This window comes from Manis javanica, chromosome 8, assembly GCF_040802235.1.
Source record: "Manis javanica isolate MJ-LG chromosome 8, MJ_LKY, whole genome shotgun sequence".
Lineage (NCBI taxonomy): Eukaryota > Metazoa > Chordata > Mammalia > Pholidota > Manidae > Manis > Manis javanica.
This window is the reverse complement of record NC_133163.1, coordinates 85286500-85574857: the sequence shown is the minus strand read 5'-3', so window position 1 is coordinate 85574857 and position 288358 is coordinate 85286500. Positions and strand designations below refer to the sequence as shown.

The following is a 288358-nucleotide window of genomic DNA, read 5'->3' as shown; positions in this document are numbered from 1 at the left end:
CACTGTTTACACAAAAACAGTCAGATTATTGACACTAGAGTTAGCATTGGTGGGCATGATCTTTTAAACAACAGTTAGTTTTTCATAATTTGTATTCAATTCCCTCTTCTTTTGAATTTGCTTCTAAACAATCTTAGAAACATGTCGGGATATACTCAAAACTCCCTCACATTCGAAACTATTTGGCTGATGCAATTTAAGTCTTGAAAACTCAGAATAGCCTGAACAGGCAATTTCCCCTGCTAACTAATCACTGTCAAAAGGAAGGGCTACATGTCAACCATTCTGAAACCAAAATTAGTGTATTTGTTAGATGTCTGCATCTTTTACTTGGTTTAAAAACAACAAGCCAATGAGCAGGTTAACTTATTTACTTGGACTGATATAAATGTCACAAATAAGTCATCTTGGCAAATATTCAGGCAATAGAATCATTAAAAATAGACATGCCATGACTGTTTTATTAAGATTGTGTTTTGATGAAGAGGGCATCTGGTTATACCTCCTTTAAAAATTATGTGAAAATCATATCAACTATGCTATATAGGGAGGGCATCAGGGCCTCTATTACTCATCTGTCCATCTAATTAGGTGACTTTAAAAACCATTATTTTGAATAATCCTCATCTTTCCAATGTGGGTACAGTTGCAGCTCGGTTGGGGTAGGCTGACTTTCTCTCCTCAACTGGTTCTTAACTTCCACTCAACAATGTAAAATAGCTCCAGTGTCTGCCAACATTCACTAATATCTACTCAACTAGCCACCTTCCTAATTTCATTATATTCTCTCCCCCATCTTTTCTTTCACTCCCATTTTTTCTCATTTCATTCTATGTAGGTTTTTGTGTGCTACTTAAAATTCCCTATGCAAGTGTATTTAATAAATGAATGGACAGTGGGAGAGAGGGACAAATTTTTCCTGCTTAAGAATGAACCAGAGCCCCTTTCTGTGCTGCAGCCTAGTGTTTATTAACACACTCCCAACGATCTTTCGAGCCTCATCTCTTGAGATTTTTCTACCACACCTATCAGCAAAATTGTAACATTTTCAGAATATTTCACCTGGCTTTAGTGCATTTGCATGTCCTCAGTGGTGGAGAGAAGTTCATCACCATGTCAATGGGTAATTACCTGGGCAACTGAGGGCGCCTTCTGAACCTGAGAGGTTAAGGGGAAGGGCTGGCTGGCTTGCTTGCTTGCATCTTCCAGAGCAGAGGAGAGAGAGGGCACTGGACTGCAGTTTGTAAGCAATGAACGGATTCTAAACTTCATTTCTCCCTTTGACTGATTTCAGTTTTTAAAGGTATTTTGCCCTGGGATTTCCTCTCCCCAGACTTAGAACACCCTTCACACACCAACACACTGAAGTGTTTGCAACTCCATAAACATATCAGTTCTTCTTTGGAACAAGTTCCTTAATCACTTGGTACCTCATATTCTTATCAGGCAAGTGGGAATCATGCCTACCTTATAGAGTGGTTGTAAGGATTTAATTCACAGAAAGCCTATAACAGGATGCATGGCTTGTAGTAAGTACACAGGAACTGTTAGTTGTTGAGGTTGTCATGACAGTGATGGTCATATTTTTCCCTAAATCTAAGGCTTGTACATATTTTTTTCTTCTGTCTAAAATGCTTCCTTGTCCACCTAGCAAATTCATATTTATGTTTCTCAGTGAGCCCCTTCCTACTCCTATACAGAAGTTGAAGACTTCCTTGTCTTTACTTTAAAACATTTTTACAGACCTTTATTATTGTACTTAATACATTGTTCTCAATGTCTGATGTCTTCACATATTTCTTTTCTTCCCTGGATTGTTAAACATGGTGGACATGGACTTCTTAAGGATATCCCTGACACTTAGGACACAGTAGAGCCTCAATATATGAGATGGAGGGAGGGAAAGGGAACAAGGAAAGGAGGAATAAAGCAGGAAGGAGAGGAAGGAAGGAGCAAGCAAATGAATGAATCCCATCTTCTGGCAGCCGTCCTGTCCTCCATCATTCCTGGAAGATCCCCAACAGTGATGCACTGATCTCATTTACAAATTCTGTCAGTGCACTGATTAGCCGTTCCCAAGTTTATCACTCAGGGCATAAATAACTCTGGTTCTGGAAGATATTAATTCATTTGCGGTGCCTAATTTGCCTCCTATTTGATGATAATGCCAACTATTGACTAAGGCAAAAATCCCTCAGCTTGCCAATCAAAAAAAAAAAATCACTTATTCAGAAAATGGCTCATATAGGAAAAAAGCAGCTGCTTTTGCAATTGACACAATGAGCCAAAATGTGTTTCTTTAGAAAAAATTTACTCCAGTGATTCATTTTGCTTTAGCGATGTGGTTTCGGTGAAGGTTAGAGAAATGGAAAACGAAGGATAAGGGAACACAGAGTAAGCAAGCATATCAATTTTCTTCATCATTTGTTTTCTCTTTGATGATTTTCTCTGTCTAGATTTCCCAAGCTATAGATGCATGGGGTTCTTATTGATCTAGCCTGTTACATTAGAGAAAAATAATTCAATCAGAAAAATAAAATTAAACATAAACTGGAAATATTTTCTCATAAAGAGCAGCAGATTTTCTCCCTTGATGTGACAAAGATCCTCTTTACAAGCATCCTGTTTTGGAGGTACTGTTCATAGGCAATAGAACTCATAAAAGTGAGTAGAACTCCCATTTTATGAACCAATATTTCAAGCTCTGAAAATGCTACAATATATGTTTTATCAGATAGCAATTAGGTGATCCTAATAGTAATAGGGGTCGCCGAAGGTTTTCTATGTTAAAAAGTGTGATAACTAAAATGTAGATGAGGTTGCCATTCACATGGGCACACATGCACACACACATGATTCTCCTGCCACCAGTGGAGGGAATGACCAGATGTGTCAACTATAGCTGGTAACTTTCTCGCTTTAGAGCACACTTAGCCCTTCTCTCAGGAGGTTGCTTACTCCCTCCTTTCTATCTTCTGCACATGCTCTACTTAAAAATACCAACTAACAAGTCATCTATGATTAATCCCACTTCACTCTTACTCTCTTTATATCTTCAAATAAATGTATTTTCTGTTTGTATTTTGTTTGACCTATCTCCTAACTCTTTTTGGTTCTTTTATCATTATTCTGGTGTCTTTCTCTCATATCTACCCCCACCCCCTCTTTCTTACTCATCAAATCCTACTTCAGGCATGCAACTTCTACCCCTTCCAGCCCATCCTTAGGAAACACCAGTATGTGTTTCCTAAGTCACAATTCAGAAAAAGTGAAAATTTCTTAGTCTTATTGTAAACCTTTGGCAGTCTGGCAATAGCAGCCTATATTTTAGCCATATCACCCACCGTTTAGACATTTGATTACCACATCCCTCACCCAAACCTTCTCTAGATCAATAAATGAGATGACCAGCCAGCCAGTTACTCAAGTAAAAAGTCCAGGAATTATCTCTGAGTCCTCTTGCACCACCCCACTTCAATCCACCACCAAGCCCCTCAACACTACTTCCATAACATATGCCCAGTCTGTCCATTTGTACTGCTGCCTATCCAAGCCATCATTGTCATTCAGCTGGGCTACCAAAGTGCTTCCTACTTGGTCTGCTCTTAGCTCTCTATGATCTATACAGCTGCTGAAGAAAACTGCATTAAAACAGATCACGTCACAACCCTGCTTAAACACTCCAGTGATATTTTATCTACTTAGAACAAAATCCATATTTCTGCCCCATGTCATCTAGCTCATATGGAACTCTTGGACTCCAGCCTTTACCATTTTGTCATCTCCCACTATGCATCAGCCACGCATGCCTTCCTTATACTGTTCGTACACACATTTCCACTGACAGCCTTTGCACTAGCTGTTCCTTCTGCCTGTAATGCTTTTCCCCCTAAACTTTGCATGATCACTATCTTTGTCATTTAGCTCTCAGGGTAAATGTCACTGAATTCTTTTTTTTAATTGAAGTATCATTGATATACAGTCCTATATTGGTTTCAAGTATACAACACAGTGTCTCAACATTTTACCCATATTATTAAATCTTCACCCGCACTAGTGCAATTATGATCTGTCAACATAGGAAGATGTTACAGATCACTGACTATATTCTCCATGCTGTACTACTATTCCATAACCAACTTATATTATGATTAAGAATTTTTGTGCCCCTTTATCCAACCCTCACCTTCCCCATCCATGTACCCCAGCCCCTCCCCCATGGTAACCATCAGTCTCTTCTCAGTGTCTATGATTCTACTGCTATTTTGTTAATTTTGTTTTGTTTTGTTTGGTTTTTAGATTCCACAAATAAGTGAAGTATATGGTATTTGTCATTCTCCCCCTAGCTTATTTTGCTAAGCGTAATACCCTCTAAGTCCATCCATGTTGTTGTAAATGGCAGGACTTTTTTATGGCTAAATAATATTCCATTGTATATATGTACCACATCATCTTTATCCATTCATCTATTGATGGACGCTTTAGTTGCTTCCATATCTTGGCTATTGTAAATAATATGATAATAAACATAGGGGTGCATGTATCTTTTTGAATCAGGGACTTTGTTTTCTTTGGGTAAATTCCTAGAAATGGAGTTACAGAGTCATATGATATTTCTATTTTTAGTTTTCAGAGGAGCCTCCATATTGCTTTCCACAGTGGCTGCACCAGTTTGCATTCCCACCAACAATGTAGGAGGGTTCACTTTTCTCCACATCCTGGCAAACACTTGTTATTTCATGTCTTTTGCATAGTACCATTCTAACTGGTGTGAGATAATGTCTCACTGTGGTTTTAATTTGCATTTCCCTAATGATTAGCAATGTGGAGCACCTTTTCATGTGCCTCTTGGCCATCTGTATTTCTTCTTTAGAGAAATGTCTGTTCAGGTCCTCTGCCCATTTTTTAATCAGGTTATTTGTTTTTCTGGTGTTGAGGCATATAAGTTCTTATTATATTTTGGATGTTAACCTCTTATCAGATAAATCATTTACAAATACATTCTGCCACACCATAGGTTGCCTTTTTGTTCTGCTGATGGTGCCCTTTGCTGTACAAGAGCTTTTTGGTTTGATGTAGTCCCACTTGTTCATTTTTCATTTTGTTTCCCTTGCTCTATGAGATGTGTCCAGGAAAAGGCTGCTCATGTTTATGTTCAAGAGATTTTTGCCTGTGTTCTTTTCTAAGAGTTTTATAGTTTCATGTCTTACATTTAGGTCTCTGATCCATTTTGAGTTTACTTTTGTCTATTGAGTTAGAGAGTAATCTAGTTTCATTCTCCTACATGTAACTGTCCAGGTTTTCCAACACCAGTTGTTGACGATGCTGTCTTTTCCCCATTGTATATTCATGGCTCCTTTATGGTACATTACTTGACCATGTATGTGTGGATTTATATCTGGGCTCTCTACTCTGTTCCATTGATCTATGGGTCTGTTCTTGTGCCAGTACCATGCTGATTTGATTACTATGACTTTGTATTATAGCTTGAAGTCAGGGTGTGTAATTCCACACCTTTGTTCTTCTTTCTCAGGATTTCTTTGGCTATTCCAGGTCTTTTGTGGCCCCATATGGAGTTTTGGATTATTTGCTTTAGTTGGTTAAAAAATGTCATTGGTGTTTTGATAGAGATTGTACCCAGTCTGAAAATTATTTTGGGCAGGATAGCATTTGGCAAACATCACTACATTCTTTACCCAAAATAAATTAGCTGCTAGGTCATGGTCACCACATCTGGCAAAGAATTTATCTGATATTTCCTTTTGTTTTTTTATTTGAATATTTATTTTCTGTCTTGTTCATTGCTGAATTCACCCATATGTAAAACAGTGCTTGACTCTCAATAAATATGTGTTTAATGAATGGATGAACCTTACTTTCCCATCTCTCTGCCTTGTCCTCAACACTGGACAGTATTACTGATGAAGAATAATAGGACCAATGACCACAGGTGAATTTTGTTGGTATGGAAACAGGAGAGCTGAGAAACAGTAAGAGAGAATGCCTTGACTAGAGTCATTGTTGGAGTGTCTTGGTTGAATGACTATTAAGAGACAAGGTCAATGAAGATCTTCAACATCAAATTAAGAAAGTTTGGATCAAATCTATACATTATAGAGACCTCTTTTAAACCAGGGGAAACATAGACTGTGAACTCCATTAGGTCAGTGATGTTTGTTTTGGTCACTACTCTTAACCCAATATCTAGAACACATTTAAGTGCTCAATAAACAGTTGAGGACATAAATGAATTAATGAATGAATATGATATAATCTTTAGGATTCTTTGTTTGGAAATAGTTTATAAGACTAAATAGAGATTAGAAGACTATAAAATAGAATTTCTGAAAATCCAGAAAATGGATTACATTTAAGTGCTTTATTAAAATCCAGTTTCTTGTGCCTTTCCTAATGCCTACTGAATCATCTCAAACAGGGATCAAGAATCCAAATGTTGTGAGTTTGTTTTGTGTTTCTTATATGCACAGCAAAGTTTGAATGATTGCCCTAGAAGGGCTATGATGATGAAAAAGCTAAAGTAGGATCTATGTTTGAGGAAATTAGTGAATACAAGTTGCCAGTATTTTGCAAACTAGAGGAAACAGTCAAAATGACTGTTTTCAATCTGGCAGGCAGAGTGATCCCACCATAGTAGAATGTAGGAGATGTGTGAATCAGTATGGAAAGTTCTCATCATTTTAAAGACATGTAGTAGATTTTCACCTTTTGGAAGACAAAAGAAAGGCATGTGTAATGTGAAATGTGAGTCTAAGCTAAGAAAATTATGTGTTCCCAAAACCACAGCAGTTACAGCACTATAGTAAATGTTAAAGGTATTTCCAGGGCATTTCCTAGTGTGAGAGTGCTTAAAGACAAATAAGTCTCATTTCCTATTGTCAAAACCTGTATTAAAGGCATGTTATTCCTATTTATTTCATAGTAAAAGCATTGTATATGTCTCAGTAAATAGCTCTTTGTGCAATAGATCCTTGAAATTGGCTTCCTCCCAGCCATAAGACAGATATGACATTGGAGCGATTCTAGAAAGCAAGAAAGGAATGTCAGAGATCTAATCTGAGGAAAGAGCTGAATGCAAATGTCTCCAGTAAGCAGTAACATTTTAGAAAGCTGTTTGGTTTTCCATAGTTCAGATTTTATTCATAATTCTTAAGCTTTAGAATCTAGAATCCATATTTAGGATCATATTTTTTGATGTAAAGATGGGCTATGTCCAGTAAATGCTGCTCATGAGAAGAATACTTAAAACATGGAACTACTTCTAGCACATGTTAGCCTCTGTATTTTGTGTTATGAGGAACCTGACATTTACTATACCCAGTGAGTTGAATACCCAAAAGTAAATTATCCTTGCCCAGCGTGATGGATAGATGTCTAATACATACTTGTAGACTGGTCATCATAAAACCCCAAGTTCCTCTGGTCAGTTTCCAATCAATCACTTTCACATGAGAGAAGTAAAATAAGGAAGGTGAGCTGATAGAAGTATTGGAACCAGTCCACAACTAAACTGAGACTGCTTGCTTCACTGCAACCATTTTGGAAGCTCTGATTGTTTATTTGAGTTTGCTGCAAAAATAAAGACAACATATTAGGAGATTCTATGTGAATTATTCTGCAGATAAGACCTTTCTGGTTTTTTATCTAAGTTGAATGAGAAGTAACACTGACTTTAATCAAAAAGAAAAAAAAGTGAACTACTATTTTACAAATTTATGCCACAAAATTTGGGCCACACATGTTAGGTGTAAATACAATAACTAATCACTTCATTGTTCCTGTCAAAGCAGCTATGAGCCTGCTTGCCACAAAAAAAGCCAAAGCAAAGTAAAGCAGCATACCTGATAGTAACAGTTTCCTCACCATCACCCCCCAGAAATTGCTGAGATTAACACATCAAAGAAGAGAACATATTTAAATATAAAAGAGGATCAAAATTTACTCCAGAGATTTCTTTGCTTCACAGATGACCATTCATTCCTATGGCATCTTTCACAAGGTAATTCTAGGTCAAGAAACTGACACCTGATTAGGGAACTAATTTAAACTCTTTAAGCATGCTAATAATTGCCACTGAACAACCAGATTCAAACGTTGAAAGAAGAGTCTTTAGGTTATTTATGCATTCAGTCAATAATATCTGTGTATGACTTTTGTCTGCATGATACAATAATGCTTCAGTGCCAGCTATCAGACCATGCTCAGCTTCATTCAGCAATAAGGAAGTGACTCCTCCCAAAGATTCTCAGATTGTGTCAGGCCTCAGAGCACTGATTAGCATACAGCCAGTCACTGCTTTTGCTTGGTCCCCTCAGTGTCCAAGCCATCAAAGGGATGTCCAATGCAGAAGCAAAGGAAGAGGAAAGAAGTCATCCTTGTGTGGAGAGTCAGAGCATTGGACAGAAATGTTGAGTCAAATGTTCCAAAAGAGAAAGAGCTTTTTCTGTGTCCTTGCCTTGTTGTGAAATGGCTTAAAAAACATGAAGACCCTCTTCCCTTCATCTTAATATATTAATACTTCTATCATTTTTATCGCTTTCTCCAACATGGATAAAGATCTAGTCATACACTAGAAGGAGAAACTATTTTCTCTCTGAAAAGAAAAATGTTTTTGTGGTTTTCTGTGTCAAGGACAACTGAGCTCAGAAGGCATAAATTAGATTTATTTAGTTTGAATTTATATAAGACTAAACTGTGACATTTTATTTCACTCAAGTTTGGCCTTAAAACCATGTCACTTTATTCTGAAGGTGTATTTTTAGTTTTGTAGACATTATATTTATAGACCTTTTGTGAATTGATACATAATGTTGTTGAATTTAGGTATATTTTAATCATTTAGCAGAGTGCTAATAATCTATTGCATTTGGTGAATGAATGTTTAAAAAAAACATTAAAATTTAACTCTTTAAATCTCCTGTGTTAATATTTACCTTTATTCATCAGGGTGTTTGTACTGCAATTACCTAGAAACAAATAACCTCTAACTGTTGTGGCCTCATGCCTATTCCTCCTTTTGACAATAGTTTACCAAATATATTCAGAAAGCAAAATGAAAAGTAAAGTTCATTCTTGGCAGTCAACTACAAAATGCTTTTTTTTGTGGAAGATGATAATGCTTTTTGTAAGGCATAAAAAAAGTAGAGCACCAGAAACATAAATATAAGCAAAGTAAGTCACTTTTAATAACTTAGTTTAAAAACTACTCATTTCTCAAAGTCAATCTTCTATGTAAGGAAAACAGAATAATTTAGAGAAGCAAGCTACCTTTTCCTAAATATTTCAAATCCAGGACCTTCATCTATATTATTAGATGGTAAAGAAAGAATTATTTAGTAACAGTTCAGGCACTCCCAAGCAAATTGCAAATAACAAAAACTCATGAGTAAAAGGGTGCTCACTTTCCTCACCCTGCTGCAACAAAGCTAAATTGGTGCCGGTTATGGAAACTTTCAAGCTCTCATCTCTTCTCTACCCTTTCTGCTCCTTATCTTCAAGAAGACTATGCACGCAGTGGGTTAACAGCATTCTCCAAGAGTGAGAGCAACTCAGCTCCCTTTCACTTACTGAGGCTTCCAATATATTGAAAATGAAAGATGTGTAAAAATGAAGTCACAAAATTTGTAGCATATTTTAAAAGTTCAATCCTGACAATGAATCTCAGTAACAGTATGGATAACCTCACTAGGAGACAACATCAAGAGTCTAAATTTGAGGCCCTTCACGAAGGTGAGAACAGACCAAATGGCTCTCCTGGCTCTTTCTGCAGTTAGCCTTGCTGTTTACTCGCAGCTTTTTTCTCTTGCAGTTTTCTAATAGGTTTCTCTGCCACCAGTATTTCATACCTCCAATCCATCCTCTATTCTGCCAGAGTAATCTTTCTAAAATGTCCATTTGTTCATGTTATTCCCCTGCTTAAAACCCTCTGCAGATTTCCAGTCACCTGTAGGATAGGTCAGGCTGCTTCACGTGGGGACCAAAAAAAGATCCTTCCCTGTTCCAGCCCAGACCTGGCTTCTCCTCCATCCCCATCTCCCAGGGCCTTCCTTCTTTCCCGCTCGGCCTCTGTATTCTGCACACTTCCATTTGCTCACACTGTTCCTTAAGCCTGAATTGTTCTTGCTTTCACCATTGCCAAAGCACCTGCTCCTCCTTCAGGATTTACCTTTGGCCTCCTCCCCCGACCCCCCAGGAGGCTCTGCCTTCCTCTTACACCCAGTTACCTCGTTCATGGTTCATGGTCTGTATCACAACTGTGGGTAGCGTTTCACTCACCTTACTAGCTTAATTTCCTGAGGGCAAGGGACCACGTTGTGTCCATTTTTGCATCTTCAGTGTTCGGAGCACAGGAAGTACTAGGTTGATACATTTTACAATATATTCATCTTCGATGGTATTCAGCTTACCTGATTTTTCTTCACTTGTTTCTTTCTTTTCCCCCTTTCACCATTCCATTTTTGAAATTTAAAAAGCACTTTCATCTTGGCTGATAAGAGTTAAAGTAGTGCTATTCAAAGACATTTTTTCATGGATAAGTACAATTATGTTTTGAAGTGAATTCCATGTAATTTTTAAAAACCATCAGGTTCTAAATGCCATGACAATTCCCACATCTCTCCTCATCTTCCCGGGCTTAAATCTTCTTCCCTTCAAGCACTGCGAGACAAGATTTTAAGTTTTTATTCAATTTTATTATTTCTCTCTTTGGTTTTATTGCTTGTAGTATATTTTTCTGCTACTTGCTCATTTCAAATGTATAATGTTTCTACTACATTGTAGATTAAGTGACTTTCATGTGCTGGCCTGCCAACCCCCATAATATCCATAATAGCTTTTTCTGTGGGGAAATGTATTTTAAGTTGTAAAAATTCTGCCTCCAAATTCTTTTGGAATGTAGCACACTTGCAGGTTGTGGATTCTCTCCTGAGATTAGGAAACCTGATACATTTTGAGTTATTTATTTAGCAAATAGTTGTGGATTAACATTTGTCAGGATGAACTACAGACACTAAGGATAAGAAGCCAGATGAATTAAGACTCTGCCTTCAAAGAGTTTATAGTTTACATGTAATTTTGCTGGAAATCGCTGCATTTCCCTTTCTGACTTTTCAGCATTTATTGTATCTTATGAAATCAGATAAATTCTATTTATGATCTCAATGATATAGAAAATAGCTACTGTGAGAATACCAAGAAATAAACTTTCATCCTTCTAAGAAGCACTTCATAGATATAAGAAATATTTTGTCATGTTTGTTTCTTTAAATACTCATTTAAGATCAGAATCATCCAAGAATGCTTTCCTTTTTAAGGGTGTTTCCTCTATTTCAAATAGATTTGTGATACTTTGTTACTTCCTAATATCTACACTGGTATTTGAACATCCTTCTGGAAGGATTCCTCAAACTATACACTTATTTTTGTAGCCCTCTTTTTCTCCAGTCTAGTCAGAAGGTCCATCCACTATTTGAGGCTCTTATGTATTGTATTCTACCAAGAGTAAAAAGATAATGGGTCTGGAGATGTAAGGTCTTTAACAATGTATAATCCTAAGCATTTAATATGTGAATTAGTGGTCTTAAATGGTTACCCTTTAATCCGATCAGAATTATTCTTGACAACTAATGGATGTATTTGTAAAATGGAATTTGTCCATTAGTGATAAAAAGGTTTCTAAAGATCTTTTAACATGAAATAAATAAAGCAGTAGATCAACAGAAGATAGGTACATTTCATAATAATCACTCTGAAAGAGCTATTTCAAGTAATAATTACCCACTCAGAAATGATGGGGGAATTTCTAATGGCTATAACTGTAAGAACAATTTACCAGGTGGCAAGACAAACCTGCTATTTCCCAAGCTTAAAATGGAAACATTCTTTAATGGGAAAATAACGTCTTAATTCACTCTCTTAAAATGTTTAAATTAAATTAATAAAATGTAATGTTTTCATTTCTACAGTTTTACTTATTTTTTTCCTAAGGATAATATTTTTAAAAATCTATCCTTGCATGCATAAAAAGCTGGCAAAACAGTGTATTCCCTTTCTGTTCCAATGGAAGATTTCCTTCTTTATGACATGACTTTTCTAATAGTTATTTCTTTAACCATTTCAACTTTTGGTGGTATTTCTCCCTAAATCTCCAGCTTAAGTCAGTTTATACTTTGTGGATTGTCTAATTGTGGAAACCTCCCTCTATGAAACTGGTCATGCCAATCTGAGAGGGAAAAAAAAAGCCAGCTCCCACGATTTGAGTTCAGTAAAGGGAAGAAAAATTGGTGCCATCTTTCTTGCCAGTGTATTCATTTATTGACTCATAATTACTGAGTATCTACTCTAGAGAGGAGCTAGCTCAGGGAGCTGAAATGAAACCAGGAAATGTTAGCACACAATGAAAATTACTATACAATGCAAGATGAAGCACGAGAACTTTATATGTGGTGTTCCAGGAGCTTAGAGAAAGAGCAGTAACACGCACAACACTTGCAATTACAATGAAATAGTTTGTCTACTTGGCAGATTCTACTCTTCCTAAGATTTCATGACTCCTCTTACCAGGGACCTTCTTAATTATATGAGTCTGTCAAAAGATAGAGCTGCCTTCAAAAACTCCTGTGGAAAACTTCTGAAACTTATCTCTCACAATATTTTTACAGAATCTATAAACCTACTTCCCAATGTTGCCCTATCCTTTTTATTGAAAAAAAAAATCCATAGATCTTCAGCAATCACAGATTAAATGTTAATAATTTTAACTGTTCTCAGGTGACTTCTGTTATAAGAAACCCACTGAATTGTAAGCATGTGCAGATGCCTACGGTGGTCATTGAACAAACCTAGGCCCACTGTAATCTTCTGCAACTACCTCAACCAAACTGGTTTGAAGGCAGGCCTCTTAGTAGGGGTGCCATCAAACCTGAAAAATATTAATCAAAAGAGTTAATCCACCTCATAGGCCAATCAGAAACCTGAGCTCAGAATATTGCCCTATTTGCTGTATTTCCTCCTCTTGCCTTATCTCTAGCCCTTTAATTTCTGGTGGGAAAGACCTAACCTGTGTCTCGGGATGTAGTTCCTCCTTGCCTGCCCAGCAGTAGACCCAGTTTGGTATTGTTCAGTTCTGATGATATTTATGTATTGATTTTGACATGCCAAAGACCTAAAAGGTATATTTTTTAAGTTTAAAAATGATATCATGTTTACTATGTGTCAGACACTGTTCTTAGAACTTTGCAAATGTGAGCCATTTAAGTAGTGATTTGTAGTTTTTCTGAAGCAAGAACTGGAATCACAAATAGTTTTAAGAAGCATCACTTAACCAGTGAAGGAACCTGCCTGACGGCCCAGTATTCATATCTCAGCATCTAGCACCTTCATTACTATTCAGCTTTGTTTTCTACTCTTTTTCACTAATAACTGTCATGAAGATTTAGGGGGAAAAATAACCAAAAAAAAAAAAAGGCCAACTGGTACAGCTGTTTATAGAAATAGACAGGAAACAAAATAAATTGAAGTAGTGTTTCTTAGTCAGAAAAGAGATGTTTTCAATGGATTAAATAGTGAAATGCTGAATTTGATAGTGGATCATATATGTAACAGGAAAAATTCATAGAAACTTCTATGCAAAGCAGAAGAAAACCATTTCAGGGAGAAATTTCACATCCCAACCAATACAATAGTCAGTGAAAGTTGAAATTCATTTCTGTGGTGTGAAAAGGGTATGTACCAAAACAACTCTCAGTTGTTTATGGGGAGAAAGTCAAAAGTCAGAATAAAGTCAGAGCAAACATTCTCATACACATAAAATTGGGAATTGACAAACGTCTCCAAATCTATTTTTGGAGAAGTCAGTGGACTACTACACTGTTTAGGATGCTTAAATATGACATAATTTTTATTACTGAACATGAATGTTTTAATTATTTTTTATTTTGGTAAAATTAACCATTTTTACCATTTTTAAATGTACAGTTCAGTGGCATTAAGTGCATTCACATTGTTGGATATCACCAATATCCATCTCCAGAACTTTTTCATCTTCCCAAACTAAAATTCTGAGTCCATTAAACAGTAATTCCCCACTCCTCCTTTCCTTCAGGCCCTGGTAACCATTATTCTACTTTCTCTCTCTATGAATATGATTACTATAGGTACCTCATGTAAGTGAGATCATACAGTATTTGTCCTTCTGTGTGTGGTTTATTCCATTTAGCATAATATCTTCATGTATCATCAATACTGTAGCACATGTCAGAATTTCATTCCTTTTTCAGGCTGAATAACACTCTGTTGTATGCATATGACACATTCTGTTTATCCACTCATCTGCTGAAGAACTTTTGAGTCATTTTCACCTTTTGGCTATTTTGAATAACACTACTGTAAACATTGGTGCACATATATCTTTTTGAGTATCTGCTTTCTATTCTTTAGGGTATATACCCAGAAGTGAAATTACTGGATCAGTGGTATTTGAGTGTTTAAGAACTTTTTGAGAAACTTCCATGCTTCAACACAAGTATTTGTAATAAAACTAATGCAGTTAGTACAATGGTAACAAAGCTGAAATGCAAATGATAATTATCCTCACTCCTGGTATTAGTAAAATAATTAAAACAAAAATCACACCCACGCTTTAATAGCTCTTATTTACAACAAACATCTTGCACAAATTCCATTGTTTCTAGCCCAGGATGTCTATAGCCCTATGTGCTTTTCTCTCTTCTCTGGAAGCTGATCATTGATTTTTCTTGGTGATTCATAACCTCTGGTTCTAAATTATTAAGTCTACTTTCATGTCAGAAACCGAAAAGCAGAATAATTATCTTCTGTGAAATTTGTTTATCAGAATTAGGTTCACCTTGTGCACTGCTGATGGGAATATAAACTGGTACAACCACTATGGAAAACGAGTATGGAGCATCCTCAAAAAATTAAAAATAGGACCACCACATGATCTACCACATGACCCACTTCTGGGAATATATCCAAAGGAAATAAAAATACTAACTCAAAAACATATCTGTGCCCCTGTTCATAGCAGCATTATTTACAATAGCCAAGACATGGAAACAACCTGAGTGTCCATTGGTGGATGAATGGATAAAGTCAATTTATATCTATACCATGGAATATAATCAGCCATAAAAAATGAAGAAATTCTACCACCTGTGACAACATAGATGGAACTGAAAGGCATTATGCTAAGTGAAATAAGTCAGACAAAGAAAGACAAATATTGTATTACTTCACTTAACTGTGGATTCTTAAAAAACAAAAAATAAAAAGCAAAATCAAAGAAAAAGAGATCAGACATGTGTTTACCAGAGGGGCAATGGGAGGGAGTGGAGGTAAGTGGTCAAAAGGTACAAATTTCCAGTTACAAGATAAATACATACTAGGGATATAAATACAACATGATGACTACAGCTGCTGTATGGTATGTAGGAAAGTTGATAAAAGAGTAAATCCAAAGAGCTCTCATCACAAGGAAAAAACTAAATTGTTTTTCTTTTCTTTGTATTGTATCTAGATGAGATGATGGATATTAGTTGAACCTATTGTGGCAATTATTTAACAATGTATGAAAAACCATCATGCTGTACACATTAAACTTATACACTGATGGATGTCACTTATATCTCAATAAAATTGAAAAACAAACAAACAAACAAACAAATAAATAAAAAGTTGATAGAAAAAAAAACAATTTAGGTTCACATTTTCCTTTGCCTGTAGTTTTTACTTATTCCTCACACAAGTCAGATATAAATGACAGTTATAGTCATGCCCTGGTAACTTTTGATTTTGTATTTTTTTACATCTTTCTATCCATATTTGTTAGGAAACAACTTATTTAAATGGTGGAAATATTTTTTTCCTCCTTTGATTATTGTTATCAATGATACTTTCAGTTGGTTTCCTAAATGTTTTAATGTAACAATATAATGTCCATCATAAAGATTTTTCAGAATTCTTTCAGATCAAAAGCCTAGCTCAAATATTCAATATCTACTAAAGTTATTGTGAGAAATCATTTTTGACCTCAAAGTTTATATAGGAATCAATGCCAGAAAGCTGTGTTGTGTGTCTCTTTAACAGCAAAACTGTGGTTTGTTTTAATACAATAATGTGAGTAATGAAATGTGCAGGGAAAGCAAGGAATTGCAACAAACTTAATGAAACCTTTTCCTTAATTTATTTTATTTATACATTACACTGTAGCTCATACTGACCCATATTTCTGTAATAATACTCATTTAACTCTGAAAATATATATAGCATTACATGTTGTGATAGTATAATTAAATTACATGTAATATTCTTTTTCTGGGGCTATGACAGTATTTTGATCCACATTTGAAATCTGCTTCAGTTTCTTTGCTTTAGAACCTTAAATCAACTCAGATCTTTAAGTGTTAGCTTCATTTGTTCTGAATCAAATATAATTTCTCTTTGGGGAAAGGAGTTTCTTTATGGCTAATGAGATATCTTGAACTTTGGAGAATACTCATGTCATTTTTATGAGTTAACAAAAAGCTTATAACAAAAAGTTATAAAATTACACCAACAAGATTTCCTATCAAAATCACAATGGCAAAATGTTCCTGACAAAGTCAGAACATTCTAAAATAGTTGAAAACTTTTCTAATGCCTTTGAAAAATATCAAGCAATTATACTGATACCTCTTGAAGCAGCCTTATTTTCTCTTTGTGACTTGGGTTCAGCTGACACACCTTTAGAAAGAGAAATTGGCACTCCTCATTGGATTTGTAGCCCACATGGCCTCACTACTTGAACTTTGACGATATAAATGGTCTATTTCTGGAACCGTGTAAATATGCAAATAAAATGCATGCCAACTTACGAAATGGAGGGACTAGTTGAAGAAATATAAATAAGAACATTAATAGGGTTCCAAGATCTGTACTATATTAATGTTGAAACTGAAGAAAAAAATTCAGATTGTGGATAAAAAATCATTCTAAGAAAAGCATATTTGAACCCAACAACAATAAAATGTTGCCTAAGGCTATTAGTTGGCTTCAAATGGATGATCAGTGACAAGTGGAAGCATAAGAAGAACATAAATTTTGGAGGCTGTTAAAATCATCAAACATCAAAATACTTTTTTTAAATTTAGTGACAAATCCATTCTCCAACGAGGCTTACACATGGCCTTGTGCTCACTGCTGTTACAGATTGGCAGTTTACAGTTCATTATTGGCATCTGAAATACTGGTAAATATAAATCACAGAATCATTGATCTGCAAAGAACCTCAAGAAATTCCCAAACAGGAAGACACCTAAACCATTTAGGACAAAATATCAACTCTCTAATTTTGGAAAATTGCTGCTGCAGTTGTTTCTATTTAAAGATAATTCAACACCTTTTCCTGTTTTGTGGACCCTGAGTTGAGAGCCCAAGTTACAATATTGTTCAAATTAAGTCAGCTTAGAAACTTTCTCTTTCTGCAAATTTCTCTTTTCTTTATTTGATCCTCAAAACTGCTGAGCTGATTTTAATATTTTTTTAAAAGCTTTCTCCTAGGCTGTAAACCTTCATGACGAATTCCAGCCCAGAGCAACATTTTATGATCCAGTGTCAAGTTCTTGAAAAATGAAAAATGAGAGGAAAGAGAGGTTTAACTGTAACATGGATACATTTTGGACTGGATGTTAACCACTTGAATAAGGTGTGTGTGTTTAAGCATAAAATTGACTGTATTTTCCTTTTCCGATTTGAGCATGCAAAACCTTTTATTTTCCTAATCAGGGCCAAATGTATTTTGTGCTCTGGACTTGAACCAGAACTCAAAAAGGGGATGAAAGAACATTACCCCTGCAAGCAATAGATTTGAGGCAAGTTTTAATTGAAAAGAAAAATCCCACCATCTATTGATTTTTAAGGCATGAATTGCATTCAACATAAATCCTACATTATTCATACACACAAGTGTGTGTTTAATGATTAAGCCTCTAAGGATCTATTTGATGGAATAATCTAAATTCCTTTTTTTAAAAGGCAAATGAAATGTAGTTTTTAATTGTTTAAAGGACAAGTTCCAAAGCATGTAAAAATATAACACAGACTTTTAGTTTTTAAAACTATATCTACAATTTGCCTATCCATTGGTTTGTTCATCTGGATATCAGTAACATACAGACTTTACCTAATAATGGCTAATTATGCAGTTGTTTATCAGCTCATTTGAAACATTTTGAGATTCAGTCTAGCTCAGCAAATTACTGTGCTTAAGGCAGTTCTATATTCTAGAAAATTATAATATCCCCAGAAGGCAAAGAATTAATAATAAAAACCCTCTTTTGTAAAAGATTATCATTGCAGAGCAAATGGAGCAGATCTTCCTTATCCTACTGCATTTAATATTCTCATTTTTTCCCCTGAAACTTTGATGAAGAGGCAATGAGAATATCTCTGTTTTATTAACTTATTAAGAGGCACATTTATAGAACTCATGCACTCTATTGATTCCTAAACTGGCAGAGCTGCTCAGAGCCAATAATCACAGAAGAGCAGGATGATTCAATTTGTTATCCCAGAATGTTTCTGAAACTCAGTAGAGCCCAAATTTTCACCCAATTCAGAAAGCCTTGTTATTTAACTTTTCCAAGCCTCAATTTATTCATCTGTAAAACAGAGGTAATAACAAAAGCAGCTTCTGGATGTTGTAAGATGTGAGATAATGCACATAATGACTTATACTATGCCTATATAGAGTAAATAATGTTAGTTTTGGTTATCATTGTGGCTATTATTATCATGACCTCTTGTGGTTCAGGACTGAAAGATGTACGCATTTAATTAGTCATTTGCCTGAATGGTTATGCAACTTTCATATCAGCTGAAAGTTTAACATGAAGTTACTGCTCTAGCACTTTCAGCCCAAAACTGCCTCACCAAGCTAAGGTCAAGCGAGCCAGAAGAGGCAGGCTGCTAATACAGGAGGTAAATCGCCTAGACTCTAGTTTGGAATCATTCCAGCCTCATAGCTGGGCTTGACAACATAGTATTTTTAAAAAGCACTTGGTGTTGCTTCTATTTAACTGTGCCAGAGTTTTTAACTTTTTCTTCATGATTCAGATTTTGTCATAGATTTTGCCACCTTTATTTCCTCCATATTGGGTCATTGCATCATATTTTATCAAGGAAAAAATACTTTAAAAAATTATCCAGATGTCTTAGCTGGAACATATGAGACTATTTGCTTTATAGCATTATTTGTACACAGAATATATATATACCACTTCATTTATTTTGTCAACCAGACTGCTTTTTGACTTGCCGGTAAAATTCAGTGTGCTACCTTTAGTTTATAAACATGGCTGAAGCCTCTCTCTCTCACTCTGTGTGTGTGTGTGTGTGTGTGTGTGTGTTGTATCTATATTTGGTATATTGGAAGAGTTCAGTTATTAAGTGCTCCTCAAAAAACAACCCTAAAGCTAAACTTTGGGGCTAATGGTGGCTCAATTTCCCATTGCAATTGGTGGACAATGAACACACTGTAAACCGTTTTTTTGCTCTAAAATTTGAAAAACAAACTATGCAAACAGAAGAGATTAACTATACAAGCTAGCTGTTCTTCACTTCATCCATACCCAGTGCCTGACTTTTTCTGATTTTAAAACATGCAAGCAATTTTTCTTAAATTTAAAAACATCCAGAAATAACCTCTGTCCTTTATTATTCCTCAGGTTTTCCTAAGGAACATGAAATCCATTCCAGGGGTTACTTATGTAGATGATGAGTAAAATGAGACCAAACAAATTAAAAATTCATGTAGGGTGCAGAAGCTAACAGCTGTAAAAAGTGGAGACCTGCTAGAAAGTAGTGACTCTGGAATGCATTTTATTCTGTAAACTAATGGGACTTCAGCATGCTAAGGAGAATGTTCTGAGCCCTTTCCATCACTAGAAACCATTAAAATAGGTTATTGTCTCTCTACTTATTATAGAGATGTAAAGCTAACCTGGAAGGGGCACAGTGTCTTTATTCGAATGTTTCCAGAATCCAATCAAACCCATTACCACAGAGCCATGAAAGCACCCCCTTTTCATCACAGCCAACACAGATGTGGTTTTGCTGTTGTTATTGTTTAAGCTCTCCATATTCAGTCTGCTATAATAACCATAATTCACCCTAATGTCATGTGATTAGCAGCCTATGTTGTGGTGAGAAACACCATTCATATAGTGTCTGTGACCTTTCACCTCTTGTGGAACGGGCAGAGTTGCATTGGCTGAGAGACAAAATACAGAAACTCACATGGTGCAGCCCGCACTCCATCAGGCTGGGAGATTAAATGGAAAATTTCACTTCCCAACTGTATGTGTTGATCCTTCAGCAGCCATATTATGAAAGTTCAATTAGAAGGCTAATTTATTCTCATCCTGGGAATGTTTCAAAAGGATTTCATACAGTCTTGCCATAGTACTGTAATGCAGAAGGCAAAGTGGTGTTTTTAATAGATAACAGTTCTTAAATTTCATTTGGAAGATGGTCAGTAGATTAACTGCATGTTGGACATAATAAAGAAGAGGTTTGGAGAATTTGATGCTTGTTTGTCTTGGACTGAAGTCAGTACAGACATGAAAAGTTCACTGAATGACAGTTGGTAAGAATATACAAATAATTAACCATCCTCTTTAACTAAAATGAATACATTTCCTACCATGCTAGAGTCCTAAGTTATGTGGAACATTGTTAATCATAAACACTATAGGAATCTGTTATTTAATCACATACCTTTCAGTTTGTAGAAATCATTAGTCCAAATTAGTCAGAAAACTAATATGGCAGGGGGGAAATTTTAAAATATATGAAAAAATAGGCATTTATAGGAATGTTGCTATTTACCACATCAATACTTTTAACTAGATTGACAATATGTGGCACGATGAGTTTATACTTTATGTTTTCTCTTTGGCCCAGTACAAATTCTCTGCTTTTGTTCCTAATTGCCACTTCCTAAAAGTCAGCTCAAATAGGAATAGACTCACTTGGTTCGGCTCAATTTCCACAGCTTGACAGGCATCGATATCAAAACTAATTCTAAAATGAAACTTCATAAAAGAAAATCCTATTTGACAAGAGAATCATTGGGCTTGAATCACAGTTACATTTGCATTGTGAAGTCCCATTTATATTGTTATTGTATATAAAATAATTCCAAAGGAGAAATTGAATATCCAAAGAGAGTTCTTTTGAGGCATCCTGATAGTATCTGCCGTATGCAAGTAAAACAGAAGCCGTTTTTATGACATCTTCAGAACTTGAAGATTGAATTACAGTTTTAGTAATCATCAGTTCCCCTTCTCCAGTGTCACTTTTTGGTAATATATTACATGGAAAAGACTTATGGTTCCAGTTTTATAAGCTTGCAATAAAAATATAACAACTGTCGTATTAAATCATTTAAGTTGTAAACTATTGTGAAAAAGGAGAAAAAGTTTAATCGACATGAAGACTGAAAAATTGATTATAATGGAAAGCAAAATGTATTGTGCTGATTAGTCCCAAGTTTTTCCTTACTTTACCATATTGTAAATCTTCCAGGTATCTTTCAAGTCAAGGTCTGAGTATGTAGGATCTTTTTATTTGTTGATTATTTTTTAAAAACTGGCCATGGTGAGGGAAAAATGTAGCACCATGGTGTCCATTTATCTTAACAGAGTTATGAGTGCAAATAAAGAAAAGAAGGTAATATAGAGGCACTTAAGGTTAAGTAAAAGATGCTAACTAAAAGAAACCTAAATGTGAAATGACTACATTCCTTCAGGGCAGTATAGACCCTAGTGATTATCTGGTCTTCCTAGAAATTTTTCTTCTTATTTCATCTCAGCCTTATGGTAACGTGGCACCTCTACTTTCTAGCGTACTGTACTATTCTGTTGCTGTGTACAGAAGGGCTAAGATGTTTTCTCTGGTATTACTCTGCAGGTCTATTAGGTCTTCCTTTCCAGTGGCAGACTTCTTTCAGAATTCTCTGTCAATTGGTGTCTCCTTTCCTTTGCATTTCTAGGCCCACTTAGAAAACTAGGAGCATTCTTTGGCTTGGTCAGAATGTTGACATTCCTTGCTTTTGCCCTCCCACAATCCCTCTCTGCCTCCATAATTGTTGGATATTGAAACAAAGCCCAAATCACTCACATATACACACACCCCTGCCTCTTGGCCACCTGGAAGAAAAAAGGATCCCCTTAACTAATTTTTTTAATTTTATTGCTCTAAAGGAAAATCAAATAAGCCACCCTATTCCACCTGGTAAATCAAGCCACACAGAGAATGCACAATAAGTACAGGTTAGTTGATCCTTCTGTGTTGTTCATTACAATTCTGGCACTTTTACTTGCTGTTACAGATGTTTTCTTTCTCTCACCCAGGCTCATCAGCAGCAAACTGGCATTATTCTCACTTTGATAGTGATGATAATACTAATAGTGTAACTTATGTGTGCCAGGCACTACATGTTAACATTTAATCCTTATAACATCCCAGTGAAATAAATACAATTCTGATTCTACAGATGAAGACATTTATGTCTTGTAAAATCACATAGCTAAAAAGTATCAGAATCACGATTCAAACTGAGTACATGGCATTCATGTGCTTATCAGCTATGCTATACTTTACTAACCGGGAATGATTCATCCTCTAAGTCATCATCACCAAAAGAAAAAGTAGGATTAAAAAGAAATACAAAAGACCTGGTGTTTTTTTCTCTGGCTTCTACTAGTCATTCATTTGCCCCCTATTTTTTTGAGTGCAAGTAATAAGCCAGAGTCTATCCTTGATTTGAGGATATAAAGGTAAGTAACATATGGTTAATACCTTCATTATCCGTTGTAAAGGAAAACCAGGTAAACAATTGCAATTCAGTACAATATTGTAAATGAAAGGCAAATAGGCTACTATAAGTGCACTGGGAAGACAATAAAGCCCAAGGAATTCAATGCTTTTACTTAAACTTATTGTTGGCCTATCTCCAGGAGACTAGCAGATCTTCTAATAGAGAATCCAGAATAGCTTCATCCTCAGCTAAGAAGTTTTACGATAGTAATTGTCTGTTTCCCCTTCCCTGGACTAAGAAATAAAACCCTTAGCTAGGTCATTCCATTCATTTGCTTGAAATCAAACTATCTTCCCTATTTCTTCCATAACTACAGCTTTATGAGCAAGGAGCACTTAGATCAATTTGGAGCAATTTGTGTCAGCAATCTGGAATTGGAAGGTAACTTCCTTGGGCTTTTTCCCTGACATCTGGAATCCATGAAGGTACATTGCTTGGTCTAATTAGAACCTCCTGTGCCTTCACTTCCAACTTCACAGCACTGAGACTTGAAATTAAGTAGCCATAAACATAGAAATAATCAGTAACAAAACTACCAGTTCCCTAGGCCACCCCTAACACATGATCTCTGTCATGGAGACCTTCTACCAAGCTAGCTTCATTGCATGTGCATGGCCCAGTAGTACTGTTTCCTCCACAAAATCCAAAGATTACCATGATATCCCTTTGAGAATATCTCAGGAAGTACCAGATACTTCCCATTCCTTATATTATTAAGAATCATGAACTTCAGTTCACAGTGAGCCGTCAGTATAGGTATTAGTCACTATGTTTGGCTTCCTAGATGTATAGTTTTATAAAAGAACCAGAAATAGAAAACACCCTAGTAAAGAAAAGGCAGCATAATTTCATAATGATCCAGAGTAGCTAAAAATCTCTTTCCTTTCATACAGAGTAACCATGTCTTCTTTCCTCTCTAAGAATGACTAATGTCTTTATAATAGAAGTCTGTTAATTTTTCTGCCAAGACAGGAAAGAAACAGGGTGTTTGGCCCCTGGCAACAAAATCTATGGGACTATAACCAGAGAGATCTTAAAAAACGAGGTTGCTTGACTCACTGTTAGTAAAGAAAAGTATTAGGTGCATCAGCCAGATTGAGAGCTGAAGGAAAGAGAATCTTCAGAGTGTTTCTTTGAAACCTAGTGTGATAAGATTAGGAAGCGAAAGATCAGGGTATATGTCTACCCAGCAGATCACCATGGATGCCTAGGTTGAGGTTAAAAGCCTCCTAAGGACTATGAGCAAGTGAAGGACAATCATCTAACCCCAAAACTGCAAGGAACAGTATATTTTCAGGGATGCCATCTGTCTGACAAGGACCTGGACTTGGAATTTTTATGTAATGAGAAAATAGATGAGACCTATGTGATGAGAAAATATTATAACCCACACTTTAGGAAAGACATGAAAGGCAAACAAAGGAAGGAGATATATGTACATATAATCTCTAGGAAAGAAACATTTCTACAGTCTCTTCTATAAAGTAAAGAATATATAATAGCTTGGCATCCAATAAGAGATCAACTGAATTAGTTTGCAGGAAAATGTCATACAGAGATAAGTATTCTATAACTAGATATAGCAGGTCTTAAAGATAGCAACCGTATTGCTTACCATAGGAGATTATAAATATGAACATACCTATGAATAGTAACTAGAAAGGCTGATAATGAGTAACTTTTCACTTTAGATACACCCTCAGATAGTGATACTGTCTTTGACTATAAGGACAATGCTTCTATGGAGGAACTTAGCTAAAAGTACTGGTCTGTTTCACACCAGCTGTCAAATAGGTCTCTCAAAACTCCTGTAAGTATTGGAAACAGTGACCTGGGGGTGAAAGGCTCATAGACCAAGAACTGATCCCTTGAGTCATGCAGATCTCAACCCCGACGAGTTTGATTAATCCGTGCTGACAAACCGGATTTGGATCAATAGAAATTATCTGTAACAAGAAACTAATTGTGTATTTAGTAAGTTCAGTGCAATTTTTGATGGCTTTAAATTTACATGGAAAAGACCCTATTTACTTTTGAAATAAAAATTCATACCACTTTAAGGTAATATTGCCTTGAGTCATAATAAATTACAGTGTTCTGCTTTCTCTCTTGGGTAACATATAGTCCAAAGGCATCTAATCTGCTAATCTGTTTACTCTTAAACTATGAATATTCTTCAATTGTTATTTATGGAGACTTTAGATCAATTTACATAATGTAAAAAAAAAGCACAGACCATGTACCTCCTATACTACTTTCATACACTGTCCCTGTTTAAATGAAGCAGCAAATCACAGCCAATTTCAAGCCACGTTATAATCTCAGCTCAAATTACGCAGTGGTTTAGAATAGTAAAAAGATGTCCCTACAGTTGCATCATCTTCAGGATGCAGGAGACCTCAGGTGTTAGAAAGCTGCTAAGAGGCAAAGTAGATGAACCAATGAGCCAGTGTTGAATTTATATTGTACTTTCACACAGGAAGATTATCTAGGCCTTCAGTACACCTATACGTGAATCCATGTGTGACATCTAACTCTTTTCACTTAATTTCCTTATGGACCATTTTTCTGGAAAGGAAGATGGGAAATTTCAGCCAGCCACAAATGGACTGAGACCCGCCAATCTCATTTCACATGAAGCAGGTGTCTCAGACAGGGCTTGAAACCAAGCTACAAAGGTGAATAAAAAAGAAAATGCTATTAGAGCTAAACAGATGGTCCTTCATAGGAGCTCTATCATCAGCTTAAACCGGGTTTGTCTTAGTATCTAGGAGCAAGCCTTGACTCGTAATTCTTTGCGATTTCATATTATTAAAATCCTTTTTAGCAGAAACTGCTAATATATCTAATAGAAGGATCTTACTATTTATTTCACTCTCAAGGAGGACAAATCTCTAAAGGCCAGGACTCAAGGTCAAAGGTCTGTGAGGGAATGCTAAAAGGTCTGTACTTTATCAAATGCAGGGACTACAAAAGGCTTCACCTCTTAAACCACGTTGCTCTTTTTGAGGCCCAAAACAGAACTGTTCAAACCAATCTCTGCCTTAAATGCATAAAAACCTTTTTGAATATTCACTAGAATCCTCTAGCATACCTGCATTAGTTATAGTAAGGATTTTAAGCAGACTATTAGTTTGTTCTGAATAGCTGTGCCACTGCATCAAACACATGTAGGGCAATAGGTGAAAGGGTAAAAAGCCCTTGTTTAATGGAATTTACATGCTGTGTGAATCTAAATTGTTTAGCTGCCTGATAGAATTTTTATAAAGCCTAAAATAAATGTCCATAAACTTAACAGATATGCAGGAGAAATAAAAAGCTGCTTGTTTTATTCCTTCAAAGGTCACACTTTTTTCCCATAACATAACAGTAAATAGCATGATAAAATGCCTTCAATATATCATAAATTATGGAAAATAACCATTGACTTTTCAGGATAGTTTGGGATATAAATACTTTAAGATTAATGTTGTAAATGCTCTTCAAATATGAGCAAGAAATATTGCCAAACTCATAATTGTTCAAATAAATCATGAATGTGATATAAATTAGAAATTATAATTATAATATTAGTCACACTTAGAAAATATGGTTCTAGAATAGTCCAATTTACTCATAAAACACATTGGGTTGAAATTGTACAAATTTTAAAACTACTGACAGTGAACCCAGGACTGCTACTAATATATAATCTTATTTTGTCTTCTGTATGTCTCCAGACGATAAACTGCCTGATTCAAGGGCCCCACCTTATAGGTTCATATCATCCCTCAGCCCACTACCGTATTTACCTAATAACCTAATATCATTTAAAATAAATAACAAAGTAGAAGCAACTTTAAGAAGATATAACAGTAAGTATCCTAGGCCCTCTTCAAGAATATTTATTCTCCAATCTACATTCCCCTCCCCTGAGTTGTCACAAATTTCCATTCTGGGCACCACCTAAGGGCAACATTTTGAATTTTCCCTCAGTATCAGTAATTCCTTACCAGGGGTAAGGAATGTATGACCCCGCAGCCAGCTGTGGCCAGTTGCCTGTTTTTGTAAATAAAGTTTAATTGAAACTCAGCTACATATATTGTCAATGGCTTATTTTGCCCTATAATGACACAGTTAAGTAGTAGCAACAGAAACCATCCATCCCACAAAGCAAAAAGCATTTAGTATCTGGCCCTTTACAGGCAAAAACTGTCAGTCACACTGTTATAGACATAAAGGCGAATTTAAGGTCTTTTCCCAAATTGTTTGCCTTTTCTCAGTTCCTACTACTATAACTCTAATTTGGGAGTTTATCCTAACATGTTCATAGTATTGCATAGCTTCCATTTTGGTTACATATTACTGCATAACAGAACACTCCGAAACTTGGTGACTTAAAACAGCCACTCTTATATTCTACCTCATGCTTTTGTGGGTCAGAAACATGGACTAGGCTCAGCTGAGTGTTCTGCTCCATGTGGCATTGACAGGAGTCACTCATTGGAATTTATCTAGCAGCTGGCTTGTCTGGAGGGCTCAAGGCAGCTACACTCACATATACGGCACCTTGGTGAGGAAGCTGGACAAATGGATTCAGCTGGGCCCTTCTGCCTGCCCTTTGTCTCAGGGCCCCTGCATGTGATGCCTTCAGCAGGATGGTTAAACTTCTTACATGGCAGTTCAGGGTTCCAAGATGGAATCTACCATTCTTCTCAAAGGCTAGTCCCAGAACTGACACAGCACCACTTCTTCCACAGTCCATCCCAGATTCAAGGAGAAAGGAAATATACCCCACGTCTCAAGGGAAGGCATGTCAAGGACTTTGTGGGTGCCTTTAATTGCCTACTACCTCCTAACTTGTCTCCCTGCCACTACTCTCTTTCCATATACGGGCCAGATATTCCTAAAATACCAATTTCATTATGTCTGTTCTCTTCCCAATAAGCATTAAATGGCTCCCTCTTGGCTATTTGGTTTAACTCTTCGCTCTGGTATTAAAAACCTATTATATAATAGGGTCCTACTATAATAATCTTATTTTGTGCTAGTCCATTTGCTGATCACTAGCCTGTTCGCTCTTATAAATATTACTTGCTTTCACCCACTATGTTCTGTATCACTGGGAGACTGACCTTACAGACTTTTTTCCTAGGCAGCTTGTCAGCTTTACCAATGAGAAATATTGTTAGGAGATTGGGGGGATCAGACAGGAAGAAACCAGAATATATTTCTCCTCTTGTCTCTCTTCATGTACATCTCTAGTAGTAATTACATTTTTATTCCTCCATTGCTCTAGTAACCACTGGTTAGGCCTCCTTGAATTCCATTCTCCACTGGGTGGCCCTGGTCTCTGACCTTCAGAAACTGTCTTCTCCCTTGTCCTTACAATCCAAGGGTTTTTGGCAGTTCCTGAAGTTGCTAATCTCTACATTACTACATTCTCTCCTGTGTGTCATCTCAGGTCTTCATTGCCTGTAATACCATTTTCCTGTACTCCATTCCTTCTCCTTTAAATACCTAAAGTGGTTTCTATTTTCATTAAACCCCAGGTGATACAGTCCTCAACACAATGCTTCCACTCAAGGCAAGGCGATTTCCTGCCTGGCTCCCTATTATCCACGTGCCTGTCATGATATTTTTTGGCCCGGACATCTGGCCTCATTCTTCAAAGACTAGCTTAAGCTCTATCTTCCTCAGAAAGTCTTTCAACATCATGCCAATGTTTACTCCTCTGATTCCATCATTCCTTGGTGACTTCCAACGTGTACATCATCTGTTTGTAGTTCATTGAGGACACTTGTGCTCATTTCCTGTTCCCTAGAGTTCCCAGTACACTGCCATATATAGTAAGTATTTGACAAATGATGCTCTGATTAGTTGGCTTTAACTTATAACCTATTTGTTGAATATAATGTCTTCTAGCTTTGACTAATTTCTGTGAGGCATCAAAGCTAAAATAATGTGTACTCCTGAGTAGCAACCTAAGTGAATTTAGGAGCACTTTTCTGTTTGGTGCAACTATTACTTTCACCAGCCTGGATGAACACATTGTAATGGAAAAAGAGAGAGTTATGGGGCGGGGGAGGGAAGGACACAGAATATAGTTCAATGTCCCACATGAAGTAGATACCAAATGAGTATTAAATGAAGAAGATAAGCCCACATCATGATGGACGGATCTGTGTGGAGGAGCCAATGAATGAAATTTTCAAGCCTAACACAGTCCTTTGGACACTTTTATGAAGTGAAATTAATTCTGGTTTTAAGGAACAAATGTAATTTAATTTATATCTTTTTAAATAAAGTCATATTAAAGGAGGAAAATGCCATAGACAGGAGGTAGGTATAATTAGCTAATTTAAGATTCAATCTCTTAACTGTGTCCCACATTTCTTATGCCCTAGATCCACATTTTCTTTGTTTCCCCAGCACCATAGCAATACTGGAAACAAGAAGAGTATTCAATAAATATCTTAATTGTTTGACTCTATTTACTTGCAGTGCTAGTACTGCATATGCTATTAAAAAAATTAAATTGATGATGTTCCTGCCAGCTAGTTGCAAAATTGTCTTATTGAAAGGGACTATTTTAGGCAAAATTGTTCCATTTGGGAGTTATATTCAGCCAAATGAACTACAAATAAGAAATCTTGCTGTAATATTTACTGCTTTAGGACCGAAATAAACATGTCTATTTTAGACCAGCACGTGGGTCAGTTTGGGGTCTTAAGATCTTGTATTATCTAACTCAGCTTCTGGTACTCCTACTGACATCAGAAGACTTGCCTTCTCTTGCAGAACAGCCCAATGGCTGGCTGTTTTGAAAACAAATTTCTTCCCTGCTGCTTTTCTTAACCAGAGACAGTCATTTGAATGCTTACAGAAAAGGCCTCAAGCCTCCTCATGTTTCACCTTTTCATTGCACTGCTGATCATTCAGAGGGCAGACTTGTTACAGACAGCTTTAATTAAACTGTACCAAGGACGCAGATAGATGTCAATGAAAATGATCCATAACATGAGGCTAAGCATGTATTTAACAGTGTTCCATCCAGTTCAATTACCTTCTAACATTTCAGTGGCTTTATATTCATGGAGCAAAGACTGAATATGTGTATTTTTTTTTAATCCATCCCATTAGTGACCATATGTTTGGGCTTCAGTGGATACAAGAACTGTCTGCAATCTGCCAGGGATTTAGGGACATCAATAATTTGTGAATAGTCATGTTGGTACTGGTCGAAGGGTTAAGTGCTCTGCACACCAGGGGCACCTCTTTTGGGATTTGAACTCGTAGTTGACTGTTAGGAACCTTATCCCCTCTGAGGTTCCTACTACAGGCTGCTTGTCAGATGCATCCAGCTGTAGCCGGGAAGCATTATTAGCTCTGGGATTTAAAGATCTGTGTTAAGTACCAAAAGAATGGTGTCTGAGTTAAAAGGCAGAAAGAGTATATATTGTGACAACCTCAAGGAGGTTTTCTGTTCCACGTTAAACATATCTTTTTTCCATTGCCCTGTTCTTTTGGTTGTTCACTGTGAATGGATAACACAACATCCTTTGGAGAGATATTTCACATTTGTTCCTGCCACTTGCTGTTAGATTAGAATGCATCAGCCAGAGTAGAAAGGTAAATGTCTCCTTAAAATTAGAGAAATTTTGGCATGAAAGCCTTTCTTCCTATACCCCTGCCCAGAGGGTGAGGAACAAGTAATGTGAATGATTTTTGAAGTTTAACTCATTCTACTAATCTTGCATTAAGATTTTTCAAATATAGTTGTTTTAGTATTGACAGAAACAGAGCTCATGCACTAGTCTGTAACTTCATGTACACCTAAGTCTTGTCTGACTTGCTCACCATTGTAATCCCTGCACATGGCACAATGCCTGGCAGACAGTACTTACTAAATGCTTGCTGGTTGAAAGGATGGATGGATGGATGGGAGAAAGATGGAGAGAGAAAGGAAGGAAACAGTTTGTCAGTCTAACCTACGTGCAGGTAGTTGCTCTCTAGTATTTTCTAGAAGCTGTTTCAGATCTGGGTGTGTACACTTAGCGATAAAACATGCTCAACAGCTTCAATGGATATGGAATTCAGAACTGATATGACCTCTTAGTAATAGTAGCACTTAGTTTCCTTGTTGGGTAAGTGATGGGAATAATTATGTTGTGATGACAGGTTTCCATCAGATTATTTTCTTTTCTAACATGTATGTAGATGTGCTTTTGTGTTAATATGACTGAATACTCCCATAGTAAATGTATTGTGGTTTCATTAAGGAGAGTCACGATTATTAAGCAGAGGGATCTTTAGTCTTTCTCTCTTTGACCAGCTAACTGATCTTAAAAATAAAGACAGTTTGTCCAGCTTGCAGTTGATGTTCTATGTGTGTTTTTTCCAGTAATTCCAGCCTTCTTACCCTGTACTAGTTTTACCCATCCCTTAATTGTCCCTAGCTGATGTCTAGAAGGTCTTTTTAAACATCTTAACTGCACAACGAGGCCTCAGTGGACACCTAGATTGTGTCTGCTTGGGAAAATGCCAAACACTAATGAGTATTTTGTTTAATGTAATGGAAACTGAAAGTGCACAGCTTCTTCCTTGACTGATCAATGCCCACTTCTGTTGTTTGAATGTAGCTACACATTCTAAATTCTAGAAAGAAAGGTCACAAGAGGGCAGACCACTTAAGTGTCTGCCCAGGAAGGACCTAAAGATTCAGAAGTCGTGTTTCTGTGGGGCTCAGTGGAGGTAGAAAGTGCCTGAGTTAGCACTTCAGCCCCTCCCCCTATATGTTCACACACCCCAGCTTTTCTTTCAAGCCCAAATCCTATAATCTTAAACTTCTTCGTGTTAATTTTTAAGTCTTCATGTTATTTGAAAAAATAGTAACAAGGGTTTGAATTATGTTGTTAAATTCTAAGCCAGGCAATTTATACTTCCACGTAATTATCTATTTATTTCATCATTTTTTTATTTTTATAAAATACTTGGCATATATTTACTTTTTTGTTTTCTTTCTTCCAAATTCAAATCCAATGTGTCCAACACAAATTTTAAAGTAAATAATTAAAACATCATTTCATAGTTATACTTAGTTATATTAAAAAGACAGATTTGCTAGAAAACCTAGCATTAAGCAGTTCAGTAGGCCAACATGATCAAGTATGTTTGAGTGAAGATTAATGGTTTCCATGTGATACTAGCATTCTGTACACAACTAAGTGGAAGGAGTAGAGGGTGTTTTTGAGATTTCATTGAACCATATCTAGCTGAATAGATACAGAGCTCCCTTTGGTAGTATTTCTAATTTATAGCCTAGTTGAATGTGCTAGATAATTTTCAGAAGTAAAGATTTCAAGCCGTTTAAAAACTTAAAAGAGATTTACTTCTCATCTAAAGCTTCCTGGGTTTAGAGCTTTCATAAAAGTTCTGTGGCGATAGTAAGAAAAGATGGTTTTTGAATCTGGAGAATGGAAATAATTTAATTTCTCAACTTGGAGTATAAATGACTCACTTTCTCTTTATTTATTTCCAAGCCATCATCTTGTTTCAATCATACTATCTCATGCCTTTGAAGACTCTGAACTAAGCAAGCCTCCCCAAATTAGAGTTTATAGTAAAGAAACCTTGCCTGACCCTTAATAATTGTTGCTTTACTGAAACACTATAATACTTAAAGTTGCTTATTACACCAAACATGAAGTTCTCTGACCCTTAAGGTTCAATATTGATCAACCCTACTTCTGTCAATACTCTCTAGTGTCAACAATTTTCAATGTGGAATAAATTCAAGAATGGATTGTCTTCTTAATCCAAAGACATTCAAAATATTAATTCCTATGCATTTCAATTTTTATCTAGTTAAATAGTTTGCTTATTTGTTCCATACTCCTAATTAATGATTGGAGCTTGGGTGTCCTTATGGGCATGTCACTAAATGTCATTACAATAATTAACTATGAATGACCCCTATATTCAGTACAGGATTCATGTAAAAATCTTCATAATAAAATGTTACTTTAAAGGAGATTTAAAGCAAATGTACTGCAAATTCAACAAAAGTGGCTGAGCTATTTTTTAATCCTGAGATCATGGAGTGGGTGCTTTTAAAAAGAATATTCTTCAAGTGCTTGCTTTGCCCTTGGAAAATGGAATAGCAAGTTCATTTTTTTAAGCTGTGGTATTTTTCAGATTGTCAAATGTGTATCAAAGAGTTATTCTCTTGGCAAATTTTATGAATTTCAGTTCCATTTTCTTGACAATTTAAAATTCAATTATCCAATTATAACTAAAGGTCATTAGTCTAATGTGGCAACTTCGTGACAGTTTTAGTTACAAGAGAATTTCTCAGTTCAGGAGGAAATTCTGCCATATGAGAAAATTTTATTGTGCTTAAGAGTTGGATGATACTTGAAAAGATTTTTGTTTTCTTCCTGTGTCTCTATTATTTATTATAAGAATGTATATTTAATATTTCTTCCTAACTCATATTTATAATGTTAAAGTATCTCATGCTTCACTTCTATGGTTAACTCAACAAATTAACAGCAAATGCTTTCTAATATTGCTAGATTTTAGATTTTGTCTTAAATGTTTCTTGAAGGTTGCTTTTCTTCATTTTATTTTAAATAACCTTAACCTGAACATCATTTCCAGATCTAGGGAAAGGCATTTTCATTTCAATCATTTTACAAGTAGACTTTCTGCTAAGATGGAAAACCAGAAAATGTGGAAACCTAGTAAAAACTTTAACATTAGTTCCATTTGGTGTGAAAATGAAGAACTCAGGCCAAACACACCACAGAACCAGACACACTGGGTGCTGGCTGTCAGACCAATATAAGATACAAGAGTCTTATCCTTGTGCCCCCTTCCAGCCCCACAGAAATTACCTTTGCAGTGTTAGATAAATTTATTCAACAACTATTGATTGTGTACCTGCTCTGAGCAAGGTCAACAGTAAAAACATCATTTCTCTATTTTTGCATTTCAGAGTTCCAGACATTGCTGGAAGCAGAGATTGACAAGATGGTACACACACTGGTTCTGGTACCCATGGCCCATTTACCCAGAGGGGAAATTATCCCTGTGGCTTGCTGGCCTAGCACTTAGACCACCTAACAAGGACTCCACCACAATAAGCTCTTCATACTAACTGTTCTCAGCACCATTCTGCAAGGTCTTTGTCTTATCAATGCAAAGCTGGCATAAGGATCTTAATGCTGCAGTTCACAGCCTCTTTGTTAGTCAGTAAGACCTAAAATAAACTTTTTTACCTAGGTATAAATATGGGTTTGCTTCAAGGGTCCCAAAATACTCGCTACCAACCAAACTCCCTGAACTTTCAGTTTCCTACTAAAGCTATGTAAAGTCAGCTGCCTCAGAGCCACTGGTTGAAACTTATAAATGAACTGATTTTTCTAGTATTGTGCTTCATCAATTACCAGCAGCAGCATTTCTTGTCCACTGAGCAGAGAAGTTGGGGCTGTAGATGAGAGCTGTATCTGGCATTCTATATGGCTTCCTATCAGCTCACTCTTGAGACCTCGCATATAACAGAGAATGCTCTTTTATATATAGAAGATTGCTATTTTCACTTACTATTGTGCCAAGCATGCATTTTACCTGCATTATCTCATTTCATCCTGAGGTACAAAGAAGTTAAAATGGTCTGGACGAGGTCATTAGAGACCAGAGAAATCAGACTTGGTGTCAGAGTCATCTGATACCAGATCTCTTATTCTCAACCACTCCATTTATGCTGCTTCTCTAAGAATGGCCTCTTTGTAATTAAAATTACTTAATTACAAAGGATTTATAAAGGATTAAAAAAATATTTTAAAAGAATGAATTCTAAGACATAAAGACTAATTCTTGATCAAAATGGGAGCTTTTTATTAGTGCACCAAAGACAGAGTTAGAGATCACAGGCATGTACCTTTACTTCTAATTTGTAAGGTGGTACACAGTAGCAGAATATATGGTGATAAAAGTCTATTTTTGCCTTTGTGGACATTTAGCCCATCATCCCACCATGTAATTGTTTGTATGAATATTCTGCAGTGTCCTTCAGTTTCCCCACCATAATCAAAAGGTCCTGTGCAGCTATTTGAGCATATGCGATGAGGTCTATTTTGAATAAAGAGTGACTATGGCTTTCATTTTTCCCTGTGACATATAAACATGAATCAATAAAGGTTCCTCTTGAAACTTCTCCAAGCAATGGTATGCATTTCCAATTATTCTCATAACTTGTCTTTAACTGTTTGGTCATGTTCCCTAATTGATAGGTGTTATTTTAATTAAGGTACAAAAAAAGAGAGAGAGAAAGAGGGAAAGAGAATGATCAGGCCAGAGAATGGGGTGTACTTCAACTTTTAGACACATTGTACTCGCATTGGGTCTAGAACACCCAGGCTTTCACTCACCCTCCAAGGTGGGAGGAGCCGGTGGAGAGTCTTGTAAGGAGCAGTTTGGTGGATGGAACCTGGCGGGCTTGGACAGATGACACTCTTGAAGTCTGGGTAAAGGTATGCAATGAAAGAGAAAAACAGGAGCAGAAAGCAAAGAAATATTGAAAGAATAAAAAACAACACACTTTCCTTCATTATTGCCTACACGATATTCCAAATCCCTTCACACAGTATTCAAGTCCCTTTGCAAGTTGATGCCAACCTACTTTTCAAGTCTCATCTCCCAGCTCTCTCCCATGTATTTTCTGCCCTTCCATCATGCTGTGTGCTTTTTCCCACAGACTGTCACACACGCTTTCATTTGTCAGCGCCCCTGAATGTGTCTCCACATCTGCTTTGCAAAGTCATACTCAGTTTTTGACTCTTTCAATGCCATTCTCCTTTTCTGAAAACTTTGCAAACTCTCCTCTTCTCCAGCCCCACTCACCACACCCAACAAGCAGAAATAACTGCCTTCCCCTAGAGCTTCTCTGGTTCTTTCAGTATCTTGATCATTATGTTGACATTGGCTGGGGCCAAAGGACCTGACTTACTCATCTGGGTGCACCACGCACACAGTCAGCACCTGGCACAGTTTTAGTGCTGTGTTTTGCTTTGGTATGTCCAGGCTGCTTTCTAGTCCCCAGCTCCTCTACAGCTCCCATCTTTCCCTCTTATTTTTAGAATGGTCTCTGTAATAATAACAATGGTCACTAGCATTTGTATAATATTCCATGAATTACCAAGCACTTTTAAATCTATATTAGTTTCCTAGAGCTGCCATTACAAGTACCATAAACTGGATGCCTTGAACAACAGAAATTTGTTTTCTTATGTTTCTACAGACTAGAAGCCCAAGACGGAGGTGTCAGCAGGTGGGTTTGTTCTAAGGCCTCTCTCCTCGGCTTGCAGATGCCACATTCCTACCTCCTCACATGACCTCAGTCTGTGTTACCTGTGCCCTAGTTGCTTCCTTTTGTAAATTCACTAGTCATATGGGATCAGGGTTCACACATATGACTTCATTTTACTTTAATTACCTCTTTAAAGGCCTTATCTCCAAATCCAGTCATATTCTAAGGTATTGGAGGTTAGGACCTCAACATATGAATTGGGGTGGGGGCGCAACTCAGCCCATAACAATATCCATTGTCTCATTCATCCCCGCCAGCAATAGCTATAGCCACTCTGTACCTCTACACTATTTTCACAGTGAGCTTCTTCAAAAGACATCTCTTCTGTGCCTAACTTTACTACTTCAGGCTCCTACAGTCTAGAACTAGAGTCTATTTATTTTGGAAAGGGGCTTTGTTCCTTAATGATTGAATAAAAACAAAGTTTCAAAATTCTAGGTTTCTTACAGAGTTTAAATTATCAAAAGCCAAGCTTAATGTCAGCGTAAAAAGAAAATAGAAAAGTTACCCCTTTTCTAGCACTGAGAAAATAAGAAAACAGTGTAATACTTTTTTTGGTTTTTATAGTTATTCAAAGGCTGAGTTAGGCACTTAACGGTATATACATCTGCCACTTCTATTGGACAGATGCTGCCCTAGTTAAGAAAGGGGATGGGTAATTGCTACCTAGTAGACAAGTCTCCATTCTGACTCTTGAATCTGTGAAATACACATTGCAGAAAATGCCTCCTTTCATGTGAGAAAAAGGCTACTTTTCAAAAGGGTCTTAATCCCAGGCCAAAGTGGGGAGCATTGCGTATACCACAGTTATGTTGACTAACAGCCTCTTTAGGATTCTGCAAATTTCCCTTGTCCCAAGTTAGCTGGGAGTCAGCAGGGAATTCTTAGGAAGCATTAAAGGCATTGTTCTGCAGGTCGCACCCATTCATGACTCATCCCTCAGGAATGTTCTACTGTGCCCAGAAAAAGCAGACGCATGCAATCCAATGCATGTTCAGCACTGCAAGTGAGCTCCAGGTGGCAGACGCAGTGGGTGCCCCGTGGACCATGACCTGCACATGGAGCTGGTCCAGCCTCGGGCCTAACTTGAGAAGGGGACTCACTAGCCCCTGTCCTCTTTGATTTATATGTTGAAAAGTGGGGAAATGATGCAAAGATTCAAGACACGATCATAAGATAACTCCTCTCCAATCAAGAATTACTCTTTTGATGAGATGGGAACATTTTAAATCATCCCTGTGGAAAGGATCGTTTTTGAAATGTTTTTGGGGTGAGGGGCTGCTGATTCTGCCCTTACCACTGGTTCCTTTTTCTCCCCATTTCTTCTCCCTTTCACTTACTCAGGCTTTTAACAAGAACATTTTATATCAACGTGGTGATGCGACTTATATGTGTATATAAATGCAAATAGCTATTAAATGTTCAGGAAGTAACATAATCATCTCTTAACACAATTTGTGCTAGTGAGTGTTTTTTCATTATAATTTCCCAGATCTGCTGCCAAAGAATATTTCCCAGAGATCTTTGTAGCAATGTATGCATTCAGATAATGGTTGCAAGAAATCCAGATGTTGTACAGAGGGAAATGCTTTTAACATTTGAAATTTAAGAATTGTTGCCATTAGGTCAATATTTAACTTGCAAGTTTTTTATTGTGGGGTACACAAATATGCATATGATTTTTGATTCTGAACTATTAAAAAATACATGTGAACCAATTTTATTATGTTTCCTTGATCTTATTAACCATACCCTCTTAAAGAATTTAGGATTTAGTGATTATAGCAAAATCAGTCTATGTTGATAACTATCGCAGCATCCCAAAACAAAACTGTGTTAAAAGACTCTATCAATGCCAGAAAAAGTGGTAAGCAGTTATGGGAATATAGGCATTTTTAAATTAGCCTCGAGTTCCCTCTTGCTTATGTGTATGAGGCTGTGAAAATACCTATTAGTATTCTTCTTCTGGTGTGGTATGTGTGCATGTCTGCCTGTTAAGTCAAATTCTTTCTCCCATCTCTCCGAAGAGATGCCCCTGCTCTTCTAATTGTTGGGCAGAAAGAGAGAAGGATGGATAAGACTAAGTGAGTAGAGCTTGCAGAAAGAAGAAACAGATTTACTAACTTTGATGATGGCGTCTAGTGAATCCTTAGGAGACACATGGCTGGGTGCCATAAAGTCAGCTGAGCCGATCGCCCTAAATAGGTTAAAAGATTACATGGAGAGATTTTAAGCAGGAATGATTTCATTCTTTCCTCTCACCAGTTACATGGTTAGCTGGTTCCTGTGCTGATTTGTTATACCACACAGGGCTGGCTCACAGTCCCTGCCAGCCTTCTGAAGTCTTGAGAGCACCGGAACCTGACTGTCTCCTGGGACTGTGTAAAGAAAAGAGGTCTGAGTTCCTCTCCTTCAAGGACACTCTTCAATCCATTATCTCCTACCTGTGTGCAATAGTCTAGCTATCAAAATACAGTGATTGAATAAAGCTTTTATTTCAGATAATGAATGCATTGATTTAGTAAAGGGTTTGTATGACATGGTACTATAGTTCTCTAAATGAACACTGAAATCCTAAAATGGGAAAACTTATCATTGGTCCAAGTTAAATCATAGCCACTTCTAAACTGCATACCCTAATAAGATATCAACCCATTTGATAATTTCAAAAAAAAATCTGTTATATAAGTGCTTAACATTTTCCAGCTATTTTAAAGCCACCTGTTTTTCCTATCCTAAGTTCATCTGGCATCAGGCAAACAGATTATAGCCATGGACAACTTGACTAATTTATGATGTTTTTATATTTTCATATTTTTGACAGACTAATCCAAGTTGATATATGAGCCTAGTATGTGGTGATGAATCTTGAAATCTTGCACTCTTGCCACTCTTTTACCTTTTTCTCTTCCAAACCCTAGAATACTTTTAACATGTTTGAAAATTTAATTAGGAAACAGAGACAGGGAGGGTGAATTGAACCCTTATGTTTTGTCCACCCAGTGCCGCTTTTCCAGCCAACTTCCTAAAAGAAATTATGAACCTGTGTGCCCAGTGTTGATTTGGGAAGATCTTTGTGCTATTTGTTGGCCACTCTTCTTCCCTAAGTTCATTAGGCACACTGGCACTTGTGTTTGCATCCTATTCTGAGAACCACATTTTCTCCAAATGTAATGGAGTTTGGTAGTCAAACCAAGCAGAAGAATACTCAGTTCCCTACCTTTGCAAAAGAAATGTGAAGGTTTGAGCCACAGGGAATGGAGGCAAGACTGTTTTCCATGGTGGTTCTGCTTCTGCATTTTGAGTGAGAGACACCAAGTCCGCTCACTTTCTCAGAGCATCTTTTTGATCTGACATCCCCTGGTGGGCCACCCCTTAGTTATTTATGGAGAATCTTAATTGCTGGGTTGAATATGCCATATTCTTCCTCTAAATGTCCACCCAAGGCCCCAGAGTAACGGACATATTTTTAAAATATCTCATACATAAATCATTCATCAGATATACTTCAAAACAGAGCAGTTACCAGAACACCTTGAAAGATTCATTAGAACATTTTTTTTTTTTTGGCAGACACGTCACCAGGTTAAATAAATGTGTGTCAGTGCAAACCTGAGAAGAGAAATGGCCGAGTGCCTCATGGATTGGAAATCAAGAAGATAGGAATTCTAGTCTTGTCTGTAGTGCTGATTTGTTTAATGATTATAGTATGTTTATGACTTACTTCTAACTACTCTTCCCGCTAGCCAAAAACTAGAACAATATATACAGAGAAGTTTGAGCTTCTAAGAGAACAGTCCTAAGTAAGTTCAGCTGGCAGTAATGAAAACCAGTATGTATAAGCTTAGAGTTGGCCTTCCTGGACTCAAGCCCCAGCCCCACCACAGCTCGGCACTTAACCTTTGGTTAATCCCCTACTGAAGACATTAGGTGGTCTTTTGCTTTTATACATAATACTGCAATGAACATCTTTTACATAGGTATGTTTGTGCATTTATGTGATTATGTCTGTAGGGAGAATTCCTAAAAGTGAACTATCTCACTCCAAGTTTAGAAAAATTTAAAATATTCATGTCTATTGCTAAATAGCCCTCTAAAGAAGTTATACTAAAATTGCACTCCTGACAGCATACATAGGTTCCTATTTCCTTACATCTTTGCCCACACTATACACTGACAATTTTAATTTTTTTATCATTATCAGTCTCAGAAGTGAATGAGGGAATTTTGCTTTAACTTTCATTTCTTTAATTTTGAGTAAAGAAGCAGATCTTTTCATATTTTAGTAGCCATTCATTAGTTTATGTAGACCACAGACTCAATTTTCTATTAGATATTTGGTGTTTTCTTATTTCTTTTTGTAATGCTCTTGGTAGATTAAGACCTTTGTAAAAACGGAAAATTTGGAAAGCAATTTTGATTAATTTCACTCATGTAAGATGTTTATAAATTTGAAAATAATTATACTAATTGTCATTAATAACTGAAAAAGGACAAAGCCTCTTGAGGTATGAACAGTGAAAAGCCCCAGCTATGTATCTCTTGAGTTATTACCATACTAATCATTGGAATTACCCGTATTGTATATAAAGCAAAGTGCAAAGAAGCCCAAGATATGATCTCTGCCCTTAAGGACTTCATAGTAAAGAACATAGTACACACTCACAGAAGTGAGAAGCAAGTAAGAAGGAAAGGAAATAGAGAAAGGTGACGAATAGAGGCTTGGATGGGGGAACAGTAGGAAAGTTTACATATGGAAAGACGAGTTGGGGGTCAAATTCCTGAAGGCCTTTTGGTTGTCTGGTTAGCCTTGGATTTTATGCTGTAGGAGAAACTGAATGTTTTTGAGAACAGTGAAATAATAAAAATAATTATTTAGGATGATAATTTTGACCTCTGATTGATTAATGAATGAATGAAAAATACTGAGTTGGGAAAGGGAATGACTATTGTATTCATTATTTCTGTGGGAACCAAGTAGTTTAAAGCACTATAGTGCTTTAAAGTTATATATAGCTTTAAAGTTATAGTACTAATGCTGTGTAATGCTACCCAAGAAAATAAAACTGATTCAAAGCAGGAATTCCTTGTGTGTAAATGGAACATTCCAGTGCAGTGCCTTTTTTTAAATCTGTGATGCAGCTTTCATAGCCCTCCACTCACTAATTCTGTTGATGGTAAACCTTTCTTGCTGGGTCTGGAATTCCTACCAGTTTTCTCACAGACTTAGAAATTCCAAACATGCTATTGTGATTACACCTCATCTGTCATTCTAAGGAATGGCTTTATTTATTCTTGTGATTTGGATAAATGAAGTGGTGGTAGAAAGGGTTCAGAATAATGGGAGGAAGGTGTTGGCTTCATAGAACCAGCAATTCCTTTCTTACTTCATTTCCTTTACCTGTTGGTAAGGGTTAGGCAAGCTGAGCCCCTGCACTGTAACATGCACACTCATCCAATAAGTACTCGGTGAGTACTAACCTACAATGTGAAGCACTAGGAATAGTTTTTGAAGTAGAGCCAGCCTTGCTCTTACAAATCTTACAGTCTGGTAGGAAGCACATAAGTCCACATTCTACAGATGTTCCTCACACATGACTGGGGCTAGGCTCTTCCATGAAATTTCCCTACATGTAAAAACCCTATTGTGCCCCACCTCCAGTTTACTTCATGTATTCCTATGCTCACATTCCTTGGTGTACTCAGGTATATCCACTTCCAATGGATATAGGAGGATAAAAGGAATTAAAATAATAAATACTTGGTACGCTTGCTGCAAAGTACTAGATGTGACAGTGGCCATGTTTACCAAGGAGTGAAACATGGAAGCAATCCCTAGAATTGGAGAGATACACTAAATGTATTTGCAAAGGTAAACTTTCTAATGTGGGTAATAACTATTAAGTAGATGGCAGAGACTGTAGGTGCTATGGGATCTTAGAAAAGGAGATATTGCTTCCAGAGGGGGTGAGTTTTGCACTGTTCCTCAAAGGATGGATCTGATGTGAATAGGAAAAGGAGATAGATAGAGTCAGTGTAGGAGACTGTGCCAGGGGCAACTCTTTGAATCACCCAGGAGAGGAGCCCAGTACAAACTGACTCATGCAGAAGAAGTGGTCCTGGGCTCTGCATGGATGCAGTCAGGGGGTTCTACAACGCGAATGCGTTTCTCTCTGTCTTTTGGCTCTGCTTTCCTCTGTATTGACCTTAGTCTCAGACTGACTAACTCCACTTGGCAACTGTCAGGCTTACATCCTCCTCTGTCAACCAGCCATCACAAAGACAACTTCTTTTTCCCAGTAATTCTAAACAAGCTTCTGTGACTTACCCAGATTAAACCAATTTATATCATTTTCTCATCCCTGAGTAGCTGGAAGGATAGAATTCATGAATGCCTGGTCTGGGTTATATCACCACTTGGGAGCAGAAGCAGGCAGGTCAGTCCGATCTAAGCCATATCAGAACAAGACTAGAGAAGAAGTTGCTTCTGGGGTGGGGACCGGAGGAGGGGAGCTGCAGTGCTCTCACTAGGAAAATAGCAATCAGCAGCAGCATTCTTACAACACTCGGTAATAAAGAACTTACTATGTACCACTGGGTACATATTCTGAACAACTTATTTATTTCTCCTAACCTCCCCGGGTTGTTAAGTAATCTTATCCCCATTTTCAGATGGGGAAACTGAGGCATGGAGATGTTAAGTACTTTATCACATGGCTAGTAAACGGCAGACCAAGGAGTTAACCACAGGCTGTCAGACAGCCGAGTCGATGGTGTTACCCACTATATTATACTAGAACTGACCTCTGTACACACAGAGAACTAGCTAACACTCAGACTCAGAAATGAGCACAGTATATCTGAAGAATAGTGAGAAGATCAGCAGTTTGGAAGGGTGTTAATTTCAGTCTATTCCCACAGCTATGGAAACAATATCCAGAAAGCCTGTAGGCAGGCCTCACCAAGAGGTCAAGTTCCTACCAGGTCCAGGCAACCATCAACTGAACTTCCAAGGGGAATGAAGTGGTCACTGCAGGAAACTGATTTTTCTTTCCCCAAAGGAAACCCCAGCCCAATCCTCTCCACGGCCTGTGGTTCCACTTTTATATTATTTACCAAGGATGGGTTTCCTGTCTCTGTCTGAGTCTCATTCCCTCTCTCCTGCTTTGAAACATCATTGATGAAACATATATAGATGTTAGTTAAGGCTAACAATGCATTTAAAACACACACCCAGAATCAAATGATGGCTATTTTGGCGTTGAGAAACAGCAGACCCAGGCTTGACTGTTTACTGTGCATTTTCCGATGCAGAGAAAAGCAAGCCCAATTGAGAAAACACCACAAAGCATTATATATGGCGACAGTTCGTGTACTTCAGAAGAGAAATGGATACATTACAAAAAGTTTTTCTGCCTTTGATGTAGAATATGCTCTTTTTGTTAGTATAAAAATGGGAGTTTACTTTAAATAAATAAAATTCAGCCACTAGGCTTCAGAAAGCTAATGCGTTTTGACAGTGTCATTTCTCTGATCCCTGAAAGCATTCCGGAAGTCAGCTTGGGCCTTCATCAGGGCTTCCCTTTATGGTGTGAAGAGCACGTTATTTTCTCATCTCTGTTTTATTGATTTCCCCTCACTTCCTCCACATTTTCTCTTTGCCAGCTGTTTGCCTTTGCCCCTTCGGCTCCCCACACACTACGAGGGCGGGTAGAAAGGGCCTCTCCTGTCTTTGGCTGAAGGCCGTCCAGCCACTGCCTCCTTAGTGCCCCATCCTCAGGCGAATACCTCTTCTCTGCATGGTTTTCAGAAAGAAGACAAGCCAAGGGCCTAGACCTGAAGAGATAAGCCTCATGCGCCTCTGATTAACCATTGGGAGAATGTGCAGCTTGTACTTAGCATGTCTTCAACTGGATTTGCAGATGTGACCCCCTCCACTGAGGACACAGTGCATGAGCCTGGTAGGTCGATGAAGCTTTTGTTTCCATTTGTGGTTTTATTTTCCAAAAACAAAAGGCACTGAATAATCTAATATCAGGTGATTTGAGTCCATGGAATTTGGCAATAAAATGAAGACTGTTTTCTTCAAAAAGAAATACTTTTAAGTAAATGAATATGTAGATACTTCAAATAAGGTGTGCTTTGCAACATGAGAAAAAGCATTGATAACAAGTGTCTTTATCCTTGTAATTGTCCATCTTGACCATCCTCTATGTTCTAGGAATTGCTTCTAAAACTGATTCTATTTCAGACATACTAGACTACAATTGGAGAAAGAAAATTCTTTAATATAAAAAAGTTGCTATGACTAAAGAGTTCTTCAGAATTTCTTGGTAATTAATAAGATTTGGAAACCTATAGCTTCTAGAGTTTAAGATTTTGGAACAAAAAGTGTGTTTGTGCAATAAGGAAGGTGGGGATTCATGAAACTATATGCAAAATTGTGTGTGCATCTGCCTATGTTTGTGTTCTGGAGAAAGGCTTCACAGCTTCAATTAGTTCTCAAGGGGTTTTAGACAGGAAGAATCCCGAGTTTGCCTGTATCACAACAGCCCTCTCCCTCTCTCTCTCTCTCTGTCTCTCTAGGCAATGTCTCCTAGGAGGGACAAAGGGCATCCAAGATGCCTCCCATGTAGTCAAACTTCTATTACATCGAGGATGCTTTGAAAGAGACTATCGGGGGGAAAAAACTGAACTGGGAGGTAGTTTTCTCTGAATCCTACACTGTTATCTATTTTTTCCATTCAGTTTTTTTTTAAATCTGATGTTTGGGAGGATTTTTTTTGCCACATTCCTTAGTTTCTGTATCCATTATAACATCCTAACCCTCTAATTGGCTTTCTATGGGACAAGCAGGAGGTATTGCTTCTGGCAGGATAGGATATTCTGTCCTGTTGATTGATGGGTAAATTTTTATTGAGCACAGTGTGCTACCAGCAGAAGCAAAAATCTAAGAGACAATTCCCTCTCTAGGAGTTGATGTTCTAATGCAAAGACAGACAGACAACATACCCAGACTTCCCAGTTTCTTTCTGTTACCAGTATTCCCTTTTATTTCTCTCCTTTAATACAAGTCTACATAAGAAAAAGTGGATATTGAGGCAACTAGACAAATAATTTAGGGCCCAGAAACATACTATTAAAAAAAAAAAACCAATTGAATCAGGCAGCCTGGTAAGGGGAGTGGCTTCCTGGGAAGAAGTTCAGTAATTCAGCTGTTCAACGCTGGACTTCAAGAGACTCAAACATATCTCTAGTTTCTTTTGGTTCTATCCTACATCCAGTTAGGTTAAATAATGTCAAGATAGATTAAAGAAAGTAACATTCTTGAATTATGTAATAGTTTAACTCCACAATTCAGAGAAATACAACTCAATACTTTGTGGCTTAATTTCATAAAGGGCTGATGATTTTTAAATAGTCATTTGAAGAATTGTTTCATTGTCCCTCTGTGTCCACAATATAAGAATCCGTATTATCATTTCTTCAGTGAGTTAGTGTCCCCAAAAGAAATTTCACTTTTCACTCTTTTTATCAAGCACTCAAAGCTAAGTAACCCAAAGTGTTTCCCAATCTGCTCAGAGCAAATTTTAGTGCTCAAATGAACTAATCGTTTCTTCTCTGAATCAATTACATTTCTGAGCTGCCATTTCCTCAACTATGCAATGAAATTTATTTTGATCTTTAAGAGTCCCTCCAGCTCTGAACTACCCCAACACCTACACACACACACACACACACACACACACACACACACACACACATACACACTTTCTTATATGATTTCTGATCTCATTTATATCCTTATTTAATTACAATAGAACCTGCATAACAGCATGGCCCATGTCGGTCTTGTTCACCTGTTATACCCCTTGATTCCTAGCACATAAATGGAGTACACTAAATATATCTTTAATAAATAAATTGCCCAGTGTTCATGGTGATCTGTGTTTTGCTGTATGATGCCTCCAATCCTTTGGAAAGAGTCCATATTATAAATTCTCACATTTTGTTTGCATATAATTCTTGCATCATATTTAAAAATCTTATGTTTACTCTGTATAGCTATACCTGAAATTTTGCCATTTCTTTCTCCTCCTTTTTTCTAAGGTTGAACTTACTGTCTTGCATACTTTTTCATAAAAGGCCCCAAATTAACAATAAAGCTAAAACACAGAACACGAAGCTTGCACGAGGGTGGCGGGAGTTGAGGCTTCTTTGGAAGAGAGGCCAGCAGGCTCCCGCGCCACGGACACCAGGTCTACCGCCACCAACTCTACCAGCTGACAGATGACCTCTAACAGCACACGGAATGAACAAAGCTCCCTTGCTCCCTAGGCTGAAAACGTTAAACTGTCTCCCGAACCATATAGGTCTGACCCCGAAGCACTGGGAAGAAGGAAGCAGCCCCCGGTCAAGAGGCCCCAGACTCCCGGGGCTGCCCCCGAAACAGTCCGCGGCGAGGCGCAGTGTCAGAACAACTTCACCAGTCTTAAATGTGCCAGTTTTAATTTTTCCTACCATATTAAAGGTTTTCTCTAAAAAATAAAGCCTAGCCAGAACACTGAGACTGTGTCCGGGGATAGGTGGACGGCATGGAGTTTAGGAGCGGATTGTGGGGGAGACAGGAGCAACAAGGAGAAGAACGAGGTGTGTGTACCTGTGGGTTTGATTTTCTCGCCCCACCTCTCAGTCCCCCGCGCCGTCCTTCCGGCACATTTGATGGGCAATGCTGCCCTCTAATGGCCAATCTGGATGAGCACAGGTTCCATTTAAATTCCCATAAAATTCTCATATCCACTTTTAAGATTATTTAAATCTTAAAATGAAAAAAAACCCTGACATTTTACAGAAACATATAGCTTTTTGTAAAAGAACTCATGTAACTCTATTCTTCTTCACTAATTTTTCCATGATGTTCCCTTACACTTAGGCTGTCTGGGGCCTTCCCAGTAAACCACTTCGCTCTGGCCCTTAAAGTGACCTGGGGAGCCGGGCACCTTTTTGGCTGCTTGAGGACCAGTGGGAAAAACGAGTGTGGAAATTTGCCCTCACTGCTACCTTCGATTGGAAGGCTCTGTCCTTACGTCCTCCCACAGCTGACTCCTTCCCATCACTTAGCTCAGCTCAGAAGCCATCTGCTCCAGCAGCCCCGCCCTCCCACGATGTCAGTCCCCAATACATTATGAGTCTTCCGGCTTGTTACTGCTCACCACTTCTCAAAACCACATGTTTCCTTATTTGCTCTCTGTCTCTCTCTCCCCCATCACAATATAAGCTTTATAACAGCAGGGACTTCCTCTATTTTTTTCCACTGATGTATCTCCAAACACAAGAAAATGTTGCAGGTGCTCAGCACACAGCAGGCTCTCAATAAATATTTTTAAATGAATGATAGAGAATATTTATTTCCTAAAACTCTTCCAATGGCAATATTTTTGTCTAACACCTTACCATTTCCAATGCTTGAAAAGTGGGACATGGAAATATAGGCAGAATTTCACTAGGGAAGTGTAAGGTACTGCATCTGTCCATGCCTCAGCAGAGGTAGAAGATGAGGATTGCAAAATACTAGTACTAGGTTTAATTTGATTTTTAAAAGTCTGATCATATATGTTTTTCCTTGTCAACTCAGCAGAAGTCCTATTGTATACAGGTGTAGTTTTCTAAAACAAAAGAAATGCATAGAAAAGAACAAGGTGATAAAGAAAACTCTCACAGTCGTCTAACAACAAAACAAAACAGCAGCAGACTCACAGACTACAAGAAGGGACTAGTGGTTACCAAAGGGAAGGGGTTGGGGAGAATGGATGGGGAGGGAGAGAGAAGGGAATTGAGGGGCATTATGATTGGCACACATGATGTGGGGGGTCCACAGGGGAGGCAGTACAGCACAGGGAAGACGAGTAGTGAGTCTATAGCATCTTACTATGCTGATGGACAGTGACTGCAATGGGGTGGGGGGACTTGATAATATGGGTGAATGTTGAAACCACAAAATTGCTCATGTGAAACCTTCATAAGATTATATATCAATGATACCTTAATTTAAAAAAAAAGAAAAAAATTATTACAGTCTTGTTAATCAAATGTCAGTTGGCAAAATAATTTAACATAATTGACATAAACTTATGGCTATACTACCCCATCCTACTGTGACGGTGTGTAGGAGCACTGTACCCTTTCTCGTTCATACCATACTATGTTGTAAACCCCACAGTCTCTGCCTCATTTATTGGCAGATGTTCAATATTTTCCTTACTTAATTGTGGAACTCTTTATAAGACCTGTTTTGACAGTCTACCTGTATTAGGGATTGTTTTCTTTTTGCTTCTCTTTTCCTTCCTTTTTTCTCCTTATAATATTAATATGCCATAAACAAACAAAATTCTGAGCTGCTCTGGTTAAAGCCATGTTAGGGACCCAGAGTCCTGCCCAGTGGATCACTTCCACCATCCGTTCTCCTCCTGCCACTGTCTCATTATGAAAGCTACTGTGTTCCCTCTGTGGGGCTGGCTACAGGGCTCCTGAGTACAGATAGAAACCAGCTAGCATAGATCATACCCATGGTGATCCTAATACTTTTTTAAAGTATTCTGGTATCCTGTTGTTAATTCTGACTGAAGAGAATTTATTACACAAGCTAATGTGTGATTTCCATACACTTGCTCATCTAGTAAACATTTGTGGATTGTGTTCCCAGCATGTGTCAGGCCCTGCCAAGTGCAGGGAACACCTGTGAAACAACAGACAGGGCCTCTGCTTTCATGAAGTTTAATGCAGTGGGAGACACTGATAGATCCACAGACCACTGTCCCATGATGAAACAAATGCCATGATGTAGTGTATGGCAGAAGGGGGAGCATATAGGGAATACCCTAACAGGCGTTTCCTGGGGCAGGCTATGCAGAGGTAGAAGTAGAGACAGAGATTGGGGGAGGCATTTGGAGAGCAATTTTCCAGCTAAAAGGATAACGAGTACATGCAGGTCCAGGGTGGGACAGAGCATGGCTCATCTGAACTGGAAGAAGCCCTGTTTCAAGAGCGTAGGGCACGGAACAGAGAGGAGGGAAAGATGAGCCCAGAGAGGTGATCAGAGTCTACATCACAAAGGATCCTCAGTCATTGGAAAAGTCTGCACTTTAGCTGGAGGGCAGTGTAAACCTTTGAAGATTATAATCAGGGAAATGATGTGATCAATTAAGCTGTCATGTAAATAATAGCAGCTAGACTGATCAATGAGATCGATAAGGAGAATGTTGCGGTAATCAAGATGAGAGATGATGATGGTCTGATGCAGAAAATGGCCATTGAGATGGAGAACACAGACAGATTGAAAAGACACTCAGGATGTAGAATCAACAACACCTGCTTGGTTGAATATGCGGATGAGGGTAAAGGAAAGGAAAAAGATTGTGTCCAGGTTTCGAGCCTGAGCACTGAGGGAACTAACATAGAGGAGCTAATATGGAAAAAAAGATACTGCATTTTATTTGGATATGTTGTGGGATGTGTCTGTGGGACAAGCAAATGAAAATAACTGGGATGTAGTTGTGTATGTGTATTTGAAGCTCAGAAAAACAATAAGCTAAAGATGAAGATTTAGGAGTCATCAGCATATATGGTAGGTGGTATTTGAAGACATGAAAATGCATAAAATACCCAGATTTTGTAGTGAAAGAAAGAGGGGCTCTAGCATAGAACTTGTGGGACTACACTCGAAAGGGGCAAAAAAAAGAAGAGGGGCCCCAAAGGAAACAGAGAAGACAGAGACAAGGAGGGAGAAGGCAAGTTTTTGGAAGCCAAAGGAATAGGGTGTTTCAAGGAGAAGAGAGTGCTTGGCTATGCTGGGTTTCACTGAGAGACAACTGAGAAATGTTCTTTGGATCTAGCCAGAGGCAGTCTTTGGTGACCTCAGTGAAAGTAGTATCAGTGGAAGTCTTAGGACTAGAAATCAAATCACTACAGAGTCAGGTGGCAAAGTAGAGACAACAGGGAGACAACTCTTCAGAAGCTTTGCTATAGAAAAATAGTAAGAGATTGTGTGATTACAGGACATAAATGTGAGGTCAAAGGAGGTTTTGTATGGTTTTATGCAGAAATATTGATGGAAAGGAAAGTATTATCATTTCTATTTTATAAAGAATCAAAGAGTTTAAACAATTTGCCCAAACTCATACAGTCAGCAGACCTAAGATTCCAACCTATATCTGTCTGGTTCCAAAGTCCTTGTTCTTAACTGTAAGTATAAAGAGTATACAACTCAATTCGAGACACTGCCTTCCCAAAGGAATTTGCTAGATCAGGGTCATATTCCAGTTAGTACTAGGAAAGAAGAGTATGTCCTGTACCCCAGTGCTATTTCATAGACCAGGATGCTGAAGCTAAAATTGTCTAGCTTAAGCTTGCACAGCTCACCAGTGGCACAGCTGCTGAGGAGTTTAGTGCTCTTTATCTTCTTTTATTCTAACGCTCAAAGCATTTCCACTTGGGTTAGAAGTAGATTTGGCATTGGAGAGTAAAGCATGAAGTACCTTGGTGTGACAACCAGCTGGGTCATGCTATTTTGGTTTGTCATATGAATATCTCTGTCCCTCTTTGTGAGCCTAAAGTGGTCTCTGAAAACTCTGCTTGACACACTAACCTGCAAATAAGTAGAATTCTGAAAATATATACTGAACCTCCCATTATTATCTCTCTGGTGAAAATGATCAAGATCAGCACTTTTCATTCACTCTTGGTGCTATTCACCTGATTAAGCAAGTATATAATTATTGCCAAAGTTATCTTCAGGGAAATAAATGTATCATTTTTGCATTCCTTGCATGGTTTACCCAAAAGTTGTATGAATACATATTGGATAATTAAAGGCAGTTTTGAAAATGGGAGATGTGAAACCATAAGAAAATAGAAAATGACTACACAAAATCATTCAGTAGAGGTGGTCAACCTTTCTGTAACAAAACTCAAACGTCTGTGTGTGCATCAGATTCAGTTCAGTGACACAGTCATTTAAAACATGGAAGTTAATATGTAGTTAAGGGGTGCTATCCAGCCTACCCCAGTACCTCCTGAATAAACCTACCTGCACCCAAGTTCTTGTCTCAGACTCAGCTCTCAAGTGTATTAACTAAAGCATTACTTACACAGAGTATGTACTCTGGAATCAGATTGCTTAGTTCAAGTGCTAATCTCACGTGTACTGATTTTGTGACCTTAGGCAAGTAACTTAACCTCCCTAAGTCTCAGTTTACTCAGTATTGTATAAGGATATTAACTGTATCTATTTTGGGGACAGGGTTCTCCATGAATCTCTCATATTTCTACATATCTCATTCCAGACTACCTTCTCAAGGATTTTATATAGCAAACCTTGGAAGATGGAAATTGTGTTTCCCTCAGAGCAAAGGTCAGACATACTTAGTGCCCATTATTGAAGATTTAGGTTTCCTAACTTAGGTTCTTCTCCTGTAACATAGGCCACTGTGTATGCTGGTGTCCTGGTGGAACTTCAGGGCCAGAGGAACTATATAAATATGCTGACACTCATGCTGTAGGCTGAGTCATGAGTACTAAAATCCTTTGTCTCTGACCCAGGAGTCTTGTATCTTCTACAGGTATTCAGAAACTTGCAAATAGAGCAAAATCTCAGATCCTTCCCAGCTCTTGACAACTTACATTTAAAGATGAAATAAGTTTGTTCAATAAAAATGCTTAGCACACATCTTGGTACTTGGTAAGCACTCAATGCACCCTAACTCTAATTTTATTATAACTGTGAAAATATGGTATGCCCATGGGAGTGCCTTATAAATAAAAGTATGTATATGCTTGAAATCCCACTAGCAGAAATTCAATCCTATGTACATTTCCAAGTGTTTTCTTTTATATATTACAGGTACAGATGCCTACAGGGAGGTGACTTATATAACTGTTCTTTGCCACCAACACCTCAGTGATTACCAATACTCATTTCCCATAGCAGGGCCTGGCAGGGGAAGTCTTAGGAGTGTACACTTCATGTGATTAGGAGAGAGATTTTGAATATGAAGTATTGCCCAGATAAACATATTTGAGTAGGAACCAAGGATCTCACCATGAGGACAGGATCGATGTCTGTTGCTCAGTACTGTATTTTCACCCTATAGCATGAGGCCTGCTATAAAGTAGAAGAGCTGAAAATCTTTGTTGAATGAACAAATGATATTCAAGAAAGAAATTCCAGAAGCCTTTCTTTGCCATCCTGAAATAGTCATTTGAGTCACTGAAGTGTCCCTGTCCTCAGATTATCCTCACCCAATTTAGCAACAGAAACTCCAATAACAGTCTAAGATAAAAAGGAACAGTAAAATGGCAAAGCAAACTTTTGGCCCACTTTGTTGAACACTGAAAGGCACACTTTGGCCGACAGAAAGGCTCAGTGCTATGTGATTGTCATCAGTGTTTCACTTAATATTTTCATGAGTTGAGCACCTGACATCCAAGCTAAACACATGCCTTTTGTGGGCCTTGTTGCTAAGCAAAAAACAGGATATAAAGAACTTCTCCTTCAAAAACAAAAAATCCATTAATTACTTAAAACATAAATACATCCCAACTGCCACCTGGATTCACACAGAGATGGCTCCTGTCACCCACCTCCCTCCTCCCAGCCAGCCCCTCCATTTGTTCCTTGTCCCCCTGCAGGGTTGCTGAGTCAGGTTCCGGGCTCCCTTCCTGCCTTCTGGATTCAGGACAGATCTTCCGGAGCCAGGATAGGTGGTGCCATTTTTAGCTATTTCTCTCCTCTCTTCTCCCCATGTCTTCCCAGAACAACATTTTCACATTTATCTTTGTATTCCTTCTTTCCTTTCAACTGGTTAAGTTTTCTCTGTCTCTGATGTTTTTCTCTATTTGCTCCATGCTCTTCTTTTTTTCCCCTTTCATTTTCCTTTCTCTCTGGGGTGGGGTGGGGCAGGTAATCGATCGGAAACCCCAGAACGATCAAGGGCAGTGTTAGAGAAGCAGAGGAGACTGGTAACATGGCTCTAAGTTGGGAGGAAGCAGCAACAAATGGAATACTCCTTAAGTATTGTGGCCCTTCCTTCTTTGGCAGCCCTTGAAGATAAGCATTAAAATTCTCCCCATTATCCATATGGGAAACTAAGGACCAAGAGTTTAAGCCACCATGCCAGGTCGAACAGAGGGTAAATGCAGTACCAAGATTAGGGCCCACACGGTGACTCCAGGGCCCACTCGTAGCCCTGTGCTCTGCCGTCTCCCTTGAACTCCGATTTGAGGGGTGAATATGAGTTACCTAAACAAAGAAATAAAGGAGAGGGTAAGTTCTAGGCAGATGGCACAGCATTCATTACACAAAGGCCTAAAGGTGTGAACCTGCTTAACAAGTTTGTGGGACCACAATGTCCACAGGGAAGTAACCAGGAGACAAAAAAATCTAGCAAACCTCAGTCTCACTTATGACGTCATCTGGGAGTAAGACAGCTCCCCAAGCAGGGTTCATGTTCAGGAGACTCAGGTTGGAACGACAGCTCCATTCCTGAGTAGTGTATTATTCAACCCCTCTATTTAGCCTCTATTTCCTCATCTCTAAATCTGGATAACACACATTTCATAGTTTAATGGCAAAGATTTCACAAGGAAAAAATATGAAAAAGCTTGGTAAACTGTGGTATTCTATGCAAACATCTTTCTCACTCTTAGCTTCTCTCCTCTGTGATAGAAGGGAGGTTCAAAATAGGGACTCAGGAAGCCACTGTAGAATAAAGGACATTCCATGGGCCTGGGAAAATCTTGCAGACAGCCTTTATTCTAGTTTTTCTTTTCTAGCCAGAAGTCTGGGAGGTTTATGAGACCCATCCTAGCCCGGCAGCACAGAGGAAATGGTTTTGCCAAAGGCATTAGTCAAGCATTTTTCTGCTAGAGGAAAGTTGCATCTTTGACCTCCCACATTTTATGGATTTTATGAAATATTGTAAGAACAGAAATGACTAAAACAGAGGAATACCACACTACATCTTTAAAAGTGAACTTTGAGAAAATACAGAAAACCTCCTGAATTTGTATACCTGCTCTAATCCAATGAGCTGGTGTGGGACGCAGGGTCAGCCTAGGACACGGACCAGGGTGGGAGCAAGGCTGGTTATTAGGTGGGAAGTGATCTGCGACAGAAGGTCCCATACCCAACACAAGCATCAAGCCCCCGGCCACCACTGAGTTGCAGCCATGGAATGGTTCAGAGCCATTTGCAAGTGGGGCCTTACTACCTGGCAGAAAATTCCATCTGTCATGTTTTGAGGATCCCTCTCTTCCCCTAAGCTCCAATCTAAGAGCTAAAGATACAACAATAAACAGCACAGACAATGTCATTGCTCTCTTGGAGCTTCATTCCAAGGCCAGTTGGGTGGGGGTAGCAGTATAAATGATTTAGATAATTTCAGATAAAGTGCTAAGTGACACATAAGAGGTGCTCAGTAGTACTTGCTAACTGGATGGATAAATTAATGAGGCCTAGGATTCCCTTAAAAGACTAGCTTTGTGCATCAAGACAGTCAAGCCTCCTGTCCTCATTGGCACTGCTATTTAAGGCAGTCACTCAAATTCATTCACTCATTCAACAAGCAGTTCTTAAGTATCTATTCCATGCCAGTCACCATGCCAGGCACTCAGGATGTAGATAAAACATATCCTAGACACTCAGAACCTTTCATGGAAGAACTAGCTTCTGTTGACTCTCTTGTATCTTCTGATATTGCCCACTTTCAGTTCAGCCTGTATGTACCTCCCACCAGGACGGACATTAAAGACCTAATGCCAAGAGGCTCGTAGAGCCCGGGCAAGCCAGGCCTCCTATCTGGAAGTCAGGAGTGATGTTTTCACAAGACAGGTGGCCCCTGCTGGAGTTTCCTATCACCCTCAGAATCTCATATTGGACTAGCAGTGATAACGGAAGTTCAGCATCAGGCAAGATAGTGGCCACTTCTCTCACACACACCCTATCTAATTTGTAGATAAGTGACCTAACCACAGAATGTTCTAGAAGTAGACTTCTGGATGTCTAGACATTTACCTTCTGTAAAGAGGAGTGGGGAAATGTCACAGCCGAAGTCTTACTGGCTGCCATTTCCAAAGAGCAGAGCAGACAGAGTCCTGTGACTGCGGTACTGGTCTCCTAACCACTGGCTCTGTCGGTGCCCAGGAACATGCATAGACACACACAAATAATTAGGGCGGCTTCCATCTTATTACTAATATTTAAGATATGTGAAGAAGCACATGCGCCCAGTTCTGCAGTGTCTTTTCTTCCCTACATCCCATACCACCTTTGAGAAAAGCCTACCGACTCTTTCTTGCCAAGACATAGAGCTCTTCTCCAGGTGCCTGTTAGTCCTCCTTTCTTTTATTTCCATTTTTTTAAGTGAAGAGTTTGTTCAGCTCACAAAACCATATAATTAGTGATTTCAAAATAGTGACCAGAGAAGGCTGAATTTGTGAGTCATTAACAAGGTTTGGAAGGTAACAAGCAGCCCTGATGAGCAGCTGCAGAGGCTGGGGAGGAAATACAGATGATGAGAAAGGAAGATAACCAACCCTCAGAGGCTGAGTAGGGGGCGAATGAAAAAACCCAATCACAGTACAAAACAAAACAGAGACATTGTGTCTGCCTAGAAATTGTCAATCTCTTTTCTCCAAGAATAAGGTGATTTAAATATGCAAAGATAAATGCATGTGTCAGTTGGGGTTGCAAACACTCAATTTGTATTGCACAGCAGAACAGCACAGCTCCTTCTTTTTAGCTAGGTGACAATGGCAGGTAGAAGAAATCTTAACTATGTTTAAATTTTAGCAGAGAAGCCTTCTGGAGGAAAGTCAATCCATAAATCCAGGGCATAAATAAACAAGGCACCATTTTAGGCAATGTTCTTGAAAAACTGACCAGGCAAAGCTGCTTTAAGTTGATAGGCTGAGGTTGCAAAAGCACCCCTGGTTTCTGTTTGGTCTCCCCTGACTCCATAAAAGGCTGTAATTGCTGTTCTCCCTAACTGCCAGCTCTCCCCTGCCTCCCGGTGAGCATGCACCCTTCCCAGAGATTAATGTAATTCTTTGTAGCATACTGAGATATCATGTTGATACAGCCCGTTGGCTTCTTTGGCTCAGTGTTAGTTGTGGATCCTAAGAGTCAATAGCTCAGGTTTTCCACATATGCTCTGGTTCGATTTCTTACTATTCCTTTGCTTTAAGTGTTGGGAACCTGTTTTTTATTTGAAATTTACATATGGCATCATGGGCCCCCATGAGCACAGTAACAAGTTCTGCCCCACTTCCAGACTGACTGAATGTGGATCTCGGGGAGTGGGGCCCAGGTTTCTTGGTTTTAAAAACTCCCCAAGTGATTCAATGTGAAGTCAAGTTTGAAAACCATTCTAGCCTCCCTGGCACCTCTTTTCTTTTGCAAAGAACTTAGCTCCCTCCTCCCTCAAAAATTGTATCTTCATTGGCCCTAACCCCATTCCGCAAGCCAAGATTTCTCATTAAGAGCCATCTTAATATATAGGTAAGTGGAAAGTGGTTTTCTCCATGATGAGTAATTTTCTTCTGCTCACGTATCTTTTAGAATGAGCAAGGTGTGTCCCCTTCTATTGTATGCAGGAGGCAGAACTTGCACATACAGCAAGGAACCTGGTACAGGATTTTACAAATAATGTCCTTGAACTAGACTTGAAAGATGCATTCATCAATTCTCAAGCAGAAGGATTTACACAGTCCTATTAGTAGGTGGCTATACATCCTCTTTGCAAATATCCAAGAGAAGAGGACTGACATTCTTTCAACAAATTCTAATAGCATTGAACAAAATATCTGCAAAAGTGTTGATTTAGCTGGTCTGGGAAGAGAGAGGCCATCATCTCAGATTCCTTCTTTGCATTCCCTTCTCTTTGTTACCTTTCTCTTGAATTAACTGCCATGTTTCTGTGCTTAGGAAAAGCAATGAGTTGTAGTGGAAAGGACAAAGGGCCAGTCAGATCAGAGATTGTAAAATTGCAAGGAACGGAATCCTACACAACCCAGTTTAGGATTCTCAGTCCTTGCATAGTAAAACCACCTATGACTCTAAGACAATTTCTGGCTGTTTTCATTCAGTGGGTCTAGGGGGTGAGGAGATACATGCATCTGTAGTTCCAAGTGCTATGAGTATACCAGTCCCTCAGTGGCCTCTGGGCTTTCCTTCTCCCTGTCGATGCTTCACTCCTACCTAACTCCTTGGCTGATCCCTACACCATGCTGCCAGAGGGCCTGTGGCTTTATTTTGCCAAGGCACCAATTCTGGCCCCCACTCTGCAGCACCTTTCTGAACTGTCTCTCCTTTAAGTAAGGATGAAATATGCCTGTTCACTGCACAACAAATAATTTGTAAGTTTTTGTTCAAATGTTAGGACTTCAGTTTCTTCTTCTGTAAAACAGAGATACGAATCTCCATTGTTTTGGGCTGCTGTGAGGGTTAGATGTAAATTTGCATATTGCAGCTGTCACAGAGCCTGACATCTCCCAAGCTAGTCTCTGTCTCCCTTCAAAGTAGAAAGGCCAAGAGCCAAGTTGCTGTTTCCCTTGCGCACTGACCCCAGCGCCACCCCTGCCTATAAAGAGTCCTTTCACAGGCACCCACAATGTGGTCAAGCGAATCTGGCTGCTTCTCTCTTTCCTCATTCCCCTAACCCCATTCCACAAGCTAAGATTTCTCATTAAGAGCCATACTCTTAGAAGACTATAGGTAAGCTTTGTCAACAGCCATTTTCATAAGTCATTAGTAGAGAGATAGGAAAGCAAGTTTGCAAGACTCAGAGTGGTTTGGTTCACTGTTGTTAGAGTCTCTGGTTAAGAAGAACATTAAAACTAAGAGCCGAAATGAAATGTTGTTTTTGATGTCTAAGTTTAATTCATCTTTGCTATGTTAGTTCAGGCTAGTATAACACATTGCCACAGGTGGAGGGTTAAACAGCAAACACTTCTCTTCCTAAGACTGGAAGGCCAAGGTCAAGGCCGTGGTGAGGACCCACCTCCAGACTTGCAGGCGGCAGTCCTCTTGCTCTGCCCCCATGTCGGGAAGAACAGAGAGCAGGCCCTGTGTCTCTTCTCATAAGAGCACAAATGCCACCCAGGAGGGCTCCGCACTCATGCCCGAACTACCTCCCAAAGGCCCTCCTCCTAACAAAATCACACTGGGGATTAAGATAATAGCACATGGATTTTGGGGGGATGCAAACATTCAGTCATTAAAAATGCCATCTGTCACACTTGTGGCCCTAAAACATAGAAACTTTGCACCAGGTAGGCACACAGTAGTGATCTGCTTTTGTTGAAATATGTTCTGTATTTTCACTTTTGCTGGTTTTAAATTTTCCAAGTGTTCTAAATGTAGACAAGATTGTTTCACTTTATTTCATTACTTATTCCATGAGTAATAAGTCTTAAATTATCCTTCCTCTTTTTTTTCTGTCTCCTGACTTGTTTCCTATTTCTTCGGGGCAGACTCAGCTTCGCCCTTAGTTTTTAATAGCTCCATAAACCCTCAGTCCTACCCGGCCCTGCTTTGAATCAGTTTGTCTTCTCTCTTTTTGCTCTTGATCAGCAGAAAGACATGACAGCCTGCCAAGAGGTGCCTGTGTTGGGTGGGCAAAGAGAAAATTCTGACAAGTAGAGTTTTCATTTGATAAGGTTTCTCATGTGAAGTCAAGGCCTCTCCTAGCCTTCCCAGGACAGGTGGTGGAGAAGCTTTTTAGATCTTTGTCCTCTAGGATTCCTTGCACATCTGGAGCAAAAGCCTCCTTTCTTATCTTTTCCATATGGTTCAAAGCTTTTAAGAAAAAAAAAAAACAGCAAAGAGAAATCCAGTTTCATCAAGAGATGGCTCCTTTTGGAGGCCCTGGATGGCAGAGAGATATTTAAGAGGCAGGAGGTCACCCTCTTTTGAGGTCAGACAGCCATCTCTTTATCATACTGACAATTTCTGACTGGGGAGAACATCTGAAAAACATATTTCCAAGCATAAAAGTTGAGACAGTTCTTCACCCTGCCATCCCCACTCTGGTCTTTGCAGGAGTGTCTCCAAACAAACCTCCTGGTACAAGGATGGCAGGCCTGCTCCCTCCATGTCATTCTGCTTTGCAGCCTTTGGGAGGACCACGTTCATCCTTCCATCTAACTCCACGTGTGTCGGTGGCTTGAATTTTATACTTTAGAGATGAGAGAAAAGTCTAATGTCTCAGTGTCAACATTTAAATAGCATTTGGGCCCCAGAAGAAATGAATAAATCATCATAAATTAATAAATCATCCCATTTGAAATTGGGAACTGAGGGGGATTGTAGAGCACATGAAATTTAGGGATCACCCTTGGAGCCTTAGGTGAGCATCTGAGTGATGCTTTAGGAAGAAATTCTATGTAGACATGTCATCATCCTGTTGGTGATCTTGAAAGGACAGAGGGTTACCATTTCCACTAGCCAGAAGGCCCAGTGATGAGCCTCTCTGACAGAAGGAAAATAATTTATGGAATTAGTAATATTTGAATAATAATAACAGCCAATTCTTTTGAACATTTACTCTGTACCAGGTACTATGTTAAGTGCTTTTACAAGCATTATCTCATTTAATCCTATGACTTCATTTATAGATGAGGAAACAGAAATAAATACAGTAAACCAGAAGTATATATGTACATGCACTGTCTGTAGTGGCCATAAACTGGGAACAAACAGCCTGACTGTCCATTAACACGGAAATACATTTTTTTTAGTAAAACAATTTATAGTATAATATGAATTTAAAAAATAGCCCTTTTTTAGCAGAAGGAAAGCAGAGAGAAAAAGATCAAAAAGAAATTGGGGTATAACTAAAATTTAACACATAGTAGAAACTAGGAAGCCCACTGCCTCTCAAGGAAAACTCTTGACCAATTCTAACCCAGTTTCTTGGTTTTTAAGAAGGTCTGTGGATATGGTTTACTGTACTGTCAAGCATAGAATCTCTTGGGATGCTGGTGGGATATCGACTGAGATGAATAGGTATATTGATAATATAATTTATCATCCAAATCAGGACCCTTTTAAGAGTGAAAGGAGGAATGCTGTCAACAACTGCCCTGGGTAGCAGGTATCACCCAGCAGTATCTTGAACAGACCAGACCCTAGCCACCCATTCACAAGAGACCCCACAGAGAGCAAGCCCCAGACAATCCCACACTGGCTGTGACTCTGATTCCAGGTCCCGCCCTCCCCTGGCTCCAGGGCTGCATCCTCATCTAAAACATCCTATGAACTCATCTGTGTTTGCAAGTGTTATGTCTCCTGCCTTCTCATCCCCTGACTGACTTCAGGTGCCTCTACCCCAACAACCTCCCTGGGTTAAGAGCCTCACTCATGTTCTCCAAGGGCATGAGGTCATCCTCCACTGAGGACGGCAGAACCGCAGACACCGTCTCGCTTTCATCCTGTGGGAATCGCTACACGACCACTACCGTCTGCACAGACAAATGGCAGGGCAGACAAAGCGGACCCTCGGGACTCCATGTGGAGATGAAGCCTGGCTCATGGTCTCCCCAGTGCTCAACGAGACCACCCAGTGCTAAGCTCCAGGGCACTCAAGAGAAGGCAGAGCAAGTACAGAAAGTAAAATACCAAACCCCATTCCACTCAAATTGCCTCAATCACAAGTCAGGAAGAAAGCACAGAGCCCTGACCCAAAAATAAAGCAAATCCTCCTTTATCCTCTTCAAAATGAAATAGGATGCAGATGGGAGATTCTTCTCTTCTTCTTGCTCAGCACCACCACCCCATATCATGCAACTCAAAGAGCGACATGGCAGAAGCCCGCTCTTCCTCAGCTGGTGTTGCCCAGGCCCACATGTAAGTCAAATCATGTCCTGTGAGAAGAACTGCTTTCATTTCTTTTCTTCCAACAGAAAAGAAAATGCCCCACGTGACAGCTTTAAGCAGTTATTTGCCCTGAGTTCCCCTCCTGGCTGCGGCAGGTGGCAGGAGGTCAGCAGAAAGGCCCTGGGACCTTGGCTGTTGTACCCAGAGTCCCTTGTTCCGACCTTACACTCCCCCTGTACGGCCGAGCGAGGATGTGGTACAGAGGGTCAAATCTGGGGGACAGAGCAGGTTAAATGTACAGAAGAGGTGAGCAGCGCCTTCCCGTCTCACACACCAACCTCTGTGCTTTATGAATAATCATTAACACTGCTGGCTGAGCTGTCTTCCGTACCTGTAGTTACAACTGGGTACAGAGAAGACTCACAGAGACATCTACAGGTCACAGTTGGAACTGGATTAAAATAAAAAATTGTATGCCTTAACATGTCAATACTTTAATTTGGATAATTCCATCAAAACTAATGTCAATTTATCGGGAGTTAATTGGACTAAATTAACTAGGAAACAGTTTTTCATTTGTTTCTCAGTGTGCTAATTATTCAGTATGGGAAGAAAAGAAAATTGATATTTGTTTAGCACTTACTGCACGAACAGCTCTGCACTGGGCAATTCCACATTCAGATGAGATTTAATTTTGGAACAGGCCTCTGAGGTAAAGAGTATTAAATCCATTTTACAGATAACCATGACTCAGAGGTGTTAAGTAATTCACTCAAGTTCCCACAGGGAGGGGACTGAGCAGACACAGCAGGTTCAAACCCAGATGTGTGTGAGGCCAGTGAGCCACCCTCTTTTCCCTACCCCAAAATGGCCAGACGCTTTCAAATATATGAAATGACTATACACAGGGCTGCCTACACTTATGTAAATATTATGAGATTATATACTCTTCTTCTCAGATGACTCAAAGGAAAATTGGTTGTTTTAGACAAATAGGCAAACATCTTTGTGAACTCCCAAGTACTGAGTAACAACAAGAAAAGTAACTAGAACTGGTTTAAACCTTGGTTCAATGCAACCACTTAGAGACCATTTGTTTCATGTTCCACCTTTCTAGATAAAGGTACTTGGTGATTTCTGTTTTCCACCCCTCTCCTTGGATCCTCTCCAAGATGGCATCTAAAATACAGAAGGATGGGTAGTTGTCCCAAAACTTTGCAAACTCATGGTGAGTGAGGCCTCAAACATGATGTCCCGTCCCCCTGGCCTATAGGACCTGGTCATCTGTCCATGCAGTGGATGCTCTCTGACTAAGGTCTGCTTCTCCTGTTTGCAGCTTGTCCTCCAGTCTCTCTAAGCATGGCCGTAGCCCAGTGGTGCCTCCTGGCCTCACCTCCACTCTTCCTGGAGACCCTGAGGAGGTCTTCCTACAAACCTCACTTGGGCTCCAGACCAGTACTGCACTCAGCTAAAGGGCAATATTTCTTCTCTGCCCATCCCACCTCCTCCAGATGTACACACTGACACACATAGCCCATGGCAAGCTTACCAGCCAGTGCCCTAGGCATTGTTTCTCTGTAACACACAGTCACCCTTACTTGCCTTCAGGGTATCATGGAATAGGGGTGAGACACCTGGGGTCTGAATTCAGACCTCTCTACCCACCTGAGCATGTTATAAAAGCCAGATTTCTTGAGTATGGGGAATTCATTCATTCATTTAACAAATATTTATTGAACACCCACTATGGATTATGCCCTGTTTGGGCCCTGAGGATTCATCAGTGAACAAGAGACAAAAAGCTCTGCCCTTATGGAGTTTACATTTCATGGGAGCTATTCAGACAATAGACAATAAATAAGACTCTGCAGAGCATGTCTGACCAATAAATGCAGAGAGAAAAATAAAGCAAAGATAGGGGATGCAGAGTGCGGGGAGTAGAGTTGATTTTTTAAATAGGAGACTCAAGAAGGCTTCACTGAAGACTACAACAGCGACTAAAGTCACAAAGGAGGTGCTGGAGAGTGCCATGCCCACAGCCCCTGGCTCGGGGAGGACGTCCCCGGGAGAGGGAGCAGCACTCGGGAGGAGACTGAAAGAGGCAAAGAGCGAAGCTGGATGACGAATTTGGAAGCTCTTACCATTAGTTCCGTTAGAACTGGTGTGCGACCCTCATCCCAGCAGTGCAGTGGTGAGGGGTGTTTATCGTTAGTGGATATATATTGAAGGTCTGCCCACAGGGTTTGCTGATGAATCAAATGTAGATGTAAAAGAATGAGAGGAAGGAAGGGTGAAACCATGGCTTTTGGCTTGTGCAACTGGAAGGATGGGGTTGTCATTTACTGAGATAGGGGAGGAGGGTGGTAATAACAACACAGTTCAGGAAAGACTGTCAAGTTAAATCTCAGACCTGAGAATTCCCCCTTGGCTGTGTCTCTCCAGAGTCCCAGCCTCTGGCCTGATTGCTCGGCTCCTCCCTCTCTATTTTTTCTCTTCTCCATCTTCCAGGGTTTCCAAGCACTTACCTTGAGCTGCTAGACCAGAAACTACAAAATTCCTGTTTTTTATTATGTGCCAATGAACAATCTAGGTCTTTCCATGTGATGAAAAAAAATGAAGAAAACAAGGTTCCAGACAAATCGATTACAAGAATTGTCAGTTTTATTTCAAGCCTGCTGCAAACCAAACCAACGAATTCTCTTTCGGGAGAAGCATTTACGGAAAAGAAGAAAAATAAAAAAGAGGAAGAAGAGGATGTAAATGAGGAAGAAGGAGAAGTTACAAGAAAGATGACAAGGAGGAAGATGAATAAATGAAAGCCTGGCTGAAGATGTCAGCTCTGTACTGTCGGTAGGAGGGTGGCTAACCAACTTCCAGAAGAGGCTCTCACCTCAGACATCGGCCCAGCAGAGTAGAAGTGCTGCTTACTTCCTGTAAGAGGTCTAGTGCCTTTCAAACTAAGAATAGTTCTGTCCCCACCTGGATTGGGACCATGATCTTTCTACTTGCTTCCTTTCTCTCTATCGACAACTAATAAACCCCATCAAGGGTTTTAATTCTAATAAGAGATGAGTGCGCAGAAGGATAACCATTGGGTCATTGCCTGGATTTCTTTCTTCTATTATGTTATGGTTTTTACTAATTTCATATTTTGGTGTGACTTCTAACTTGTGCTGTAATTGGCATTCCTGCCCTCCAACCTGCTTTTCTGTGCACAAGGCTCACTGGCCATGGGCTCTGGAATAGGAGTTTGGCCTGGGAAGCAATGAAAACACTAACAGCTCAGAGAGCCAGTCATGCTGGCATGGTTTTATTGAAACTTTCTTTTAAAGAGGCTTCTAACATATGTGAAAAGCAGGGAGACTGATATGATGGCCGTCTGTATACCCATCCCCCAGCTTCAACAATTATCAACTCAGGCTGATAGTATTTCATCTCTATCCTTACCCCCTTTTCTTCCACTTGCAGTATTTTGCAGCAAATACCAGACATCATACCATTTCAACTATGAAGTGTTCACTATGTATTTCTAAACCATAAGGTTGATTTTATTACATATAAACTAAATACAAGGGTCACAACTTAAAAATTAACAATAATTTCTTTGGTCCCCCAATTACTGCTAAAAAAAAAGAGCAATAATTCCTTAATATCATTAAATTTCCAGTAAAAGTTCAAATTTTCATATGCCTCATGAATGTCATAACTTTATAGTGTGTTTGTTTGAATAGGGATCCAAATAAGGTCTGCATGCTGTGATTGACTGTTAAGTCTTGTAAGTTTTTGGTTATAGGTTTCCCTCCTTCCCTTACCCTCTCTCTCTCCTTGCAATTTGTCTGTTGAAGCAACCGTTTGGGTCCTGTAGAATTCCCCATGGTCTGGATATTACCACCCCTCCACAGTATGGTTACTATGTACTTCCTATAAATTGGTAGGTAGATCTAGACGGTGCTGGCATGTTTGAAAAGCGTCTTTGTGGCTTACTTTAGTCCTGACTTTCCATTATGAAATCTTACTATTTCTCAAAAGTGTTGGATTTGTCTTTTATGTTTTTCAAATATTGCCACACTCAAGGTAAGAAATACTTGATAGTTTTATTCCAAATGGACTAACTGCCTTAAATCAAATATTAAGAAAAAAATTATTTTAGAATAAAAATACTGATAATAATGTTTTGGTGCAGTAGTAATATTCACATTGAGATAAAAATTGTCCCAAACCTGGTCTAGGGAAGAACTTCTTTGCACAATATCATTCACAGCCTCCTCTGGGATGTAATTGACATTGCTGTTAAAATGCTTGAGCAGTTTTCTGATAGACCTAAATAAGATTAAGGACTTCTGGAAGCCAGGGTTACCCACCCAGCTGACTGGCCAGCCTAACATTCTTTAACCAGACATTATTTTTTCTTGTATCCAGTTTAACAAAGAGTAACCATTCACTTTTCCTATAAAATCCCTAAAGTGAATCTTGAGTGGGCACACTTGAAGGTCTCATCCCCTGTGGCTAGCTTGCAATAAACTTTTGGCCCAGGCTTATAATCCATTTGTCTAAGAAGCTGTTTTCATATCATTTAGGTAGAAATTCTGTAATCTTTTTTAAGCCATGTTTTGTGGCTAAGAATTTTCATTGACAGTTGATAAAGGTGTACACAAGTCCTTAAATATATGGCAAATTGGCTTCTTTGAAAGCACTGAGCATGCTGACTAACAGAAATTTCTTCCTTAAATAACATAATTCAAATTCAGTACCTGTCACAGAGTTAAAGATCTTCCTTCAGATTCTTTCTATGAGCAAACTGGTGCCTTGGACACGGCACCTCACTCTACCTCCTTCTCCTATCCGCACATCGCCTACCCATCTTTTACAAGTGCCTACTGTTGGCTGAATCCAATGAGAAGGCAGAAGGGAAGGAAGCTGGGATGGTGCAAAGAGCAGAAGTCAGCCTCCCAGGAGACTGAGCAGGTTGGGGAGGGTAGAAAGTGCATCTGGAGGGCTGATAAACAGGTACCTGGTACACAGAGTAACTGATCCTCAGCCGAGGTTACCTCTACACAAGAGGATTTTGCTGAGGATTATGTCATTAAAGTCTCTTAGGAGCCTATATAAGCATTTTTTTTTCTGGGAATAGCTCTTTTTCTAAAATAGTCAAATAATATGATAGGTAGAAGACTCCCTACAGCCTTCAGGTCTCCCTGGGGCCTGGGCTTGCAGGTTTGTGTCATGGCCCCTCGGCTTCCAGCATCGCGGTCTTGAGGAAGTTACTCCCGCTGGAGCTGCAGGGATGACAGAGCTGCCGTTCTCTTTGATACCTTTTTTGGTTGTGCTCCTTTCAGCAATGGATACCAAACCATAAGCCAAATTACTTCTCTCCACTCTCACTATAGATGAACCATCTTTATGAGACATGTATAGTAATTACTGGAAGCCTCTAGGGAATTTCTCCCTTTCCTACCTCAACATATACACACACATGAACTTGTGGAGAATTTGAAAACAGGGTCTTTTGATCTTGGGAAAGAAAAACAGATTTTTTGAATAGGAACCAAAATGTTACTGAGTTGAGTGGCAGGAGATCCAGCTACATGTAGACTCTTCTGAGCTTGCACAGATTTATGACTCACTGATGATAAATTCAGTGAACCTACATACACCAGATCCAAAAGGGGCAGAGAAATGTACTGTGTACTATGAACTCCAGACATCAGCTGATGAAAGCATATGAGGTAGTATAAATAGACGCCCCAAATAGGCCTGCTATTTTGCACGTCAAAATAAATCCTGTGTGCAATGGAATATTACACAGCCCTAAGAAAAAAACAAATCCTACCATTCACAACAACATGGATGGAGCTAGAGGGTATTATGCTCAGTGAAATAAGCCAGGCGGAGAAAGACAAGTACCAAATGATCTCACTCATATGTGGAGTATAAGAACAAAAGAAAACTGAAGGAACAAAACAGCAGCAGAAGCACAGAACCCAAGAATGGACTAATAGTTACCAAAGGAAAAGGGACTGGGGAGGACGGGTGGGAAGGGAGGGATAAGGGCAGGAAGAAAAGAAAGGGGGCATTAAGATTAGCATGTATAGTGTTGGGGAGGCACGGGGAGGGCTGTGCAACACAGAGAAGACAAGTAGTGGTTCTACAGCATCTTACTATGTTGAAGGACAGTGACTGTGAACTTGGTGACAAGTAGTGATTTTACAGCATCTTACTATGTTGATGGACAGTGACTGTGAATGGGGATGTGGGAGGGACTTGGTGAAGGGGGGAGCCTAGTAAAAATAATGTCCTTCATGTAATTGTAGATTAATGATACCAAAATAAAAATAAATAAATGAATGAATGAATGAATGAATGAATGAATGAATGAATCCTGTGTGAAGATATCTAGCTGAGCTGGTCAACCCTTGAAGACAAGGTGAAGTGCAATTGCCCTTGATGGCCCTGCTCAGACCTTGCGGTCTGCAGGTCTATTTAGAGCCATCTTGAGCCATTTGACACAATCCAACATCCTAAAAGCCACAGGAGTGTGGGCTCAACTCTTTTGTAATATGCACCTTTGAAAGCTCATTTCCTTGGTAACTAAAAGAGGTTCCAGATAATGTCAACAAAATTGTTGTGTAGACATGATCAAAATAATTTTCTAAAGTACATATTTATATATACAACCTATCCTCTTCTTATACTTTCATTCAATTTTTACTTATGAGCATGTTTAAAATTTTATCCAAGCATTCATTTTTATTTCCCACTGACTTAAATATATATTTAAAAATGCAGAAATGAAGTTCACTTCTTACCAGCTCAACCTACCTATTCATTAAAGTCCACAAATTGTCCATGATGCATTTGATACAACAATCAAATACTGATGCTAGTTTCCACTTACCAAGAGATGTTATTTCCTCAAGGTATTCGGATCCCATGTCCAAGGCACCAATTTGCTCATAGAAAGAATCTGAAGGAACATCTTTAATTCTGTGACAGTAACTGAATTTGAATTATGTTATCTAAAGAAGAAATTTCTGTTAGTCAATGTGCTCAGAACTTTCAAAGAAGCCAATTTGTCATATATTTAAGGACTTGTGTATACCTTTATCAACTGTCAATGAAAATTCTTGGCCACAATACATGGTTTAAAAAAATTACAGAATTTCTTCCTTGCATTGGTGGTTGACAGTGGCTCCTTCCCTTTGGAAAAGGCCACAGCCCCCACCCCACTACAGCTACAGATCTCTCTCAGGTCCTGCAAGTTTTTCCCTCCCCTTCAAGCCTATGGTTTGTGAAGACTCACAGTTGTTGCAGTCCTAGAGATACCTCACTATCGTTTGTTTGTTTCCCTTATAAGCTTACACCCTTATAGATAACCTTTCTTTAAACTCCCTGAATAAGTGCTCTGTGAGGGTACCTTCTGTTTCTCTTTGGGCCCTTGGTGGACACCCTCAGCATACGAGGGTGGTGGTAGTCTGCACAGTGCAGGGCAGTGAGGTGTGAAGGCCAAGGCAAGCAAGTGAGCGTCAGCCCAGAGGTCAGCTAGGGCTGCCTTCCTCCTCTTCCCCACTTTCATTTATCAGCCCAGGAATGCATACGGTGAAGGGAGAATTTGGTAATGAACAAGGGCTACGGGGAATCCTTCTGAGATTTTGTCCCAGGGTCCTAAGTTCCTGGCCTTCATGACCTCCGGATGACACGATCCACAGGAGCCCTTCATGCTGGCCAGAGTGCAGTGAAAAGGTTCCTGTGTGCATCCTCATTTCACTCACCCTGAGAAAGCTGGCTGACCCTCTGTTTTTCCAGTAGATAAGTGCACCTGGATTTTTCTTACTATCATAAACAAAACTGAGTGAGGTGTCCAGACAAACCAGGAAGACTGAAAGTCCTTGGGAAAAACTGAGACATTCAGGGTCTGGGGGGAGTCAGAGATCCATACCAGAGGTCATCATGGCCAGATGTTTGTTTGTGAAAGGAGATATTAGTCTAGGTCATGGGGCTGAAACAAAACCAGTCCATAGGCAACAAAACAAGGACGACGCAGTGTGGGCTCCTGAGAACTCGAGAGCAGGAGTTTTAAGGCAGGCACAGAGCTGGCAGTTAGCAGAGCCTCACTAGGGCAACTGGTGGGAGAAAGGTAGGCCCACGATCAGCAGCAGTCAGCGACTGACTGCTTTTCCCATTGGGCCCTGAAAATGAGAGAAAATGACTAAAGCTCATCCTGGAAGAGCCACCGGCATGGGGCTGGCTGCTCATCAACCCCCCAATTAAAGCCCACATTGGATCCCTGTTCCTGAGCAAGGAAAGCCCATGGTTGTCCGTAAGGAGCCCAACTACTAGAACCAGAGGCATAGAAATAAAGCAAACATTGCAGCTCAACAGATGTGTCACTCATAAGGTTGGTGTAGAAATGTATTCTTCTACCCTGCTTAGATAAAATGCCATATGGCAAGAGTTTTTTAGGCAGAGTCTTCACAAGAGGGAACCGTATTCTCATCTTGCTTTCAGCATTTGTTCAAGTAAAGCTACATGAAGCCCAACATTTCTCCAAATATAACATATAAGAGCAAAAGAAAGGAATGAATCCCTGTTAGAAATTTGCCCAGGTATTTTCTATGCAACTTACAGGTGAGAAAGTAAGGTTCTGAATTCATGTTTTCTTCCTTATGTCAAATAGCTCTTCCTTCACCCCTGAAAATTGGCACTCAAATTATCATCAGGACGGTGATCAGCAAACAGGGGAAGTTGAAGCAGCAAGTAGTTGAAGTAAATAAACATAAAACAGGAATGTGATCCATAATGAACAAGCCAGAAGTATTGACTAATTGAAGTTAGACGTAACCTAGGCTTCTAAATGAGTCATGTTGGAAGGAACAGCAAGAGCTAGAAAGGGATTTGAAGGATCTCACTCCTTAAAATGAAAAGCAATTTGGGAATTTAATCTTTCTTAGGAGTCTGACCATGACTATCACAGTTACACCATCATAAGAAGTTGAAAATTAACATGGCTCCCTATTACATACTGACTTTGTATTAACATGAAGACAGCCTTCTATTGACCAAACACAATTCTTTTCTCATATTACATAAAAGATCCTCTTTCCTGGAATTCTTGATGTAAACATATATATGTTAAATATATATATATATATTTTTTATGTAATATAAATAGATATATATTTTTATATGTAATTAGAGCATATATTATTAAATAATACATTATTAACTTTGTTATACAAACATGTGTTCATATATAAAAGCACATCATATAAATGAATGTATAATATCTCTATATATACATTTACCATATATAAAATGACTGTCTCTATATATCTGTATACCTGTATCATCTATTTCTGTAGATGGATACATGGGTATGTAGGCATTCATTTTATTCATCCATTTATTGAAGAGTAATGGGCTCATGTTCGAGGCCTTTTGTTTGAGTCTGGGAATGCAGAGAGAAATAAGATGGCTTCTCTATCACACTTCAGTGGAAAAGTTGACTGATTCAATACATCAAATTAAAATATGACAAATGTTATCAGAGAAAGATACAATTAATAATTAGGTACCCAATGTTCACATAGTACCTTATATATACAACTATTTAAGCTCATAATACATTATTCTCTCTGAAATTATTCCATGTACTCCCACAGTTTCTCCCACAGTTAGTTTCTCCCCCAGCTGCTCCAAAAAGGAGCTGTGGAACATTTGCAACTGGACCACAATACCTATCACAGTGCCCTGCAGCTACCTGGTGTCTTTATGAGGATTAAATAGATAATGCTATGAAAGTTCTTGAAAAATATAAAATGTAACACAATTACAGACAGCTCTCATTGTTTATTCAATAAAGTTGAAAATAAAGCCATTTAAAATAGAAATAAAGCAAACATTAAAAGGTAGGAATGCAGCTCTTTTATTTTTATTTTTTAAATAATAATAGCACTGAGAAAACAGCAAGTAGTATGTTAGCATATCCAGGAAAAATGAATCAAAATGGACCAAAGTCTACTGAGGACCTGGTGGACAGATTTTAAATGATCACTCCCTTTGAAGCCCAACTTCATTCCCAGAAAAATTGTGAAATTTTCATTACCCTAATAACTGTGTTATGATAAAAAAAAATTAAAGAAATCACCACATTCCAGCCTGCTTAATATTTCCACCATGAAAATAAATGATTAGATAGGTTTTACTGAGAATTTTCATTTGTTGAACACAGCAGGCAAGTTGGTGGCAGCTGAGCTCTCTCAATGAGAAACCAATTTGGGTTAGACCGACATGAAAATTAAACTACTGTAGTGTATCAGAAGGTGGTAAAGCGCTTTTAAATCTTAGCCTTGGTGATTTATTGAAAAGAAGGAAGTGAGTTAGAAAGGAGGAAGTACAGAAGAAGACAGTAGCAAGAGGAGTTAACAATGATGAAAGACAGAAGAAACAATGAAGAAACCAGCCAATTCCTTTTCAGTTTTTGCACCTGTATTTTATGGCACTTAAAGGGAGAAGACAAAAGCTAGATTTACTTTGTTTTATTTTTTTTCTTTTTTTTGACAGGAAAAAAGGGGATAAGAGAAAAAGTGATGATAAGATGGAAATGAGAATGGAGAACTGTCATAAAAATAAAATTATTAGTAAAGATCAAGGGAAAGACAGAAGCATGAGAACTTAAAAAAAGGAGGGAAAAAAACTAAAAAAAAAAAAAAACTGGCCAGAAAACAGGCAGAATTGGTCCTCAGAGTAGTTTTGCCCCTCAAAATTGTAAAACAAGTATCTTGATGATGGTTTAATATTTTGTTTTTTCTTCTTTTACTTCAATATGCTCATCTTCTCATTCTAAATTGTTAAACACTAACCATTGTTATTCCCGCCTTCCTACTCTAACCTTCAGTGTTTTAACAGTTTCTTTTAGGCAAGAATTTCCAAATCCATATATCCTGAAGTTTGGAGCAGGTGGGTTGGGATTATTTTTTCCAGAACAAGAACAAGCAATTCTACAAGGTAAAACAGATGATCCAAAATTGAGAGCAGTCCAAACTTTTGGAGTCCAGTACATTCTAGGATTTTATAAATGGCCTGACTGTAGGCTTCATCCCTAAAATTGGGATAAATATATCTGTAGGTTACAGAGGCTTTGTACAAATGTAGTGAGTACATGTTTATGAAGTACCAGCAGGGGCTAGGCACATAGAAAGGGCTCAGTAGTTGGATTTTGAATGAAGATTTATGCTTGCATTATTTTAATAACTGAAGCACCAAAAACTTAAATTTTGTCTACTTTGGGGAATGCTTACTTTTAAAACTTTCATATTCTTTATCTTTAACACCTCTGAGATGTAAAATCCACAAAATAAAAGGCACTCCAGTGGGGATACTCAGAGAAGGAGTGATGAGAACATCCCTCCTAATGAAAACCTGGTTCCCAGATTTCTTCCTTTTTCAATGGAAAATCTGTCTTGCACTCATTTTCTGGTGCCATGACCTGTCAAGAAAAGATCTCCAACCTTCCACTTTGTGACATTCATTAAAGGGCACCGAGCATGATGGCGTATCTCCAACTTCCACCGTCATTCAGCTTTTCTCTTTCAGTTCTCCTGTAAGCAGACAGAATGGACATAATGTAGGTAGGTGCTTATACATCCAGCTGTCCTGCTAGAGAACTGTTGTAAAAACAAGTTCACGATGGGGATTTCCTCAAAGGAAAGGGACAAACTTGTGCCCAGTAATTTAATTTTAAAAATGACTTTAAGACAGGAAATCAGGAGCTGGTTTGTGGGTAACTCCAGGTAGGCTGAGCACTGTGATGAAGGCGCGTGCACCGCCCCACTCTTGGTGGGGTCGACCCTTGCAAAGGAAAGCCTGTGAGCCCTTTGTAGAACAATATCTTACTTTCAGGCCTCTGACTGTCAGGCCTCTGCTCTGGTTAATATCATCAAGGGAATCCTTGCCTGACAGAATGTAATTTAGTATCTATTAAATATGATTACTTGGCCTTGAAAATGATGGATATTGGACAGAATTATAGAGTCACTTTACAAAAGAAAGGTCTCTTTTACATCCTTTCTTGTGGAGCCTAAAATGAAGCCTGGGGAAATCCCTCAGAGGGGTTGTGGTATTTATAGGTTGGGTTTATGAAAAAGGGAATTGATATTCATATTAAAAACTGTGAAAATTGAGCAAGGTGAAGATAGTGAGCATGCAGACAGCTGTGACGTGTGTCTGAAGGGTGAGTGGCATGTTACCCAACTGATTTACTTGCTTTAATTATATTAGTAATGTGAAAGTCGACATAATACGAAACAAGCTCTTTGGGTTTTTCATTCAAATACCAGCCCCTAGAGACTACTTTTTATGGTCTTCCCAATTTCCAATTACTTAAAATGTTCATAGCTGAAATACTTCAGAGTTCATTGCTGGGTTTGCTTTGGAGGTGGCCAATGCTCGAGATTTTATTTAATTACATTTTGTTCCTGGTTATAAAAGTAATATATGGTCACTGAAAAATATTACAAAACATAAAATATTGTAAAGAGAAATTAAAATCACTAATAATTGTGCCGCCCAGAGATTGCCATTGATGTTTCACTGTATACCTACTAATCTTTTCATATATATATATATGTAATTTTTCATATATGTATATATAATTTTATTTTTTTAATTGATATAATAGCATATATTCTGTTTTCTTAAATACTTCTAACTTAATACTATAGCATAACCATGTCACCATATGTTAAATATTATTCTGAAATGGGATGATATTTAGTAGTTACATGTTATTCATTGTGTGATTATACCATCAAGTTTTAAACTGATGCAACTGATGAGAATTTAGGATACCTATTTACATTTTTTTATCCATTATGAGATAATTCTTTGTACACATCCCTAGTTATTTCCTTAGGACACATTTCCATAAGAATCACTATGTCCAGAAGTTTGCAAAATATTAAGTCTTTTTACATGCAGTTGAATTGTCAATTTCTCCTGTCATGCCAGGTCTACATCACAGTATTCATGACCGTTTATCTTGCCAGGACCAAAACAATGGAGGTTAACATATAGAATCAAGATCACTACCGTTAGATTTCTGGATGGCGGTGAATTTTGTGTAAGGGACAAGGTGGGAGCAGCGTGAGGACCAGTACATCCGAGGAATCGGAAAGGGAAGAATGGGAGCTATTGTTTAATGAGTGTAGAGTGTCCGTTTTGCACAGTGAAGAGTTCTGGAAATGGGTGGTGGTAATCGTTGTGCAACAACAGAAATGTTCTTACTACCACTGAACTGTACATTTAAAAATGGCTAAAACAGTAATATATGTATTTTACCACAAAAAAAGAAAATTAGAAAAAAATGAGGAAGCAAATGGAAAAAATTTCCACTACTTGTTTTGCGGAAGAGCATATTTGGGAAAAAGAAACAGGCTCCCCATATTCCGTGGTTTCCCTTATGTTATGATACATGAAGACATAATCAAAACTAGTACTTTGCTGTTTACAAGTGCTTTTGTACATGTAATTTCGACATTACAGCCTTGTGAAATAGCTGATTATCCTCAATTTGTACATGAGAACTCCGAGACTAAGGTCCAGGAACTGCCCCAAGCGATGCCGACGGCAGAGAGCAGAAGCAGGACGGTCCCGGGCCTCAGCTCCCCGCCCTGACCGTCCCCTGCGCAATACACCACCAAGACGGCAGCAAGGGTCCTGTGTGGGCAAAACCACCAGGTGTAGTAAATCTCTTATCTAATAATAAAAAAAGCTAACCCTTGCTGAGCAATTAATAAGTATTGTCCCAAACGCATGTATATATTTTCTCATTTAATGCTCACTACAACTCTATGAGATAGTTACTGTTAATGGTGCATTTTACAGAAAAGTCTGTTGAGGCACTAAGTGGGTTAAGTAACAGCTCAAGGTCACACAACCAATAAGTATAGAGAGTATAATAAAAGCCAGATAGTCTGAGAGATGACTGTTGCTCAAGGAAGAAAAGCCTAGTCTAGAAACCAAACAGGAAATTAGTTTTTCTTCTGACGTGTGAAGACCATGGTGGAATTTTTCCTAAAAGATTATTTTAGAAAGCAGGGGATGCACCATAAAATTGTATATACTAATTTCGGGGGGGAAAAAATTCCCCAGTCAGTGACCTTTATTAACTAAGATTTGATCTGGAAACCAAATTTTATAGCTCACTTAAAAACTGTTAACCCAGGCACTTACATAATAGAAATGCTGACATGACCTTAATTCCGGAGGTGCAAAGGGTATAATTGAATTTAAGAACAATGTATCTCATCCATTAAGTCATTAAATAGATCATAATAATCTGACACATTTGGTAAGTACTACATGAAAGTGGTTAACAATGGTATGCAAATACAATGAGCTTGCACTGTTAGCTACTGTATTTTAGGTTGTGTTTGCCAAATATAACATTAAATTACAATACAGTCATTTAGAAAATGTTATGGCAATATATTTTAAATGTTCCTGAACATGATGCCAACATAGAGAAAGGGAATATTAGAATCTACAGGATATTGTCAAATGCCTATGTGTACTTCAGATACTTATACTTGTAGTTTGTAGAATTAAACTTAATCAAAAATACATCCTTTTGACCCAGACCTCTGGAGTTGCCCCTGTGGTATAGTGCATCTGATCAAAGAGCATATACAAGGATGCCAGTTAAATGCCAAAATCAGAACATTCCTCCACACCAATGTATATTTGGCACTGCTGAGAAAAAACATCCAGATGTTTGGCATCAGACAACCAAGTGCCTAAATCCAAGTGAAACCATGAGTTAAACACATTCAGGGAATTTAATCAATGTTGACATCCAGTTGGACTCATGCTAGCTCAAACAAAATAAAACAAAGCCACAACAAAATTTCTCAAGGGCAGGGCTAGAGACCTGGATTTTCAATGTATATTGTCTCAGTTCTTCATTTAATCTGACTGTTTATAGGACCAGTAATTAAATGTACTAGTCATTTCAGTGAAGTGCAAAACATGTGGCCCTAGAATTCCAACAATTATTTTAGTCAGATCTTCTGGTTTTGTATTTCCTTATGCAAATGCTAATATAACAAATAAGAGGTAATAAGTAAGAATATACTTAATAGATTTTTCCAGGTAAGAGTTGGTCACAATAACTGAAAATACACTCAAATGTCTTATTTTAGATTTATATATAGGCAGCATGGATATGTATATGTGCATTTACATAAAAGATATAATAATATAGTGCCATAAAAATTGAAAACGTCAAAAATCACTGCCATGGTGAAATAAATAAAAACATTCAAGGGTTTAAACTGAATATAAATGACTCAATTAGTGTGATGAATCAATTGCAAAAGTGGCTCCAATTGTTCCCCCTTCTTACACTGTGTCTATACATCTCTGCCCATTCATGATACGGAATTTATCAGGATCAAAAACCCTTTCCTACCCCTTGAATTGGAATGTCTTGCAACTTGCTTTGGTCTCTAAAATGTGGTGGAAGTGATGGGTGCCGTATGTAGTTAAGGCTTCAGGAGACATTGTGCACATTCACTCACTCTCTCGCTGTTCTTCCTTTGTCATGAGAACAACTCTGGGTTAGCCTTCTGAGGAATGAGAGACCATGTGAAAGAGAGGCATCCTAGACCAGCTAGCCGGCAGCTGCTGCCCCACCAGATGGTCACAGATGCACAGGCAAGCCCAAGAAGAGCTGAGCCTGGCACTAACCAGCAGAACTCACCCAGCTGATTATCAGAAATAACAAATGGTTATTTTAAGCCAATAAGTTTTGAGGTAGTTTCTTATGCAGTAATAGATAACTGATACAATTAGTGTCAGGCAATATTTATATAGTAAAATAATGCAAATACATGGTTATCCCTGAATATTAATGATCCTTGAATTTACATACATTTAATATTTTTAATACACTATCACTAACCTGGCTTGTGCAGTAGGTAAGACAAATATGATTATCCTAATTTTAAAGATAAGAAAGTTAAATCACATAGCATAGCCAGGAACAGGGGTACAGATATATTAAAGAGCAGAATCTAGGTCTCCCTAAATCCACATTAGTTTCAAATAATCCTCAAATAATGAATTTAACTTAAGGATTAAAAATATCAGCATCCTGGTACCCCAGCTCATATGACAAGTTCTAGCTTCACCATTAGGAAAACTAGGGTATCACGGTCTCCAATAAATATGCTAAAACAAAAAAATGAGAAAATCCCCCAAAAAACCTATACATAATATAATGTTAGGCACTGGTTTTGTTGTTGAATGTGTTAGGTTTCCAAGGTATTTACTCTTCACTGAGAAGAAAAGATGACAGGGGGAAAATTCACATCCCTTACTTTGGTGTCAACCTTTGGACTACTTAATAAACCTACTAAATTAAAGATTCAGAAAGTACCTATCTTTACATTGAGATAACCACTGAGCAATCAATGTTAATTAAAAAAATCAATTGGTCTTCTGTAGTAATTAAATTTGTCCACTTAGATATAATTGATATTGTTTGCAACTAATTATCCAAGAAAAGGCTCAGAGGGACTTTTAGAGACTAAAGGATTGAGCCAAGGATTCTTCCTAATTTGAAATTGGACTGAATGCCATGTTTTCTCAAAAACTGATTAAGTCTTCCCTAGGAACACAGTATTGAACAAACTCAAATACAGTCAGGAAATCACTATTTCATTTCAGGCAGTTTAGCATACTATCTAGTACTCTCTGTGTTACCATGGGCTCATCACCTCCCCCAACCGTGTTTCAGTTCCTTCATCCATAAAATGAAGATAATGATAGCATCTACCTCATGGAGTTGTTGTAAGCACCAAGTTACTATTAGCAAAGTGTTTAGAACAGTAAGACATGTGTTAATAACATTATTATTAGTTGTCTCTTGGTACCATTTTTAGAAAGTATGGTAAGATAATCATCAATCACAAGTTTACTCCATTGTTTTATTCTCACTTGCACTTAATTCCTGTAGGCAGTTTACATTCAAGGGTTACTACTGTCCTTTCCCATATTTGAGATTCAATTGTTCTTCTTGGCACTAAAGATGGCTAAAATAGGGAAATGAGAAGTTCACATTTTCTGTGACATATCTGATTACAAGTTATTAAGTCAATCCTCCCTTCCCTCTCATAAGTAATTTATTTCTCAGCACCAGAGGGGAAGAATAATAATAAAATAAAACACAGGATGATCTTATCACTGATGCTTAGCATTTGTATATTCACTTAAAAAGGTTGTAGAGCAATTCACTGCAGCCCTCAGGCAGCCTAAATGACATGTTAGCAAGTTATATAGATATGCTATTACCTATTATTCTGATATTCAATGCAAAAATGTCAGGGAGATCCCTACTTAAGTACCCTAAATTACTCACTCCTGGGGCTAGAAAGTACACAGAGAAGCTATCAGCTATTGAACCCATCTCCCAATAAGAATCTATGGCCCATACAGATGAGAACTTTCCCAAATTCTAGAGAAAGCTATTAAACTATCTTCTCACTTTTCCAGAAAATTCTTTTCAAGGTATTCTGGCTTTAGTTTAAGTACAGGTGCATTGTTCTATCATTTGAAGGAATGTAAACAGCTGGTGAGCCTGCTGACACAGGCAGCATTTCCTTGAAGTCTCTCCTTTAGCCCAGGCCTGTATGTCCCAGTACTAACAAGACAGCTTTATCAGAATGTCATCTACTTATCCTACAACCTATCTTCTCATATAAAATTAAGAATATCCTATGCATCTAGCTCTGTGTGGATAAAATGAAGGTTCCTGTGGCCAGGATTCTCACCTGCCCTGGTTGGTTAGCTCACTACACAAGTGTGGGCAATGCATCGTTATTGACTCTATATAGAGAGCCCTGCCCAGTGCTCTGGGTGACACGGTGGCATGGCTGCAAGGCTGCAGGAAAGCAGAGCAGAGGCTGGAGTGGTGGCAGCGCCAAGCACAGAGACTGAGACTACTGCCAGAGTAGGGAGGCCCAGAGACAGAGACCAGCTTGCTGTGTGCAGACTCGCTCTGAGTGGATGGGATTCTAGTGATTGACATGCCACCATGGGAATAAAGTTGGCTATAAACCCTTTCACCCCAAGAATGTTCTACTGTTGTTTCTTTGGTCACATTGAATCTATAGTGAACTTGGTCGAGGCTGAAACCCATTGGTAAGACAGACACTTAAGAAACAGAAGATGCTATAAGGGCCCTCTGACCTCATCCTTTCTATCTAAAAGCAAATTATAAAATTTCCCAGGAGAAAGATACCCTTCCTGTACCAGGAAGAGAAGAACATTCTATCACTTGAGACTGGGAATTAATACTGACCTGTAAAAACAAACCTAGTAAGATAACTCTTTTTTCCATTAGTTTTCCATATATATATTTCCTAGTGACTTTCCCACAATTCATCACCACTAGAAGCTTAAACCTCCCTTCCTTTTTCTTGGCACTTTTCCACAAATTTATTGTCATTTCTTAAAATCCTATATAAGCTCTCAGGTCTATCCTCTTCTTTGAGTTTCCATTTCTTTTTTATGAAGGCTCCTGTGCCATGTAAAAATATTAACATCTAATAAAATTTGTATCTTTCTCTCCTGTTAACCTGTCTTATGTCAGTTCAATTCAAAGCCCCTGCCATAGAATTTAAGGGGGTAAAGTTCCTTTTCCCTCCTCACAATGTTATAATATAGTGTGAATAAGTTGTTAACATTGGAGTAGATTTGGGGGAGAGTGCAGAGAACTTCTTTGTACATTTATTTATAATGTTTTGTAAATCTATAATCATTTCAAAATAAGTTTTTTAAAAAATCTAATTACCATGATCAAAGAGTCAAGAAATCACTGAATCTATTCAAGAACAAGCCACTATGAAAAGAGTACTAGAGAATAATAACATAGAGTACCAATAAATCAGAAATATGATTTATAAAATTTAAAAAACCCACAAGCACTAAAAGTATCTAACTCAAAATAAAAATGAATTAGACACCATTAAACTCTTAGAAGAAAACACAGGCAAAAATCTCTTGAATATAAACATGAGCAACTTTTTCCTGAATGCTTCTCCTTGGGCAAGGGAAACAAAATAAAAAATGAACAAATGGGACTACATCATGCTAAAAAGCTTCTGTACAGCAAAGGACACCATCAGCAGAACAAAAAGGCATCCTACAGTATGGGAGAATATATTTGTAAATGACATATCTGACAAGGGGTTAACATCCAAAATATATAAAGAACTCACATGCCTTAACACCCAGAAAGCAAATAACCCTATTAAAAAATAGGCACAGGATCTGAACAGACACTTCCCCAAAGAAGAAATTCAGATGGCCAACAGGCACATGAAAAGATGCTCCACATCGCTAATAATCAGGGAAATGCAAATTAAAACCACAATGAGATATCACCTCACACCAGTTAGGATGGCCAACATAGAAAAGAATAGGAACAAGAAATGCTGGCAAGGATGAGGAGAAAGGGGAACTGCCATACACTGCTGGTGGGAATGTAAATTAGTTCAAGCATTGTGGAAAGCAGTATGGAAGATCCTCAAAAAACTGAAAATAGAAATACCATTTGACCCAGGAATTCCACTCCTAGGAATTTACCCTAAGGATGCAGCACTCCAGGTTGAAAAAGACAGATGCACCCCTATGTTTATCAAGCACTATTTACAATAGCCAAGATGTGGAAGCAACCTAAGTATCCATCAGTAGATGAATGAATAAAGAAGAGGTGGTACATATACACAATGGAATGTTATTCAGCCATCAGAAGAAAACAAATTCCTACCATTTGCAACAACATGGATGGAGCTAGAGGGTATTATGCTCAGTGAAATAATACTGAGCATAGAAAGACAAGTACCAAATGATTTCACTCATCTGTGGAGTATAAGAACAAAGCAAAAACTGAAGAAACAAAACAGCAGCAGACTCACAGAACCCAAGAATGAACAAACAATTGCCAAAGGGAAAGGAACTGGAGAGGGTGGGTGTGAAGGGAGGGAGAAAGGGAATAAGGATCATTACGATTAGCACACATCATGTAGGGGGGGCACGGGGAAGGCAGTATAGCAAAGAGAAGACAGGTAGTGACTCTATAGCATCTTACTATGCTGATGGACAGTGACTGTAATGGGGTATGTGGGGGGGACTTGATAATGGGGGGATCTAGTAACCAGAGTGTTGCTCATGAGATTGTATATTAATGATAACAAAATTTTTAAAAATGAATTAGACAGTAATGAAAAGACAATACAAAGAATAAACTGGATAGTACTGAAGATTAGGCTAATAATCAGGAATATGAATGCAAAGAAATTCTCTATTTTATAAAAGAAAGCCAATGCAATAGAAAAATGAGGCAGAATTAAGTGACAACTGAGATATGGAGGAAGGATATAAGAATTTCAACATCTTTTGCCCCTGAGACAATAGAGGGGGAAATAATAAAATGAAGTAAAGAAAGAGAGGAAGAAGAAAAGAAAAAGAAAGAGACACAGAGAAAACTTTCCTGAGGTCAAGAAAAATGTCTTCAAGATAAAAAGACCTATTGAGATAACTGAATAAATATATGAGAAAAAAATTGAATTCACTTCTCATACACAAGATAAAATCCAAACAGATCATAAATTTAAATGTAAAAAGTGAAACCATACAAATACTAGATGAAAATATGGCTACATTCCTCTGTAACTTAGGAGTGAGGGAAAATTTTCTCAGCTCTGACTGAAAATCCAGAATCATTAAAAGAAGAGATTGACAGATTTGATTACACACAAACTTTAAATAATGTGGGTCTGTTTGTTTGTTTTTACATGACCAAAAAACACATCATAAACAAAGTAAAGGTCAAAGGACATATTGAAGAGAAAATCTATAACTTATGCCACAGACAAAGGGTTAAAATTCCACAATTTATATTACACAAGGTTAAAAACTCTTTAATATATAAAAACTTCTAAACTAATTTTTTTTAGGACGTACAGACCAAGTATCATGTTGAAAGAAAAAAAATGACTAGAAATATGAACACACATTTCACAGGAAATAAAATGCAAAGTGCTTTTAACCAGATGAAAGAATTCAAAACAAATGCAAATTAAAGCTAAAATGGAATGCCATCATTTGGATGGAAATGGAATACACATCATAAAATAGAGAACACATCAACTTTGTTAAAATTTCTCACCTTGCTTTTGGTAAAAATCAAAATGTTTGACAACACATTTTGGAGATGTTATGGCAAAACAGGTTCTCATACATAGTGTTAATTAGAATACAAAATGGCACAGCTATCAATAGAAGGTCATTTGGCAATACATACTCATTCACACTTTAGCCCAGCAATCTCATTTCTATGAATCTATCCCAAAAACACAGTCTTGAAAATACAAAAAAGGAATAGATGCACAAGACTATTCATTTCACATTATTTGTTACAGCAAAAGTTGGAAACAATCCAAGTGTCCACCAATGGACTAATTAAATAAACATCCATGCTATGGCATACTATGCAGCTGCAAAAAGAAGTGAATACTATCTTTATGTATTGTTATAGAAAGGTACCCAAATTATAATACTCAGTGAAAACAGCGAAGTAAAAAAAACAAACAAAATGAAACCTGTCTATCTAATAAAGAGGTGGAATACAAATATATATTTTTGTGTTTGCTTAACTAAAAACAAAATAATGGAAGGGTAAACCATTAAGAAATGCTTCTTTACAGGAAAAAGGAGGAATTCCTAATGAAAACAAAATGAAACAAATGAATCTAACTACACATCAAATTGGCCATTTAACAATGCAGAGAAAAAATATATCAAATAACTTTAAAACACGGTAATTTGACTGCATATTGCTGGTGAAATCTGACCTGTGGTGAGCAGAAAAACCTGCAAAAGTCCTAAACTTTTCTCAGTAATCACATTGTTAGCATTAAAATTCAGGAGCCATTATATAGAGAGAAGTACCAAGTAAGTAATCATATTAAAGTCTAAAGAACAAGCTTTCCCAAGGAAGAGAAAAAAAATAAAAACATAAAATCCAAGAAGTTTTGTAAATGCCCACGAATCTGAAATTCAAGCTAGAAAACCCGGTGAAGAATTCATGAAGCATGTCTCTGGTGAGGAATGTATGTATTTCCAGTTATCTCTGGAAAGTCTGAGCAATAATCAACCCAGTAGCAGTGAGCACTATTCACAAGCAAGCTGTGGCCTCTAAACATTATTTCTCCCTTAAAGGAGTCAGGAACCCTTGGAGAAGAGGTAATTTAAAGGTCTGGGACAGGAATGGTACCAGCTAAGCCTGAACACTGTCATCAACTAAGTACGGAAGATACCAAAAACCACTGGGGCTTGTGTCAAAGGGTTCACAAGCCAACTTGAGAAAGTTTCTCATGGCTAAAGATGGAAATTAATAGAAATAAATACTGCACTGGCCTTCAAACACATCAACTCTCTTAAAATCCATGAGTTTATGATACTTCAAAATATCTCATTGCTTACCTTGGGAGGGTGTTAAGGAACCAGCTCATAGTTCTTAAATCTGGTAAATATAGAGAAAGAATTAAACATTTAACCTGTCTTTTTTGTACTGGATACTTCAGTGCACCACCCAGACTACCCCTTCAGGACTAAGACACCCATTCAGCTGCCAGAAGCATCTCCTGCTAAAAATTTTCAGCTGAGCCCTCCCCAGGAATTGTCTTTGGGTAAAGGGAGTTGTCTTACCCAAAATTACATCCTGAACCCACGGGCAGCCCACAGTGACCTTACAGTACGATGGTGTGGTGGGGATACAAGGCACAGCCTCTACTTTGAAGGACTATGCCAGCTTCAAAGCTTCAAGGACTGGCTGAGTCCTCCTCTGCAACTCCATCACCATCAGCTCTTCCCTCACCACGTCCCTGCTTTCCTTGCTCTCTTACAGGTGTTGTTCCCTAGAGCTCTCCTCTTTAAGACCCAGACATGAAACATCCATCTCAAAGTCCATTTCCTGGGAAACTGACCTATGATACTTTCCCATGTGAAATGCACCTCAGGGTAACAAAATAATTGATGAGGGAAAGTTCTCTCAATTAATAAGTAGAAAAAGAATGATGTAATAAAACTGACACCATTTTGCTGATTTCTAATTAAATAATGGCTCTAAGCAATAATCACCAATGGCTGCTGCTATCATGAAAAGGGAGACGACTGGGTATTATAAACCTCCTGACAGAAGTACACACCACCCGCTATGAGGTACTCTTGCAAAAAAAATTAACCCAAACTAGACTAAATCCCTAGACCCAACGACCAGTTTGTAAGAAATACAGACAGAGGCAGGGAGTCATATTAAATGATACTGTTGAAGTACAACTTTAAAAATCCAGAATGTGGAGACTCAACTGAACTCAAATTTCTTCATTAAATAGCTTATTGAAAAACCAGAGGAAAAAAGATGGAGAGAGGGAGAAACCTATTAACAAAGTACAACAAAGGGACTTGGTTTCTGGTCTCTGATTTTTAAAAAATCTATACAAAAATTATGAGACCATGAGAAATTTGAACCCTCATTAAATATTTGATAATATTAAAGAAATACTGTTAACTTTTTTAGGTATAATTATAGTAATGTGGATATTTTTAAGAAGATGTTTATCTTTTTAGAGATATATACCGAGATACATATGAAATGCATACCATGAGAAATTTGAACCCTCATTAAATATTTGATAATATTAAAGAAATACTGTTAACTTTTTCAGGTATAATTATAGTAATGTGGATATTTTTAAGAAGATGTTTATCTTTTTAGAGATATATACTGAGATACATATGAAATGCATACCAATGAAATAAATGATTTGATGTCTGAGATTTGCTCTAAAATAATCGAAGTGGTGGTGGGGAGGAGGAATGAGTGGAAATATAGATAAAACAATGTTGACCATGAAGTGATCATTGTTGAAGCTGGCATTGATACATGGAAGTTCATAAAAATATTCCATCTACTTGTTTATACATTTGAAATTTTCAATAAAAAATAACATAAAAGACAATCTCACTGTGTGCTGAGCAGAATGAATGAAATGCAGTGCCCACAATTTTCCACTGTGTAAAGTGGTGATTTCTTTTACTTGTCTTCAAATAATACATGGTAAACATGGTATTGAACTATAATACAATAAAAGGACCATAATGGTAAAAGTCCTTATTGATTTAAGGTTAAAACACAGAAGAGCTCAAGAAATACACAAAATAATTGAAAAGGTAAGTTAAATCCTAATCTACATGAAAAGATGAATGCAAAAGAATGCCTTTTTTTAAGGGAAATATAATTTTAAATACACTAAATGATAATATTCAACACATTTAAGCAATGATACTGCAGAAGGAATATTTCTATAGTATATTTTGTTTTTCACTATGGAATACCAAGAACAAACCTAAGGGAAAGGAAGAGGCCTTCCATTAAAGACTGCCTGATAAATAGAGGACACCCAGTTAAATTTGGATTTCAGATAAAAATTAATACTTTTTTAGTGTATATCCCAAATATTTTATTTGCTATGTCTGGTAACCCCTACTTCTAGTTCTTTAGTTTGTATTTTCTCCTGCTTTACTGTACATAATTGAGAGATCACTTTGTATAAGTTTAAGGTATACAAAATGATTTGATATAATGCATATGTTGTGAAATGTTTTTGCTTGTTTTTGTAGATTTTTTCTTTCTTACCACCATTTGACTGTCCTACAAAGTTATCCAAATGGTGCTTCATTAAGGCAACTATTATTTAAAGCCTCTCATGTTAAGAAGCCAAGGGAGATTTCTAGCACTGTCACCTTGGAGAGGGCAGTTCTGGTACAGGTACTTAATTCTGAGATCTTGAAATACCAGCAGAAAAATTACCCCCTAGAGAATGAAGAATCTGGAGAGTGTTTTTGACAGCAGCAAATGCAATCACTTCATTCTCTCTCCTCCGCCCCTTTTCCCTTGCAATAACACACAAACTGTATTAATCAACCAAATAATGGCAGTGGTGAGTGGGGGCTGATGAGGGCTCCACTGTACCAACTGCACTGACTCGACCAGACGTGTGGCTTGAGGTGGGAAAAATAGGAACCAGAATGTGGTCCGTTAATCCCAACCACAGCCCTTTAGAGATGACCCCATCTCTTCTACGTCTCCGTATCTATGCACTCATATTTGTATTGTTTTCAAAGTACCTTCCTACACTTTCCTCTGCTACTCAAAAAAGCTCTGAGAGATGAAGAGGTTAAACAGTTGGCCAAAGGTCACTTACCTGGGTGAACCTTGTACTCCTGATTCTCGCCTTCGGATTCCTGGCACATAATTTGGATAAAGTTGAGCTTTGGTAAATTAGGGGTTCCATCCACTGCAGTTCCTGTGGATGAATTATGCTTCCAGTCCAGCCTTTGATCCTTCTGAGTTAGGAGCCGTCTATGCACACAGCCTCAGATGATCATCTCATTCAATCCTCAATATACATGTAATGAACATTGGACTAGCTATGAGGAAACAGTGGTAGAAAAGACAAAAAAGTGTTCCTGCTTTGTTAAACTCACTATTTAGGGGAAAATAGGCAATTAGATATGTAAGAACCGTGAAATGTGGGGAGTGCTATGACAGGGAGTTGTCAGGATATTGACGAAGAATCTCTAACCTCTGTGTTGGGGAAGCCTCCCAAGGAAGGGATGCTTAAGCCAAGACCTGAAAGACTATAGGAATAATACAGGTGAAGGGAAAGAGGGTCAGAGAGGGCAGAAGAGCATTCCAAGCAGGGCACTAGAGGTGCAAAGACTTGGAAGAAAGAGGAGGTGATGGGAGGCAGGGCAGGACCAAAACACGGGGATGCTAGAGGCAGGTCAGTGATTTCATGCCTCTTCAAACCAATATATTTAATATATCTGTTAAATATTTACTTACATTGGCTTGAAGAAAAATCATTAGGGAGAACAGTGACAACCCCTCAGCTACCCCTCTGTGGTTCTAAACAGGAATATGCTTTGGCCTCCAACCTGCAGTGCCTCTCAGCCAGACAGAAGGTCTGCACCTAGCAAAAGCAGTTTAATGACCATCTCTTGTTGTTGAAGTACACTCCCTGGGGGGCTCATGCCCTCCTCCTACAGTACCCCAGGAGGCTTCTTTTATACTATAAACACTCAGTTCTCACTAAAGAGTTCCACGAAACACACTTCTGTCTTGGTACATGTTCTTGTTTTGTTTCAGCACCCTTCCAGTTGGCTAGCTTTCCCCCAATTTTGACCTTGTAAGAGGGACAGATGAGGCTGAAGAATCACCAGGGATGCAGAATGGGGGTTTCTGCAGAGTGGGGTTTACACATAGCCCCTGCAGCTTCGCTCACTCACTGGGCTAAGTGTTCAGGCCTCTGCCCAAGGATGCGTCCTGCCTCCCTGCTGGCGTGGGAGTGGCAATGTGGAAGGCAGCGGCAGTCCTAACCCTCCCTGACCAGCAAATCAACAAGGCTTTTGAAAAATACAGATTCCTTGGTCCCATTCTTGACCTATTAAACCAGAATTTCTAGGGATAGGACTTAGGAGTTTGCATCTCCAAAATTCTCCTTAAGTGAATCTGGTGTTCAACAATCTGAAGCTCATTGAACTTTATTGTAAAATGCATAAATTTCAAAGCCAATAAAAGCTGAATTCAAATTCAGACTAATATTTATTAGCTGTGTGACCTTGGACAAGATTTTTTGCCTCTCTAACTTAAGTTTCTCCAGTTTAAAAAAAAAAAAAGAGGAGGCCAAGGGGGAGAAAGAAATACCATTATTTGCCTCATATTTTTAGAGGATTAAATGAGATCGTGACTAGCAAGTACTTGACACAATAGTCCATGAGTGGTAGTAGTCACCAACCATACCTTACCTTACCTTACCAGGATGCCCAGCTAATTCTGGTACCAGCCTCACCTGCAGCCCTACTAGCAGCCTGCTTTTATGTCCCAAGAACCTATTTTAACCCTCTTCCAACTTACAGCCACTTTCATGGGGAGTGAACATGAAACAGTGGTCATTGCCTACTGAGAAGAGGGGCTAAAATTGAAGACACAAAGAAATGAGTATTTCTACACATGACCACCTCTGACCTGAGGCCCCACCTCAAGCACAAAGACTTCCCCAAAGAGCTGGCCATCCCTCCTGGTGGCTGTATGAAGTCTCTGTGTAATGATCAAGGTCAATTTGCCTTGGGCACCTGAGTCAGTACACATAAATAGTTCTCAAGTGGCAGAGTGGCGCTTCTAACCTGCCTTTCTAATGACTGAGATGTTTACTTCCAGGCCCATTCATTCATTATTCAGAACAAAGCTGTATAAGACAAACATTGACTTTTTCCTTTAACATAAGTACTTGACTGTTTAGCACATGTTTGTCAGAATTCAGAGTGTTGAAACTTATATTATTCACATTTTCCCCACAATGTCCTTATGAATTAAGCAAGAGCGCATTGTTTTATTAAAAGCTATTGTTTCCTGGTGAAAGAAGTAGTATACGTTCATTAAACACAATTTGGAACATCCTGGAAATACTATATAAAGAAGAAAATTAAAACCATCTCTACCTAGAGATAAATTAACATGTTGAGGTATTTGTTCCAAGTAGTTTATAATCATATACTTTATAAAATTTCCATAATTCAATATACATCCCTTCTAATTATCCTTTTTCACTTAATGTATTATAAATTTTAACCTACTGTTAAGAATTTTCAAAACTATAATTTTTAATATTAACAATGTAGCATATAAATATTCCATAATCTATTTCCCAGTTGTTGGGCCTTCAGGTTTTTTCCCCCCTCATTTTTGCTGTCATAAATATTAAGAGCTAGGTTTCATATTTATAGTGTACCTTTGGGAAAACAGAACTAAAGAGGCTAAATGGCTTGCTGCAAGGCTAGGGCTGGAATACGAATTCGTTACTCCAGTCTACTTCTCCTTTCCGTGGACCACAAATATTAATTTGTTTTAAAACTATCAATCAGTGCTTAGACCATACTTGCCACTTCAATACATTTTATTTCCTGGCCTTTGTTTTTAAAACACACATTCCTGAAAGTGTAAGAGGGTCTGAATAAAGTCCTTAAATAGTGCCCAAATGGGTAAGTGGGAGTGAGGGGGTAATTCAGAATCCTTGCAGCTCCCTTCTTCATTTCTACTTTTTGCTGTTGCACCAACTCCCCCAACTGAATCACCTAATATTGATAACCTCACTTCCTGGTTTTGACTCATAAGAAAGATGAAGCTTCTCTGCTGTTCAGCATCCCCACCGACACATCGGCCCCACTTTATAGTGCTCCCTCTCTACTTCTCCACATGACTTCCCACCTCTCTCTCTCTCTCTCTTTCACACACACACACACACACACACACACACACACACACACACACACACGCACACACACACAGAGTCTGATTGGTCTTTGATTATCTGTAGAAACTTGTTATTTCCATTCTGCTCTGTCACATAGTTAAAAGATATGCTTACAGTATAAGGGCTACTCTGTGGCCATCTTTCTTCCATGTTGCCTAAAGTTTTACTTCACAGGGATTCAGCACAGGTCATGGAAATGCCCGTCCTGAGAACCTGGAGGCCCAAATTCTAACCATTGCACATTTGCCTCAAGCTCAGAAATATTAGAAATACAGGGATGGACCTGCTTGTGAGACACAGTCTTGCACAAAAAGGCATAGAGCAGTCACGAAGAGTGGCTCTTCAAAGACCCTGTGAGTTCTCTGTGGCCACATGGGGGGCTTACTCATCGGAATGAGTGGGCAACAGAAGAGCGTGTGTGGAAGCCACAGCTTTTTCACCTCTGGTTCTATCTAGATGCAAGTTCTGGACACAAAGTAATTTATAATTTGTTTGGTCTTCGATTGCCAAAATAGAGTTATGATATTGTGGGCATAAAGTGATAGTATATTAACAGTAATGACAATAGATTATTGAGCCTAACCTGATTCCTATGTTGGCATTACTTCCCTCTATTTGTGATGGTCCATTTCCCCCAACTTCCTCTCTCACGAAAATAAAGGTCATTGGGTAAAGCAATTTCTTTAGACCTGACTAGCCCTAAATTAACTACTACATCTGAGACCGTGGTGGTAGTAAACAAGCCTATGAAAAAGCATGTTAATTCCAAACCTCGCTTAATTATTTCTCACATCACAATGTTTTTAGGATTAGGAGTCATGATTTAGTTAATTTGGTTCTGTAAGTTATATTCATATAATAGTTCAAAAGGATCAAGATGGAAAAGTATGTGCCTTTTAATATAGTTTTAGTTGTAGTTCTACCCAAGTCAAAAAACTGGCTTGGGAAAATTCTACCCAGTTTACAAATAAGCTGGATGACATTGAATAAGTTGTTTACCCTCTTGGGGACTCAATTTCTTTAACTGTAAAATGAGGGGGTTGGATTAAATGGTCTCAGAGGTTCTTTAAAAATCTAAGGTTTATGATTGCCTATGATTTTATAAGCAGTTATGGCCTAGAGCTATTTAGCAGAGAAAATTACAGAATGTGAAAACCTTTAGGACTTAGCAAAAAAATGAAAAGATCATTCATCAGGAAATGGGGTCAAGTTAGAGAGCAATGAGAGGAGTTGCCTGAGCAACTCGAGTTTGAAAAGAAATTATTACAGTTAAACACAGGCCTATGGAGGCCAAGGAGAAAGAAAGGAGAGGAGAGCATCGTCATTCCCTGTTGCTGGATTCCTGGAAGAGGAATCATGATAACTACTTAGTTTTGGGGAACCACATGAGTCATAAAAGAAACAAACACATAAAATATCAGGTTATAATTTGGCCATAGTTCTACCGGCTACAGCTTTTTTCCTAGTATTTTAATCAGTCTGAAAGTTTGAATGCCAGCTCACTATGGGTACTTCAGTGGCTCCCCGCAGCATACTGATTTTCCTCCTCCTTTCACTACCAAAAATCCCCGCTACAAAGTGCTACAGGTATAATTCTATGCTGAAGCTGAGGCTGAAAGATGGTGTTGAGCACCCAAATGCTGTTAGTGATCATATGAGAAAGCAAAGCATTCAACTTTGTTGTGAAACTAAATCATGAATCAGCAGACAAGAATATGAAACTCCTAGGTCAGAGTGTTTAACCCGAAGCTGTAGTCAAACTCCTGTGGAGAATACGGAGGCCTCCAGGAGGTGTGGTGCTGTAGTCCTGCATCTTCCTGCTAAAGAGAAAGTGAGGACCCACATAGTTTTCCTTGGAAGTCTAACCACCCTAAGAGAAATTAATTTCATATCTAACTCCACATGCTTTGTAACTGATCAAAATGAAGAAAATCTCAGGGGTAGGTTGGGAAGGAAACTAACAAAAAAAACGTAAAACCTCAACTCTGGCTAATCTCTCATAGTATTAAAAATTTGGCTGTATTTCTAATAGTTGCAATACTATAATTTGAAAATGTGAAGTGTAAATATATATTGTCAACAAATTTCATATCATTTTCTTGTGTTCAGAAAGTCACAAATTTCCTGAGAATCAGCCAATTCTCACTGTACTTAGGTTTCTGAAATCTGACTCAATTTCTTCTGTGATGTGTTTCTGCAAAGCTCCTCTTCTTGCAGGAATATTTTGTTGAAAACAAAGAATGTGCTAACAACCGTCTAGAAAACAGACACCAATATCTGTCCATTTTCTTTTTAACCTAAACAAAGTATCCTTTTCATTAGAAGTTTAGAATTCCAGAACAGACCATGGAAATACAGGGCTTAAGTGAGACCTGAATAGAGAAACCTCTACAGTGAAAGGGCTGATGAGGAGGAGAAGGGAGATTTTTCACATATTTCAGGCAGGTTCAACTGTATTTGAGCTTTGGGAAAGTTTCATGAATAGCTGCTTCTTCAGGAGACTAAGACTTTTCAGGAGTGCCTATAACATCGCATTATTTTATCTACCAAATATCTGTAGAGATTATTATATGCCAGGCCTTTTTGGTATTTACAAATATTAATCTTTGATTTTTCTTAACAACCCTACAGAGTAGATGATAGCTTCATTGTCATCATCATACCCATTTTAACAGATGAAGAAACTGAGGCACAGAGAGGTTAAGTCATTTTTTCAAGGCCTGCAGCTGACAGGTGGTAGAGCCTGGGGTGTCCATGGTCCTAACCACACTCTACTTCTTTCATAGTAGGTCATTATTTGAGGCAGAGGTAGAAGCAGAGAGTTAGAAAATGCTGGATGCCACGGCCCTTTAGCATGTTACTTCTTCTCTGTGTAAACACCACTTTTTACTCCTAGCAACTTCTGGCTCTTTAACCTGAAAATTCTTTCTCAGGTTTATGCCTCTTAGATGTTCTTAAGATAAAAGATATGATGAACTGAACAACTCCTTCCTCTTGTCTCTTGTGTAAGGACCCTGACAGCTCTGCCCTCACTAGTACCAGGGTACTGTCCCACCATCACATCCCTATCCCTGTGCCCGTACTCCACCCACCCCTCTGTAAGGGGTCTATTAAATCATCTTCAGACAATCCCATTGGAGGAGGCCATCTGTGTCTTGAAGGGTCCCTGACAAATGCAGCACACACTTACTTCTGAGTAAGTCAGGTTAAGAAAAAGCTTTCTGCTTTTAGAAATTTTTTAGATTTCAGAATTACTTCTAAGATATATTACTAAGCCATACACTCAACTATTTCTTTCTTCTATTTAACACACATTACTCTTTCTCTCTGGAATGCCATCCTCTCCTTGTCCTACTGGCTAACTTAGCCTTCAAGCACCATCTGTCCAGTGAACTTCAAGGGTGAGCTGTCCACTGACCAGTCCCCTGTAGACAACCTCCCACCCATCAGTCCCAGACACCTATGAAGTCCCCAGAACAGCCTTGAAAAAATTCTGTGAGTGTGAGCTTGAAGGGAAAACCCTACCTGGGAAAGTGAAAGACTCACAAGCACTATTAATGTCACATATGCCAAATATTTGTTGAATGAAAAAGTCTAAAATTTCTTAATAATTCTTTAGGACTCAAGAAACAATAGGTGATTGTACTTATAAATGACTAAAATGTAATGGTTTTAAAACTTCTTTTAACTGCTGTCTTGCACCAAAGACTAACAAACAAAACACAAGCAGTAATTTTTGAAAAATACTAATCCTTAGTATGTGCAATGCTTTCTGGCATATTCTAGCCTATTGTAGTCAACACCCCTTTTTAAAAATACTAATCACACCCTAGAAGTTGGTCATTCCAAGCATAGTGTGAAAGGTACCAAACTAAATAATATTTGTTGACAAATGCTTCCAAACATTGTCAAACAAAAAAAAAACCAAAATATTAACTAAAATTGTAACCACAGTGTAGTTAGCTTTTTTCCATGTATACTTTCATTTGCTTTTTTCCCATTTTCAGTGACTTGCTCTCCTGAGCAGGGGCAGGAATTCCTGTCCCAAAGTTGGGTGACATCTGGCTGGAACCACAGGATGTGTACTGAGACAGAAACCAGAGCAGCTGGCAATCTGGAAATTGGGACTGTCTTAGCCAATTTCAGATACTTGGTCACCTTATCTGAGATTACATGTAAACTCAGTTTTTTCAGTCTCTCCGAAGGCAGCTTTTATTGTGTAATTATAAAAGATTTTGTGTGTGTGTGCTGTTTAATGATTTGTGTTAATTTTAAGCAAGGGATTATGAAATGTGAGTTGGTGCCAGGAAAATGAATCGATCGTTTCTTCCCTAGAGAGAGTAGTAGTGCTTTTAATAATAGATCCTGGTAACGTGTCTATATTTCTTTTAGGACTTTCAAGGCAAAGTCCTTGTAGACTTGTATGTAGACTAAATCACACATGGCCTAAGTAATAAAAAAATTGTTCTAATTAGACTCTTGTTCGTAAAGCAGATAATCATTTAGGCACCCTTAAAAGAAAAGGAGTTAATTATATGGATACTGTATCATTGAGGATTAAGATTAGCTTCATGTGGAAGACATCCAAAATAAGGGGGGGATAAAAGTTCTATCTTAAATAAGACAGTATTTAGCTCTCTTGCAAAAGAGAAAAAATGAGCAATCCAGAACAGGCATGGCTCCATGATGTCAAAGGACCAGGATTCTTTTCTGTTGCATTCTACTGGGATTGCTGTCAATGCATTCAAATTCTAGACAGCTGGAAGTAGGAAGGGAGGAGAAATGGTATACCCCCTTCCTGTAAGGATATGTCTAGCAGATTGCACACACCACTCTATAGCCCATTAAGCCGAATATAATCACATGGCTATATTTAGCTGCACGGAAGGTTGGGGAATGTAGTCTCTATACCAGGAGACATATGCCGGCGAAAAAGTTTCTTACATAGGAAGATGGCAAGGACAGCTTTGGGGAAGTGAGTTTCTCCCACAATAATACAAGGTCTGGGACTGATAACACTTTAGGCTCAATTTCTGCAGTCTCTGCCTCTCCTTCTTAAATAGTCAGTCTTCTCCTTATTCTTTAAAGGGAATTACAAAGAGCACTGGTCCACTCAAACCCTAACCCAACAGTGGGATATAAGGTCTACCTAGGAATCAGGAAGAGAGAAATTAATGCTGGGGAGGCAATCGGCAAATATCTTACCACAGTTTCTAAGAGGCATCAAAATTCTTAATTTTTCTCCCAAATTCCACATTTAAATGTGTTACCATCCACCCAGTTTTTAGCCAAAAACCTAAGTGTAATCCTTAAGCTTCTTTTCCTTTACTCTTCACACTTCATAAAGACTAGCTACATAAGATGTGGGGCCCAGTGAAAAATGACAATGCAGAAACCCTTGTTGAAAAATTATTAAGCATTTCAAGACAGCCACAGCAGAGGATCATGCTGACTGTGGAGTCCTTCTAAGTGTGGGGCCTGATGTGGCGGCCCACGAAGACCTGCATCTGATATTTTCTGTTAGGATAGAAAACACGTATGTTGATCTCTGCCCCTTCCCGACAGAGAGCTCCTGAAACCCTTGTTATCTCCTAACTGATAAGAGTACCTCTGCTCCAATGTTGTGATTCTGGGTGACATCCTGGATGAGAGCTAATCACTGGATGGGCCAAGCCGTAATTAGGAGTTTGGGGTTTTCAGCCCCACCCCAACCCCCATTCTCCTGGGAAGGAAGAAGGGCTGAAAATGGAGTTAATGATCAATCATGCCTACATGATGAAGCCTCCATAAAAATCCCAAAAGTAGGAGCTTCAGAGAGCTTCCAGGTGGGTGAGCACATCCACAGCAGGAGGGTGACGCACCCCAGCTCCACTGGGACAAAAGCTCCTGTGCTCCAGATCCTCTCAGACCTTACCCTATGTAGCTCTTCATCTGGCTATTCATCTGTATCTTATCCTTCAATAAACCAATAATTGTGTTTCCGTGAGTTCTGTGAGCCACTCTAGCAAATTAATTGAACCTGATGGGGGAGTTGTTGGCACCTCTGATAGAGCTGGTCAATTAAAGCACAGGTGGTAACCTGGTCTTTTCTCTGGGGCCTGAAGCACATGAGCTGGTGCGGACAGTCTTGTGGGACTGAGCCGTTCACCTGTGAGATCTGATGCTATCTCAGGGTGGACAGTGTCAGATTTTAGTTAAACTGTAGGACACCCAGTTGTGGCAGCAACTTCCTTGTTGTTGTGGGGAAAATGCCCACTCACGTAGTGAGCAGAAGTGTTGGAAGGGTTTTGTGTGAGTTGTTAAAGGAGACTTTCAGGGAAGAAACCCATAGCAGGGAGGAACTAGGTTTTTCCTTAAATAGGTAAGAAAAAACTATGAATTCTTCCTTTACACCTATGTGATAGTTAATATGATGTGTCAGCATGACCACTGGTGCCCAGACAGCTGGTCAAATACTATAGTATGTGTGTCTGTGAGAGTGTTCCCAGGTGAGGGTAACATTGGAAGCAGGAGACTGAGAAAAGCAGATTGTTTTCCCTAATGTGGGTGGGCCCCATTCAATCAGGTGAGGGCCCAAATAGAACAGAAAAAGAATAGAGAGAACTCCTTCTGCCTCTCTGAGCTGAGACATCAGTCTTTTCCTGCCTTGTAACTCAAACTGAAATGTCAGCTCTTCTTGGCTCTCAGCTCTGCCAGCTTTCACACCGGAACTCCCACCGTCAGCTCCCCTGGGTCTCCAGCTTGCTGACTACAGAGCTCGGGACTTCTCAGCCTCCACAATTACATGAGTCAATTCCTTATGATAAGTCTCTTTTTTTTCCTCTCTCTGTATATATAGATTCTGTTTCTCTGAAGAACCCTCAAAAAACCCCCAAAACATGTCCATGATGACATCGCTGGATCTCTAGTTCTGAACTAAATGGCATTGGCCTCTCAACAAGTATGCCTGCTTTCCCCTTTGCCCCTGCTTCACTGGTGTTCAGGGAAGCAGAACCACAAAGACAGATCTATGCACACAATCACACACATGTATGGAACATATGTAATATATAAATATGCTTATTTTACATATTATATTTAAATATACAAAACATCACCTATTTCAAATATACTCAAATAAATATATATCACATATTTGTATATAAAATATATTTATGTAACTATGTTAAATAGATAAACATATAAGTATAGTAACTATATATCTAGACATGAATATATAACATAAATATACAAATAAATTCATTGTATATACATACTGTCTTGCCAATGGGTTTCAGTCCCAGGCAAGTTCGCTATGGATTCAGTGTGACCAAAGAAAAGGACAGCAAAACGTTCTTGGGGTGAAAGGGTTATACCCAACTTTATTTCCAGGTGTCAGGTCTGTCACTAAAATCCTGTTCACTCAGAGTGAATCTGCATGCAGCAAGCCGGTCTCTCCCCTTGCCTCTGGGCCCCTCTGCACAGCCATCCTCTCGGCCTCTGTCCTCGGTGCTGCCACTACTCCAGCCTCTGCTCTGCTCTCCTACAGCCTTGCAGCCCTGCCACCGTGTCATGCCCAGAGCACTGGGCGGAGCTCTTTATATAGAGTCCACAGCCATGTATTGCCCACAGGTGTGCAGTGAGCTAGTCAACCAGGGCCAGATGAGAATCCTGGCCACAGGAACTCTCATTTTATCCACACATACATTTATAAGAATAAAAAGAAAGACTAATTAAGAATAAGAAAGAGATTTATACATATATATATATACAATGAATTTGTTAAAGGGCTTTGACCTTACACAACTGTGGACACTGGTTAAACAGTATATGTGCCAGCCCAGGCTCTAAAATTTAGAAAGGAGGATGTATGTATATGAACAGGAAGAAGTGAGGATCAGTTGGAACCTGTGAGGATAAACCTGAACTTGATAAATGTAAACAAGGAAGGACTGGAATCATTGTCAGTCACTCACTACCTTCAAACCTCAACTTGATGAGTCTCCTTTAACAACTCACACAAAACCCTCAAGTTCTCCTATAGGAGAAAGTGATGCCCTTAGTCCTGAAGTGAAAAAATGCTCCTTTCCCAGAACTTTAGAGAAGCTGAAGGAGAAAATCTGGCAGGGGTTAAAGTGTTTTGGGCCAGACGTTGCCCCAGACCAGCAAGGTGAACCAGCAGATTACAACATGGATGCACTGCAATGGTGCTCTGTTCCCTGCTCCTTCCCAAGTTTAAAGACAATAAACTACTGCTTCCTCTCTGCCTTCCCCATAGCACACAAAATGCTCTTCTTGTGAGGCTTGCTAACCCTGAGCCATTGAGGGAAGGGTACTCTGGGAAACCTAATTCTGGTTTAGCTAAATTGACACCATACAAATCCTCCACATCCCTTCAATGAACTCCAACATGACAGCAGTAGAAATTATTTTAAAATTCTAATCAGACCGTATTTCCTTCTTAAAGAATGTTAATGCTTTTCTTTGCAGCTAGAATAAAACCCAGACTCTACCATGGTTTGCAAGGCTGCACAAGATCTGACCCATACCATTTTCTGAGCTCATTTCATTATGAACCACTTCCTCCTTGAGCCCCATTCCTGAACCACTGGCATTCTACCTGTTCCTCAAACACAAGATCATGCCTGACTGAGGGCCTTTGCCACTAGTTTTAATATCTGCCTGCAAGGCTCTTCCCACTGACAGATCTTCACATCATTAGCTCCTTCTTTTTATTCAGGTTTTAGCTCAAGTGCCATCTCCTCAGAGACATTCCCTGACCACTTAATCTAAAAAAGTCCTCAACTACCTCAGTTCTCTCTCACGCCATCCTGTCCCAATAGTCCTTATCTCCACGAGAAACTTCTTGTTTACTTCTTGCTTACTATTTTTTGTCTTTTCCACCCCACCAGTATCAGAATGAAGGCTCTATAAGCAAGGACTTGCCTCTCTCTGCCAGGCACACCATAGTGCTCAATGAATGTTAAGAGAATTAGTTTCCTGGGACTGCTGTAACAATGGACCACAAAATTCATGGTTTAAAACAACAAATTTATTCTCTTATTTTCTGAAGGCTAAAAGACTGAAATCAGGGTTTCATGTGTTTGCCCTCTGAAGGCTCTAAGGAGGAATTCTTCCTCGCCTCTTCCAGCTTCTAGTGGCCCCAGCATTCCTTGCTTATGGTAACATAACTCCAACCTCTGTCTCTGTCTTCACATGACCTTCTCCTCTGTGTGTCTGTGTCCTTTCCTTTTCTGTTAAGGCCAATCATCATTGGATTTAGGACTTAACATTAAACCCAGGATAATTTCATATCAAAATCCTTAATCACATTTACAAAGACTGTATTTACACATAGTAACATTCATAGGTTCCCAGGGTTAGGAGTTAAAACATATCTCCTTGGGAGATACAGTGCAGCTCATTAGAGGGATGATGAGATTCCTTCTGTGGCTGTTTCTTCTATTGAAACAGGCTCGCTCATAGATCCAAACTTGGGACTGCCTACTAGGACCCCTAGTGAATACTATATGCCATAAGAAATACAGACATTTTTCAGGTAATGCAGAAAAGCGGATTTTTATATTCCCTGAAATATTTTAGAGGAATGACAGTTGGGATGTGGATATAATTAATTAAAAGTTTGCAGGATCCAGAATTAGGAATTTATGTGATCACAAAACTGCCAGTGCACCCCTCAGGGGACACTGGGTAGCTGAATACTTAGCAGTGAGACAGGAACCATGGGTGTAGTCAGAGTAGGTGAGGGCCTCTGGGAAAAACAAAGCAAGATAATACACTGTAGGATTTGCTTTGACCTGCTGGGGGGCCCAGCTTATTTTTCTGACTTTACCGCAGGTGCTGCTTTTCTTCCTCCAGCCCTAGTCAAGTGATTTGCCACCTGGGCAATTTAACAAGCAAGCCCAAAACAAACAGGAAGGATTCCATCTTGAAAATAAGATTGCATGTTTAAAACCCAATCTGTTAAAAAGTAACTTTCTTAACATACTCTTTAACAAATAAACAATAACTCAGCCCACCTTGGGAGCAAAGCAGATAGCCTTGAGTGATATGCTCCCACACCAGGAAGCTGTTATTCTGGGAGGAAATCAGAGCAGTAAATTTCTTATAAATAACCAGGAAGACTAATAAGAAACTTAATGGCTCTTCAAAGATAAACATTTGGGACCACTTAGCAGGTGTACATCCCTAGCCCTTTATCTCTCAACCGCATATAAAACCCCTAGACAACACACCACCCTGGGGCTCTCTTGTCCCCTCCTGGCCTTTGCCAGGAGCTCTGTCCTCTCCCTTTATCTTTAAATAAAAGCCTCTGCCCTGCTCTCTTACCTTGAGTGTTTGCGAAGTTCATTCTTAGACTCCGCAAACAAGAATCCTGGCATCAGCAGTGTGGTAAATTGCTTGGATCTGTAGTCATATTTTTGACGATGTACAAGTGGAAGGAAGAATAACCTTTTGCATTTGCATTAAAACTTAAGAGTCTTTTGCCATAAAGAATTGCACATTGCTGATAGAAAACAGTTTGGAAAATCAGGCTTGTTGGAGCAAAACAGTTTGGAAAATCAGGCTTGTTGGAGCAAGTTGCTATAGGAGGAAATTAAAGCCAAGCATTACAGGAAAAGCTCTTTGACTTCCTTCTTTCAAATTTTCCTGTGAAAATTTTGAGTTATTGTCCCCACTTCTTGCTCTTACAAAAGTTATTCAAAGGGAGGAAGAGAGAAGACTGATTATTCAGGGAGCTGTTTAGGGGTTGTAAGTGAAGGCACCAGTCCAGCCATGCAGAGCATGCAGAACTTAGTCACCCAGATTCAGATGTCTAACTACCAAAGCCCTGACTATTGGGTGATTCCCTTCCCTGTGTTGCGGGTCATGTTTGTTCTCCTTAGTTCTTGACCCCGCCCAAACAAAGAATTGGAAGACAGACACAAGAGCGAAGCGAAGTGGAAGTTTTCTTTGGATACACTCCATGGGAGGGGTGGGTCAGAGTCAAGGTAGACAGAAGTCCCGGTCTTGTGTGGAAGGGTCTCTTTATCGGGTCCTAGTTGGGAGGCGCCTCTTTGATTGACAGCGTGAGGTCATTTGATTGATGGTTCTAGTTACACACCCATTCCTCTTGGTGAGCCCGTCTTACCAAAATGCATGCAGAAAAGCCCACCAGGGGAGCAAAACCACGATGTAAATTTTATTGAATGAGATTATCATAAGGTGTGGTTATGTGCAGTCAGTTTTGTTCAATTGCCCCTGAGTGGTGATCTGATTGTGACTGTTTGGCCTGGTCCCATAGCCGAGGTAGTTATCTTCCTGCAAAGCCTTTGTTGTCTTCAAGTGGGACCCCCTACTGGGCGTGGTTTGAGCGATTCTTTCCTTGAACCTTATCTTCCCCTTACCTGGCCGCTCTTGCTGTCTTTCTGCCTAACTTACTGGTTAGAGAACGCCTGGAAAAAGCACTGGGCCATAACAGGGACCGTGACTGCTGAATTTTCACCTAGTTGGGAAGCCAGGCTTGACACAAAAGATCAGTAATATCTCACATTTGCCCTTGGAATCTAGCAGCTCCTGGACACAGATTTAACACTCACAGTGTTATCTAGGGGTGGGGGTTGAGAAGAGAGATACCTGTATTTATTCTTGTTGAGGATGGGCACTTTTTGGTAGAATGCCTGAAAGAAGAATTTTATCACTTTCTTCCAGAAATTAAGATCCAGAAATAGGAGAAAGATTACAGAGTTAAACTCTGTTTACCCGATCCATAAGCAAAAGAGCTTGGTAGATACCATAGCTCTGCCCTCCCTCCTTGGTTGGCTTAGCCCCTGTATTATAGTTGGAGGGGTATCATAGTGAGATTCCAGAGGTCAGTCCTGACTCTAAGGGTAAACGAACATGTCAAAGCCCTACGTTGGAAATCCTGCTTGCTTGCAGGGGAACTCTGGAATCTCAGTGCTACTGTATTTAAACTAACACATAGGGAATGGGGGCTGTGGGATGCTGCAACCTAACTAGACCCAGAAATCCAATAGGTATTTTTACCAATGGAGCTTTGTAGAAAACTTCCAGCAACTTTTACAAGACTTGGACTATCCTGTGAGGTGGAGGTGGTTCAACTGCCTTAAGTAAAACATAGCTGTACTATGTTTCACCTTCTGACTTCAACTCACCACTCCTTGCCCCAACACCCTGTCACCCTGCCTTCTGAAACTGTGTAGCAAAATACACGACAGGCTGCAAAGATTTTCCTCAAGGAAATACACAATGGGAAGCAGAGGACTTTATTTGTCAAAAATCCTCTTAGAAAGAGAGAACTCTCTTTTTTGGAAAATTCTTTGATAATTGCTTGGGGATAAAAAAATGACACCTGAGGGGGTGAAGATTTTGGTGGACTACCTGCAGGAGACAAACGGATGGTTTTAGTTATTCTGCAGAAGGAAGTGGGGGAAGAGGAGAGAGGAAAGATAAGAGGTGAGGTGAAAACAGGAGAGGTGGACTCTTCTGGGCTGATCACTTGGGGGCAGGAAGAGGCTTTAACAAGTGTTAAAACTTGGTTTCAAAATTTCTGCCTTGAAAATATCCCAAAAGGCATGTCAAAGGTTCTGAAAGTGTGGACTCCTTCCAAGTGCAATGATCTTGGATGCATTTGATACTGGCTAAGTTGCTCTTAGACCCTACATCCTTTCAGCTGAAGCCCTATCCCCTAGTGACTCCTAAATCTTCAGTAAAGTATTTAAACACACACACACCCCTTAGCGTGATGGGTTGTTTTTCTAGAAACTGATGAAGGAGCTAAGTTCTATATTCAATGATGTATTGCTACAAAGGAGATAGATACACAGTAGGAGCAAATTGCAGGAACTCACAAGTATCATGGAGACTGTCACAGGCTACAGAACTGGATTTTCATCCAAGTTAATCAGATATTGGAAGAGTAGGAAGCCCCCAGCTGCAGTGTGGCTATTTTAATTTGCCTCCTCCATTTTGTTATCCGTATTACTTATAAGTGAGTTTTCTAAGACACAAATCTAGGCATGCCATATTTGTGATCAAAATCTTCAATAATTTCCCATTGCCTACTGGATTAAAATAAAGAAGAAAAGAAAACCTTTTTAAGGTATGTAAAGCCTTTCTCAGCCTCTTGCAAAATGCTTGGTGAGTGTAAGTGCTCCAGAAGTGCCGCATGGATGAGCAGGGCTGGCTTTCTCACTTCTATCAGGTCTCAACTCAAAAATCACAGAAATTCTCAGGAGGATCATCCCTGCCCAGCTATTAAAATGCCAACAAGCCCTTTCCCCCAAACTGCATAGCCCCCTTCTGTGCTTACTTTTTCTCCTCAGTTCTTATTAATATTTAACATATATTCTATATTTTACTTATGTTATTGTCTGTCTCCCTCAATAGGCATATAAATACACCAAATATCAACTAAAAATATAAAATCTATGAACACAGGGAATTTTGATTTTTTAATTTGTACACTACTCTTATCATTAGTATCTGGAACAGGGCTTGACACACTTGTCAAGTGCTTAACAAAATATATGCTGGATATGTGGATCATTAAAGCTTCAGCTCAAAGGCCATCTCCACCTGAAGCCTCCAGGTAGATTTAGATATTCCTTTTTCACTCCATATCTTCTTATATTATACTTCTTTGTATGTTGTTCTGAGCTGAAAACTACATTGAAGTCAAGCGCCTCACTGTTTCATATATACTTAGAAGTGAGTCCTTTGTGTTTGGTACATGTCATTGAATAAATGAATGATTGATTATATCCCCATTTCAAAGATGATAAAACAGGTTCAGAAAGGTTAATGAACTTTTAAGGACACACACTAGTAAGTTGCAGAGGAAAGACAGTATGGATAAAATGAGTGTTCCTGTGGTCAGGATTCTCATCTGGCCCTGGTTGACTAGCTCACTGCGCACCTGTGGGCAATACATGGCTGTGGACTCTATAAATAAAGAGCTCCACCCAGTGCTCTGTGCATGACACGGTGGCAGGGCTGCAAGGCTGCAGGAGAGCAGAGCAGAGGCTGGGGTGGTGGCAGCGCCGAGGACAGAAGCCCAGAGGACAGCTGTGTGGGACAACTGTGCAGAGAGGCCCAGAGGATGGCTGTGCAGACAGAGGGGCCCAGAGGCAGAGACCGGCTTGCTGCATGCAGACTTGCTCTGAGTGAACGGGATTTTAGTGACTGACCTGCCACCTGGAAATAAAGTTGGGTATAACCCTTTCACCCCAAGAACGTTTTGCTGTCATTTTCTTTGGTCACACTGAATCCATAGCGAACTTGCCTGGGGTTGAAACCCATTGGCAAAACAGACTGTAATCCAAATATTTGCCTTGCTGGTCCTTTACTGCTCCTGGCCACTGGTACCATCTTTCCCTATGATGTCCTATCCTGCCCCCCTCTGTTTATCTATAGTGTACCCATTACTAAATCCCTGTTCAAATCTCACCTATTCAGTGAAATCTTCCTGATGACTTTTTTTCGTAGTCATTTCTCCCTTTTTTTTCAAGATGGCTCCTGAGATAGTTCTCAGGGAAAGTGAAGAGGTTATGAAGTAGGGTATGTGCCCTTGGAGAAGTTTATTTATGTCCCATCTGTGTTCTGTACTCCATATTCACCTGAAGGCTCTTGGTGCAAAGGTCTATTTATTTCACAGGTAATGCACCCTCCATTGGTCCCCAACCTTAGGTAGTATTTTCTCATGGTCTGCATCTCTCTCCTAAGGATTCATGCAGCTAGTGATGGATACAATCGTTTACGTGGTTTGGCTGGGCTGAGTTCCCAGGAGAAGCTGAAGAATAGAGCAAGTCTCCAAGGTTTATCTGAACAAACAGCATCCCCACCTGGGATTAGTACTCAGGACACTGAAAGCTCTTCCTTTCCCCTTCTCTCTCACTCTCTGTTCTGTTGGAAGTAGGAGCTTTGGTTTTTTTCCCTGAGGTTGCTACATAAGAAGTAAGCATATTTCCTATGAGCCACTTCCTCATACTACTGCAATGAAAATAAATACCTACTTTTCATTGGCCCAACTTCTCCCTTTTAAAATAAAGGAACTTATACCAACATTAGAAATAACAATTTTTTGTTGTCAATTGTTCTTGAAAAGTAATGCAAAAAGTTGTGTACAGTTGAAAAAAAGGGCTTGGTACTTGTTCTCATTTCCTCATCTCTCAAACTAAGGCAGTTAAAATCAGAACCTGTCAAAATTTTAGGGTCATTCTTCTCCAATGTTTTTTGTACTTAAAATCTTCAGTAGGTACCTGAGCATCTTATTCACTAATAATGTGCCTCCCTAGTCTGTAAATGTGCCACAGTTTTAACCCTTTAGCTCTTAATTATGTCTACATAAAATGTTGAGGTAAGTATAATTTGGGAAGCAGTAGTGAACTGAAAGTACAGGTTTGGTATTAGACTACTTGTGTTCAAATCCCACCTCCATCATTTATCAACTGTGTATCACTGAGTAAATTCCTTATCTCAGTCTCATTTTCCTCATTTTAAAAGGGGATCCTATAACTTCATAAAGTTGTTTTTAATATAAAAATAGAAATAAATAATAGCTCTTTGAAGGTCTTACTACACATTAGGCTTTGTGTTAAGCTAAGCACTTTACACCCACTTCTACTTGTCAGAGCAATCTGAAGAAACTGAAATGCTGAGCACAGGGTTTGTACATCGAATAGAACCAAAACACATCGAACGAATGAGGCTCAGAGAAGCTAACAAGGTCTGCGGCTGGTAGGCTTTGATAGAGCTGAGAGTGGAGCCCAGTTGTCGGACCATAAAGGCCATGTGCTGAACCCCTAAGCTATATTCTGACAATGTACAGAGTGCCAAGGTGAGTGCTGGTAGAGAAAAAAACCACATACGTGGCGTTCTATCATTGGTCCTCTGTGGTCCAGAGGACTAGCCGAGTGGGCTTTGAACGCCGGCTCGCCAGTTCCCAGTTGGGCCTTAAACCCACTGGTCAGAGCTGTCGGGTTATCCTAGCTGAGATTTGGATGAGATGTTAAATGCACCCTTCTCCACTCTTCTATTCTCTCCTCGCAATTGCGGTGCGGTGAGCGGTGCTGGGGGGTGGGAACGCTCTTCAGAAACCCCCTTCCCGGCCGAGCATCGCGGGCGGTGCGGAAGAGACAGCGGCCGAGGGCTGGGGGAGCCTGTTTCCAGTCGGACCGCGTCTCTCGGCGCTCTCGAGCGCCGCGCCTGCGCGCTGCGCCCGTCTCCGTACCGGCCCTGCGGACGTGCGCTCGCTGCCGTCGCGGCGCCGGGCCGTAAGGCGCGTTCCTGCCGGCCGGGTCCAGCTCCAGGTGCGTGAGGAGAACTTGAGGGACTTGGGTGTGAGGTGCAGCGACCCCCCCAAGAAGGGTCGGGCCGCCTGGATCCCCCCCCAAGGTGCCCGGGGACCCAGAAAGGGGGCGCGACGACCGCAGCTCCTTTCCCCGTTCTCACTTCCGCGCCTCCGGACTGCGTCTCACGGGGAGCGGGAATCTGAGAGCAAGGTGCGGAAAGGATGCTTTCCCTCTCCGCGGGTCGTATCCCGTATGGCGCTTTCCCCCTGGCTGTGGCCAGGCAGTGTCCACCTTTGCCCTTCCCTGGTGTGGGGTTTTGCAGTCTTTGGACTCTGCTCGATCCCTCGGTGCTTACTAGTTGTGGGCGATGAGGTCGAAGGCCAGATGTCAAGGTCTTCGGTCCAGTGCAGACTCCCTAGAACGAGAGGTGAAGGTTCATGGCCAAGAAGGTGGGCCGGGGGAGTTGGGGCGAAACAGAGGGGGAAAAGAAGTGATAAATGTTAATCAGATTATTCCCCGACTGAAAGTTAGTCTGAGTTTCTCTCAGGTCTTCGTTTCTTGTTCATTTACACTTGTGATAGCCTTACTTCATTTTAATGGTGTTGGTTAAGGCTGGAAACCAACAGGCTTTCAACTTTGAAGCATTAACGGAATATTTTTGAGATCAGTTTTTGTAGTGGTTTAGCGGGGTGTATCTGGGTGTTGTCAACAATTTTCAGGTTGAATATTGATATTTACTATTTTGCTTTTTTATTTACAGTTTAACATAGGAAAAACTACATGTTGGGTGGTGGTTGTTTTTTAATATTGCTGACAAAAAAAATCAATTGAAAACAGAGAACCACTTGAATTAGGGTTTGGAGCTCTCAAATTAATGTACACCCTGTATGAATACATGTAGGTCTGTACTTGGAGCGTTGGGGATCCCTGAGCTGTAACTTATAAATAGCAGATGAAGTCACTGCTTGCCACCAACAATTCTACCAAGATAGGCCTCCCAGTTAATGCTTTCCCACATCGTGTGGAGGCAAGTAGTAGTATCCAATCTTGGTGCAAAGTGGTAGGTCGTTAGCCATCAGACTTTTTGCACAGGAACTGTAGGTAGTCAATTCTTGTTACAGTCGGAGAATCTGGTTGTTGTTTGTGGTTCTAGTCTGGAATTTTTTTCAAGAGTGTTCCATAGAAACTATTAAAGGGAAGGAGAAACATGCAGTAGGAATTGAGGTGTCAAGCTGCAGGCCAGAATCTTAATGTGGTCTTTCAGGCCCCACCACAGGCAATGGCTTTGCCTGGCTGGCTTCATGGATTGGAGCTGCCTTCCCCACAGCAGACTTGTGCATGGCCAGTGCATTACAGTTTTCTGGAGAAAGTTGGAGTCAAGGACTCAACCCTTTCCTCCTGCTAGTTAAGTTCATACTGTACTGCATTCCTGGCTCAGGTGCCTCCATTCTGAGAACTCTAGCTGAGGTACTTAGGTCTCTCCACCTCCATCAAGATCTCCTTATGGGGAAAGTAGGGGTAGGGCCTTGACTGAGATAGTTTCTCCATTTTGATTCAGGACCTTTGCACTCCTAGCCCTTCCTTCCTCCTCTGCTAGCCCACAGGTCTATAAAGCCGCAGAAGCCTTTTGTTCTGGGCTCCTTTGCAGGGAAATAGTTGTGTACACTTACCCACCTGACCCTCACTTAGTGTGCCATTTACTGGACCACTGGGGAGCCAGTACATCTTTTGCCTCTTGCTTGCACTGTCACAGAAAATGTATAAGGGCTTTGACTTTACTTTCAGTTCGGCTCATTGTCTTAACTGACTACCTCAACACCTGCTTGCTTGACAGGAATGGCCAGTAAGTGGCCAAATTCTTAGCATTTTGCTGGATTCGTGACTTAATGTTCATAACTGTTGCTGTGTTAGCATGTTTATGGGTTTGAAGGTTGTTCACCTGTAATTTCTCTTAACTCAGTGTTGTGAAAATACATATTAGTAGCACCAAGAGCTAATTGTTGTTAACATGGATATCTGGAATATGTCATACTTTATGTTAATGTAGTGGCTTGTGGTTAGATTAGTATAATTTTTCTTTTGCATAGATTTGTGTGGCATAGTCTGTTCAGTCTTAAATGAATTTTTTGTGCTGAATAATTTTGTGTTTATATGGTTTAATTGAAGGAAGAAAAACAGATACCTTTGCTTTCATTAGTAATCTTTTCTCATCCTGTGGTTCCCGATCTTAGCAAACATCTAATAGATTATTTGGTCACTTTGGATAAAGTGATTGACTTGTGAATTCCTCTGTATAATGTTGTGTGAAGAGGTGTGCTAGGAACAACTTTCACAAACTTTTACCTCTTGCTACAGAAGTTACACAAAACAGTGGTTACCCTTATTATATGTTATGCAGTCTGGTATCTTCTACTCTATTTTATTAAACATGCTGATTGTGACCCCCTAAGTTGATTTCATAATTCATTAATGGGTAGTGACATACAATTTGAAAAACACTGTAATAAAGTAAATAGGAGGAGATTTTTGCTAAATAAGTGAATTTTTTTTTTCTCGTTTCTAATTTAGATCAGTGAAGAGAAGCACAGTGCACATGTTTGTGATTTTGTGTTTAAGGTATCTCCTGGGAGAAGTCAGTAAATAGCCAATAGCATATATGTTGGATGTACACCAAATCAGCTAACAGAAGATAACTGAGTTTCTGGTAGATTTTCAACTAGAAGATTAGCATAAGAATGAGAGCTAGAACAGCATTTTTGTTGTTCTTTTGTTTTTTTATCTCTGACTTCTTATATAAGGAAAAGGCAAAAGTAGAAGGATGAAAAGAAAATTGGCTTCTTTGAAAAAAGAGAAGATAGGATGTCAGATGGTTGTGGAAGTACCTGGTAAACATTTGTCCTAGAGGTACATTAAGGAAAGCATTTATCTTTGTTTTAACTCTGAGACCAAAGTGACTTTATTATTATATTGTCTAAAAAGTGAACCACACTCAACTTTCAATTAGTCATGGATAAGTATATAAGTAGCCAATCTGTTGACCTCATTGCCTCTGTACTTGTTTTTCAGGAATTCCACAACAAAGTGAAAAGGAGAAATAAAAAAAATAAATTTAGTTAGTCTGTTTCTCTCTTAGCTAGAAACCCTGAAAATGATATTAAGTAGATAAGGATATAGTTTTATAATTTGATTAGTGTTGAGTTAAATAATACCTTATATTTATATATCACTTCACAGTTGTCTAACACTTTCAGAGACATTATTTTTATTGATTCACACACCTTGATGTGGTTGGTAGACAAGCCAGGAGGCATTTTCCCGTTTGCAATGAGGAATCTTTATTTCCTTCTTCCCACCACCAAGATCATATGGTGGCAAATCCAGGACTAGAACCTAGGTTTTCTGGGACATTTCTCTCAGGTGTCCATGTTGTCTTTGTTGACACAAAGAAGAAATGATTGAAAGTAAACAGTATTAATGATGTGGCTAAGAAATCCAATTTTGATAACAAACTGTTTTCTCAGATCATATCCATTCATATGCTATAATTGAGTGTAAATACATCTCTTTTTTGTTAAGGTATCATTGATATGCATTCTTATGAAGATTTCACAAGAAAAACAAAGTGGTTACTACATTCACCCATATTATCAAGTCCCCCCACCATACCCCATTGCAGTCACTGTCTGTCAATGTAGTAAGATGCCACAGAGTCACTACTTGTCTTCTCTGAGCTACACTGTCTTCCCTGTGACCTCCCCCACAAACACATCTTATTTTTAGTATATTTTAATCCTTACAGTCTTTACCTTTCTAGCCCAGTTTTTTTAAGTAACAGCAACTAAATATTAACAAATCTATTAATGATGAGCTAGAAACATTGAAATGAAAAGGTCTATTCAATGTTAAGAAATTCAACTCAGTCCCCTTTTAATGTATCATCTCAATTAATTAGAAATACAGCTTAAATTGTATAGATTTTTAGAGATTTTTTTAAAAGACATTATTTCTCTGGATATATACAATTAGTTTTATGATTCTAAAGTAGTCATCTAAAATGGTTGGCTATTAACTCACTTTTAAACAGAAGACAAGTCCAGGTTCTCCTTTAGCTGAGCAACAACTCTATTTCTTTTCATATGAATAAATAACTTTTAAACTAATCCATTTTTACTTCTAATTTTTAGACATCTGTGGAGTTTAAGAACACTATGGAGCTCATCAGAGTATATCACTGAAGAATATGATGGCTGAAAGCAATTTAAAAATGCTAAAGATTCAACAGTGTGTAGTAGTCAATAAGCTACCTAGAAACAGGCCATATATTTGCAATATTTGCTTCAAGCACTTTGAAACACCATCAAAATTAGCCAGGCATTATCTTATTCATACTGGTCAAAAGCCATTTGAATGTGATGTGTGTCATAAAACCTTTAGGCAACTAGTTCATCTGGAGAGACATCAACTAACTCATAATCTGCCTTTTAAATGTAGTATTTGTCAACGCCACTTTAAAAACCTGAAGACATTTATGAAACACCAACAACTTCACAATGAAACCTACCAGAATGATGTCAAACAGGTCAGAAGATTGTTGGAAGCCAAGCAAGAAAAACCTGTGTATGGAATATATCATACTTTCACTGCAGAAGAGAGGTGGGCATTATATCCATGCTCTAAGTCTGATCCTGCAAAGAAAAAAAATATTCACACATGTACAATCTGTGGCAAGATGTTTCCGTCACAATCAAAACTTGATAGGCATACACTTATTCATACTGGTCAGAGGCCTTTTAAATGTGTCCTGTGCAGTAAATCTTTCCGACAGTCAACTCATTTAAAAATCCACCAGCTCACACATTCAGAAGAAAGACCTTTTCAATGTTGCTTTTGTCAAAAAGGATTTAAGATTCAAAGCAAACTTCTGAAGCATAAACAAATCCATACCAAAAATAAGACTTTTCAGACTCTTTCATTAAAGGTGAAGAGTCCAGAATCATGCGCCCAGCCTAATAAATTAAATGCAAAGCAGGATGGCTTTGAAAATGGTGATATAGGCGATTCCGAAGAGAATAATCAACTTGATGTCCACTCTATTTATATTGTCCCCTTTCAGTGTTCAGAGTGTGAAGAGTGTTTTGAATCAGAGCAGATTCTCAATGGACACAAGTGTTTTCCTGCCAGAGGTGGCAAAATTCCAAGCAGGCTCAAAAGAAGCTACAACTATAAAACCATTGTTAAGAAAATCTTGGCTAAACTTAAACGGGCTGGGGGCAAGAAATCAGATAATTTTCGACCTGAGAAAAAAGCATTTAAAAATAGTTTATTGAAAAATTGTGATCCTATGTCTGTTGAGCAGAGTCCTGAGCAAACACAGAGAACATTTATGGGTTCTCTTGGCAAACATGGGACATATAAGACAGTTGGCAATAAAAAGAAGAAAACATTGACTTTGCCATTTTCTTGGCCAAAGCATTTCCAGAGCCAAAATATTGGGAAAAACTTGAAAGGTATCCTTACAACCGAAAGTGTGTTAACTATGGATAATTCAGTGAATGATAAAGACGTATCCATCTATGGTTCATCAGGTGAGGAATTCTTTAATAACTGTGAAGTGCTTCAGTGTGGTTTTTCAGTTCCAACTGAAAACTTACATACTGGACATAAGATGTGTCCTTGTGACAAATGTGAGAAAGTGTTTCCTTCTATATCCAAACTACAAAGACATTATTTAATTCATACTGGACAGAGGCCTTTTGGCTGTAATGTTTGTGGGAAATCTTTTAGACAGTCAGCTCACTTAAAAAGACATAAGTTAACTCATAGTGATAAGATTCCTTATAGATCTCTTTGCCAAGTAGAATTTGAAAATTTAAACAAACTTTTCATTCATCCAGGTGATAATGGTAACTACAATGCTTCCCAACAATGCCAGACTCTTGGTTTTCAAAAATATGAGGGCCCAGAGTCAGATCCAATATCAGAAATAAAAGTTAAGTCGGAGTCAGAGGATTTCATTCTTGCTACTCCCTATAGCAACAGGCAGCCCCGTCTCTCCGGAACACTTCTGGGGCCGGAGCAGAGCCATCACAGTCGTCGTCGTCACTCAGGGCAAACCGAGAGGAATGACGGCCTTCTTTACCAATGCAGTGTTTGTTCTAAAAGTTTTAGGTCTCCATCTAAACTGGAAAGACACTATCTAATTCATGCAGGGCAAAAGCCATTTGAATGCTCAGTTTGTGGCAAAACATTCAGACAGGCTCCTCACTGGAAGAGACATCAACTCACTCACTTTAAGGAGTGACCGTAAGAGAAAGTGGTTGTCTTAAATTTGGTTTTATAACCGACAGAACCACTAACACACTTGAGGGGTCTTTGGTGATCTTTTTCTGAAATCCTATATCCTTTAAACTGTAGTTTTATCAAAAGACAGCATTAGGTTGAGTAACTTCATAGGCAGTCATTTGCCATGCATAGTACGAGGTAAAATACATAGGAAATGAACACAGTATTTTGGGAACTGCCAAGTTAATTTTTAGAGGGAAGAACATGATTTGATGCCATAAAGTAAGCATTTGTTTTAATATATACTTTGGTTTTGTTGAAAATGTAAGTCATGATGCGGTACAAATAATTCAACCTCATTTTTTGAATGGATTGTTCCTTAAGACATGCCATGTCCTATATTCAAAAGACTGAGAGGCAAAAATTGGTTTGGGGCTGCAGCAAATCGTCCCAGTATATTTCATTTATTTTACATTTCACATGAAAGTTTAATTTTGTCCACCTGTGGCACATACTCTTTTGTAAAGATTTTTACTGGTAAAGTTAAAAACTGTAAAGGCAATAAAAGTAAAAATGGATGAGAAAAACAGCATTGCTTTCATTGTTTTTTTCCAAGCTGTCTATTCTTTGGATCTGTGGTAGCCTCACCTCCTTTCCCACAGGTGATTAGAATTAGTGTTTTGCTCAGCCTAGTGCCTTCCAAGAGAAAGTGAAAGTAGGAGAGAGGCTAGGATGCACCTCTATACATTTACCATGTTTCTTTATCAGGAATATCATCCAAGTGCCATAATCTTTTCAATCATTTGTATGCAGTGTTATGTTTATCTTTTCAGAAGAGTACATGTAGTTTGTCTACCTGCTTATTCATGATTTACAGCAGTAGTTGTAAACTTAAGATCTGCATCACCACAAGACTTAGTTAAGTAAAACTTTAATGCCTCTTAAATTGAGTGATCCAATAACTAAATTCTACTGTTAAGTTTGATCAAATAACAATAACTAGTCTAGTTCTAGTTTTTATTGAGTTTTTCATTTTTGCAAGCTTGTAATGCTGAAGAATGTTATTTTGATCCTCTAAATTGTTATTTTAATTAGTAAGGTAATTATTCCTGTGTAGGAATAAGATGCTTATAGAATTGGAGGTATCATTCTTCTGAATACTACTGTCATGATTTGAGAAATAGTTACAAGTGACAGATTGTCTTCATACTTGCTATTTGTAATAAAAAACTTTAAGAATGACATTTCTTCGCAATAAAAGAAAATAACCATTATCTTTATAAGGTAAAAAGAACAGGTGGGTTTTATCCTAGCACACTTAAATATAGTGAGAAGCTCTCCATTGAGCATGGATAAATGAACAATTGTAAGTTTTGCATTCTACTCTTAAGAACTTTCTTTGTGTAGAGGGAGGAAGGAAGGGAGATTGGTCTGCTTCTTTTACAAGTGAATTTTGAGAAATTTGGGTTCAATTTATAGAGGTGAAACATGGCAGTGCAGATAAAATGCCGAGTGATGTTCAAATGTGCAGTAGAATCATATGTTTTAAAGAATAAATTCTCTTAGGTTTCCTTGAGATATGTTCCTCCAGTGCAAGCAAGATGATGGTTTACGGAATTTGCTTTACACAAAACTTTTCAAGAACACATCTATTACATAAAAACAAGGAATAGGTCATTCATGTTTTCAGAGAATAAAGGTTCAAGAGTTTTTTTCCTTAATGTGTCTGAAATGACGTGTTTTAGGATTTTCCTAAGTTATTTGTAATTTTATTTGAAGTAAATGCCTCATATACTCCTTTCCCAGCCCAAACAGGGAGAGTCCTAACAGTGTTGTGCTTGTATGATTATTAGACTTCATTTGCTTAAGTGATACAACTATAATTTTTTTTGGCCCATGCCTTTTTAAGCTGTTTCATATTGAAAGTTGCAATATTGTAAAAATTTTGTCAGAGATGTATACTGTAGTGCTATTTGAAGTACCTGTAACAAATTACTACTTTACTATCACTGCAAGCTTCTTGTGGAAACTTCATAGGAATGAAAGTAAACTGTATACATTCATGGTAAGAAAATTAAACATTAGATGTTAAATGGTAATTTGCTGCATTCTAGAACTGTTCGTGTTGTTGAATCAGTTACTTTGGTTTTCTGAGAAAATAAAATTTATAAATATCTTTAAAGAGAAATAGAAGAATGTTTTTGGGTGATGCTGGGCTGTAACATGATTGTTTACTGAAGTAGTTTGATTGGCTGAGTTAGAGGAATTAGTGTTTCTTGTTTTGTACTGTGATAGAGCCTACAATTTTAGGATAAAATATGTGTGTGTTGAAGGAAAGTAGAGGTGATGGTAAGGATTCTTGAAAAACATATTTCAGAATATTTTTAAAATAAAGTTTCAAATTAGAGTTTGGACTTTTTCTTTTGAAGGTACAATCACATAATACTTGGATGACATACAGATTGCCAAACACTTTTCTGGGCCCACTTCAATCCACCTTCTACACTGAACTTCTAAGGTGGATATTTAATCATTTGCTTCCTTGTTTATATTACATTTTTTGATAACTACTTAGCACCTACAAAAAGGAGACTCCATTGCTTATCTACCTGTTTATCCATTGCTCACCTCTTTGGACTTCCTCTCCAGAATTGTACTAAAGAAATACAGGATAAATTCCTCCAATGCATATTCTTGTAATTTTCCTGGGCTCCATCTTTGTCTACCTAATGTTAATTTAAATTCAACACAGCTTCACACTCTGTTCAAAGAACAAATTTAGTTGAACCAGGTTTTGTTTTCTTCCATGATGATGGGAGAAAACTAAAGCAGAAAACGTTTCAATTTAAACATTATGTAAGTAACCAATTAGAATTCCAGGCATAGTCTCTGAAGTCTGTGTATTTTAAAAGAATCCTTTGTTTGTAATAACAGTTGCAAGGACTGTTTTACCAAGCGAAATATCTGCTTTTTAGAAGTAGAAAGGGAACATTAAATTCCCGTCTTGTTGAGATTGTCCCTATTGCCAGTTTAGAAAGGCTTAAAATTTCAGGGCCAACTGCTGGAATTCTGTTAGCACAAGAGAAAAAGAAGTGAAAAGAGAAGTGGTACAAAGGTATTACTAAATGGAATATGAAACAAAATATATTGCTTCTACATCAGCAAACATATTCATTTCTTTGAAGTTTGAGCTTAAATACTACCTCTGGAAGCCTTTCTGATTTACCCAAGCACTACATCTCCTTTACTCCCTTCGCTTTTCCTTTTCGCAACTCCGTTGTCGCTGTTGATCAGTGGTTTTCAAACTTTATTGTGCACTGGAATCATCTAAAGGGCTTGTTAAAAGCATAGATTGCTGAGCTGCATCCTCAGAGTTTCTGATTCAGTGTCTGGTCTTGGCACCAAGAATTTGCATTTATACAGGCTGTTAGTGCTGTATTGAGACTACGTTTTGAGAACCACTGGGCTAAAATTACATGCTTCCAGAAAGTAAGGGAATATGAGTTTTTTAAAGTGTTTTTTACATATTGTGTAAAACAGTAGTTGTAGGTTTGTAAATCCTTAACATCCTCAAAAGGAAGGAAGAAATGATGAGCTATTATTACAAGCACTAACATTCTCTTTATAACTTCACTTAGAGCCTTTCATTCTCTCTTGGAATGAATTTGCCTTCTAATGTGTTGAGATCAAAGCCAATCCAACATATACTCTTTAAGCTTTCTCTTCACCCAAAAATATCTCTTCCTCTTTACTCCTTTCTTTTCCTAGCATATATCTCAGCACAATAATGCTCCTCTACCTTTCTGAAGGTAGCTTTTCCTTGCTGTTTCTCCCCTTCTTGGAACTTAAGTCAATAACTCCCTTTTTCTGGTGTCTTTAGGTAGGTTTGCCCTCTCCATTGGTTCCTTCCCCTATCTTAAAAAAAAATTAATTTGTTCTCTATTTGGTTATGATGATTTTGGCTGTGACAAAATACATGGCTTAAAAAGCTTTAGCAACAGGGACCTTCTTAATGACTTACCTGACTTGAAGTCCAGTGACTAGATAAGCTCTAGGGTTATTAAATCATGTATGTGGATTGACTCTGGTCCCTTCCATCTGCTCGGCCTTTCACAGTGACAAGGCTATTTCCCTCGTGATTTTAGGATGCTTTGTTTGCAGTTGGGACCCATGGTTCCCTGCTGGGATGGAGCAGGGAATGAGAGATCTAGAAACTCCCACAAGAGCAAAGAGCAACTTCTCCAAAAGCCTACAGCAAACTTTACTTCTCCCATCTGCCAGAATTGCTACACTGGAACATTCTTGGACCAACCACTGACATGGGAGGGAGGATTTTCTGGGGCTGGTGATGCCAGGGTTCTTGTTCATGGAGTTGAAAAATGAACTTCGTGGACACTCAGAGTAGGAGAGCAAATGAGAGGCTTTTATTTAGAGATAAAGAGGAAAGAGCTCCTGGCTTGTGCCAGGAGGGGACGAGAGAGTCTGTGGCTGTGCACTGTGTAGGGGTTTTATAATGTGATAAAGGTCTGGGGGTGTGTACCTGTTAAGTGGTCTTAAAATGTTCATCCTTGAGGAGACATTAGGTCTTTTTTTTATCAGTTTTCCAGTTTGCCATTATTAATTGCCCAAATTGCGTATCACCTGATCAGGTCTAAAGGAGAAAAAACAGTACATCAGCCTAGGCTTTTTAGTATGTATGCTAAAGTGAATCTACACATGATTGCAAATGATTAGCATAATAGAAACATGGGCTGTGCTGAGATACTTTCCTTTATTTGGGGAATATTAAATGATCTCACCAAAGAATGACTCTAGAGCTTAATGCTTAACCTGGAGTTTTGGTAGGGGGTTTCCTTGCCTGTTGTTACGCTGCTCTGACTAATTATATTGCCTTGCCTTTTCCGGAGGCCCTCACCCTACTCTGACTACACCCATGGTCCCTGTCTCACTGGAGCTCGTTTCCTTCCTTCAGGCACAAGGTTACATGAAGATGATATGGATACTACTAGTTAAATTTGAAGCTGTGTTTGGAAATAAAAGGAGAAAAGGATAGTCAATCAATGATTTATAATGCACTTATCTTAAAAAGAGGAGTTGGAACAAAAAAACTTTTATTTTACCTATTATTCTGGTTACTGTCATATTTTACTCCTTGCCTTTTATACTCAAGTTGTCGAAAATTAATTTTACACCTACTTCCTCCATTGCCTCTTAAGACACTAACTTCTTATCCTTTTTTTAACCTAGTGTTTCCCTCACCACCTCTTGGGAGCTGTTATATCCTGATCATTGTAGTGGTTGTGGGGACCAAGGGCAGGCTCCCCAAGGTGGGCCATTGTGACATGCTGATTATTTTGAACTTAAAATCATCAAGGCCCAAAAACTCAGAAAGAAACTTTGACCTCCCACCCCACAACTGCACAGAAAGCATTTAGATAGGAAAGTACTCTGGGAGGAGAGCTACTACCACGGGGAGCTGTATTATAATGTAAATTAGGTGTGGTAAACAGGGAGGCATGCAGCTAAGTCTGTTAAAATTCCTCTTTGTGCCCCAGCATTGTTACTGTGTGGCCCAGTGAATATTTGATTATCATTTACTCTTTTCATATTCCTGTGAGTTACTTCCCTTTCCCTTTGAAGTCTCAGACCCCTACCCCATTTTCCTTGGTACAGGATGATATATATATACCTCATTCTCCCTGTCTTTGGAATCCATGTCTAAGGCTTCCCTCTGTGTATGTAATTAAACTTTTGCTTTTTCCTCCTATTTTGTGTCTCATGTCAGTTTGTTTCTTAGACCAGCCAGATGAACCTTGAGGGCAGAGGAAATTCCTTCCCAACACAGTCATTGTTAGTTACATATGCACTGTGCTATCAGCCAGTCAGTCTGGGTAGGACTGACCTTAATTGCAGCTCCAGCAATGGGTCATGATCAGTTTAAGTCTATCAGATTATTCCTATCACCCTTTCCATCATGACAGTTCAGGGATGGGTAAGCAAAGCGTAGGCCAGTCAATGCACAGCATCACCTTGGCCAGAGTAGTTGGCTTGGGAGTGAGCCCTGACCTCAGTTGATCTGAGTAGAGTGAAACCTTGTACTTACTGAAAGAAGAAATGAGTGAGGTTTTCCATTTTGATACCATAAGGGATTTTAGTCTGGTGATGAAGTCAAAACAGAGCAGAGTTGGGAGAGAGGAGTAGGGGGAAGCAGAGCCAAAAGAATCAGCACTGGAGCAGGAAGCCGGATCAAACTGAAGCCTAACCTATCTCTAGACTTTCATATATACAGTTATATTTCCTTTATTTTAAAACCAATTTGAATTAAAAATTTTTTTCTTGAAACAAAAATCCCAACTAATAATGGTCACCAAAGGTCTAGCTGCCAAACCCATGGACTTCTTGAAGTCCTTGTCCCTTTAGATTTCTTTGAAACACTATTGCAAATCTTGGCTTTTGAACTCTTTTTTCATGATTACCTGGTTCTTTTGCTTTCTCCCTTCCTTATTTAAATAACCCATTAAAGAAAGCTTGTAAAATAAAGAAAATACCATAAATTAAACATATAACTTTAGAATGTACAAGCCCACCAACCAAAAATGGCTAAGAGAAATTATATGAAATTAAAAGAGAAAAATTTATTGAGAGGGCAAGAAAAAGATATACTTGCATTTTGTCATAAATCCACAATATATTATAAATTAGAACCTTTCACATAGATCATTAGAAAGCTACATATGATTGGGAGCTTATTGGCTTACATCCTCTTGGCCACAAAATCATAAGAGGAATTTTTAATTTTTTGGGGGTGGTATCATTAATGTACAATTACTTGAACAACATTTTGGTTACTAGACTCCCCTATTATCAAGTCCCCACCACATACCCCATTACAGTCACTGTTCATCAGCATAGTAAGATGCTATAGAATCATTATTTGTCTTCTCTGTATACTGCCTTTTCCGTGTCCCCCCTCCCCAATACATTATGTATGTTAATTGTAATGCTCCCTTTTCCCCCTTATCCCTTGCTTCCCACCCACCTTCCCCAGGCCCTTTCCCTTTGGTAACTGTTAGTCCATTCTTGGGTTCTGTGAGTCTGCTGCTGTTTTGTTCCTCCAGTTTTTTCTTTGTTCTTACACTCCACAGATGAGTGAAATCATTTGATACTTGTCTTTCTCTGCCTGGCTTATTTCACTGAGCATAATACCCTCTAGCTCCATCCATGTTGTTGCAAATGGTAGGATTTGTTTTCTTCTTATGACTGAATAATATTGCATTGTATATATGTACAAGGGGAATTATTAATTTTAATAAATATGTAAATTGGCAAGTAAACTACTCGTCACCACCTGGATCTCCTCCTGCAACCTCAGACTGTCCCTCAATATACTGAAATTATCTTTCTTTCTAAAACCTACTCTACCCTCTGTATTCTCTATTATGCTTTACAATCTCACTATCTTTTCAATTACGTAGGATGGATTTCTCTTTATTCTATCTATTCAGTGTCCTGTATGTTTATTCCTTCCTGTTCTATTTTACTGCCAGAACCCAAATTTAGGCCTTTTAACTTTTGCCTTAAATTTGCAATAGCTTCCTAACCGCTACTCCCATCAACATGTTAGGTACTCACACTCATGTAACATACCCCTGAAAAGGCATGTTCTAAAAGTAGATGCCCCCCCAGGAGACAACAGGTGTTATCAGCTTTTTGCCTCTATTCATCTAGGGAAAGCTTACTAGAGATACATGTTTATGTATGGATATTGGAAGGTAAAAGTGTGCATTTAAACCAAACAATAAGAAAACAAGAAATCCAATTTAAAAATGGGCAAAATACCTGAACAGAGGAATCTCCAGAGAAGATACATGGATGGTAGAAAGCACAAACACTCAACATCATTTGTCGTTAGGGAAATGCCACAATGAGATATACCATATAACTATTAAAATGGCTAAAATTAAAAAGACTGACTATACTAAATGTTGGTGAGGAAGAGAAGGAATATGGACCCTCATATGCTATAGGTGAGAGAAGGACCATGGGCTTAGAGTAGGGTGAAGCCTTCTGGAAAAAGCAAGGCAGGATAATTACAGTCAGAGCAATGTAATTATATGCAAAGAAACCCCTTACCAAAACTCCATGCTAAACATTAAGCTCTAGAGTCATTCTTCAGTGAGATCAGTTAAAGGAAAGTGTCTCAGCATAGCCCATGTTTTTATTATGCTAATCATTTGTAATCATGTGTAAGATTCACTTTACCATGCTAAAAGGCCCAGGCCTATATGCAGTTTTTCCTCCTTCAGACCTAATCAGGTGATTTCAACTTGGGCAATTAATAATGGCAAGCAAGCCCAGCCATAAACAACTGGTAAAAGCAAAAGGATTCCCTCTTAGATAGACTTTTTAAAATTATCATTAATATACACTCTTATGAAGGTTTCACTTAAAAAACATTGTGATTACTACATTCGCCCATAATATCAAGTCCCCCCCATACCCCACTGAAGTCACTGTCTATCAGTGTAGTAAGATGCCACAGAGTCACTACTTGTCCTCTCAGTGCTACACTGTCTTCCCCGTGACCACCCCCCCACACCATATGTGCCAATCATAATACCCCTCAATCCCCTTCTCCCTCCTTCCCCACCCACCCTCTCCCACCGCTCCCCTTTGGTAACCACTAGTCCCTTCTTGGGGTTTGTGAGTCTGCTCCTGTTTTGTTCCTTCAGTTTTGCTTCCTTGTTATACCCCCACAAATGAGTGAGATCATTTGGTACTTGTCTTTCTCTGTCTGACTAATTTCAATAAGCATAATATACCCTCTAGCTCCATCCATGTTGTTACAAATGGTAGGATTTGTTTTCTTCTTATGGCTGGATAGTATTCCATTGTGTATATGTACCACTTCTTCTTTATCCATTCACTTAGATTGCCTTTTAAACTCTTTAGCAAACAGACAATAACTTAGCCCACCTTGAGGGCAGGGCAGGCGGTCTTGATGGATGATTGATATGCTCCCAGACCAAGAAGCTGCTATTCTGGAAAATAAATCTTCAGTAAATTTCTTAGTTAATTTTGCAGAATTGCCTAGAGGACTGATGAGAAAAGGGACTTAACGTCTCATTAAGGACATTCTAAACCCACTTAACAAGTCCACATCCGTTAAACCCTTTATCACTTTCCCAAAAATCCAACTCACAACTACGGCTCTCTTGTCCCCTGCTGGCGAGCCAGGAGCTCTGTCCTGTCACTTTATCTCTAAATAAAAGCCTCTCTCTGGCTCTCCTACCTTGAGTGTTTGCTAAATTCATTCTTCGACTCTGAGAACAAGAACCCCGGCATCACAGGTGTGAATGTAAAATGTTACAACTATTTCAGAAAACTGGCAGTTTCTTAAAAAGTTAAATACACCTACCATATGGTCCTGCCATTCCACTCCTAGGTTTTTACTTAACGGGAAACAAATGTCTACATTAAATATATATGACTATTCATAGCCGCCTTTTTTGTAGTAGTCAAAAACTGGAAACAATCCACATGTTTATTCACAGATGTGTAGATTAACAAACTATGGTATATTAAAATAGAGTGCTACTCATGAATAAAAGGAATGAACTGGTAATACATGCATCAACATGGATGAATCTCAAAATTATTATGTTGATTGAAAGAAGTACATACTGTACTAATTTCATTTATATAAAATTCTATAGAAAGTAAACTAATCTATACTTATATAGTGACAGAAAGCAGATCAGTGATCACCTGAGAATGGGTGGGTAGGATTGGTTATAGGGATGGATCCCAAAAAGACACAGGGAAGCTCTTAGGGATGTTGGATATGCTTATCATTATTTTGGTGATGGGTTCACAGAAGTACGTGAAAACGGATCAAATTTTACACTCTAAATATGTGCAGTTCATTGTATGGTCACCTTACACCTCCGTGAATCCGTTAAAAACATTAAAACCGAGCCCGGCATTCCCAGCATTTTTTCATTATTCCCCACCAACCCTACCCCGAGAATCGCTCACCCAACACCAGCTACCCGCCGCTCACTGCGATTCTACTGGATGTTTTCTCTCAGCTGCCCGCCAGGGGGCGTGTGCCAGCGAGGTCGAAGCTCTTGCCTCTCTAGCTCAGACCCAACGCCTCCATGGACTTCCGGCCCTGTTTTGTTCCGCTTCCGGGGAAATGTATGGGGTCCTGTGTGAGTTCCTTACCAGACTGAAGACTGGAAGATACCCAGGCTGGCAGCTTCCTTCGCCACCGTGTCAGAGAGTTGGAGCAGCCTGTTAGGGAAGTGCATCTGGTTCACCGCTGCTCGGAGCGGTCCTTTCCTTCCCCCTGGAGCAGAGCGATAGTGCTGCTATGGCGTCCCCTGCTCAACCCAAGAAAATCGTGGCTCCAACTGTGTCCCAGATGAACGCGGAGTTCGTGACCCAGGTGCGCTTGGGCGGGTTTAGTGTGTGTGAAAGGCCCGCGGACATAGAGGTTCCGAGGTTTGGGGGTGGGATTTTCCTTGGGACTGGGAGCACCCACGAGGCGTCCGTTCGTCAGTGCATTCACCAAACTGTTTTTACTCTCTGCTCAGTGTCGGCCACTGTACGACGTGCTGGGGATGCCATGATAAAAAAGGCCGCCCTGTCTGGAGTTCAAGTACCGGGGAAGGCAGACAAAAACAGTTGCAATGCGAGATTTGCTGTGTTAGAGTCCGTCGCAGTAGCAGGGAAGGAGCACCTGAGCTACCTGAGACTGGCAAAGTTTTGTGGCGGAGGTGATGCTGGACTGATAGTTGAGGGAGGAAGAGGCTTTTTTTTTTTTTTAAGCCAAAGTATAACTTCGTTTTTCAGCAAAGTGACGAGAATCTGACGAGACATCTGCTCCCAAGAGATAGAGCTGTGAAGAGGGCAATCCTGTCTATGCTCTGCGAGCGTTCTTTTAGCACCTCTTGACCGTGTTGCAGTGAACCACGGTTGGTTTTGAATAGGGAAATCAACCCTGTAGCCCTCAGCGACATGCCTAACCCTTACTTGTTGCTTTGGGTATTTGTTAAGAGTGCAGGTAGCTCAATGTGGAAGTTACCCCACCTACTTCTTTTTTCCTCTGTTCCTTGTCTCAGTGAATTTGCCAAAGCAGAAATCTCGGCTTTTTTTTTTTTTTTTTTAACCTTAGGTTCTGAGCACCTGGCAACCTGACCAGAGAAGGTGCTTTTTAGTCATTATTGAATGAATGAGCTGTAGAGGTTAAAATGTAGTTTTAAGAAGATCGGAGATCAGAACTTTGTGACCTCAATTTTTTTATGCTAGTGTATTACTATTTCCTTTTTATCTTTCAGTAAGATTTATTTTGAACAGTCTGTGCTGTCATAGCCATACTACATGAGAATGGAAAAAGTTACTATTTACAGGAGGCTGAAGTGTGTGTGGGAGGGCAGTATGTTCCTGCAAGTAGTAATGTCTGAGAGGTCACAGATTACATCCCAAGTAAAAGAGAAAACCAGAAAAAAGGGACACGATAGATGTTTAATAAATGTTTGCTAGATCTTTAATGAAGTAAAGATGAAGTTAGCAGTTTGGATCAGAAGAGAGATACACATATTTATTTGGAAGATCCTAGGTTCATGAAAACAGATCAGATTCACTTCTTTTATGGATATGATGTAAGGAAAAGATGGTTGAATTTTTGTGATGCCCATAGGGAGCAGAATGAGAAAATGAGGGTAACATGGAATAGATGACTATTTTCTGTTGGGTTGGGCAGTTACTGATAATTGGGGAAGTGTCATGTAAGTGGGCCATTACTATCATGTTGAGAGACTTTTCCTCAAAGCCAGTGTCCTCACTGCTTGGGAGGCTCCTAACATATGTTGACTGTGACAGGTTCTTAGCCACAGAAGCAAAGAAGACAGAGGTTCCATCTCTTTAGTGTTCCAGTTAAGTGGGAAGGAAAGATAGAAACAATGAATAATACACACAGATAGGATTATAATAGAGTTATTTACAAAATGAAGAGAAGGAAGAGGCAATTATCATTAGGTAGGGTTGAGAAAGCCTCATAGAAGATGTAATATTTCAGATTTTACCTTATCCATTCATCCATGCATCCTGCATGCATCCATCCATCAGCTATTATTTGAACGCCTCCAATATGCCAGACACTGCAGATACACCTTTTTATAAATATATTGAGAGTTTGTGCTTACCAGATAATGTAATCTAGTTTCTTTAAAAAAAAAAATATATATATATATATATATACACACACACACACCAATAAGACCATGTTGTTTTTTGAATATTACCTATCTGAGTATCTGAAAACATTGTATGTGTGTATTTAAAATTCACAATATCCAGGTAAAACCAAATGTGCTGAAATTTAACAACTCTTATTCTCTAATAACCTGCTTATAGACTATAGTATTTTAGGTTTTGTTTATGATTATCTGGGTGTGTACTAACCATTTAAAGGTTATTATTTTACATTTCAACATTCCTGAAGATTTTGAATCTGGTTTTTAATACTGACTCAACTCTTAACTGTTAGTCTTCCAGACCTGAATTTCCTTACCTGTATGCTGAGGCTGTTTGGTTATTAACTAGGCCCTATTGTTTCCTAGGGGTGGTTAGAAAAGTATGTTTTGTTTGTTTAAATCAAACTAGCAGTGTAGTGTAGGGCATTACTGGCACACAGTGGTTTGGGGCCAAGGACACTAACTGCTCTGTATGCCCATATGGTCCCCTTAGATGTTAGAGTTACTGTGTCCTCCAATGCCAGTAGTAGCCTGTGAAGAAATAGTTTGTCACTAAATATTCACATATAATGATATGAATCTGTGACTTAATGTTTATATTGTTTACTTTCACAGTTAGCATGTAAATACTGGGCTCCCCATATCAAGAAAAAATCACCTTTTGATATAAAGGTAAGTATTTTTGTTCACACATACTTTTGACTAGATATATACTCTTTGTGTCTCTTCTTAAAGGGCTAATTTAACAAAAGCATTCCATAATTTCTTAAAAAGTTAAAATTACAGTTTTCTAATTATCAAACTCATTTTACTCATGTTAGAAATTTTGGAAAATGCAGAAGTTACATGTAAGAAAATTAAAGTCACTACCTTCAGATAACTTCCACTGTCATTTTATTGTATTAAGCTTTTTAAAAATTATATGTATATATAATTTACTTAACTGTTTTCCTGTTTAAAGATTCTTAGATTGTTTTTCACTTAATTTATCATTGTTATGAATGACTGTGTAATGAATATCTTTGTAAATACTTGCAAACTTTTGTACAATTTTGTGACAGTTCATTTAGAATAGAATCTATTGTTCTTTATTTTTAGGTAGATGAATTGAGATAAAATACTTGTAACAATGGTGAAAGAAGTGGAAGTTGTTTAGTGTAGAAGATTAGATGACTAAACCAGTAATGTTCAATAAGGGAATGGACTTATGATTCACCTGAAGCAATTTAGGATAAATGAAAGGAAAATTCCTAAATATAGGATTAATTCTTATTGACATAGATTCTTAAAGAGAGATCTTTAAATGAAGTAGAGCTGACAGTTTGCATGCCATTTAACAAGTAATGAAGACTCAACTTTAAGTCTGCCACCATAAATTGAATTGTGATGCTATTTAGACATCTTGGTGAAACTGAACTCAAAATTCTTACATTATTTGAACTTGTATGTTTCATTTGTAGATATGTTTTTGCTTTGCTAATAATCCCCTTGCTTCATCAGGAGGATATTCATAAACATGGTAGACATTAGTGGTTGTTAATACCAGTAGAAATGCTTTATCTTAGTATATACTGTTTGTATATGTTTATGTTTGTATATATTGGGTCTGGGGGTTACTGGGGTCCTTTTTCATTTAATAACAAAAATATCTTAACACTGCTAGATTGAGTTGAACCTAATTAGATTAATATCTTTAGAGATTAGGTTTATGTTCAGATCATTTTAATTAATGCTAGTGGTAATTCTAGATGAAGCTATGTATGCCTGTTTAGAATAACTTTATTATAGGTTGGTATTTTAGAAAGATTATGCCTTTCATTTTATTAATTTGAATTTTGATAAAAACAAAAGGAGTAACATAAAATTTCATCTAAATTGAGTAAGACTTGTTTGCCATTGTCGTTTTCTCTCTACATTTGACAAATATATTTTGAGCAGTTCAAAGACAACATAAAATATATTTTACCGTGTTAATGCACTTTGTAATTTTATAACAGGATTTTTGTTTTTTTACTGCTATAATCACAACCACTGCTATTACTTCTGCTACTACTGGCAACTGTTATTGAAGGGCTTACCACGTGCCAGGACTTGCACTAACTTTATATGTGGTATCTTAACCACAACCCTACGGGATAACTTGTATTATTAGATCCTTTTTGTGGAATTGGAACTGAGCCTTAGAGCTATCCCAGGCAAAGGTTGTATTCATCAGCAGTGAAGGTGGATGGTTTGAACCAGACTTCCAACTTCAGAGCCTGATTCTTAAAGATTACACCATCCTGGCCACCCTAACCCAAATGAATTGAAATTCTGAGGTTTTAACAAATGTATTTGGAAAGCAGGGTGAAACAAACAACATTTGCTTCATTATGTCTTCGTACTTTTAATTTATTTTCTCTTTGGCTTTTGAAAGCACACTGTTAGATTCTTATATGGAGTCCAATAACATTTATATACTTTAAGTTTTTACACATATCCTGATTTGTGAATTTTTATTTTCCTTATAAGTATTATGAACATATTCTTTTTGTGTAGACATGCTATTTATCTTATTATACTGCTTTGCTTTCTTTTGAGAATGTAATGGAATTATAAAAAATCTAAATATTATTTCAATAGCAGTAATAATTATTAACTATCCTAAACCAACTTATTTTGTGTAATCTCAGTGATTGAAAACTATCATTTTAGGGTCTGAAAAAGAGTTGTTTGAGATACTGAACATTTTTATGTTTTTGCTAACAGGTCATTGAAGAGATATATGAGAAAGAGATTGTCAAATCAAGGTAGGAATAAGTTTAATTTTCATACATATGGGTTAGGTGGGACCAGTTGGATCTCATCTGCATTTGTAAACTCACTGTGATCATAACTTGGATTTCTTTTTTCTTTTTTAACTTGGTTATGAGAGAGATAGTAGCTAGTAAAACTGTATCTAGCTGCTGAAGAATCAGATTATTACTTTGCCTTCAAATTTAATTAGAGGTATTGAGTATTGTAGGATTTGCTTTGTTTCTGAAGGAGTGTGAAGGTGATAAATACAGAGATTTCATTTTACATAGTACCAATTTTTTGTATCATTTTCTGATAAATCTTTTAAAAGATTCTTTTAAAATTGTAGAACATTATAATAAATTCAAAATAAAAAAGATGTATCATATATTATATAAAAATTATATAGAATAATAAAAAATTATTATTATTATTTTTTGAACAATATCCAGAAGGGGATAAGTTTCAAGAAATCTCCTTCCCTGTTTCTTAATTCTTGGTGTATCCTAGTCCCCACTTGCTGATTTTTTTTTTTTTCAACAGAAAATGTTTATTCTCTACATACTATTCTGCATTGTGCCTTTAAAATAAAAATATTTAATGTATTTTGGGCATATTTCCATATCTTCAATGTAGGCATATTGCTTAGTGAATATTTTAAAAGGACAACTGACTAAATGTTTTAATTTGAAATAGAAACATTTAGGTTATGAATGTCACAGACCTTACAAAACCTCAGATTTGGTATTTTTCATGTGTTTTCTCAGTCATAGGAGGTTAGTTTTACTAAATGTTGTGAAGGCAAAACCATGGCAGTGTCAAAGTAAGTGTTTGCTTTTTTTTTTTTTTAGTAATCACTTCATGAGCCTGTAGAAGTAGACTGGGTCAAAGACCATGTTAAGGAGTTCGTATTTTATTTGAAGAACAATGGGAAGCGAGTGAAGAGTTGTAAGCATTATGGTGATATATTAAAAAGAGAATTTGGAGTGGGCAAGAGACAGGAAATTAGTTGAGTATTGTAGTAGTCTAATTCAAGATAATGTTGGCTTGGACTAGCATGGAAAGTTGGGATGGAGAGGAGTGCTGTTTTGAGAGGGGTGGAAGTGAAGAGACGGTTGGTGGTTGGTTGTGATGGATGAGGGAAATCAAGGATACTCCAAAGTGTTTGGCTTGGGTTGCTGGGTGATTAGTGGTGCCATTACTGACTGCTGTTGTTTTTGGGGGTGGGTTTGGGGATAGATCATTAATTCACTTTTGGAAACATTGAATTCTAGGTACTAAAGAGCCATCCAGATGGAGATGATGAGTAAGCAGTTGGGTAGCCAGGGGTAGAACTCAGAAGAGAGGACTGGGTTGAGGACCAAGTGAGACACAACAGTGATTATGTCAGATAAAGTCTCTGCTCATGGAGCTTACATCTACTTCTAATCTAGGCAGACAAGAAATATACAGATATGTTATGTCAGCAGGTAGTAAGTGCTATACATAAAAATTAAGTATGGTTAGGGTAAAGCTATTTTAGATTGAATGATCAGGCAAAAATCCTCTCAGATGATACAACATTTGAGCAGATATATAACATATGAATTGCTGATCAGAGGATGAATATGGATGAAATTGCCAGAGAAAACTTAGCTAAAGATGAATGGGTAGATAAATTCTAGGCTCATTTTTTCTTACTAATTAAGGATATACCAATCTGAAAATTATCTTGAACCTTCAGATAATAATTGTTTTTTTTGCAATTTTTTCATTTAAACCTTTGCCATTAATATTTCTTTATGAAGATAATTTTTATATAACTAATAAATAAAAGCTGCCAATGATTTAACTTGTAAAGACTTGACTACATTATTTTTTAATTGCTGAAAGAAGTAGCCATCATTGGCCAGGCTCACTTAGATTTATCATAGCACTCTTAACAGCCATTTTCTTATCTTGTACACATTTTTAATACTTAAATAAAAGTGAACTGATTGTGTTCTGCCCCCAAGTCTCAAAGTTCAAAAATTCAGAACATTTCTATAACACATAAATTGTAGTGTATATTTCAAATTTTAAATGACCGTTTTTTTTTTTTTAGACTAGTGCCTGTGGAAGTTTTGCTAAGTTATGTACTCTTAGCATATTCCTTATTGGGCAATGGCTTGATGTAAGATTTATTAATTTGTTTATAAACTACCAAAGTAGGCAGTTATAACTGTAAGGTAATCTTCATATTACACATTAAAGTTCTCATAATAGCATTTTTTTGCACACTAGCCCTATATCCCTTGGAAATAACCAGTCAGTTCTTAATTTTCTTATTATATAAATGATCACTTCTAGGATCTCAAAATGAGGTAGATCTTAAAATAAGCTATTACTCAATCAGCCATGTAATGTGTGTTCTGTTACACAGTTGATTCTTATTTGCTACTCTTACCATTATCAAATTTGGCAAGCTTGTCAACATTTTTACCTGTTTGGTTTTAAAATATTCAAATACTATTAATTATTATTTGTTCACTGCTTACTATATGCCAGATTCTGTTCTAACTACCTTATATAGTAGTTCATTTAACCTCACAACAACCCTGTAATAGTCACTGTTATCCTCACTTCATGGATGAGGAAACCAGGGTAAAGAGAAATTAAGTAACTAAACTAAAATCGTTCCCATTAGTTAGAGGTGGAGTTCTCTGGCTCTTACCCAATACTTTAAAAAAAAAAAAATTTATTAAGTTATTAGGTATTATTGATATACACTCTTATGATGGTTTCACATGAAAAAACAATGTGGTTGCTACATTTACCCATATTATCAAGTACCCAGCCATACCCCAATGTAGTCACTGCCCATCAGTGTAGTAAGATGCCACAGATTCACTATTTGCCTTCTCTGTGCTATACTGTTTTCCCCGTGATCACCCACACCATGTGTACTAAACATAATACCCCTCAATCACCTTCTCCCTCCCTCCGCAGCTGCCTTCCCACACCCTACCTCTTTCGTAACCACTAGTTCATTCTTGGAGTCTCTGAGTCTGCTGCTATTTTGTTCCTTCAGTTTTGCTTCGTTGTTATACTCTACAAATGAGGGAAATCATTTGGCACTTGTCTTTCTCTGCCTGGCTTATTTCACTGAGCATAATATCCTCCAGCTCCATCCATGTTGTTGCAAATGGTAGGATTTGTTTCTTTCTTATGGGTGAACAGTATTCCATTGTATATATGTACCACATCTTCTTTATCCAGTCATCTACTGACAGACATTTAGGTTGCTTCTATATCTTCGCTATTGTAAAAAGTGCTGCTATAAACACAGGGGTGCATGTCTTTTTGAATCTGAGAAGTTATATTCTTTGGGTAAATTCCAAAGAGTGGGATTCCGGGGTCATATGGTATTTCTACTTTTAGTTTTTTGAGGAACCTCCATATTGCTTTCCACAATGGTTGAACTAGCTTACATTCCCACCAGCAGTGTAGGAGGGTTCCCCTTTCTCTGCATCTTTGCCAGCATTTGTTGTTCAAAGTCTTTTCGATGTTGGCCATCCTTACTGGTTTGAGGTGATATCTCATTGTGGTTTTAATTTGAATTTCCCTGATGATTAGTGATGTGGAGCATCTTTTCATGTGTCTGTTGGCCATCTGAATTTATTCTTTTGAGAACTGTCTCTTCATATCCTCTGCCCATTTGTTAATCGGGTTATTTGTGTTTTGGGGATTGAGGCGTGTGAGTTCTATATATATTTTGGATGTTAACCTCTTGTTGGATATGTCATTTACAAATATATTCTCCCATACTGTAGGATGCCTTTTTGTTCTGCTGATGGTGTCCTTTGCCATACAGAAACTTTTCAGTTTGATGTAGTCCCATGAGTTAATTTTCGCTTTTGTTACCTTTGCTCGAGGAGAGGTGTTCAGGAAGAAATTGTTCATGCTTATATTCAGGAGATTTTTGCCTATGTTGTCTTCTAAGAGTTTTATCATTCCATGACTTATATTCAGGCCTTTGATCCATTTCAAGTTTACTTTTGTGTATGGGGTTAAACAATAATCCAGTTTCATTCTCTTGCATATAGCTGTCCAGTTTTGCCAACAACAGCTGTTGAAGAGGCTGTCATTTCCCATTGTATATCCATGGCTCCTTGATAGTATATTAATTGACCATATATGGTTGGGTTTATATCATGGCTCTCTAGTCTGTTCCTTTGGTTTATGGGTCTGTTCTTGTGTCAGTACCAAATTGTTTTGATTACTGTGGCTTTGTAGTAGAGCTTGAAGTTGGGGAGCATAATCCTCCCCCACTTTATTCTTCCTTCTCAGGATTGCTTTGGCTCTTCGGGGTCTTTTGTGGTTCCATATGAATTTTAGAATGATTTTCTGTAATTTGTTGAAGAATGCTGTTGGTATTTTGATAGGAATTGCATTGAGTCTATAGATTGCCTTAGGCAGGATGCCATTTTGGCAATATTAATTCTTCCTATCCATGAGCATGGGATGTGTTTCCATTTATTGGTTTCTTCTTTAATTTCTCTCATGAGTGTCTTGTAGTTTTCAGACTATAGGTCTTTCACTTCCTTGGTTAGGTTTATTCCTAGGTATTTTATTCTTTTTGATGCAACTGTGAATGGAATTGTTTTCCTGATTTCTCTTTCTGCTAGTTCATTGTTAGTGTATAGGAATGCCACAGATTTCTGCATATTAATTTTGTATCCTGTAACTTTGCTGAATTCAGGTATTAGATCTAGTAGTTTAGGAGTGTATTCTTAAGGGTTTTTTTTATCTGCAATATCATGTCATCTGCAAACAGGGACAGTTTAACTTCTTCCTTGCCAATCTGGATGCCTTTCATTTCTTTGTGTTGTCTGATTCCCATGGCTAGGACCTCCAGAACTATGTTGAATAAAAGTGGGGAGGGTGGGCATCCTGTCTTGTTCCTAATCTTAAAGGAAAAGCTTTCAGCTTCTTGCAGTTAAGTATAATATTGGCTGTGGATTTGTCATATATGGCCTTTCTTATGTTGAGGTACTTGCCTTCTCTACCCATTTTGTTGAGAGTTTTTATCATGAATGGATGTTGAATTTTGTCAAATACTTTTTCAGCGTCTATGGAGATGATGATGTGGTTTTTGTTCTTCTTTTTGTTGATGTAGTGGATGATATTGGGGGATTTTTGAATGTTGTACCATCCTTGCATCCCTGGAATAAATCCTACTTGATCATGGTGGATGATCTTTTTGATGTATTTTTGAATTTGGTTTGCTAATATTTTGTTGAGTATTTTTGCATCTATGTTCATTAGGGATATTGGTCTGTAATTTTCTTTTTTTGTGGTGTCTTTGCCTGGTTTTGGTATTAGAGTGATGCTGGCCTCATAGAATGAGTTTGGAAGTATTCCCTTTTCTTCTGCTCTTTGGAAAACATTAAGGAGGATGGGTATTAGGTCTTCACTAAATGTTTGATAAAATTTAGCAGTGAAGCCATCTGGTCCAGGAGTTTTGTTCTTAGGTAGGTTTTTGATTACCAGTTCAATTTCATTGCTGGTAATTGGTCTGTTCAGATTTTCTGTTCTTTCTGGGTCAGCCTTGGAATGTTATATTTTTCTAGAAAGTTGTCCATTTCTTCTAGGTTATCCAGTATTGTTAGCATATAATTTTTCATAGTATTCTCTAATAATTCTTTGTATTTCTGTGGTGTCCATAATGATTTTTCCTTTATCATTTCTGATTCTGTTTATGTATGTAGACTCTCTTTTTTTCTTAATAAGTTTGGCTAGGGATTTATCTATTTTGTTTATTTTCTCAAAGAATGAGGTCTTGCTTTCATTGATTCTTTCTATTGTTTCATTCTTCTTGATTTTATTTATTTCTGCTCTAATCTTTATTATGTCCCTCCTTCTACTGACTTTGGGCCTCATTTGTTCTTCTTTTTCTAGTTTCGTTAATTGTGAATTTAGACTACTCATGTGGGATTATTGTTCTTTCCTGAGGTAGGCCTGTATTGCAATTTACTTTACTCTTAGCACGGCCTTCGCTGGATCCCACAGATTTTACAGTGTTGAATTATTGTTGTCATTTGTCACCATGTATTGCTTGATCTCTGTTTTTATTGGGTCATTGATCCATTGGTTATTTAGGAGCATGTTGTGTAGCCTCCATGTGTTTGTGAGATTTTTCATTTTGTTTGTTAATTTATTTCTAGTTTCATACCTTTGTGATCTGAGAAACTGGCTGGTATTTCAATCTTGTTGAATTTACCAAGGCTCTTTTTGTGGCCTAGTATATGATCTATTCTTGAAAATGTTCCATGTGCACTTGAGAAGAATGTGTATTCTGTTGCTTTTGGGTGTAGAGTTCTGTAGAAATCTGTTAGGTCCATCTGTTCTAATGTGTTCTTCAGTGCCTCTGTGTCCTTACTCATTTTCTGTTTGGTTGATCTGTCCTTCAGAGCTAGTGGAGTGTTGAAGTCTCCTAGAATGAATGCACTGCATTCTATTTTTCCTTAGTATGCTATTGCAAATACAATCTAAAGGTTCTTTTTTCTCTTCACCTCCTTTTTCTTCCTCCTTCATTCTTTATATATTAGGTATCATATTCTTTACTCTTTGTCTATCCCTTGATTGACTTTCGGGATGGTTAATTTAATTTTGCATTTGCTTAGTAATTAGCTGTTCTACTTTCTTTACTGTGGTTTTATTACCTCTGGTGACAGCTATTAAACCTTAGGAACACTTCCATCTATAGCAGTCCCTCCAAAATACACTGCAGAGATGGATTGTGGAAGGTAAATTCTCTCAGCTTTTGCTTATCTGGAAATTGTTTAGTCCTTCCTTCAAATGTAAATGATAATCTTGCCAGATAAAGTAATCTTGGTTTGAGGCCCTTCACTTTATTGTGTTAAATGCATCATGCCATTCCCTTCTGGCCTGTAAGGTTTCTGCTGAGAAGTCTGATGTTAGTCTGATGGACTTTCCTTTGTATGTGATCTTATTTCTCTCTCTGGCTGCTTTTAATAGTCTGTGTTTATCCTTAATCTTTGCCATTTTAATTACTATATGTCTTGGTGTTGTCTTCCTTGGGTCCCTTGTGTTGGGAGATCTGTGCATCTCCGTAGCCTGAGAGACTATCTCCTTCCCCAGATTGGGAAGTTTTCAGTAATTACCTCCCCAGAGACACTTTCTGTCCCTTTTTCTCTCTCTTCTTCTTCTTCTGGTATCCCTATAATGCAAATATTGTTCTGTTTGGATTGATCACACAGTTCTCTCAATATTCTTTCATTCTTAGAGATTCCTTTTTCTTTCTGTGCCTCAGCTTCTTTGTATTCCTCGTCTCTAGTTTTTGTTTCATTTATTGTCTCCTCCACCATATCTGATCAGCTTTTAATACCCTCCATTGTGCTCTTCAAAGATTGGATCTCTGACTGGAATTCATTCCTGAGTTCTTGAGTATCTTTCTGTACTTCCATAAACATGTTAATGATTTTTATTTTGAGCTCCCTTTCAGGATGATTCATGAGGTCAATGTCATTTAAATCTTTCTCAGGAGTTGTATTAATAATTTTACTTTGAAAATTTACGTTTATGTTTCGTATTTGTATATGGTGCCCTATAGTGTCCAGAAGCTCTACCTTCAAGCTGCTCAGCCCCTGAAGCAATGTCAGGGGTCGCAAGGGGGTTGTATTGGTGCATTGGGGAAGGAAAGAGCTGTTTCTTGCTTCCGGGCTACTATGCCTGTCTCCACTGCCTGAACCAGTGGGCCAAGCACATAGGTATAAGCCTCTATGCTTTGCATTTGTAGTTGCTGTAGGCAGGGCTTCCCTCTGGCTGGCTTAACGCCAGGGTAGGGTTTGCCAGTTTGTGAGCCAGGTGGGGCTGTCCAGGAGAAAGGTGCAGTAGGCTGCATATCATGGAGGGGATCCTTGGAGCTGTGTAGCCAGCCAGGGATCTGGAGCACCTGAAGATCATGAAAGCTCCCAACCTGCTGGGCAGAGTGCACCCGAACAAATTTGTCGACCTGTCCTTTCTCCTGAGCAGTAAGCTCTGTGCAATCCTTGTCCCTTTAGCAGCCCTCTTGCTAAGGGCTTCCTTGTTAGGAAGTCTCTCATACTGCCCACCTTTCTTTTGTCCCAGAGCAGCTGGATATGGATCCCTGCTTTCCACAACATCTGGAATCTCAGTCTCTCCAGGAATTATGCCTGTCTTAGCTTTCCAACCCCCTAATCACAAGAGTCCCATGCAAGCAACATGAAATGTAGGTTAGTGCTCCTAGAGCACATCTCCAGAGTTAGGTATTCAGCAGTCACAGGCCTCCACTCCCTCCCAGCTCTGTTTCTCTTCCTCCCGCTGGTTAGCTGGGGTGTGGGAAGGGCTTGGGTCCCGCCGGACCACAGCTTTGGTATGTTACTCTGTTCCATGAGGTCTGCTCTTTTCTCCAGGTGTATACAGTCTGGCACAGTCCTCTTTCCTGTTGCTCTTTCAGGATTAGTTGTATTAACTATATTTTCGTATTATAAGCAGTTTTAGGAGGAAGCCTCACTGTCTCACCTCTCACGCCACCATCTTTAATCTTTTTGTTGGCTTTTCCCCAATACTTTTTTTTAAATGGCAGAGGATTCATTGCCCTTTAGAATTCTCTTAACCAGCACACTTTGGTAAGACTGTTAATCCTGTTATGAGTCCATCCAAGTGGTTTTTATGCTGACAAAAGGGTTGAGTTACAGACCATTTTACTTTCTCCAGTGTTCATTTTTATTAACAATGTTTAAACCCTTTGACTATGAAATATAACACAAAGAAGGGTATAATACAAATAGCATTCTACTGCATATTCATAACTCTGCAATAATTCATAACTAACACCGAGGTAACAAAAACCGACATTTGTCAATATCCCAAAAGCCTCCTGTACAGCTCTTTGCTTCACCATTTTCATGTGTAAGTATGCAAACATGAACACCATGGTTTAGTTTTGCTTGTTTTTGAACTTTAAATAAATGGAATGACATGGTATGTATTATTTTCTGGCTGGCTTCTTTTGTTCACAATTGTTAGTTTTTTAAAAATCTATCTCATAATAAATATGGAAGCAGGTAGTTCAAAGTTTATAATGTCAGAGCCCTTGTCAGCCTATTAACAGATTTTTTGGCTTTCCCCATTGGTTGCATGGTGGCTGTCATAGCTCCAGACCTCGTGTTTTAACCCAACCATATCCTAAGAGAAGTAGGAGGCAATAATAGCAGCAAAGGAGCTCCCCTATGCATGCCCCTGCCCACTCTTCCTTGTCAAATTTAATGGCGCAGTTAATTATCAGTTAATAGACCTAGTTTATTGTATATAAATTATCCAGCTTTGGGAGGATTTAATGAAATGCATAGCACCATGTCAGACAGCATTCACTAAGTAAATAGGGGTAACTAATTGAAATAACCATTCCCAAATACCTTATATTATTTATATTTGTCATTATTACTTGTAACTTTTCATCCTTATCTTTAAAGTTCTTTTGGCATAATGTCTAGTTTTTAGGCCATTTTTATATTTTATATTTATACCTTTACTTAGGTTTCAAAAAGTTTATGACAGAAGCATAAAACTCCAAAGTTAATGAATACTACCAAGATTGCTGGAAGATAAATTGAGTGATTTTTCAGAGTGATATCTTGGCCTATCATGACTTAGTTTCTCCTGTCCAGTCATCCAAAAATAAATTGGCCTCTTGCCTCTTGTACATGAGAAAATGAAAATCGCAGAATGCTTAAAAGATGGTACCAAGATAACACTAGGTCATGACTAGCATACTGATCTTCTGTCTCTTGAATCAGAATTTTTTCTTTCTTTCATCATGAGGTCCTATCTGTGGCTCAAGAAATTAAGTGTGCTGTTGTGTGCATGGTGGCCACTGAGTGAATTCTGTTGTCCAACATGCAATTAAAGTGAAATGTCTGACACACAAGGCATTGTATCCACTCAGTGACCTGGCAGTAGAAGCCAGTACCTTCTCAGTGTTCTGTCTTTGTGCTTTTGCACAGTAAAAATCTTCATTTCATTCTCACTAAAGTTCTGTGAAATTGCTTGCTTAGTGAAACTATTTAAGAGATCAGAAATCACTGGAATAGGATTTTGATGGGATAATGGTCTCTTAGGATATAAGTTCATAATGCATACACATTTGATTTTCAAAACTGTAGCCTGTTATTTAGTGACTGTGTTCTGGTCTGGCTATTTTTTTCTAATATACAAAATGATAAAACTAAATTAGTGGTCATTCGAACCTGTCTTTTGAGAGATACCTGGTAACTACAGCATCTTTTTAATTTTTTTTTTGATATCATTAATCTACAATTACATGAGGAACATTATGTTTACTAGACTCCCCCCATCACCAAGTCCTCCCCACAAACCCAATTACAGTCACTGTCCATCAGCATAATAAGATGCTGTAGAATCACTACTTGTCTTCTCTGTGTTGCACAGCCCTCCCCGTGCCCCCCCCATTATACATGCTAATCATAATGCCCCCTTTCCTTCCTCCCCCCGCCCTTATCCCTCCCTTGCCACCCACCCTCCCCAGTCCCTTTCCCCTTGGTAACTGTTAGTCCATTCTTGGGTTCTGTGATTCTGCTGCTGTTTTGTTGCTTCAGTTTTTTCTTTGTTCTTATACTCCACATATGATGAAATCATTTCGTACTTGTCTTTCTCCGCCTGGCTTATTTCACGGAGCATAGTACCCTCTAGCTCCATCCATGTTGTGCAAATGGTAGGATTTGTTTTCTTCTTATGGCTGAATAATATTCATTGTGTATATGCACCACATCTTCTTTATCCATTCATCTACTGATGACACAGGTTGCTACCATTTCTTGGCTATTGTAAATAGTGCTGCGATAAACATAGGGGTGCATATGTCTTTTTCAAACTGGGCTGTACAGCATCATTTTTTCATATAAAACAAAGTACTTCTATTTTTTTAAAAAAGTATAATAGAAATATCTGCTATTTCCTATCTACAATTTTCTAATATTTTAGACTTACTATTGAGACTACAAAGCCTGTGAAAAGTCTGATTCCCATGTTTGTAATATAGACACGTTGTGCTTTTAGGAGGGCATGACTTCAGAATGTTTCCATTTGAAAGTTAAATGAAAGAATGTTGGTCAGTGTGTAAGAAACTGAGACAACCTAGCTTTTGGTACTTGTGGTCCATTATTATGAATAATGATGATGAACAATTGTGTTTTCATTAAAATTGTTTGGCCTACTAATATTTGTGTTGTATCTCAGTATGTAATAGTGCTGATAGTTTTTATTATGTGGATAGTATAAGATTTCACTTAAGTAACTTCTTAGTTTTTAGAAATGAATGAAATAAAGCACCCTGACAAAATACAAACAAAAAAATATAAAAGCAAAATCAGTGTTTTTCAGTGCATATTAAAATATGATTCTGATATGAGTCAGTATTAAAACAGGATACCAAAATGTATCCATGTTAATACCTCTAATGTTTTCTATTTAAACAGTTGTTACTAATTTTTTTTTAGGTTTGCCATCAGAAAGATAATGCTATTGGAATTTAGGTGAGTTAAAGGGCTTTGCTTTAATGAAGTTCAAGATGATAACATGATTTAACTTTCAGCCACATTTTCTGTACATTTCTGTGAGTGGTTAAGAAAATGACTCTGAATTTTTTAAGGTTTGCATTTTTGTGATTGGCTTACTTTGGAGTATGTATGTGATATCCTTTGTTTTCAAAGATGATGCTTCATTATCAGTATAACTTGTATTTTGAGTTGTTTCTCACTGGTTAAGATAGTATATGGCTGAACAGTTTCTGCACTTTTACTTGGTTTCTCTAGTGATCAGCTAGAGAATATTGGAGAGCATTCTTTATCCATTTTTTTTCCTGCCATGCTAAGTTGTTATTCCCAAGGCAGCCTTGTTCTGACCTAGGCACTTACAAATATTTCAGACAAAACAGAACATACAATTTTTAGATTATGAAGGTAGATTAGATCATGTTACAACCAAGTCTGGCCAGTAGGCTGCAAATAAAAGCCACAGGATTGTTGTTGATGACAGTAATATTTACCACTTATTGAACACTTGCTTAGTGTTAGGCACAGTGTTAAATATTTTACATAAAGAGCACTCACAGCAACTCTGTTAATAAGTGTTACTATTTACATTTAGCAGAAGAAGGAACTGAGATCAGAGAATTTAAACCATTTGTTCATGATAATGCATTTAAGTAATTGGCAGAGCTGGGCTGCCATACAAAGTTCATGATTTTTCCACTTCTCTACACTACCTTTACGTCTAGTCCCCATCAGGGGTCAGAATAATAGTTAACAACTATTACTTCCTGTATACACTGATTTGATCGTAACAAAAATGGTATGAAGTAGGCTGTCTTTTTATAGAAGTAAATTGAAATTTATAATTATGAATTAACTAGTAAGTTGAATGCCTACTATCGTCTAAGAACTATGTTATTATTAAATACTTGATCTCATTTACAACTCACAGTAACCCCAGTAAGGTCTTCCTTATTTTTATGGTGGAGAACACTGAGTCTAGAAATTGGAAGCCTCTGGCCCTCAGATTAATGGCACAATTCCATCATATCATGCCTTCTTTCAAAAAGATATTAAAATTAAGAGGATACTGATATGCAGTTAATTAAGAGGATACTGATATGCAATTAGGATAAAACCAGAATTCTGCAATACAGGCAAATACCAGAAACCTGGAGAATTGCAGGAACTGAAGAAGAAGGCAACGGAACAGATTGAAGGCCCCAATGAGAGTGGAAGATTTTTAATAACTGAAAAGGCTTGTTAACTTTTATGTAAATTTAACTTATTTATAAGCATGCCATTTTCTGTGTGCCAACCTCCAAACATAACCAGTTTGTAACAGAGATAATTGATGATCTCTTGCTAGCTGGAGTAGAAAGTGAGATGACTTAGAGAAGGCGGCTGGGTGTAAGCGAATGAGTGAGTGAATGAAACATGCTTGTGGATTGATTTACAGTAGGAACAAAAAGTCCTGCCCCAGTACACAATTGATGTTTATAACTATCCTTAATGATGAGACATGACAACTAAGTTGTATTTTAGAAATCAGAAGTACTTAACTTTGTTTAGGACTATTTTCACCACAGTCTTAAAATAAGAATTTTGACATTGTGAGAGGAAAATGTCAGCGACCTTGAAAACTGACATGTTGTATACCTTGTAAGTTAAATATTACAAACTTTCTTTTTGATTGCCATTCCCTCGGTTCTGGAAGTTGTTAGATTCTATTGTCAGGTAGTATTAATGTTTCAGAAACATTTATCTTTCAAACTGCCCATCATATTTTGTTTTAGAGCTGATACTTGTCAAATATTTTTGTTTTCTACCACACAAAGAGCCTTAGATAAAAAGGAAGACGTAGTGTTTTCACCGTGGTAATTTTATTTGTTGGTACCCTTTGATGTCTTCCTACTTGAAGGTATAAGATTCTCATTCTCTAAAGCTAAAGTTGCTGCCTGTAAGCTTGCAGTGGGTAGCAATAGCCTAGATTACAGGTAAATTTGTGAAGGAGTCTCAAATTATATAGATTTTCTAGATGTTTTCAGAAATTTGTAAAAATGATACTTTTCCAGGTGGCAAAGTGAGTGGTGATAACTAAATATTCTTTGCCTTTTCACTCTTCACAGCCAGTATCTTGAAAATTACCTCTGGATGAATTATTCTCCAGAGGTGTCCAGCAAAGCCTATTTAATGTCAATCTGCTGTATGGTGAATGAGAAGTTCAGAGAAAATGTCCCTGCATGGGAGGTAACAGATTTAAATTAATTCAGAGATTTCACAGTATGCTTGCTTATGCCATTACAAAGTAGCAGAACTTTTACTGATGATAAATAATGCTTTTAGAATAAAATTTTACCCAGTAATCAAGTAAACACTGAGGGGAAAAAGGGTATATGATAAATAATAGTTTTATTTTGGTTTTAATACTTTTTTCAAACTAATTCATTACGAATTTAAGAAATTATTAATGTGGAGTTACTTTTCTATTGTGCTTGAAACAAAAAAATGGCATGGATTATAGACTTCTAATATCAGATAATGTGAAATTTATATTACTGCAAATAGTGTGCAAATGAAATAATATTTTTGATTGTTCTTTTTCACAACAGAGAGTACATATTTTGTAGTTTTACATGAATACAGAGTGTTTCCTAAGTCATGGGTTTATATTATAATTTCATTTATTTCTTTATCCCTGATTTGGCATCTGTTTCATCTTTTTACATTTCTAATGGACATTTTCTCTTTGTGCTAGTATAATAGAGGCTTGGTCAGTAGGGATGCAAAATTTAGGGATGTGTTTTAGCCACCATGAAATGGTCAGATCATCGAAGGAATTTCTTCCCTCCCAGTCATGCTTTTATTTTTTTTAATTAAGGTATCATTGATATACAATCCTACCAATATTTCACATGAGCAACATTGTGGTCACTACATTCACCCATACTATTATCAAGTCCTCCCCCACACACCCCACTGCAGCTCCAGTCATGCTTTTTTAAATGAAAATACTTGGGTACTTGTCATCTTTTTGATGGAATGGTCTACAAAGTATGAAAGTGGTAAACTTTTTTTTTTATTAAAGTATCATTGGTGTACAATCTTATGAATGTTTCACATAAACAACATTGTTGCTTCAACATTCACCCATGTTATTATCAAGTCCTATACCCCATTGCAGTCACTATCAGCGTAGTAAGTTGCTGTAGAGACATTACTTGTCTTCTCCATGTTGTCCTGCCTTCCCCATGACCTACCTATGTTGTGATTGTGAATTATAGTGTGCTTCAGTCCCCTTCTCCCTCCCTCCCCAACCCCTTCCCTTTGGTAACCACTAGTCCCTTCTTGAAGTCTGTGAGTCTAGTGTTAGACTTTTTAAGATAAAGCCATGGTTACTTCTCTCAAATATTCATCAAGTGCCATCTTTGGGCAGATAAGAGCCCAAAGTAAATGATGGGCCAACTGTTTTATTGAGAGATCTTAGAGGATTTCTCAGAGTTGTTTCAAACTGCTGTAGGAAGGGAGAGGGAAAATTTCTTGAGCTAGAGAATGACCTGATCAGTTGGCTTATTATAAAGATCACTTTGTTGTTAGGGCTTGAAACATAAAAATGTCAATACAGATTAAGAGGAGAAGTTACACACATATTTACAAAGTAGAATTGATTAGATATGATAATTGAAGTAGCATTAGAGTAGTGTGTTATTTTCAGTAACTTTCCAGGCTTGGGCAACTGAATATAATAGATAATGATGTCATTTACCAATATAGGGAATAGAGGGTTGAACAATACTTGGAAAGAGTATAAAATTGTTGAGTTGAGTTTATAGAGCTTAAATTGCCTTTGAAATATCTAGATGACATTGTCTAGTAGAAGAATCTTAGGATGTATAGTTAAAGAGAATATCTGGACTGAAAATGTGTATTTGGAATCAGCATATGGCAGTTGAAGTAATAGAAGAAGGAGTCTAGAACTCTAGAACACTGCTGTTTAAGTGCCAAAGGAAGGGGAACTTTTAGCACTTTGAAAAGGAACTGAGGGTTGGTAAGAGTCCAGTGCACTTGACAGCTGTAACAAACTGAAGGGAGCACTGTGGGTGGAAGCTTGTGTTAGAGAAGAGAATGAAACAACCAGTGCAGACCACACACATTTGGAGGACTTGTCTGTGAAATAAGAAATGTGCCAGTAACTAGATAGGGAAGGAAATCAAAGAGAAATTTGAATATATTTCCATGGTTTACCTTTTTTTTAACATTATTTACATGTGAAGAGTAAAAAGCTAATATAAAGCAGAAGAGAGGTTGTCTTTGAGATTAGTTGGTGGAAAACTAATTTTTGCTGAAGATGTTTCTTTTGTTTAAGTCAGAAGAATTAAACCACTGAAGATCCTTAATAGCAAAACAAAAACTAAGCTGAATATGGGCATAATCCACAAAAGAAAAAATAGAGGAATTAATGAAACCATTATTTTATTAGCTTAAGGTTTCAGCAACTCTCATACTCCTTCCACAAACCTATATTCAACTTGCTACCCTTAACCTATAAGTAAGTAGATAATATATGTGTAATTATTTGGTTTTGTTGATAGACTCCTTAAAAGTCTACCAATATGTCTTTAGGGGAGAAAAAGAGGTGAGAAAACCATTTCAAAATGAATTTTTATTCTTTCTGTTTTCAGACTTTTAAGAAGAAGCCAGACCACTTCCCATTTTTTTTTAAGTGCATCTTGAGGGCAGCATTAGCTGAAACTGATGGTGAATTTTCACTCCATGAACAGACAGTCTTACTGCTTTTTCTTGATCATTGCTTCAATAGCTTGGTAATTTTACTTTATCTTTTGGAAGAACTTTCAAATTTGCTTGTTCTTTTAGGTGAGACATAAATGAGATAACCTTGTAGCCAACTTTTCATCCATAGTAGTGGGGAATGAGGATAATGCTAAAAGCTTAATTTCTGTCACTTCTTAATAAAACCATTTTATAAGATCTGCTCACTTTTTAATAGTTTCGTCTTGAGCTCTCCTTTTTCTCTCTAGACTCTATAAAGAAACATTATAATGAGAACTGAAATTCTCCAAAGGTAGAGGAGCAAAAGTCTGTTAATACGAACCTTGAATAATGAGATCTATGCCACAAACTGCCCACAAAACCCAGTTTCATTACTTTTCACTCATGTTTCATGCACAGCCAGCAGGTCACTAGGAGAGTTATGCTTTGAGTTGACTGATTGGGGGCAGCCATGGATGATCTTTGAAAATCTCTTGGGTTGTATATGACACATTTCCAGCCTTTGTAAGAGTATCTTCTAAAAAATTAAATATTTATAATAATTAATATTTCATTTGTGCTTCTTTACTGTGGTTATCTCAAGATAGATACCTATTTAAAAAAAAATAAGTGATATTTAAATATAAGTGATTCTGAATTGGTAGTATGCTTAGACACATGCAGGAGAATGCCTGGCATTCTTTCTTATCCTGAAGATTGTGACAGGTGGATGGTTATTATCTGTTTCTATGTACTGCCTCATATGGATCTTGTAAAGGCATTTATAAAATACTTATGATGCCCTTACTCAATGCCACTTATACCACTTTAACATTTATTAAGCTAAACAAAGCAAATATAAATATAAATAGATGTGATTCCTTATCAGAAATTGAAGAAAAGCAAGATTTAGTTAGTATTAGTAGTTTGGTGCTAGGTTTAATTAACCTAATAAAAGCTAGTTTACTATTGAAAGCTTTTTTCCCGCACTATGCTGTTGCTGTTAGAGGTAGTTATAGTCTATAAAGGAGCTGCAAAGACTACATTAGCTAAAACTGATCCATTGCTCCTAGGGGTAGGTTCCCAAAAGCCTCTGGTCACGTCTTCATCAACCAATCAATCTATAGCCTTGTTTTATGTGTTTCTGTTTAAAGGCACCTTATGTAATATATATTATTGATGTGTGAAGATTGAACTCAGGGCAACAGTGCTGTAATTATGATTTAATGAACCTTATCTAACACACATTTTTCTCTGTAAGGCACATCACAGCCTTTCTGCAAATAACATGAGACAACACTTCAGCCCTGTGCTTGGGGATGATTTTAAATAATAAAATTACCAACAAAAAGCACAAAAATGTGAAAAAAGGTACCCCTAAATAGACCACAAAAGAGGATGCTTTTTTATAGTATGAGAGCTGAAACAAGAAGGCAAAGCATCACCTTGTTCAACTTCACCTAGAAATGTGTGTGTTGAGCAATGCAACATTTTTCACTGCTTCATGCTGTCTGTGTATGAATGAAAGCCCCAGGGGTATTGGATTTGGGGTTACATATATGTTTTTATGAGTAGGTGAATTCACAAATACAGACTGCAAGTAATGAGAATTGTCTATCTTTTTAAAAAAGTATTGACTTTCTTACTATTAAAATATCCATTTGAAAGTATTGGTGGCATGTTTTTTCCCCAGGAGTTAAAAAGGTAGTATGCTTCTTATATAAACACTGAGGTTAAAAAGGTGGTGTGCTTATAAATGTGTTTTCTTTATGCCTTAAACAGGAAGTGGACTTGATACGGAGCCAAGTACAGCAGCTTATCTCCCTCCCCATGTGGATGGGCTTACAGCCTGTAAGAACCTAATTTCAGAAACTTATGTATATATGTGTTGTAAGTGAAATATGTGGTTTTAGACTGTGTACCTTTTATATGGATAAAAATGGTATCCCCAAATCCCATTTTCTGCTTAGAAAATTTATCTAATTTACTCTGCATTAACTTCTCATAAATGTAATTTTTTCAGATTTAAAGTTCTGTGTGCAAGCTAATATGTTTCACCTAATTTCCATATTGTAAGGTGAAGTAATGTCTATTGAGCTCATAGAGAAAGTGGGTTAATTTGGTAAAATATGGTTATTATTCCTATGTATGTCTTTGGATGAGACTAAATACAGACTTGAACTTTTACTTTATACAGCTGTAGGAGAAGGTCTGTATCATGTTTAATTCAACAACTTCATTTTTGTTCATCAAATCTTTTTGAATAATATGTGCTAGTATCAAAACCAAATGAACAGATCTTAGGGAGTAAAGTTAAAACTATCAAATTTCAGTGTGGTTCTGAATGCTAAAAAGCTGATAAGTGTCACAAGAAAGACTGTGGTGACATGGACATTTTCTTGTTTACTATGATGGCTGTTTCATGTTCATTGTTTTTCAGACATTTAAAAAATTTCCATGATTATGCTCATAAGTATTAATGCTTATATTTTTCAAATTTAAGTCCTTAATTTTAGAAAAAAGAAAAATTATTGTGCTTCAAATCTTAACTAGAAAAGGCAGTTTCTTTTATTTTTTCTATTAGTAAGAGAATTGAATGGTTTCTTAAAATACACTTATTAGTTTCTTAGTTGTCAGGTTTTGTCAGGTCACTTTTAGGTTTTATGCCATTGCTGTATACTGTATCCATACATTAGAAAACTAGCTAGTGGTTGATGTAATCTTTATCCTTGTAAACTTTGAGGCTACTGGTGATTTAATATCACATCATTCTTTCAGGCACGATTGGAATTAGAATTAAAAAAGACACCTAAGCTAAGAAAATTCTGGAACTTGATTAAAAAGAATGATGAAAAGATGGATCCAGAAGCAAGAGAACAGTATGTGTCAAAGCTTTGTTCCCTTTTGGGTTATTATGCCAGGTTGTTGGTCTGAGGTGATGTGGACTGGTCTGTTGTTTCCTTTATATAGTGATGAACCAAATAAATGATTAAGAAGTGCTTTTATTTATACTGTCATAGGAATATTTTTCACAAAGGTCTAAAGGGGAAGCCACAACATAACGTGTTTTTCTTTCTTCCATTCTCTCTGCCCCATGGATGAGGGCATCACTGGTCTTCCTGCCTGCTGTCCATAATATCTGTCATGGATTGTTCCCAATTTTCTCCACTATCTGCAGACTAACAATACAATTTTTCTCTTTCTTCTTCCCCAATTCTTAACAATGACATACATACTCCAACCATAGTCCATAACAGGTACTATTCTAGGTAGAGAGCATATAACAGAGAACAAAATGGAAAGTACTTCCTGTTCTTGTGGACCTGACATCCTAGTTGGGGAAGATAGCAAGAATCATGAGACTGGGGTTAGAAATTAAAGACAGGGTCTTCGCAGTGATTGTTAAGTGAATTATGTAGTATGTTAGGTGGTGATAATGCTGAAGAGAAAGGTAAATCAAGTGTAAGGATTAAAGAAGCAGGTGACAGGGATTATTTTAATAGTAATATTATCAGTTGGATAAGTCTGGTAGCAAGTACTTACTTCATTGAACAAAATGCTCTTAGGACGCAGGAGGGCTCTGTGTTCCTCTCTCTCTGAGGCTAACAGGTCTAATTGTGCTCTTGCCTTATTTACCTCATGACTGCTCCATAGTTATCCTTTTTCTTCATCTTCAATTGCTCTTTCCCACTCACTCCTTTTGCTCTGCTATTTCTATAATAGACTAGCTATTTCTATCCAGTGAGTCTCTGTATACTGTATCCAAACTTATGGATCTCTGGACTCACTTCCCTTGGGCCTTTGATTACTTCTTTCTGCTCTTTCTCGTTCTGTCTTCCACTTGGAAAAGTATTCTATACATGTTAGCTAGTATTTGAAGCCATGAGTGTGGGTGAGATTATTTAGTGAAGTTCATAAGCCATGACAAGAGAGTAATACAAAAAGTAATGAAACCTGGTGTTAATGCTGGTGGCTGTTGAAAATGGGAAGACCTGAAAAAAGCACGGCAGAGAAATGAGTTTGTGACTGAGGGGATGGTGCACTGCTCATAGGGTCTGTAGACTACAAAGATCCCGTCTTTACTTTCCAATTCCAGTCTCATGTCTTCCATGGTATCTTTCCAACCAACAGCCTCTTGATTGGACTAATGTAACATCTTTACATCATTTGATTATTTTTTTTTGAACTCTCTTCCCATTACCTTAATATAATTTAATCATAAACCTTTCTGGCCCTGCCTTCTCTACTTTCCTGTCTTTGTATAACTCTTTGCTGAATATTTCTGTTTGGATTCATTGTTGTGAACTCTAGTTTGGCTTAACTAAATAGTACTCATTGTTTTTTCCTCCCAAGCCCACCTTTCTGCCCAGTGTCTCATAATTCTTCCAGCCAGCCGGGTGTGGGACACTCCAGTCCTTGGACTAGTTCTTTCTATCCAGGCAGCCAGTCCTATTGGATTCATCTTTTGTCCTTCCTCTCCTTTCTTGCCTATTCACACTGCTGACATCTTAATTCAGGCCTTCACAACCTCTTGACCAGACCACTACAATAAATTCCTATTTGGCATTTCTTCCAGCTTTCCCACAACAACAAGCCTAACTAGCTATCTTCATAGAAAATGTTGTTTTTCTTTTGCCATGCTCCTTCTCCAAGCTTTCAGTGGTTTCCTAGTTCCCATAGGATGAACTCTAAACTCCTTACAATGGCATTCAAAAACCTCTGTTTCTTGTGACTCCCCCAGTTCACTGGACTAGTCTATTCATTGTTTCTTAAACATTCCTTTCCTCAGTACCCTTTGCTTCCACTCCAGTGAATTGCAGGTTAACCCTCTAAACACTCTTCCTTCCAGACAAACTACTTTAGGCCCCAGTGCTTTCTTCTTCTTCTTGAGTTCCTAAAACATGCCTTGTGTCTTTATTGAAACACCAGCTATTTGTGTGATGCTTAGAATATGTATAGTTGTTTAGAAAATAAGTTATACCATCAGATCCAAGTAGGTTCCACACTCCCTTGCTATGTAACTTGGGGCACACCTCACCAATTGAGCCTTCGAATGCCGGTGGGACAATGGTACTTACTTCATAGGACTGTTGTCAGCACTAAGATTTTCATATGATGTTCTTAACACAGCTCAGATCCTGGCACAGTAAGTGCTCAATTACTGTTAGCCAGTTTTATTAATTAAATGCAAATTATGTTATGTGACTTGTCATTTCAAATGTTTTAATCATTCCCCTCCTTTGTATTTCCAGCAGGACTTGCATAATCATTTGCAGCTATCCAATACCTGATGATTATTTGCTCATTAATTGGCATATAGTGCATCTTAAATCAGTAATGAGTAGAAAATTGTTTTTGAACCGACTTAATTTTTAGACATTGTAATACTTCAAACATGCTAAACTACAAAATTACTCATCTCATTTTAACTACATACTAAAACATTAGATTTTTAATACTAAGGACAGGCTACAAATGAAATTTTGAAAACTCCTTTTTAGTTTCTACCTTTAAATGACCAGTGAAAACTTTTATAGTAAAAGAGAAAGGTGCTTTCCGAGCTGGCTTATTAGGCCAGTAATAAGACCCCTTCTTTTCTTCATGTACTGCTGTATTTACATATAAAGTAAAAGAAGTTATGTATTCAAATTATGGTCATAATTTTAGAGATAAATGGAACATTTAAACAGTATAAGAAAAGCTTGGTCAACATTTAAATTTTAATTCTGAAATAATTATTTTTCAATAACTTGGTCAGCATTATCTCTCTCATTTTAGAGCCTATCAAGAAAGAAGATTTCTTTCACAACTCATCCAGAAATTTATCTCTGTGCTGAAATCAGTCCCACCTTCTGGTAACTATCTTCTCTTACATCTCATTTGCAAAGTAATCATTTGGATGCCACTATAGTATTTACTAATTTCTAGTCTAAAAACTTCTCTTAGAATGATCTAAATTGTTATGACAAAGTTATGTCCTCCATTTTCAAATATAAAACCAGTCCAAGTATTTTGACTGCTATAAAAATTCATCTATTTTAAAGGTACCATTGTGGTTATTGAGATGTTTATTTAGCAAATATTTTTTGAGCTTGCTTATGAGACCCAGGTCCTAAACAAGCTGCTGACATACAGTAGTGAACAAGATAGTCACAGACCCTGTCCACGTGGCATATAAAATATGTTGCTGAACAGTGTTTTCAAGTTATATCAAATACTGTTTGCGGGGAAAGAGAATTATTTTTTGAGATAGGAGTTACAAGACAAAATTGGAAGGATTTGCCTCCATTGTGATCCCCATTTATGGATGAAAGAAATAAAAATATATAGTATGTATAGTATATATTTTAAAGTATACCATGATTATGCTATATATGTTGATGTGTGTGTGTGTTATATGCTTGTCTACCTAGAGCAGTTAATTACATTATACTGTGTTTGCACAATCTTTATAAGCACTTATTGAATACAAATAAAATATTATTTATGTAATAAAGAAGTATATAATCTATGTAAGATATATCATTGATTAATAATATTTTATTTCCTAAGTGGAATATGATCTAAGAGCAGCTTTTTTAGGTGTGCCATATTTATATTTTTGTATCAGAGATTGTAGCTTTGTTTAAAGTACAGCAGAATTACTTACAGTTGCTGACCTTCCAAGAAATATTTTAAAACTGAAAATCATACCTATAACTCAGCAAGGAATAGATGTTAATGCTATAAATAAGCTGTAAATGATTTGAGGTACAATATTACTACCAGTATCAGTATAAAGAAAAAATTATCATATGCTTATAATCTAAGTCACTTAATATTAGTGTATTTAAATCTTTATTTAAAAGAGAGGACTTACATTTGGTTTTCTTGGCACAAATAGTAATAATGATAGTTTAGGACTACTAAAGTCTACAATAATTAGGGTCATTAAAATTGATGTTTCTGACTATAGAATGTTTATCTAGGATAATCTAGAAAGGTTTGAAAATCAAGTAACAACATAAGGCCTGTGGTAATTTTAACAACCTGTAAACCACTAACTATTGCTGCTGTTTATATATTGTCATAAAACAAAATTTCTTAGATGATATTGAGCTTTAATGATACTTTGTTAACTCACTGGTAAAGGAATGAACAGGAAGATGAAAATAGTGTCCCAGTTCAGAGAGGGTATAAAGGTGAATGGATTATATAGTTAGGAAATGGAAAACTAATTCTTAAAAGAGTGAGGAGGGTTATAGTTACATTTTACAGGGTCATTAAAAACAACATGGCCATATCAGCTGTTATAAAGGAAATCTGTATAGAATGATCTGATATGTTAGGACTACTGTCAGAAGAAAGGAGAAAAACACAGTAGACATAAGCAGCAAATGATAAGGATATTTTCGTGTCTGATATTGGAATAACAAGGTTTTAGCTCTAAACAGTATGCCCAGTAGGGTAGGGCCAACTAATGTAAAAACATGCAGCTTTATCTACCAAAGCTCCAAAGTTGAGCACCATGCTCAGTGTTCTAATTTTAAATGGGCCATTGCCAGTAATTTTCTCAAGCTATAAATAAAAATACAGAATACAGAGTTTCCTCACTTTTCAAATTTTGGACAAAAATATTTTCCTTTGACAGTAACAAAAAGCACCAGAGAACTGGTTTGAATAGATTATTTAAACGTTTCTGCCTTGAACTCTTCAGTTTTGACAGCTGTATGACCTTGACTATGTCCCAGAAAACCTGGATTCCAGCTCTTATCAGCCATTACTTTGTTCTACACTTTTATCAAGTCGCTTTCTCTGGTCCTCCGTTTCTCACCTGGAAAATGAAGAACCAGAATAGATGTTCCTTCTAGGGTCTCTTCCAGCTCTGAGATTCTACGGTTATATTATTTAAGGGTCTGGATTATAGTGATGTGCCAGCTAACACTTCTATATATTAATCACAAAAGTATTCATATTTCTTTGCATAAAGGCTTCCATTTCTCTGTATACTACACATCAATTAAATAAGGCATCTGTAGGGCACTTTCTCTAGGTCTAGCACTGAGTTAGTCATGGCTGAGAGTCCTTCAGTGGTAAGGACCTTGAAATTATCTCCTTTCTAATTGAAATGATCTGGCAGGGTGATTTTAGCTCGTAGAATAGTTGACCATTTCCTGGCATTAGAAAATAAAAATTTATACTCTAAAGTATTTCATGTCACAAGATTGTAATTGTTTAAAAACAAATATAAATGTTTTTAAAACCAGTACACTTATGCTCATGAATAGCATAAAATAAGATAGTGATTTAAAAATATTTTACTGCTGTATGTGTCATTGGCATTTTAATATTAAGAGTAATCTATACATATACATACAGTGGAAAAAGGTCATATAAATTGACCTTTTATTTGGTTTGGTGTGAATCTTTTCCCACTCATTTTCTATGTATTCTAAAGAAACATATGTATCTTTGTATGCATACATGTACACATGTATGTATCTATGCATATGAGAGAACTTCTAGTTTAGTTGGTGAAGACAATAAAAAAAGGCGGCCAAGAACTGATATGAAACTGCCTTTCTAGTTTTATATATCCAAGTTCTTTTCAAAATTTAATCTTTCAGTATAGACTTTTAAAAATTAACACTTTAAAAATACTTTTGCCACTCTGATGTTTAAAATATGTTTCTGATCCAAGCTAGGTTTTTAATTTTCTTATATTTTAGAGCTAAATATAAGGATAAGACCTGCCTTTTTTGAAATATAGGTGAGGTCCTTACTCTGTGTCATAGTCCAATCCTGATGAATAAGACTTTGTTTAAATAACTGGATAACTGCCTATTTTAAGATACAGTATATAGAATGAATGGCCTAAGTAAGAAAATATTAACATTTTCTCTGTTATGTCTAGAACCTGTCACTATGGACAAAGTTCATTACTGTGAAAGATTCATTGAACTTATGATTGATCTAGAGGTAAGATGTACAGTAAGTTTTCTGTTATATAATCATTAAGGGGCTAAAATAAAGCATATGGCTATATATGAGATGTATATTACCTCAAACTGGCCTTAGTTTGTACTTGTTGCAGGGTGTAACATAGAGAAGAAAGTTGAAAGCAATTGAATCTAGAAGTTTCCAGATGACTGTCAGATGGCTGCTGTTATACAAAAAGAATTTTTTAGTATAGTCATTAAATATGAATCCATCCATGGCAATTTATTTTCTATCAAATTTTAATGCCCCTTTTTGGAGTTATTAATAGTGGCTGAAGTCATGGGTTCATGGCACTCCCTTAATAATCTCACTTTTCTAAATGTGTCTAATGTTGATGAAGATATAACTGCTATTGCCAACTTCAAAAATTAAGATTCTTAAAAAGATTTCATAATATTAGGTGCAAGATTTTGATGGAAAGTTCAGATATAGAGGTGGTGTAGTTCAGATTGAATCCTTTTTTCTTCCCTCGTTAATGCAGAAAATTGAAAGAAAGTCCTCTCTGTTTATTCTTTATCTGGAGCTATAGGGTGGTTTCTTGATAAGGGTATAAGCGTATTAGACCAGCAGTCATTCATGAGATCTTCAGTCAGATTCTAGCTCTGCCTGTAACTAATTTATAACTTCTGATGATCTCAGTAAATTCGTCTATAAAATGAGGGCATTAGATTAGATTAGTGGTTTTCAGGCTGTGATTGTCAAAGTTACTGTCATAGGGGGACGTGGGAGGAGGAAACAGAGAAGGGAGTCTCCACTTAAGGGTCCCACCTCCCTTTTCTCTCAAAGGAGCTCCATTTTTAAACCTACACACAATACATTTTGGGATTTCATAAAGGATTTTGTTTGAAAACTACTGGTCTACAATATCTGAGATTTCTTCCAGTGCTGGGTTTTATTTAGAAACATTACCACTGAGTTTATTTACAACCTGGGCCAGACCCCCTGCTTTGTGCAGTGTCTTTTTCGGGAGGCTGGAGGATACTTTGTATGTGATTAGCACTTCCAGGTTAAATATCAGTAGACTTCACCTCTAGCTGCAGAGAACATGCAGAGAACTCCAGTGGTGTTTATTTTTTCCAGGCTTTGCTCCCTACAAGACGCTGGTTTAATACTATCCTGGATGACTCCCACCTTTTGGTTCACTGTTACCTTTCCAATCTTGTCCATAGAGAAGAGGATGGCCATCTTTTCTCGCAGGTGAACATTGATGTAGCTGAACATACTAAAGTGTTTTCATTCCTAAATTTATCTTTGACATGCAACTGAGAGTACCAGGGAATGACATAAAGTAAGTTTTAAGTTTGGCTAAATATTGAATAATATAAATTCCTAATTAGTCATTTTAAGGTAAATTCAAGTCTTAATATACAAAATGAATGCATTATTGTATAGGTAGCCTCTAGTAATTACATATTATAACCTTTTGTTAATCATGCAATTTTATTGTTGGACTAAATTACGAGTTTGGCAATGTAGTCCCACATGCTCATGTATTTTGCTTTTATGTCAGTAACCACTATGAAATATAAAAGATGATGAGCACAAATTTCAAGGCCCTCATTAGCAGTAGGAACTAAGCCAAAGGAAGGATTTATGGCCATGGGAACTGATGAGAGGAACAAACAACTTAGCTTTCCCCACCTTGCTGTTTTTCCTTAAGAGATTATCTCCAGTTAGGCATTCCAGAACCCTCATTCAGAAATTTTTTTTATAAGTGGCATAAGTAAAAGACCTCAGGAGTTCTGTCTGGTGGTCTAGTTGTATAAATCTGCAGTGATGTAGACAGGTTCTTTTTTTCCTTTAGTTTTGTTTGTTTTTTTCACTGAAATGTTTGGATGCCTTTGGTTAGATCCTTAATGTCTCTTCAGTACTGGGATTGCACTTTAAGTTCCTCTTTGTAGAAGTAGACCGTGTATATGATAGTATTTGAAATAGACTTAACACTTGATTCACAAGGCATAGACTTTATTCTCACATAAATGAACACATTTGGATATGTTCTGAAGTATTTGTTGCAAAAGTGTTTTGGCACCTCTGCAAAGGTACCTGGACTCGTTTATTATTTATTGTAAATAGTGTTCATGGTTTCTTGCTCTTATGTTTATACAGTTTATTAATTTAAATGTCTCCTTTAAGCTTTTGGACATGCTCAAGTTCTATACTGGTTTTGAGATTAATGACCAGACTGGAAATGCTCTGACAGAGAATGAGATGACTACAATTCACTATGATAGAATTACTTCTCTACAGGTAATTGAAGTGCATTATAGTCTTTGCTTCTGCTTCTATAAGTTAAGCTATAAATAATGTAGGTTTTGTGTACTAAGATAGAAAAAGGTACTAATTTAATAGTGTTTTCATCTTAAACTTAAAAAATATTACTAATTCCGATGAATTCATGAAAAAATGGTTTTCTTTCATAGTCCTCAATCTTGGAAATCAGTGTACTGATATTTAACACTCAGAAATATTAACTGGACTAATTTGGTGCATTTAAATTCCAGTTTTAGTTTATGAAATTATATTTCAACATATGTCCAAGTATGTGTAAGCATTTTTTACACTTTATAGAAGAACACATAATGTTTATTTTTACCAATACAGCTAAAATTTACCAGCACAGTTCTGATATGCCAAAAAAGCACTTTTGATTGTTGTCTGTTACTGATCTCGCCTTGCTCTTCAGCTGCATTTCCTCTGGTGACAGAAATAACTTTTGTATATTTAAAGCAATTCACTTCTTTGTGTTTTAAAGACTCTTTCTGGGTAAATATTCAGTCTAACTTAAGTTCGTACTTCCTTTTACAGTCAATTCTGTTGTTTCTCAAGGAGTCTCTCCTCTCCCTGTTTTTCCCCAGAATGGGTTTCTGGGTGTATGGAAACTCTTTAGATATGGTCTTAGTTTGGAAAAAGGAGTGATCTGCACAGTGGCCTAGCTCAGACATCTTTTCCTGCTTCTCTTAGACCATTAGTGGTTTTGTGCTGCCTCTGCCCGTGAAGTAGCCACAGTGGTGTGGCTCGTGGTCTGTTTTCTTGGCACAGTCAGGGTCTGCTGATTGCTTCCAAGGAGCATGGCTTTCTCCCTGTTGATGAGCCACAACCTTGCCTTTCATGGTGCTGGAGTTCTCCTGAGAGCTGACTCTTATTCACCGCCTAGCTTAGATAACTCACTCTCAGAGGCTTGGGATGTAGGGTCATTTTGCCTGTAGTAATCCCAGGGCAGGCTCCCCTGTAACCTTGGCAGCTTTCTGTGTCATCCTCTATGGGGCACATAAAAACTTGTGGATCTTATCTGTGCCACACCTGAGCATTAAGGAAGACGAGGGGTGTGACCACACACACTTTCACAAAGTCACTGTAATGTTGTTCCCATTTTCGTGCAGCTTCCCTCATGTTGGTAGATGGTAGTACCTCGTGGGGTCCTCTTTCCAGAGTTCAGAGCAGCATCGTCCTCAAGCTGCCTCTTCAGTGGGCATTTCCCTTGGGATTACTTTTTGCTTTCGTGAGGCCAGTTCTTGATAATAAAGTGTTTTGTTTATCTCCCTTCCTGCCAGTGTAGCTGGACTTAATGGCTGTTTTCATGTATATTCAAAATACAGTGTTGGAAATGAGAAAGTGAACACTGGCTTTGTTGTTGCATCCCTGCTACAACAGTTATGGTTTTTTCCCATTGTATTGATTGCTTCTGGCTGAGTAAGGCAGAGGTCACATATGAGAAGCATATAGGAAATAGAAGTACATTAACATTTCTTTAAAAACAGTATTTTCATTATATAGTGTATGAATTGTAGTTGATTGCATTAACACATAGGTATGAATTAATGATTTTTTTTTCTGTTCTTTTCTAGAGAGCTGCTTTTGCCCATTTCCCTGAACTCTATGATTTTGCTCTCTCAAATGTGGCAGAAGTAGATACTCGAGAATCCTTGGTCAAGTTTTTTGGGCCTCTTAGGTAAGGCAACATGAAAAGAAAACTGGACTTTAACTTTCTTTCTGCTTTTAATCATTTTTGCACTACTTAGGTAATACCACTTACTGTGCCACTCCTCACTGGCAACTAGATCCAGTGCCTCTCTAGCATTTGGTATCTTTGAGTCACTTAGGTTCAATTATCTATCTTCTTTTTCTTTCTTTGTTTTGGTAAAATTTATATTTTTCATAACTTACACATTTTTCCCTAGATCTTAAATTTTGCTTAGAGCAGAACATAAAGCTGGTGGTATCCCATCAGTCATAAACAACATATAACAGAAACCAGTAAATGTTCATATATGGTATTAGAGGCATGACTCAGAAAAGTTTTTACATGTTTAAAATTTATGAAGTTAGTAATATCCTTTGGCACATAGCTATCTGCTGATAAACTATTTTGAAACTAGTAATAATGTGTTTATTTATTATGTGGTGGGCATTCTACTAAGTGTGTAAATAATTTAATCTTCAAAACATTTATATGGGGAGTAGGTGCCATTTTAGATATGAGGTCACTGGACCACAAAACAGTGAAATCATTTGCCTAGGTGACATAGCAAGTCAGTGACAGAAATAGGATTTAAACCTCGGTAGTCTGACCTCTGAGTCCCAACTTTTAACCACTGTACTTCTGTAACCTACCATCATTGGTAAGTTGTGGGAGAAATTAAATTTAGTTCATTGGCTATTTAAAATGAAACAGACAGAAGTTGGTTCTTCATTTCTGTATGATTATTTAATAATAACTGTAATAATAGCATGTGGAGCTACTTTATTCTTTTCAATAACTGCATAGAGTTCCACTGAATACATTTACTATTTTTTCAGTCACTGTCCTAGTGACAGATCTCTAATGTTAACATTTTTGTCTATGACAAACAATTCTGCAGTGAACATCCTTTTTACTTCTACATGCAAAGTTTTGGTACTGATTCTCAGAAGCAGAGTGGCTGATTCTTAGGGGTTATATGCTTAAAAGTTGTTAATACATTGCTAAATTTCCTTTACAAAATATGCCAGTTAAACACTTACAGCAACAGTGTATGTGGATTTTCTCTCCCTACTAACACTGGATAAATTATTTCCACTCTAAGGACAAAAAAAAACTCTCACTGTTTTACTTTGTATTCTTTAATTTTATTGGAGAAATTGAGCATTTTTCTAGTGTTTTGGCCATTTGCATTTCTTCTATACTTTTGTATTATTATCCTTTGGTATTTTACAGTCCATTGCTTACTGTTTTGTTGATTTCTTTTTTAAGCAACTCTTACATATTTGGGTACTAATATTTTGTCTAATTCGTGTTGCAGTTATTTTCTGTCAGTTTCTTTTAAATTTTGTTTCTGATATATTTTGTTATTATAGATATTTAAAATTTTTAATTATTACATCTGCCAATCTTCAATAGCAATGAAAAATGCTTTATATAGAAAGCCTTCTTCACCATAAGATTACAAAAATATTATCTCATATGTTTAAAGCACTTTTGCAGAATTTTTTTTACATTTAATTTAGCTGTATAATCCATACGTAAATTTGGGGGAGTTTATTTTGCCCATAGAACTTATTTACACTCTTAAAAATTATTGAGGATCTCAAATAACTTTTTAAAATGTAGATTACAGGCATTGTATTTACTATATTAGAAATTAAAAATAGAAAAATTTTAAATAATTCATATAAGAAATGAATTAAAGGATAAAAAAGATGTGGTACATATACACAATGGAGTATTATTCAACCATAAAAAGAAAAGAAATCTTGCCATTTCTAACAACATGGATGAGTCTAGAGAGTATTATCCTCAGTGAAATATGCCAGGGGGAGAAAACAAATACCATATGATTTCACTTATTTGTGAAATATAAAATCAAAGCAAAACAGAAGGAACGAAATAGCAGCAGACTCATAGACACTGAGAAGTGACTAGTGGTTACCATGCGGGAGGGGTTGAGGTGATGGGTGGGTGGGGAGAATGAGGGGGATAAAGGGGCACAATAATTCTCAGTTACAATATAAGTTGGTCATGGGGGACCATAGTACAGCATGGGGAATATAGTCAGTGATTCTGTAACATCCTCCTATGTTGACAGATAGTAACTGCACTAGAGGGGGTGAGGATTTAATAATAGGGGTAACTATTGAACCACTGTCTTGGACATTTGAAACCAGTATATCAATGATAATTCAATAAAAAACAATTAAAATCCATTATATGTTAGCATATTACTTACTGTTAATGAAAAATAGATTCTCCAAAATGAAAAAAATACAAAATGAGAAGAGAGGCATTGTTTTACATTTTTGCAAATTTCTTTAATGTTCGGTTTAATTTGCTTCTGGATTCAGTTTGTTGTAAGATGTTTTGGTTGAAGTAAATGAATAGAATCTGGCCTTATACAGAGGAAAATGTATTTTAGTGGCTTTTTCAAATAATTGGGAATATTCTTCTTTGGTACTATATCGAAACTTGACAGGTGGTAGTTTCTTAAAAGTTACTTTCATTTGGACATCCATATGCAAAGCATGAAACCACTTATACCTCATACATATATACAAATCAACTCAAAATGAATCACAGACTAAATATCAAAACTAAAACTTAAAGGAAATGAAAGAGAAATTTTTTTGTGATGGTGATTTGTGCAAAGATTTCCATAGATGCCAAAACCAGAGCACAATCTATAAAGGAAAAAAGTTAATGATTTGGACTTGTCAAAATTTAAAACTTCTATTTGAAAGACATTATTAAGAAAATGAAAAGACAAGCCCCAAACTGGGAGAAAAGTTGGATAAACACATATCTTATAACGGACTGGATCTAGTAGTGTCAGAACTCAGTAATAAGAAAACAACTTGACAAAAAATGGCTAAAAATTTGAAAAAGTACTTGACCAAAGAGGATATAGAGACTTTAATAAGCCCACAGAAAAATACTTAGCATCATTAGTCATTAGGGAAATGCAAATTCAAATCATAAGAAGATACCATTACTTGTCTATTACAAAGGTTACAAGGAAAAGGTTTAAAAAAAACCCCGATATGTTGACTCTTGACAAGCATGTGGAGCAACTGGAATAATTTGCTGGTGAGAATTCAAAATAGTAGTGCCACTTTGGAAAAATCTGACAGTTTATTGTAAAGTTAAATATGCACTTACTGTACGATCTAGTATTCTCATGTATATACTCCAGAGAAATGAAATCACATAAATATCTGTATAGAAATGTATATAGTAGCTTTATTTACAGTTGTCAAAAGCAGTAATACACAAGTATCCTTCAACTGGTGAGTGAGTAAACACACTGTGATATGTCCATATGATGTAATACTACTCAGCAATAAAAGGTAACCAACTATAGATACAGTGTGGGTTGAATTTCAGTTAACATTATGCCAAGTGAAAGCAACCCATGTCAAAAGGCTACACAATGTATGATTCCATTTAGTTGACCTTCTGGAATAAAATTACAGGGATTGAAGAAGGATTAGTGGTTACCAGGGACTGGTAAAGAGAGTTGGAGGGAATTTTGGCAGGTGATAATACTGTATTATAAAGTAGTGGAAAGCTGTCAAACTCACGGTGACAAATGCAAGTTTTCCAAAAATCCAGTTTTTCACTCAGGAAGTTCAGATTTTTATCTTCGGTAACAGATACTGTCAGTTGTTTTCCTTGAATTTAACTGGCTTATTGTGTTCAAGTATGAAAATGTTTTTGCTATTTATACAAATCTGAATAACCACAGTTTCTCAGTCATCTTTTAAGTAAAAATTTTGTGTAGAATGTTTGCTCCCATTTTGTCACAAAAATTTTTTTAAAAAACAGGTACTCAGTGTCCAAATTTAATAACATTAATTTTTTTTTCTACTTCATCAAGGACATTCTTAAATGAAACAGGCAGTTTTTAAAAATTGCATGTGGCAGTGATAAATGCCATGACTACTTGATATAGTACTAGCTAGTGTCACTGCTTGATAAATGCCAGTAATTTTACAGTGCTTTTTGTTTTTGCAGTGTCACTATACATGTGAAGACTGGGAGAAAAAAGCAAATAATGCCTTAGAATTAATATAAAAAGTTGTCCTTGCAAGGTTTCCTGAAAGGTTCTCAGGGACCATAAGAGATTTGCAGGAACATACTTTGAGAACCCTGTATTAGAGTTTTAACTTTCATAGCTGATGTTTTATATTTGCTGCTCATCTCATGGGATTATATATGCTAGGTTAAACCGTTCAAGCAATCTTGAAAATGACATGCTTCAAAAGTGAAGTAAAGTGAGTTGAGAGTAAAATATTGATCTTTATTCTGCAGTTCAAATACACTCCACCAGGTGGCATCATACCTCTGCTTGTTACCAACTCTTCCTAAAAATGAAGAGACAAGTTTAGATAAAGAATTTCTTCTGGAATTGCTGGTAAATACTAATGTTCTTTGAATTCTGCATATGGTTTTTCCCTACCTTTTAAAATCATTATTAAAGATGTGGGTTGGTACAGATTTTTTTTTGGACTAAAGAGTAGGTTGATAATACATATCTATTTAGAATTATATCATCAGTTGATATTGTTAAATTTATTTTCTTATCTCTTAGATTTCTTTTATTAACTTTTACCTTTTAAAACTGTTTTATGGCATGAATTCATTCCATATAAATATTTATGAGCAGCCCCTGTGTCAGGCATTCAGACAATGGGGATACATAGATAGCTGTTGATACAGTTACGCATAAATACACACATAGATAATACATATATAATTTGTATCTATATATTTATTTTTAAAGTTATCATTTAAATATAGTTTCTTGACTATTAAGCCATACATTTATCACTAGAAAACTCGGAAACGTTTAGAAATAGAGTAAGTTATCACTTGTGGTTTAAGAATTCTAAGGAATTTCTGAATCATTTGGGAAATGAGGGGCTTTATCTCTCAAAATAATACTTTTTTTGATAAAGTCTTATTTTTTTAAGTGCAGTTTTAGGTTCATAGCAAAATTGAAGGGAAGGGATGTACCTTACTTTTAACTTCAGAGAAATATTTAATAAAATGTACCTACCCCCCTGTAAATATTTAGGTTCTTATTACTATTACAAATAATAATGTAATCCTAGTACATGCCTCTTTCTGCCCATACATGGACATTCAGGAGAGGTGTGTAGAAGTGAAATTATTTAATTGAAGTGTATGCTTACTTAAAAGATAAGAAGATGCAGCTGCACTGTCCTAAAAACAGCATATATTGTGACCAACATTGTATTAAAGTATGTTTCCTTAAGCTTTTACCAACATTTGATGGTATGAGTCCCAATTTTTGCCAGTCTAATGGGTAAAAAAATAGTTTAAAATTTTTGTTTTCTTACTGCTATACAATTGGGTAGTTTTTTGTTTCAGACATTTTAAAAAACCTTCACAAACATAACATGGTGTAGATGTGTTTGTACATTTTTTTTACACATATGGAACCATAATGGGCACACACTTCTTTGACTTATATCCCAAGCTAATACTTTTAATATAGGATGTAAAATACAATACCTTACTGTAAAGAAGAAGATGAGGTGTGAGTTATTTGGATGGTAACAGGAACTATTTGTAGCAGGTATCTTAAGCCTGATGACAGATATTTAAATGCAGTGGAGAGAAATCCTTGTAAAGAGTTTTAAATTAATTCAACTGTCGAAAATACTTTTTTATTAATTAGTTCATTTGTGTGCAATGTATGCTTTGGATCACCATCTTTGCCTTCTTAAAAATCACTTTTTATTGTTCTGACTACTAGTGCTTTCTAAAAATTCCTTGTCTTATTATCTCACAGTGTAAAATTTCCTATAAGTCAGGTTTTGTGGATTAATAATAAATCCTTACTATTGAAAGAAATCAGGATTTTTTTTCCAGAATTTTTTCTAATGGAAAACTATGCCTTTTAAGGTCTACAATTTTGTCCTTAAAATTTAAATATTGATGCCAAAAGAAAGCAATTCTAAAAATGTATAGTGCTACATTGTCCTTCATTTCCTATCTTCTAAAGGATTTCCTCAGCCTTCAGATCTTCTAATATCCAAATTACAGTTAAAATGCTGGAATATGCATCTTGATTAGATGATATCACACTATCTTCTTTCCTAAACTACTATCTCTACTGAAGAGAATGTAACACACTTTTCAAATATACCATTATTTTAGCATCTGTTAATAAGGTAACTTATTTCTGTATTTGAGAGATTGCTAAAACATTAACAAATGGAAGGGTGTATAGAGATCCTCAAGTCCAACTCTCATTTTACAAAGAAGACTGAGGCCAGGTTATTAATATACTTTTCCAGATTATTTAGCTAGTTAGTATAAGAATGAAAACTATAACCTAGGACTTAGGGCTCCCATTTTTTTTATTCATTGGTGACTACTTAGCACTATGGTTTTTAAGGTCTTGGCATGTGCCAGGCACTTTGATGCTGTTATGGTATTCCGTTTCATTTTCATAAGAAACCTGAGAGATGAGTGGCATTTTCTCTGTGTTGATTGAAAGGAAACTAAGATCAAGGAAGTTGAAGAACTTGCCCAGCTTTTACATAGCTCATAAGTAGAAGTGCTGGGAGTAGAGTTTGGATCTGTCTGATTCTGAAGTCCACCATGAGTGGTACCACTTTCATCTTTGATTTATGGAGAAAATAGAATATAAAAATTTTTGTTAAGTGCTACAGTACTGAGAGACATGAAACTTATTCCGTACTTTATGGTGAATTTTTCCACAAATTATTTTGGTTAAAAAAAGATGTTTTTGACTTTCTGCACAAACTTGTTTCTTTTAGGTTTCTCGTCATGAGCGTCGGATTTCTCAGATTCAGCAACTGAACCAGATGCCTTTGTATCCAACTGAGAAAATCATATGGGATGAAAATATTGTCCCGACTGAGTACTATTCCGGAGAAGGTATGGCAAAGAAGTACAGGATTCAGGTGTAATGTGAAATTTAGTTTAGAACTCATCATATGTAACTGAAAATGCTCCTATCTACTGTATACATTAGGATAATTTTCTGATACCCCCAAGTTCAACCTTAGAAGCTAGAAACTATTCAGTACTTTGAATGGTTAGCAGTACGGATTTTTATTAAATTTAACCATGCCTATATATACACAGACAAACACATATACACAAGCATATATACATATACACACACATGCTAGAATGGTATATATACATAAAATACATATATAAAATATAACCATAAAGCAATAAAACTTTTAAGGAGATGTAATAATATAGGAAGTATAGCTTTCATTATGTCATTATAATAGGCTTTGACAATGCTTTATTTTTCAAAGACTTTTTCAGAAGCTCTTTTGAATTCCCTTGTCAAGCCAGCTAATGACCACCAAAAAAAAATACATTATTAGTTAATATAAAACCTGAGTTTTGATTCAAAATGGCATTGCCTAGTTCCTTCAACTACCTGTTTCAACAGATTTGTTTTCTAATTGCTCTTGCTCATCCTCTAAGTATGACAATTTACCACAATTGAGCATGTGCCAAAGTGTATCATTCTGTCACATTTTTGAAGGCATATTTCAAAAAAAATTTTAGGAAACCCTTTGAACACCAGCATCATCATTATAAGAAGTGTGGCTATTTTAAAGACATCACCAGTATAAGTATTGATCCATTTATTTAAAAGAAAAGTTGATACTTCAGAGTAATATCTGGAGCTGTGACTCCAATAAAGTTAGTGTACCAATTGTGCTAGGTTTGAGAACACAATTTCTTCACAATGTTTTATGTTCTTAACAGTGGTTAAAGCATTATTTTCTCACTTTTTAAATTTGTTCATGCTAAAACCATTTATGATGATATGTTATACATCTAACTCGTTGGCTAATCAGTCCCTCAAAGGCAAATACCACTTAAGAATATTTTATCTTTTCAATAAAAAGTCTGTGTGTCCTCAAAAATGTAAACAGTCTTAATATCTAGCTTTTGGTACTACTCAGCGATGCCGGTCTAAGTTTAAAACGTACTTGCATAGTATAAAGTATTATTCTTTCACTCCTGTGATTAATGAAATGAATAGGAATATTTCTCAAAATTTGTCTTTATACTTACATAGAATGAAAGTATTTCAGAATAGTCTTAGTTGCCAAATGGTTTAACTGTACTATAGCTGTTTACAGAGATGTGGCTATGTTGTGCCATTATTATTCATTGACCATGGATAGGACTTTGTGGGGCTTGATATCTGATGTTATGAAATAAGCAAAGATCAGACCTACTACTGGATAATTATGCAGACTGCTTCTAGCTCTCAGAAAGAAGATAAGTGTGAAATTGGAACAGATATATAAAGAAAATACTTATAAATTATTTTGCCTTTTTTTAACCTTTTTAATAAAATAAACACAACAATAGAAAGCCACACAAAATAAATACAGACCTAGACAAATTATCCCTAAGGAAAATACCGTGAAACCCTGGTAACTACCTTGTCAGCTGTCCGTCTATCCCCTGTGCTCCTCCCTAGTCACTGTTTCCCCACTTCACTTTATCCCTTTCTTGATTTTTATAGCAGTCACTGTCTCTCATTTCTTCATAGTTTTATCATCCAACTGTGTATCCCTAGACACTTCAGACAATCTTGTACATTTCTCATATGTCTCTTACTGTACAGGTACCCCCCCCCCATATCCCTACCTTTTCTATGTTGAAGAACCTGAGCTGTTTGATCTGTATAGTCTCTCACAGTCCAGATTTTTCTAGTTGACTGCTCACAATACAGTTCAGCATGTCCCTCTGCTCACTATTTTTACTGCAGATTGGCAGCTGGATGCAGAGGCTTGATCAGGCTGAGATTCTCTCTTTGGCAAGATTCTTGGTTGTGTTTAATGAGAAAGCACATAATGTCCAGTTGTCTCTCTTTTCTTTGTGATACTAGCCATTGCTGTTTATCACCTATATTGGTTAATTCAGTAAAGAGTTGCAAAGTGGTGACCTTTTTTTGTCCTTTTTTTTTTAAATAAAAACATGCTATCAGAAGAGATGCTTTCCCTCAACCTCTGGCCTGAAAGATACTGAATTAGATTATAAATCAGAATTTACTAACAAATGATGGGAAGTTTTTGCACATTGATGTTTCTTGCCTTTAGGTTCATTATGGCTTTGGTAAGTACAGATAGAGATAATGAAAATAATATTTGCCAGTATAATGTGTTTTGGGTGTTCTGTTTGTTTTTAACCTTTTTGGTATTGCTGCTGAGTACTTGGTCACTTACTATCTAAAGGACGTAGTGTGGAAGGGAGTATAATGGAAAGAATATTGTTCATTAATATAGTCCAAGAAGGGAAGTAACTCCAAGAATAACCTAGTACCAATGCTTTACCCTTAAAGTCTAGCCAAAAGGCTAAGGTCGAGAGCACAGTAGCAAACATTGGAAATATATTTATGCAATATACTACACAAATTCAGTTTTCATGGTAAATTTTGTCATGAGCTGAGTTTATAGTGGCATTATTTACTTTGAGACTTGCCAAATAGAAATTAGGTGATAAAGAATTTTTCAACTATTTGAGATTATATATTAGTTTTAATTATCTTCAAATGCTTTTTAGAAGCACTATTTGCATAATGAAATCCATCCTTCATTCCCAGTCTTAATAGACAGCATTTGTTAACTTGATTTCAATTTCTGTGTGAAAATGAAAATAAGATGCGATCAAATATGCTGTATTTCAGACATCACTGAGTTAGATTTCTACCAGATATGTGTTGCCTTTGTTTTTTAATACATAGAGTAGATGTCTGATTAAAAGAATGATTCAAATCTGGTTGTTATTTTCTTTTCAGGTTGTCTTGCTCTTCCCAAGTTAAATTTGCAGTTTTTGACTCTTCATGATTACCTCCTAAGGAACTTTAATCTCTTCCGCTTAGAATCAACTTATGAAATCAGGCAGGACATCGAGGATAGTGTCAGCAGAATGAAGCCATGGTTAGTATCTTGGTTCCACTTGTAATGAGGAGATCTAAGCACTGATTAACACACTTCTGCCAGAAACCTCCTAAATGTATTCAGAAATAATATACCTGGTATGAAGATCCTCTCTAAAATGAGAGATATTTGCTCTTAGAGAAATTCTTTAATGTGAATTAGAACATATTGAAAGTGCTAAAATACAAAAATGTGTATCTAGGTACTTGAGGGGAAGCTGGGGGGCAGGGGAAATGGGGAGAGGCCATCATTCTGCTGGCGTTGCGTGGAGGGTACCATTGGGAAGTCTTTCCTGTGCTCCATCCGTAGATGTTTTCAAAGAGACTATGTCATCAGATTTCCTTTCAGGACCGCTTGAGTCAGTCTCATTATTTAAAGAACTCTTCTGCCTAAGTGTGACTCCCCACCTCCTTGCTCAAGTCTGAAATTCCATTGGCTAAGGAGAGACTTTCATTCTAGTTATTGTAGGCAGCTCTACATTGTGAGATTTAAGAAGGTTCGTTTTACTCTTTAGATATGACTGACTTTGGGTCATGCTACTATTTCATCCTGAGTATGAAATGGTAAGTTATATATCATAAGGGGAGGGACTATAAACTAGTAAAACTAACTGTAAACTGAATTTTCATTACATTATAGTCACACCATAAATACATATACTGTTATATTGTACTCTATAGAAAACTTAACATTTTTTTTAATGTGAACTGATTCAGGTATCTTCCAGGCCTCTCTCCTTACTAATTACAGAGAGATACATGGACACTGTGATTATGATCTATTTTTTCACTTCCATATTTTTTATACACAGTTCTATTTTTTAATTAATTATTATGTGAAAAGTTATTCTGGGTGAGACTATAAAACACAACATAAAGTATTTTTGACTTAATAATCAGTTGAGTCAGTAGGCAGGCCAGCACTGTGAAATTTGTATACCACTGGCTGCTCATCCCTGCCCACAGCTTTGCTGAAATTATTGCCCATTGTTTGGATCCCGGGGGAGTGCTTGATCAGAAGACTTCCTTACAGTTTATTGTTACCTTGCATTTACATGCTCACATTCTGGACCTAATTTTGGCCATTTTGAAAACTAGGAATTTATTAACTAGCAGTTCATCAAATAGAATTCACTTATATTTTATTTAAATGTCAAATAAAGAAAAAATACTTTGAGTTCTTGTGGTCTATATAGAGGAAATTTTATTTATTTATATTCTTTTCTGTCAGGGTAAAGAAAATGTCAAATAGGAGTTAACTTGTGATAATAGAGTTTTCTAAAGTTTTATTCCTAATTGCTCCTCATTGAAAACTGTTAGAAATGATGAAATATAAAAAGGGGCCAGGCTTCTTTCTGTACTGTGTGTCTTGAAGTTAGAAAAGAAGCAGGGGCATTTTTCACTCATTGTGTGGTTCTAATACATTTTCAGGCTGCTGAAACTACTGAGCAGTGTAAGTGAGGATGCTTTATGAATCTATACTGCTTAATGCATCATGTTGCAGCTAGATTTTATAAGGAGGGAAGAAAGAGTTGGAGAGAGGAGATTAGGGGTTGCCTGGGGGTTAGGAATAGGGATTAACTGCAATTAGATGGAAGGAATCTTTTTAAGTATGATAGAAATGTTCTAAAATTGGTGATGAATATACAATTCTGTAAATTTACTAAAAATCATTGCATTGTACATTTGCAATGAATGAATTTGATGGCATGTAAACTGTACTATAGTAAAATAGTAAGAAAAATGGAGGAGGTGACAGAGGTATTACAAGAGGGTTTAGATACAAGATGATGCCCTTTATAAATTGTCCGAGTACTAACCAAGTCATTGGATTGTAGAACCTTCATTTTTAATGTTTTATTCTTTTATGTTACGATGTTCTACAATTTTTTGTGTAGTTATCTTTGTAAACATGTCATTTTTGGCAATACTTTCCATTTTGGCACGTTGCTGGAATTTTTATACTACAGATAAACTATTTAATGTAAAAACTAAAACACAACTTAGATTAATATAAGAAAGAATGGGTACGTGGATGTTAGTGGTTCTAGTTATTACAACAAGCTTTTCCCCCAATCCATGCAGCATTTTTAAATGATTTAAATGTTATGCCCTAAAGCAAGTTTTGCCCTGCTGTCATTTCTTTGCTTGTTTTTAATTTTTAAAATTCTAGCTTATAGAAATAGTTATTACACATAAGATAAAATACCAACAGTTGAGACTCTTGACAGGAGGGGGAAAAGGTAAGAATATAAAGTAGTTAATGTGCTACAGAGAAAACAAGTAGTGACTGTATAGCATCTTACTACGCTGATGGACAGTGACTGCAATGGGGTGGGGGGGGGCCTTGGTAATATGGGTGAATGTAGTAACCACAATGTTGTCCATGTGAAACCTTTTATATCAATGGTACTTTAATAAAAAAATAGTTAATATGCTAGATTACTATTAAGTTTAAAAGTAAGAGTCACTAATGTTAGGGCTTAGTTACTAGCTAAATATGTATTCTTATTAATTTTAATCATCAGAAACTGGGAAAATTTTATTTTTTGTTTGAGTAATCATCCACTTTGGTTTTCAGGCAATCTGAGTATGGTGGTGTAGTGTTTGGTGGCTGGGCACGGATGGCCCAGCCCATTGTGGCTTTCACTGTAGTTGAGGTTGCCAAACCCAACATAGGTGAAAACTGGCCCACCCGAGTTCGTGCAGATGTTACCATCAATCTGAATGTCAGAGATCACATCAAAGATGAATGGGAAGGTAATTTTGTATTTCAAAAATTAGTTATCTTTTGCCTTTTTAGTTCAGAGATTTCACTTTTACTAACTGTTACTCTTCTAAACTTTCATTAAATTTTATCTTTAAAATTTGATTTGAAGAATGGCAATTGTCTTTAATTATTAGTAGTAAAAATATCAGTGATCATACAAGAATAATGAAATACCTTAATAGTTTAATAAAGCATAAATTAGCATGCATATCAGAGTGTTTTGAAAATTGCAGTTGGCAAAGCTGAGAGGAAAGAAAGCATTTCAAATCTTAAGCATGGTAAGATTATATTTATGAATTTGTAGTATCAATATAAAAAATAAAGATAGGCTAATGTTCACTAAGGAAAAGGAGAAAACCCACGTAGAACTTGCACACATGCAGAAGTAGTAGGGAAAATTGGCACTGTTTTTTAAAAAGCAGCCAAAGTGAAGAGAATAGGTATGAAGAGAATAGGAAAATAAAGATACAAAATCAAAAGTAGGCACACTCAAAAGGAGTTTTAGGGGAATCTAGAAAAACAACTCAGAAAGATACAATAATTGTTTATTTGTACCAAAGGGAGGAAGTTGAATAAATAATTAGTGAAATCAAGTGTACTCAAAGATAAATAATAATTGTAGAGAAACTAAATGAGTTATTTTCCCTATCCTTTAGGCAATATTTTAGGGCTGGAAGTTTTTTGTCACAATGATTTTTATTTAGAGGCAGGTAAATTCAGCATTACGAAGTCAAATAAGAGTCAGAACATCAATATAACGCCTGTGCCTGAAATGGCACATGAACTGATTTTCAATTGACACACATTTTTCTCCCAGCTGTCTGAGAGCTCTTGCTTCTCTGATGTGAGAAACAGTAGCTGGTAGATTTTATCTCCTTCCACCTTCTTGGCATGCCAGAAGGAAAGGGATAGTCCCTCAATGGATCAGTTTTCAGAAATGATTGCTCCTGATATAGCTGTGTATAACCACAGAGACTGCATGATCTGTTTATCCGAAATTCTGAAGGAATGCAACAATGAAACTGGCCAAGTGTTTATTAACAAATGGTCACTGTAGTGGGTTTAGTCTGTGACTGATTGTTTTTGTGACTCCTGTATCCTTTAAAAGAGTTCCAATCTAATCTGGTGCGCTGCACATCTAGAATCGTGTGCCTTTATTATTGCTGAACTTGAGAAAGACATTAAGTTGCTGTAGGAGGTCTTATGCTTATTACCCCTTGAAGTTTAAGGAGGTACTAAACACTGTTTTACACAGTGGATAATAAACTGACAAAATTTATTGGCTGTCCCTAGAAATAGTACTACTTGGAAATAAAACTAAAAAAACAGACCCTTTCTAGGAATTTGGTAGGTGACAGATGACAAGTCTGCATTGTAGTGGTAAGGAAAAAAAAAGACATTTTACTCAAACCCTTTTCCTCCATTTCTTTGCAGACTGCTACCAGGACACTAAAGTCATTTTTGTTTGTTTTGTTTTGTTTTGTTTTTAATGGAAGCCTCTGGTAGAATGAGAAATGGAATGGGTAAATTTTGATGGGCAAGATAGGGAACAATAGGGTATTGTGAGACCAGTTGTTCATATTATGGAGCATGGCAGGAAGAACATCTTTTCTGGGAGGCTAGAGCCGAAATTCAGACCCTATATATATGATCACAGATGGAGTAACCAAATAGAAAAATGGAAGCAGAAAATAAGAGGGAGGATCTGTAAATAGTAATAAATGTTGTTCTGTAAAAACTGAATAGTAATGAAGAGTTTGAGCTAAAACTATAAGACATTCTTCTTGCCCCTTCCTGAAGGTGTGAACTCAGGCCCTTATCTTCTCTATTACCCTTAAGAAACAGTATTAATGACACTGAAAAGCTGATTCTGCTGTGGAAGGCACAGCCAGAATGGAATAGATGCAGATGGTTAAAAGAAGAGTAAGGTAATTGTAATGTAAGTTTTTTAAATGTAGATCTAATGTGTGCCACAGTAAAACTGTCTGCTTTAGCAGAGAACAGGCAGTCATCCCTTAGTGATGCCAAACAGTGATATTTGTAGGGACTAAATTACTTATCAGGACTACTTCTCTGGCTTTAAGACTTAGAAGTTTTAATGAATTGTGCAGATCAGAAGTCATAGAGGCAGTGCAACTCTGATAGTGGAGCGTCTCCCTTTAGTTTTTCATTTCTTCTCCTGCTTCTTTGCATAGAATTTGTTGGGAAAGAAAAAATAAATCATTATTATGAATCAGAGCTATGACTTCTAGCACACTCCAATCCATATTAAAACCAGAATGGTGCCCGATAGTAGTAGCCACACACTCAAAAACATTGCTGATTTGATTTAGTGGTGTGTTTTATTACCACAGTTATGAGCAAGCAGACTGTTTAAATTTGCATTTATATTATATAATGGCTAGCAAAAACCAATCAGAAAATTAACTGGTGTGATACTACATGCTATGTGGTCTAATTTTGTGTGCCTTGTCTTCCAGTGTCTACTTTTAATAGAGCTGAGAATCCAGTTGAGTTTATCATTTGGTCTAATGATTGAGAAGCTATGGACTTTGATACAAGTCTCCTATTTATTGATATTCACTTAAAAATTTTTCTGAAACTATGTATTACCCCATCTTCTCAAGATGATATCTATAAACAATGCTTTTGTGCCTTGATGAATTATTCTTGAGTTGACCTCTTTTAGTGAAGTATATACCTGGACTGTTAGAATGACACTGATGGATAGTTTAAACTAGTGTTAGAAACCTGCAAGGTATGATATGGATGGATTGTATGCCAGCTGTATTTTTGGCTACTTATTAAGAATGTTAAAAATAAGAATGACGAACTTCAGTTTTGGAGCTGTAGCATATTTAGAGGGCTTATCAGTAATATATTCATCGGCATAAAACTTTCTAGTTGTAGAATAAAGAGAAATTTTCATTTAAGTATTGCCATCAAACATTGAGTATTAAAAATTATAGGAAAACCCATCATTGTATTATAATGCAAATATAATCATTGATCATCTCTGATATTTTTTTAATGTTTTTATATCTCTATTCCAAAAATAAAAGGATAAGACTTTCCCAACAAAGACTGAAAACAGTGATACTCTAGTAAGTAAAAATGTCTTTATCTTTTATCAGGACTTCGAAAGCATGATGTATGCTTTTTAATTACCGTACGTCCTACAAAACCTTATGGTACCAAGTTTGACAGGAGGAGACCTTTTATTGAGCAGATTGGCCTGGTTTATGTCAGAGGCTGTGAAATCCAGGGCATGCTTGATGATAAAGGGCGTGTCATTGAAGATGGTATGGTGATCTATATTTTTGGAAGAATGTGTGTACATAATGATAAATTTATGTGCCTTATTTCTTTTTTGCTTTTTAGGTAATATTTTTCAGTTGTTTCTATACTCAGCACAAGAATTATATATAAAATATGTGTAGGCTACCTATCTGCCAGTTTCCAAAATAATGTTTTCTAAACTTCTGTATTAGATACTGGAAAAGGACAGGATCCTACAGGCAGCTCGATTTCAGCTCTTTGATTTGTTAGCCTTATCACTGATTGTTCTTTGAAGTACTTTCTTACGTTGTCCTCTTTTTTTTAAATACCTACTATTACGACTGCATCCATGTCCAGTGCTTATTTTACAGTTTTGTTTACTAAACTTCTATCAAGTTTTGAATCGGATTCTGCTACTGTGATTTCAAGATTGCAGCATTGCCAAAGTGCTGGTAATGGCTACTCTTACCATTAGGATAGAAGAAAATTGGAGAAGGGAATGGAGGATAGGTAGAAAAAACATAAGGCCACGTAGTGGGACCAGAGTTGGAAGTCTAAGACAGAAAGAGAGAGAGCAAAGGGGCAAGAGAGAGCCTCTTAGCTCTCAGCCGTTAGTAAGTGAAATTCCCTTGTATCCTAGTGCTACTAGGAATGAAGTGTGGAAGGATGAAGAGTCATCCCCTGAGTGCTTATGTTATGTGAAGCAGTAATAGGAGCTATGAGTGACTGACAAAAGTAAAGTTCTTTGAATTCCAAGGCTTCTATTTTAATTGGGGACATATAAAAGTAATTCCAATTCATGGCATTGTATCGTAAATATTATGTGACTATTCTGAGAAGAAATAGTAAGAATTCAGAGAAAGAAGAAAATATTTTCAAATTCTTAGATTTTGAAATGATGGATGGAAGGTATTCTATTATTAAGGAGTTAAGTCTGGACAGTTTACTCATCATTAGGAATACTGCTCATTTACTTTGATATTTGAAAAGTATATACTTCATTTAACAACTTCTGTTTCAAAATGTCTAGGACCTGAACCCAGACCCAATCTTAGAGGAGAGTCAAGGACATTCAGAGTATTTTTGGATCCAAACCAGTATCAACAAGATATGACCAATACTATACAAAATGGAGCAGAAGATGTTTATGAAACTTTCAATATAATAATGAGGAGAAAACCAAAGGAAAATAACTTTAAGGTAATTGTTAGGCCATATAATTTAAAGTACTATATCATAATTTGAATAAGTTCTAAGACAAATACACAGATACCAGGAAAACAATGATCACTCTTCTTATTTTGATTCTAAACAATCCTCTTAGATTCTTAACATACAGATTAAATATAAAAACTTAAGAAAATTCATTTGTTAAATTTATTTTGTCCTTTGATTAGTTTAGAAATTTAAAATATAAATTAATTCAGGTGTTATTTTAAAGGTCAGACTCCTTCCTTTTTGTATATTAGTTGGTCGATTTATGCCCCAGTATGAGGTTGTTTTACTGGGACTTCTTTTTTAAATTGATAGTAGGTATACTTCCAAATCACTTTTAAAATATAGCTGTGGAACCTCAGGGCTCTGAATTACTTTAGGATATAAGGTATAATATAATTTCCTTATTTGTGGGAAAAGGGAGGTGTAGGGGCTAGAGCATTTCATAATAAATAACTTTATAAACTTTTTATTATAATTTGCTTTTATAATAACTGTGGAGAGAAGTTTTAGTAAAGGAAGGTTTTTGAAATAATTATTCAAAACTATATTATAAAATTTAAACACTGAGCAATTCTAGCATTTGAAAACAGCTTTTACACAGTGTCTTTATTTTCTTTTCCCTATACACACTGTTTCTTAAACATTATTACTTTTTTTTAACCCATTGTTGTGATTAAAGAAAACCTCACATACAAAGGAGTTTATTCCCTATCCCATCCTGTTGTTAAAGACAAAATGGAAGTACCCTTGATTTCTTTTTGTCTCACACTCCATCCACATCCAGTCATCAGTCAGTCAGGTTAGTTCACCACCTCCACTGATGCCATGACCAAGACACCTTCACCACTCACGTCCCTGCTTCCATTCTAGACTGATCCTCCCCCTTACACTGTTCTCCACAGTGTAACGGAATATAAATTGTGCCTTTTCACCCCTGTGCAACACTCATTAATGGTTTCCCATCAAAAGAGAAAATTGTTATCATAATCCAAGAGGCCCCTTCATTGTCCTCCAGCCGCCTCTCCTACATCATTGTCTAACCCTTCCTGTATTCACTCCTTGCCAGCCATAAGGCCTTTTTGCTGTCCTTTAATAATGCAAGTCTTCGCACCTAGTGTTCCTCCCCCAGTTATTTACATGGTGCATTCTCTCAGATTCGCAGAGCTAACTCTGTTTCAGTGCTGCTTCCTAAAAAAAGCCCTCTCCGCAACCTTAACCTAAAATAACATCTGCCCTTTTTATCATTCTTAATCCAGTTGTCTATTTTTCCTCACAGCCTTTATTACACTTGATAATTAGGTTTTTGTTATTTACCTGACTTCCCTTTTAGACTGCAAGTCTTTGAGGGCAGAGTCTCTGTTTTGTTACTCAGTAACAATTGAATTTAAGTCACTTTACTAAAAAAAACAACAACAAAAAGTTCTTTTCTTATCTTCATTCCTTTGACCATTTTATTTAATGCCAACTGTGTGTCTGGTACTTTACTAAATTACATGGAGCTAATGAAGATGAATATGACACAGATTATGCCTTGAGGGAGCTTAAACTATTCATAAGGGAAGTTGGAAATACAAGCTACCATAAAATGTTAGAAGGTGCCAGAAGTCCTAAGAAGGATGCGAATGAAGTCACGGGAGACCCAAAGAGGCATTCAGGTTCTGACCCAAGAAAGCAGAGAATGATTAACGAGTCTTTGGGAACAGAAGAGTGCTCTTTTGGTATCTTTGGTGTTTCGTTATATGCCCGGGCAACATCCCCCATTTCTTTTTTTCTCTCTTTTCTAGTTTGTACAGCCTCTCCTCATCTGGATATTTTACTTGTCTGAATAGGTGGACTAGCCTCTGTCTTTTTTCCTAATGTCAAAAGTCTTGCATACATGCCTCTCTCTCCTACTTCAAACCGTGTTCCCATTGTATTTTGTGATACTCTTTACTGTTTTAATTCCTATTAAAGTTTTAATTTCCTTAAAGAGAAGAGCCCTCATCTTACCCATCATTATGTGAACATGCTTGTATATCTGTCCATCCATCATTTACCCATATTCAAACTTCCTTGATTCCTGCTTTCATGGAAATGGTATTCTAGTGGTAATTTACACAGATGATAAACAGGTAATCAAGTACTTGAGTAAGAAAATTTCAGGTACCAAGAAGGTAAAACTGTGTTTAGAGTATGATTACCATACATTATCCTGTTATTTTGCTATCCTGATGTATAGCATTTATGATGTAAGAATGGCTAGTTTGGTTATTTCATTCTTTGAAATTCCTAGCCTAGGCTTCTGATTTTATATGTGGGATAGATCACACTGTTGAAATAATTATAGGAAGCCTAAGAACTTGCCTTGACTTTTGGTAATTACTTTTGACAATGTATGTGTTAACTACTATTAATGACTTTCTATTGTAGTCTTGATTCTTTCATTCTAAAATTTTATTTGGCATTTCATTTTTATCATGTTGTATATTTTTTCTTTATTTCTAACCACTTTGTTTTTCATTTCTTTTTTCTAACAATTTTAATTTTAGTATTTTTAAATTGTAATATTGTTCAAAATTGAGGCATACATTATTAATGTGCCTCTAGTTATGTGCGATCTTTAGCAGAGAGAAACTATGGAATATAAAAAGGAGAAAACTATGGGAGTTTCTAAGAGGAAGCATTAGGTTTTGTCCTGTAATGTTTTCTTTCTGTTGAGTAGACCAGATTGGATTTTCATCCTGTCCAACAGGAGTGAAGTGGTAAACTCATTTATGATATTCTGTCTAAATGAACTCCTAGTGGATAAACTGTCCTTGCTAAGTTTGGTCTTTTGTTTAACTCAGTGTATGGTATCAGCTGAAAATATAGCTGTTGATTCAGTCTAGCCAAGCACCTGTCAGCAGAAAATAGCTTCCTGCCCTGAAACACTCTGGAATTCTGGATTAGTGTAACCAGCTCTACGTTCCGCTGAAGTACAGATGTTTGAGATGTCTTCTTGACACAATCCTTTTCTGTCCTCTCACTGACAGGCTGTGCTGGAGACTATTCGGAACCTGATGAATACTGATTGTGTGGTACCTGACTGGCTTCATGACATCATTTTAGGTTACGGGGATCCAAGTAGTGCACATTATTCAAAAATGCCCAATCAGATCGCCACTCTTGATTTCAACGATACATTTCTTTCCATTGAGCATTTAAAAGTCAGCTTTCCTGGTCATAATGTTAAAGTAACTGTGGATGACCCAGCACTACAGATACCCCCTTTCAGGTAAAGTCAAAACTGGATATATTCCTTTCAAGCTTTCTGTAATCAGTCTGAGATAGGCCATCAAGCCTCTCAAGTTAAGTTTTGAGTATCATGTCTAGATTTGCTTGGGCAGTCTTTACCTTCACTGTGTAATCACAGGGATAAAGTTTTTTTGACTCTATTTCTAATTCTTAGTGCAGATGTTATTTTAAGACCACAATAAAAGTAGCTTCATGTCTAAAAGGGATCAGTAAATGCTTGTTTTCTGAAGGATATTACATAAACATTTATAACAGTTGACTAAAAAAATATGTCTTTGTATATAATGTGTAGTCTGTTGTATTTCCTAATTAATGCACATAGCCTTGAGGTATTGACTTTCTTTTGTATTTAGGAAAAAATTCTATTTCTCTTTTAATCTTGCTTGCCTTTGCAGAATTTAAATATTCACAGTGTAGTTAGAGTTAATGTTAAAGGAGCTTTGTTTTTAAAATTTGAGTAGAAATAGAACAAAGTGCCTGGAGCAACTGATTGTTCTTCCCTGAATGCCATCATATGAGAAAAGTGCACATGAAGAATTAATGTTTTTATTTAATTTTAGAGTGTTCATTAATTTCTCTAGGTACATACAAGGACTCACCTGAGGTGACCCTGACCCCAGGCTAAGAACTTCTGTCTTAAAGGCCTGATACTAAGGGTGTGTCATCACAGGGCTCCAGCCTGTCTCTCTAATTGTACTTTCTCTGTTGTGTTCTGCACATCAGTAAAACTGGCTACTTGGACTTGAGCCTCTTCCCTCCCATGTTTTTGTACCTAAATTCTTTGAAAGTCATCTTAGATGCTACCTCTCCAGTGAAGCCTTTTCTGATTAAATGAAGGACAGTGTGTATAGTGCGTGGCCAAAAGTCCATAAATGTTTCTTCTCTAATTCACTCTTCACTCTGAATCAGAGGACTTCTTCTAATCTAAACATCCTTAACACATTTTAGTGTTTCTAAATCTGATTTTATCAGAAGTTATGTATGAAAAGTAAATTCCCTTAAGCCATGAATGTGTCTTACTTATCTGATTATTCTCTGTGCAATGTCATGCACAAGACAGATGCTTGGTAAATTGTTGTTAATCATAAATATGAATAAAGAATTTGGTCTTGTAGGATAACTTTTCCAGTAAGAAGTGGAAAGGGGAAGAAAAGGAAAGATGCAGACAGGGAAGATGAAGACACTGAAGAGGCAAAAACCTTAATTGTTGAACCTCATGTTATTCCGAATAGGGGTCCTTATCCTTACAATCAACCCAAACGGTAATTTTACTATCTATGCTAGCTGTAGTAATGAAAAATAGTTTGCTAATTTCAAATGGATTTTAATATTTTCAAATATTCTGATTCTTTAAAAATCCTGGGAAACTTCCCCTCTGTCCTATTCTGTCAGTCTGCTGAATAGCACAGATATTTTTGGTCATTCTGTAGCCATATTTCAAAAAGAAACATTTGCAGGTACTATGAAAACTAAATATGAGGAGGCTACCTTAATTTGAGTTCAAGATTCTTCATGACATGTGTTACATGTAGCAGCTGCTCTCATGTATATGTGCCATGACTAAGAAAGTGGCATTATACTTGGTGTTAGACTGGGAACTAGAACTTTGACACACAAAATAAGGTATAGAGTGGGCTATGTATATTGAAAAATAACTTCTGTCTTTTCACAAAATTCATTCAGTTGTGGTTGGTCTGTGGAGATGTGAGGGTGAAGGAAGTCATTCAGAAGAGATTGGTTCACTCATGTAAGGTATAAAAGTTCTAGAGATCCATTATTCAGCATTGTGCTTGTAGTTAGCAGTGCTCTACTGTATACTTAAAATCTGTCAAGAGGGCAGATCACGTGATTCTGTTTTTTTTAGCACACACACACAGGGCTGGGTTGGGGAAAGAAGAGATTGGGAGAATGGGCAAACACAGAGCAGCTGTTCAGATCTCTGGTCTTCTCTAAATTTTTACTAAATGTCATTCATCTGTATTTCTAACCAACTTTTTATCCACTCTTATTTGCAGTAATACAATTCAGTTCACTCATACACAGATAGAGGCCATCCGAGCTGGGATGCAGCCCGGGCTAACTATGGTAAGAGAATTATTGTTATACATGTTCTTATGTGGATTCAGGCTGGAAGTAAGCCTCAGATGCTTCGAGTGTATTTGAAGCACAAAAATCAAACTGAACTTAAGTGTTTATAAGTAACTGTGGCATAGTGTGCATATGGAGATCTTGCTCACTTCAATATTCATAAATAAAGTTTTATTAGAACATAACTATGCTCATTTGTTTATGTATTGCCTATGGCCACTTTTGGGCTATAGCAGCACAGTTTGAATACTTGCAGCAGAGATTGTATGGCCTAAAATGTTTACTTGGTGGCCCTTTATAGAAAAAGTCTGCTGACAACTGATTTAGAAATGTATTTAATTTCTAAGTATTTGGAGATTTTCCTGTTAGCTACCAGTTACTAATTTCTGGTCTGAGTCTATTATGGTCAGAGGAACATACTTCGTATGATTTCACTTTTCTGTTAAGGTTTGTTTTATGGCTCAGGATATTATCTGTCGTGGTGACTATTCCATGTGTGCTTGAAAAGAATGTGCATTCTGTTGCTTTGGGGTGGAGTCACTTGTATTAAGTCACTTAGATCCATTTGTTTCAGTACTTCTGTATCCTTGCCAATATTCCACCTAGTATTTTTGTTGATTACTAAGAGAGGAGTATTGAGGTTTCCTATTATAATTACATATTTGTCTGTTTCTCCTTTCAGTTCTGTCAGATTTTGCTTTGTGTTTTTTAAAGCTTTATGGGTAGGTACATACACACTCAGGGTTGTTATGTGTTCGTGGTGAATTGATGCTTTTATCATTATGTAATATTTCTCTTCATTGCTGGTAACTTTCTTTTCTCTGAGATTTACTTTTACGTGAATATAGTCATTACAGCTTTCTTTTGAATAGTTTTTACATGATGTATCTTTTCTCATTATTTTACTTCTAATCTACCTATTATATTTGAACTGAGTTTCTTGTAGACAGCATATAGTTATAGTAGGTCATGTTTTTTATCCATTCTGATAGTCTCTCTCTTTTTAATTGGTGTGTTTAGCATTAAATGTAATTATTGGTATGTTTGGATTTAAGTCTGCAATTTTATTACTTAATTTTTGCTTGTTCCCTTTGCTTTGTGTTCCTGTTTCCCTTTTTCTACCTTTTGGGTTATGTGGAAAGTTCTAGTGTTCGATTTTTATTTGTCTATTGTATTATTTTATTGTATCTCTTGTATAGTTTTTTCTTTGTGGCTGCTCTAGAGAATTAGAATATATGTACTTTTCACAGTCTACTTAGAATTAGTACTGTGTCTCTTAAGTTGAGTAGAGGATGCCTGCCTCCATGTAGGTACTTTTACCTTCCCCACTTATACTGTAGTTGTTCTGTGTACTATATCCCAATACATTGAAAATGCCATGAGGCACTGTTAGAACTTCTGCTTACAAACATCAAACATATTTTAAAGAACTCCAGAGGGGAATGTCTATTGTATTTACCACTAATCCTTCATTCCTGATATGTCCAGTTCCCTCTGGTATCATTTCCCTTCTGTCTGAAGAACTGCTGTACCACTCTTACACACAGGTCTGCTAACAATGAATTATCTTTGTTTTCCTTCATGTGAGAATGTCTCTGATGCACTTTCATTCTTTAAAGATACTTTCACTGGACATAGAATTCTAGGTTAGTGGTTCTTTCCTTTTAGCATTTTTAAAATGTTATTCTATTTCTTCTGGCTTCCATGGCTTCTGAGAGTACTCCATAGTTACTGGAAACATTTTTTTACTGTACATAATGTATCATTTTTCTCTGGTTGCTGTTAAGGTTTTTTTCCTTATTTTTAGTTTTCAGCCATATAATTGTGATATCTCTGGGTTTAAATTTCTTTGGGATTATTCTCTTTGGGGTTTGCTGAACTTTTGAATCTGTAGATTTATGTCCTTTGCCAGATTTGGGAAATTTCCAGCTGTTATTTCTTCACCTTCTTTTTCATACTGTACACTTTCTCTTTTTCTAAAATTTCAGTGACATGAATACTAGACCCTTTAGTATTGCCCTATAGATTCCTGAGATTCTGCCTTCCCCCCGCCCCCTCTATTATTTCATTCTGCTTGTTGTTCAGGTTGGGTAATTTCTGTTGCTCTGCCTTCAGGTTCTCTGACTCTGTCCTGTCCATTCTGCTTTGGACTTACCCAGTGGATTTTTTTTTCATTTATTTTTATCTTTCAGTTTTAGAATTTACATTTCTAACAATATGATAACTTAGTTTGCTATGTGTTCATCTCCTTTGTAGGTTGTGGGCCCGCCAGGTACTGGAAAAACAGATGTGGCAGTCCAAATCATATCCAACATATACCACAATTTCCCAGAGCAGAGGACTCTGATTGTTACTCATTCCAATCAGGTAACTGTGAGTGTGTGTGTGCGTATGGGTATGCACATGCACATATAATACATGTGGGTGTGTGTACATATATATATATGTTTATGGGATGGATGGGGGAATGTAAGGAATGACTGAGAGATGAATGAAAGCACAATGGAGATTTCTGCTGTGGTAACCTGATCATAGGTACCACAGATTGCCAGAAAAGGCCAACAAGTATAGTGTTTGTTAAGAAGTTATTCTTGGGTTTCCATGGTCATGGCTAGATGATATTGAGAAAAATATGAAAGCAATCTTATTTCTAATGGAGGGGAGTCAAAATGTAGAAAGGCTAAGAATATTTGGATATATATATATATATATATAGCTAAATATTTGGATTAAAGTAAATTGCCTTCCCCCAGTCATCTTCTGGCTACACTAGATATTTTACTTTGAAATTGAGAGCATTAACTCTTACTAGTAGCATTTTTCGTAATTTAGTAGAATGAATATTCCTAATAGACTGTCTAAAATGTGTTCCTATTGGATTAAATTTTATATCCTTGTGAAGTATACATATGAATATCTCTATTACATGGAAGGACTTATTTTAGGTTGTATATTTAGGTTGTATCCAATATATAAGAAGTTTATAAACACTTAAATAAATACAAACTCCTTTCTTGTAAATAATGTCTAAAACAATGTCTTTATATCTATATGTGTGCTGTTTTATTTACTCTGAAGCTGTCACTGTCATAGAAATGAGGAAGAACAAGTAACATTTACTAGAACCTTATGTAAAATGTGACAGGCAGTGCTCATAATCCTGAAATACATTATGAAACCTCCTAAGGTACTTATTTTCTCTAAATACATATTGACAATGGTGACTTAGTTGGCCAGTTCTTGAAAAGAGTTGGTCTACAAAGCAGCACTGGGCTTTTAGAATGCTAAATGTTAGTTATTCTGTTGTTCATCAAATTTTAGTCTGCAGGTTTTAGAAATTAATACTATCTAGTTCATCTACTTGTCATTTTTATATCTTTGAAACGTAAGTAATGGTGGCACGTTGTACAGTATACTTAAACAATGCAGGGGAGAGGGTTGATTTGGAACTTTATCTTAATAAAAGAAATAAAGACTCCTTTTTAATCAAATTTAATAATTTTACCCATTTGCAGATTCTTATAATGAATAAAGAGTGATTCATATGTTACTTTAACGTAGTATTTTTTTAGTTAAATTTTGTCATAATTTGATGATGACTTTCTATAGTATCCTCCACCTATGATTGACTTGTAGGCTCAGGTACAGAGAAGTTGTTTTGCAAAAGTAGCCAAAGACTTCTGCCAAGACCCTTCTTGAACGTTTGTTAATCATATCATCATCCTTTATGTCTATCAGATTGTTGATTTGTTGATTTTTCACAACTGTTTTTTTTTGTCAGATCTTCATTTGCGTATGTGATTCAAACAGTTCTCTAACACTGTAATTCATGGTGGAATCTTGCAGTGTTTTTCTGAGAGTACAGTGTCGGAGTACTCTTTTCCCTCTAAATCTCTGTGCTTCCTTAGTTTGCACAGCAAAGGTTTGGATAATGAGTAATGGTGGGCTGATCTTTTGGATGGAGAATATGAAGTTTGGATAGTAGGGAATTTTTTCTGAAAATTTAAGTTAATCTCATCAGCTACTGAGCTCCAATTGGTTGGTTTTTTAATAGCCAAGGATATCTGTGTTTACATTATGTAATCTAGAGGTTTATGAGACTGGAAGTTGACTTGATGGGCATAGTTAGACTGATGGTAAATTAGGAGAGATATTTGAGTGGGGGCTAATTTTTAAATGATATCTTTATTATTGTATCTTCCCATACTATGAAACCTTTGCTCTTCTCCAAAACCTACTAACTGCAGGTGTTCAGACAATAAATACTAGGATTTGAGGGAACCTTAAAGATGAACATTTCATGGTATAAAGGAGTGACTTCTAGATGGCTTTCTTTGAGCAGAATAGTTTGCCATTTAATGAGCGCTCTACTCAGTATTGTATAAAGAACTTAAGACTTGCTATCTAAGGTTTGAATGATGCACTTTACCTTTCTACTCTCTGTTCCTATGGTATTCTACCTACACACTCACTGTCTGAGAGTCCTCCCCCCACCACAGAAACTTTTCAGTTATCTGCGACCTATGGAAATTTTGTTGAGTGAAATGAAACTTGGTGTGATTATTAATTATTTTAGTAATTGTTTGTACTTGGGGGAAATAAAAACTGAGCCAAAGCCTTTCTTTGTTCACAAATTAGAAGCAGAGATTTAAGGAGTAGTTTTATGTTTTCCAGTTACTCATTTGGGCAAGTATACATAGTCAGCAATATCAGAAATCAATAAAATACTATTTTGTTTAAGTTGTAAATGACCTAATGTAAGACCTATTCCCTTCTGTGTGGATTTAGATTCTTACCTGACCCAGCAATGCTCATTCTTTTCTACCCTCCTAAATGTTAGTTTTTGTTACTTTTAAAGGAACCTGCTGATTTCATTGGAACTTGCCATCATCCTTTTTGTTTTATTCTCCAGGCCTTGAACCAATTGTTTGAGAAAATCATGGCTTTAGACATTGACGAGCGCCACCTCCTACGTCTTGGTCATGGAGAAGAAGAGCTGGAGACAGAGAAAGATTTTAGCAGGTGAGCAGATTGGGGTGGGTTTTGAAATGGTGTACAAAATAATTTTTAACATTTTCCTCTTTTCTTTATTAAAGAAGCTCCAGGAGGAAAAAAAGCAATGGATAATCCATCCAAATTCTGAAAGGTTCTAGCATAACCTACTTACAAGTTGACCTGCAAGTCTGGGGTTCATCTCCCTCAGCTCCAGTTCTCTGTGTTCATTCCATTTTTTTCTCAAGCATACAGTTATTTCAATGAAGAGAGTCATCTTATTTATCTTTTTAAAATTGCAGCTTGCCATTTGCTCTCTGTTTATTAAGATAGTTCTTAATGTTGTCCCCAGTTCATTCAGACATTTAATGTGCATACATTTTTGGTACCAATTAATGAAATGCAGTTGAAGATTAATGATAGTGTAAGCTTTGGGATGGTAAATATTACTGCAGGTACTTACTGCCAGTTTAGCTGGGCTGTATGTTTAATATTATATAATGAAAAGTAACTGAAATATTATAAATCAGAGGGCTGTATGTTTAATATTATATAATGAAAAGTAACTGAAATATTATAAATCAAGATTCCTTCAGAGTGCTTTGTAATAGCTCATGTCATTTATATTTATATCCATTTTCAAAGCGTAATTTCAAATAATAGGCATAATTAGCAGCTGCACAAATACAGTACAGCCTTTGGCTATTTATTGAATATGACCTTTGACTAAATTGATCATAGACATTAAAAGAGCTGAGAATGTTAATTAAATTATGTTGCATCTATTTTGAGTTCTTGTATAATAGAGATCACCAATAGTTGCTAGCTTCTAAAAGGTTGGAGGACAAAGAACACACATCAAGTTATTTGGGGCTCTTGTTTCTTAATTTTGATTAGTTAGTGATACTTCTCTGAATTCCTCTTATTAAACCTAGCTTTAAAAAGTGGATTGGACTCTATAACCTACTAATACAGAATTCAGTGAACGTAAAGGTGTTAATGGAATGTAAAATAACTGCAATTGTAGTTTTATTACAGTTGATTTTGTAGCTTGTAAAGAACACTGTAAAAGAACAGAAGTAGAATTTTAAAAATGATTTCAGGCACTACCAAGTTTCTAGGAAAAGCATACTTTTTGCTTTCAGATACCCAAGCCAAGCCCCAGGTCTTGTTAGTATGTGTTGCTTCCTCAGTTTGGCATATTCTTTTATTTATTTTCCTTTGTCATAATTAAAGAAAAATAGTGAATATTGTTTCACAATAAAATACTGTTTTCCCTAAAGAAAAAAATTTTAAACCTAGTGAGATAAGAGGAAGTGATCATCCATAATTTCTCTACCACAAAACAAATTTTTGTTAATCTTTTTAATAACGAGCTATAATCTGCTGTTATGTATAATTGTGTACATTGCTTTTTAAAATTAACAGACTATTTTTCTGTATAGTTTCAGATTTACAGAGTGAGCAAATAGAATGTAGAATTCCATCATATATTGCTTTTTAACATGTCACAAGAATTTTGACATTTATTACAGACTCTTTAAAAGCATCCCCAATTTTTTTTTTTCATTTCTAAAGTGTTCATTGTGAAAAAGTTTTAAACTCCTGATAAGCAAACAGATAAACGTTACCTGCTGTAATGTTTATATCCTTGGAAAATTCTTAAAAACATAGACCATGTCTTCTACCTCTATTTTATTCTTGAACATTCTGCTGTCTCAGAGGTGAATCTCTGATCTAGAGTAGTGAGGAACATGACTTCTTCCTTTGTTGAATCTTTAAACATGAGGTCTTTTTTTCACTGTTAAAGAGTTGTGGGAGGCACTTTGTTATTGTGGGAAGAGTATGTATGGCTTTGGGGTCCAATTCTGTTTCAACTACTTTTTCGTAACTACTTATCTTTAGGCTGTGCCATTCTGTATGCTGGGATAACAAACTATGATCAAATACATTTTAAAGTTACATTTCAAAGCCTTTTGAACTAGTCTACTTTTATGATAATGTAAAACACTGCTATTCAAAGCAGCCTCTGTACATTGTATATTCTAGGTCTGTGATGAGATGAACTAACATCAGAATACACTGTATTGTTTCCTTCTTTGTGAAGTTCTTGTTATGGAAAAAAAAAAAGATAGTTGAACTAAATGATGTCTTTAGTGATGTAGTTGACTTTCCTTCCTCACAGACGCTCTTAACACATGTGTACATCAGCACTGTTCCATAGGGCATACTTTGTGTATATAGGGTGCATTGGTATAACATAACCTAAGAACTACCACTTAAATATAATAATGTTGTATACTGTTTTTTTTTTTTTGGTCCTATTTGGCCATCTGTAGTTCTTATTATGATTTACATAAATATTTTGCTGACAGTTCCCTTGAAAAATCTCTTCATTACTTCATTTTGCTTATTTGCAATTTCTAGGTATGGAAGAGTTAATTATGTCCTTGCTCGAAGAATAGAACTTTTAGAAGAAGTCAAACGATTGCAGAAGAGTCTAGGAGTTCCAGGAGATGCCTCCTATACTTGTGAAACAGCAGGCTATTTCTTCTTATATCAGGTAAGTGATTAAGAGTTCTTAAACCATAGTTCATTGTAGTAGTCTTCACTTGAAAACTGGGAGGGCCTCTTGAGGTCCTCCTTGAAAGCTTATTTTTTGTTGAGTAGATTAAAATACATGCTGTATCAAAGCTATCTCTGAATGTTAAATGGCTGTTTCCTATTACCTTCTATTTTCTTTGCCAAATAACTTTGCTTGGTGACTCATTCACTGAAAGGCCAGTTTTGCTACTTCTTAAATTCTTTCTTCTTTTAACTTTATTGCATTGATAAAGTTCTCTAGTCTGTCTGTCTTTTTTTACTCTTTACTGTAGAAATATAACTAAATACTCTAGCTACCCAATGGTAACAAAATACAGTTCTGTAACTTACTTTTATTATGCATATTAATCAACTAATGAAGAAAAACAGATTCTCCTTTTACGTTTCCAGAAATAAATTGTTTTAGAACTAACTAAAGAATGTTTTAGAATTAAGAACTCTTTTGACTTCAGTTTAGAGGTATGCTTTTACTTTTGTTAATTTGAGGGGCATGAAAATCAGTTAAGACATAGAAAGCCAAATAAAATAAATAAAAATAAACTAATAGTCAGTTGGTTTACTAATAATTTTAAATGGATTAAATCATTATAGTAAAGGTTTTTACATAACTTTATTTGTTCTCTTTGTACTAATGCTATTTGTATATTTTAGGTATAAATCATAATATTAAAATTTCAAAGTGTATGTGAAAGAAAGAGTTTATGCGCTTTGTAAGTGGGTACACAAACCATTTGACTCTATTCAAAATGAGCATATTTCATGGTTTCTTGTAAAATACAGAAGATAAGCATTATCTTGCAGAGTTATCTGCACTAGACTCAGACTGTTTGGAACTTTGGATAACAGTAAAGATCATGCTTACATGCACATTTGGCACAAAATAAATATCACTAGGCTCTCAGTGAAAAGCACTTTTAAAAGTAGAAGTAACCTATAAGTTGTCAGGGCTTAACTAATAAATTTGGGAAAAGTGAACTTGAGGCTTCACAGTGTAAATAACAATTTTCAGCATAAGGGAATCACTTTGGGAAACTTGTTTAAAAAGGAAATTCTCAAGTTTTATCTCCAGAGATTCTTTCAATAGGGGGTAGCATCCAGGAATCTACATCTTTTTTCAGCTTCTTGTATATTCTGCCTAAGGGCCACACTTGGAGAAACCCTAAAGTTGTAACAAAAGTCCTGGGAGAATTATAAAAATTGAGACTAAGTAGGAACTATGTGGTAGGGGCATAGTTAACATTGTACCAGGATATAATTGAACTATTCACAAAGGTCATAAAATGAGCTTCCAAATATATATTCAGCTTAACCAGAAATTCTTTATAAATATACTAAAGAGAATTGGAAAAATTATAAAGCTCTGGGGAGAAGGGTTGACAAGTGCCAAACTGATTTAAAAAGTGCGAAAGCAGGACTTAACACATTTGGAGAAAAACTGAGATAATGAACATATAAAGAATTTCTTTGTCTAGAGTTTTTTTTGTTTTGTTTAAGCATAGATAATGCTGTCTTGGGTGTAATGTAAATGGAGAATCTGAAGTGCCTGAGGTAAAGTTCCATGAGATGACCTTTTGAAAGTTTGTACAAATTTTTTAATTAAGTGATCTTTCTTCTACAATCTTAAAGGTTACTTTTATAGAAGAAGGGCAATCTATCAGTAACTAAGGTAAGAAATAGTCCTTTGGGTCAAAGATTGCTTTTCTTTCTCTTTCTCTTTACCTAGCAGATCATATTCTTACTAGTTTCCTTTTTATTTATAATATAAAACTATTATATAATATTATATAATAACCAGCTGGACATTTTCACAGCAAGTCCCATTTTCCTGTAGGTGATGTCTCGTTGGGAGGAGTACATCAGCAGAGTGAGAAGTAAGAGTGATGCATCGCCGGGTGTTGTGGAGATCTCCACTCTCTTCCCATTTCACGAATACTTCGCAAATGCCCCTCGACCCATTTTTAAAGGTCGATCTTATGAAGAAGACATGGAAATTGCTGAGGGATGTTTCAGGCATATTAAGAAAATCTTCACTCAGCTTGAGGTAGAGTCTCAACTTCTTTTAACTTTCCTTTAAAGGTTTTAAGTTGAATTGTTTGTGTTTTCTAAGAGTAAATGTAGAATTTCAAATATTACAAGCCAGATTGTTACTTTTAAGTGAGATTATTCAAAACATTTATTGTTTTAGTTTAAGAAATTAGTGAAAATTAAGTTATGACCTGAATCCCCATTATTATGGCTAGAAGGTGTAAAAGTCTTTGAATTTAAGAAAGAAATGCTTCCATCAGGAGATTCGACCATAGTTCTTTGAATTGGAATTCGAAACTGCCACATGGCCATTCTGAGCTCTTCATGCCTCATGACCAGTAGACAGAGAATGAGGTTTTTATGTTAGTTAGGATGATTGATCTTCATTATTAAGGTAAAATAAGAATCACCAGTATACAAAAGGGACAGAGAAAGTTAAGTCTGAAACCCAGAGACCTCCTGGAATGCTTCTAGTTTTCTCATTTCCTATGAAGAACACCATTAGAAGACCCCAACAACTCTGTAAGGAGACCGCATTCGGTCTCAGATTCGTCAGTGATAAGATTAGGTCAGTCCAGGGGAAAGGAAAGCAACCTGGTCTCTTTTGTCTCTACCTGTTGGATAGGAGTGTATCTTGACTTCCTAGAACAGTATCTGGCACATAGTAGATGTTCATTAAATACGGATGCATGGTATGGCTGGGCGGGTGGTTGATACAGAATATGTTGGTACAGAATAATAAATATATAGTATGATAATAAAATTTTTAAACCTGCAAAACAACATAGTATGTTTATGATTCCATAAACAAAAAGTAAGAGGATAAAAACATACTTTGTAATAGTAGCTGTCTGGGGAGGGGGTAGAGAGAGGGATATACAAGGGTAACTCACCTCTAACTATAATGTTTTAATTATTTAAAAAACAAAACAAAAATGATAAAAATATCTGAAGTAAGTATGACATAATGTTCAGATTTGATAAAAGTTGATGTTAGCTACTCTGTGTGGGCTTGTTTTCTCCCTATATCCATCTATTGTCTATTCTCCTACTCTGCTCTATGGGGATCTTCTGCCAGGGATGGGATGGGGCTGATCATTGAAGGTTTAATTGCCCAGCCTCCATGTCAGCTGACTTTTGGCTGGGTCTAGCCAATGAGAAATGTGGCAGAACTAGAAGAGAGAAGCTAGGATATCCTCCCAACATCTCCTTCTGCCTTGGGTTTTATCTCTTCTGCGGCTTCAGTTCGTCCTGGCCAGACCCACTGTGGTTCTGGTTCCAGCTTATTCTGGTACTCCAGTTCTGGGGATGTGGTAACATTGCCTTCTCTCTTATTCTTGTAGCCAAGGATGGTCATCACTTCCTCCTGTTGCTAATTCTGGACTATTTCACCATTCCGTGGTTAGCTTTTCTGCTCCTTTGTCACCTGTGTACCCAGACCCTTCTATTAAATTCCTTTTGTTATGATTACTGGAAATGCTTTGTTTCCCTGGAGGGACCTTGAATAATAGAGGTATAGTGGTGATTGATAGTTTATTTAGTATTTTTGCTGATATTGTAAATATTTTACTTTATCCAAAAATACCCCAAATAATAATCTGAATATCAGCTATTATTTGAATTCAATTAGTATCTAATTAATAATGAACAGAATTATGATCCATTAGGCTTAGTTTGTGATACATTTATATTAATTTCTCAGATACTAAGTCTGATAGACTGGGTTGTCTGAATGTATGCATAAACTATGTTTATTATCCTGGAATAGTCTCTCACTACTCCCCCACTCCCATAGGAATTCAGAGCCTCAGAACTGCTTCGCAGTGGACTGGACAGATCCAAATACCTTTTGGTGAAAGAAGCCAAAATCATTGCTATGACCTGCACGCATGCTGCCTTAAAACGACATGATTTAGTCAAGCTAGGTTTCAAGGTAAAGACTTGCATTTTAGTTCCTTAAATCATCATCTATTCAGCTCTTAATTTTTTCCTTTTTTTTTCTGTTTCTTTCTTTCTCTTTTTTTTTTTACCACTTCCCTTGGAAACTGGCTCAACTCTTATTGAGTCCACATTTATAATTACTTACAAATATCTGTTTTAAAAGTGATGATAACCTCTGATGTTTATATGATTAGTGAACTTTAAATCTAGCTTTTCTAAGTCTAGTTATCAGTAATATGTCCATTAAGTAATGCAACCATATGATTACCTAGCCAATCCTAATATGTAAGGTAGATTAATTTGCTCTATAGATATTAAAAAATCTCCAAACAGAACTAAAAGGTATAAAAATAATTTTTAGCAATGTTTTTCACCTATTAGAGACATTCAGACACTTGCATTGTCCGTGCACATCCACTCCCAGTTATTTGTTTATTCACTAAATAAAAAGCCTTTCATGTGAGGATATGAAATACGTTTATTTAAACTGTAAGATGAGATACTGACATGATTTCATCATATGATAAAGAAAGGACAGCTAAAGGGCATGGTAGCCTGTGACGCCATTGAATAAAATGTAGTAATTGAGCAGTACATTTGAATTTGAAGATTCTTCGTGATTGCTAGTAAACAGTGGCCTAAACTCTGATTTTAATTCAAATCATTTAACTTCCTTGAAACTGATTTATCTGTTATTTAAAATAGGGCTTATATACTAGTTTGAATTCAATTAGCAAAGCATTTGTTGTTGATGAAAGTAACTGCCAATTTTTAAATGTTATGAGCTCACTTGCAGGTAAGTGTTAAATAAATTCAAGGTGATAGAATAGTTGCTATCTTGGTTGAAAGGTTCCTCAGCTGCAAGGTAGGACACATATGATAATTTATTGAACAGTAGTGTGAACTTCCCAAGTGGTGTGAATGTACCCTTTTGCAGATTACTAGTGAGAATTTTTCACCTAAATATTTAGTTTAGAGGGATGACATATAAAATATACTTTGAATTTGGTATTAAATCATATCAGTTTAATAACAAGGGGAAATGATGCAATCAAAATTAGCATTTTATGCTTTCATGCAGCTTTTTACCTGCATATTCAGAAAAACATTAGTTGTAGCTTTTCAAATTTTCATTAAGGATTTTCTTTACTTACATTATGCTATATAGCTAAAGATAGCATGAGTGCTAATAGCATCTTTTAGATTTTTTTAATATTTTTAATTTTGAAGTTTTATTTTTATCAAGTGTACCACATACTTCAGATCTACTTAACATTAAAAAAGAGCAGTCCCTGACACCTCTGATCCTCCTCACTTATCCAGACCTTAGCTCTTTTAGTATTTCCTGTGTCCTTTTCATCAGTGTCAATAAAGAATGTTAAATCTCCAGTTTAGACGTCTTTTGGCTCTCTGCTAATTCCAAGGAGACATGGACACACATTTGTGTGCTCTTTTCCTTCCTTCATACTCCCAATATAGTTATATCATAATTTTGCTTTGTGATTAAAATCTCCTTTTTTAAAAGGCAGAATCTATAGATACTTTTTATGAGTTACATTGCATTAGATTTTCAGAGGTGATTTTCAGAAAACAGGCTCTTTTAAACTGTTTTCTTTGAGCTACTCCCACTCTGTTTTGCATATCATATCTGTTATCCTGAGAGTCCATGCAAGGACTCTGGAAAACCATGGCTCTTTGAACTGCTTCCTTCTCCTAAGAACCCACCAGAATAACCTAATTAATCATTTTAATCTGAAATTCAGCATCAGATCTAGAGAAGACACCCATCCACATGCCTAAATCTTCATGCCCAAATAGTGAAGAATTGAGGCTTAATTTTCATCATTGGCTGTTCAGTGGAAATCCATCCAATCTTGGGCAAATACTGATTTTATAAGCATATTTTGATAAAAATGAATAGCACAGAAATTACAGAATATATCAACAATTAGCTTAAAAGAGGAGAGTTAATTAAGCATTAAGAGTAAGTATGTTCACCCTACCTTCAACCTCCTTGGAAAACAAAATAAGGGGAGAAAACTTTAAAAACAAAACAAAGGATGATGGGATTAAAGATGGCGGCGTGAGAGGAGAGACAGAGGCTTCCTTCTAAAACTGGATACAATTAGAAATTTTAATTGGCGTGACTAATCCTGAGAGGGCAGCAGGAAAGAGGACGCGTGAGACTGCACACACCTGGAGAAAAGAGCAGACCTCAGCCAACCCAGTAGGAGCTGTGGCTCCGCAGACCCGAGCCCCTCCCCCACCCCAGTTCACTTGCAGTAGGAAGAGAAACGGAGCAGGGAGGGAGTGGAAAGCCTGGGACTGCTGAATACCTAGCTCCTGAGATCTGCTCTGGAAGCACAAACCTACATTTCATGGTGCTTTCATGAGACTCGCATGACTACCAGGTTGGAAAGTTAATACAGGCAGAGTTCCTGGGGAGACGGATTCCGGCTGCTTGTGGAAAGCAGGGATCCATATCTGGCTGCTCTGGGACAAAAGCTTATACCTGTGTGACTGGCACACTGGCTCAGGCAGTGGAGACAGGGACAGCAGCCAGGAGGTGGGGAACAGCTCTTTCCTATCCCCAGGCACCAGTACCACTCCCCTGCGACCCCCGACATTGCTTCAGGGGCTCAGCAGGTCCAGAATAGAGCTTCTGGACACTAGAGGGCGCTATATACAAACATGAAATGCCAAAGGAACCTTGTCCAGAGTAAAATTGTTAATAAAACTCCCAAGAAAGATTTAAATGATATGGACCTCGTGACTCTTCCTGAAAGAGAGTTCAAAATAAAAATCATCAACATCCTCATGGAGGTATGGAAAGACATCCAAGAACTCAGGAGTGAATTCAGGTCAGAGATCTAATCGTTAAAGAACATGATGGAGGATTTTAAAAGCAGGTTGGATATGGTGGAGGAGACAATAAATGAAATAGAAACTAGAGAAGAGGAATACAAAGAAGCTGAGGCACAGAGAGAAAAAAGGATCTCTAAGAATGAAAGAATATTGAGAGAAGTGTGTGACCAATCCAAGCGGAACAATATTCGCATTATAGGGATACCAGAAGAAGAAGAGAGAGAGAAAGGGATAGAAAGTGTCTTTGAGGAGGTAGTTGCTGAAAACTTCCCCAATCTGGGGAAGGACATAGTCTGTCAGGCCATGAAGATCCGCAGATCCCCCAACACAAGGGACCCAAGGAAGACAACAGCAAGACACATAGTAATTAAAATGGAAAGATCAAGGATAAGGACAGACTGTTAAAAGCAGCCAGAGGCAGAAATAAGATCACATACAAAGGAAAGCCCATCAGACTAACATCAGACTTCTCACCAAAAACCTTACAGGCCAGAAGGGAGTGGCATGATGTATTAAATGCCATGAAGCAGAAGGGCCTGGAACCAAGATTACTTTATCCAGCAAGATTATCATTTAAATTTGAAGGAGGGATTAAACAATTTCCAGATAAGCAAAAGCTGAGAGAGTTTACCTCCCACAAACCATCTCTGCAGTCTATTTTGGAGGGACTGCTATAGATGAGAGTGTTCCTAGGGTTGGATAGCTGTCACCAGAGGTAGTAAAATCACGATAGAGAGGGTGGAGCAGCTGATTGTGAGGCAAATGCAAAATTAAATTGACTATCCCCAAAGTCAATCAAGGGTTAGATGAAAAGTACAGAATTCGATACCTAATATATAAAGAATGAAGGAGGAAGAAAAAGGAGGAGAAATAGAAAAGAACCTTTAGATTGTGTTTGTAACAGCATACTAAGTGAGTTAAGTTAGACTCTTAGATAGTAAGGAAAGTAACCTGAAACCTTTGGTAACCACGAATCTAAAGCCTGAAGTGGCAATAAGTACATACCTATCGATAATCACCCTAAATGTAAATGGACTGAATGCACCAATCAAAAGACATAGTGTCACTGAATGGATAAAAAAAAGACCTATCTATATGCTGCTTACAAGAGACTCACCTCAAACCCAAAGACATGCACAGACTAAAAGTCAAGGGATGGAAAAAAATACTTCATGCAAACAATAGGGAGAAAAAAGCAGGTGTTGCAGTACTAGTATCAGACAAAATAGACTTCAAAACAAAGAAGGTAACAAGAGATAAAGAAGGACATTACATAATGATAAAGGGCTCAGTCCAACAAGAGGATATAACCGTTGTAAATATATATGCACCAAGCACAGTGGCACCAGCATATGTGAAACAAATGCTAACAGAACTGAAGGAGGAAATAGACTGCAATGCATTCATTTTAGGAGACTTCAACACACCATTCACTCCAAAGGACAGATCCACCAGGCAGAAAATAAGTAAGGACACAGAGGCACTGAACAACACAGTAGAACAGATGGACCTAATAGACATCTATAGAATTCTACACCCAAAAGCACCAGGATACACATTCTTCTCAAGTGCACATGAAACATTCTCCAGAATAGACCACACACTAGGCCACAAAAAGAGCCTCAGTAAATTCAAAAAGATTGAAATCTCACCAACCAACTTCTCAGACCACAAAGGTATCAAACTAGAAATAAATTGTACCAAGAAAGCAAAAAGGCTCACAAACACATGGAGGCTTAACAACACGCTTCTAAGTAGTCAGTGGATCAACGACCATATTAAAATGGAGATCCAGCAATATATGGAAATAAATGACAACAACAACACAAAGCCCCAACTTCTGTGGGACGCAGTGAAAGCAGTCTTAAGAGGAAAGTATATAGCAATCCAGGCATATTTAAAGAAGGAAGAACAAACCCAAATGAATTGTCTAATCGCACAATTATCAAAATTGGAAAAAGAAGAACAAATGAGGCCTAAGGTCAGCAGCTGGAGGGACATAATAAAGATCAGAGAAGAAATAAACAAAATTGAGAAGAATAAAACAATAGAAAAAATCAAAGAAACCAAGAGCTGGTTCTTTGAGAAAATAAACAAAATAGATAAGCCTCTAGCCAAACTTATTAAGAGAAAAAGAGAATCAACACACTTCAACAGAATCAGAAATGAGAAAGGAAACATCATGACGGACCCCACAGAAATACAAAGAATTATTAGAGACTACTATGAAAACCTATATGCTAAGAGGCTGGAAAACCTAGAAGAAATGGACAACTTTCTAGAAAAATACAACCTTCCAAAACTGACCAAGGAAGAAACACAAAATCTAAACAAACGAATTACCAGCAAAGAAATCGAAGTGGTAATCAAAAAACTACCCAAAAAAAAAACACCCGGGCCAAATGGATTTACCTCGGAATTTTATCAGACATACAGAGAAGATATAATACCCATTCTCCTTAAAATTTTCTAAAAAATAGAAGAGAAAGGAATACTCCCAAACTCATTCTATGAAGCCAACATCACCATAATACCAAAAACAGGCAAAGTCCCCACCAAAAAAGAAAATTACAGACCAATATCTCTGATGAATGTAGATGTAAAAATACTCAATAAAATATTAGCAAACTGAATTCAAAAATATATCAAAAGGATCATACACCACAACCAAGTAGGATTCATCCCAGGGATGCAAGGATGGTACAAACATTCGAAAATCCATCATCATCATCCACCACATCAACAAAAAGAAGGACGAAAACCATATGATCATCTCCATAGATGCTGAAAAAGCATTTGACAAAATTCAACATCCATTCATGATAAAAACTCTCAGCAAAATGGGTATAGAGGGCAAGTACCTCAACATAATAAAGGCCATATATGATAAACCCACAGCCAACATCATACTGAATAGCGAGAAGCTGAAAGCTTTTCCTCTGAGATTGGGAACAAGACAGGGATGCCCACTCTCCCCACTGTTAATTAATATAGTACTGGAGGTCCTAGCCACGGCAATTAGACAAAACAGAGAAATACATGGAGTCCAGATTGATAAAGAAGTTAAACTGTCACTATTTGTAGATGACATGATATTGTACATAAAAAACCCTAAAGACTACACTCCAAAATTACTAGAAGTGATATCGGAATACAGCAAAGTTGAAGGATACAAAATTAACACACAGAAATCTGTGGCTTTCCTATACACTAACAATGAGCCAATAGAAAGAGAAATCAGGAAACAACTCCATTCACAATTGCATCAAAAAGAATAAAATACCTAAGAATAAACCAAACCAAAGAAGTGAAAGACCTATACCTTGAAAACTACAAGTCACTCTTCAGAGAAATTAAAGGGGACACTAACAAATGGAAACTTATCCCATGCTCGTGGCTAGGAAGAATTAATATAATCAAAATGGCCATCCTGCCCAAAGCAATATACAGATTTGATGCAATCCCTATCAAATTACCAGCAACATTCTTCAATGAACTGGAACAAATAGTTCAAAAATTCATATGGAAACACCAAAGACCCCGAATAGCCAAAGCAATCCTGAGAAAGAAGAATAAAGTGGCGGGGATCTCACTCCCCAACTTCAAGCTCTACTACAAAGCCATAGTAATCAAGAGAATTTGGTACTGGTACAAGAACAGAGCCACAGACCAGTGGAACAGATTAGAGACTCCAGACATTAACCCAAACATATATGGTCAATTAATATTCGATAAAGGAGCCATGGACATACAATGGGGAAATGACAGTCTCTTCAACAGATGTTGCTGGCAAAACTGGACAGCTACATGTAAGTGAATGAAACTGGTTCACTGTCTAACCCCATACACAAAAGTAAATTCAAAATGGATCAAAGACCTGAATCTAAGTCATGAAACCATAAAACTCTTGGGAAAAAACATAGGCAAAAGTCTCTTGGACGTAAACATGAGTGAGTTCTTCATGAATATATCTCCCCGGGCAAGGAAAACAAGCAAAAATGAACAAGTGGGACTATATCAAGCTGAAAAGCTTCTGTACAGCAAAGGACACTATCAATAGAACAAAAAGGTACCCTCCAGTATGGGAGAATATATTTGTAAATGACAGATCCGATAAAGGGTTGACATCCAAAATATATAAAGAGCTCATGCACCTCAACAAACAAAAAGCAAATAATCCAATTAAAAAATGGGCAGAGGAGCTGAACAGACAGTTCTCCAAAGAAGAAATTCAGATGGCCAACAGACACAGGAAAAGATGCTCCACATCGCTTGTTATCAGCAAAATGCAAATTAAAACCACAATGAGATATCACCTCACACCAGTAAGGATGGCTACCATCCAAAAGACAAACAACAACAAAAGTTGGCGAGGTTGTGGAGAAAGGGGAACCCTCCTACACTGCTGGTGGGAATGTAAATTAGTTCAACCATTTTGGAAAGCAATATGGAGGTTCCTCAAAATGCTCAAAATAGACTTACCATTTGACCCAGGAATTCCACTCCTAGGAATTTACCCTAAGGATGCAGCACTCCAGTTTGAAAAAGACAGATGCACCCCTATGTTTATCGCAGCACTATTTACAATAGCCAAGAAATGGAAGCAACCTAAGTGTCCATCAGTAGATGAATGGATAAAGAAGATATGGTACATACACACAATGGAATATTATTCAGCCATAAGAAGAAAACAAATCCTACCATTTGCGACAACATGGAAGGAGCTAGAGGGTATTATGCTCAGTGAAATAAGCCAAGTGGAGAAAGACAAGGACGAAATGATTTCACTCATCTGTGGAGTATTAAGAACAAAAGAAAAACTGAAGGAACAAAACAGCAGCAGAATCACAGAACCCAAGAATGGGCTAACAGTTACCAAAGGGAAAGAGAGTTGGGAGAATGGGTGGGTAGGAATGGATGAGGGCGGGGAAGAAGAAAGGGGGTATTATGATTAACATGTATAATGTGGGGTTTGGGAGAAACGGGAGGGCTTTGCAACACAGAGAAGACAAGTAGTGATTCTACAACATCTTACTATGCTGATGGACAGTGACTGTAATGGGGTTTGTGGGGGGGACTTGGGGTAGGGGAGCGCCTAGTAAACATAATGTTCTTCATGTAATTGTAGATTAATGATAACAAAATAAAATTTAAAAAAAAACAAAGGGATTCTAAGTTGTACTCAGTGAGTCTCTAAAAAGACATTTTGCCAATAAAACAAGAAATAGGGTATCATTAAATAGCTAGCATAATTAGAAGTGGAGGGGAAAGATAAAACATGTTGAAAAAAGATCTAGAAGAGAATTGTACATATAGGAGAGAATTATCAAAGAAAGAATGAAATTTCCTGATGTTGGAGAAAGACTTGATTTTTCATTATTTTACAAATGCGCAGTGCCTACATTACTGGAAACTGGCTAGTGGACAGATACAGATATCAAATAAGTAAATATACAGATAAAATAGCAAATTATGATGTGCTGTGAGACAAAGGCACAGAGAACTGTAAAACCTGTTTTACAATGGGAGGGCAGTGAGGGCCTGTAAAAAGTGGTTTTTGAGCTGTATTTGAAGACTGAGTAAGTGCCAGGTAGACAAAATAATAACATGAGGCAGGAATGGTTTTGCCATTCCTGAGAAAATGAATCAGGTCGTGGTTGAAGCTTACTTAGTAAGGAGAAAAGTGACATGAGATGGGAGAGGAAAGGAAGGCAGGGGCCAGACTGAGTATAGGCTCTAGTTAATAACAGCTCCTACAGGCCACATTAAGGGATTTTTTTTCCCTAAGACAATTAATTGGAAGCCAATGAAGTGTGTGAAACCAGGTGGTGACGTGATCTGATGACTGCTGGATGACAGGAGAGGCAAGACAGGAAGGGGAGGGACTAGCAGAGAGATTGCTGGCAGTAGTTAGAGTGGCAGCTTGACCTAGAGTAGTAGTAATGGAGAAAAATGAATAGATTTAAGAGGGAGTTTTGAAGATAAAATTGACATGCTTTGGTCACAAATGGAATGCCAAAGGGTGAAACAGAGGTAGATCCTTGAGTTCTGGGTAGGATTCATAAGGGGAAAAAAAAAATCCTAAAATACTACCTAGGTTAAGAGTACCAGTGGAAATGACCTCATGTATAATCATAATTTGATTCTTACTTATGTAAAACTTTAAAAACTGAATTGAAAATTATTAAATTGCTCAGGCAATGCAAGAAATGATACGTGAGATCTCCTCAAGTTTCAGTGTCAGGGGGCTTCCCTAAGGTTAAATACTTGAACTGGCATAGCACAAGGGCAATGAAAGTAATGAAATCATGAGCTTGTTGTTTGAATAATTTGTATGTTGTTATTTTATCTGGAGTTATTTGGGTTTTTTTTAGATCGTTGATAGGGTTATGGTGGCAGTTGTCTGGCTTTCAAACTGTCTTTTTTACAAGATTCATTTTTCTCCTTTTCTCAGTATGACAACATTTTAATGGAAGAGGCTGCTCAGATTCTGGAGATAGAAACATTTATACCTCTTCTTCTACAGGTAAGAAATTGAGATCTGAGTCAAAGAAAGTAGAGTTTTAAGAATTGTGGGGGGCAGCATCAGAAAGCTATACAGTTTTGGGGTGCTAATTGTTATAATTATATGTTCTTTTTAACTTCATTATGTTTGGTATTCTATTTTAAGCCTGTAAACTTCCTTAATCTGTTTACTGGTTATTTAGTAGTTTGTATTGTTTCTGGGAGTACTATTTAAAAATTCATAGTTTATCTCTTAAGTTTTGAAAAGACTTAGTAATTTTAATCAAGAAAATTACATTGCTGAGCAGTTTGGAGAGTAGATGAGCTATTTTTTCATTTCTTTTGTTAAGAGTTGTTTCTAGAATTGTTCTTGATCACTGAGTACACTGCTTTTCTTTGTTTTTATGCCTAAAATTTTTTGAGCTAAGTGGTGATATTTAAGAATATTTTTTATTGTACCAATAGTCTTTACTATTGAAGCGTTAAAAACAAAATCTGGAATTCCCCATTTAAAAATAGAGACTGCTCTAATTTATAGATAAATTGTATTCCAAAAGTTTCGTAAGCCAAGGTTTTTGGACTTGGAATGTATTTTATCAGGATATGTATTAAGGAATGAGGAGATATGTGGAGTAGGAAATTGAAATAGTATAGGAAATTTAAGAAGGTACAATTTTTACTGCTTTGGGGAGTTCAGAACTGGCTCTTGGCATAATGGTGATGCAAGGTGTTTACTCTGACATCTTCCTGTTTCCCTGCTTGGGCCTCTTCTTTCTCTGCTCCCTTGCCTGATTCTGACCTGAACCTCCCAGACCTCTTTGGATTATTACCCTGCCCATTAAAGTAAGGTAATTCCATGCTTGTCTCCTTGACTCGCCCACTGTCAGCCAAATGCAGTGGTAGCCATGTGTGGTTCACAAGTCATTCTATAAATCTACCAGATTCCTCTCTGGAACTGGTGAGTGAATATCATGATTTAGAAGCTGAAAAAGCCATTCTATAAATAGCAAGACTCTTGTGCAAGAAATTGGAGACTGACAGGGTAATATATTAATTGTTTCATTGACTCCTCACTTTTCATTTCTAGAATCCTCAGGATGGTTTTAGCCGACTGAAGCGCTGGATTATGATTGGTGATCATCACCAGTTGCCTCCAGTCATTAAGAACATGGCCTTTCAGAAGTATTCAAACATGGAGCAATCTCTCTTCACTCGCTTTGTCCGGGTCGGAGTTCCCACTGTGGACCTCGATGCCCAGGGTAGAGCCAGAGCGAGGTAAGGAGCTTCAGCCACTGCTGGCTAAGGACATCCCTTCTGTACTTGATGTTTGATACTGTATTTGATGTTGATCAGGTATTTGGCAACACCTTCTGTACAGACACAGAATTCCCTGCTACCTAGGAACTTGCCATCTACAAGTCTGAAAGTATCTTTATTGCCTTCTGCATGGGATGTGAATGGGCCAAATTATTTCTTTCACTCTATTCACTGAGATTAATTTAAGTAACTTATAAATTAAGGGCTTTTCTTCACCTGTTCCTTCCCTTTTCTTCAAAGCTAGAGTTAATATTTTTAAAATCTAAAGCAAAAGATGAACAAGGGAAGAATACACGAGTTCTTACGTCATACAGTATACAGGCCCCATCTCATACTTACCTCAGAATTTTCCTCAGTTTACAGACTCTTCCCTGACTTTTGTTATATAAGGAGGAGAGATAGCAGTTACCTCAGAGAACACAATGGAGCTGTCATGTCTAATATCATCAGTATTCTGACCTTTGTTTACCTGAAGTAGGAAGGCAGGGGTTGGAAAAAGCATTATTACTAAAAAGATGAGCACAATGGGTAACTGAAAATTAAAAGGAAGAACATGGTTTCTTAGAAACCCACCTATGTATATTAAAAGGGATTTTTACATTGCTAATATTTCCTGTTTTGGTGGGATTTGTCTTTGGAAAGCTTGTGTAACCTCTACAACTGGCGGTACAAGAATCTAGGAAACTTACCCCACGTGCAGCTCTTGCCAGAGTTCAGAACAGCAAACGCTGGCTTGCTTTATGACTTCCAGCTCATCAATGTTGAAGACTTTCAGGGAGTGGGAGAGTCTGAACCTAATCCTTATTTTTATCAGGTAAGAAGAAAACCTGAAACTTCTAAGTTTGTTCTGAATTTATTTGCCTACCTGGCTCAACTCCTAAATCAGTGAGAGAACCATCTGGCTAATCTTTGAAAACAAGGAAAATGAGATCCCCACCTCACAGACAACACAAAAATTTCAATTTCTGTTAGATTAAAGATATATACACCGAAGAAAAGAAACTGTAAACATACTAGAAAGAAGAAAATACTGACAAATATATAATGTTGTGATAAGAAAAGTGCTTTTAAATTCAAAACAAAGCAGAAATCATAAAGAAAAATACTGATTGATTTGAAAGTAACATTTATTTTCAACATTTAACAATGAGTTGAATTCTGAATATATATACAGATCTCTTACATGTCACCTTTTATAATAACCAAAACTCCAACAAAAAGATGCAATAAGAATATACAGTTCACAAAAAAAGATACAGATTTATAGCAAGCATAAATAACCGGACCATGTTTTCACCTCTAATAATAGTCAGTGTTGGGGCATATTGGGGTAAATTCTGTACTCAAGCAATGCTAGAAAGAAAGCAGTTTAGTGGACATACTGTCAGTATTTATTAAAAGCAGTGTTCTTAGTTCTAGGAGTTTATTCTAAAAAGCAGTTGGACAAGTTTGCAAATACTTATATACTAAAATGTCCATCTGTTTCTTTTATTTCAAATTATTTTGGAAATAAGAAACAACCTAAGTGTCTACCACCAGGGATTAATCACACTACTACCTATTAATGTAATGAAAGAATGAATAAGCACTGAGAATGTTAACACTACAACTCTGTGTGCTGCCAAGAGTGTTTATACTATATTAAATGAAAAAAAATAAGATTGCAAAGTATATCTTAACAGTGTCCCATTTTATTTTTAAAGAGGAACAGCAAAACATAGAAGTTTATAAAGATAATCTCTACAAAAAGATCTGGCAGCATATATACCAAAAGATTTGCTCTTTTATCTGTATTAGAGTTGATGCTTAGATAAATGTAGCTTGTTACCAACATAAAAAATGGAAATTTTTGCAGTCATGAGGCTTTTTTTCCTTCCTGTCTTCCAAAGAACTAGAAAATTTAAATGAAAGAGATAACATAAGCTGTGTGTCACTAAGAACCAGAATATAAATGATTTTTCTGAAGGCCTTCCTACAATTTTCTTTTTTCCTGTATGTGAAATCTAGCTTCTTGTCTTCCTTTTTTGATCTTCATGTTAAGTTTATTTACTCAATTTACTTTCTTCCTTCATCTAATGCCTCTAATTTAGTCTTCACCGAAGTGGACTAAGCAGCTTTGTACACTTCCTCACTCTAAGGGTCAGCTAAGAATGGTAAGCCAGATGACCAATTTGAGGCCACATCCCGTTCCCACTTAGAGTGATCTGGTAGAGGCAGAAACCATCAGAAGAGAATAAACACAAAACACACAGAAAATACTAAGAAGCATGAGGAGAAAGGAAAAACACCGAGGAAAAGTTGAGATTGTGCTACAGCACTGCTAGGTGTATATGCAGTTAGACTGGATTTTCTGCTGGCTTCTTAGATGGTTGCCTTGCCCCTGTGTGTGAAGAGTTCTTCCCGTAACTATAGTTGCAGTACACTGTAGCAGAATATTACGGATCTGTGTTGTGATGGTTGTGGTCCCAGAAATATTAAGCCGTTAAGTTGGTTACATTTATGTTATGATTGTTCCATATGTTGCTAATATATTGCAAATGTCAAAGGGAATAATTACCATATACTCTTTGTATTTATCAGTGTTAACCTATGATAAGGTTATTCCTTAGTTTTATGAAAGATGCTTATTTGTGCAAGTTACTAACTTTTCACTTCTTGAAGTGTGATAAGTGAACAGATTGTACTATTTAACCATTTTATCTATAAAATTGAAACAAAAGGAAGTAAATGCACAATCTGATTATGTTTGCATTACAGAATCTTGGAGAGGCAGAATATGTAGTAGCACTTTTTATGTACATGTGTTTACTTGGTTACCCTGCTGACAAGATCAGTATTCTAACAACATATAATGGGCAAAAGCATCTTATTCGTGACATCATCAATAGACGATGTGGGAGCAATCCATTGATTGGAAGACCAAATAAGGTAATTTTATGAATATAATATGTTCTCTTATTCATCATGTTGGCAAAATGGAAAGATTTGTATTTATCAAGTTATTTATATTGTTCTGTTTTGTCTCTTTGGTATGCCCTTTTAAGACATCTAAGAAAATGAAATAACAGAAATTAGAAATAATTCCCTGGCAGTCTTTTCTGACAGTGTTTTTGGTTTGCAATGAACTTCTGTCTCAACTACTACAGTGAAGATTATTGTTGATAGTAATCAGAAATAAATATTTCTAAAACCTTTTTGATAAAATGATGGATAACAAAATTACATTGCATATGTACTTGTATAGTAGAAATAGGAATTGTAGCCTTTTTTGTTCTGTTTTGCAAAAGTGTAATTTCTACTGCTTTTTATCATCTGTTTGCACAGGGATTGTTTTTTCTTGGGGTTAAAGGAAGATTGTAAAGTGCATTCAGACCTTAGGGTTTTTTTATATGATTAATTTTTTATGTGGTATGATGGAATAATATCAAATAAAAATGAAGATGCTTGATTTTATCAGTAAAGGGTTGAAAAATTACAACAACAAAACATAAATATAATATTACTATGATGAAATTAAGACTGGTTATATAAAATATCTTTCACCTTTCCTTGGAAATCACTCAAAAGTAATAGAGGAAAATGGGAAGAGGAGAACACAAACTCCATTTTTAGTGAGATGACACAAATCAGGTGACTAAGATCAGGAAGAAAATGTGGGGAGAAGAGAATTCAGGGACCAGTCTTGAAAGTGCCAACAAAAGCACACTTTGGGAAGGTGAGTGGCACACTCTGAAGTGTAAGAGCCACATCCCTGTTATTCAACAATGGATATAGGAATTGGGGTGAACAGAAGCCTTCCTCATCCCAGGTAGGTTCAAAGAAGCCTTATAGGTAAACTATATTTGCACAAATAGACTGCCTTTACAGAGGCAGAGGAAAAGAAAACCAGTCAGCCTTTAGAAAACAGTCTTGCTTACCCCAGCTTAACCTCTTTCACAAAGCTAATCTAAGAAACACATTTATTCAGTGGTGAAATGTGAATAACAGGCAACTAGCACAAGGTCAACTTATATAGGAAAAAAATGGGAGGAAGAGCATCAGAACAAAACTAATTGACAAGATACGTGCTCCAAAAAACATGGTGGCCTGAAACAGATGAAAATTTTGAATATACATTTGGTTTTGAATTTTTAAGTAATGAAGTAACCATTCTTGAGAGAAGGCCACAAAACAATTTAAGAACTGAGGAAGAGATGAGTAGGAGAATTTACTCAAATACTAAGGAAAGTTACTCCCTCTCATAACAAGATGAAAGTAGAGTGGCTCCAGGTTGGGTTACAGAGTCACTCAGTGATGTCATCAGGGATCAAGGTTCATTTCATCCTTCTTCTCTGCCATTCTCAGTGTGAGCCCAGTTCTCAAGCAGGCTCTCCACAGGATCAGAATGGCAACAGAATTTCCAGGTATAGCACCCACACATAAAAGCAAAGGACTTAAATCCAGAATATAAGAACTCCTATAAAAGTCTGTTAAATAAGGACAACCCAGTACAAAATTGGCAAGTGCACACAAGAAGACATATAAACGGCCAATAAGCTCGTGAAGAAATGTTTACCATTGTTAGTTGTCAGGAATATGCAAATTAAATTACAATGAGGTACTACTACACACTCAATAGAACAACTAAAGTTGTAAAGATTGACAGTATAGCAAATGTTGGCAAGGATATGCAACAGCTGGACTCTGGAAGGAGTGTTGCTAGTGAATGTAACATGGTACAGCAACTAGGGAAGCCAGTTTTCCAGTTTCTTTAACATTAAACATACACTAAGCCATACAGCTCAGCAATTTCAACCATAGGTATTTATCCAAGAGCAATGAAAAGATATGTCCACAAAAATGTTTGTACATTAACTTCAGTTTTATTCAAAATAGCTCCAACCCATAGTGCCATAAACAAGTGCCATGGCAGGTGAATGAGTAAACAAATGGTGGTATGTACATTCAGTGAAGTACTGTCCAGTAGTAAAAAGGTGCAAACTCCTAATGTACATAACACATAGATGAATCGTAAAAACATTATGCTAAGGCAAAGCCAGACAAAAAAAGAGTATATACTTTGATTCCATTTTTATGAAATTCTAAAACAGGAGAAAATAATCTATAGTGACAGAAAGCAGATTAATGGTTGCCTGGGACTGGGGGTTACAGATTTGACTACAAAGGGATCTGAGGTGATGGAAATTCTGATTGTTGTACTCACAGGGAAGTATACATTGTCAAAATTCATCAAATTGTGTGTTTAAAATGAGTACATTTCATCGTATGTAACTTATACCTTTGTAAAGTTGATTTAAAAAGAAATGTTCTGTGAACTTTCTAAAGGCAGGCACCAGGAATTACAGTTTATGCAGAATAAGCACTTCAACTTGTTGAATTAATGAAAAAGAGCTAAATGCCCAAGTGCCAATATTAGTCTGAAATCTTCCTGAACTCCTCTAATTGTACATATATTTTCAAACTGAACAAAAAGTATTATGAATGTTACTTGTTTATCTTTTGACAGAGGAATGCTGTAGATGAGAACTAGAAATATGTTAAATAGTAAGTGCGCACCTAAGTTATATTGTGGGGCATCAACCTTGGATACCGATAATAAGATAAACATAGTCCCTGCTTTCAGGAGTTGGGCAGTCTGGTGGGGGAAGACTCAGTTCTGCAGGTGGTTATTTAGTTGTCATGAGGGGTAAGGAGGAGTGCTGTGAATGACACAGGGTCAGAACCTAATCTGGTTACCGTGGTTTATTTCATAGTGTTTGTTAACTACTCTTTTCAATTCCAAGTATACAGTCATGTTTCTTTCGGGATTGATTATTTTAAGGATAAGATTTATTTCTAGGATATTATTCAATTGATATCTCTGGAGTCTCCTATTATTGTGCTTTTGAATGTACCATATTTCCCATTTTTTTCTTCCTAGGTCACAACTGTTGACAGATTTCAAGGTCAGCAGAATGATTATATTCTTCTTTCTCTTGTACGAACCAGGGCAGTGGGCCATCTAAGGTATGTAAGGAAAAATTTTCATAATACTTTACTACCTGCTTTAATTTCAAACTTACATGGCTAAGTAGTTTTACTTTTTTTGAAGCTTCAAGTATAATTAATTGTTATGGCAACTTTTAGTGCTTTTTGTTAGAATGTAACAATATCAGATTCTTTGAATAGTTAACCATTACCATTGCTTCTGAATTTTTTGAATCTCTAATATTGCAGTGTGTTTAGTTTTGACTCTCCAGTAACATTCAGAGAGAGCATTGTATTTTAAAATCTTAATAGATGTCCTATATCTGTTGGAAATTTAGTGTCAGGAATTAAAGAGGATAAAGTGGTAAAAAAGTGTCTTCAGAGTAAATTTTTCATTGCACAGGATTTTTGACTTTTCACCACACAATCTTTCGGCTTCAGTGTTAGATAAAGGAACCATTTCTTCTCCCAGGATTAAGAATTGTCAAATAATAGTCTGTTTTTATCATTTATTGTGATGTATTTATGTGCTAGAGATTTATGAGAATAATATCTTCTTATTATGAAACAACTGTTTACAGTTTTATATAAACCTTTATCTCATATGACTTATTAGCAAAACTATAAGGAGAGTTCATTTTATTATTTTATTTGGTGGATATAAAATGAAAATTCTCTAAGCTCTCTGATGTTGTCATTAAGTCAAAATCTATTTGGAGCTTAGCCCAGTGATCAGGTTCCATTAGACTGATAACTTTTATGTAAGAGTAAGCAAAGATGTACAGTTTCAAGAAATGGTTTGAAAACTATCACATTCTAAAATACAATTTATTTTTGCTTATTTGTCAAACATTTGTTTGGAGACTAACTTTTCTAAAAAGCAGTTCCTTTTCTGCATTGAGATTTATAGCTGCTCTCTGAAGGGGGCATCATTATTATTTGCATACTGCTTTATCCCCTCCTCGCTTTTTTTCTTGACTCTGTAGTGCTTTGTCTTTTTCATATGCTCATGACTTAGTTTCTGTGCTGTTCTTTGCCTGGCTTTTCTGGAGACTTAAAAGAAGAAAGAAAAATGCTTACAAATGAAGGACCTGAGTTCAGTATCATTTTACATTTCCATATTTTCTGAGCAAAAATACCTTTATCCAAAAAAGTTATTTTTGTATTTGCAAAAATTTCCATTTGAAAGTCCAGCTTCTTCATTGCAGGTGTGTTGGTGACGGTGGTGGTGGTGGAGGTGGTATTAAAGCATACAGGGGAAATGTCAATTTAACAATATTTATGATTCCAGTCATCCAAGATAGCTTAGGTAACTCAGCTAGAATTTTATCAAACTCTTCGTAGAATTCTTTGGTTTGTGAAGATAATCGTTCATATCTTTCTTTCTGTAATAAACAGGAAACTATTTTGTTTTTCAAGTTTCAAGAGACTAAGAAATACTTGCTTTCTTCCATATTTCTCTTTTAATAACAATTTTATTGAGATATATATAACCCAGCTGCCATACAGTTTGAGTGTACAATTCATAGAATCTCTTCATGGAGTTAACCTTACAGTTTCAGAGCATTTTCATCCAGCCAATAAGAAACCCTGTACTTATCAGAAGTTGCTCTCCTCTCCTCTCCCCCAGCCCTTGACATGTGCTCTTCTCCTTTCTGTCTCTAAGTTTGCCTATTGTGGACACTTTATATAAATGGAATCACTTAGCATAATATGTTCAAGGTTCATCCATGTTGTAGCATGTATCAGTACTTCATTCCTGTTCATTGCTGACTAATATGCCATTGTATGGATACATCACATTTTATTTATCCATTCATTAGCTGATAGATATTTGGATTGTTTCTACTTCTTAGGTATTGTGACTGATGTTACTATGAGCATTCCTATACAAGTTTTTATGTGGACATATGTTTTTCTTTCTCTTGGGTATAGACCTCAGTCGTGTCGTAACCCTGGGTCTATGTGTAACCCTTTCAGTAACTGCTAAACTGTTTTCTAAGCACTTGCCCACCTCTTTTTTCATCCAGGATAGACTGATCAAGTGATTGGGTAGGAGTCAGACTATTTACCTTCAATTTCAGAGACCTGTTTTAAGACATTTAGGACCTGTTAAGAAGCTAGATTAAGTGAGACATTTCTTGTCCCTTTCCAACATTCATGATTTGTGTCTCCACATGATTTGAGTAGCCCAGGTACTGGTAGAAATGCTTAGTACTTGTTCAGAGTGAAGCAGTAAATCTGTTAACTTCCCTGTGTTTTCTTCTCTTAGGAGTTCTAGCAGAGTGATGATTTGTTTAACAATGCTGTTTCTGTCCAGCCATCTTCTGGGGACTATGAAAGAAGGTGGCAGTTGCCACTGATCTGGTTTCAGGATTGAGCTCTAAGGAATCCTGTCCACTTATCCAGCCATGCTTTTCTCTTTTGCTTGGTGGCCTGTAATGTTCAGAGGGTTTGGTCATTCATTCAACAGATAGTTTCAGATCCATCTATTCTTTGGCAGTGTGCTGGGCTCTTGATACGTAGTAGCAAGTCTAAGCATGATCTTTACCCTTGTGAAGCTTAAAGTCCAGTGGGGGAGACAGTAAACATACTGCTGGAAGGTACCTACACTTGGCTCTGCTGAAGATACTAGTCTGATTCTACTCATGTTCAGTGGAGGTCAAGCTTACTAGAACCACTTAAATGGCACTGTAGCTGTACTTTGCCTAGAGATAAAGCCTTCTGGATGTGAAGGGGAGAACTGGATATCATAATGTAGTGGTTACCATGAAAACAACAGTTTAGGCCTCCTCCTTCTACCACCACTCCTCAGTTTCCCCTGACAACACTGCTTTAACCATAATTTCCTCTATCACCTTTGAATGGAACTCTTGCTAGGTATTTTAGCATTGTTTGTCCAGTTACCAGTGTTGGAACCACCATCTATATATAGCATGACCACTTGGGGTTCTTAGGAAATGTAGAAAAAATTTTAAAAATTTGGCTGGAGCAGCAAGGTAATTTTCCTCTGTGAACCCAGTGTGCCACAAATGTAGCAATTCCTCAAAGCTACTGTAAAGGGGTATGTTTTTTTCTACCTAAATGAACATCTTAGTTTTGTATGCACTGGGGGGAGTACCTACTCCTCCCTCCACACACACACATACACACATGCGTGAACTGAATAACTAATACGTACTTGATGTTACACAGTACCTCCTAACCTTTTTAATCAGTGCATTGGTTGTGATTCCCACTACCACCACCCCCAAAACAACCCAAAAACCATCATAGAGGTTAGTCATAAAGCATTAACTTTTTACTTGGTTTACATAGTAGTCATAGCATTAACTTAATATTTACTCTGTTAAGTTTTCAAGAAGCTTAACTTTTATTTCTATAGCTTGACAGGAATATTTAGTGGTGTATATAAAAAACGAGGGAGAAAAGCTGCATAAATACTTTATTAATCCTGAAATATGTTAATTAATTTTGTTTGTTTCCCAAAGGGATGTCCGTCGCTTAGTGGTGGCCATGTCTAGAGCCAGACTTGGACTTTATATCTTTGCCAGAGTATCCCTCTTCCAAAACTGTTTTGAACTAACTCCCGCCTTCAGTCAGCTCACGGCCCGCCCACTTCATTTGCATATAATTCCAACGGAACCTTTCCCGACCAATAGGAAGGTAGGTCTTTCTTAATGCACAGCGCTGCAGTCTCGTAGCTGACCGCGGTTGCTAGGATCATCATCACAGTTCATCTGATTACTGATTTAGAGTGTTCCTTATCCCATGGAACTGAATTTGATTTTCTATATAAAAATAATGTATGCTAACATTTATTGAGTATACTTACCATTTATCCGACTATTCACTCTGTATATACATTATCTTATTTCATCTCAGTAACAGTCCTTGTTAAGTAGGTTTTTTAATTAACCTTACTTTACAAATGAATGAACTGAGGATTGGAGAGTTAACTAGTGGCCATGCCTCTGGTAGATGGAGAACCTGAGACTTGAAAACCCAAGCAGTCTGACTCCAGAGTGCCTGCTAATAATCACTGTAGTATACTGCCTGTCTTCAGCCTTGTAAGGAGAACATGGCTCATCGTTTGACAACATAGAAATGAATAAACAAGCAGGCAGATTCCTGACAAGATCTGGGGCAGAACTTTGTGTCTTTCTAACCAAGGACTGCAGGGATAAACCTGGAAAAACCTAGAGTACAGATCAGATAATATCAGTGAATACAAGGCTTAGAAACCAGTGCTTTACATAATACCATGAATTCAAGCCCTGCTCAAAAGAGCATCTCAGAAGAGGCAGCACCTATCAAAGCCACCAGAAAATAAGCAAACAAAAATTTAAAAGCCTTCCATATTTTTGAAGGCAGTATTTCATAATTGTAATAGCATGGCAGTCTTTGTGCAAAGAAATTGTGACCATTGCAGAAAGTGACCATTATAAAAAGAACACTGCTTACATATAAAACTACATCCCAGTTAATTCTGAGAAATGCACCAAACTTTTATGTACTTTAAATAAGTTGTTACTTCAAGGTAAAATTCTTTTTCTTGATACATGTTTTTTACTTTTATGGTTTTCTGAATTGTTCCTACAGTAAGAAAGGGTGAGATTTTATAAACATTTTATTATTGACTCTTAGTAGGAAAGTTGTTCATCCTTTAATTCTAGGATGGTTTAGGAAGAAGTACACATTTTTTTCTTTTTTTCCTTTACCACTTAACCTACACTGCTGGAGCAGTGTTTCTCAGATTACTGTCAGAAATTACTCAGTCAGAGTCACAGCATTCTGTCTCAGACCTACCCAATCTGAATCTGTGGGAACTAGAGCCCAGGCCTCTGGTTTAGCCCTCTCCTCGGATGGTTCTGATAGATACCATGAAGATGCACTTTAGGCTACTATGTGCCAACATTTCTTACTCCACGCCTTATTAATCACAAAACTTCTGAATATTCACCCTCATGACTAATAGTCTATATACTATACAATAGTAAATGTTAGCTTCTTATTTTTTAATAAAACAAATAGGAAGAATAACTTTAAATTTTTCTTTCAGGATAATCTTAAGAATTGCCTTTGGAGCTTACACAGTAGAAGAGACCAATACTTTAGACCATGTTGGTATTTCTATTCAAATGATTTCTTAACTTATATTCTTCTACATTAGAGACCAAACTCATTTTATTTACCAGACTGAAATTGTATTAAAAGCTAGTGACTCTAAGTTTTCTCCTAGTCTCTGCCTTTTCTAAATTTAAATTGAATCACTTCTCTTCATGAAGTCCCACTGTACTCTCACACTTACACGTTAATGTCCTCTTATTACCCTTCCATCCTCCAAACCCTAAAAGTGCTTCTACATAAGATGAAGACACAGGCTTCTACTGGAGTATTAGCTTTAGCATTTTTTCACTCTAAACTTAACTTTCTTTTTGCCTTCTAGAATGGAGAGAGACCATCTCATGAAGTACAGATAATAAAGAATATGCCCCAGATGGCCAACTATGTATACAACATGTACATGCATTTGATACAGACCACACATCATTATCATCAGGTGAGTTTTCTCAAAATGGATGCCTGCTTTTCTTGCTGTAGAAAAAATCTTGTATGTTACAGACTAGACCAGTAAAGTACGTGATTCCTTGTGGGAAACCATTAAACCAAAGTAGGTTGTTATTCACATTAATGTGTATACTTTTAAAACATTTTTATGCAGATATAATTTGATGTACAATAAATTCCACGTATGTAAAATACAGTATTTGATATGTCTGACACATACAACTGTGTATACATATAGATACAGATATATAGATATATGATACTGAACATATCCATTATCTCCAAGTTTTCACCTGGCCCTTGGTAACTTCTCGTCCTTCACTAGTCCCTTCCCCACCTTCTCCAGGTAACCAAGGATTTGCTTTCTGTCACTATAGCTTAGTCTCCATTTTCTACATATTTATGTAAATAGACTCATACAACATGTACTTTTTTTCCTAGCTATCATTAGCATAATTATTTCAAGAATCACGTTTTTTTTGTGTATCAGTCCTTTCCTTTTTATTGCTGGATAGTATTCCATTGTGTGGATGTTCCGAGTTTACCCATTTGCCTGCTGATGGACATTTGGATTGTTTCCAACTTTGGTTATTACAAATAAATAACCATTGAACATGAACATTCTTGTACAAGTCTCTGTACTTTTTCTTGGGTAAATTCTTATCAGAGGAATGACTGAATAATATGGTCAATATGTATTTGACTTTTTAAGACACCACCAACCTGTGTACCCTTCCATAGTCCCACCCGCAGTGTGTCAGTTCTAGTTGCTTCACATCTTCACCCACACTTGTTATGGTGGGTCTAGTTTATTTCAGCTATTCTCACAGCTATTCTCACAGCTATTCAGTTTTAACTTGCATTTCTCTAATGACTACTGATGCTGAGCATCTTTTCATGTGGTTATTTGCCATCTGCATATCTTCTTTGAGGATGTACCTGTTCACTCATTTTTTAAATTGGGTTGTTTATTTTATTAAAGTTTTGAGAGTTTTAAAATCTATTCTGACTACAAGACCCTTATTAGATACATGTTTTATGAATATTTTCTCATAGTCTGTGACCTGTTTTGTTTTTTTTTTTGCCATTTGCACATTAGCATCAGGCCATTTATTACAAAACACTATACACTTTCCACTGTAGGCAGGTTATATATTGATAGCAAATTTCTGCAGATAAGACAGTAAATAAACTTTCCACTCCTGATTAGGAATCTGTGACTTGTTTTTTCATTCTTAAGTGTCTTTCAAGGAATAGAAGTTTTACATTTTGATGATGTTCAGTGTATCAAGGTGTTCTTTTTATAATTTGTGCTTTTTATATCCTAAAAGAACAGCCTAACCCAAAGTTACAGATTTTTCCTGTTTTCTTCTAAAAGTTTATATTTGACATTTAGTGGTATGATGTGTTTTGAGTTAATTGCAAAGTAGCCTTGAATTTTAGTCATTTGCATGTGAATCTCAGATTCTTTCAGCTCCATTCCCTGAACTATCTTCCTGAACAGAGACTGTCTTCCTCTGTTGAGTTGCTTGTCACCTTGGTCAGAAAGTCCACTGGCCATAGGTGTGTGAGTCTGTTTCTGGACTTTATTCTGTTCTGTTCATCTGTGTATCAATCCTTTTGCTGTTACCAAACTAACTTTATTATAGGGTAGCTTTATAGTAAATTTTGAAATTAGATAATGTGAGTCCTTCAGTTTTATGCTTCTTTTTCAGATTTGTCTTGGCTATTCTGTCTAGTTCCTTTGCTTTTCTATGTACATTTTAGAATCAGCTTGTCAATTTCTACCCCCAAAAAAGCATGTTGGGATTTTAATAAGGATATTTTGGGGAGTAGGATTGCTTAGTATCAATTTGGGGAGATAGATATCGTAAGAGTGTTGACTTTGCCTTTCTATGAATATGATCTCTCTCCATTTATTTAGGTCTTTGAATTCTCTCATAGTATTTGGGAGTTTTCAGCATACAGACCGTACACATATGTTGCTTGTTTCATTACTAAGTATTTCATAGTTTTTTCAGCTTTTTATGAATGGGACTTCTAAAAAAAATTTCAGTTTCCAACAAAAGAAACAGACCCTGAATAGAGAAGCCAAGACTTAGCTCCAGACTAGCATGGGATGAAGGGAAGGCTAAGCCTATAGAGCTGCTTTGGTGTTCTGGTAGAATAGGACTGGAGCCTTGTGCCCTGCTGCTCTCTGCCTGCCCTCGTTTTCTCTCAAGGCTTGGTCTCTCCCCACCTTTCACAGGGCTCCTAGATTGGAGTTGCCCCTTTCATGAGCTGATATGTCAATTAATCCTAACAAGCCACTGTTTTTCCAGAAATGTTACAGCAAGTTGCTAAAAAATCTAATAGGTCTTCATACTGCTTTCCTCTCTAAAGATTTAGTGTGTTCTTTGGTCATTATTTTGTGATATTTCTGTTGGCATATTCCTTGGAGTCAGCAAAACCTAGGCCATTGTCATCAGAGTTGTTATGTCTACAGTGTAAAATGGCACGTAGGAGTGTTTTGGAGAAGTCTAGAGTGAACATTATCTATTAGAAAAATAATGTTAAAATGAGAATTTAGCTTTTAAGCCAGTGTTTTCTTCATTTGCATTCATATTGATGTTTTCTTTTTTTCATTAGACTTTATTACAGTTGCCACCTGCTATGGTAGAAGAAGGTGAGGAAGTTCAAAGTCAGGAAACAGAATTGGAAACAGAAGAAGAAGCCAATCCTTGTCAAGCTGACATACCCAGTCTTACAGACACCAGCTCCAGTCAAGAATCCTTAGCCTCTCAGACCGAGACCAGCGACAGTCAGACTGAGAGCACCCCCAGCCAGCCAGGAGCCAGCCCCGGGGCAGAGGCCATCCCTGCTCCGTCCGCTGAGGCTGCTGGGGCCGCAGGACCTGCATCTGAGCCAGCAGAGGCTGACGCACTCCCAAGTGCTGCTCCTGCCGCAGAAGAGACTGCGTAGCCCAGCTGAAGCTTGTCTCAGGGAGGACATTTCATTCATAAAGTCTAAGTAGAGCTACTTTTTGCATTTTTTATTTGTTTCTTCCATTTTAAGGGTACTAATCAATGTTCAGTCCTTATTTTCGTTAACTGATTTCAATGTTTGGCTTCTTGGATATATTAAAGAAATTTTATGTGTCTGAATAACTCATTTCATTTGTTCAATCAGAAGGGCAAATAACCATTCCTTTGATATTTTTATTATTAACTGAATGTGTCTAGTCATACCTACATTAAAAGAATGTCCTATAGAATATACAAGACATGCTTTACATTTTTAGTGAACTTTTCTAAGGAAAAGGACAGAATACACTGGAATTAACCATAAATGTCCTTAAGCAAGTATCCAGATTGGAGAGAGAGTAATTTCTTTTGTCATAGTATCAGATGCTCAAGTTGTGTTTCCTTTTTTCCTACATTTCTTTGCTATCTTCTTTGATACAAAGACATTAATGGCCATAGGATATAAGTTTCTCCAGTCCCTCAAAGAGGCTACATGTATTTCCTTCCCTGAAGTCTCTTACTATATTAGAATCACATAGTGTATGTGTTTTTTCTTGGGGCCACTCCAGACCTAATTAGTCAGAATCTCAGGGTTAGGGCCCAGGAATCTATTTTAACAGGTGTCTCTATGCTTAAGTTGCTGTCAGAGTGGCATCAGATCAGGTTGTTGAGGCTGAGCCAGTATTTGTCATTCGTTTAAGGAAGAAGAATCTGGCAAATCTATTTGGGCGGGAAGAAAGATCCAGAAGCTGGCAGTGAGAGTCAGTGAAATTTACGCCGTGTGCAGGATAGAATTCTCCCTACACAGAGTTTCTGGTTTTTCTGCCCTGTTAGTTCTATTGGTGGATAACCGGCCACAGGATAACCTTAAGATAAAATGTGCTCCAGTTTTGGGAGAGGAAGAAATTGGGATCTTGCTACTGAAGTGTGGTTTGCAAACCAGAAATATCAGTCCCCACCAACACTTGTTAGAGATGTAGAAGCTTGGGGTCCACCCCAGACCTGTGAAATCCAAATGTGCATTCCAGCCAAATCCCCGGGTGATTTATATGCACTTTGTAGGTTGAGAAGCACTGTACTGAGATTACTGTGTTGTCTTCACATGAGTGAGAAGTAGAACGATTCTGTGATGGTAGAATTAACAGTGGGCATGACTGACATTTTCTGACAAGGGGCTTTTGCTTATAAAGTCCCTGGGCATGGTGGCCAGAAAAGAGATGAACATATATGTGGGTAGAGAGAAATTGTCTGCTAGTTCTCTCTTCCTGTTTTGACATCTGATAGAGGGGCTGAGAGGGAGCATTTCCCCAGAGGATCCCCTCCAGTGCCTCTACCTGTAGGCATGACCATGTCCAAAGAACCGCTGAAGAAGTAAGAACTGCACACTGCCACTGATGTGCTTCTGGTACTGACATTTTGAAGGTATGCTGACTTCATAAGGAAATTAAGCCCACAAAGTCAAGCATACCTTCAAAATGTCAGTGGTGGATGTGAATTAGACTCTCATCTTCCAATGCGTCTTATTGCATCAGAGCAGGTGTAAATGTCAGTGAGGAAGGGGAAGTGAGAGCAAGGGGTGGATGAGAGGAGTAAAACGCCAAGGACTCTAGGAGACCTGGGTCCGTTTGTTACCAGAGTCAGGATGAAGCCAGATAGTCTGTTACATAATTTCCCTGACATTAAGAATGTGAAAGCAGGTGTTGTGGGCATTTTTGTGAGGAATAGTACTCAGAATTATTTTCATTTGTGAATATATCGTATCAGGCAAAAGCAAGAGGGAAAGAAGCTTTAATGTTATTACAGACTTTCCTAGAAAAGATTGATTTTTCTCTCTACCCTTTTAGAGGAGATGAATCTTGTGTTACCTGCAGCCATATCAAGCAAACTGTTGGGCTCATTAAGCCGTTTTCCAAACTATGTACCACTCTGTGTAGATGATGACTGGACTTTTTTCTTTCCTGCTTCATTTTCTATCACATTACAAAGAAAATTTAACCAGATGGTGAGTAAGCCCTTTGCCTTTGTCAGAGAAATTAAAAAGGGATGATAGTGGTGGGATTTGAATTCCTTTAAATTGTTCATGGGAAAGGCCAGAGAGTCACAGTTGACTATAGAATCATGGGATTTTTCAAGGAAGTTAAGAGATTTACTTTTAAATAATAAGGACATTAAGGGTAATGTTAATAACCTGGGTGTCAACTGTGGAAGAGTGAATCCAAGTTCACATTCCTTGGGTAGTGTTTATTTTTTATTTTGTTCAATCAAGCACACATGAGTGACATCCTCATAAATTCAAGAGATTTCTTTTCAATTTGGGTTTCTACAAACACAGGTACTCTAGCATCTAGCCTTGTGACCATTTCAGATTAGTGTTCCCATTGCTCTCCATCCTGTTTTATTTTTCGTCCATGTCTGAATCTGTCATGATTTTGGCAACTATTTTTAAAAGCAGAACCAAAAAGATCAATGCAAAGAGAATGAGCCTGAAATGAAGCATTCAAGTATTTAGACTTTTTTGACAAAATGCTGAGTTAAGAAAGCTCATTACCAGCAGTTGAGAATAAATAGCTCCAGTGAATGAGATGATCTAAACATTTTCAGGTCTCTTGAAGTTAATGTGATGATAAAAGTTGAGATATTTTGTTAGAAACTGAGAGAAATGGCATAAATAGGCCATTTGTACCCCTATATAAAATGAGGTTTTTTATGATCTGAAGACAGCGTGATACTGTAAAACAAGTTTGGGCTCACCCGGACTGGGTTCAACTTTCATCTGATTTGCTCATCAGCATTAGGTCTGACCTTGGATAAGTTTTATTTATACTACAAAACAGGGAAAATACCTATTTGTTAATGAGGCAATGTTTATGAAGATATCTGGCACCAAGCACTCAATGATACCAGTCCCTCTCCCTTTTTCTCTAAATCTTTGAGACAATATAGGATATTGCCAACCTATCCTCTGACTTGGTGCTTGGCTCTGCCCCTCTCCAGGGAGCATGTAGGATGATGAGGAAGGGGACACATGGCGGCAGTGGCCACTGAGAATCGAGGATCCAGCACACTGGGAGGCTGAATCAGTCCATCGCTACACTGGAGATGCTCTCTGCCAAAATTAAAATTCTGACAGAACAGCATAACCAAAGGGAAGACATGAGGTACCATCCATCATGCTTCTGATGTATTGATAATTTCTATCAACTCTGAATCCTGCACTCCCCCACCTCCAGATCATCTCTATTGTTGGATTTATTAGCTTTGTGCCTTGAATGTGTGTTTTCCTTTTTTATCACTTGTAGTCACTCAAATAGTATTTTTAGAGATGTTTCTTCAATTAAAATTCAATTCGAAAGATTTTTTTTTAATGCTGACCCTTTTGCACAAGCCGGAACAGCAGTTAAAGACAAGCAGTGCTTTGCTTCCTGTGAAGAATGCTTGGCAGTTAGCCTGTGTGATTATGAAGCAATCATGTTAATAGATGTTTAAGAATAAATGCAACTGGAGCTGCACTGAGCCAAGGATGGAAATGAAAACATGAAACCATTTTTTGCCTTCATCCACTGGGTTTTAAATCAGTGGAATCCAGAAGCTTTGGATGCTTTTCATTTTTCTTCCTAGGGACAAACCAGAGCTCAGGGCCTGGAGCAGGACTCAGAGTGCAGCACAGTTGCTGCTGGCTTGACTTGACGCCAGCTTTACCGACTTAACTCTCTGCCTTTGGCTTATACTTACTTTAGTGGCTGCTTAAACATACAAAGATGGCTAATCCCATTATTTCTCAACATATATTATAGGTTAACACTAGTTTTGAAACATATTCTGAAAAATATGCTTCATGGTCAGATAAGCTTGAGTAGCACAATGAATTATTATTCCCCTTTTGCAGAATCACAATGTATTGATAGCCGATCAAAGGCTCTGAGAATTCCTGCTGAGAAAAGCCACATCTCACTTTATTGAGGCTAGCTTTCCCCAAACTTACTTGACCATAGATCTCTTTGTTGCTATTTGTGTTTGGCTTTGTTATTTAAATAAGACTCTAGGGAACTAGCTCTGCAGAACAGTTTTGGAACCCATATCTTCCCAGAAAAATTGAACTTTGATTTCCCCTTAGAAAAGAGGATCATAATATGGCACTCCCAAAATATGCCACTTTGGCATAAGGATTATTTTGAGCTAAAGACAATTGAGAAGTGGCAGATGCAAAAACTACTCTGTCTTCCTGCTTCTGCTTAAAAGCAGAATATAAATTTCATCTTGTAGAAGTATAGCACAGAGAAGACAAGTAGTGACTCTGTGGCATCTTACTACACTGATGGACAGTGACTGTAATGGGATATGGGGGGGGGGCTTGATAATGGGAGGAATGTAGTAACCACAGTGTTGCTCATGTGAAAGCTGAGCATAAGATTGTATATCAATGATACCTTAATAAAAAAAAATTCTCCTTGTAAAAATGACCTGAATTTCCATTTGTAAAAATGTGTCCTCTCTCTCTCCTGTATCTGGAAGAGGAAAACAACCCTTATCACTGGAAGCGGAGACGACAGAGATGAGTCTTCATTAACAATCTAGTAAAATAATCCTTATATTCCATTAGTTTCCCTATATATTTACTTTCCCACAATTTATGACCCCTAAAAGCCCAAACCCCCTTTACCTTTGCCTGTTTGCCTCAACAATTTATCACCCTTTATTAAAATGGTATATAAGCTTCTAAGCTTGACAGCTTCTTTGAGGACTTCACTTCTTTTCTGTGTAGCCCCCATGGAAATAAAGTTAAAAACATCAATTAAATTTGTGTGCTTTTTCTCCTGTTAATCTGTCTTCTGTCAGTTTAATTCATAGGCCCCAGCCACTCTGACCCTAGGAAGGTAATGTAAGATAAATTCTAATACCTCCAGGTGAGGTTCTATGGCCTTCTTGCCAGAGGCCAGAGAAGTCACACCAGGTTAGGGAGGTGGGGGGCTTATAAGGGATTAGGAGGGGGAGGAGTGGGCAAGCTATCCGAGGGGGTGTGGAGAGGTATGATTGGCTAAAGGTGACATAATAGTCAACTAGAAACTTTTTTCCTTCCAAGAGGGAGGAGGCTGACATCAGGGTCTTAGTTGGCACATCAGGATGGAATTCAGGGAGAGCTGTCCCCTTTCCATATATGGCACGGACTTTGGGGTCTGGTCTGTTCTCCCCCTATGGCATCTCTCTGTTCTGTTGCATGTCCTTGTTTTTCCTTTCTCCAGCCTAACAGGTAAAAGTAAAGTTTTTCTTCCCCTGTGAAAAAAGAAAGCTCGAATACACATTTTTTTCTGTAAGTAACCAGAGGCTGAAATAGAAACTAAAGTGAAATGATTTATACAAAATGTCACATTATAGTGTAATTTGTCGAGTGTCATTCAGTATTAAACATTCTGAAAATGCAAATAAATACAAGTTTGATCAGTGTACCATGCTATTCTTTCATGTGAGCCTCCTAAGAAAAGGTCACTGAGCATTCTGTTTACATTTTAATTTTAGATTCCAGTATTTCACACCTGGCTTTTCTTATTTCTTACTATGTAGTGAGAAGAGTTCCTATTTCCATGTGTCTTATTTTCTCAGTTCTTTAAATGTGTGGTTTTTTTTTTAAAGTTTTAATGTTTGATACTTAAAAAAATTTAGTTTCAAGAAGGGAAAAGAGTGACCAATAGAATGGGCCAGAAATAATAGAAAATAAAGCAAATATGAGAAATGAAGAAAATTTCCCTTCATAAGAATGTTTAACATAGAGGACCCCAAAAGTTCCCTTGTATCAGGTTGAATTCTCTCTGGGTTGATCTCCAGAGATGACTGTCCCTGTAATCTCATTCCTCTCCATCTTTAACTTACCTTGCACACACTCACCTGATGCTTACCTATTATTGCAGTAAATCAGAGTGTGAGAACCTCAGTGGTAGTTGCTTCTCCTTGGGAGATACCTGCTTTAATATAAAAAGTTATTTTGAGAAACTCACTTTACTGACATTTTTCAAAATGTCAAGAGATCTAACCAGGAAGTGGTCATATAAAATACTGTCTTTTTCTATTTAGTTTGTTGGTTCATTTTGGCCATTCTGGAAGGTTTTTTCCTTCTGTTTTTTTTGTTCAGTTCTTTACAAATAGCTGTGCTTGCAATATTGTATTACTTCTATTGCACCTTACAGGGCTGGTTTCTTCTAATCTCAGACTACCGCAAGCATAGTGATGCCGGGGTTCTTGCTTGCAGAGCTGAAGAATGAGCTTCACAAACAGTCAAGGTAGGAGAGCAAGGTACAGGCTTTTATTTAGAGATAAAGTGAAGGGACAGAGCTCCCGGCTTACGCCAGGAGGGGACAAGAGAGTCCATAGTGGTGCTGCGTTGCCTAGGGAGTTTTATAGGCAGCTGAGGATTTTTCCAGAACATGAAAAAACTTAGGGGTGTGGACGTGTTAAGTGGTCTCTAATATTTAGAATCAACTTAACACAAGCAACTTCCTCTGATGATTTCTTCCTGAGCTAACAGCATCTTGGTCTGGGAGCAAATGAAACAAGGCCACCTGCTCAGCCCCCAAGGTGGGCCGAGGTACTGTTTGCTAAAGAGTAAGTTAAGAATTTCTAACGTCTTAACTTCCTGGGTATTAAAATGCAATCTTATCTTTAAGGTGGAATCCTTCCTGCCTTTTACTGTGTTGTTTATGCCTGGGCTTACTTGCTAAATTAGTTGTCCAGTTTGCAAAATCACTTCATCAGATCTGAAGGAGGAAAGGCAGCACATAGGCCTGGGCCTTTTAGTATGCTAAAGAGAACCTTACACATGATTATAAATGGTTAGCATAATAAAACATGTGCTACTCTTCTTTATCTGGGGAACATTAACTGATTTTACTGAAGAATGATTCTAGAGCTCAATGTTTAACATAGAGTTTTAGCAGGGGGGTTTCCTTGCATGTAGTTACATTGCTCTGACTGCAAATATCCCACCCTGCCCCCTCCAGAGGCCCTCACCCTACTCTGACTACATCCACTGTCCCTGTCTCAATAGCATAGGTGAGCAACTCAATAAATTAAGGTGAATATAATCATATTATCACCAATGTTAAGAAATACTGCCAGCTCCCCAGAAATTCCCTGTTGGGGTACCTACCAGTCATTATTCCTGCCAAAAGAAACAACCCGTCTTCTGTCACAATTAGTTTTGGTTATTTTTTAAGCTTTATATAATTGGAATCATACAGAATGCACTTTCTCATCTTTGCCTTCTCAAATAGATTTCTCTGTATGAGGTGAGGTAGGGGTAAAGATTAACTGAACATTATTTATTACAAGACTAACTTTTCCCTCTCTGCACCGTAAGGCCATCTTTGTCATAAATCAAGTGATTGTTCACATGTGGGTCTATTTCTGAAATTGTTTCATTGGTATATTTTTCTTGTGCCGACATTCACTGTTACTATAACTTTATAAACTTTATAATAAAGCTTGAGTGTCTAGTTGTGTACATCCTTTAACTATTGCTAACCTTAACTATTAAACAGTCAATTGTTTGACCAGCAAAAATGGGTTTATTCAGAAATAGAGAATTGCAGTGCAGGACATGCAAGCTACAGTAGAACCATAGGCATTTCCTAGAGCTAAGGACAGGGACACTCATTTATAGAGGAAAATGGCTGTTTCTAAGCAAAAAGTTAATTGGAGGAAATTGGGAGCCCACATATCATGGCTTCTCATTGGCTGAGTTGTGATAGTCTCTCATTGGTTGGGCTATACTGGGAAGGCTGAAGGAGGAAGCCTTCTTGTTAGGTGTTGAAGTAGCTAAAACAGTATGGTGTGTGTCTCTTCCATGGAATCAGAGATTTAAGAGGAATGGTGGACATGAGAGCTTCGTCTGCAGGCCTTCGGACCCCATGTCAGTGAGATTTCCTTTCATTAATTTCACACTATAGTCTTCTTTCAAGATATTGGCCATTCTTAGTCTTTGTATAAATTTTAGAATCATATGTCAATTCTACAAGAAAAAAACATGAGCTGAGATTTTTATTGCGATGACATTGAATCTATAGACCAATTTGGGAAAAATTGGCAGCTATGCAATTTAGGGATATGGTATCTCTTTCCATTTACTTAGATCTTTTTAATCTCAATGTTTTGTAGTTTGCTATATAAAGGTTTTGGTAGTCTTTGCTTCAATTTATTCCTAGTATTTGATCTTTTTATGTTATAAATGGTACTTTTTAATTACATTGTTTGTTACCGGTATATAGAAATACAATATACTTCTGTATGTTGACCTCGTATGTAACAATCTTGTTGAATTGACTTATTACTTCTTATAGTTTGACTGTATATTCTTTTGGATTTTCTACATACCTATTGTGGCATCTGTGAATAATGGCAGTTTTATTTCTTCCTCTTCACTCTTACAGTTTTTATTCCTTTCTAACTATATGCTTTTTATTTCTCTTCTCTTCCTTATTGATCTGTCAAGAGTCTCCAGTTCAGTGTTGCTTAGAGGCTGTCATAATGAGTATCTTTCTTTCTGATCTTAGAGAAAGCTTTCAATATTTCACCTTTAACTGTAGTGTTTGCTATAGGCTTTGTGATGCTCTGTGTCAGATTTTAGGGTTTTCCTTCTTTCCAGGTTTGCCAAGTGTTTGGTGTTTTTGTTTAGTTTTGTTTTTAATGAATGAATGTTGTATTCTAACAAATGCTTTTTCTTTATGCATCAGATGATTATATGCTTTTCTCCTTTATTCTGTTAACATGGTAAATTATATTGATGTATTTTTTTTCTGTTGGTTGGGTTTTTCATCTTCTGGTTATGGGCCAAAATTGCTACTCATTATACTCCTAGTAATTTTTTACTGGATCCTGAAAATTACAGATGCTATGTTGCTGAATGTTTGCATTTGGTTGTCTTCCTCTGAAGAGTGTTGAAATTTGTTTTGGCAAGCAGTTACACATAGATTATTAGGTTGATCCTTTTAATGTTTCATTTTAAGCTCTGTTACACAGACATAGATTGCTTTTATCCTAGAGCTAGTTTAGCTCTATCACAAAATTGTGACCTTCCTGTAGTCCCTGCCCTGGATGTTCAGTGAGGTGTCTCTACTCAGGCTGGTAGAAATTTGAATATTTCTTATTATTGTGTGAGCTCTGAGAATTGTTTGGTTTACACCTTCCAGGCAGTTAGTTGTTCTTTGCTTGAACTTCACAGAGTTTCACCCTGTGACTGTACAGATTTGTATTCAGCCAAAGACTTGAGGGGACTCCCTTCAGACTTCTGGAGTTCTTTATACATATAACTCTCTCCTCTGTATACTTGCCTCACAAATTCTAGCCAGCTAAGCCTCCCCAGGTTTCTAGCACCTAAATTCAGTAGATGGGCTTCTATTAAGGTTCTTCCCAACCGTGCTGCTATTTGAAAGTTGCCTCCAGGCAGAAAGAAGGCCAGGGCGATCATAGTGCTCAGCTGGTTTTGTTTCCCTCCTCTCAGGTATCACAGACCAGTACTGCCTGTTGTTCAGTGTTCAATGTTCAGTGCCTATTGTTCAATGTCAAAATAGTTGCTTCATATATTTTATGCAGTTTTCAAGTTGATTATAGTGGGATGATGAGTTACCATTTTGTGAGCAGAAGCAGAAGTCCTCACATTGAGTGGTTTATCAAATATTAGCACAACCTTATATATTAATCTTTTAAAAATAACTGCTGTGTTAAGTTTGCTAATAACTTGATTAGGATTCTTGCATTTATGTTCATGAAAGAAATTGATCTATAATTATGATGATGATATGATTCTTGTCCTATTGGGTATCAAAATTATGCTGACCTCATAAGCTGAGATAAAAGTGGTTTCTCCTTTTTCTGTTTACTGGAAGAGATTTTCTAAAACTGGTATCATTTCTTCAGCATTTGAACAATTCACCAATGAAGTCATCTAAGCCCAGAGAGTTCTCTGTGGGAAGGTTTTTAATTTCAGATTCAATTTATTTAATAGTATAGAAGTATTCTATTTCCTGTTTTGTTGGTTTTGTAAGTTGTGTTTTTCTAGGAATTTTTCCATTTCAGCTGAATTTTTTAATTTATATTGGCAAAAGTAATGTATAATATCATCCATAGTACAGCTTTAGCTATATCCTTACCATCCAGTTGAAAATGTTACATAATTTCCATCATGACTTCTTTTTAACCTGTTTTTTAATTTTCACTGGAAATGTTTTGGAACTTAATAGAGGTGGTGCTTGTACAACATTGTGAACACAATAAATGCCACCAAATTATTCACTTCAGAATGGTTAACTTTATGTTTTGTGAATTTCAGCTCAATCTAAAAATAAGAACTTAAAGGAAGCAGGTTACTTAATTTCCAAGCATTTGGGCATGTTTTTAAACCTTTTTGTTATTAACATCTAGCTTTGTTTCACTGTGATCAGAGAACATAGTCTGTATGATGACAAATCTTTGGAATCTGTAAGAACTTTTATGGTATATATACCATGTGCACTTGAAAACATTGTGTATTTGGCTGTAGTTAGATACCATTATATGTATACATACCTAAGTCATGTTTGTCATTTATTTTGTTCACATCCCTTATATTCTTACTTATTATTTATTCAATTTTTGTCTGCTTGTTCTATCAGTTTCTGAGAGGTGTGTATTTTTTTTAACCTCTGTGTTATAGGCTTATTTCTTCATAAAATTCTATCAAATTTTGCTGTGTGTTTTTTGAGGTCATGTTATTAAAAGCTTTCAAACACAATTATTATGTCTTCCCGATGGATGGATTTTTTTTCTTGTGTAGAAATGTCTCTGTTTAAGTTTAGATATGCTTCTTGCCTTCAAGTATTACCTTGTCTTGAATTAGTAGTGAGTGGCATTTCTTTTCTGACTTTGTGGAACCCTGGAAACCCATCACAAGAGAAAGGGCTGTCCCAAATACCAGTGCTGTAGGGGAAGACTGGCAGATCCCTCTCAGACACTGTTATTCAGTCATCAAGGGTCTACTGAGCACCAACCCTCTGTATTCTCATCTGTAAAGTGGGAATAATAATGAGATGTGCCTTGGAGGATAAGGCACTTGGAACACAGCCTGACACATAAGAGGGTTCACTGAGTGTGTGTCGTGTTGTTGTCAGCTTGAGGCAGGCCCTGGCTGGGCTACTGGAACAGAAAGGTGACGCAAACACAGCCATTCCCCGAAGGAGCTGCTAGCTAATAAGAGAAATGGACAATAAACCATCACAAACCAGTCATTCTTGAGGAAATGAAAAGATGCTATACACTCACACACATACAAATGCATGTAAAACGAGTGACATCTAAAGGTTGATGAATTTTATTAATGTTAATTTTCGATTAAATGGATCAATGTTAATTTCTTGGTTTGTTTTCCTTGGGGGAAACTGGGTGTGGTATATATGGGATCTTCCTGAATTACTTTCTACAAATGCATATGAATCTATAATCATCTAAAAATAAAAGTGTTACCTTTTCTTACATTAACAGAACTGTACCAGTTTTCTTTTGGTTGCCTTTTGCAAGACATATTTTTTACCTATTCTGTTACTCAAACTTCCTATGTTCTTGTATTTAGGATTTTCCTCTTGTAAGCAACATATTGTTGGGTTTGGGATTTGATTTTATCCTACTTAAGCAAATACAGCATAAGACACCTGGGTGAAAGCAAAAGACTGTATCAGTCACAACAGCAAGCACCATGTGGGTTGGCATGTGTGTGTCAGTCCTCTTGTTCCCCAAGTGCCACAGACTTGACATGGGGAGCCCAGACGGATGCCAGAATACTCGGTGGGTGTGTTACAGCAGAGGGACACTGGGGAACTCACCACTAACAGAGCCGGCAGCAGGTAAGCCTGTTCTTTGTCCTGGAGGGAGATGTGATTGTAGCCCTCCAGGTTGCTTGCTGCAAATTCAGTGCTCATGAGAAATGAGGAAAGAGAAGCTGTGTATTCTTGGCACACCCCACAAAGCATGTAGGGGTACTCTGATAGTGAACTTACTTCTTGTATTGTGTCCATTTTTGTTCAATGTATTTTGAGACTATGTTATTATATATGTACACATTCAGAATTAGCACACTTCTCTGGTTGATGGTGTACTATCATGAGGAAATGTCCCTCAGCAACTCTAGTAATGCTTCTTGCTTTAAAGTCTACCTTGTCTTCTTTTGGTTAGATTTAATTTCTTTTTATTATCTTCTTCATCTCACCAGTTTTCTTCTGGTTAGATTTTTTTTCATGCCTTATCTTTTTCCATCTTCTTACTCAATTCTTTCTGCATCCTTGTACTTAAAGATTTTTTTTTTGTAAACCACATATATAAGTAATGTAATAGCATTTGTCTTTTAATTATAGTATATCATTTTAATTTTATATAATGGCTGATATATTTGGGTTTATTTTACCCATTTTATTTTCCCTATGTTTTGTGTTGCTTTCCTCATCTTTCTTGCCTTTCCTCTGTTTATATAAAGTATTTTTTATTATTTCATTTTCCCCATTCTGTTAGGTTATTAGTAATACATTCTTTTACTAGTTATCCTAAAGATTACAAAAAGCATTCTTGAATTGTTACAATCTATTAAAAATTAATACCTATTCTACTTCCCAGATGATTATGAGATTTTATAATACTACATTAAACCCCTCCTGCTTTGTATTATTATTATATATTTTGTTTCTATATGAATTTTTGTATAAATTGTTCTACTGTATTAAAAAATTATTATTATTTTGTAAGTTAACATTCATGTAGATTTACCCACATATTTACCCTTTCCATTGCTCTTCATATCTCTTTGCTTTTCCTTCTGGGAACGTATTCTTTCTTTATGAAAAATTAAATCCCTTTACTGTTTACTTTAGTGCAAGTGTGCTACTGACAATTTCTCTCAGTTTTTGTTTGTCTGGAGTGTCTTTATTTTACCTTTGTTTTTGAAGGTTATTTTTACTATGTCTAGAATTCTAAATTGTCAACTATTTTGTTTGAGCAATTTGCAATAGGTCCTCTTACTGTTTTCTACTTCCATCTCTCTTTAGAAAAGTCAGCTCTCATCTCAGTCTTCTGTTGCTCCCTTCAAAATAATATCTCTTTTCTCTGACTGCTTTGAAAATTTCTCTGTTATTGTTTTTTAAGAGTTTGCCTAAAATGTGCCTGTGTGCAATCTGGATATTTTCTACTCACCTGTCTTCCATCCCTCTGATCCTTTCTTCAGCTCAGCTCCTCTGTTGAGTGCTAATTTTAGTTTTGGTAATTTTCATCTCCATAGTTTCAACTTTACAATCTTTTAACAAATTCCATTTCTCTAGAGAACTCCATCTCATAATCTATTTTCTTTTTTTTTTTTTTTGAGAGGACATCTCTCATATTTATTGATCAGATGGTTGTTAACAACAATAAAATTCTGTATAGGGGACTCAATGCACAATCATTAATCAACCCCAAGCCTAATTCTCAACAGTCATGATCTATTTTCTTGAACATGTTAATCAGTTATTTTAGTGTATCTGATATGCACTATAATATATAATATAATCCAGTTCTGGATCACCTGTCAGTGTCTCTGTTGCCTGTTTATCCTCCCAGTCCTATTTCTTGCTATGCCTGGCAGTTCTTTAATAAATGCCTGTATTTGATAGGCAATGTCTTTTAAATAAACTGTCTTTAATAAACAAATTGCACAAGCTCTGGATGATGTATTCTCCCTCCAGAGAGGATTTGCCCTCCTCTCTCTTATAAGCAGCCAAGAGGCAGATGGCTTCAATCCAGTTGGGACCACCCCTCCCCCAGACTGCTTGGGAAGATCGGTCAGGCTCGGGCTCACCTCCAGCCCCAGGATGTAGTCCTCTAGAGGTCCCAGCTGACAGCCTGGGATAGTTTTTGGATCAGTCCTCCATGGCAAGTTCTGAGCTCAGATTTTGTCTCCATAGCATTATGAGATTGCCAACCACTCTGCTTGGCTTTTTCACCCAGCTTCTGTTTGGCTTATAAGCCTCTTGTCCTGTACAACTTAATCAGTAAGTAACCTGAGGAAAACTGATGCTGATGTTGGGCTCACATTTTTGCACCCTCACCCTACTTTTCTCTATGATCTTGATTCTATTAAGTCCAAATAACCTCAGCAGCTTCACACTTCACCTTTTACCTTCCCAGTCCCATCAGATTACTGCTGTCTTCTTGCCTGTTGGCCCTGTACCAAGAATTGCCAAGTGTCCTGTTTTGTTCTGTTGGGGCAGCTGTAACAAAAATGCTACAGACTGGGTGGCTTAAATGACAAACATTTGTTCCTCAGAGTCTGGAGTCTGGGGAGTCCAAGATTAAGGTGCCAGCAGATTCTGGCCTGGTGAGGGCCCACTTCTGGTTCATAAACCAGTTTGTTTTCTTTTCACCAAGGAAAGAGAGCTAGAATGTTCTTTGGGGTCCCTTTATAAGAGCACAAGTCCCATTCATGAAGCCTCTAACCTCTTGAACTAATTACTTCCCAAGGGCCCCACCTCTAAACATTGTCACCCTGAGGGTTAAGATTTCAAAATCTGAATTTTGGAAGGATACAAACATTAGGTCCATTGTATTCCCCCAGGGATAAATAAGGTAGTGCAAAAAGTTGAGATTCCCTTCTGTTAAATCTTGGCTATCTTGGCAGCTTCCCAGTGTCTTCAAGCAGATTTTTTTTTAAATTTTATCCAGCTTTTTTAGTTGTTCTTGATGAATATTGGTCAGACTATTCCATCATAGCTGGATTGGACCACATTTGAGGAACACTGATTTGATTTCTTATTGTACCTATTTTTGTAATGTCTTAATTCCCTTGCTGAACTCTGTGTCTCTGCAGAATTACCTTTAATGTCAGGTTTGTGAGATCCTGCCTCATTGCTGATACCACTCGGTTCTTCTTCTCACCATGGAACCTCTATACTCCACCTGCAGCGCTCGCTGACTTATCCCTGATCTCTGACCAGTCCTTGGACTCATTAGGAGAAGGTGAAAGTAAGACATCTGTGATTTACAACTTTAGGCTAGGAGCCAGGACAAGGGGTCTCAGAAATCAGTGAGACACTGAAGATAGACTTTCAGGCAAAAAATTAAAAATGTTTACTGGGAATTTACTATATGCCAGATGTGTGTTTTTTACATGCTTTTTCTCATTTAATTTTCTCACAACATTGAGATACAGGTATTATTTTAAAATCCCCATGGTACACTTGAGAAAACTCTCTAAGCCTTATTTATCCAAAGTCACAATTTATAAGTGAGAGAACTGGGATGACTCAGAAGTCCATCATCCTCTAAACTGCTTCAAAATATAACCATTTTGTTACATCTACTTACAAAGGCCTGGCTCGGAGGTGGGTTGTATTGGCTGTGATGATATTAGAAGAGTTGCAATATGATTTCCATACCACATGTCACAAATCTGCTGCTCTCTCTGTTAGATGGAGATGATAAACTCTTGAGTCAATGTTCTGCACTTCCTTTTTGGTTCAGTCACCAGGGTTAATAATTTATTTACATCATTCTTATTTAAACATTTTTAGTTATTTGTAAATCCAGGATCAGAGAAATCTCCTTTAGCATTTATTCCTAATTTGTACCTTAGTGTTTTAGTATAGAATATCATAGTACTATGTGCTCATGATCATTATTTATTACAAGAAGAGTCAATACACCTGTAGCACCAGAAGAGAAACCAGGCAGATGCTATTTCATCTTAGCAAGACAGGGAGTTGTGCTGTTATTGGCTCAGTTTATATAATTCAGAAGAACAGAGGATCCCTTAGCTCTGTTAAGCAGACATTTTCACAGAGAGGGCCTGGGTGTGCAGCACCTTGCCAAGATTCCCATTAGTTATGGAGAAAAAACCATTTGTATTCTGAAATTGCAAATGAGCCAGGCAATCACCACACACCATGAAAATAAAGCAATGCTATATTTGAAGCCTTAATCATGTATATTTATAGACCTGAGTTTAGTTCTGTTTGGAAATTTTCACATTATACAGTAGCATTGTAATTACCAACATACTCAGAGGATGAGAGGATGGGACTTTTGATCTACTTAAATTTTCTGAGTAATGGGGAGTTAGTCACAAAGAATTTTTCTGGTCACCCTTTGCAGAATGCCTTTCAAAAATTGCTTTAGTCAGCTCATGAGGCGATCAGAAGACCACCTATGAGGGACTGGTGCTGGCAGGAATAGGGAGGTGTGTTCTCACCAGATTTGTCAGTAAGACAAGTTTTATGGCTTAAAACACTTTCCCACGTTAAAATTAAAAGCACTTGGGTTGGCTGACATACCATACATATTAGTGTTGTACAACTCATTTATCAAGACACTAATAAAAGAGGAGATATGAAAAAATGGTGGCTACTTGTGGCCCTTGGGTGCCTGGGGAGAGAGCAATTCCACCTGTTCCAAGTGCTGTTGGTGACAGTTCGCAGTCGTACAGTGAGCATCTCTGCTCTGTGGGGACTTGGCATTTTCTCAGCCCCTTAGACAAACGTGCAGAATAACTCCGCAGGCTCTTCACCTTTGCAGCTGCTTCTGTGCCATTTACTGCCTCCTAGTCACTCATGCTGGGGAGGGGAGGCCCCGCCGAGCAAAGCAAACGCTTGAAGGTGAGGGAAAGAGACCTAGAGGAAGAATATTCCAGGCAGAGGGGACGTCAGTGTGAGGGCCCTGAGCCAGGCCCCGGCGCTGGGTGTTTAAGGTGAATGCGGGGCCAGGAGGAGAGGGAGGCAGAGAGGAGTCGGTGTTGGCATCTCCCACCGTCCAAGGAGAGCTGAGCGCCTGCTCTGACTTATAGCCCTGCTTCCATCCCCCACGCAGACCTTACCCACGCGCTTTGAAATGTTCCTCACAAAGGTGACCTCTTTACCACGCCCACTGCTACCTCCTCCGGGCACTTCCTCCCAGGGTCTCCCTGACCCACAGCTTTTCCTGCTCCCTAAATCTGCCCTCCGTTTCCTGTTAGAGCCCTACCGCCTGTCTGATGTGCGCCTCCCCACTGTCTATGCCAGCACTATCCGACTGGGCTTTCTGCAGTGATGGAAATGGTCCCATGATCCGCACCATCCAATATCAATATGCGCATTTGAAATGTGGTTAGTGATACTGAGAAACTGAATTTGTAATTTTCTTTAATTTTGGATAATTGTAACAACCACATGTAGCTAGTGCCTACAGTATTAGTGTGGCATTTCTATAGTTTTTAATCTTCTGAAAAAGTCCTATTTCCCTTTAGGAATCTAATGAAAGCTTCATTTCCCTATAACAATTCAGTTACAGTAGTTTTGCTAGAATTCTAATGGTTTGTGATTCCTTGGCACCCATCCATGTATCCCTGGTTAGGAACCCCTGGCCTGTAGAGTGAAGTCCAAGCCCATTTCAGGGGCACGGAAACAGATAGCATGTGGGCCTCAGCCTCAAGCTAGATTGGACATGTGGATTGTCCTGAGCTTTCACAAGCAGACTAGTTGGAGGGATCAATGATGATCAGGAGAGGGAGCCAGGGGTCGGTCTCAGAAGGACAGTATTGCCAGGAGGCACAGGAGCTGCGGAGAGCAGGAACAGGCAGGAAATGTAGTGCCCGGTGGGGCGAGGCAGCATGGCCCGCATTGGAGCTCGTGGGTGGTGAGCGGTGGCGCCAGGGCTGGGACCATCTTAGGGACAGCAGCCCCACCACATGCTCTGTGCCGCCATCACCAGGACGCTTCCCCAAGGGCAGCCTGCCTCCGTGTCCTCCCTCACCTGGCCTCCTGCTAAAATGCTCTTTCCTGCTGGCCGGACAAACTGCTCACGGGACAGCAGTGAGAATGCTTCCGGCACCTCTCCCTTCGACTATCCATCAGCGCTTAGCCATGCTCTCAAACCACCCCTCTGCCAGCCTCCCAGCCACCTGTTGCCGACTCAGGCAGGCCTAAAATAAAAGCCACTGAGGTAGCTCTGCTGCTTGCTAATGGGTAACCCTGAACCGCATTGCAAGAATTCTTTCATCTGCATAATTGGGGCAATAATACCTTGAAAGATTGTTACCAGCATTAAATGTGCAAAATACAGGAATTGGCTAGTACAGTGCCAGACACATAGTGGGAACTCAAATAGTAGCTGTCGTTCCCCTTCCCACGTGGTGCACAGTTACTTGCTTAAGGATGTTCCCTCCCTCATTAGGTGGGGTTCCAGAGTGGCTTCGCTGTTTCAAGCAGGTTAGAAGACACCTGATAGGAAGAGGGGGTGTATGATTTGCTTTGCTAGTCAGAAAAGTTCCAAAATCATTTATGTAGCTGAAATTTTTTAGGGCGTCCTGATAGTGTATCATACCCTCTCATCAGGCAGACTCTAGTATAATAAAATGTATCATCCCAACCTGCTTTGCATGGCTAGAAATGTTTGAAAAGATCGGGTCAGGTATGGTCCTTCTTAGCCCCGGCATTGAACAGGCCTGCTGTTCTCCGTGTTACCTTGGTAGGAGATCCATGTCAAAGACAGCGAGCAACATGGAGTTACTGTTCCCGACCCTATCCCTATAAATCGAGAGAGGAAGGCAAAAAGCTGGCATAATCTTGAGCAGGGAAAGGACCAGGGGCAATGATGACAATAACGAGGATGGTGATGTTTGAACTTCCGAGCACTTGAACTTCTGAGACTGTGGTATGTGTTTTACAAAGATGATCGAACTTGATTCACAGTGACCTCATGGTACTGTATTTCCTGTTTTACAGATGAAGAAATTGAAGCTTAAAGAAATTAAGAAATACATCCAAGGTTTACACAGCCACTAAATGGTGGAGCCAGGATTTGAACCAGGATATCGGAGTACAGAGCCTTTACGTGTGACTGGTTCCCTCAAGGAGGGGCCGCCCAGAAGGGGAGAGGGGAGGGAGTGGCTGGTGTGTGGAGTCTGTGCCACTAGGAAACAAGATGGAGGCTGTGAGGGTTGGGAAGAGGCCTGCTGAGACTAAACGGGACACAGTCCGTTTCTATCTAGGCCTGAAATGTGTGTGCTGGGTGAGCTGGCTCGCTCGGCCTCACTTGGCTTCCCAAAGGTTTTCCTAGTGGGTGGTGGTGCATTGACAGGTCTTCACGTGTTGCTGCTGGGCAAACCATGCCTATCCTTTGGCATCGAGTGGCAGATGTATTAAATGTATGAAAGTAGCATTCATTCCTCAACCCCACACTGCCCTTAAGATGTAATTGCTTTTATTAGTGAGATGCATAAGGGGTTCACTCACACCAGCTCTGAAGGAAAAAGCCAGCTCGTCAGCCTTTTTTCTTTTTTCAGAAAGTACTAGAGACTTGGCTTCACAAAAGGGTGAATGACTGCCTGGGGCTGACTCTCTGCTAAGCTGCCCCTGCCCAGCCAGTGAGGGAGGCCACAAGATTCTGTCCTGGGGCTGCTCCAAGGCCTCTGTCCTGCTTCCGGCTCATGAACCACTCTCTCCTCTGGGTCCCTTTCTACTACTCCTCAGCAGCGTTTTCTGGGGCTTCCCAGGGCCAGGGGCCTGGAACCTCCCACTGCCCTCTCCAGAGCCACCCCAGGCCCCTCGGCCCCACTGGCCTGTTTTCTCCTCCACACGAACCTCCTCTCCTCCTGCCTGCATGGGAGAGGGAGCTTTTGCTCACCTCGCTTTTCCTTCCCACTCCCATTTCAGCCCAGCTGAACCGTTTTCTTCCTCCTTCATCTGCTGTGAGAGAGAAGGTGTCCAGTGGCATTTAGACTGAGAAGTCACCAAGCTTAAGTCTGAATCCCAGCAGGCTTGATTTGACCAGAACTTTAAGGTCATTTCACCCCTTAGCTGCTATGATTAAATCTTGCCTGGAGCTTCAAAGAAAGAAGACCCTTGCCATTACAGACTAACTAAAACATGTAAAATGTGGCCACTGGAAGAACAGTGGTGCACGTATTGACAGATGTTCACATCAGGAGAGGAGCTGGGAGAAAACTCACTAGTGAAGGTCACCTGCTTGGTATGTGAGCTGAGCTTTGCTGGAATGTTATTGCCTGTGCTTTTCAGGCCTGGGAAGCTAACACAGCCCCACTGAACAATTCAGCAGGAGCCATTTACTGATCATATATCCATTTGTCTGGAGCATCTGAAGGATTCCGGCCACCCTGCAGCTTTACATATTGCTCAGAGTTGGCATCAATCATTACTTAGTAAACTCCAAATGCTCACTCACCTGGATGCAGTGATGTGCATAACAAACCTTAAAGGTGGAGAATTTACAGGTGGGTACCTTAGCTTCTCCTCAGGTAGTTAAAAAACTGATTCATTCATTTATTCCCACGTTTGGAGAGCCAAAGCAATGCTATTGCTTCTCTAGGCCACTGTTGCCACCACCATCTTTCGAAAGGGTAAGAGGAACCCATTCTGGGGTCCCTCTCACAGTCTCTCACTGCTGCCAGCCGCTTGCAGTGTATATAATATCCATACTGTTTGGAAATTAAATTAATTAAATAGAAGTTCTGTGGTATTGTTGATTGGAAAAAACATCAAGGTGTTGCGCTAAAGCTTCTTCAAACAGAAAGAGACATTTGTAAGAAAACTAGATAGTAAAGCCTTCCCATATCTTTGTCCAGGGAAAACAGCCCTTAGCTCCAGAGAAAAGGACTCAGTAAGTCCATGTTAGAAACATAAAGCTGCAGAATTACTCAAGTTGACAAAGTAATGCAGACTTCATGCTGAATGGTGATCTGTATGTAAGGGAATCCTGTGAAGACTGAATCTTGAAACTATGATCCTTGAAGAAAAAGTCACCATTTGCACACAGATCCATACATGCATGACAGAAATAATTTGCACCATCAAGACAGGACCAATACAGAGGTTTTTTTCCCCGTCCATACTGGTTAAGGGTTACCAACAGCTTCTTACGCAGGGCATGTGAGCTGACACTGGAATCCTCTATATTCCCTTTACAGTGCAGTGGAATGTGGGTTGCCATTCTCAAAAAAACCTTTTGTCATCATTAAATTTTGTCAGGGTTAAAGAACACTTTTACATGTACTTATATGAAGCTATCTGGATTTCCCTATCCCATTTTTGAAAGGAGCCATACATAAAAGAATACATACTTTATGATTCCATTTATATAAAATACAATAACACGGTGATGGGAATCCATGATGATAAGAATCAGAACAATAACTATCTGTGGGTATAGAGATTAGCTGGAAGGGGCCTTAGGGACTATTCCAAGGTGATGGAGATGTTTTATATCTTGATTGGGGAAATTGGCTACATGAGTGAAAAAACATTTTAAAACTCAGCAGATTACACACTCAAAATATGTGCAGGTCAAATTTGTAACCCTAGGGAAAGTTTATAGAATTTTAAGTCAACATAAAAGGAAAACATTACTAGAGTCCTTAGGTTTCTGCAATGGATAGCTATGTTCTAGAACAGCCCCTTCATCAAAGACACCCTTACCTTTGAGGTTTACAGTTTCCTTCATTTCTAGCATCTGGGGATTTCCTTACAGAGACTTCTGCACAAACAATACTGCTTTATCTTATCTGGCATTTCTAATTGTTTCTCATGGGACAGTTTGAGCTCACCCTGGTATACTGTCTAATGGAACCAGAAGTCCTTACTTCCTCTGATGACTTTGTCTATAGTATCTTTTGCCTTGCATTTGAAATACATATAATTTATGTACACATATAATATACACATATACGTAAATTGTCTATATTCAGTAACTTTGACATTCTTATCTTGTGTTAAAACCTGTGCTTTAAAGGTTTAACCATCATCCAAAATCTGTCAGTGGACAAGCCTGGTTATATAGAAGGGACAGTGACAGGCAGTCACTATGATGAATAGTGTCTGTTTCAGTCCCATCCCTGACTGTTAGCTGACCGAGCAGCATACGGCCCAGTGAAGTATTGACAAAGAAAACAGCTTCATGAAAACCAAAACGTCCTTCGGGAGGCTGACAAACGGCTATGTCACCTTCTATTCTTGTTCTCTCTTTTTTTTTTTTTTTTTTTGGTATTATTAATGTACAATTACATGAGCAACATTATGGTTACTAGACTCTCCCTATTATCAAGTCCCCACCACACACCCCATTACAGTCACTATCCATCAGTGTAGTAAGATGCTATAGAGTCACTACTTGTCTTCTCTGTTCAATACTGCCATCCCCGTATGCCCCCCACCCCTGCTACATTATGTGTGCTAATCTTAATACCCCTTTTTAACCCTTATCCCTCCCTTCCCACCCATCCTCCCCAGTCCCTTTCTCTTTGGTAACTGTTAGTCCATTTTTGAGTTCTGTGAATCTGCTGCTGTTTTGTTCCTTCAGTTTTTGCTTTGTTCTTATACTCCACAGATGAGTGAAATCATTTAATACTTGTCTTTCTCCACCTGGCTTATTTCACTGAGCATAATACCCTCTAGTTCCACCCATGTTGTTGTAAATGGTAGGATTTGTTTTCTTCTTATGGCTGAATAATATTCCATTGGGTATATGTACCACATCTTTATCCATTCATCTACTGATGGACACTTAGGTTGCTTCCATTTCTTGGCTATTGTAAGTAATGCTGTGATAAACATAGGGCTGCATGTCTTTTTAAGACTGAGCTCTGCATTCTTAGGGGAAATTCCTAAGAGTGGAATTCCTCCTGGGTCAAATGGTATTTCTACTTTGAGTTTTTTGAGGAACCTCCGTACTGCTTACCACAATGGTTGAAGTAATTTACATTCCCACCAGCAGTGTAGGAGGGTTCCCCTTTCTCCACATCCTTGCCAACATTTGCTCTTGTTTGTCTTTTGGATGGTGGCCATCCTAACTGGTATGAGGTGATATCTCATTGTGGTTTTAATTTGCATTTCTCTGATGATTAGCGATGTGGAGCATCTTTTCATGAGGCTGTTGGCCATCTGAATTTCTTCTTTGGAGTAATGTCTGTTCAGCTTCTCTGCCCATTTTTAATTGGCTTATTTGCTTTTTGTTTGTTGAGGTGCATGAGCTCTTTATATAATTTGGATGTCAACCCCTTATTGGATCTGTCATTTATGAATATATTCTCCCATACTGTAGGATGTCTTTTTGTTCTACTGATGGTGTCCTTTGCTGTACAGAAGCTTTTTAGTTTGATATAGTCTCACTTGTTCATTTTTGCTTTTGTTTCCTTTGCCCAGGGAGATATGTTCATGAAGAAGTTGCTCATGTTTATGTCCAAGAGATTTTTGCCTAGGTTTTTTTCTAAGAGTTTTATGGTTTCATGACTTACATTCAGGTCTTTGATCCATTTTGAGTTTACTTTTGTGTATGGGGTTAGACAATAATCCAGTTTCATTCTCTTACATGTAGCTGTCCAGTTTTGCAAACACTAGCTGTTGAAAAGGCTGTCATTTCCCCATTGTATATCCATGGCTCCTTTATTATATATTAATTGACTGTATATACTTGGGTTTATATCTAGGCTGTCTAGTCTGTTCCACTGGTGTATGGGTTTGTTCTTGTACCAGTACCAAACTGTCTTGATTACTGTGGCTTTGTAGTAGAGCTTGAAGTCAGGGAGCATAATTCCCCCCACTTTATTCTTCCTCCTCAGGATTGCTTTGGCTATTTGGGGTCTTTTGTGGTTCCATATGAATTTAGAACTATTTGCTCTAGTTCATTGATGAATGCTGTTGGTATTTTGATAGGGATTGCATTGACTCTGTAGATTGCTTTAGGCAGGATGGCCATTTTGACAATACTAATTATTCCTATCCATGAGCATGGAACGTGTTTCCATTTATTGGTTTCTTCTTTAGTTTATAAGCGTCTTGTAGTTTTCATGGTATTGGTCTTTCACTTCCTTGATTAGATTTATTCCTAGGTCTTTTATTATTTTTCATGCAATTTTGAATGGAATTGTTTTCCTGATTTCTCTTTCTGCTAGTTCATCATTAGTGTATAGGAATGCAACAGATTTCTGTGTATTAATTTTGTATTCCACATCCTTACTGAATTTATATATTAGATCTAGTAGTTTTGGAGTGGATTCTTTAGTATTTTTTAAGTACAATATCATGTCATCTGCAAACAGAGACAGTTTGACTTCTTTCTTGCCAATATGGATGCCTTTTATTTCTTTGTGTTGCCTGATTGCTGTGGCTAGAACCTCTAGAACTATGTTGAATAAAAGTGGAGAGAGTGGGCATCCTTGTCTTGTTCCTGATCTTAAAGGAAAAGCTTTTAGCTTTTTGCTGTTAAGTATGATGTTGGCTGTGGGTCTGTCATATATGGCCTTTATTATGTTGAGGTACTTGCCCTCTATACCCATTTTGTTGAGAGTTTTTATCATGAACAGATGTTGAATTTTGTCAAATGCCTTTTCAGCATCTATGGAGATGATCATGTGGTTTTTGTCCTTTTTGTTGATGTAGTGGATGATGTTGATGGATTTTTGAACGTTGTACCATCCTTGCATCCCTGGGATGAATCCTACTTGATCATGGTGGATGATGTTTTTGATGTATTTTCTAATTCTATTTGCTAATACTTTGCTGAGTATTTTTGCATCTATGTTCATCAGGGATATTAGTCTGTAATTTTTTTCTTTTTGCCTGGTTTTGGTATTAGAGTGATGTTGACCTCATAGAATGAGTTTGGGGGTATTCTCTCCTCTTCTACTTTTTAGAAAACTTTAAGGAAAATGGGTATTGGGTCTTCTAAATGTTTGATAAAATTCAGCAGTGAAACCATCTGGTCCAGGAATTTTGTTCTTAGGTTGTTTTTTATTACCAATTCAGTTTCTTTGCTGGTAATTTGTCTATTCAGATTTTCTGTTTCTTCCTGGGTCAGCCTTGGAAGGTTGTATTTTTCTAGAAAGTTGTCCATTTCTTCCAAGTTATCCAGTTTGTTACCATATAATTTTTCATTGTATTCTCTCATAATTCTTTGTATTTCTGTGGTGTCCATAGTGATTTTTCCTTTCTCATTTCTGATTCTGTTTATGTGTGTAGACTCTCTATTTTTCTTCATAAGTTTGTTTTTTTTTCTTGAAGAAAGTACTCCTGCTTTCATTGATTCTTTCTATTGTTTTGTTCTACTCAATTGTCTTTATTTCTGCTCTAATCTTTATTATGTCCCTCCTTCTACTGACTTTGGGCCTCATTTGTTCTTCCTTTTCTAGTTTCATTAATTGTGAGTTTAGACTGTTCATTTGGGATTGTTCTTCTTTCCTGAGGTAGGCCTGTATTGCAATATATTTCCCTCTTAGCATGGCCTTTGCTGCATCCCACAGATTATGTGCTGTTGAATTAGTGTTGTCATTTGTCTCCATATATTGCTTGATCTCTGTTTTTATTTGGTCATTGATCCATTGATTATTTAGGAGCATGTTATTAAGCCTCCATGTATTTGTGGGCTTTTTCATTTTCTTTGAGTAATTTATTTCTAGTTTCTAACCTTTGTGATTTGAGAAGCTGTTTGGTACAATTTCAATCTTTTTGAATTTACTGAGGTTCTTTCTGTGGCCTAGTATATGATCTATTCTTGAAAATGTTCCATGTATACTTGAGAAGAATGTGTATTCTGCTGCTTTTGGATGGAGTGTTCTGTAGATGTCTATTAGGTCCATTTCTTCTAGTGTGTTGTTCAGTGCCTCTGTGTCCTTACTTATTTTATGTCTGGTTTATCTGTCCTTTGGAATGAGTGGTGTGTTGAACTCTCCTGAAATGAATGCATTGCATTCTATTTCCCCCTTTAATTCTGTTAATATTTGTTTCACATATGTAGGTGATCCTATGTTGGTGCATAGATATTTATAATAGTTACATCTTCTTGTTGGACTGACCCCTTTATCATTATGTAATGTCCTTCTTTGTCTGTTGTTACTTTCTTTGTTTTGAAGTCTATTTTGTCTGATACAAGTGCTGCAACTCCTGCTTTTTTCTCCCTATTAGTTGCATGAAATATATTTTTCCATCCCTTTACTTTCCGTCTGTGTATGTCTTTGGGTTTAAAGTGAGTCTCTTGTAGGCAGCATATAGATGGGTCTTGTTTTTTATCCATTCAGTAACTCTATGTCTTTTGATTGGTGCATTCAGACCATTTACATTTAGGATGATTATTGATAGGTATGTACTTATTGCCATTGCAGGCTTTAGATTCGTGGTTACTAAAGGTTCAAGGGTAATTCCCTTACTATCTAAGAGTCTAATTTAACTCAATTCATATGCTGTTACAAACACAACCTAAAGATTCTTTTTTTTTCCTCCTTTTTCTTCCTCCTCCATTCTTTGTATGTTATGAATCATATTCTGTACTCTTTGTCCATGCCTTGGGTGACTTGTATTTAGCCTTAGGAATATTTCCATCTATAGGAGTCCCTCCAAAATGTACTGTAGAGGTGGTTTGTGGGAGGTAAATTCTCTCAGTTTTTGCTTATCTGAAAATTGTTTAATCCCTCCTTCAAATTTAAAGGATAACCTTGCCAGATAGAGTATTCTTGGTTTAAGGCCCTTTTGCTTCATTGCATTAAATATGTTCTGCCACTCCCTTCTGGCCTGTAAGGTTTCTGTTGAGAAATCTGATGATAGCCTGATGGGTTTTCCTTTGTATGTTATCTTTTTTCTCTCTCTAGCTTCTTTTAAAAGTCTTTCTTTATCCTTGGATTTTGCCAATTTAATTATTACATGTCTTGATGTTGTCTTCCTTGGGTCCCTTATGTTGAGAGATCTGTGCACCTCCATGGCCTGAGAGATGAAAAATGCCAGTTGGTAATGTTAATAATTTGTTTTTTGCAGATATTATAATCTGAAGATATAATATCTTCTCTTCATACTGTTGGCTGTTACATTAAAGTACAGATAGAATTGAAAACTGCATGCATGCTGAAAAATGCATGCTGAAAAATGAATGCTGAAAAATGCATTTAGAAGACCTAAGACCTGGCCCTTACTTCAAGATTCATTTCTCCTCCTCTAGTTAGAAAGTACAGACTACTGGGCTGCTAAAATCATGAACAACATTGCTTTTTAATACAGACTTCATAGGTTGATTCAGTAAAGTGATATTAGGATAAGAGAAAACAAAGGTTGATTGAAATGAAGTGTGGGCAATTGAAAACACTCACTCTAAGTGGAAAATTTAACTGTAGTAGAATGTAGGTGGTGGCTTATTTCAATTTTTAGCATGAACTGCCCAAAATATCTACTAAAATTAACATATCAGAAATAGGACCATATGCTAAAATAGCATAGTTTCAGACCTCACTGCTTTATATGTATATGTGGGTAAATTTTTAGCTGTAATACTCAACAGAAGGGAAAAAAATGGGCTGTTAAAATTTCCAATAGTGATCCAACTGACTTTTTTATCAGACTGTGGAAAAACTGCCTAAAATCCATATATCTTTCCTAGTCTGTTGCCTGCAAAGCTATGCATTCTCCAGTTCAGTTCAATTCAATTAAATTCATTCAGTTCCTCCCATATTTTCAAAACTTTCTAATAAGAAGGTAACTATCAGCTTTGATTCTTCCCTGACTTCTATACAATCTTTTTGGTTTGGTTTTGTTCCTGAAATATTAACCAAGCAAGTCAGAAATGCATCTGATTCTCTATTTTGGAAAGAATTAGATTATTAGCAGATATTTCATAGTCACATCTTTTACTATATCTACATTATGAAAATATTACCCTAACCTTTAATCTGGCTTTGTGGTCTATAGCATCTCCTGCAGAAATAGCATGTCTTTCTCTTTTCTCTTATCCCTAGTCAAATGTTTTCTTCTGTATGGCTATCCACAAGGCCATGGATTTCCGTACAACTTAAATATTTTTTTAAGTGGAGTTCTTTACAATGTAATAGCAAAAAATACCAAATAGTCCACTGAAAACATGAGCAGAAGAGCTGAACAGACACTTTTCCAAAAAAGACCTACATATGGCCAATAGGTACAGGAAAGGGTCCTCAGCAACATTAATGATTTGGGAAATGCAAATCAAAACCACAAGAGGTATCACCTCACACCTATGAAAATGGCTATTATAAAAAAAACAAGAAATAACAAGGTGAGGATATGGAGGAAGTTGTGCACTGTTGGTGGGAAGGCAAACTGGTGAAGCCACTATGGAAAACCACATGGAGGTTCCTCAAAAAATTAAAAACAGAAAAACCAGCAGTTCCTTATCTGTGCATGTATCTGAAGGAAACAAATCTACTATCTTGAAGAAATATTTGCACCCCCATGTTCAGTGCAGCATTACTTACAATAGCCAAGACATGGAAACAACCTAAGTGTCCATCAGTGGATAAATGGATAAAGAAAATATGTATTTATACACACACAGAATGGTATATTACTCAGCCATAAGAAAGAAGGAAATCCTACCATTTATGACAACATGGATGGACATTATACTAAGTGAAATGTCAGACAGAGAAAGATAGATACTGAATGATCTTACTTATCTGTGGAATCTTAAAAAGCTGAACTCACAGAAACAGACAACACATTGGTGGTTGCTAGAGACAGAGGGTAGGGGGATATGGGTAAATGTGGTTAAATGCTTCACATTTCCACTTACATCACAAATAAGTTCTGTAGATGTACATGCTGTACATTGGTTTCAAATGTACAGTATTTGTATTGTTATGTAACTAGTTGGCAGTGCTATATTGTAGATCTGAAAGCTACTAAGAAATAGATCTCTTAGAAATTTGTCACAAGAAAAAATTTTGTAACTATGTGAGGTGATGGATGTTAGCTTATTGTAATCATTTCCTAATGTATAGATGTATCAAATCATTGTGTAGTACACCTTAAATCAATACAGTGCTATATGTCAATTAGAACTCAATAAAACTGGAAAAAATATTAAAATGTAGTTCTATCCCCCTCCCATTACTTTCAACATGTTCTAGTTAAGAGTTTCACTTCACCAAGTCCATGACACATAGGAGATAATTCCAAGTTCATTTAATTTATTGTCCAGTAGTGGGCAGAAATAAATGAAGACCACCCAGATAGAGGCTACTTACTCAGAGCTGGCTCTAGCAAGGGAGTCAGCTGCCCATTTGGCAGAGACTCAAAGGCAGGTAGGGGAGGATGTAAGTTTTGTATTGTAAAAAAGAGAAAGCTTCAAGTGTGCTCTGCCTGGAGTCTGTTGGCACAGAGGAGTAGAGGCAGGCTAATGGGGAGCAGGACGTCCTAAGTGCTTGGTTTGGGAAGCATATTGGGTAACTGGTTGGTCCTGAGTTGGAAACGGGGAAGCTGGCAGCAACTGAGCAAGCCCTCATTGCTCTGGGCTGACTGCTAGAGGTTGAGGTTTGGCTTCCTGGACAGGTTGCTGCAGAACCTGTGAGTCCAAGTCCCGTTGTCCTATGCGTGTTACCTTTGTCTGTTACCACATTTAGCCTTTCAAGTGTCAGCATTTTGGCCGAGTGGCTGAGGTGCTCCACACGTCCTGTTTCCTCTTATCCTCATGAATACCCTGTATGGTGGGTTCCCTTTTTCCTATTTTGCCCACAAGGGACCAAGACTCGGAGAGTTCACATAACTTTTTTAAGGTCACACGTTTTACTCTGTGCTAGACACTGCATTAAGACCTCTCCATGGATTATTTTATCAACCCCTAGAGCTGCTTGAGTTTGATACCACTCTCCTCTTTTTAAAAAGAAACAGTTTTAGAGAGGCAAAGTCACCTAAGTGTAAATAACTAAAAAGAGGTGAAAGTGGGATTTGAACTCAGGCAGGACCTTTTCACCCCAAACCCTGGGCTTATGCTTATGCTGCCTCATGTGATGAAGCTGGGATGGATGTAGGTCTCTATGGCCCAAAACCTCCAGCTTTTTCAATGATACAACACTGCAGAGGAAGGAGAAATATGTTGCATAAAGAAAGGAAGGTTAGTTAGTCAAGGAAAGACTTGGAAAGGAACAGGGAACATGAGACACCAGAAAACACTGGTTGACATATATGAATGTTGTCTTACATGAAGCTCCAGAATGAAGCTCCAGACCTTGCTCAGAGCAGAGGGAGAAAGGGAGAAGAGGCATGACTTCTTTACTTGATGACTCAAGAGAGGATGTAAATAGATATTAGGTGAGTGAGTATGCCAACAGAAAGTGACACCATATAAGAGACACAATTAACCATGCACATGTGCTAAGGGCGCTGCTGGAACTAGGTTGAGAACCTGGAGCCAGAGTGTTAGCCTGGGAAGGGAGGATGAGGGTGAGTGGAGGTGGCTGGTGGGAAAGCAGGGGTGAGCAGGAGAAATGCCTTGAAGATGACTGTGAGGAGCAGAGGGTGTTGACTGGGATGGGATGCAGTTGAGAACTGAGCCAAGATATGGCCACAGATGAGGGCAGTGAGGTCACAGAGGTGGAAGGCTGGTAGACCTGCTAGAGCTCCCAGAACTGTCCAGTGTAGATGGAAAGTCTGCTCAGCAGGCGGGGGATCAAGATTTTGCCTGGGGTGAGCAGCCACACCCTCCAACCAGACCTGGAAAGGACCTTAGAGGTCATCTAGTGGGTTCCTCGAGTGTAGTCCCCGGGCAGACATTGTTTCGGGGCTTGTTAAAAATGCAATCACTCAGCCCCCTCTTCCCACCCAATGCAGACTGGGATCTGCATTTTAATAAGATTCCTGGCAGTTGTATATACCCTGAAGCTTATCTGGCTCTGAAGGGGAGTCCTTTCGTGGTGAGAGTTGCCTCTTCTCCAGTGTGCAAGAACTCTGCCCAGAATGCTCAGGAGCCAGGATTTTGTTGAAAAGGGAGGAGGCTTTTTAAGGCTTGTTCCTGTGCTTCCCTAACACTACCCTGTCCTGCTGGAATGCTGAGCTTCATGAGAGAGGGAGAGTATGTGGAATGGCAGAAAGTAGATGGTGGGTTCATCTAGGGTAAGTTTTTTTTGTCAATCACATGGGTATTGTATTTACTATTGAATTAATTTATTTAAGAAAACATAATTTAATAATAATATTACAGATATTGTATTTGGTATATAATAATAACCAACATTCAGTGGTGACTTAGATTTACCCTTTTACTTTCGATATTATCATTACCTCTGGTTAAAAAACAACTTTCTGATAAAGATGTATGCTATTGGAATGTGTCACTCCCTCTCATTTTAATTAACCTGTTCAATACATTTAATAAGCTATATCCCTCAATATCTCTGCTTCAGTGAGGTGACTTCCCTTAGTTCCCATGAAAATATCTTGAACTTTTCCATCTCTATGGCTTTGCTTTTTCTGTGCCTTTTGTTTGGCATGCCATTCGCTTTCCTGTCCTGGCCAACCCTACTCACCGCAAAACCAAACACCACCTCTTCTGGGAAGCCTTCCCTGATCATGCCAACCTGTGGTAACCTCTTTTTCCATTCCAAACAGATTGTCTGGGTGAAGTCCTTGGGGACTGTGCCTTATACTTTTTTTCAGATGAACATTAGCAGGTATGATCTATCCATTGTCAGAGATCCAGCTGTGGAAACTTTCGACAGTCCACAGTTGCCTACAGAAAGGTAGTTGGTAAAAACAATACATTTTTCCCCTTCACAAATCTTCTCTCTGCTGTCAGATTCCCTAGTCGTGTTTTAGGTATGTCCCCCTGGTGCCAGCCAGCATTCTTCCCTGCCCTCTGTTGTTCTAAAACTAGACATTGTGACAGCAGCGATGGCACCAGTGACCCCTTTTCATTATGCCAGCCAGCACAAATCAGCAAAAAGGATCAACTGACTTCGGTTCCAGCTTAAATCTTAGCTTTTTGATGATCAAATTACATAAAACCTAACTTAAGTAACCAAGGATAATGTGTACTTATAATAGGCTTACCCTTACTGGGGTAAAGGGGACGATGATAAGTATCTTGATAATCCCAAATGAGTCACTAATTAACTGAACAGAAAGGGATATAGTTTTGGTAACTGGGGAGAAGAGAGCAGGACAAATATTCAGAGAGACCTTCCCTGCCCTTCCTGGACACCAGGGCGTCAGTTAGGTAGCAGGGGGACTGGGTCATGGGTGCATTTTTCTTATTTGTGTGGGGCTTTTTCCTTGAAGAGGGGGTTTTTGTACCTCCTGGTGCCCCATGAAACTCTCAGACTAGATTGTATCATACATGGACGTGACTGGATCTCTGGAAGAACTTCTAATTATAAACATGGTGTTTACTTTCCTGGCCTCTTAACATCTGATTTTCTTTTCACTTATTTGAAATAGGAGACATCAGCTTTGAAGACTTACTGACACTTTAATGAAAAGAGCTTTGGTTGTAAGATGGTTGTTTCTTATATCTGTTAACATATATTTCCAAATCAAATATCTTGAATTCACTTTGGAGGTGAGATTTAAGGCTTATTTTCTATTAGACAAAATCCATAAATTTGCACGAGATAGGAATCTGGTCCCAGGTAGAAAGGCAGGGCAGAGTGGTATTGGTCTCTGATAGACTCATGATTTCCCCTCCTTTGTGTGGCTGAGTTTAAACCATTTTCTGTTGTACTGACACAATGTCACACAGAAGCGCTACAGCAGAGGCTGTAGATCACTTTCTTTCCTTGCCCCAATTTATGCATACCTTCATTTTTTTTCAGTAACAACAGAAACAGGTGATGATTTGTCAACATGATAAGAATTCTCTGTCTGTTCATTGCTCAGAAAATGGATCATCCTTTGGTTGTTTTTCAAGACTGTCAAAGCAGTAAATTGTAAATAAGCAATAACAAAAGCAACCAAATTCTTAGGTGTTTTTTTAATTTTGCATTCAAACATTCTTAATAATCAAAATAAAGAATAAGCATTTCTTTTTAAAACAGATAAAAACAACGTTCTTAAAAACCATTTCATTTTTCTTCGCTTCACTCAATCAAAATTGTAATTCATTACATTATAGTAGGTGGAGAGCCAGATGTGAGCAGGGAGGGGGCTGGATGCCTGTTTACCTTCTAAACATTCCAGGTAAGCTGCTCTCGAGGGGTGTGGGGAGGGAGGGTATAGATAACAGCTCTGCCCAAACTGACTGCTTCCAATGACTAACTTCACCTCAAAATACATTATACCATTAGCATACTGAAATCCTGCCATGGCACCCATGACAGTTCTCAGGCAGACCACCTGAGGACAAAAAGAGGGCGTCACTCTATTTCCCAGAAATCCCCTCCCTGTTCTGAGAAAACCACTCCTATTCTGATAAGTATTCCACCACCTGCTAAAACTCCAGGTATAAGACCACCCAGCTTGGACCCCAGTGGACTGCTTAGCTCTCATGCCCACACAACCTCCTTCAGTGTGTACTCTGCTTTATTAAACTACTCTTAGCTGGTACCTGCATGGCCTGCTCTTGAATTTTTTTCTCCATCAGAGTACAGAATCCTCTGCTGGGTTGAGGTCTCACCTAGCAGGCAGGGAGATCTCCCCAGATTGAATTTTCAGAAAATTAATAGGCAGTGAGGTACCCCACATTGGGAAGCCTGTACTTCAAAAGGAGAGAAAGGAAAAGCACAAAGAAGATCGTAAAGACATCTGACTGAAGCTCATGTGTGTCTGACCTCTAATGTGCACAGAACAAGCTACCTGTATCTGCTTAGAAAATGGGAGTTGAGGAGAGCAAGGACTGGCTAGGGGAGGAAGGCACAGGAAAGAGTTTATTCCTGTGCTGAGAATCAAGTTGGCTTGCAATGTGCTGGGAAGGTCTTTTGAAAGGGAATGCCTACAGAGATTAGAAGAAAAGGAGAAACATGATTTGGCAGAAAGATTAGAGATGATATTCTGGGCAGACTTCTCCATGTATGACTGGAGGCAGAAGAGAGACCTAGAAATAGCCTTAGAGATTAGATTGGTAGGGTTACCCGGCTAGAGAGGTAAAATCCTGAAGTCAAGGGATAGAGAACATCAAGGCAAAGATTATGTTAATATGATGCTTCCTGAACTACACTGGGTATTGTCAGTCTTTCAAATTTCAGTCATTCTATGTCTCTGTCATGGCACCTCATTTTAATTTTCATTTTAATTTTCCTATTACTGCTACTGAGATTGAGTGCCTTTTCATGTTTATTGGCTTCTTGGGTATCCTCTTTTGTGTAGTAAGTCTTTTTTGACCACTTTTTTAAAAAATTAAAGTATCGTTGATATACAATCTTATATCTTTTGCACACTTTTATATGGGTTTGTCTGTCTTTTTCTCATTGATATATAGGAATTCTTTATCCACCGTGAATCTGAGTCCTGTGCTGCCATGTATGTATTCCAAATATTTTCTCCCACAATGTTGCTGACCTATTCATTCTCCTAATAGAATCTTTGTTGAAGCAAAGTTATTGTGAAATTTATCATTATTTTTCTTTATTATTTGTTAGTGTTTTCTATTTAAGAACTCTTTGCCTATCCCAAAGTAATCAATATATTATCCTATGCTGTATTCTAAGAAATTAATTTTTGAAAGTCACCCATGTAGATCTATGATTAGCTTTGAATTGGTTTTTGTGTATGATGTGAGATGGGGGTCAAGATTTTTTTTTATATGGTTATGTAATTGATGCAGCACTATTTATTAAAAATATCATTAGTATTGTTCAAAGTGGCATTTGTCAAAATCAATTATACATTTATGTGTGGGTCTGTTTCTGAACTATTTGTCTAACCTTGCACAAATACAACACTCTCTTAATTATTATAGCTTTATAAAGCATCTTGATACCCAGTACTATAAGTCCTTCAGCTTTGTTGTTCTTTAAGGTTATCTTAGTCATTCTTGGCCCTTTGCATTTCTATAAAATTTTAGAGCCAGCATTTCCATTTGCACACACACAACACTGCTAGTTTGATGAGATTGCATTGAATCTAAAGATCAGTTTAGTTTGAATTGACAGCATTACAATGTTGAATTTTCTGACTCATGAACATGACATCTCTCCATTTATTTAGGTCTTTAACTTACTGTACTGTAGTTTTATGTGTAGACACTTTACACATCTTTAATTGGATTTAATCCTAAGTATTGATGTTTTATGATGCTGTTTTAACTGGCATACTTCAAATGTTATTTTTTCACTTTTTTATTGCGGGCTTGTAGAGATAAAGGTGATTTTTGTATCCCTAATTCACTGACTTTGTTATGCACTTATTAAATTTAATAGTTTGATTATAAATCCCTTTGTATTCTTTACACTCACTATTATCACAGCTTTGTTTCTTCCATTCCAATTCTTACACCTTCTATTTATGCTCTTTGCCTTACTGTGCTGTTTAGGAGCACTAGTATAATGTAGAATAGAAGTGATGATAGCAAACATCTTCATCTTATTCAGTGTCTCAGGGAAAGAGAGATAAAACTTCTCTCCTTAGATTTATTGTAGATACTCTTTATTAGATTAAGGATTTTCTTTCTATCCCTAGTTTGTTAAGAGTTTTTATTATGAATGGGTATTATCAATGTGGTTTCTGCATATGCTGGGCCAATCATATGATTCTTCGCCTGTATTCTGCTCATGTACTGAATTACATGAACTGATCTTTATATTTAAGCCAACCTTGCATCCTCTGGTTCTCTGTGCTTTAGTCTGGATACGTTCTACTGACCTCCCTTAAAGCTCACTCATCTTCTCTTCAACTGTGTCAATCTTATCTTAAATTCATATATTGAGTTATTAATTCGTTATTATAATTTTAGTTTTAGAATTTCATGTGATTCTTTGTAATAGAGTCCAATGTATGAAAGTCTCTTTTTTGCCCTTTATTTTCTTGAACATATTAATCAGTTTTCAAAAATATACCTAACATATGTGTCAGAGAACTTCAGCATCTGGATCTTCTGATGGTCTCTCTCCATTGTCTATAATTTTCTTTGGGGTTTTCAATTATTTGGTCTTGCCAACTACTCCTCTATTACATACCACACATTATATATGAAAAAACCAGAGAGATAATTTAAAACTCTGGGGGATGCTATCTTCCTCCAGAGGGTGTTTACCTTTGATTCTGACAGACAGGGTGAGGCCAACACTTTAAACTATCCTGGGACTGAGCTGACTCAAAGTGTGTTTGCTGTCAGTCTGTCTGAACTCCTGAGGTGTAACGCTTTGAGGGTCTCCACTGCAGCCAGGACTGGCTCCGAGGGCTGCTCTTCCCTGGCAGGCCCTGTACTCCCAGTGTGTTTCTCTCCCACCCCAACCCATGATACTGTTTAAATCTCTTCCACTTCTCAGATTTTAGCCGCCCCTTTCTTCTCAGCTTTTCCTCTGGCTGCGCACTGTCTCTTACCCTTACAAATCACCAAGTGCCTCACAGGGAAAACCAGCAGCAAATGTTGGGCTAAACTCTTTGCTTCCCTTCCCTCTGATATCTTGGCCCCTAAAGTCCTCCCTGACTCGATAGCTCTTCAGTGTCTACAAAAGAATGTTTCAAAACTGCTTTTTTGAACTTTTCTAGGTGTTCTGCGTGAAAACTCCTAGCCCATTCCAGCCAGAGTAGAAATTTAAAATGTCATTCACGGCTAAGTGCCAGTCTACAACACAGAATCAGAGCAGTTCCTCAAGTGGGAATGGTTATATAAAACTTTGCTATGTCAGTAAATCTTCTACTAAAATGTCTTAACTACTCAATTGTTTAAATTGATGAAGTACAACAGGGATGTCAGAGATGTAGCTATATTTTAATTTTTTTCCCTAAAATGAAATAACTTGCTTATTTTACTTAAGTTAGGTTCTCAAGTTATCATATATCATAATGGTTTAGATTTTAAACCAGATATCTTATATCTTATTTTATATGCATACTTTTGAAAGCTTATGTGGCAGATTCTACTTTTTTCTCAAACTATAGACCACTCTACTTGACCTGCTCCAAAGAGTGCTTTATAAATTCACACACACACACACACAAAAGTAACATTGAGAGCAGCACGATATCAGTCTAAGAAACAGAAGAATAGTTACAAAGTATGTTCAATTCGTAGGTATGTGACCCAGACCACAGAACCTTAAAGTTTTAGATTCTGAACTCCTGCCCTCTACAGACTGTGATTCATAGGTTTAACATAGGGAATTTCCAGATGATTCCCTTGCAGGAGAACTGAAGATACACTGTGAGAAACATTAGTTTATAGAGTTGAGGTTAGATTTAATCCTAGAAATTTCCATTGTCTACTGCTACTCATCAGCTATGTTAGATTTGTATTTCATGAAGACAAGAAACTCTGAGGTTTTTGTAATTCCATGGATATTTATTTATTAATATAACTACTATCCAAGAGAGCTAATATTTATCACTCTAGTACAGTATAATAATTATGGCTTTGGAGTCAGATTGCCTGTGTTCAAATTCTAAGACCAGCCTGACTGGCTGTGTGATTTTGGACAAATAACTTAACCTGTCTGAACCTCAGCTTCTTCATCTGTATAAGAGGGGAAATAATACTTCACAGGGTTGGCTGGGGATTAGATTGTCTTAGTGTATATAAAAAGCACTTTTGAAATATTAATTATTGCAACAGCCATGTGAGTAGATTCCATAATTTTTCTTGCGTTACTAATGAGGAAATTTAAGTCTAGAAAGTGTGAGCCAGTTATTCAAGATCAGAGAGTTAGTGAGTGGCAGAGGCTCTAGGACATTCAGGTCTTCAAAAGCCTATTCATTTTTAGTTTTTTGAGGAACCTCCATACTGCTTTCCACGATGTCCACAATGGTTAAACTAATTTATAGTGTAGGAGGGTTCCCCTTTCTCCACATCCTCGCCAGAATTTGTTGTTGTTTGTTTTTTGGATGGTGGCCATCCTAACTGGTGTGAGGTGATATCTCACTGTGGTTTTAATTTGCATTTCTCTGATGATTAGCAATTTGGAGCATCTTTTCTCGTGCCTGTTGGCCATCTGAGTTTCTTCTTTGGAGAAGTGTCTGTTCAGATCCTCTGCCATCGCAGTACTGTTTACAATAGCAAGAAATGGAAGCAACCTAAGTGTCCATCAGTAGATGAATGGATAAAGAAGATGTGGTACATATACACAATGAAATATTATTCAGCCATAAGAAGAAAACAAATCTTACCATTTGCAACAACATGGATGGAGCTAGACGGTATTATGCTCAGTGAAATAAGCCAGGTGGAGAAAGGCAAGTATTAAATGATTTCACTCATCTGTGGAGTATAAGAACAAAGCAAAAACTGAAGGAACAAAACAGCAGCAGACTCACAGAACCCAAGAATGGACTAACAGTTACCAAAGGGAAAGGGACTGGGGAGGGTGGGTGGGAAGGGAGGAATAAGGGGGAAAAGAGGCATTATGATTAGCACACATAATGTAGTGGTGGTGGGGGCACAGGGAAAGCAGTACAACACAGAGAAGACAACTAGTGACTCTATAGCATCTTACTAGCCTGATGGACAGTGACTGTAAAGGGGTATGTGGTGGGGAGTTCATAGTGGGAGGAACCTAGTAACCACAATGTTGCTCATGTAATTGCATATTAATGATAACAAAAAAAGCCTATTCACTGGCTCTTACTCTATACAGCTTCCTTGTTCCATGTCCCTGGCACCCACGCCACCTGGTGGGTGCAAATGTTATCCCAGTAAACATTTATTCTAGGTCAGTGCCCCTCAGAGTGGGTCCACCACTCCTTAGCATTGGTATCATGTGGGAGCTTTATAGAAATGCAAATCCTCATGCCCCATTTCAGACCTACTGAGTGAGAAACTCCAGGGATGGGGCCCAGCAATCTGCAGTTTACCAAGCTCTCCGGGTGATTCTGATGTAAGTTTAAGTTTGAGAAGCACACAGTGAGATCAATGGTTCTCAACTTTGGCTAAACATTAGAATGACTTGGGAGCTTTAAAAAATTCCCAAATGCCCACGTGCACCAGACCAATTATATCAGAATCTATGGCCGCAGGACCCAGGTATCAGCTCCCAGGTGAGGCCACGTGTGGCCAAGATTGAGAACCACTGGTCTAGATTTTCGTCTGCTTGATAACCCCTCCCTGCAGACCTGAGTGTCAGTGTTCCCTTCCCATCTCTCACACACTCCTGCCTTTTTCCCACCTCTTCTGCATTTAAACGAGTCGCTGGTGGGGCATTCCCAGAGGCTCAGGGTAGAGTGTAGAGTGTGTTACAGTGGTGTGCGTGCACACACACACACTTTTCATTTGAAAGACCATTTCAGTGGTGCCTTTGATAGTGTCCTTATTTCTGACTTTATATGGAAACCTGATGTTGCCTCCTCTGAAGTACAGTTTGTGGTATGTAGTGGGCATCAGTGAGTATCTGCTGACCAGACTCTAATTATCTCAGGAGGGAATAAAGTATTTGTGTTTGTGTTCTTCATTAGAAAAAGTGACTATGATAAAAAATAATTTCACAAATATAGCACAGTACACTAAAATTTACTATTATTTATTATTATTTTCCCCCAGTTTCTTCTTATCTTTGAAGCCACCAGCATTCAGTAGTCCCTCCCTAACTCATCTGCAAAATTAAGCCAGGTTGGTGTGCGTTGGGGGTGGGAGGGAACCTATGACTCAATTAGCCCTTATTGGCTCTGCTCAAAATCCATAGACACTGAAACCTTGCCCAAAGGCCATAATGAGAACTCTGCCTGTTTACAATGCCTTTGGTCAAATATTTCTTTTACTTAGCACAGAAGTTTGAGATGAATAATTGGGTTTGTGTCATTTCTAATAAAGTATAAAACTTCCTAGGGGTGCAGGCACTGTCCCATTCATTCGAATAGTCTTTGCTCTACCCGGTTCAATGCCTGGCCCAGAGAAGGCATTACATAAATATTGTTTGAATGGAGAGACTGAATACACCACATCTTGATTTCAAGAGAACCTGAATTAGCTACAAAATTGGATTTTTCTTCTTGTTCACAGCTACCTTTCCTCAAGAAGCATCACTGTTTTGATCCTATTTAGTTAGAAATAATACTTTTTCAAATTGAAGAGTTTATCCATCTGAAATACCTTGCTAATCAATTCATAAAATGAGAGACTAGGCATGTTTAAGTTTCCACATACGTGAAAGCATGACTGAATCTCTCAGGGAAAGTATTTGAAGCCCTTTGTTAAAAATTGGTCACTGAGAACTGGGTATCTTCTTGGTTGATACTGAGAATTTAAATAATGTTCAGAGAGCTGAGGAGGGTAAAAGATACCTTCTTAGAGATGACAGAAGCTCTGACGATAGAGGACTATATTTTCCTAGCATACCACACTTTTTAGTCAAATGTATATCCATTCATGTGGTGACATTATGAAATGTTATCTAGACTTTTCACATGCACAAATATCTGAGGAAACAAAAAGCATCTGTCATTCGCAGCTGCTGCCCAATACCAACTTTAAGGTTTTTAAGACTCATCTACAGGATTGTGACTGGCTCAGAGGCTTTGGGAAGGTGTACTATCTATCCGTGTGACATCCCCGTGAAATACAGGAGAGGGAAGCGATAAATCGTTTACTCATGACTGAGTCTCTCAGATTCATACAAACATGTTCCAACTGAGAAAATAAGCAAGCTTAACCTTTAACTTTCATTATTTAGTCAGAATAAAGGTTAGTTTCCAGATAAATAAAAGAAACATCTGACTACTTTTCTTGGAACAATTTTTAAAGGTTTGATATTAAGGCATGAGGTGTGGGTGCTTCTAGAACACTGGAGCTACTCTCAGAAGCAAGACTTTCTGCCTCAGGGGCTCAGTCCTGCCTTTCCCATTGGCATTTTGGGGCCTACATTCCTGAGTTGGACAAAACGAGCACAGTTTACATAAGGTTTTCTTTTCCCTGGTGTGAAAGCAAAGATTCAGCCCTGGTACCAGTAACTCTATGGATTTCTGTTTTATCATTTTCAGTTTTCTATTCAGATAGAAACTCATGGGAAGGGTAGGGAGACTGCAGGTCACTCCTCTCATCACCATCTCCCTGCACCCTCTTCTTACTCCTCCCGCCTCCGTGACCCAGCAGCTCAGTGGTGGGGTTCCTGGAAGGACAGCAGAAATGGAGGATCATGCCAGTCTGAGGATCAGCGTGGTCTAGGGCTTCAGGGCTCCCTTTCTGCACTGACAGAGTAGGGCTCTGAACCATCCCATTGGACAGAGGACACAGAGATGAAATGGCCATATCCTTTGGTTGAGAGCTGAGCCCAGCATGAATCTTTTGTGGCAGTTATAAATATTGAGCTGTAATAATATTAAACAGCAACTGGAATCTTTCCCTGGAAAACTACACACTTAAGTAGAATTTGCATAAGGGTTAACTGAACAGAGGACACCCTCTTATTTATCTGTGAAATATGTTCTCACCTGAAGTCTATCCAGTTCCAGCAGATATTTCTTTGGTGACATAATGCTTTACTCTGTGACACCCTTTGGGTCATGCTTAGATTTTTGTGATTTCTCAAAGCCACATCATGGCTTGTGACTGCTTTTTTCCTCAGTTCTTGAAGGCTGACTCTTCTCTCTGAAACATGTTACACACCTGGACCTGCTCATCTGTGTGGGTGCCAGCATTTTCACCCAAGTCACAACTTGGGAAGGCTTTTCGGTGGTTTTTATTTTGGAGGCACACTGTCTATTTCCTTCCCCTGGCTAATACAGAAGACTGGTTTTAGGAAAAGCCTTTATTTTTTAAATTATTTTTTAATTTATGAAATTATATCAGAGGCTGTGAGGGCAAGGTGAATTGATTATGTATAGTCCTAATCAAGAGGACTTTGGAAATACTATCATAAAATCACTGGAAATATGCCCCCTACAACAACTGCTTTCAGACTCTACATAAAGACAAAGCTTTCAGCAATATATTCATATGGTTTAGTTTTATGTTAGTGATAGATCCCCATTTTTAGACTACAATTTTGAAAGGGTTCAACAGCTGAGTCGGAAACTAAACCCTGCCCTCTAAAACACATAAGTGGATGTGGCTGGTATAATCCCAAGGGCAGAGCCTGCTCTCAGTTTGGCATTCTTTGCTTCCAGCTGTTGACTGGAGATACTTTAGTTTATAATAGTAAAACCAAGAAATGCTTTTAATGCAAATTCCTTGCATTGCATGTCTCTCTTTGAAGAACAAGTGGACATTCTTGCAAACTTCCAGAATAGGAGGTATTTGTTTTTCTCAGCCCAGCAGCTATAAGTAGATATGGAAGCCAAGGCCTCATGAATTTCAGGTCACATTAAGTTTTATTTTAGGGAGGTTAGAATAGAAGGCTGTAATGACTCAAACATATATGTCATTTCCTTTGTAGTTTTCAGTATTTCTTGGTTTACCACAATAAGTACATATTTTTATATATTTTATAATGGGGGAAATGTTATTTTTGATTGCTAATTGTACCTATCATAACATTAAAAGGAAAATCAAAATTGATATGACACTTCATAAGCAATAGGTGTTTTCATTAATAAATAATAATAAATAGATGTTTGCATTGGGATGGAATAAATGTATAGACATATGCAAGTAATCTCCCCATTGTCTGCAAAGTTCATTCTTGTCTACCTATTCATCCATCCTTTGTTATGTTGCACAAAAGATTAATGCCTTACAAAGACATACAAATAAAAGCTAAAAATGGAAGGAAAAGAAAAATTAAAAATAGAGGTGGGTATTTAAAATAGATCATAATTTTGTAATCATGTTAACAATTGGGCCATATGTGTGCCTTTCAAAGATTTTTCTTAGCCACTACCAAAAGGAAATCCTGGTTGGTCACTAGATTCAGGATCTACAGGATAAAAACAGACCAGATACTTGGTAATGCTATTGTTTTTAGTACTTGAGCCAAATAGGAAATTTTTTCTGGAGGTTCATAAGGAAGACTGTGTCCTTTGATGAACACCCATGACAACATCCTTGCGATGATAGCAGTGGTACCTCCATTTGTGAAAAAGGTGGCGTATTTCTTACACAGCCCCTCAGTATAGACCAGTGATATTGTATCAAAGAGCACTTCTGTAAACTGACATCATATCAAGTAGCAGTTGTGCAGATTGTGTGGCTGGCAGTCAGTCACCTAGAAAGCTGCATCTGGACCATGTACACATACAGGCTCAGGATAGTGCATGGACCCTAGTAAGAGCTCAGTGTGTGTTAGCAACTAGCACTACTGCTACTAGTATTGTGCGTCAGAGGTATGCTCAGTCTCTAAGGGGGAAGAGATGGGCTCCACTTTATGCAGGTTACCAAAAGGGGCCACCAGAGCATCTCTGAGCTCACAGCTCCCACCCACGCTGACCCTCTGGCACTTGCAACCTAGTGAGGCGTAGGTTGGGCAGTGCTACATGTGGGCTCTCCAGGAAAGGCAGTTCTGCTCCAGGCAACACATGAAAAACTGGAACTCCATAAATAGTTTCTGCCAGCATGGAGGAACTAAGCTAAGAAGGAATACCTTCTTCCAAGCAGAAACCTGCAAGCTTCAGCACTTCATTCTTGAAGGACAAACTCCTTTTAAGGAATTAAAAAGGCTACAAGAAACCCTTTGTGATTTCCCATATTTACACCAAGAAAAACAAGAGTGAAATTTTACTTTTAGGTCTTTGTGATGGCAAATTCCAGAAGAATCTCCCTTCCATGGTCTCCTCCCAGCTTCCCTCTTCTTCCTTGCCTTGTCCTCCTTTTGTAATATTACTCAATGGCTCATCACAGCTGGTCCTGTCATGTCAGAAGGGAGGGACTGCCAGAGTCTGCCCAGAGCGGAATCCATTGGAGCCGGGATACCCTCCCCGGGTTAATCTTTGGTGCTTGCATGTGAAACATGGGACAGCATGTGGCAGAGATTAGACATGCCTTGGTATTGAATTCTGAGCACCAGGATGTGTGGGGGCCTGCATCCCTCACAGTCACGTCACTTTCTTCTTTTAATGAAAACTGAAACCCATCTCCAGCCAGAGGGCAGTGGGAGTGAACAAATGTGTAGGTCAAGAAAATAGAAATGTCTCAAGGTTGGCTCCCCAACTCCGGGTCTGGTTTGGGAAGAGCCCCTCCCTCCTTCCCAGCCCACGGAATGTGGGAGGGGCCGCAGGAAGAGACAGGGAGGGCTCATGTGCTGGAATTAAGCGTGGCTTGGTCTGTTTCTGGCTTCTCTGTAAATACTGTGACACCTCCGAATGGAGGAACAGCTGAGATAAGTGACTGCTAATCCCCCAGTGCTGGGAGGAGGCCGCAGCTCTCCCTTCCAGATCCCAGCAGATGGTGGATGAAACAGGCTTCCCTCGAGGCAAGGGCAGCAGGGACTGTCCCACCTTCTGTTCCTTCAGTTTGCCCTGCACGTCTCCCTCACAGCCTGCCCCTGCCCGGGAAGGCCTAGAGAGCCCTCGAGAGCCCTGGGGACAATGCCCCTGCTTTGCCATCCAACTGCGCTGCTCAAGGTCAGCCAAGCTGGACGCCAGCCAGAGAGGCAGCTTAGGAAGCGTTCAACAAAGCTCCCTGGGCCCGAGGAGGAACGGCCAGGCAGTGCCACCCGAGTCTTTACCTCTGTGAATCACCTGGGGAGGAGGGGTGGTAACTTATTTAAAACACAGATTCAACCTTCCAGGGTGGAACAAGGGAATTTGAACTTCAGAAAGGCAGCCCAGGTAATTTGGCTGCAAGTGGTTCCAGCATTCCGCTCTGAGAAACAGCAGTCCCAGTAGATGGGACAGCCTTTGGGGTGGTGGTAAGGGACAGAGCACAAAGTCAGGCACCGGATTTCAATCCTCACTCTTCTGTCTGCTCATCTGGGTGATCTCGGGCAAAATAAGCACAATGGTTCCCTACCTCACTGGATGTACACCAGTCTTCCCCACGCTGCGAGACACAGCCATTCCTGGGTTTTGAAATCACTTTAGAGTTTGCATCAAAAATGAAATTGGGAGATTGGTTGCTTGCACACAAATGTGAATATACTGAACACTATTGAATGTATGATTTTAAATGATTAATATGGTAAACTTCATGGTATGTACACTTTACCACAATTAGAAAGATTCTAAAATGCACCAGAGGGTAAGCCATTTTTACTACTTAAGCAGACATGACAGAAGTCAATCTCAATTTTCAAACTAAATGGAACCCTGAAATGTGTCAAATGAAAATCAGTCATTGAATCTTACTTTCTTTAAGGGAAAAAAGTCTTCTTTCTTACCATAAATATAATGCACATGAAAACACATTTTGTTCAATGTAGGGAAAACATGAAATTGTTTTCAAAACATTTTAAGGGTTTAGATTGTTTCATGAAACTGGTCTCAGTGCTCCACTGACCTACCTTCTCCCCATCCCCAGGGCAGACTGTTCCAGAAGTGGGTGGGCTGGAATTGGCCTCCTGAGCCCTGGAAGTATTTGCAAAGGATTCAGGTCAATAATCATAGTGTTCACTGATAAGCTGGACTTTGCAGAAGTTCCCTTTGCACACATGGCAGTGAACGTAGGAGTCTGTCATAAGCCACTCCCAAGCAGAAGCTGTTTTTGTTTCACACAAATGTCCATTTCTACTTGAACAACAATGAAATGATACTTCCTCACGAAGAATCATTCTTTGAACCCCTCATCAATGGCTCTGTGACCTGCCCCTGGCTTCTCCCTTCCTTTCCAAAGTGTACCGTAACTGTCTCTGACTTCTGGAATATGAGTCTGGCTCTGTTTCATCTATCACTGTATCTACATGACTAGCACAGTTTTTGTCCCATAAATATTTGCTAAATCAATAAAGAATGAAATTGACCCGGTTCTTCCAAAGAGAACTCCTGCTGCCTCTGCAAGTACCATTATTACTGAATTGTAATTGTTAGAATTTGCTTTGTATCTTCTATGTGGCTTCTACTCCTAATGATTGCAATAATAAATAACTCCTGCCAGAAAATAGTTATTGTGTCTTTTTTCAGATGGGGTAATTGGGACTCAGGAAAGTGACTTGCCCAAGACCAAATAGACAGGAAGTAACAGAGGCAGGATTTGAACTCAGGGCTAGCTGGCTACAAACCAGTCTCATCTCTCCTTTTCCTTGGTTCTGCATCTGTCTGAGCAATCCTGCCAATGGGCGTTTTCACTGTAAAGGCCTACTGCACAGCAGGGCACAACCTCAGCAGGACCCCTCACCTGACTGCCAACCAGCTGTTCCCACAGTTTCTTCTCCCAAACAACCCAAACATGGCTGGGGAGCTCAGGGGGAGGGCACAGCATTCCCCAGTCTGGACAAGTATCTAATCAGCAGGCCTTCTCAGCCTATCAATCCAAGACCACTCTAGAGATGGACGCCTATGCCCAGTTTTCTATTTTTAACTAGTGTGAACGGGAAGAAAACACAAGCATTAAAAATCCAAGTGCTAGTCAAGAACTGAGAATACAGGGCCCTAGTGCACAGCAGTGATCTGTGCCCTTCTGATGTCTCTCTGTTTCTTTCTCCTCTTCCCCAATTCATGTCATCTTTCCCTTCTTTTCTACCAAGTCCCAAGATCCTTCAAAATCTGTTTCCACCAGTTTATACCAATTTATACCAATGCTTCTCACACTTTAATGTACACATACATCAACTGGGCATCTTGTTGAAATGATTCTGACTCAATGTTCTGTGGGTGGGTCCAGGACTCTGCTTTTCTAACTGGTTAGGACAATACTGCTTCTTGGTGTGTATGTTCATTTGGTTGAAGATGCTGTTAGGTTCTTGACAAAGAATATTTGCTCTTTCAGTCTTGTCTCATCTGGAATAGAGGCCTTTGCCCCCAGTTTACAGTTCATCTATCCACCAGCAAGTGGACAAGTACTTTTGGCATCCTTCCTTCATTCACACTGGCAGTAGGGGATCCTTCTCTGGCCTAAAGATGGGAATAAACCCTCACAGCAGCAGGGGCGCTCCCTGGTCTCCAGGCGGGTAAACCTGCCCTTTGTTCAGCAAGGCTTAGCCAGCCCTTCCCTGCACTTCTTAGCCTTTGCCCTGGCTAGCTCCTCCACCAGGCATGGGTAGGTTAACCTCAGGTTTCTGATCTAAAGGAGCACAGCCCCAGCTATGGGAGTCAAGTCATCCAGGCTGGTGGGACTAGACCAGAGGGAGCCCTGTCCTAGATGTCCCTGCTCTGGCCACCAAAGTGCGCTGCGGGATGCCCTTTTGGCCCATGAGGACTGCCAAGGTTCTGCTCCTCCAGCTCTCCGTCCTGGAAGAGAAGACTCTGACCCAGCTGCCAGGGACCCCCCTCAGCAGAGGGCAGGGCGCCAAGCCTCCCTTGTAAGTGGCTCATTGTCTCTTAGGCTGGCAGGCCTGAGAAGGAACACGCCCACCCGCACACCCAGGGAGCACCCCCACCCCGGAAGGGAGAGGCGGTGGGCTGGCGTCACTCAGTCTTCCCCTGCCCCCTACCCTTCGTGCCAGCCCCTCCCTGCCTCCCTATTTGGCCATTCCCCTGGTTGCCCCCTCCCCTTCCTTACATGGCCTGGGGGCCCCCTGGCTGATCCTCAACCCTGGCCTTGGCTCCATGAATGGCCTCGGAGCTCCTCAGCGGTGTGAAGGCGACCAAATAAGGTAAGGTGGCCGACAAGGCCCCCCACCCCTGCCCCGGCCGCTCCAACTGACCCCGTCTGTCAGCTCGCTATAAAGCGGCGCGGCCCGCGCCGGGCACCCAGCGCCTGCGCCGCCCGAGCCGAGCCGAGCCGAGCCCGACCCGCGGACGGTGAGTCGGTGCCCGCCCAGCCCGCGCTGCCCCCGCCCCGTGCGCCGCCCGCCCGCAGCCGGCCCACCGGCTGCCGCCCCGGCGCTTATTTTAAAAGACCGAACTTTTTTGATTCGGTTCTAACTTGTTTCGTGCTGGGTCATTAGAGGAGAGGGGCGCGCGGGGCGTTTGGGGTCCGTGCCCCCGTGCGTCCTCACTCCGGCCGGGAGCGGGCAGGGGGTGTGGTTGCGGTCTAAGAGGGTTCCCAGTCTGTGAAACGGCGAGCAATTACAGGACACCCCTACAGGGTGACCGTACCCCCTTGCACCTGGGCAGAGGGGGACTCCTGGCCAGGAACCAATCTCGGCAGCTGCTTGCCACCCTTCTGCCCCGGGGGAAAGGAGTTGGCAGGAGTCTCCCCCTCCGCCACCATCCACGGATCCTTCCCAGCTCGGTTCCCTCCTCCCTGCACGCGAAGGGCAACGCCGCCGGCGCTGAGCCTGGGCCGCCCGGCTCCCCTCAATCTGCAGATCCCGCCGAAGCTCTGCCAAGATGTGCGACGATGAGGAGACCACCGCCCTCGTGTGCGACAACGGCTCCGGGCTGGTGAAGGCGGGCTTCGCGGGCGACGACGCGCCCCGCGCCGTCTTCCCTTCCATCGTGGGCCGCCCGCGCCACCAGGTAAACCTTCTGCCCCATCTGGGCGGCTCTCACCTGGAGCAGTCCCCAGCGCTACTCCACACCCCTTCCAGCCACCCCCTCAGCTCAATCCAGGAAACGTCTCATTTGACCCTCCTCCATAAACTTTAGGTCAAATATGGAGAAGATGGATTAGCCTCAAATCCAAGGCAAGACAAGCAGCTCACACCACCAGAACATATCACTAATGTCCACTTCCCCCCCTTCCACTTAAGGGACACACTCCAAAGGCCCAACTCCTTGTGTGAAAAGTGAGCAGCTTCTCCCCTGCACTCCTGACCTGCATTTTTAGTTGTGTCTTCCCCTCTACCTCTTACACATTTCACTTTTTTTTCCCTCAGCACCCCGTTTCAGTCCTATTCAAAACTTAAACTTCTCTCAACCAACCAGGACCCAACCCACATTCCTCCCTCCTGTTCCCGGGCAGCTTGCAGGGCTCCGAATGGATGTCATCTATCTGCTTCCTGGCTATTGCATTTTTAGAAGCCAGGCATGACAGAGGCAGTAAGTGCCATGGTGATAGTGACACACCACCTTGGTTATTATGAGAAATGCCACTCTCTCTGGCTTTGGCACAAGCCTGGCCAGACAGGCTGCCAGGAGGAGTGTGTATTCCTCAGGGCTGGTGACTGACAGTTGTTCTGGGCAGCTCTGGACAGGGCTGGGTTTCACCGACAGGGTGATAATGGCATATCAGCCCATCTTTTTATGTTCACTTGATGAATGTCACAATCTTTTCTTAGGAGAAATACATGTCATTAATACAGTCATTTCACAGTGGAGACATTTATATTCCAGTTGACGTGGGTAATGAGCTTAATGATTTAATGAAGGCATTAAGGTATTTTTAAAATGAGGTGAGATTCTACTTCACTGAAGTAGCTTCATTCTCCCCTGTGCAGTTCAGTTATATTCTAAACAATAGAATTCTGTCTCTGGGGGTGAGAGGGGGAAAAGGTTCTGTCTAGGTTGATTTTAAATGATATTTCTAAATTTGGGGTTAACCCCTATAGTTCATTATTTCTGATATTTGTAAGGTGTTCCCTGACTTGGGCAGTTAGATGTAAATTTATAAGGCATCACTTATATTCCTGACATGGTGGAAACTTTATTTTCCCATCTGTTTCTTCTTACAGGGTGTCATGGTGGGCATGGGTCAGAAGGACTCCTATGTAGGTGATGAGGCCCAGAGCAAGCGAGGTATCCTGACTCTCAAGTACCCCATTGAGCATGGCATCATCACCAACTGGGACGACATGGAGAAGATCTGGCACCATACCTTCTACAATGAGCTTCGCGTGGCTCCTGAGGAACACCCCACTCTGCTCACTGAGGCCCCCCTAAACCCTAAGGCCAATCGTGAGAAGATGACCCAGATTATGTTTGAGACCTTCAATGTCCCCGCCATGTACGTGGCCATACAGGCAGTGCTGTCCCTGTATGCTTCTGGCCGTACCACAGGTATGTTCAGGCTTGGGGACAGTCACTGATTAACACATTCCCAAGGCATTGACCTTGCTGTGAATCAGTTTCCCTAGCTGAAAAAGGAATGTTTCCCTCCCTAGCACTCCCTGGGAAGGTGTCTGTGCTGAGAGAGGTAACAACAGTACCCTGAGGATAGTTTCAGAGCACCTGTATTTCTAACTATTGAAAGCACATGGATAGATCTTTCCCTTAAAGTAGGTGATGGCACATCAAACTCTGCATAATGTATCAGAACCAGTCACAGCATTACTGCTCCTGGGCTAACATCACAGGAGAGCCCACATTCCCTACACAGTCTGAGTCAAAAAAGAGAAAAACATATGAGTTAGGAGGAAAGAAAAACACTCCCAGATGCTTACACAATGTGCACATAGCTGGTGAGAGGGACACTCCTGTGAAAGTGTCCAGGGGAAATTTTTCTACTACAGTATTTAAAAGGATGACCTGTTGCTGGCTTCAGATTTAGCAGCCACTGAGCTCATTTTTATTCTTCATGTGTAGGGGAGCTAATTTTATCTGGATCCATGCCCAGTGCTTGTACATCTTAGCTAAGATTGGAAGTAAGCTTTGACGGCTAAAGCAGTGGTGTCCTCAGGGATTTCCCTCCTTGCCTGTTTCCTCTGCCAGGCATTGTTCTGGACTCTGGGGATGGTGTAACTCACAACGTCCCCATCTATGAGGGCTACGCTTTGCCCCATGCCATCATGCGTCTGGACCTAGCTGGCAGGGATCTCACTGACTACCTCATGAAGATCCTCACTGAGCGTGGCTACTCCTTTGTCACCACTGGTGAGTGTGTGTGTGCGTGTGTGTATGTGTGTGTGATCTGCCACAGCGTTGTGTCTGCTTTTTCCCACCACTGGAGAATCCATCTACCTCTCCACAAGTGAAGTCGACTTCATTTTAAGAACTTGACAGTGATAACCCTTTCTTTCTGCAGCTGAACGTGAAATTGTCCGTGACATTAAAGAGAAGCTGTGCTATGTCGCCCTGGATTTTGAGAATGAAATGGCCACCGCTGCCTCTTCCTCCTCCCTGGAGAAGAGCTATGAGCTGCCTGACGGCCAAGTCATTACTATCGGCAATGAGCGTTTCCGCTGCCCTGAGACGCTCTTCCAGCCCTCCTTCATCGGTGAGTGGTGGGTGGGTGTGGCGGTGCAGCTCTCCCTGGAAACCTCAGGGTCTCCCAGAGTACAATCTATTAGAATCAAGAAGGATTAAGGCCCTTGACTTAAAAGAAGGCATAGCTGAGAGTCACACACAGCTCAGCACCAGGTCCTGATGACTCCTTAAAGGAATGCCCATCATTGTTCTGTTGCAATGATGTGATAAAGGAGGACACACTGACCTCAACTCAAAGTAAAGGATGAGGCAAAGTAATAATTGAATAGCCCCTATCTGCAGGAAAGGGGTGATACTCGAAAGAGCTGACTTATTTCAATAGGTTATTCCATTAACTTAGGCTGTCACCAAGTAGCTGGACTTCCCTTTTAAGTTACTCTTTATTAAATGCAACAAAATCCTACTTATAGCAATAACTGGACTCTTTTATTTCACCAAACATCTTTCCTCAGGGCTGATTTCCAACAGGAGCTTCCAGGATCTAGTAAGAACCCATAAATAAAAATTGCATGAATTTAACTTAAATATGTGTCTCATCCTTTTCCAATGCATTTCCATACATTTGGTGGATACAGCAAATGTTGACTGCAAACAGGTGCTGAACACAGTCGTTCATTTCTTGGCAGTCTGCTGTGGATTAACTGTCAGCACTTGTAGAGACACCTGTTCCACAAATGTCCTGCAGTGTATCTTGCAGAGGCACATATGTTTCAGAGACAAGTGGTAACAGCCACCAACAGGGAGACACTCTTCACCATGACCCCTAGCTTGAGTGCATGTGCTTTTATTTTTTACACTCGTTCCTAGGTATGGAATCTGCTGGTATCCATGAAACAACTTACAATAGCATCATGAAGTGTGACATTGATATCCGCAAGGACCTGTATGCGAACAATGTCTTATCTGGAGGTACCACCATGTACCCTGGTATTGCTGATCGCATGCAGAAGGAGATCACTGCCCTGGCTCCCAGCACCATGAAGATTAAGGTAAAGGACTTGTGTGGGTGGGGGGCCGAGGCAAGTCTTGGTATTCCAAGCAGAACTGCATTCCTGACTCTCTCCCTCACACTTAGCTTCCTATCTCCTCTAAACTTCACCTTTAGCTTTTCTAACACTTTTTCTAGCACTGCTCCTGACTTTCTAGCACTTTTCCCAAGATAGGAGACTTTAAAAATGTTTTCAAGCAGTGGATAATACTAAATCTTTAAGAAGGACCCTAAATCCTTGAGCACATTTTGAAAGTCCCCAACTTTTGGGTGAGCTCCTCCATGTATTTAGCATTAGCCACGTTACACTCCAGTTCAGAGAAATGGGGAAATTCTGTTTTGTAGAGTCTTTGAAGTGGAAATAATGAAATAGAGGAAAGTTCTTCAGATTTAACTCAGCCATATTAATTTTGGGTTGCAGTATCTCACATAGTAGAGAATTAATATCGAATATGTTTTTCTGTGAATCTCTCCAACATGTTGCTTGGAGCTTCAGAATTCACCAGAAGGTTTTTTTTCTCTCTGCAGATTATTGCTCCACCTGAGCGTAAGTATTCTGTCTGGATTGGGGGCTCCATCCTGGCCTCACTCTCCACCTTCCAGCAGATGTGGATTAGCAAGCAAGAGTACGATGAGGCAGGGCCATCCATCGTCCACCGCAAATGCTTCTGAGGTGCCTTCTTTCTTAGTCTACCTTCATTCAGGGTGACAGTATTCTGCTTCTTGGAGTTTTCCGAACCTCCCTCCCTTATCTCATCAATCATTGTACAGTTTGTTTACACATGTGCAACTTATTTGTGCTTCTAATATTTATTGCTTTATAAATAAACCATACCAGGACTTGCAAATAACAAAAGCCTCTCTTATTTCTCCTTGGGTAGGCATGGGGTGGGGCCACTGTTGGCTTACTTCAGTCTGTGAACTCATATATTGGTGGCTTTGACACTGAGCACTGTAATGTTACAGAACCACGAAGTTCATCAGATGAATTAGTATGACATTTAGCTGGGTGTTACAATAATAAATTGGATTTTACAATTTGGGACAGACTTATGAATATATTTCACATCTGAAAAGTAGTTTGGATTTAGCTCCATATAATTGAGACATGGAATCAGATGACACAATTAAGATTCATTGCTATGGATGACACTGGAAATTTTTGTTTTAGCATATGTTCATTGCTTTGGTAACTTTTCAGAGACCACATATATTTATATTGGTAATGAGACTGTCAAAGATTTTAAATATTGTAGCTTAAATTCTCAATTCTGGACACTTCAGTTATCTTCCTAAGAGTTCTATGCATGTTAATGGTGAAATACCTAGCTGACAGTTAAGCTCAGCCGCATCCCATTCTAAATAACCTCTAAACAAGACCTAAACAAATCAAGACCACTGTGCATGTTCAAAACAAATGTGAGGGAACAGGCACCTAATACTTCTGCCTGATCAGGACTGATTTGTGGGACAGAGGTCTTCAGTCTCTTTCCATCTTTGAAATCTTGGACTGTTGGGTTGAATGGAGTAAAGGCTATAAAGTCCTGAGGAGCTGAGGGCAAAGTCACAATATTCCCCTTATTCCATCCCCTTTATTCCTCTGCTAAGTATGGGGCAGCATCCAAAAGACTCAGTCATGATCTGTCCTTGAGGTGCTCATACCACACAGAAACCCTAGTGTGTGTGGTCTGGGAGGCTTCAAAGAGACAGACATGGGTCTGAATTTTGAAAAATGGTAAGAATTAGGTGAGAAGATCAGGATGAAAATCTCAGGAGAAAGAAATAGGACAGAAGCTAGCATATAAGGCACAGGGCAGGCTGATGGGAGCCAATGAATTTTAGGAAATCAGTTTGGAAAGGTAGATTTCAACCTGTTTGCTGAAGCTTTAAATATTTCATTTTCAACTTAATTGTTCATGAACTGATAGAACATTTGAATGAGCTTAATTAAACTTCTATCTAGTGATGAGGGAATCAAGAATAGATTAAGCAACTGATGTAATGTAAAAAGCTTGTTTGTGAGATACCCAAGACAGGAATCCAGATTTTCTGACATGTAATCTAATGCTGCTTCTTAAACTATCGCTAGTCATAAAATTGTAAAACTAAACTTATAAACATAAACATATAGACATAAAACATTTGTCATAGTCTGTCAAGCGTAACCCTCATTCAATCATACACCCTTTTGGCAGTGTGGATTCCAATGTGGAGTATTTTGCACTGATCAGACATCTTTGGTACCTTGCCAATGTCATTATCATTCAAGGTTGTAATTGTGTTTTATGTTTTTCATTCACAAAAACATCTCTTGATTCCTGATTCTGAGCCAAAATAGTAGTAGGTGCAGGGAACACCAAGGTGGATCAGAGCACATTTTGGATGCTTAAGGAGTTCACACGTTAAACTTCAATATTTAGCATAGCTTCATAGAATTCTTTTCCTGCATTAAGGGTTAAGTAATAAATAAATTTGGTTGCATTTTCTTTAGATAAGATACAAACTTCATTATAAATTTTCCTTCTTTCCACCCAATTATATCCTGTAGCATAGATAGATTGGCTTAAAAGCTAGGTATCAGCCAAGGAGATGGATTTGAGTGAGGCATAGATGGGAAGATAGAATTCAGTCAATCAGTGTCTCTTTTTTCTCATCTTTCAAGCTGAGTACATAAGCTTTATGAATTTTATCCCCTGAATATGGTATCAATGCTTCAAGTTAGTGGCTGGGGTACCATCTGTGATTCTATGTATGAATGGAATGGGAATGGCTAATGTTATTTCTACTGAAAAGTAGAAGCTTTCAGAGTCAACTTCTGATACTTGTATCAAAAGCAATAAGCACATAGCTTCTTGTTGAATTCTGAGTTTTTTAAATCTGTGCTTGATGATAGGGAATAAGATATTAGAACAGCTGAATCTTCTAATAATTGTGCTTAAGGAACATGCTAAGGCAATAGAGTTTTTCTTAAGACCACCTTCCCATGTGTAAAATAATTGAGATATCTACACTGAATATGTCTTTGATTAAACCACAATGTAAAAAACCTACATAGATCATAATATTTCTTCTCATTTTATAATGAAAAGAGTGTTTTTGTTAATTCCTAACACCCCAAATCACTGTTTCTTTGTTTTTCTCAACAATGGTCATTAAGTAGGTGTGTTTAACTAATCAAGAGAATAGTTACAGAGAAAAGGAAAACTGTTGGTGAAAATGGAATAATTCAGGACGTAGGGTTGGTTCCAGGGCCTAAAACAATGTCACTGGGGCTCCACCTTTCTCTCCATTTCTTCTATAGAATCTGTAATGCACTGAATTGTGTTTCCCCTCCCAAACTCCTATGTTGAAGCCCTAACCCTCAGGGTAACTGTATTTGGAGATAGAGCCAACAAGGAGGGAATCAAGATTAAATGAGGTCCTAAGGGTGGGACCCTAATCCAATAGGACTGGTGTTCTTATTTGAAGAAGAGATACCGGAGTGTGTGTGTATACAGAGGAAGGGGCAGGTGAGAACACAGCCAGAAGGTGGCTGTTTGCAGGCCAGGCTGAGAGGCCTCACCGGGAACTAATCCTGCTGGACTTTCACCTTGGACTTCCAGACTCCAGATCTGTAAGAAAATTATTTCTATAGTTTGAGCCGCCAGTCTGGGCTGTTATGTTATGGTAGCCCAGGCAAATTCATACAGGATTTTTCCACATGTTGGATGTAACTTATCAGCTTCTGGAGCAAAAGAGTGTCTTCCTATGTAAGTTCTGAAAAAACTCCTGGGTAGTCTGTCTAGCCGGACTTGAGGTCTGAATCACACCACCCCCACACAGGGAGGGGTCAGTATCACTGAGTGGGGCGGGCGGGTAATTCTTCCAAGCAAGGGAACAAAATGACAAAACCCCATACCAGATCAGCTAAAGCAGGAGAAAAATTATGGCAGTTTTGTAAGGACCAATTGTTGAGGCCTCCAGCTTCCAGTTCAGGAGTTTGATTACAGGCCCTGAAAAGTACTTCATTAAACAAAACTGGAGGACAAGGCCGAGGAGCTTTGGGTGGTGGTACATGTGACTGATCAGATTCTTTCCAGACTCCTGTGTGGCCCAGGGATCTCTATTGGACCAGATTAGCCAGGTGTTTAAAAGGAAATAACAAGTCAGATTCATTTATGATTAACATGATATAAATACTGTAAATATTTCCAAGTTACTAGTAGGTAGGGAAGAAATTTTGAATTTTTTAGGCCTTAAACAACAAAGGGTGTCATATCCAGTATGAGTTTGTTAACTTTAAACAGAGCTAGTAACAATTTTATTTAAGTAAAAAAATGAGTGTATTAGGGAATAGCAGAGGAACTGCAGTTCGGAACAAGCAAGCTATGATGAACCATAAGATAGTCTGAAGAGACAAAGGGAAGGTCAGCTTTTATTAGCTTTTAGGAAGAAACTGAAGAGGTTTGTTCTGAACAAAAGTTTATTGGAGAAGAACAAGGGTTCAAGGTTGTGGCAGTTTCTCATTGGCTGTAAGTGGTGGTTCATATAATGTTTCTGAAGCAGGGAGGGATTTTCCTCTTATAATCAGGAGAAACGTCCGTCCTTGTTGAAATACTCTCCTTCTCCCGGCAGGTTGTGTGAGCTGCCAGAGTGGTACCAGCATGAGAGCTCCCCCTGCAGGGCTTCCCAACTCCGTTTCAAATGAGGCTTCTTTGATTTATTTTCGTAAGGTCTTCTAGGCGCAGGCAGAATTTGGCTGTTGCTATAGCAACCAAGCTCACGCTGGGAAGATATATGATAAAAGCTCCTGGGGACCTTGTAAAAGTATGACTTTGGTCACTGATGAGCCTGATGCTACATGCTCCTTGCAGTTCACTTGTCAACACGTTGCAATAGATGCAAGCCAGACTGGCAAGGAGGATAAAGAGCTTCAGTTTAAGTACAGTTCTCTGAATCCTTGTGGTCCTGGGCCCTTTCACCTGCCTGCAAAGGGAAGCTGGGTCAGGGGAGGGCTGCAGAGGGGTGGTCTGCATGCCCCTCAGCAGTGCAGTCTGGTTGTTGCTCTGCATTTTTACTGTAGCTTCCACGGGAATCAGGGTTGGGGAGGGGAGACAGAAAGAAAACAGACCCAAGGGAAGGTTACAGTAAAGCTGACTTAAAATATGTCATTAATAGTAGATGAGAAGTAGACTCTGGAGTCAAGTGTAAGCAAGGAATTGGGTCAACAGGTTTAGTTTTTATCACAGAACAATGACTTGAAGACCTTTGGAAATACTACTATAGAGGGACAGGATAGGAGTCAGGCAGGGTAAGATATGATAGAGCAGGTACCACGTAAGAGCTTTAGAGGCAAACCCTGCCTTAGGCAAAATAGTGACATTTTCCCGAGTCATCTTTAACTAGGATCTACACTTTGGATCTCTTTTCTATCGTATCTTTTACCCATACTGGCTACTCAGGACATTCTCCCTACCACTTGTATCTTGATGATACTTACCTGTACTTTACTTGCATTCCTTGATAATTGATGGGTATCAGTTACCTAATCTATGTTCCTGGGAAAAGTTAGAACATATTTTACCACTAGAGAGCACATTCATCATTTAAAATAGTTTTCATATACATTTTTTTAAAAATTATACTAACCTGAAGGATTGATGTTTCAGTCAAAAGGATTTGGGTTCAAATCCTAGTTCTGCCACTGACTAGTTGAGTGGACTTTAAATAAATTACTTAGGCTCTCCGAACCTCAGAACAGAGGGGCTAACTAAAATTATACTCCCAGGGTTGTTATGAGAGTATAATGATATCATGCACATAGGGCACGAAACACCGTGCCTTCTTGTACACATCAACAGTTTACTTCCCTTCCCTCCCTTTTTCTTCCCATCCAGCAGGGGCTTTGGAGGCTGGGTCAGCAGTGGGTAGAAGGGGAGGTCGACTGTAAAAATCTCTTCAAATCACATTGCAATGGCTTCTTTTCAGAGCCTGAGTTTTTCTTGAGCCAAAGATTCAGAATAAGAAAAATGAAGGAATAGAAAGTTCAGGAGGGAGAAAACAGTTAAAGCAGATGTGTATGAGGAAGTAAAGGAAGGCAAAGAGAAAACCAAAGACAAGTTAAAGAGGGTTGTGGTGGGGGCAGGAGGATCAGGGGCTGCCTGAGTGTGTGTGTGTGTGTGTGTGTGTGTGTGTATGTGTGCACGTGCACAGGAGTCTGTGTGCTCTCACACAGAATACAGGTGAGAGCAATCAGCAGAGAGCTGGGCTGTTGGCCATGAGAAGAGGATGTCCTTTCTGTCCCTCTATGCTCTTCAACTCCTACCATCTTCCCTCCCCTTCTTCTCAACCCTGTTCAAAAGCCTGGGTTTCCACTCTCCACTTTGCATTTATCCAGTCAGGTAGATGGACAAACAGATGCACAACTCTTTCAAGTAAAATTGACATGAAAGAATTTGGTTCTACAAGCTACGTCTTCCAGCTAACCCCTTTCCTACCAACTGGACTCATGAAGGAGTGGTAACTTAGGGAGAGACATGGTCCTCATCACGCTCCCACTTGGCCTCCTGGCCCTACGCCACGAGCCAGCCTCGCTGATTTCTCTTGTCTCCTTTAGGGCCTTGGCTTCTGTGTTCTTTGTCCCCAGCTTCTGTTCAGTGCTCTTCTAGCCTCAAGGTGTTCCTCAAGCTACCTCAAGTTAGGAAGGGACTTTATTAAAAATATATAGAGGAACTCCTAAAACCTGAGGACATAAAATAGGACAGGACCTCATAAGAAATGGGAGCTTAGAGCTGGAAAGTCGTCCTGATGCAGCTGGCTAGGGTGGTGGCGGGGCATTCTCAATCCCTTGTTAATGAACTTGACCTATCTCTCATACAACCCACTCCAAAGGAATGGCCCTCTGCAGACAGGAGGCTCATGCATGGCCCCCTAGACCAACAGGGTGAGGGGGCTCCATCTAACATGAGGACTTGTACATTTAGGGCTAGCAACCAACCAGACATTTTCTCTCTCTGGTTTGAACTTCATGGCACTGTTAGTTGTCTGTTGTCTCTGGAACTGACATGCAGCAGGTGATGGCCAAGGTGGGTTGAGAAAGCTAAAATCTACAGAGAGGAATAATAAAATGGAGCTGTTATAGCTCAGGGAACAAACATGACTGATTAACTGTATCTCTTGGGGGTAGGGGTTGTATGTGTGTGTGTGGAAGATAGTTCTTTTATTAGGAGGGGGTTTGGGTCTTTCATGCCTGTCAGAAATTTAACTCAAGAAAAGATTAGAATCACTTTCTCAAATAAAATTTGAATTGAGAGCAACTCATGCTATCACCCCTCCGGAGGACTAGCATCTAATGCCAAATGAGCAAGAACTGTGTTGGGATGTCAGGCACCTTTAAGCAAGTGGAAAGAACTAGGTTATAGATGGGAAGAGTACCCATGGGCTTCTAAAAAATTATTCCACTTCTCAGTAAAGTCTGACTCAATATTTTAACACTATCACTTGGAGCTTTTCATTTTCTTCCCCCAGACTAGCTTCTAAAGGTCTGAAACTCAGACCCTGAATTGCCCATATTACTCTGGGTTGCTCAGCCTAATTGAGACAGTGAAGATATTTTCTTTTCTAGTAAACCATGAATTTGGCTATGTGCCCCCAGCTGTGCCTTTGGTAAGTAGGAAGTTACTGTATTCCAGAGCTTATTGAGAGGCTGGACAGACAGGATGAATGTTTGTCCGCTGGACAACGGCAAATGTAAAACAAGCAGGGGTCAGTCGCTGGCAGTTTGACGGCCCTATTGGGATGTTCTTTGACCCCTGGACTTCAGGTACATATTTACTTCTTTAGTGTCAGATACTCAGTGTGTTTTCCTGCTTTTTTCATCCCTACCATACCTGATGCTCTCACTCATTAGTTCCCACAAGCTGTAAAAACAGAGTCAGAGTGGATGAGAAAGGAAGCAATTTAGGGGCATAAAAGCATCCCGTTGCTCTTTCCACCCACCTCCCCAGACAATTCCACCTCCTACAGCCAGTTAACGCCCTTATCAGCAAGGGCGCCTGGTGTACAGAGTATACTTATGCTTTGTTGAACAAAGTTTAGTAAGAAATCAAATGCTCACGTAGAGGGAATCCTTACTGCTTCCTGGAGTGAAGGAGACATTGCTGCTGCTTCTAGGAGGCTGCTTTTGGATCTTTGTGCTTCTCATATTGAGTTCCTTAGATCTGAGCAACCTGACCCCCCCAATGGGCTGGGTACCTAAAATAACAACGAGTATGATACTCATACAGTTGGCCCTTGAACAATGTGGGGGCTAAGGGCACAAAACTTAACAACTAATAGCCTGCTGACTGGAAGCCTTACTGATAACATAAACAGTTGATTAACACATGTTTTGCATGTTACATATATTATATACTGAATTCTTACAATAAACCAAGCTAGAGAAAAGAAAAAAATTTTCAAATTGTCTCAAATCTCCAAAGAATTTTCCATTATATTTATTGAAAAAAAATCATACATAAAGGGACCCACGCAGTTCAAACCTGTGTTGTTCAAGGATCAACTGTACTACTACTTAACAATGACTGAGCATTTATTCTATGCCCATGCTGCACTGAGCTCTTCAAATATATTATCTAACAACAAAACAATGGAGTAGGGTCTACTACTACTGAGATCTGAAGAGGCCATTTGCCTTCAGTCACGCTGCTAGCAAATGGCAGAGTGAATGGCTAGTAAAGAGCGCAGAGTGCTGCTCCACAGCCCATTCAGCAGCCCAGTGGATCTCACCAGCGAGGATAGCCGGAAGCCAGGGGACATGCTCTCAGCATGTGTTCAACCCACCAGCAAGGAGTTTCTGAGTTCTGTCATATTCTGAATGTTCAGAAAGGAGCTTTAAGGAGAAGGAAAAAACAATGATCCTATCAAAAAGTTTAAATTTAGTTGGTGGAATTGATTGGTTGACTGACCAATTAAGGCAAAGTATAGTTACTGAGATCTTTCCACCAGGGTGCTGGGGACAAAACAGACATGGCCACCGTACTCACATGGCGTACAGTCCAGTGGTCCAGCATATGAATGTGTGTGTGTATGTGGAGGGGAGCAACAGCCAAATCTACAAATATACAGATAGAACCTGATTTCAGCCCATGGAAGGAGTAACAGGGTGCAGTGAAAGGAGATTCTGGTGGGGAGGAGGATTCTAGTTAGATAAGGCAGTCAGGAAAGGCCTCTTTGAAAGGTAACATTAAATCTGAGACCTGAATGGGAAAAGCAGGCGGTGCGAATGGCACCTGCAAGGACCTGAGTGTGGGACAGCCTGTCACATCCAAAGAAGGGCGAGGAGCCAAGCAGGTGGAAGGCAGCGAGGGGCTGAGTAGGGTGGGGGTGCGTGGGGGTAAGCGGGGGAGTGCCAGAGAGGCTGGGGAGGCAGTCAGAACACACTCATATAGGACCTGCACGCTGTGATGAAAGTTTGTATTCTAAGCATAATAGAATTATGCTAAGGGGGTTTAAGCATGGAAATATAAAACATATTTTAAAAGGTCATTCTGAGTACTATGTGGAGACTGGATTGGAGAAGCAAGCATGGAGGCAAGAAACTACTGAGAGACACTTAAATTGATTCAAGTGGGAGATGCTGGGCTCAGGCCCAGATGAAGCTGTGGAGATGGAGAGAAGTGTGGGCAGAGTGGAGGTGGGTTGGGGCAGGCAAGAAGAGGCAGGGACTGGGCCATGGAGGCCGCTCAGGCTGCTGGCTTGAGTGGTGTGTTTTCAAGGAAATTAAAATTTCAAAGTAATTCAAATGCAGCTTCAGTTCTACACTGGAGAGAGGGCATCTGGGTCTTGAAAAGTGGTAGGGTTTGCTGGGAGAAAGAAAGGAAGACTGAATGAGTAGACTATAGTTTTAGGGACAGGGAGGCAATGGGGAGACCTGACGAGCAGGGAATGAGTATTGGCCTGCAGTCTGCAGGTGGATTGGGACCCGGTAGGGGGAGGGCTAGAGCATGGATTTTGGAGACACAGTTGCTCTGTGTTTTTGCTTATAAAACACAAATGATGGTAGAAATCTGCGCTTCAAATCTGCTCTGAGGATTAAATTAAAGTTGATACTATGCTCAGGACTCGACACATAGTAGGACCTTAATATTCTATAGTCATTGTTATTAATTAATGTTATATTTACTATATGCATAGCATATATAACATATATTATATATTATACACACACTGTGTGTATGTTGTGGAAGAACTTAACACAAATGTGGGAATTTGGATTTGACATGAGAGTATATGTTTTTGTTGATGACATTTCCTGAGAAGAGAGGTAGGCCACTGGATGATATTTAAAGAAGCTGAATTCTGACATTTGGGTCCAGAACCGTTTAGGGAGCAGAGGTCCTTACTGAATGACTTGATAGTCCAAAAGCAACTGGAGAATTTGGGAGCAAACACCCCAAAAGCCAAGAATGTCATGCTAGATTCTTCTTTATCTGCCAACGGAGAGACTAACCCAAAAAGCTCCCTGAAGTAAGGAAAAGTATGACTTCACGATACGGGGTTTAAAGAGTTCAATTAATAATCACCATGGCCTTGCATTACAGGGCCTTTTAAGAAAATCTAAATTGGTTTCCTGAATTCTCAGTGTAGGAAGCACTCTTTATACCACTTTGAGCCTCCTCTCGAGTTGAAGGAACTTATTTTAAAACTGTTTACGTATCACACTAAAGGGTAGCCATATTCTCTTTTATACCCATTACCCTGGAGTGTCAATTCCATTGTGTTATAATAACTGGTTTGATTTTAATACATAAAAGGGAGCTCCGTCACTGAAATATAGTATGAGGATCCCAGCGTTTAAAAAGAAAACTGTAGGTTGGTAAGAATGAGGGATTCAGTAGGAAGAACTTCATAAGTGTTTACTCCAAATATAAATCTCAATAGGGAAGATATAAAATGTAAAATATATATCCAAACTCTAAGAGAAAGAAACATCATGTAAAGAATCAAAAATTGCCTACAATACGCATATGTTAAAATGAAGCCTGGGTGCCCATGGGATTAGAATAAACAGTGCCCCCTGCAGACATGCAGCATGAATGAAAAATAAACTGTTAATGTTCACCACCAAGATGTGTTATTACCACTGATTAGCCCAGCATAGTCTGACTGTTACCACCACCTTTGGACAGTCACCAGCCCAGGCTTTCACTTTGCTTTAGGGCTCTGAAGTGATTTTATGCCAGCTGGACAACACATTTAAAATAAAAAATATAATCCAGGATTTTTGTTATTTCAGTTGGGACAGTGTTCAGGGTCTCTAAAGTGCCATGTTGTGCGAAATAGAAGTCTAGTATTGGGTAATTTTATTCCTTTTTGGTGGGGAAGGAGTTTTATTTTTCTTTGGCATATAAATGAAATAGAAAACCTATCAGCAGTCGGTCCAGTTGCATCTTGTTGTCTCAACGTGTGAATATGATGCTGGGAATGTAAAAATGAAGGATTTCATCCACTTTGCTTTTACTCTGTATCTCAAGTTTGCGCCTGAACTTGCCTTATCATAGAATCATATTACCTTATTTTTTAAAAACAAGCCTGTAGATATAATTTACATGCCACCTTTACGGTATACAATTCAACTGGTTTTTATAGTATATTCACAGAGAGTTCAACCATCACCAAAGTTAATTATAGAACATTTTCGTCACCTTAAAAAGAAACCTCACACCATTTAGTTTTTGTCCTCTGTACCCGCACCCAGAGGGCTTTGGTGGGATGATCTGGTTGCATATACCTTCTCTCCAGGGAAGAGGAAAAGTATGACTTTAGTCCTAAAAAGTCCTCTATGCCGGCAAAATACGGAAAACAATCAGGGCCTTTGCTCACGTGATTTTTCCTGCATGAGCTTCGCTCCTGCTCATGGCGGAGAACCCCATCTGCCCAGAGCAGCCCTCCTGAGACACTCATCTGTGTTGGACTCTCACTTCACCTCCACTCTTGCTTGGTTTCCTTCAGATCACATATTATATGATTTTTGATTTCAACTTAACTTGAATGAGGTATAATTTATGCACAATAAAATGTGTCCATTTTAAGCAAGCAATTCAATGAGTTTTGACAAATGTATATACTGGGTAACCAGCACCCCAATTAAAGTATAGCACATTCCCTCACCCCTAAGTTCCCTCACGCCCCTTCACATTCAATCCTCTCCATCTCAGCCCAGGCAACCTTTTCTGTCATGATGACTTGTTTTGTCTGTTCTCAGATTTCATACTAATCATAATTTAAATTGTTTGCTTATCTATTTCTTTTCAGTCTCTACTACTAGACTTTTTTAAACCCTGATTTTCTAGCACAGAGTGTCTAGCATAGAGCCAGGCAGTGTCAGAATGAATGAATGCCAAATTGTTCTACTTATCAGCTTTAATTTAAAAAATTGAAGTATGTAAATATTTGACAGCAGCAGTAAGGACTTTAGTGCAAGGGTTAAAAAACAGGAGTCTCTTCTCCATGTCTTTTGCTTTCTCACCTCCCCTGTTCTCACAACAACAGCAAAGGTAGCCTCGGAATGCAGAACAATGCTTTAATAAGAGTCACATTCCTTTGCCTTCGGACAAAATGTGTTACCCTTCTGAACGAATGGGTAAGAGTAGTCTCATTCATTTGTAAAGTTTTGTAACTTTCAACTTCGAGCTTTCAAATTTGTCAGTGAAGACATTTCTAAGATCATCTTGCAAATCCATGCTCTTGATAATTGGATGTGAGGTCAATACCAACCATATCTCCACGTCTGAAAATGCACTTGAGATTTGTGTCCTACTGGTAGTGTCATCACAGCTCTGATAACTTCTGACAAAATGTTTCTCTTACTGTAATACAACCAGACCTTGGATCACAACCCTGTGAACTGGCATCCCTCACACACACATGGGGAGAAAGGGCATCACTACCTGAGAGGCAGAGGACCTGAGGTACAGAGGCCCTTCTGAGGGATGCATTTCCTAGCTTCCTTTGCATGCATTTATGTCAGGCAGCATGTACATCTGCCTTCAGTCGAGTTCTAAATCTCTTTCTCTTTCAAATAGGACAGATGAGAATTAACCTACCCATGTAGATTACAGGGACCCAGCCCTCATTAACCTTAATATTGAAAGAAATACTGCTTTTTCAGTAGAACAGGAATACCCTACCACTCAGTGTAAATAGAACATTTATATGAACTGAGGAAATGGGCTTTTTAGGAGGTAGTTCATCCAATGTAATTGTTTGTTTCCAGCCAGTAGAAAATGTCACCTATATAGTACCCTTGGATTTGTGGTCACTGTTATGAAGCACTATAAGGTTGCATCCCTGAGGTTATTTTTTTTATTTTTTTATTTTTTTATTTTGTTATCATTAATCTACAATTACATGAAGAACATTATGTTTACTAGGCTCTCCCCTACCCCAAGTCCCCCCCACAAACCCCATTACAGTCACTGTCCATCAGCATAGTAAGATGTTGTAGAATCACTACTTGTCTTCTCTGTGTTGCACAGCCCTCCCCTTTCCCCCACCCGCAACATTATACATGCTAATCATAATACCCCCTTTCTTCTTTCCCACCCTTATCCCTCCCTACCCTCCCATTCTCCCCAGTCTCTTCACTTTGGTAACTATTAGTACATACTTGTTCTGTGATTCTGCTGCTGTTTTCTTCCTTCAGTTCTTCCTTTGTTCTTATACTCCACAGATGAGTGAAATCATTTGGTATTTGTCTTTCTCTGCTTGGCTTATTTCACTGAGCATAATACCCTCTAGCTCCATCCATGTGTTGCAAATGGTAGGATTTGTTTTCTTCTTACGGCTGAATAATATTCTACTGTGTATATGTACCACATCTTCTTTATCCATTCATCTACTGATGGACACTTAGGTTGCTTCCATTTCTTGGCTATTGTAAATAGTGCTGCAATAAACATAGGGGTGCATCTGTCTTTTTCAAACTGGAGTGCTGCATCCTTAGGGTAAATTCCTAGAAGTGGAATTCCTGGGTCAAATGGTATTTCTATTTTATTCTGAGCATTTTGAGGAAGCTCCATATTGCTTTCCCCAATGGTTGAACTAATTTACATTCCCACCAGCAGTGCAGGAGGGTTCCCCTTTCTCCACAACCTCGCCAACTTTTGTTGTTGTTTGTCTTTTAGATGGTAGCCATCTTTACTGGTGTGAGGTGATATCTCATTGTAGTTTTAATTTGCATTACTCTGAGAACTAGCGATGTGGAGCATCTTTTCCTGTGTCTGTTGGCCATCTGAATTTCTTCTTTGGAGAACTGTCTGTTCAGCTTCTCTGCCCATTTTTTAATTGGATTATTTGCTTTTTGTTTGTTGAGGTGCATGAGCTCTTTATATATTTTGGATGTCAACCCTTTATCGGATCTGTCATTTACAAATATATTCTCCCATACTGGAGGGTACCTTTTTGTTCTATTGATAGTGTCCTTTGCTGTACAGAAGCTTTTCAGCTTGATATAGTCCCACTTGTTCATTTTTGCTTTTGTTTTCCTTGCCTGGGGAGATATGTTCATGAAGAAGTTGCTAATGTTTATGTCCAAGAGATTTATGCCTATGTTTTTTTCTAAGAGTTTTATGGTTTCATGACTTACATTCAAGTCTTTGATCCATTTTGAGTTTACTTTTGTGTATGGGGTTAGACAGTGATCCAGTTTCATTCTCTTACATGTAGCTGTCCAGATTTGCCAGCACCATCTATTTAAAAGACTGTCATTTCCCCATTGTATGTCCATGGCTCCTTTATCGAATATTAATTGACCATATATATTTGGATTAATATCTGGAGTCTCTAATCTGTTCCACTGGTCTGTGGCTCTGTTCTTGTGCCAGTACCAAATTCTCTCGATTACTATGGCTTTGTAGTAGAGCTTGAAGTTGGGGAGTGAGATCCCCGCCGCTTTATTCTTCTTTCTCAGGATTGCTTTGGCTATTTGGGGTCTTTGGTGTTTCCATATGAATTTTTGAACTATTTGTTCCAGTTCATTGAAGAATGTTGCTGGTAATTTGATAGGGATTGCATCAAATCTGTATATTGCTTTGGGCAGGATGGCCATTTTGATTATATTTATTAATTCTTCCTAGCCACGAGCATGGGATGAGTTTCCATTTGTTAGTGTCCCCTTTAATTTCTCTGAAGAGTGACTTGTAGTTTTCAGGGTATAGGTCTTTCACTTCTTTGGTTAGGTTTATTCTTAGGTATTTTATTTTTTTTGATGCAAATGTGAATGGAGTCGTTTTCCTGATTTCTCTTTCTATTGGCTCATTGTTAGTGTATAGGAAAGCCACAGATTTCTGTGTGTTAATTTTGTATCCTGCAACTTTGCTGTATTCCAATATCACTTCTAGTAGTTTTGGAGTGGAGTCTTTAGGGTTTTTTATGTACAATATCATGTCATCTGCAATTAGTGACAGTTTAACTTCTTCTTTACCAACCTGGATTCCTTGTATTTCTTTGTTTTGTCTGACTGCCATGGCTAGGACCTCCAGTACTATGTTAAATAACAGTGGGGAGAGTGGGCATCCCTGTCTTGCTCCCAATCTCAGAGGAAAAGCTTTCAGCTTCTCGCTGTTCAGTATGATGTTGGCTGTGGGTTTATCGTATATGGCCTTTATTATGTTGAGGTACTTGCACTCTATACCCATTTTGCTGAGAGTTTTTATCATGAATGGATGTTGAATTTTGTCAAATGCTTTTTCAGCATCTATGGAGATGATCATGTGGTTTTTGTCTTTCTTTTTGTTGATGTGGTGGATGATGTTGATGGACTTTCGAATGTTGTACCATCCTTGCATCCCTGGGATGAATCCCACTTGGTCGTGGTGTATGATCCTTTTGATATATTTTTGAATTCAGTTTGCTGATATTTTATTGAGTATTTTTGCATCTACGTTCATCAGGGATATTGGTCTGTAATTTTCTTTTTTGGTGGGGACTTTGCCTGGTTTTGGTATTATGGTGATGTTGGCTTCATAGAATGAGTTTGGGAGTATTCCCTCCTCTTCTATTTTTTGGAAAACTTTAAGGAGAATGGGTATTATGTCTTCTCTGTATATCTGATAAAATTCCGAGGTAAATCCATCTGGCCCAGGGGTTTTTTTCTTGGGTAGTTTTTTGATTAGCACTTCTATTTCTTTGCTGGTAATTGGTTTGTTTAGATTTTGTGTTTCTTCCTTGGTCAGTCTTGGAAGGTTCTATTTTTCTAGGAAGTTGTCCATTTCTTCTAGGTTTTCCAGCTTGTTGGCATATAGGTTTTCATAGTAGTCTCTAATAATTTTTTGTATTTCTGTGGGGTCCGTCATGATGTTTCCTTTCTCATTTCTGATTCTGTTGATGTGTGTTGATTCTCTTTTTCTCTTAATAAGTCTGACTAGAGGCTTATGTATTTTGTTTATTTTCTCAAAGAACCAGCTCTTGGGTTCATTGATTTTTTCTGTTGTTTTATTCTTCTCAATTTTGTTTATTTCTTCTCTGATCTTTATTATGTTCCTCCTTCTTCTGACTTTAGGCCTCATTTGTTCTTCTTTTTCCAATTTTGATAATTGTAACATTAGACTATTCATTTGAGTTTGTTCTTCCTTCTTTAAATATGCCTGGATTGCTATATACTTTCCTCTTAAGACTGCTTTTGCTGCATCCCACAGAAGTTGGGGCTTTGTGTTGTTGTTGTCATTTATTTCCATATATTGCTGGACCTCCATTTTAATTTGGTCGTTGATCCACTGACTATTTAGAAGCGTGTTGTTAAGCCTCCATGTGTTTGTGAGCCTTTTTGCTTTCTTGGTACAATTTATTTCTAGTTTTATACCTTTGTGGTCTGAAAAGTTGGTTGGTAGGATTTCAATCTTTTTGGATATACTGAGGCTCTTTTTGTGGCCTTGTATGTGGTCTATTCTGGAGAATGTTCCATGTGCACTTGTGAAGAATGTGTAACCTGTTGCTCTTGGGTGTAGCGTTCTATAGATGTCTAGTAGGTCCATCTGTTCTACTGTGTTGTTCAGTGCCTCTGTGTCCTTACTTATTTTCTGTCTGGTGGATCTGTCCTTTGGAGTGAATGGTGTGTTGAAGTCTCCTAAAATGAATGCACTGCAGTCTATTTCCTCCTTTAGTTCTGTTAGTATTTGTTTCACATATGCTGGTGCTCCTGTGTTGGGTGCATATATATTTAGAATGATTATATCCTCTTCTTGGACTGAGCCCTTTATCATTATGTAGTGTCCTTCTTTATCTCTTGTTACCTTCTTTGTTTTGAAGTCTATTTTGTCTGATATTAGTACTGCATCCCCTGCTTTTTTCTCCCTATTGTTTGCCTGAAATATGTTTTTCTATCCCTTGACTTTTAGTCTGTGCATGTCTTTGGGTTTGAGGTAAGTGTCTTGTAAGCTGCATATAGATGGGTCTTGCTTTTTTATCCATTCTATTACTCTGTGTCTTTTGATTGGTGCATTAAGTCCATTTACATTTAGGGTGACTATTGAAAGATATGTACTTATTGCCATTGCAGGCTTTAAATTTGTGGTTACCAAAGGTTCAAGGTTAGCCTCTTTAGTATCTTACTGCCTAACTTAGCTTGCTTATTGAGCTGTTATATACACTGTCTGGAGATTCTTTTCTTCTCTCCCTTCTTATTCCTCCTCCTCCATTCTTCATATGTTGGGTGTTTTGTTCTGTGCTCTTTTTAGGAGTGCTCCCATCTAGAGCAGTCCCTGTAAGATGCCCTGTAGAGGTGGTTTGTGGGAGGCAAATTCCCTCAACTTTTGCTTGTCTGTGAATTGTTTAATCCCACCATCATATTTAAATGATAATCATGCTGGATACAGTATCCTTGGTTCAAGGCCCTTCTGTTTCATTGCATTAAATATATCATGCCATTCTCTTCTGGCCTGTAAGGTTTTTGTCGAGAAGTCTGATGATAGCCTGATGGGTTTCCCTTTATAGGTGGCCTTTTTCTCTCTAGCTGCCTTTAAAACTCTTTCCTTGTCCTTGATCTTTGCCATTTTAATTATTATGTGTCTTGGTATTGTCCTCCTTGGGTCCTTTCTGTTGGGGGTTCTGTTCGATTATTTCCTTCTGCAGTTTGGGGAAATTTTCAGCAATTATTTCTTCAAAGACACTTTCTATCCCTTTTCCTCTTCTTCTTCTGGTACCCCTATAATATGGATATTGTTTCTTTTGGATTGGTCACACAGTTCTCTTAATATTGTTTCATTCCTGGAGATCCTTTTATCTCTCTCTATGTCAGCTTCTATGCGTTCCTGTTCTCTGGTTTCTATTCCATCAATGGCCTCTTGCATCTTATCCATTCTGCTTATAAATCCTTCCAGAGTTTCTTTCACTTCTGTGATCTCCTTCCTGGCATCTGTGATCTCTCTCTGGACTTCCTCCCTTAGCTCTTGCATATTTCTGTGCATCTCTGTCAGCATGTTTATGATTTTTATTTTGAATTCTTTTTCAGGAAGACTGGTTAGGTCTGTCTCCTTCTCTGGTGTTGTCTCTGTGATCTTGGTTTGCCTGTAATTTTGCCTTTTTATGGTGATAGAAATAGTTTGCAGAGCTGGGACGAGTGATGGCTGGAAGAACTTCCCTTCTTGTTGGTTTGTGGCCTTACTCTCCTGGGAGAATAGCGACCTCTAGTGGCTTGTACTGGGCAGCTGCACACAGACAGGGCTTCTGATTCCTGCCTGGCTGCCATGGAGTTTATCTCCGCTGTTGCTGTGCACGTGACCTGGCTCAGGCTGCTGCTCCAAAATGGTGGAGCCCAGTTGGAGGGGGAGCGGCCGGGAGGTTATTTATCTCCGTAAGGGGCCTCCGTGCTCCCTGCTGCCCAGGGGGTTAGAGTGTCCTGAAATCCCCAGATTCCCTGCCTCTGGATTAAGTGTCCCAGGACACTTCCTTCTGGTTTTGGGGTCCCTGTCCCTTTAAGACTTTCAAAAAGCACTTGCAAAAAAAAATTAATTAATTAATTAATTTAAAAAAAAGCCACTTGCTTTTCTTTGTCCTGGGGCACCGGCCTCAGGGACCCGCTCACCAGTCTTGCTGCCCTGTTTCCCTAGTATCCAGCACCCCATGCATGCACTGTGTCTGCGCTCTGGTCTGGATGGCTGGGGCTGGGTGTTCAGCAGTCCTGGGCTCCCTCTTCCTCCCCACTCCAACTCCTCTCCTCTCGCCGGGAGCTGGGGGGAGGGGCGCTTGGGTCCCTCCAGGCCGGGGCTTGTATCTTACCCCCTTCACGAGGCGCTGGGTTTTTGCAGGTGTGGATTTTGTCCTGTGTCCTCTGGTCTCTATTCTAGGAAGAGTTGTCATTGTTATATTTTCATAAACATATGTGGTTTTGGGAGGAGATTTCTGCTGCTCTACTCACGCCGCCATCTTGGCTCCACCCCCTGGTTATTTTTTTTAAATGCTCACGGCAACCTACTCAGCTGACAGCAAGATTCATTTAATGAAAACCACAGCTCTGAACAGTGTCAAACCATTCTGGTGGGCAACTGAATACTTGCCAATTGGCCTAGGTCAAGAGAAGAGTAGTGACTATTTTGGGAGGAAAGGAAGAGTATGAACAGTTTATGGTATTTGCCCAGCATTCTTGGAAAAGTCTGACACTCATTAGGCAAGAGGGTGTCATCAGGATTTAGTGAAATGAAAGAGCTTCACAAGCTACCACTTCTGTGTACATGGCCCAGTTGACCAACTTTTTTTTTACACAGGTTTATTTGCTTCTAAAAACTGGGCTGCCAGGTAAGGGTCCCAGTCTGGGCTGTTTCTTCCCTACCTGCCTGCTGTTTTTGCTTTCTCCGAGATGAAGCCAGTCCTCAGGCATTTCTCTAGCTTCCCTGGGTTATGAATTTATATCCTGTACCTTCACCCCTCTTCCTCATCCCTCCAAATGATGACTGTTCCCCCAACCTCAGTGTCATTGATAAAAGCAACATCTCCCAAAGGGGAGAGTTAAGGAGGTGGCTGAGATACTCTCAGCACTTAAACCCCATTAAAGCAAAGGTTGGGCCTGGAAAGCAGGAACAGGGAGCCTGATTTCTGTTACAGTAGGTGGAGAGCCAGATATGAGCAGGAAGTGGGTTGGGGGCTTGGACCAGTTTTTATATTCAGCTAGATGCCTGTTTATATTCTAAACATTCTGGGTAAATTGCTCTTGTGGGATGCAAGATGTCAGGGTATAAACAACAGACCTGCCAAAACTGACTGGTTCCAATACGGAGAAGTTGAGCTCGATTTCATCTCAAAATGCATCTCAAAAGGCTAACTAACACAGTAAGATCACACTCCTTGGCATGATGACTATTCTGAGGAAGATCAACTAAGGCCAAAAAAAGGGTGTTATCCTATTTCCCAGAAATCTCCTCCCTATTTGAGGAGGCCCCACCAATCCTGATGACTATTCCACCCTCTGCTTAAATTCTAGCTCTAAGACCACCCAACCTGAACCCGCTGGGCCTACCTCTCATGCCCACACTTCCCCCATGAGTACTATATTTTGTTCTATTAAACTACTTTTTTTTTGCTTGCACCTCTTGACCTGCCAGTGAATTCTTTCTAGATTGGAGTCAAGAACCCTCTCCTGGGTTGAGGTCTCACTTAGCATGCAGGGCGATCTCCCAAGAT

At 38.2% G+C, this 288358-nt stretch overlaps 3 protein-coding genes and 1 long non-coding RNA gene across 11 annotated transcripts; 3 read left to right on the top strand and 1 right to left on the bottom strand.

The window, feature by feature from the left end:
- Nucleotides 1–105651: 105651 nt before the first annotated feature.
- Nucleotides 105652–114536, top strand: ZNF770 (zinc finger protein 770). Of its 2 annotated transcripts, none has more exons than XM_017657811.3 (2): nucleotides 105652–105865; nucleotides 110032–114536. In XM_017657811.3, the coding sequence occupies exon 2, from the start codon at nucleotides 110088–110090 to the stop codon at nucleotides 112146–112148; it is 2061 nt and encodes a 686-aa protein (XP_017513300.3). In that variant the 5' UTR covers nucleotides 105652–105865; nucleotides 110032–110087; the 3' UTR covers nucleotides 112149–114536. The 2 variants fall into 2 exon arrangements, with proteins under 2 accessions (XP_017513300.3, XP_017513301.3); XM_017657812.3 differs by lacking the exon at nucleotides 105652–105865 and adding an exon at nucleotides 105885–106057.
- LOC140843121 (uncharacterized) lies at nucleotides 106066–122299 on the bottom strand. 3 transcript variants are annotated; one of them, XR_012120631.1, is made up of 5 exons: nucleotides 122168–122299; nucleotides 116151–116310; nucleotides 110409–110532; nucleotides 109126–109277; nucleotides 106066–106262 (listed from the first exon to the last, which is right to left on the bottom strand). It is a non-coding gene; the product is annotated as an uncharacterized lncRNA (long non-coding RNA). The 3 variants fall into 3 exon arrangements; XR_012120632.1 differs by lacking the exon at nucleotides 116151–116310 and having other exon boundaries at nucleotides 122168–122273; XR_012120630.1 differs by lacking the exon at nucleotides 122168–122299 and having other exon boundaries at nucleotides 116151–117890.
- Nucleotides 122300–122328: 29 nt separating this feature from the next.
- On the top strand, nucleotides 122329–220633 carry AQR (aquarius intron-binding spliceosomal factor). 4 transcript variants are annotated; one of them, XR_012120627.1, is made up of 37 exons: nucleotides 122329–122579; nucleotides 125005–125061; nucleotides 127138–127178; nucleotides 138687–138722; nucleotides 140849–140969; nucleotides 143402–143542; nucleotides 145272–145340; nucleotides 146268–146368; nucleotides 149268–149344; nucleotides 152383–152447; nucleotides 153549–153665; nucleotides 154605–154718; nucleotides 156317–156420; nucleotides 160753–160855; nucleotides 163254–163374; nucleotides 166280–166421; nucleotides 169002–169180; nucleotides 172325–172492; nucleotides 173500–173669; nucleotides 176699–176940; nucleotides 178076–178222; nucleotides 178976–179045; nucleotides 181305–181415; nucleotides 183961–184070; nucleotides 186468–186603; nucleotides 188476–188685; nucleotides 190465–190602; nucleotides 199930–200001; nucleotides 201067–201254; nucleotides 201939–202110; nucleotides 204054–204224; nucleotides 207217–207302; nucleotides 210755–210929; nucleotides 212713–212826; nucleotides 215463–215843; nucleotides 217681–217838; nucleotides 218831–220633. XR_012120627.1 is itself a non-coding variant. In XM_036998436.2 (36 exons), exons 1-35 carry the CDS (start codon nucleotides 122505–122507, stop codon nucleotides 215793–215795), a joined length of 4476 nt encoding a protein of 1491 aa, XP_036854331.2. In that variant the 5' UTR covers nucleotides 122329–122504; the 3' UTR covers nucleotides 215796–215843; nucleotides 217681–220633. The 4 variants fall into 4 exon arrangements, 1 of the variants encoding a protein (XP_036854331.2); XR_012120629.1 differs by having other exon boundaries at nucleotides 218780–220633; XR_012120628.1 differs by having other exon boundaries at nucleotides 218771–220633.
- Nucleotides 220634–263277: 42644 nt separating this feature from the next.
- Nucleotides 263278–268562, top strand: ACTC1 (actin alpha cardiac muscle 1). Of its 2 annotated transcripts, none has more exons than XM_036998456.2 (7): nucleotides 263278–263433; nucleotides 263943–264093; nucleotides 265248–265572; nucleotides 266224–266385; nucleotides 266537–266728; nucleotides 267526–267707; nucleotides 268235–268562. In XM_036998456.2, exons 2-7 carry the CDS (start codon nucleotides 263965–263967, stop codon nucleotides 268376–268378), a joined length of 1134 nt encoding a protein of 377 aa, XP_036854351.1. In that variant the 5' UTR covers nucleotides 263278–263433; nucleotides 263943–263964; the 3' UTR covers nucleotides 268379–268562. The 2 variants fall into 2 exon arrangements, with proteins under 2 accessions (XP_036854351.1, XP_036854352.1); XM_036998457.2 differs by having other exon boundaries at nucleotides 263337–263433; nucleotides 263891–264093.
- Nucleotides 268563–288358: the final 19796 nt, after the last annotated feature.

Coding starts and splice junctions, on each gene's coding strand:
- AQR (XM_036998436.2), top strand. CDS start 122,505: ATGGCGTCCCCTGCTCAACCCAAGAAAATCGTGGCTCCAACTGTGTCC. Junction 145,341..146,267: donor TGTGGATGGGCTTACAGCCT/GTAAGAACCTAA, acceptor TCATTCTTTCAG/GCACGATTGGAATTAGAATT. Junction 154,719..156,316: donor ATAGAATTACTTCTCTACAG/GTAATTGAAGTG, acceptor GTTCTTTTCTAG/AGAGCTGCTTTTGCCCATTT.
- ACTC1 (XM_036998456.2), top strand. CDS start 263,965: ATGTGCGACGATGAGGAGACCACCGCCCTCGTGTGCGACAACGGCTCC. Junction 266,386..266,536: donor CTACTCCTTTGTCACCACTG/GTGAGTGTGTGT, acceptor TTCTTTCTGCAG/CTGAACGTGAAATTGTCCGT. Junction 267,708..268,234: donor CCAGCACCATGAAGATTAAG/GTAAAGGACTTG, acceptor TTCTCTCTGCAG/ATTATTGCTCCACCTGAGCG.
- ZNF770 (XM_017657811.3), top strand. CDS start 110,088: ATGATGGCTGAAAGCAATTTAAAAATGCTAAAGATTCAACAGTGTGTA.